The sequence below is a fragment of the Pelobates fuscus genome, chromosome 4 (genome assembly GCF_036172605.1).
Source record: "Pelobates fuscus isolate aPelFus1 chromosome 4, aPelFus1.pri, whole genome shotgun sequence".
In the NCBI taxonomy this organism is placed as follows: domain Eukaryota; kingdom Metazoa; phylum Chordata; class Amphibia; order Anura; family Pelobatidae; genus Pelobates; species Pelobates fuscus.
The window spans coordinates 274,940,262-275,228,619 of NC_086320.1; the positions used below are offsets into that span (position 1 = coordinate 274,940,262).

Sequence of the window (288,358 nt, forward strand, 5' to 3'; positions counted from 1 at the left end):
GCTCTTACAGATCTTAATAATCAATCAATAGATCTAGATTTATATTTCATCAACCTCTACGCTCCGAGATATTCTAGTAGAGAAACTGTCACCTTCATACCTCCTTCATCTATGACTCACTGAACTATTATTTAACAACATGCAGCTTATTCAAGAGAGCCCCATCCAATTTTTTACTTTAATCTATAAAGTCCCTAATGTACTCTGAAATTGATCAATGACAGCTATACTGTTCTATGATAAAATAACAGACTGTTCAATTATTTAATAAAAAAAAACTCTGTTAACTAAATAGTATTATTTAGTATTTAAATTGCAAAATTTAGCCAAAAATCAATTTAAAAAAATAAATTATAATAATTATATATACTGAATTAGAGAATTTTCCAAACATGGCTGTTTTGACCTAAATTTTAGCTAAAGTTGTTTTACAAAAATCCCTTTTCAGTTAAGAGACCATAATATTACACTTCATGTAATCTTTAAATGCCGTGGAACAATGCTTAAAGAAATAAACCATTTGGGTTTCTTAATGGCCCTTTAAGCATCCCATACCGAAACAAATAAAAGTGGGCACACAAGTCACCCAAATTAATGCATTTTCCTTTAAAGAAACTAGCATGTAGACATTAATTATTGGAAATATTTTGTGTCGTTGATAGCAATCCGTTGATTCTATCGGTTGTTATTCAATATATACATCACAATTTCAGCCACCCACATATAGTTAGCATGACTAAACAAGATCAGTACTGAAAACTACTTTATATATTGTTTTGTAATACGGGTTTTGGTCTACTAATATGGTTGTCTTCATTCTACCCTACAGGTTTGTTTTGCTTTTTTTTTGTTTTATTTTTATTTATCAATGTGTCAGGACAGACTTCTAGGGGTTAGGTTTTTTATTTCCCCAGTACCAGATGCTACTCATGTGACTACTTCGAAAAAACAAATCACAGCTGTTTCAATTGAGAAACAACTGCTTACATCAACAAAGGTTGCTAACGTTTCTAATAGGAAAGGATGAGAACAAAATTGCAATTTCTAGCTGACACATTTCGCTCAGAAAAACATAGTTTGAAGTTCACCTTATAGACAGAGATCTTTTCCTATAAATGTAAATTAATGACAAAATAGATGACTTGAGTCTGGTTGGTTCTTTTGCTATTTTTGGTTCTACCCAGAATGCTTTGATTTATTCTGCTGCTTCAATTTAGGATGGGACAAGTAAATCTTCCCACATAACCACGAATAATACCTTTTCCTCTCACAAGTCATATAGAAACCCAAGATTACAGACACATATAATACTGATTATGTGGCTTAAAGGTATTGAATTTATGTTTCTGAAAAGAAATGTTGAGACAAATCCACATTATATTTACACAGATGCAAGAGGACTGGACACAGCCAGCTAGGTATTCTCTGTTATCATTAGAATGACAGCAAACTTAAGATAATAGAGAATACTAGTGTTATAAAAGGGCTTGGTCCATTGTAAGATGTCAAACTTTTTTATAATGTTTTGGCTTCTTATCTCCCGCTACCACCTACACTACTGCCAATGGAGAGCCTTTAGCTCTGCTGGCAAAGCCCTGTAGTGCAGAACTAGCTCATTGGCTGAGAATATCAGCTGATTGCTCTCAACAAATAAGCTAAACTCAGACAAATTGCTTCCTTCTTACTCTGTACTAGTGGAAGAATTGAGCGGAAGCCAAAGGCCACAGGTAAAAAGTCAAACCATTCTCAAATGGTTTAACTGCATACAATATGGAGATGTGCCAGGGCATTCCCGACACCATAATTACTACAACAAGCTGTGGTGCTTTGAATGTTCCTTTAAAACAATGACACAATAATTTTTAGTGTGTTAGACTTAGGTTAGTCGGTTATTTAGCTTAATTGCATTTCCCATAACCTGTAAATTAATTTAATATTCCTAAACTGGTCATAAGATTGATTAATTTGTGAGGCTTTACTATCTAGTAACATTTTGAGTGAGCAAGGTCTTGCACGAACAGTCATAAAAATCCCATCAGCATACCTAAATATGTGCTAGCAACCAACAAGAAGCTGAGACTTACATACCAATATAAAAAATAATACATGCTTTTATTTATATTTATACACGATATGGTGTCTGCTGAACCTAACAATGCTTACTGATCACAATATATAGTTTACTGTGTACCGGATGGGCAGATACTCAGACTTTATAATCCACAAATGGGTTTAGCTTTTATTTCAATGTGATGCAAAATGTGTATTTTTCCATATATTATACTGCCATATCCATTAAAAATACAAACACGACAAATAAAAACCTTTACAAAATAATGCAAATATTTTCCATTTTGTTTCAGCTTATGACTGACATTTCTAGAATATGTTTTCTGACACCCAAAATCCTACCCTTCAAAGAACCAAGGGCACTTTTAATAGGCCTGTGCTTTAAAATAAGCACATAACTGTACCGAGTAACTGAACTGGACTGACAGAGCTGGACTGATTTAGCCCTGCTTAATGTTTAAAAACATTTCATTTTCTGTAGCGTCTGAACATTACTAAGTAGTAGACATAAACCCAATGCAGGGCTCCCAAATGTGTCACTCCTGGGAAGTAGGACCATGCATGGAGCACTTCAGCAGCCCTCTCCTCTTGGTCCTGTAGGTTGGGGGCTGGCTGGAAGTGTGTCTTTCAGCCTGGTGTGTGTAACACCAGTCTGACATGCCCCAATGTTTGGCCTGCTAATTACCTGATGGCCTACCAATTATGTGAAGCCAAGTTGCATCACTGGCTTTGCCACCTTTAAGATTTGCCCATCAGTACCGATTCCTTACCTTCCAGTGTTGGAAGGTATGCAATGCTCAACACTGCAGGATATGGGTAGATAGGGATAGCTAAATATGCATAGTCAGCATACAAAATTACACTATAAGAATATTAATAATTCAAAGTATATTTTTTAACATATTTAATCAATGGCACACAGAAGTCAATCTGAAGATATTTTTGGGAGAACATTATTGAAATGCCAATGGAAAATATACTTCTGCTTTCTGGCTGTTTATGAAGTTACGAAATTAAGACAATAAGTGCATGTTCCCTTACAAGTATAAGGAAAGAGACGAGTTGGACAAAGTTCTTTACAATAATTAATGTAGCTAGCACTGCCACCATGATCCCAAGTTAAGCATTAGGTTATGAAATTGAAAAAAGATCTTGTTCCATGTTCAAAACTAAGCATTTAATAGTCAAGTCTCTTGGGTAAAAAAATCCAACACAAATGCAACAGAAAAGGTGCAATAATTATTATAAACTATAAAAAAAAATCCCTAGAGGAATTGAGGAATTAAAATGGCATTTTTTTTTATTTTTTTTTACAAATCATTATATATACATGTACATATATATACATGTACATATATAGATATTTATATAAAATGCAGAGGGAGAGGAGAAGTAGACATCTAATTGCCATGGCCTTCTTTTTGTGTCGATAGCCAACCAGTGCCACAATAGGATAAATCCAAAATATACTTCAAGGGTCCAGGTTGAAGTGTACAAGTCTTGTATGGCAATGTACTGGTTGCCATTGTTATTCATATCTCCTCACAGGTCTGTAAAAACCTGGCAGAGTCTTAAGAAGACGAGAGTCCAGAATGTTATCTTTTCATTTTAGTCATGCAGAAGCCTCAATATAGTCACTTTTGGGTGCCAATCCCAAATATTCAGGATTTTCAGCTGCAGGAATCTTAAAATGTCCATTGGTCTTTGTTTCTTTGGGAAAGAAGTCCTGTTGGTAATCAGGATTGTCCAAATTTATTTGATGGTTAACTTTTTGGTCCCAGATGGAAGGATAGTCCAACTCTGGTTTAGTGGTAAGAGCATGATCAGAATTCAGGTACTCTGGGTTGTTAATTCCATTGCTGTTGGAATTCTGGTAATGATTTTCGAGAGCAGGCTTTGTATTGTTTGATTGAGCCAAGTTGACATATGCTGGATTTTCTAATGTTGATGCCACTGGTTTTGGAATGATTTGGTTGACATATTCTGTAATATAAAAGATATCAGTTTGTAAATATCTAAAATCAAAACAGTTTTTAAAGAGGATTTAAATTGCCTGTTTAAAAAGGAGCAAACAATATTTTGACATTTTCCTGAAGGATTTAGAAGAATGGCAACTGGCACTAGTTGCCATTCTAGACACCATCCATATATTATCATACCTCTTTCAAGTTGTTTGTGGACCACTGACTACAAATGATCTTGAATGTTGTTATTCCTAATAATGAAGAAAATGACTGTAGCTGCACTTAAGAAACATTTCTTCTATTTCTCATACTACAAAATTTACTTTGTGTTACAGTTACATTTTGGAAAAAATGAGACAACTTTTAATTTAAAGGGACACTATAGTCACCGGAACAACTAAGGCTTGTTGTATTTGCTCTGGTGAGTATAATCATTCCCTTCAGGCGTTTTGCAGTAAACACTGTATTTTCAGAGAAAATGCAGTGTTTACATTACAGCCTAGGGATATCTCCACTGGCCACTCCTCAGATGGCTACTAGAGGTGCTTCCTGGTGCAGTGCTGCCATTCAGTGTCTCCACCCTCTGCATGGAGACATTGAACTTTCCTCAGAGATGCATTGATTTAATGCAGCTCTATGAGGAGAGGCTGATTGGCCAGGGCTGTGTTTGGTTTGTGCTGGCTTTGCCCCTAATCTGCCTCCTTGACTGTCTCAGCCAATCCAGTGTTGTCCTATGTTAAAGCATTGTGATTGGCTTTTGATCAACACTTCTGATGTCAGTCAAGCAGACAGATCAGGGGCATAGCCAGCAGCAGACTGGAATAATAGTAAGATTTTACTATATTTTAGGGGCAGGGTGGGATACATTGTGGTTTTAACACTATAAGGCCATGAATACATGTGTGTTCCTGATCATATAGTGTTCCTTTAAGAATTTCAATATAAATATTAATTTATGAGGTTGGTGAAATGGAACCAATGTACTTGAGATAAACTAACCAACTCTCAGAAAGTGGCACTGTCCTCTCCCTCCCCTTGCAAAATGAATATTTCATAAATATGACATTTTTATGAAATACTTATATTGATTGTGTTGGAATCTCACTGAATTCCAACCCAGTCAAATGATATACTGAGGCACTAAAGTGCCAGGAGCAGAAGAGGACAAGCTCGAAGAGGATGGCAGAGCTCACGAGGGACAGGTTCAGATAAGTTAAACTCGCCTTTGACTGCCCCCTCCACCCGGGCCATTGACCCTGAGCGGTGATGTCACAATCAGTGGCCTTTGCAAATTATGCATAAATCCCCAGATGATGACAGTTCCGCTTTAACCCTCCACTATTCATTTGCCTAGGTAATACCGGAAGATCTGTGTTTGACTAATCATAACATGTAACTAAAAAACAATTAAAAGAATAAATAGATATTTTTTTTTTAAATAAATAGAATCATTTTTAGATTACAGTACATGAATTCATCCTTCAGATTAATAATTTTCCCCAGCTTTGCAATCAGAACCCTAACGATTACCAATAAGTATCTCTATATAGATCTATCTTTATTAAATGAGAGGGAAATTCCACTTTAGAATATGAACCTTAACACCTTAAGGACCAAACTTCTGGAATAAAAGGGAATCATGACATGTCACACATGTCATGTGTCCTTAGGGGTTAAAGAACAGGTATATTTATAGATGTATATATGCAGTGGATGATTAATATTGAAAGTAAATATTACAACAAAATACATCATATGAACACAGAATTTAAATATTTTAATACTATGCATATCCAAAATATAATACAGCTTTAAAAAAATGTATATGATATGTTTTGATTATTCACAATGTTTACTTTACAGCAATTTACCTGGGGCAGGCAAGAACTCCTCATCCATGCTGTCATTCAAAATAACTGTAGGATCTGTGCTGTATCTCTGGATAAAGCTATCTTCTCTACCTGGTGGTCCCTGCTAACATTACAAAGGAAATATTAATTTTATAAATGTAGGCAATGGTTTCCAAAAATAGACCAAATAAATCAAAATAATTTTTCAATATATTTAATAGAGCAATACATACCCCATTTCGATTGTTGCACACAATCGGCGAATTGTTGCTTAGTACACTCTAAAACAATATAGAAAGATAATATTTAGCTTAAATAAAATAATCAATAAATCAAGTTGAATAATCACAGTGACTGTCAGTAAATATTCTACAAATAGCGAAATAATATAAAACTTACCAGCGTACTCAACAGAGGTGTCCGTGAAGTTGAAGGACTGCTGAAGAACCCTTGATGATGTGGTATCAGGTATTCCTCTGCATCGACAAGGTCTCCCATATCCTCCTCTACCAATGCACGATGGAATTTGGGTTCAACAGGGCTAGGTAAATTCATCCTCTCATCACCCTGCCAAAGAGCCGAGAATATTATGGAATTTCAGAAGGCTGGTAAGATTATTTTCTTAATGCAAATTACCACACTAGTGAACTGGGATATAGCTACTTCTCACATCTATTTTTATAAAGCAGAGTTATAGAGTAGGCTATTAAAGTTTTCAGAAAATAAATATTTACTTTTTTTTTTTTTTTTTTTTAAATCTTCATTGACATGAAATATTAGTAGTAGAATCGCATGATGTGAAGTGAATGTTTTATACATATTTTGTTCTTGGCTAAAATTTTATTTTGTTCTAGATTTCTCTAGCTTCTGTTGTACTACAACTTTCATATCGCTAGCCAGTGACAGATGAACAACATTCTAAACTAAGCTAAGGGGCCATTTTGCCCATTGCTGACCCGTTAAGCCTTAAATTCAATATATATAACGTAATTATATCACAGGTACTGTGTAAAAAACTGAGAATATTTTAGATGTCAAAAGGGTGCGCAGCACAATCCAAAATCCTTTGTGGTTTACAATTCAGGCAGTCACATGGATTATGTACAGTTATTTTGCAAATGTACCTGTATGACGAGGTATCGTTTTGGGTCTCGAGCCATTTTGGTAAATTCAGCACTCAGCTCACGGAATTTAGGACGACTCTCCGCATCTATCATCCAGCCTGAAGTGATAAAATGAAACACAAATCTTATTAGCAACATATTCCTTTGATGAAAGGGTAACCCTTGCACCAAACATACTGCATCTGGCTGAAGTGGTTATGATGCAAGAAACCAGTCAATGCAGTCTTCCTTCTCAAAGGTTACTATAGTGGAACACTTGATCTGAGTGTGTGGAAGAACAGTCTCTCTTTGATGATTGATCCATCGGCCTGTAACTGTAGGTAAACTAGCAAAACAGGGGAAGGCTTCACAGTCGAAACGTTGGGGTTTCATTTCTCCTGCTCTTGGTCAGTATACCTTTTTTAATGGGTTTTTGCATTTAGCACTTTGCTTACATTGTGGTTTGGGTACTATATACTGGTTTAGCACTATACTATGCACTATCTCTCTGCTATAATGATATCTTGTTGTATTTTCTATGCATGAATAAATACTCTTTTTATGTGCAAAACCATGGTGTGCCTTGGGATCATTTCTTATTTTTTTTATTACATGTAATGAAACTTTAACAGTGTTCAAAAGTATTCTTTTTTTTTTTTGCATGATTTTATAATGTATTATCTATGTAATGTATTAAATAGGGGTCAGTGTTTCTCTTTAAATATCCTGACATATTCACAGCAGAGTCAAGAAGACAACTACCTAAAGCGATGTTATTTTGTTCTGTGTTTAAGAATGTTTAGACAAGGCATGTCTGAATGCGATCTCTTTTTATATAGCTGTTATATATTTCTGTTGACTAATGGAATGCTTACACTGGTTGCTTACACAGTACAATACATAAGATAGTATAAATAATCTTGCAATCCAGTCTTTTACCTAAGTAACTGGTTTTGTCTGTTTGCGTTAAGACCCTTAAAATAATCTGTAAAACATTTTTTTTTAATCTTTTTTATGTTGTAAATTATGCTCTAACTCTAAATAGCTTAAACAGTGAAAATACCTAAAATGCAAAGCTCATTACAAAATAAGTTTTATAGATACTGTGCTCAGTGAATTTGCTTATATGTTTCATATAAATAGACAGCTAAATAGACAGATATAGATACTTATCGAAAAGTGACTTATTTTTGGAATTTCTATATGAACTAAATTTCAAAACTTCAGTCCATAATATAAATCTATAACTTCTTCCCTACTGCATATTTTACAAGTCAGAGGAGAAAGGTCCATTTCTTAATAACTCTACAACTGAATTCAGATACTACCAGCACCGGTGTGGGACATTTAATTTAGTGTTCAGGACTGAGAAAGTACAGGAACATTAGGGATAGAGTGATTAATATTCAAGGATGACATTTTATCCTCTTTTTAGCAGCCCCATCTCATGCTTATACCAGCTCAAGCTAAGCCTGGCACATGTATTTTATTATTTAAATAATGTAACTTTATATAATATTGAATATCAAATAAAAGAAATTAACATCTTCTAATAGATACTATTTACATGCTACATAAATTCACATAAAATTATTTCACAAAAAGGACTTTCTGATAATGGATAAGGGGAACGAAGGTACTTGGTTGAGAAGAAAAGCAACTTAGAAGGGTCATGATACAATTATAGAGGCGCATACATGGCTTATACAAAAATCCCATTGATGGCATGTTGATTAACAACATTGGTTGATAACTTAATTCTTTGAAACTTGAAGGATAGAAATTGAATGTACAGGAGTAGTAAGGATTCTTTACAGTGAGAATAATAAAGATATTGAATTATTTCTATATAAAGGGTCTGATGTCAAATTCGGTAGATGCTATTAAAATGGACTAGAGACTTTTTATCAGATTTACTGAACACAGTTATAAATAGTATTAATTATAACTTTTGATCCAGGGAGAATTTTGAGATCCAGGGAGAAATATATCCCTTTTGAGATTCAGTAGAAAGAAGAATGTGTGAAAGCATATGTTTTTTCAGCATACATGACGTATTACTAGAATGAATGTGGGTTCTCCAGTCGCTGACTAGTCTGGTCGTGGTCTAGTAGAACTGGATAATTATTTCAAGCAAAAACCACAATGCAATCCGGGTGATTCAGTCTTTGCCACAGCTCTTGTTGTATACTCCTGCTTTTATGATACACAGCCACTTAGCATAAGGAGTGATACAGAGATATAAAGTAGCTGCTGTGGTCTAGTCTAATCTGTTAACATAATATGAAATGATAAGTCTTTAGATTGTATTAAATAACATTTTAAATAAAATAATTTGTACACATGACATTTATATTGACTTACATTTCACCATAATCATATAGACGTCAATGGTGCAGATTGGCGGTTGAGGAAGGCGTTCTCCTTTTTCTAAAATTGTTGAAATTTCGCTTGCAGGGATTCCATCATATGGTTTCAGTCCAAATGTCATTAATTCCCACACAGTGACTCCTGATGATATATATTTTGAATAAATAATGGTAAATAGTACAATCCGTATGTTTAAGCAGAAAACTAAAAACAAATCCATGCAATATGGTCATTGTGTGATAAAAAGAAAGAAGAACTTACCATAACTCCATACGTCACTCTGATGGGTGTAAATTCGATGCAGAATTGACTCTAATGCCATCCATTTAATTGGCACCTACATTGACAATTAATATTTTAATATGTAACATCTTATTAATATGTAAGCAGCTCGCAGGTTATACCTAATTACATAATTACATAACATAACAATGAGTTAATGCTTACTAAGTGATATTGAGATAAATCACAGCTTATCATTTATGGTAAAAAAATAATCCCTTTAACGAGAGGGCACACTGTAGTAGTTTTGTTGGTACTCCCAGTGTAAGTAGTGATGCCATTTGATTTTTTACATGGTAACCACTGGACACTGCCCCCTCCACTACAGCTGCAGGAGAGATGGAAACTTTGTCTGAGTTCTCAGCTCACTGGCTGAGAGTATCCAGGTGACCAATGAGAAGCCCTGCGTTGCGGAGAAGCACCTGGTGGACCACACATAGGAAGACTAAATGTTCTAAAATTATTTGACTACTTAAAATGGGATTGTTGGGAAGTTTTGAGAGTTCCTTTAAATATATTGGTATACAGTGAGTATCCAACTTGTATTCTATAGTCAGTAGAATTAGTTTTCTTGACTGCTTATTGACTTGAGGGGATTCTTCGTAACTTCTTAATATCTTTGTGGAGCTATGGGAGGGGTATATGAAGTTAGATTTGTGCTGGAGAAATGCATTTAATTGTTTTGTACTGCTATAATATAAATCATGCCTAGAAATAGTTGAGTGGGAGAAGAGGAAGAAATGGTGGTAAAATCTTTATTGTCATCCCTGGGAGACTCTAGATTCCACATTTCATTACAAGGGTTCTGGGCCACAGCATGAGTCTCTGGAGAAAGGTGTCATGTATCTCTAATGTTTCCTGCTTAGCTTCATCTGTATATTAGCATTATGTGTTCTATTTTGACAGGCACTTCCCATTTTTAAATTGACAACCATGGTTTTATCCACATCCACCTCCTTAATGGAACATTCTAAGCACCAAAAGAAAGTAGGGTTGTTGAAATAATTGTTGCACACTGCACAAGGAGGCCATCATAGGCCCTGAAACTAAATACCTAGCAACATTACTAAAATGTTGTATAGTTTCTACAGAGGCGTAGCGTGGGGGGTGCAGGGGGGGCCGGCCGCACCGGGCGCAACATCTGGGGGGGCGCCAGGGGCATATTAGCCGCAAGGCAAACAAGGCATTTGCCTTGGGCGGCATTTTCCAGGGGGCGGCAAAAAAAGCCGCCCCCAAATGCCCAAGGCAAATGTCTTGTTAGCCTTGCGGCTAACAGAGATGCCGGCGGGCTGCTAGGCTGGGCGGCCGGCAAAGGAGCACTTCCCCTGAGCTGTCTGCTCAGCTCCCTCGCGCGCGTCAGAGTGAGGCTGGGAGCCGGAATATGACGTCATATTCCTGCTCCCAGCCTCACTCTGCGACACGCGAGGGAGCTGAGCAGACAGCTCAGGGGAAGTGCTCCCTCGCCAGCCTGCTGCCCGCCAATGCCGCCCGCTCAGCAGCCACTGGACCACCAGGGAGGAAGAGAACCCCCTCCCCCCCCAGCATTTCCAAAGGTAAGGATGCTGGGGGGGTTACATTTAAAAAAAAAATGTGTTAAAAATGTGAGTTTGAAAATATGTGTTAAAAATGTGAGTCTGTTAGTGTGTGTGTGTATGTATGTCTGTTAGTGTGTGTGTGTGTGTATGTATGTCTGTTAGTGTGTGTATGTGTGTCTGTTAGTGTGTGTGTGTGTCTGTTAGTGTGTGTGTGTATGTATGTATGTCTGTTAGTGTGTGTATGTATGTCTGTTAGTGTGTGTGTGTCTGTTAGTGTGCGTGTCTGTTAGTGTGTGTATGTATGTCTGTTAGTGTGTGTATGTGTCTGTTAGTGTGTGTGTGTGTGTGTCTGTTAGTGTGTGTGTGTCTAAAAATCCACGGGTTAGGGGGCGCAAATTACTTGCCTTGCCCCGGGTGCTGACAACCCATGCTACGCCACTGAGTTTCTATGTCCTCTAGAAGTATAGGAATCGTATGACCCCTTAGGACTTTTCTCCATTGCAGTAACATTCTTGGGTCAGCTATAGCTCTTAGCTATCAGTGTTAAGTAAAGAACTCACTAGAAGCTGAACGTCATAAGGCTGCCACATTTCTAGATAGTTACACATGCCATCAGGTCAGAAAAGAACACATGATATATTAGGAAATAGGAAAACTGAAGTCCAATTCCTACTGACTTTTTAATGAGTACAAGAACAGATTACCAAATTCAACCCTTTCATATCATGAACATCTTACCTTTCCTCCTTCTGCATGATATTCTTTCTCATCAGCTCCCAAAAGTTTTGCCAATCCAAAATCTGTGATCTTCACATGTTGGGGACCTTTAACAAGAACATTCCGAGCAGCCAAATCTCTATGGACCAGGCGCCGATCTTCAAGGTAACTCATACCCTAAAAATAATACAGTGATAAATTCAATTCCTAAGACATGATATATTCAGGCCTGTAATTACAGAATTTATAGAAGAGGAGCATGAATTAATTGTAAAAAGAGAGAACAAAGAGTAGAGAGAGTATGTCAAGTTGCTTCTGTTATAATTGTGGGGGGTAACCCCTATAAGAAATGAATACAAAAACGAGAAAGAATGAGTATATAGCAAGCCAAGGGGGAGGGGAAGAGGCGTCAAAGTAAGTGCCTCCTTCTCAACTTCCTGCTTGGAGCCAATACAATAGAAGCAACCCATGAACACTGAAGTCTAGTGAATTACTAAATTAAAACGTAACTTTTAATAACAAAAAGCTTAAAACATGTCCAAAACGTAAAAGAAAAAGTATCAATAAATGAAAAAGCCAGATACAGCTGTAATCAACAGCCCATCGAATCCTAACAGGAGTGGCAATATAGCCTAGAATCAAAAGCCACTTGGGGGTAGATTCAACTGAGAGTGGAGTAGTGGTAAAACGTTTAGTTGAATTAAATTAGTGTTGAGAGACAAAAATGTCTTAACCTCCCAAATACTAGCATGAGTATAAAATGTCAAACCGCCCCAGAGTAAAACTTCCCCCAGTGCTGGTACGAAGACTCCCTGTCTCTTGTAAGAAAAAGAACGTCTGCTATTTGTCTCCTGGAGCTGATAATGCGGCTAAAAGCTAGGTAGAGAGATCTGTGCAAAACGATCAATATGCACCGATGTCTAGACCCTAACTGCCCTGTGAATACACATAACTCCTAATAGCTGAACGTTCTGGCGATGTCACGCTAACTAAATAGCAAAACAAGCTAAGTATGTCTGAACTTGAGCTAGTGATAAAGCTGGAGCAATAGATAGAAATTCTGTCTGTCCCTTAGATTTAACTCCATAACTAGCTAGTTATGGAGTTAAATCTAAGGGACAGACAGACACATACACATAACTAGCTAGTTATGGAGTTAAATCTAAGGGACAGACAGAATTTCTATCTATTGCTCCAGCTTTATCACTAGCTCAAGTTCAGACACACTTAGCTTGTTTTGCTATTTAGTTAGCGTGACATCGCCAGAACGTTCAGCTATTAGGAGTTATGTGTATTCACAGGGCAGTTAGGGTCTAGACATCGGTGCATATTGATCGTTTTGCACAGATCTCTCTACCTAGCTTTTAGCCGCATTATCAGCTCCAGGAGACAAATAGCAGACGTTCTTTTTCTTACAAGAGACAGGGAGTCTTCGTACCAGCACTGGGGGAAGTTTTACTCTGGGGTGGTTTGACATTTGATACTCATGCTAGTATTTGGGAGGTTAAGACATTTTTGTCTCTCAACACTAATTTAATTCAACTAAACGTTTTACCACTACTCCACTCCTAGTTGAATCTACCCCCAAGTGGCTTTTGATTCTAGGCTATATTGCCACTCCTGTTAGGATTCGATGGGCTGTTGATTACAGCTGTATCGGGCTTTTTCATTTATTGATACTTTTTCTTTTACGTTTTGGACATGTTTTAAGCTTTTTGTTATTAAAAGTTACGTTTTAATTTAGTAATTCACTAGACTTCAGTGTTCATGGGTTGCTTCTATTGTATTGGCTCCAAGCAGGAAGTTGAGAAGGAGGCACTTACATTGACGCCTCTTCCCCCTCCCCCTTGGCTTGCTAAATACTCATTCTTTCTCGTTTTTGTATTGAATTAATTGTGCATCCTATAATATCAAAACATTTCATAAAACACAGTTTTATTAAAGCAGATATTATAACAATAATGGAAATGTTTAGGTCCTCATCTATTTTTATAATGTGATTTTTTTCAGCATATTATAGTCTTTACAGTATACTAAAATATCCCTGATTGCTTTGATATGATCACACCAGCTTTTCTACGGAGAGCTGAACACAATAAATACAGAATTCTTGAATGTTTTTAATAGATACTATGTTGTGTTGTTATATTGCTTTCTAACCTTTTAAGTTATCTTTGCTTATAGAGAAGAGTCCTTTCATATGTTGTTTTACAATATATTTAAATGTTGTAGACTTATGTTTGAACTTATTATATTCATGTTCATTTATGTATGTAATTATATTTTGTTCCAGACTTTTGTTTGAACTAAATATTGCATTTGGAGCAAAATATCAAACATTTTAAGCAAAATAGACATGATAAAAATATCCAGGTATGTTCAACAAGGTAATTACCAGAAATCATTTGCTGTAATTGTTTTCTCTACAATCACATTATAACAGTAATAATGAAAAAGAGCTTTAAATGGGTTGTAAAGCCATCCCCCCAAAGGAAAGGTACCAGAAAATAAGTATTTTATAAAGATATGCATCATATTTAGTACTGGTAAATAGTTAACCATATTTTGTTTCAATCTCTTAAGAAATTAATTTCAGGGTTTGCCATACTATCAACATTTTGAGATGTTAAGATAAGAGAGAAAATACCATTGTGTTATGCTGGACCATTTATACATCTGTATAGTGCCAGATGTGGACTTTACAAGTGGACTTCACTAAGATATTGAAAATGTATAAAGGACTGAGAAAGTCAATAGCTGAACCAATAGTTTAATGTTACCATTTAAGTTATTTAACACATTTTTCATGGTATATATATATATGTGCCAATGATAAGCTGTATCATGTCACTGTCCTTTATTTAAAATTAAGGTTAAATATGCTTACCTTGGCAATCTGCACACACCAGTTGAGAAGATGGCGTGAGCCAATGTTGTCTTTGTGCTCTCTAACATAGTCCAATAAGCACCCACAAGGCATGAGTTGTGTAATCAACTGGACTGTAGAGGTCAGACATATTCCCAGTAAACGACAAACATGAGGATTTTCTACGCTGGCCATAACATAAGCTTCCTAAAATGCATAATATAACAAGATATAAACATACAACATGTTGAGTTTTATAAATATGTTTCATTTTGCATGTGGAACAACTGCTAAATTACGTTACACAGTTATGTTACTGGCAAATGTGTATCTGTTGTCCAAATAATGCAATGAACTTTAACACAATGGCTCTAGCTATATCAGTCCTACTCATGCAAATTTGCCTAGATAAGTTCCAGCTTTTTAACAATTTGTTAATGGGGGACACGATACATACAATTCCATCATAATCTCATGACTTATAAGTTATTTTCCTTTTGTGGTAGACATGGTGTTTCTATTTCTAAAATAGCTATTTAATTATGCATGATAAAGACTCCGTTGATGTTTTATTAGTTTACACATGTGAATTTCCTTGATGACTAGGAACACTCATTTTGGACACTCTCACACTCCTTAGATAGATTTCTTTTGTCTCCTACTCTGTGTAGCACTCGATTTAGGATCAGGGACCTTGCTAAGTTCCAGAAACACCTGGGAATAAAGCTCATAAGGAAATCTGATAACCCCTACACTAAGAGAGAGGTTGGGATATGTCATGCCTTTTCTATGTTATGTACCCACATATAGCATGCCACCTATGCTCTCTGGGAACTTAATGACAGCATAAACAGAAGATCATGCTGCATAGTCAAGTACCTTATGCAATGCCTCCACAATAACCAAATAAAAAAGTGGTATTGTTCACTAGCCCCTCAAAGCCTACTTCCTCACCCTCAGCACCACCCCCCAGCAGTCACTTTCTTCCCCTAAGAATCCTGATGTAACATTCTAAATTATTGATAAAACCAACTAATATTTCTCATTTCCCCTTCACTAACTGTGGAGATCTGTGGCTAAAAATACCCACATCAGAGACTTCAGCCCCCAAGGCCATCTCCAACAATTCCTTTGCTTAGGATGATATATCTGGGCTGTTGTCTTTATTTCCGTATTTACTTGGAGCTATGAAAGGCTCATGAAACATCAATGGTTGCTCATTTTTATACTGTGTTTTTGATACTTTAGAGAAATAAAGAGGAAAATAGAGACTATAACTAATTGATATATTGATAGTGATATTGATAGTGTTTCAACCCAAGAAAAACATTTTGAAAAACTTGATATAGCTTGACAATTATAAACAGACATATAATTTGTATTTGTACATAATGAATAATGGGGACAGTCAATTGACTGGCTCATATACTCATTCAGTTACCTCCTTAAATGCTTTCCTGATTTAAAAAGTAACCTCCATTAGTGACACTGTCAGTTTTTTGGCTAGCTATGGCTTTGGGATTTTTAGTCTACAAGGTCAGAGGAATAGTAGTTTCATATTGCTAATGAAACCTCAGAGGTTAAATTATTATATTTATAATTAAAATCTGCATAATGTAAGCTATGTTGATATGAACTACCACATTTGTAAACTAAGGGAGACACGTGCTAACATACTAAAATATCAGTACAAAATTGACTTTAACAAACTATTGTTATTTCTTCAATTTGCACTGGGTACTTAGCAAGAACCTTTCTTAAGAAATAACAAAAAGGGCTCAGTGCAAACAATAATTCTAAAATGTATGTTTTAATCAAGCAGAAGCTACTTTATAATATTTGTACACCTCGTTCTTGGGAGTGATATGTTCAATGTGCCTTTTTATTCAACTTTTTTTTCATGGTAAGAGCATATATAGTTACTATTTTTTATTTATTTTTTTGTGGTTAAAGCCCAAATAAAATGATTAGAAAGCGATTGGATTGAGACTTTGTTTAGTTTTCTTTTGGAAAAAATGGTGCAAAAATATGAGAGGGGAGCAGTCACCAATGGAATGTGCAGACTGGTTCTACTGGTTTCCATTGTGATTTCCCCACTTTTAATTCGTTAAACCGCTTTTTTAGTTAATTTTGGTTAATTTTTTGTGATTTTTATTTCAGTTGTGACTCTCTAGTCGTTTTATGCTTACGTTTCTATGCAATAGTGTAGTACAAAATAGGTTAAACAGGAGTGATATGATTAAGGAGTTAAACTGAATATATGGCCAATTTCCCCAATGCAATCTGACTGCTATAATGGTATTGCTAATATTTGGATGTTGTGTCACTGGATTTTTGGCAATTATCCTACCTCTATGAATTATTTGCATAGCACAAAGACATCTGTGCAGCTCTAAGCTGGCCTGGCACCAGGATACATTCCTTAGCAAAACCTTCCAGCACTTTTACAGCTTATTACACAGTGAGGATTAATTTCCAAATAAGTCTTCATGCACCCCAACAGTTATAGAATTAAAGAATCCCCAGTGTGTTCTAATGGAAATTGTGATTAAACCCAGACTGTTTGGGATACTTTCATGCTGGACAGTACAAGTGATTAATGTCAACTTTTTGAAGACTTACAGCATTAACTGCTTCTACATGTTCTATATATATAAGCCAAAGAGAATGACACTCCAAGGTCGTCTTAAAAAAAAACTTGGTGTTTATATATACATCTAGGTGTCATTCTTTTTTTTTTTTTCAACTTACCTCTGCACATGAAAAAATGCTTGCCATTCCTTATGGCAAAACATAATTTTGTTTTGTTCTGTACAGTCATAATAAAATGTTTTGAACCCCCTTCCAAGTAAACTTATCTATTTACCATTGATCTAGCTCGTTGAGTGGAGATCTGTGCTACCAGGGTATAAAATCTGTTCTGTTAATGTTCCCCTGTCCAGCCTACATTGTACTATGGATTGTAACAGAATGCTTGGAAGGGAGAAAGTTCAATTCTATTCTCAGTCACTTGTTGAGGCAAGAAAAAGGGAGCAGAGAACATGAGTGCTGGGGAGAACACTCTACTACATTCTACTACCTTAGAATGTTTACTAACCTGCTCAACTAATAACAATAATTATAAAAACTAAAAAAATTTAAATTTATATTTTTCTCTTACACATCATCAATTATTACATACAATTAACACCTAGTCCCATATAACGATGTGAAAGAGAACAAAAAGATGTTTCTATACTTATCTGGATCAGTGCCATAAGGCTTCCAGCTTAAAACATACCTTACACCTTAATGTCTCTACATAGATTTTCAGGCACGAGAACAAAACTGGGTCTTGTTTAGGGTTGTTTATCTTGGAGATAGTAGCGTTACATTGTGAGCTAACAAAGGTATGCCTGGTATTTTTTAACAATCTACTGAAAATGACCTTCCCTAGAACAACTTATGGGAATTGTGGTTATGCAGAGCTGGGAACAGAAATATATTTTATTTGTCATCGCTCCAAACGATTTTTGAAAGAAGTATTCAAATAAATATATATTGTGAAATGTGTTTTTCCCTAACTCCTTGCCATGCCACAATGTTATTGTTCTCAATAACCAGGTTACCTGGCTTTATTTTGTCTGCTTTGTTCTGTTTTTGCTTTTTTAAAAAAATTTTATTGAAGAGTTTTAACACAGACAAAGACAATATTATTGTCTGCAATATGTATATTTTCTATATATATATATATATATATATATATATTATATATCATTAACTATACATATATAGTTAATGCACCCTTTCTTACTTTGATTTGATAGATCGTATCACTAATGTGGCAGATCAACACTATTACACACAGACACACATACAAATACATGCACACATACCAATATAATACCCTTAAATCTCCGAAAACATGTAACCTTGGTAATAACAGGTATTTGAAAATGCGGTTAGTCTTGTTACAAACTACAGATAGCAAAGAATAGAACCAAATATATCAATGAAATATGAATTATTATAATGTTTTGATAATAGATACTACAATTATAAGCAAACTGTATATACTCACATCAAGAATTTCCTTGTTGGCTTTAGGAGATGTGGCTTCTCTTAATTCTTTAATGGCAACAGGAATCTTTACCCCTTCTCCTTCAGGTATCCATAGTCCCTGAGTACAAAAGAACATCAGTTTAATTAGTCACACAATACAATAAATTTTATAAACTTGCGGTCTCAGCTACAGTATGGTTCTATCCCCGACAATCCCCATAATCTTGTTTTTGCGTTCTAATTAAGGTATTGGTTCTTCTAAATCCACGATGATCTTATTATAGAACTCTTATTCATAACCTATTGGTAACTGACAGCCTACAACAAAGCAAAAGCTTGATGAGCTTGTCAGAAGAACAAAGATCACTTTGTTTGTCTTAATTCTTCTAGGTTATCTGATGCTCTTGCATATACACCACCTTACACGTAATCTCTGAAGAATTATAAAAATTGAATAAGTGTGAACCACTCATAAACATGCTATTTTTAAATTGTGACTAACTACAATGAACTAAATAAATAGCAAGGTCAATATTTTTTTAATTTACTTGAATTGTACAATATATTTTTCTATGTACACTTATGCATTTGTATATAATGTTATGCACAATTAAGTCATAAATTTTTATTTTTAAATGTTTACTCCTCAGTGTCCTTGATTACTGTTTATATGTACCTTGTTCTATAACTGCCAAATTTATCTGGAAACACCTGACATTCTTAATGAAAATGTATTTAAAATGTATACTCCTTTGTTGCATATTCTTTATATATAACAATAAATCATACAGTTAAAGGAACACTATAGTCACCTAAATTACTTTAGCTAAATAAAGCAGTTTTAGTGTAGAGATCATCCCCCTGCAATTTCACTGCTCAATTCACTGTCATTTAGGAGTTAAATCACTTTGTTTCTGTTTATGCAGCCCTAGCCACACCTCCCCTGGCTATGATTGACAGAGCCTGCATGAAAAAAAACTGGTTTCACTTTTAAACAGATGTAATTTACCTTAAATAATTGTATCTCAATCTCTAAATTGAACTTTAATCACATACATGAGGCTCTTGCAGAGTCTAGCAAGCTATTAACATAGCAGGGGATAAGAAAATCTTAATTAAACAGAACTTGCAATAAAGAAAGCCTGAATAGGGCTCTCTTTACAGGAAGTGTTTCTGGAAGGCTGTGCAAGTCACATGCAGGGAGGTGTGACTAGGGTTCATAAACAAAGGGATTTAACTCCTAAATGGCAGAGGATTGAGCAGTGAGGCTACAGGGGCATGTTCTATACACCAAAACTGCTTCATTAAGCTAAAGTTGTTCAGGTGACTATAGTGTCCCTTTAACATAATTTTGAGCAGTCCACTGGAGGTTTTCTGCATAGACGCATTTCCACTCTTTATTATTAGACTATATTTCTCTGTAATTACAATATTTATGTGAACATAAGTACAACAAACATTTTAGTGTATAGTTTATTGTTTCAGTAGATTGTGGTGTTTGTGTGTATAACATGAAGTCTAATAATTTGGTGTTGAAATACCTAAACTACCATATTTAGCACAGGTGACTTTTGAAAACCACTTTTTGAATACATTTAGAATTAATTCAAGAATACACAGTCTTTGATTGTACTAAATGGCAATGCTTTATTTTGACTCTTACCTGATAAACTGTGCCAAATGCTCCAGACCCAAGAACCTTTATCTTCTTAAACTCAGTCTCTTTCAGGATTCTAAGAAGTGCCTGGTTAGGAGCTTCACCACTGGGCGTTACAGGTTCAACAAGCTATGAATAGAAAATAACAAATATGTAATTAAACAGTGAAATATTTTTTTCTTGTCTCTCTTCTAACTCTTCAGAGTCTGTGTGAGATATTTTGTAAGATATCCCTAGATTTAGGTCTATGAACTTCTCATCTGCCTCACCCGAGGTAGAAGGTAAGAGGGAACGACTGCAAAGTTATTGGCCAGGTTTAGAAGGTAATTTGGACTGATCAAATCTCTTGTTATTTAAACTTCATTTCATGTAAATATATGCTGCTTTTCTGCTTCAACTAGTGACCCTTTACCAACATTTGTGTGAGGAAGTAGGGACACACACTTTCAAATAAACTATAGTGTAAACTGTAAAGAATGCAAGCATGAAGTATGCATAAAGTAATAAAACCAGAACTGCGCCGTTGTCCCCTTCCATGACACACGCAGTCACATTTCATGCTTTCCACTGCTGAGAATAGGCTGACGTGGAATTACCTGCTCGCACAACTGGCTTGCCGCATATGGGAGACGAACCTGGCTTACCATCATTAGATGTTGGCTGAAACCGTTTGCTCACACTTTTATGGTCTTTGACTTATTCTTATTATCTCCTTGCTTTCTTTATTCCTTTTACTTTAACTAAGTATAGTGCTATCTCTGGTGCCAGTGCTCTACTTACCTGTACCTTGACCTAGCATGTCCTCAAGCATTACTAAGTACTTAGCACTCACCATGTCTCATGTTTGATGTTCTGACACTGTCATTGTCATATTTTCAGACATGTTGCCTAGCCTGATCTTACTATTTTATCATAAAATGGTGCTGTACCACTGATGTGCCACACAACTTTACACTTCTAAATTTTTATGTGTAGTATCCATGTACGGCATGCTGTTTGTATACTTGTTTTCGATTGCACTTGTACATGCTGTTGTGGAATTGCAAGGATCTCTAAGCATGACAAAAATAAAGAATTTGTAAAAAATAGAAATACAAATATCTAAAAAAAATTACCTCTCTCTCCTGAAGTAACCTGCGTAGGGTGCGTTTTCTATGGATACGATTTCTCCGAATGAAGAAGAAGGCAACTAGTCCAACGACAAGTACTCCAAGGATCCCTCCAACAACACCAGCGGCAATGGATGCAACTCTCGACCTATATAATAATAACAATAATATGATTGCTATAATAAATGTCTTCCACTCACTGCAGGAAAAATATGGTTTAGATGTTTTATTTTGCTTTTTTTTTTTTCAACTTGGTGCTTTAAGAACTAAAATATCCCGAGCCACAGATTTTTGATAAACTGAGTAGGAAACCATAGCATTCATAATAGAAAGCATCTTCATAGTAATAGTGCTAAAGATAACAAAACAAGATGTTTTAAATGTATCTGATATTGATCTATTAGATACATTGTAAGATCTATTCATATATCTATATTAAGGGTTAATTCGATATCTTTAGATGTGGAACTTGAATTTTCAAATTCTAGAAAACATTCAATATTCCAACACCTGTGCATAATATGCTGACAGTGCTATGATCTGTTATATTGTCCTTCTTACATTGTCCCTTGGAGTACTAGATTGAAGTGGTTATTCACTAAAGTGTCAGCTGTAATGAATACAAATATGAATTTAAACATTTAGGCCAATATAGCCAAACTAAAGACATAGTTTACTTGGAGAATTTTTGTTATTCAGGATGTTTTGTCTCTAAATTTTAAATTTACTTCGAATTCAACAATTCCTACTGTAGTAAATAACCTTGAAAAAAGTAACGTGTAACCTGAGAACACATTCAGTTTAAAACTTTAAACACGTCCCTCTTAATATAGCACATATCCACCAATATAATCTAGAAAGAAATGGAAACATTGGAAATATTGAATCTTGAAAAGGATCAAACTTAAATTATAAACCTTTAACAAAGAACAACAAACCAAATGAAGATAGATCCCAATGTTTATGGGTCCAAAACAATTTACAAATCTACATAGTGCTTTTTACTAAGCTTTCGAAACACTACACTTGTGTTTCTCAAGTAATGTACAGCATGGCATTGTTGAGAGAAACGCACAAAATGTATTAACCATACTGGAAATTATTATTTATTAATAACTGTTAAGCCTTTTCATGGCTTAATTTCATGATTGTTATAATAATGGTACATGTTTCGATCTTCCTTTAAATACAAAATAAGCATGCTTAAATGTACTCTGTGAAATGTCCTAAACTATTACGTAATGAATTTATTATGAATTATTTGGGAAATACATCCTGATATTTCTTAACCCAGACACAATAGAACCACTAGTAGTTTTTTAGGCTTTATACATATCATCACTTGAACAGAATTGGCTTATACCTAAAACCAGGTTCGTTATTGTTGCTTGATATGTGTTTTGTGAAGCATTGCAATGATTCATAATTAATGCTGTTCAGCTTATAAAGAACACATTAAAAAGTTCTAGAAAGTTTATTAGCTTGAAGAAACCAATAAAGATCCAACTGTATAACATGCAATAAATAATGTTGAGCTTCCCTCAAAAAGCTTCACAAGGACAATGATCAAGCTTGTAATACAACCTGGTAACTAAAACACATTTTTATTTTTATTTGCTGCATATACCACAAGTCATTAACATATACCACAACTCATTAACATTACTCATTAAGTTACATTTAAGATCACGTAATGTCCTTTTTAGTTTTTCATATACTGAAATTAGTTTGGTATTTAAAGTGGCTCTGTAACCTCAGACTTTCCTTACTTCTATTCTTTCCTCTTTCAGAAAAGTTTCTGATTTCTCTTTCTCTCTTTAAAACATAAGACAAAATAGGGACTACTTTTTCTTGCTTTTTTGTGCTTTTCCTACACATGACGATCTTGACAAGGAGGGAGTTTAAGGCAAGCTTCATTTGCTTTGTTAGCTTGACAAACTTAACAAAAGAATTGGAGCTTGTCAAGATTGTGAAATGGGAAAAAAAGGATAAATGAGTGTTTTAAAGAAAATAGATCAGAAATGAAGAAAAGAAGAACAGCTTCTGAAATTGGAAGAGGAAACAAAAACGTGTTAACAAGGTAATTTTAAGGTGACAGAACCACTTTAAAGTGTTTTATTTATTTTTTTTCTTTACAATGACTAGACCTCAAATGTTAGGATTACTTACCCAGGAGCTGGACAACCTGCAATTCCTGGCCCTTTGCATCTGTTGAAACAAAAGTAAACAGCAATTAGATGTGTTTGCTTTTTTTTAAAAATTAATAAATCAACATCCAGTCATCATATCTAATAATAACCAATAGGAAAAACGTGTTGAATAGCGTCCACAATATCATGGTGAACAAAAGTTGGGCATCTCAATCCAGGCGTTGTCCTGAAACAAGCATTGAGTATACCAGAACACAAATCTTAAGCATACAGAAAAGGTACACGATGGCCCGGAGTGCAGTTGGTTAGTTTAATAAGCTATACTCAGCTATTTAAAATGAGAATGACATACTATGCGATAAGTGATTTGATGACACAGAAAGCATTTACTCTGATAAAGCACTAGTTAGGCAAGTAGCCAGCAGGTGGCAGTGTTGTCCCGCATCAGAAAAGCTAATATCGTACTTCATATTACTTTGTAAATTCCAGTGAAAGGTACAATAATCCTTTTACTAATTTAGGATTTATAGCTGAGATAACACTATAATAATTAAAATGCATACTGATATACCAGTATGTGAAAATATATAAGCTCTATTTATTAAAGTACAAGGTACACTATAGGGACTGAAAATGTATAATATTTATTAAAGTAAGTTAGGTTTCTACTACGACAAACATATTTGTTATGAACACTAACAGAAATATAGTGATCAAATATAATTTTCTTTTTTAAGAAAACATACCACTTAGGACAATGGAACAAATTATAATATGGTCTTCTTTGGTTTATCAGATTTATAGTTATTGCCAAATTCTTGTTCTTATTATTATTATGTTTGTTGAGCCACATGACATAGTTAATGTTCCCAGACTCCACACATTACCAGAAGGAATCATTACTATTCTATATTGCCTCAAAGATGTATCATTGACTGCATTCACCATTACAAAGTGTGGTCATTTTTAATATTAATAAAGACATAAATTAAGAGCAAGTGCCGCATGCCATCCAGAAACATTTTCTCTGAATTTGTTATGACAAATACCGACTTTTATAAATAACTTCATATGTGCTTTTTAACACAATTCTGATATAGTTAAATGCATGATCAAATTTACCCCAAACTTCTGCTTTTTTGTTTTTCAGACACTGCACATGTTTTTGCGCTCTGGGATTTAAATTATAGGATCTATCTTATATTAGATGAGCTTAGTTCAGCATAAATAACGTACTTCCCTATTCTGAACAGAGTTCCTTTCTCATCGCTACCAGAGCTGTCAACTTGCTCAGAAGAGGAGGGATAACTTAAACGAGGAGGTATAATTATGCAAATCCCTAACGACTAGCTAATTTGGTGTATTTCACTGATAAGACAGAGATAAACTGTTGGATTGACTATGTAAACGTAGTAACAAAAGTTAATTAAATATAATGTACAGTAAAATGATACTTTTTATGGGGAACTGACGTGTATGTCAAACACAGAATGCTGCAAGAACAGTTACAATATCTCACAAAAGTGAGTACACCCCTCACATTTTTGTAAATATTTTATCATATCTTTTCATGTGACAACACTGAAGAAATTACACTCTGCTACAATGTAAAGTAGTAAGTGTACAGCCTGTATAACGTGCACGTGCACTCAACTTCTTTGGTCGACCATGGCGAGGCCTGTTCTGAGTGGAACCTGTCCTGTGAAACCGCTGTATGGTCTTGCCCACCATGCTGAACTCAGTTTTAGGGTCTTTGCATTCTTATTATAGCCTACGCCATCTTTATGTGGAGCAACGATTTTTTTTTTCATATCCTCCAGAGAACTCCAGAGAGTTCTTTGCCATAAGGTGCCATGTTAAACTTCCAGTGACCAGTATGAGAGAGTGCGAGAGCGATAACACCAAATTTAACACACCTGCTCCCCATTCACACCTAAGACCTTGTAACACTAACGAGTCACATGACACCGGGGAGGAAAAAATGGCTAATTGGGCCCAATTTGGACATTTCCACTTAGGGGTGTACTCACTTGTTGCCAACGGTTTACACATTAATGGCTGTGTGTTGTTATTTTGAGGGGGCAGCACATTTACACTGTTACACAGGCTGTACACTTACTACTTTACATGGAGTGACATTTCTTCAGTGTTGTCACATGAAAAGATATAATAAAATATTTACAAAAATGTGAGGGGTGTACTCACTTTTGTGAGATACTGTATATAAAGTTCCTGTGTCTCTGACATGGGAAATGGAGCTGACGTAAGCTCCTCCTTTTGTCAAAGAAAGTCAAGTGTAGGAAAAATACATAAGACAAAGTAGTCTCTACTTTTTCTTATGTTTATAGAAAACTAGATCAAGAGTAAAGAAAATAAGAACAGATTCTGACAGAGGAAGAGAGGAGGAAGCAATAGGATAAAGGTAAGTACGGCACGACAGTGCCACTTTAATGGTGTACATGTCGAACCAAAAAGCAAATCAGTTAATGAAGGCTGCCTATTTGTAAAGTGCTGTGGAACAAGTGCAAAAGTACAATTATGCGTTTGAATAATATATTTATGTACTTATCTTCTCAAAAATAGGACACTATAGGGAAAAAAACAACGCAGAAATCTAAAAGGCAATCTGGTTGTCTAAACTGTGGAAACAACAGAACAATAACTACTAGGACAGAGGTTGACTTGTCTGACTTGACACTAGCAATCTCAAATAGCAACCGCCTGATGAGAGATGTGTCCTTAGCTTCCAGGAATTAAACATAGACGTTAATGACCCTTTACATTCCTAGATACTGTGTTTGGTGGATCTAATATCAATTCTTGAAAACATCCTGTGCAAGATAACACATGTTAGACATAATCAACATCTGCTTTCTCATACCATTTTACCACTGAAAATCAGTGTAGGTCATGGTCATGCTATCAACTAATACAGCCGCATCACTTTTCCAGGACTGCAATTCTGAATAAAAATGTCATGACCCAAAAAAATCTATTCCAAGTATTCTTTCACTTCCTGATTAATGAATAGGTAATGCCAAGTACTGATATGACAAACCGCTATCAGTAAATTTGAGGAAGTGCGAATGCCAAATTGCAAATAAAACCAAAGAACGTCAGTTCTGTTTTGAGCTTTTAATCTGTTTTGCTCAGCATGGTAAAGTTACAGATTTATTGTTTCATTGATAATCTTGATTTGTAAGCCTTTGATTGAGAGTATTATTTTTCTCTATAAATGTCATTTCTTGGTAACTGTCATCATATTCGCCCACATCAATACTGCCAAGAGAAAACTAGCAGGGGATGTCCTGGATAGAGGAACACAAGAGAAATATAGCAGTGGCAAGGATATTAAGGCAATCTGCTCACCTTAATCCTGAGTTATTACATGTTACACCGGAGATGATACTTACTCAATATAGTGTGGTTATTGCAGCTATATACTGGGACACATTTACCAGAATGTAGTAGAAAATGTGCTTAGACACACACAGAGGTCATGTGGTCTAGACTCCAGGATAAGAGATGATTGGCCAGTGGTTGTGTCCAATCATTATCCAGAGTAGGTACTGAGACTGGGTCAAATTCCAAGTGTAACACAATTTGACATGCCAATAAATCGTTAACTCAAGTTTACTAATTAACTCTTTATAAAGATCCTGCCCTAACTGAATGACAACTTGAATAAGCCACATTAGGTTTGCTATGGTCATGTCTTCTAGGTAGAGTTTGGCTCCAAAAATCAACCATCATTTTTTCCCATGCTTTGCTATGGTAAAAGTCACCATAAACCAAAATCAGTTGGTTAAGGTACTTTACTGAATTAAACCTACTTTACAATGAATAAATAATACACAAGTGTGATGCTAATAGCACTTACCCCATTTTGCATTCAGAGTGGCACAGCTGGCATACACCTGCTTCATCAGCATATTTCCAGATCAATGTATCATTTTCTCCAGGGATACCAGCTGGACAGGTTCGCACACAGTATGGACCATCATTATAATGGGCACATTTCGTACAGGTATCTGGACCCTGCAAAAAAAAAAAATCAATTTAGGAATGTGTCAGGTGAGGGCACAGTTCTGCCTCTGTTTGTTAAGATGAATGTTGGTTACATTTCTAATAACATTAGGAAGATGGAATTTATTTTTAAAATATAATGTATTTGCACAATGTACCAATGTAGTTTTTGAGACCGGTGGCAGAACTAATGTAGAGGGAGCCCAGGTGCAAGAATTTGTTTGGGACCCCCTATCGCAACACAGTACGTTTCCAAGTTAGTTTTACGAATTGGGAGTCACTAATTGGCTGAGAGCATCAGCTGACCGCTTTCAGCCAATCAGCGGCATCCCTGAAAACTGTCGCCTGGGAGGAGTTGAGATCGGTCCTAGATGTTCACTTTGCGGTTAAACCATTTGAGAACGGTTTAACCACTTGTGGTAAATGTGCGTCTGGGGGCCTCCGGCACCATAATATCTTCATTTAGATGACGTTGTTATGTTGCCTGGAGTGTTCCTTTGAATTTCCAAGCATATTTCCTAATAACACTTGCAGTAGCAAGCATTTAAAGGGTAAACTCATTAGTTTTTTATGACCTTTCCACTGGGGGAAAAAAGAGACACGTTGGCAAGATTAGGACTAGGTAGGGAGAGTGGAAAAAATGGGCCACGACTTTCACTAATAATATTTATACATACTCAGACTATCCCAATATAGTCTAACTAATTCAATAAAGAAAGATATCTAGTACTAATAAAAAGGTGCTTTACATTACACACATAACCGCATTAAACAAATGTAACCAATGAAACAATACCAGTGGCCTTATGTTGTACTGAATGTTAAAGAGTAACTCTCACTTCTCTAGACTTTATAGCCCTGAATAAAACATCAAAAATCACTTACAAATACCTTTTTCATGGGATGTTCCCTTTTTATTTAAATGTATATAAAAAAGTAAACGCATTACTTTCTGCCACCTATTGGCAAAATAAAGAGGTGTGAATAAAAAACGTTTCATTTTTAATTTTCATTCACAATAACCTATCCCTTAAAGGAACACTATAGTCACCTAAATTACTTTAGCTAAATAAAGCAGTTTTAGTGTATAGATCATTCCCCATGCAATTTCACTGCTCAATTCACTGTCATTTAGGAGTTCAATCACTTTGTTTCTGTTTATGCAGCCCTAGCCACACCTCCCCTGGCTATGATTGACAGAGCCTGCATGAAGAAAAAAATGGTTTCACTTTCAAACAGATGTAATTTACCTTAAATAATTGTATCTCAATCTCTAAATTGAACTTTAATCACATACAGGAGGCTCTTGCAGGGTCTAGCAAGCTATTAACATAGCAGGGGATAAGAAAATCTTAATTAAACAGAACTTGCAATAAAGAAAGCCTAAATAGGGCTCTCTTTACAGGAAGTGTTTATGGAAGGCTGTTCAAGTCACATGAAGAGAGGTGTGACTAGGGTTCATAAACAAAGGGATTTAACTCCTAAATGGCAGAGGATTGAGCAGTGAGGCTGCAGGGGCATGTTCTATACACGAAAACTGCTTCATTACGCTAAAGTTGTTCAGGTGACTATAGTGTCCCTTTAACCCCTTAAGGACACAGGACATGTCTGACACGTCATGATTCCCTTTTATTCCAGAAGTTTGGTCCTTAAGGGGTTAAATATTGGGATAAGTAAATCTAATGTGAAAATGTTTGTAAAGCAACAGCTCCCCTTTAAAAAAAAAAAAACAAACAAACAACTGTAACTGCATTTTGTTTAGCAATACACTGTTTCCTGATACAATATTATGGGAGCTGTGTCTATGCAACTTCCAGTTCTCCAGCTGTTGCCGAAATAAATTGTAAGCCCAGACGCTTTGTAAATGACCTTTCTCTTAGTTAAAGTTATGCACGGAGTTTCAGAACAAATTCATGTTTACATATGAAATACTGTTTGAATAATGTGCTGAGAATACTGCACTGCATTTTATTCCTATTTTATCTTTAAATTATATAGATATTATTCTATTGTGTGCACTAGTACTGAGAGTTCCTGGCTGATTATGCAAAGTTTTAAAAGAATACAGTATTGGAATATAATGAATGTTTATATTTAACTAACAGTATATTGGAATGAAAAGCTTTCGGGAGTTTCTTGTTTTATTAATCCTAACAATTTCACAAAGTGAGTTGATCTTGGCAAAGGGAGTAAGTCCTAAAAGCTAGCTGTTTCGAAATATTATTTAGTATAATTTTTATTGTTATTTATTTCTAGGCTGTCAACAAATTCTGCAAAGGTTCATATGTTTAGGGAAGGGTAGTAACAAAACTTTGTTCGTGGTTTGTATGCTATCTGAAACCCTGCTGATAATCCTGCAATCTACTTCTCCTCCATAAAAATATTACTAGATACTATCCATCCATCTCTCTATGCTTGGCTCTACCATAATGCAACATAGCCCGCAGTAGTGGGAGGGTGCAACATCATGAGACTCAAAACACTCATTTGCAATCTTGTCTCTAATTTCTACCAGCAGCTGCTACTCCTTAAAGGACCACTCTAGTGCCAGGAAAGCATACTCGTTTTCCTGACACTAGAGTGCCCTGAGGGTGCCCCCACCCTCAGGGACCCCCTCCCGCCCGGCTCTGGAAAGGGGAAAAGGGGTAAAACTTACCTTTTTCCAGCGCTGGGCGGGGAGCTCTCCTCCTCCTCTCCGCCTCCGTTCCTCCCCGTCGGCTGAATGCGCACGCGCGGCAAGAGCTGCGAGCGCATTCAGCCGGTCACATAGGAAAGCATTCATAATGCTTTCCTATGGACGCTTGCGTGCTCTCACTGTGATTTTCACAGTGAGAATCACGCAAGCGCCTCTAGCGGCTGTCAGTGAGACAGCCACTAGAGGATTAGGGGGAAGGCTTAACGAATTGATAAACATAGCAGTTTCTCTGAAACTGCTATGTTTATAAAACAATTAGTTAACCCTAGCTGGACCTGGCACCCAGACCACTTCATTAAGCTGAAGTGGTCTGGGTGCCTAGAGTGGTCCTTTAAGTATATCTGTCTGTATTTGTACCGAGTACCTGCCAGCTGCCAATTAGCGACAAGGAGTTACGAGACAGATACTAAGTAGTGGCTAATGGCTCCCATTATTCTCTTTGGGAGCTGCTTCCTATACTGAGTGGCCTCCAGTCCTGTCGCTCCTCATTACCAGCTGCCGTTAACCTATGAAACTGAAAAATAGCCTACTGCAAGGGTAGGCAACCTTCGGCACACTAGGTATTGTGGACTACATCTGCCATAATGCTCTTAGAGCCATAATACTGGCAGAACATCATGAGAGATGTAGTCCAAACATTTGTGGGGACGAAGGTTGCCTACCTCTGGCCTATAGTCTAGTGCAAAGAAGTTAACAAAAGCTAATTCCTTATAAATCCCATAGTGGAGAGTGGAGAGGAAGGGGTGAAGAGTGTGAACTTTGAAGAGGGAGTAAATATGCCTCTTCTCCTGTGTAGCTAAAAATCCTTGCATCGGCCCTGCATCCAGTGGTGTATCTTGGTTTTGTGCTGCCCTAGGCAGGACAAAACTCAGACCCCCCCCCGCGCGCGCGCGCCACCCCCACCCAACCCTTCCCCCCTGCCCCACCTTCTAAATACACACACATTCACTGACAGATACGCATACACTAGCTAACAGACACACACAGTCAGACACACACACACTAACAAACACACACAGTCGTACACACACACACTAACAAACACACACAGTCGGACACACACACACTAACAAACACACACAGTCGGACACACACACACTAACAAACACACACAGTCGGACACACACACACACACACACACTAACAGACACACACTGTCGGACACACACTAACAAACACACACAGTCGGACACACACACACTAACAGACACACACAGTGAGACACACACACTAACAAACACACACAGTGAGACACACACACTAACAAACACACACAGTCGGACACACACACACTAAGACACACACACTAACAGACACACACTGTCGGACACACACAGTCGGACACACACAGTCAGACACACACAGTCAGACAGACACACACACACTAACAGACACACACAGTCAGACAGACACACACACACTAAAAGACACACACACACTGACACACACACACACACACTAACACACACTAACAGACACACACACTGACACACACACACACTAACAGACACACACACACACACTAACAGACACACACAGTCAGAGACACACACAGTCAGAGACACACACACACACACACACACACACTAACAGACACACACAGTCAGAGACACACACACACTCACATTAACATTTTTTTTTTAATTTACTCCCCCCCCCTTACCTTTGGGAATGCTGGGGGTGGGGGGGTTCTCCCATTCCCTGGTGGTCCAGTGGCTGCAGGGCGGCACTGGCGGGCAGGCTGGGCGGCCGGCGAGGGAGCTCTTCCCCTGAGCTCTCTGCTCAGCTCCCAGTCTCACTCTGCGGGCGGCGCGCGAGGGAGCTGAGCAGAGAGCTCAGGGGAAGAGCTCCTTCGCCGGCCGCCCAGCAACCAGCAACCAGCCCAGCATGTCTGTTAGCCGCAAGGCTAACAAGACATTTGCCTTGGGCATTTGGGGGCGGCGTTTTTTGCCGCCCCCTGGAAAATGCCGCCCAAGGCAAATGCCTTGTTTGCCTCGCGGCTAATACGCCCCTGCCTGCATCCATCCATATATCCATCCATCCATCATCCATCATAGGCATATGTGTGTGTACATAATTTTAATTAGATGTAAATGACAAAAAAAGTAACATCAGCTGAACTCATTGTGAACTCAGCTGTGCTGCTGGAGCATGCAGACCTATGCTTTAGCAACTGTACCTTTATTAAGATTGACATTGGGGTTGTAGAAGGGACGTATACATGCTAGAGATCTGAGTCCCGTTTGTGTCATTTAACCATATTGTGGTAAACCATGATCATTAAGAAGTCATATTTATGCAATATTACCAGTCATTACATACAACAAATCACATATGCACTGTGTCAACATGAAGACATTACGGTTCATTTTTAAAGTGAGCAGATGTTAAAAGTGGTCAAATCAATATTCTTGTAGACTATACCAGTCTATAAGAATATTTATTGTACCAATATTATCGGTTATGGAGTAACAACATGTACCAATGGATGCTAAAAATCACTTTGTGAATGTAAAATGTAATCATGGTATTAAGATTGTAGCTTCTTCTATTTGTCAGCACAGCACAGGTTAATTTTGTTGACTGTGGTCCAACAGGCTGTGGTGTAGATAATACTTGGGACATCTGGTGTTTAAAATATATCCAGATGTTTGTCTTCAGAATTACGTTCTAGCCCTGTACTTGTGTGTTGTATCTGTTGCAATAAGTAATCCTTTCCAGTCACTGGTCTGATTTAATACTTCCCAGTTAGGGTGTCAGTGCCTTATCAATTTACTGGAAGATATATATATATATATGATAAGCAGTGTGGATCTACACCATAACTTAAATATACTCTTTCGATGTGATATGAAAGGCAAATGGTATGCCATTTTTGTGGATATCTTATGCTAATCATTTTGTTTTGAAACTCATTTGTCACACTTGATGACAGTAGTGCAAGTTTTTGGTCTTGGCAAATAACATGGCAGCCATGGCAACCCACGTAGCTTCCATGGGTTATTCTGTCTCAAGATGGACTCTAATCGTATGATTTCCAATTATAACAGTTTAAATGAACAGCTAAAAAAGGATAAAAAAGAAAAAAACAATCTTACAGATTACTGCATGCCCACCATTGATTCGTTAAATGTTGTGTTCTTTTTTTTTTTTTGCAAAGAGAAGTCAAATATAGAAAGAGTAGAATTTTGTCAAAACTCATATCATGCGGACTAAAATTAAATATATTTGGTACAGTAGGAAAAAAAACATGGTGGGAAAAAGTTGTCACACCAAGACATTTTACATTAATTATAATACATTTATTTTCTAAAAGAAATCCATGTTTTTAATTTTTTTTTTATAAAAGCTGAATTATATGTTTTATCTGGGACGTGACTGAATCAAAGTTGTAGTATTCTCATACATATTGATCAACCTACTTTGCCTGCTTTCCCAGAACTCTCTGGGGAAGCAGATATTTTTCACCCTCGATAAGTGAATCTCTCTCTCTCGCTCTTTGTTTTACATCAAAATAAAACAAATAAAAAACAGATTAAAACGATTTAAGTGAATCTGAACGAAAAAGGCCTCAAGGGCCAGATTTTGTTATGGCTGTTTTTATAATAGCAGTAGTGTCTTTAAAAACAAACAAAGGGCAAAAAGATGGGATCTACCACAGAATATTCCTTGTAGCATGTCTGTGATGCTATTTGGACCAGATGTGCAACAATATTTGAAATTAAAATAAGAGTAACGGAAAACAGCTTTGCAGTGTGTTAATCTTAGTCATCTTCAAATCAATCCCTCAAAGAAAAGATTTTTTTCCTAGAGTCATACTGCTTTTTATATTTCTTCTCTCTTTTCGTTTTTTTTCCCGTTTCAAGTGATTTACTAAATTATTTAAATATGTATTGTGAAGAAAAGTAAAGTTACGACTTAAATTAGGGAGTCAAGGGAACAGCTTGCAAACAATCGAGAATTCATTATGATCTCTCTTAAATCCTGGGGGTGGTAGCACTTAATGGATTTCCATAATATCTGTATGTGGTTTTCCATTGCTCACACATCATGATTATGATTTATAATACTCAAAATCCATTATTCTCTATCCACTGGGTTATTTTTATCATTGCCCTCTAAAGGTGAAGCATCTTTGTAATTTTAGATAAGCAACCTGAATCAATATTTTCCTAGGATTAAATAAGGTTGCTGCTGAGCACAAGAGTTCATATTACATCCGTGTAATATCCACCTGTATGAGTACTGCTCTTTAACTTGCTAACATGTTGCATTCAAAGCCATCAAATTGCACCGAAATTTGTAGTGCACAAGCAAGTGGTGTGGTCGAAGGTGAGTGGCTTAATTCTGAAAACAATTGTGTACACATGATTGGAAAATGCTCGTGGTGCTGATTTTGGCCAATCTTTATTTATTAAGGTTTGTAATCTATTATATAATAAAAATAAAAAAGAGGAAAGGAAGATACAAAATGTGTAATACTCTTCACATGGCCATTTATATATTAATGTGCTTTGTAGCCTTTAATTTAATGTGGCTTATTTAAATGTATCTGATGCTAGAACAAACATGTTGAAATGTGAAAATGTAGTAAATCTCAATGTACAATTCTTTATCCATTGAGATTCCCAGAAAGTGTTTTGTAGAGTTGCCATTCAGGGTGTTTTTTTTTTTTTTGTCTATCAATTCACATATACAACATTCTCTACCAACGGAACAATATCTTAGTAGTTATAAACATACCCACGAGAACTTTTCCACGGAAACTTTAGGTTTGAAAGATGCCTAATATTGACAGATATGTATATGAATCATTCATTTCCGAATCTATAGAATAAGAATGGATTACTTACTGGTCCTGTGCAGGTGACGGTATTGTTCTGTGGCATACACTCAGAGTGACAAGCATAGCAAACACCTTTGCTTTCATATTCTCGTGGTTCCCTACAAACAACATACACAGTTTATTAAATCTCCCCAATGAACAATGTGAAATAATTTCACATTCACATATACAAGTCATTGTTTACAGAGTGATTCGCTAAAGTGAGAATTGTCAGGAATTCAAAGTGAATTCAAACTTAAAGGGACACTATAGCCACCCAGACCACTTCAGCTAATTGAAGTGGTCTGGGTGCAGCGTCCCTATTGCACTTAGTGCAGCAATGTTAAAAATTGAAATTCCAAAGAAACTGCTGTGTTTACATTGCAGCACTAAACATGCCTCCATTGGCTGTCTATCAGACATATTGGTTGGTGGTGTGGGGGAGCGGAGGGAGGGGGAAGGCAGAGGGAGCTATAGTGCCAGGAATACAGCTTTGTATTCCTGGCACTTATAGTATCCCTTTAATTAAAAATTTGATTCCATAATTGCCAAACTTGAGAAGTCCTCCTAGTCAGCAATGCTTCTACTTTATGTTGGTCTAAACTTATTAAAACTAAAATCTACTCTGGCACATCACCTACATATCTCGAGACAATCATTAGAAAAATCCTCAGTTAGCTCTGAAAAATCATGTATTAACAATGTTCCCAGAATGCTGTGCAGAAATTACAATTGTTTCTACAATTTTGATAAATTTACATATTTGAACAATGTTGTCAGGCTCAAAGCAATTAACAAAATGAATTTTATGGGTGTTTTCTATCATGGCTTGATCTTCCTTTTGCAGTGTCCTAATGATTGCTTTTAGAGGCCTTGTGAGCAATCACATAGACATCTCATATCAACGGGCAGAGTAGTAATCCAATGAATATCACAGGGCATTTTCAGGAGCTCAGAAAACGTCACTGGAAATATTGTGGATCATTTGGAGATGTTTGTTTCTTCTCAAGTTACATACGCAGGACGGCAATGCAGCTGTTCAATTTCTCTTAATTAGCAATAGAAACCCAGAAGCTAAAACTAGAAATGTTGTTTTTACATTTCAGGTTTCAGTCACCTGGAAAAAAATAATACAGAACAAAGGAAGCAGCAAATCCATGACTTCATGCCATACATTATGGTGTTTTGTTTTTATCAGAACTAATGCACATTGGCTTATGATATTTATGTATTAATTATGCTCAGGGCCGCTTTCAGGGCATGACAACCGTGACTGCTCTGGGAGTTCCGGGCCCCACATTGCCTAAGTACACATATATATATATATATAGCGGTTTTCTCTCTCTCTCTCTCTCTCTCTCTCTCTCTATATATATATATATATATATATATATATGTACTTGCGGGCCCCCGGCTACCTGTTTGTTGTAGTGGGGGGGCCGCAGCACACTCTCACTAACCTTCCCAGCAACATCTCTGTCTAAATCTTGCGAGTCCCGCGGCCATTAGAGCGTTGCCATGGGTTACCATGACAATGCTGGAGAGTGTGCTGCGGGCCCCCTCTGCAGAGTCCATGCCACGCGATCTCCCCCTTCCCTGGCCAGATAAGAAGCAGGGAGCGGGGAGTACACATTCTACATCCGCTATAAACACACCACAATCAGTACAATCCCTCAGGGGTGGGCAAGTGGGTGGACTCGGGGGCAGGCACCTTGAGCTTTGTCAGGGCTTATCAGACAAATCACCATGATTCTGTACACAATGACTTTGTTTATGGCTTAATAGAGCTCAGCAGATTTTGTTGCGATTTTTTTTAAGGCAGAAAAAAATACCTAAATGATAAAAATTACCTTAAGACTAATATAGAACATCATAATAAAAAATAAAAAAACATATTTACGCATAAATTTGAGACTTCAATTTGCTTAATGGTTTAATAGGCAAAATAGTAATTGGTTTCTTTCCTTAAGATAACAACTAGTGAAGTTGCCTGTTCCTGTTGCTTTTTTGCAATTCACTGCACATATGCTTCCTCCTCTGATTATCCAAGGTATGGCATTAGCTCGCTGGCAAGTACTAAACTTTCTCTCATAAACCACCACATGGTAGGGTCTATGACTGTCTAGTACTTGTATGGCATTAGCTTGCTGGCAAGTACTAAACATTGACTCATAAACCATCACATGGTAGGAGTATATGGGATATGCTCATTTCCCGCTGAAAATTAAGGGAGCAAATAAGAGTCTCTGATATCCTTGCGTATTTTGAAATTGGTGGCATTGCAGCTTGGTGTAGTGGAGGTGAGTTATACTTTTCCGGTGATGTCCCCCACAGACGCTGCCATCTTCAGATCCTTGTGCCAAGAACCCGAGAGAGTACATCCGCCAAGAACCCGAGAGAGTACATCACTGATGTCCCTGGAGGATCCCTCAAGTTCACAAGAGCCTCTATAAATATTATTATGAGATGAGTGAAATAATGCCTTATTCACACATCCATCATTGGCAATGGTTGGGGGAAGTGACAAAACCTGGCGGTGGTAGCTTTTTCTTTTGTCCTGTTTTAACAATTTGAGGATTTACCATAAAACAAAGTAGTCCCTACATTGTTTAATGATATATTTTGACTGCATTGAAATTTTAATGATATTCCAACACAGCCTTTATGAGCATTTCAGAAAGATCAGTTTGCAGCAAACGCAGAAACCTTTAAAGTTGAGTATCTATTTTAGATTTTTTTAATGATTTTTTGTGATCTTGTATTGATGATGGGAGAGTCGGACCACTGTGCAAAGCCTTCTCTAGCACATTCCAGAGATTATCAATGGGGTTAAGGTCTGGACTCTGTGGTGCCCAATCTATGTGTGAAAATTATGTCTCATGCTCCCTGAACCACTCTTTCACAATTTGAGCCCGATGAATCCTGGCATGCTCATCTTAGAATACGCCCATGCCATCAGTGAACAAAAAATCCATTGATGGAATAACCTGGTCATTCCATATATACCCCAAATCATAGCACTGCCCCCCTCAGGCTTGTACAATAGGCACTAGGCATGATGGGTGCATCACTTCATCTGCCTCTCTCACTCTGCAACAGGGTAAATCTGGACTCATCATGCCACATGACCTTCTTCCATTGCTCCAGAGTCCAATCTTTATCCCTAGCAAATTGAAGCCTTTTTTTCCCTTTAGCCTCACTGATTAGTGGTTTTCTTAAGGTTACACAGCTATTCAGTCCCAATCCCTTGAGTTCCCTTCGCATTGTGCGTGTGGAAATGCTTTTGCTTTCACTATAAAACATAGCCCTGAGTTCTACTGTTGTTTTTCTACGATTTGATTTCACCAAACGTTTAAGTGATCGCCAATCACTATCAGTCAGATTTTTCCCGACCACATTTCTTCCTCAAAGACGATGGTTACCCACTATCCTTCCAGTTTTAAATAATGCGTTGGACAGTTCTTAACCCAATTTTAGTAGTTTCTGCAATTTACTTAGATGTTTTCTCTGCCTGATGCATGCCAATGACTTGACCCTTCTCAAACAGGCTAACATCTTTTCCACGACCACGGGATGTGTCTTTCGACATGGTTGTTTAAGAAATGAGAAGCTACTCATTGCATCAGTTGGGGTTAAATAACTTGTTGCCAGCTGAAAGATAACCGCCCATGCAGTAACTATCCAATAGCAAGCTCTTACCTATTTGCTTAGTTTCTCTTACCTATTTGCTTAGAAATCTCAAATTTGCAGTGATGTTACTACTGCAAGGGATTATAGGTGGGCAATTCTGGGTGAATACCACTATAATCAAATTAAAGCAGAGAGACTGCACTTTAAGCCCATATTCATTATTTAACTGTAACTTGTTTTTTATACTGGTACAAGCCGAAATAACAAATATTTGTCATATAGGTGCATAATAGGTCCATAAATATTTATGGACCTATGCTAGTTGAGTGAAGCATCTAGTTTTGCATGTGATGTATTCTTTTCTTTAATGTAATGTATATTTATTACAGTTTATATCCTATGTTACCTAAAGCCATTATAAAAACATTAATGAAACACTCCAAGCAAAATTACTTTGGGAGGATACAAGAGCACCCAAATGAGTAGGCTACAAAGAAAACTAAATGTTTGCAACTACACACTTGCTCAAAACTAGAGAAAGCAGAAACAGTATATATAATTACTTAAATTCTATAGGCATATGTTTTTTTTACTCAATGTGGCCTCAGTTTATTATTCTTGGATAAGCTTTTCAAGTGGTTTAATAATTTTGGATAAACCTTTCAAATGTTATTTTAGAAATGTGAAAAAATTAAAAATATCATATGTAAAAAATGGCAAATAGAAAAACATCAATATATAAAAAATATTTAAATATTAAAATATTTTTCATAATATTAAATAATTTTGAAACGTCTATTCATAAATATTAAAAAATGTAAAACGTTTACCCATGAAATATTACACATTTTAAAAGCTTATACAAAAATATTAAATCGAGGCATATGTTTGAAAAATTACCATGGTTACCTTGTTAAAAGATTACAGAATGGAACACATTCATATTCACGCGTAAAATTGCCACAGGAGAAACACTGAAAAGGCCCTTGTCCCCAGCATCCTTCACCAGAACATAAAGGGTCACAAATATCTCCTGAATTTGCTGGGAAAAAAAAACAAAATGAAAATAAAAACCTTGTAAATACATACTAATATTCCAAAAGGACACTTTTCAATGTGCTCAGTGACTGACATTAATATGTTTTGCAAGTCATTAGACTTGGAGAATTGTTTTAGTCAGAAATACAATAGGCTGAATTTGGGCCAATCTGCAATTCTGACATAAAAAAAAATGAAATCCTACCCACCATAGAGGCTAATCCCAAAGCAACTGAAACAGCCAATGGCCGGTTATGTTCAGGATTACGGGTTAACTATTTGCCCGCGGGTGGCACTAGCAGCAAATTGGAAAATAATTAAAAACTGCCTGTAGGGGTCACTATAACTTTGTGCCACAAGAATAATCCTTGGGTCATGAAGGTGTCTAGTTCAGCAGACTTTTGGTTTCACAACTGAATTTTTGCAAAACCGAGCCAGCACATTGACAAACATCCGAGGTCCTGAACAAAATTTTCAATCGTGAATTTTTTTTTCAGAAGAATGAAAAATCTTTTCCCAGTGATTTACAAGTGATAAGATATCATATCAGTGTTTGCCAACAGAGGATTTCAGTCAAGAGAAGTGAACATTAATATTCTAAAAAATATATATCTAATTCAAAAGTTTGGATCTTTTGATAAAAAAAAAGTGTAAGAAAACGTTTATACCTAATTTTTCGCCATTTTTTTCCATCATGCTACGCACTATCCCTGCCTGCAACTGTTTCATATTGTTTTTTGCTTATTATTCTGCTGTTCTTTATCACCTACTTTAACTTCACTTTGTAATATATTTAACTTTTATCTTTGCATCCTACAAGTCTATATTTATACACTCGGTTGTGGCCTCCCCATGCACTGTATTTTATTCTGCTCTATCCTTGCTTTGATCGCAACATTATTTTCTCCATTCTAACCAAACCTGCACTGTATTTAATATAATCTAATCCCTGTTCTTCTTTCTATACTCTATTATATATATTCCCTGCAAAGCATTTTGTTCTAGCCCTTACCTAAACTCAATTTAATTCTAAACCCAATCGTTCCTTGTTTATTTCAATCTACTTCTTACAAACGTTAGGTTTACCTTATTAGAATATCTAGTCCATTACACTCCACTTGTTCAATTCTCCTCTGCCTACTTTTTACTCCACAAGACCTTTCTATACTTTTCATTTTTACACCATCATACCCTGTGCTCTTCTCTTTTAATCTCATATATCCTTACATTTCTTCCATTTATATAATGACAACAAAAATCAAGTAAAAACACAATACAATTAGAATTGTCTAGCTGACACACAAACCTTATTTTGAGAATTAATATGTAGTTTAAGGACATGCTAAATGCATGCGGTGTGAAGATTTCTCCATACATAGAATGTCTGTTTACAATAGACACAATGCATTTGGAAACATACCACATATCTTTGGATCTTTATTATCTATAATTTTTGTTTGTTGATTTGTTCTGAACAGGTTGTCCCACTTGATGGTGTCAACATGGCAAAGGTTCTTGTTGTTCTTGATTATAACATCTCCATCACTTATTTCTTTTAAAGACCGTAAACCCAATGAGTTTATAGATAGTCCGACCACCGCAAGGGCATATCTACCACTGAAACACAACAAAGTTAGTATACTATTATATTATATGTGTGTGTGTGTGCGTTTGTGCGTGTGCGCATGTGCATGTGTGTGTAAAAAAAACTTACTGTTGCTTAGTTCTGCCTCTAATTATTTCAAGGTTTTCAAAATAATTCAGATCAGTGTAATTAGTTGGCCACCACTGAATGTGTAAAAACCCTAGTAAAAGAATAAATAACATAATACAGATAATTAATATATAGTAGTAGAACACTTTGCAATTAAACCTTAATGCCATTTCATAGAACCTCAAAATTACACAATGAAAAATGCCTATTTATTATTGTACTATTTTTTTTTTTACAGTGCTTCACTTGTTCAATATGTCCTGTAATCGGTGGATTGAAATACATAACAAAAGACTGGGGACACTCAATGACAACCATGAACAAGCAGCAGTGGTGCATCAATTTAAACCAAATAAAATTGGAGATTTCTTAAAAAAACAAATATTACAGGTGCTCCATAGTCAATGTCTAAGGGTTTGCTCTATCGAAGTCTGTATTGGTATTTAATGAGCAAAGTAAACCCTTACATTACTAAGATATATATATATATTTTTTTTTTTTTTAAATTCTTTATTTTTCATGTGCAAAAATTTCACATCAAGCGTGTATAGCTACGACAGCATCTGCAGGCAATTTGCATAGAATTTCAAGTCGTAGTAGTTGTCAAGACAGCACATATTTTTTAAATTAACATGAGGTTAACAGGTCAATAAACATTAGTGATCAATAGTTTAGCATGTTAGGGTAAACGAGTGAATAATAAAGCACTGAAGTTTAGACATGTATTACGTTTAAAGTATTGGTTACATGTTGTTAACTGCAGGGATAGGTTATCAGGTCCACCGCTGATTTTTACATTTACATGTCCCTCTGTCTATGATTGACTAGTTAGAGAATGCATGGGTGGTTACAGAGATTAACAGCGAAGCACTATGACAGGAAACTCCTCGAGAGGGGATGTACCAATGTATTGAGAGCGACTATTGCTGATTAAATAATAATAAAAGATAAAAAAATAAGAAAACATTCAGTAAGCAGTATTAATGGTACTAGGCATGGTGTGAGGTGAAAGTCCGGCAGAAATGAGACATGTCTGCTAGTCCTCCATCTCCAGCCTGTTCATCCGATCCCTCTTGGTTGCGATATGCAGTCTCCGAGAGCCACTGTCTCCTGAGGCGGCAGAGGCATAGTCGTGGTGAGGTACTCGGTGTCTGAGGTGTGATGGTGCAGCTGTAGTTTGACGGTCACTTTGTGCTGACCTGCTGGGTAGGGAGCTTCTGTTCTGCTACAGGGTTGTTGCGGCTTGGCTTTGTTACGGGTGTTTGTCGTGGGACAGGCCCTGCGTCGGTGCTTGCGCTGCCGGTTCCTTTGTTGGTTCCGCTTTGAGGAGCCTCTGGCGGCATTCATTCCGCGTTCGCCCCCGGGGATCGAGGGTGCCAAGAGTGTGAAAGCTGGGATAGTCCGTTTGGCTGTAGATTCGGTCAGTGCTCTTTCCAATATCCTGGCCCAGAAGGCGTTAAAGATCTCGTCCAGCTTAGCCATGGTGTCCCTTATCCACACTCCTCCTGTTCCCATGCTTGCTGGCTGGTTTGAGGAGGCCGCCATTTTAAAATTGGTGACCCCCGATGCATGCGGTCTCTGGGACATGGGTGTCAGTGGTGGCCCTGCTGCTGGTGCCGGGATGACCCCCACCGGCGGGGGGAGGGGGAGGAAGGCTCGTGGGTGGACCTCCGCAGGTTGGAGGTTTGCTTTTGAGGAGCTCCGGGGTGGGTGATCGGCCGCCTCACCCGCGCCCTTTCTCCTGATCAGGCTTGTGGTCGTTGCGGTAGGCCCCATCCGTGCTGCCCAAGTTCCCAGCGGGGTAACGGTGCAAGAGTGGTCTTATCCTGTTCTCCCCTGCATCCCCTGCTTGGGTGTTGCGTTTTCGATCGGTTTTGTAGCCCAGGAGCCAGGGTTTTTCAGGCAAAACTGGATTATATACGGGAGCTCGGGCTGTGCACGTCTGTGCAGCTCCACAGCCAGGCTCCGCCCCCATATATTTTTTTTTTAAACACTTTTTAAGTGAAAAAATGGGTTAATAATGCACTGCTTAAGTAGGATGAGTACAAACAAATCACCTTCAGACAACTTGTTAAAGCATTTTTGTAAAAAAAAGATAACAGGCATGCTGACAGTGCCACGACATCATTGTCAAGCACATACACTCAAACATAGTAACACTGGCATTGCATTCTCATTTTTATGAAAATAAAATAACATAAGTGAGACAATGATGATGAAGAGTGTGTGACAGAAAGCAGAAATAGCATGTTATTAAATATTATCATATAATGATGACCTCTCTGAGATAGCTGTATGATCGGAATGCACACTGCATAAAATATACCGCTGGGGTTTGACATATTAATAATAAAGCATTATAAGCCTCCTGTATGTGAAAATAAAGATAAAAGACAACCGGTCAAAAATTTATATCCAGTTTCGAAAGTAAAACAATGCCTTATGTTGATTGAATCTCATTAGTATGAATAATAGTGTGTGAATCACTACAAACACACACATTTCTAACCCCATGTCATCTTATGGCAGCTTACTGTTGGTGCATCACATAACATACTATGTTCATAGCTGAAGAAACAACATTAAAATAAACCTTTTTAACTAACCTGTTATTTCACGAATGGTTTTAAAGATGCTAAGTTTTTCTGGGTTCAGTCTTGAAGTGTTGGTGAATGGGTCACTGAAATTCAAACGATTAAATAAAGTGTAATATATAAAAAGGTGATATGAAACATTATTAAAAAAAAATTAACATTTAAAAAAAAAGCAGTTTGGAGGAAAAGAATAAAGGCACATTTTTACAAGGCTGTATTTTGTACCTGTCATATAGTTGTCCTAAGAGAAAGAGAATTGAGTCATATCCAATCTAGCTAGTGAAGAACACTCACAAGAAGAATCAGAGCTTTGTTACCTGGAGTTATTTACTAAAATGTGGACATAGAGATTTGAATCGGTCTGAACTATATTGCAAACTGTAATTTTTCCAAATAATAAACTAAATAACGTAATTTTGAGAAATGTTTGTTTGTTTGTTTTTTGTTAAAGGGACACTATATTGTTTTCCTTCATTATAGGGCTTCCTCTGTAATATTTGGTTCCAAACAAGACTTTTTTAAACTAAAATTCTTCAAAATATTTTGGAATTCCGAACCAAGTGAATTAAGAAAAACTGTATATTTCCACTGTGCAAAAGGCTACTACAATGTGAAAAGTAGTGAATCCAAATAAAATTTTACATTTAAAACAAAAATAACCAAATTAACAACACAGCTGACATTTTCAGACATTTTTGAAAGTTACATTTGCCTACGTGAATGTGGGTATATATTAGATATGAGCCCATTTTTTTATTAAATGTTCGCAATACTGTAGGCTGTGTAAAAATTAAATTGGAAATTGTTAACAAACAAACATTATCAGATGCCAGAAGAATGTTGGTTGTTGGCCTGTCTCCAATTTTAAAGTGTAAAACCTTAAAAATAGGTAACTATAATATAGATACAGTTTTCCATTTCCTACAAAATACTGGAAAGGAAATATAAATTTTTAAAACAATGAGGTTTTAACTCACAGTGAGTTATAGTGGACGGAATCAAGACTAATGTATGCATGTTAGACATAGTCTTCAAATAAGTCAAGTTAGAGATGTTTTAATATTTTTGCTTACGTTATGAGTCATATTTAGCAAAATTATTTTAATAAAAATAAACTTTGTTTTTAACTTCAATTAAAGTTATCCAAAATTCAATGTACATTCAAAGTAAATTCAAATTTTAAGACCAAAATAGCCGAACTGGATATATTCTTCAAGTCAGCTATGCTACCAATTTTTCCCTTAAAATTGAAATTCACTTTGAATTCTTAACAATTCTCACTTTAATGAATAACCGTGTATCGCCTCTTTTCTCCCCCCTCCCCGTAAAATTTCTATGGTTTAAATTACACAGCACTATTTTACACAAGTTAATGTAATACATATATGAACATTTGCACTAATTCTAAAGAATTTGAAAGAGAAGATATTAGATGACTATTTCAAACTAAACAGTGAAAACTGTTCCACTTACCCTTTAGCTGCCAATTCCAGAATGGTCAGGTCTCCATAAACCTTGGTACAGTTTTGAAAATAATCGATATTTGAGGCATTGATCGATAAGACATTTTTTAAATTACCAGTACCAGTTCCATTACAAATTTTGTCTGAAAAGGGAAAAAAGATATATATATATATATATATGTTGCATTTATTTTCATGTTCTATTGAAATGGATCTCTCTGAAGATGATATGTTGCCAAAACAACAAAATGAACAATGCCCCTTCCTGATATATACAAGACCACTTTTGGAAATGTTGTCTCATATATATCTAATACATGTCCCACATGTCACTATGGACAATTTAAATCAATGTTTCTTTTTGAACTGAGAGACAATTGTCTCTTTTATTACATAATTACATTATCAAACTATACATCTGATATTCACATGGATATAACCCAAGAGTTTAAGTAGCAAGCACTAAAATGCATGAGATAATGGTGGAGGTGTTCATTCAGACGCATTACTACCAGTCAGGGCCGCCACCAGAAATTTTGGGTCCCCTAACTCAGCTCAGGGCCCCTGGGGCCCGCCTCCAAATATGCTCCCTGGGTCAGTGGCGGATCCAGAGCCTGATCTCGGGAGGGGCTCTTGTAGATTATTTAACTAAATAATCCAGACACAATAACCACTACAGCTCAGTGTAGTGGTTATGGTGCCAACAGTGCCGGGACCCCCTCCCAGAGTAAGTAGTCAAACCGTTTAAGAACAGTTTGACAACTTACCTGAGGTCTCCTGTGAAATGGGGCTGTTATAGGGCATAGGATCAGTGGTGTGTGTGAGTGGTGCAATGTGTGAGGGGTGCAGTGTGTGTGTGTGTGAGGGGGACAGTGTGTGAAGGTTGCAGTGTGTGAGTGAGGGCGGCAGTGTATGTCAGGGGTGCAGTGTGTGTGTTAGGGGGGCAGTGTATGTGTGTGTGACAGTTGCAGTGTATGTGTGTATGGGGGGCAGTGTGTGTGTATGGGGAGCAGTGTGTGTGTATGGGGGCAGTATGTGTATAGGGGCAGTGTGTGTCTATGGGGGGCAGTGTGTGTGTGTATGGGGGGCAGTGTATGTGTAGGGGGGGCAGTATGTGTGTATAGGGGGCAGTGTGTGTATGGGGGGCAGTGTGTGAATAGGGGGGCAGTGTGTGTGAATGGGGGGGCAGTATATGTGTGGGAGGGGCAATGTGTGTGTAGGGTGTGAGAGTGTGTTATAAGGCACGGGGGGCTTTTTTATAATATGCTTTTTTTTACATTTATTTAATTAAAATAAATATTAATTATGTCCCCCCTCCCTTCTTACCTTTACTGGGAGGAGGGGGGACATTTCTTGATCCCTGGTGGTCCCAGTGGGATTCATTGGTGGTTCTAGTGGGGAGAGTGAACTCTAGCCCGTAGCTCCAGGGCTAGAGTTCACTCTCGCGAGATTTGAAGCGTTGCCGTGGTAACCCCGGCAACGCTCCAAGCTCGCAAGAGGAGGACCCGGAGGAGCTGCAGGCTGAGCTCCCGGGTCCTCTCTCCCTCCCCCTGCCGGCTGCCAGCATAGTGCCTGCAGACCGGGGAGAGAGATCTCTGATCTGCCCCGCTTCACCCCCCCTGAATCCGCCACTGCACTGGGTCCGCCTCCAAATACCGCCCACAGGAATACACACACAGACACAAACACACACACTGATACAAAAGGACACAGATACATACTAACAGACACACATACTGAAACAGACATACACAGGGGCGGACTGACCGGTCGGGCACTTCGGACATGGTCCGAGGGCCCGGCCGGGAGGGGGGCCCGCCCTCAGGGGGCCCGGCCACCCCTTTAAATGCTGCAGCCGCCTGAGCGCTCTCTTAAGAGCGCTCAGGCGGCTGCAGCTTCTCACCTCCCCTCCCCGTAGCGTGGCCGAGCTGCTCTGCGTCCGCGGTGCCGGCCGGAGTGATAGGAAGGTGCACACACACTGAGTGTGCACCTTCCTGTCAGTCCGGCCGGGTACAGGAAACAGAAACTCCTGTTCCGCGTGGAACAGGAGTTTCTGTTTCCTGTACCCGGCCGGACTGACAGGAAGGTGCACACTCAGTGTGTGTGCACCTTCCTATCAATCCGGCCGGCACCGCGGACGCAGAGCAGCTCGGCCACGCTACGGGGAGGGGGTAAAAAGAGAGAGGGAGGGAGGGGGGGAGTTAAAAGAGAGGGGGGGGTAAAAGAGAGAGAGGGGGGGTAAAAGAGAGAGGGGGGGGTAAAAGAGAGAGAGGGGGGGGTAAAAAAGAGAGGGGGGGTTAAAAGAGAGAGGGAGGGAGGGGTTAAAAGAGAGAGGGGGGGTTAAAAGAGAGAGGGAGGGGGGTTAAAAGAGAGAGGGGGGGTTGTTAAAAGAGATGGGTTAAAAGAGAGAGGGAGGGGGGTTAAAAGAGAGAGGAGGGGGGTTTAAAAGAGGGAGGGGGGTTAAAAGAGAGAGGGAGGGGGGTTAAAAGAGAGAGGGAGGGGGGGTTAAAAGAGGGAGGGGGGTTGTTAAAAGAGAGAGGGAGGGGAGGTTAAAAGAGAGAGGGGGGTTAAAAGAGAGAGGGAGGGGGGTAAAAAGAGAGAGGGAGGGGGGTAAAAAGAGAGAGGGAGGGGGGGTAAAAAGAGAGAGGGAGGGGGTAAGAAGAGAGGGGGTAAGAAGAGAGAGGGAGGGGGGTAAGAAGGGAGGGGGGTAAGAAGAGGGGGGGTAAGAAGAGGGAGGGGGGTAAGAAGGGAGGGGGGAGTAAGAAGGGGGTAAGAAGAGGGGGAGGGGAGAGTAAGAAGAGGGGGGAGTAAGAAGAGAGGGGGGGAGTAAAGGGGGTAAAAAGAGGGGAGGGGGGAGTAAAAAGAGGAAGGGGGAGTAAGAAGAGGGGGGAGGGGGGGTAAGAAGAGCGGGGAGGGGGTAAGAAGAGGGGGGAGTAAGAAGAGGTGGGAGTAAGAAGAGGGGGAGGGGTAGTAAGAAGAGGGGGAGAGTAAGGAGAGTGGGAGTAAGAAGGGGGTAAGAAGAGAGTGGGAGTAAGAAGGGGGTAAGAAGAGGGGGAGGGGGGTAAGAAGAGGGGGGGGAGTAAGAGGAGGGCAATTGCCCCCTCCCCTGTCCGCAGGCACCGTGCGGGCAGCCGGCAGGGGAGGGAGGAAGAGAGGACCCAGGAGCTCAGCCTGCAGCTCCTCTGGGTCCTTCTTGCGCGAGCACAGATCGTTGCCGCGGTTACCACGGCAACGTTACGGCTCTTGCGAGAGTAAACTCTAGCCCTGGAGCTACGGGCTAGAGTTCACTCTCAACACTGTGACCACCAGGTATTCCTGGTGGTCGCAGTGGTGAGAGTGAACTTTAGCCCCATAAACACACTGCCCCCACACACCATACACATTCACACACTGCCCCCCATACACACACACTGCCCCCACACACACCATACACATTTACTCACATTGCCTCACACACACACACACATACACTGCCCACCCATACACACACAGCCCCCCATACTAACATTGCCACACACATACACAGCCCCCTCGTACACACATTGCCCCACACACCCTACACATTCACACACTACACCCCCTCACACACACTGAACCTTTCACACACACTGCACCCCTTACACATTGCACCACTGCTCCTATACCCTACTACAGCCTCATATCCCAGCAGACCCCAGGTAAGTTGTCAAACTGTTCTTAAACGGTTTGACTACTTACTCTGGGAGGGGGGCCCGGCCCTCCTGGCACCATAACGACTACACAGAGTAGTAGTGGTTATTTTGCATGGATTATTTCTTTAAATAATCTACGAGTGCCCCAGTAGCCAGCAAGCCAGCCAATCCACAGGCCAGCCAGCCCACAGGCTGGCCAGTAGACAGCCAGCCAGCCTACAGGCCACCAGTTAGGCTTAAAGCCAGCAAACCCACAGCCTGCCAACCGCAGCCAGCAAGCCACAGCCTGCCAGCCAGCAAGCCACAGCCAGCAAGCCACAGCCTGCCAGCCGCAGCCAGCAAGCCCACAGCCTGCCAGCCGCAGCCAGCAAGCCCACAGCCTGCCGGCAGTAGCCAGCAAGCCCACAGCCTGCCAGCAAGCCCACAGCCTGCCAGCCGCAGCCAGTAAGCCCACAGCCTTCCAGCAAGCCCACAGACTGCCAGTCAGCAACAGTAATTAAGGTAAGAGGAGCCAACTTGGCCTAGGTATCAGCTATGTTGTGTTGCTATATTGTGAATAGGAACCAGAGTGTTGGAGAGACCCCCCTCCAGGCCCCATTAGACTCCATTGTAGTCTCTAATGGGACCTGGAGGAAATTCTTTCTAACACACTCTCTAAAGGACACTGAGATAGCCTCTGCTAGAATGCTCCCCCTCTCCATGGCCCATTAGCCCTCAATTGTAGTCTCTACTGGGGCCTGGAGGCGACTGTTTCCAGCAGGGACACTGAGATGGCCTCTGTTAGAAAGACCCCCTTCCAAGCCTATTAGACTCCATTGTAGTCTCCAATAGGGCCTGGAGGGGATTCTTTCTAACACACTCTCTAAAGGACACTGAGATAGCCTCTGCTAGAAAGACCCCCCTCCATGGCCCATTGTAGTCCCTACTGGGGCCTTGAAGGGATTATTGCACTTTTGTTCCTTGTGTCTAAAGATTGTGTAGGGTGTGGCTGGAGGCGGTGCATGGAGGCGGGACATGGGTGGCGCTTGCTGTGGAGTATGGGTGGGGCCTGTAAGGGGCCCTTGATTTATTTTGCCCGGGGGCCCTGAGGGTTCTCAGTCCGCCCCTGGACATACACGCATACAGGCATACATACTGACACACACATACTGGGACATACACACAGGCATACATAGTGACAGACAGACACATACTAACATACATACAGACAGACATGCACGAGGACATAAAGACACATACATACAGACACCGACATACATACATACACACACACATCCATTCATACATGCAGACATACTGACAGACATAAAGACACTGACATCCATACACACATACATTCATAATGGCATACAGACATACATATATACATACATTCAGACTGACATACATGCATATATACAGACATACATGCATACAGACATCCATATACATATACACACAGACATACGCTCATAATAATATGCAGACATACATTCATACTGACTTACAGACATACATATATACATATATAATGACATACAGACATACATATATACATGCATAGACATACCTACAGACAGACATACTTGCATACAGACATACATACATACATCCATAGACATACATACAACATACATGCATGCATACAGTCAGACAGACATACCTACATACATACACACAAACATGCACGCATACAGACAGACAGACATACATGCATACAGACAGACATACATGCATACAGACAGACATAGACATACATGCATACAGGCAGACATACAAACATGCATACAGACATACAGACATGCATACACATACATGCATACAGGCAGACAGAGCTCATTTTCCAGCCACCCTCCTGTCTCTTACCTTTTCTTTGCAGGAGGGTGGCTGGGGATGATGGGAGTCGGCGCGGCTGCCTCTTCACTGCCTGGCTCTCCCTCTTCACTGGCGCGCGCGCGCTCCTCCCGTGCGGAGTGTGCTGGCAGGAAGTGACCACTTCCTACCAGCAGCACTTGCGGCTGCTTTTTTTTTTTTAAAGGGGCCCGGTCGCGCTATACAACGGCCACAGCGCTGACTGGGCCCCTGAAGATATAGGGCCCATCGGGTGCCCCTAAGTGTGTGGCTTATGGTTGTCACCCCCTGATGGCGGCCCTGCTACCAGTGGAGACTGGTTCACAGAGGCATTTGTGCTGGAATACCCACGCCCCCGAAAGGACTCCTAATAAGTGTATAGTAGAAAAAAACATCTCTGTCATGATTATATCTGAAGTTTCTCCTCTTTATTGATGACTCGAGGTGCATATAATTTTGAACGGGCATGACAATTCAGAAGAAGGTAGAGGCCAACAACTCAAGAGGGGGCACCGCTAGCACCATCTATAAATCATTAAACTGCTACTAATTGATAGGTTACAAAAAAATGCATGCAACTTGAGGCTAAAGCATCCTAGATCCCTCCCCAACTCCTCCTCTAAACATATATATTAACCATATATATTCCCAGATTCCCAGATTCTTGATCTGTTCTGAAATTATGTGCAAAATACATCCCGTGACATAATGAGTTTTATCAAAGTATGGAATTTAAAGGAAACTTTTTACAAATAATTCAAGTATTCAAGATGGCAGATCTGTGTCTTTGTACTAGCTTTATTTACAAAGTACAAAGCCATACAGATTGTGTAGTATTGATACATGTTATGTATGAACAAAACACATTTTAAATCACTTTCAGATGCTGTAAATTGCTTACCTATAGTACAAGGTCCATCACACTTTTTACATATACGCACGCCATTTTCCTCTACTTCATGAGAATCTGGATTACATGTTCGAACACATGAGCCATGATCAGTCACTACAAAATTGTCTGTAATATAAAACGATATGAAGTGTTTGAGTGCAATAATATCCCACAAATGTTCCTGATCAGTTTCCGTAAAACAGGGTTATTTTGCCACATAAAATGTAAAAAGATCATAAGTTTACTACTGCTTTCTTCAAGAAACGTGTATATATTTAATTTGTTTACAGTCTTACCCAGAATCTTCATCTGAAGAGTGTCAAATAGTTAAGTGATTAGAAGAGTCATGAGTTAGCACAAAAGGATCTCAGTTTCATATTTTTGGAGTAAGCTTTTCAAATGAATTATTATTATTTTTGGCTAAACTTTTAAAATAATAAAAAAAATGCCCCCCTACTGCTGCAAGGTCTTTGTGCGCTCTCACACAGATATTACGTGCGCGCTGCCACACAGTCATGACTCCCACACCAGCACGGCGTCTAAACAGGGCCAGATTTTCATTTAAAGGGATCCTATGGTGCCAGGAAAACAGACCCAGAGCATTGCCATGGCAACGCTCTGAATATCACGAGAGGAACCCAGCGGAGCTGCAAGATAGAGCTCCTCCAGGTTCCTCTCCTGTCTCCATCCCTCTATCCCCCACCGGCGGCCGCAATAAACTACTTGTGGGCCAGTGAGGGAGATCTTTGATTCCCCCACCGGACCGTCATGGAACACAGCTGGGCCGGCGCTCGGATAGCGCAGGCCCTGCATAGACCGGGGTAGACCACACCCACTAATCCCAATTCCACAATTACAATACTGCGACATTTAAACCCAAATGAGTCCCCTTTTATTTAAATGGCCGGCTGGGGGCAGTAAAAGTAATTCTGTGGCTGAGCATATTTAAATACTTATGAGCAGCACTCACTTTGAGCTCTTCTCATAACTTATCTGAGTTATCTGACAGAGGGGATCACAAGGTATAAAAATATACCTGGAGTCCTTGGTACCAGCAGGGATTGAACTCCTCCTGGTACCTTTACTGCCCTTTACTGTACCGTTAAAGCCCTGCACTGCATTGACCGTCACAAGGCCCTTAAGTGGTTAACCTAAAAATAAATTCTAGCTGGTTTTCTATAAGTAAATATTATAGCTCTCACTTATAAATATAAATTGTTAATATGAAAAAATTCATAAAACTTTATTGGAACTATGAATTCATATAAGGAACAGTGTATTCTATCACCCCTTGTAGTCATCAGGGTAATAGGTGTTCCCTTGCATTATGTATACACTTCTACTGTGAAATCGAATGCATAATGTTTGCTTTTGGAAAATCATCATCGAAACACTGATAGCATTGCAGCTTGTGCGTCCTTTGTATGAAGGCTTGGTTGTTTTGCTTTATGAGTCAAATTGAACCAGCCATCTGACAAATGGATAAAGGTGTAAATTTAAGCATGTGGTAACGGGTGTTTACGAGATAGGTGCCTTGCAATACAAAGGACCAGATAGTTAGAAGGCTCAAACTTGGTTTGGGGTTCAGAATGTGTGTGTGTGTATATATATATACACACACACAGTATCTCACAAAAGTGAGTGCACCCGTCACATTTTTGTAAATATTTTATTATATCTTTTTATGTGACAACACTGAGGAAATGACACTCTGCTATAATGAAAAGTAGTAAGTGTACAGCCTGTATAACAGTGTAAATTTGCTGTCCCCTCACAATAACTCAACATACAGCCATTAATGTCTAAACCGCTTGCAACAAAAGTGAATACAGTGGAGTAGTCCTGCTGATTCCGCTAGTACTAGTATAAAACATTTATAAACTCTGAAAGTGGAAAGAGCAAAACATTCCGAAAATGCTAATAAATCAGTATGAGATTTTTTTTTTTAGGATAAAGAAAAATAATCCCTTCAACAATTGAGTTAAATATAGGAAGCATGTACAATACTCATATTCGTCCCTTCTTTTCAAATTAGTCAATGTCTTTCTTATTACTGGATTTGAGTGTACTAATCAGAAAGCTCTCCAAGCAATATTTACATCATTACAACGTTATCAAAATCTCAAAATTTAAGGTTGACTTAAATGCAACAGTAAACTTATGCCTTGATTTAATTTTTTTTTTACAAGCTTTGCAAAAGATTTCATATATTTTTTCAAATTTTTAAAATATTTTCTTTTCAAAATATTGAAATATTTTTTTTAAAATATACGTAAAAATATATAAATATATGAAAAAAGTTTTTAAAAATTACAAAAAGGTTTCCTAATATTAAATCATTTTAAAAGTTTATCCAGAAATATTAAATCAAGGTCTTAGCTGGGTATTTTCAACAACTTACGTGGGCATTTTTTCACACAGGTGGCTCCAAAGCTATATTTTCCATCTGGGTTTATTTCCATTTGGTAGGATAATGGATTATATAACAGCAACTGAGGGCAGTTTTCCTTGCATGTTTCGCCATCACGAAATTTACGGCAAGCCTGTTCAGGAGCAATAGAATTATTTGGATTAATACCATCGGTTACCAGTACCTTTTGGGTCTTGAAAGGATTTTTATTAGAAGGGAATGAGCTGTGATTGTAATTTTAATTATATTATCTTTAATCTAGAACACAAGTGAGAATTTGCAATTCACATAGTAATGCTTAAAGGTGATTATGCAAAATGTACATTACATTACCATGCAATCTTTCTCCTTGGGTCCTGTACAGCCAGATGCACACTGGCTATGACAGCAGTCACTGGGCACAGGCCCCCTGCACCGACCTGAACACTGCTGGGCACAGATGGTTTTTGTAACTGAAATAAAGAAGGTATTTGTCAGAAACGTAAAATTAAATTATTAAATCACACAAAACTGGGTATGCATAACACCTTAAATGGAAAAAAACATCTAATATTGGTTGAGTTAGATAGAAAACAATTAAATAAAAAAATATTAAAGGAAAACCAGCATAGAATAAACTGGAATTATTTATATATATATATATATACACACACACACAAAGCAAACAAATAAAAAAAAAAGAAAAGACAAAAAAGATACCCATTTCACAGTTATAGTTCCTAAATTTACAAACCAGAAAATGCCTCAACCAGTCATGAACCTATCCATCATGTATCTATTATCTTACACAATATTTTTAGGCTAGGGTTTGTTTGTTAGGTTTATACTTATGGTTAAGGTTTAAGTTTAAGTTATTATTAGTGTCAGGGTAGTGTAGGGGTTAAGGGTTGGGGATTGTGAAAGTGATAGGGACATATAGGGGCTAAAAAGGGTTGTTGTAAGGTTTAGGGTCACTTTTTTATAAGGAAATATAGTGAACCAGGACTCAGTGGCAAGGGAAAATTCAGCCTTGGTGAGTAGAAATTCACCCCTGGAGGGTAAACTATGGCTTGCAGTGGCTACAATTGTTAAGTACTGTAATTAACCATAATCGGTCCAGTTAAGGCTATCAATGTTGATTCCAATTTATATTCATGGACAACAAACTTACGCTTCTGACAGTCTCCGGGTTCAGGCCCCCAGCACGATCCTTTACATTCTGGGTTACATTTCCAACCTAAAGATGAAATATAAAATAGTTTGTGTTGGTTTTTATATTCTTACCAATAAACTGGTTAGAATATCAAAAAGTATTTTGTAAAATCGGTCAAAATAGCTGGAGTTTGAGTAAGAGTGATCAGCTTTGACCATACAGCTTTTTGTGGATAAATAAATCCTATTGGCTTGCTGAGAATTCTATAAATTTTAATCCAACAACAGCTGCATGAAAAAAGGTGGAAATCCCCAAGTTTGAATTATTACAACAAAAAAAAAGGCACTTTTACAACATGACTCACTTCTCAACTAACAAATGTAATCATAGAACATGTCACACATTGCTGCTTTTTTGCATTTTACTTTACTACATCCATTAGGTTATCAGACGTTATTGCAGAGTCGAAGGAAGGGTATCTGTAGAGATTTAAGATTTCCACAAATACACCAATCTCTAGCCAATTAGTATATTTTTCTATATACAGGAATGACTTCCTCTGAATACTTACAATTGGGAGGGTTGTTATCTTCAAGTGCAATTACATTATTTGCGACTTCTGTATTCACAATGTCTTCCCATTTGATTGAATTTAGGTTGCAGAGACCTGGATTTTTTGATACTTTAACACCACCGTTAAGTATTTCTGTATGAATAAATAACAGAGATGTAAAAAGACACGTTGGATGCATTGTAGTCAAATATTCATGCAGCATTAATATTTATATTTAATAGGGCTGGATGATAACATAACACTGTTAAAATTTGAACAGATACACAGCAATGTAAATTCTCTAGAATCCAGGATGTATATCATAGATTTTCTATCAGGATTCATGAAGATAAATAGTGAGAATCAAGATGAAACATAGTGAGACCCAATCAAGATATCACAAAACTGTAATAATAAAAGAAATCTCATGGCAGCACTCAAAATTTTCACTTGTCAACTAGCCATCTGCTGGTAAAAATGCAGCCCTGGCAAGTAGATTTTAACCTTAGACCGTCTAGGCATGCAGTGGTGAATAACTTTCAATAGGAAAGGACCAGCCAGAGAGAAGTGCTGTAAGTGTGAGTTAGCAGTACGGGGACGATCAGAAGACAAGAGAACATCACTGGCAGATCGGAGCGGCTGAGAAGGGATATATCTATAAATTAGTAAAGAAATTTAATGTTGCTGAACTACATATAATGCAAACAATTATACCTCAGGAATAATCCATTTTCGGACTCGGTACATAGATTTTATTTTTCGTTTGAGATAGTACTTTGGCCATAAACACTAATATTTTACATTTACTTATGTCCAGCTTTTTTAAAGTTATTAGAATTCAAGGACTGCGTATATGTTTGTGCTTTGTTTAATTACATCCCATACTAGTTACACTAATAAGAGTGTTCTATATGTCTGCAGACAGCTTGGGAAATGTTGGTGAAGCCATTCTGCCAGGCTGTTTGGAAACATTGCCACTGAAACTGGTTATTGCAGAGTTTTTTTCACTTACCCATGATGCATTATGGCTGTTGGATTCAGGTAATTTTTAGATAGCAAAGATAAATTATGGACAACCATAATATATTGAAAAAAATTTACCAAATGTAATTTTTTTTTCTCTTCACTCTCTGTGCTCAACATCTTGCTGAACTAGAACCAGGTATGACAAGATTCTCTCTTGCTTTTTTCCCATGTGATATCTCAGAGTCTGAGTGTAAAAATGTATCTTAACCCCTTAAGGACACATGACTTAAGGGGTTAAAATGGCAGTACAGACACAGGCCATTTTGTTTGTAGACTTACCTGTTAAGTTTTTCAGTGGTAGGTGCTGCAAGCTGGAATTTCCTGCACTATTAGACACGATGGTCAAAGCAAACTTATTTTTATAGAGAGAGTTCCCTCTGATGATCTGGAGATTTTCTAGAGGAATGCTTTTTACACCGTTGACAGAGATGATCACATAACCCCCCACTTCTCTTATGCTCTGAAATTATAAATAAAGACAAGTCAGAATATACATTTTGATTGGGTAACTAAAATTATAGATCAGGGTGGTGCAGTAGACATTGCTTACCTAGATTTCAGTAAGGCTTTTGACACTGTTGCACATAGAAGACTTATCAATAAACTGCAATAATTAAGTTTGGATTCCAATATTGTTGAATGGGTAAGGCAGTGGCTGAGTGACAGTGACAGATGGTTGTAGTCAATGGAGTATATTCGAAGCTTGGGCTTGTCACCAGTGGGGTACCTCAGGGATCTGTACTTGGATCCATTCTCTTTAATATTTTTATTAGTGATATTGCAGAAGGTCTTGATGGTAAGGTATGTCTTTTTGCTGATGATACTAAGATATGTAACAGGGTTGATGTTCCAGGAGGGATAAGCCAAATGGCTAATGATTTAGGTAAACTAGAAAAATGGTCAGAGTTGTGGCAACTGACATTTAATGTGGATAAGTGCAAGATAATGCATCTTGGACGTAAAGACCCAAGGGCAGAGTACAGAATATTTGATAGAGTCCTAACCCCAACATCTGAGGAAAGGGATTTAGGGGTGATATGAGACAGGGGGGATATGATAGAAACATTTAAATGCATAAAGGGAATCAACACAGTAAAGGAGGAGACTATATTTAAAAGAAGAAAAACTACCACAACAAGAGGACATAGTCTTAAATTAGAGGGGCAAAGGTTTAAAAATAATATCCGGAAGTATTACTTTACTGAGAGGGTAGTGCATGGAATAGCCTTCCAGCTGAAGTGGTAGAGGTTAACACAGTAAAGGAGTTTAAGCATGCGTGGGATAGGCATAAGGCTATCCTAACTATAAGATAAGGCCAGGGACTAATGAAAGTATTTAGAAAATTGGGCAGACTAGATGGGCCGAATGGTTCTTATCTGCCGTCACATTCTATGTTTCAATGGTACTATACATAACATACATACATTTTTCCAGTATTAAGTAACACATTTTTGGCCAGAGCGTATTATTATCAATATCTATACTATTATTATTTTATTAGGAGTAGGTGAATAGAAATGTAACACTACAATTGCTACTTATGGACATATAATCTGATAATATCAGGCCACTACATTATTTATCTAAAGGACAATTATAAGTACCATAACTGCTACAGTAGTTTGATTACTTACAGGTGGGCGCACCAGGTACTCCTGGCACTACGGTTCTTGGAGTGATCCTCAGTTTAAATTCTTAAAACGTGACAAAGGATACTCATTGATTGTATAATATGATATTACCTTAGTAATCTTTCATCCCTTTGGTCACCTATGAAACTATAAACCTTAAGTTTACAAACAAACTTTCGAATGCTAAAAAGGAATAATTAAATAAATGGTAACTTGAAATGTCAATGTGACCGGAAATTCCCAGCTTAAATACTGAAATGTCGATATCATGAGTTGTTTAGGCAGTCCCATGAAGTTAAAATATGCAAGGGTGGTCCTACAAGGATAAACATTTTGATTGGTTCCCTAGATGCCAATGCACAGTACTAATTAATGTTACATACCTTAAAAGGGTCTCAAAAAAACTGACAGATATGTGCCAACAAAATAAAAAGTAATTTCACCCTAGCTAGAAGAGTGAACAATACACAATACCTGGTTGATAAGATATATGAATCAGTATCACATACCCAAGTTTCCAAAATTAAAAAGTAGCTAATTATATTTTTTGTGACTTCCGGACAACACTAGTCTATATTTTTGCTTATGTTAGATATTGTGTTTTCTTGCTCTTCATAAGGATTTTGGAAGGAGGCATGTTTCAACTAAGACACACAGTTAAATTATACACAACTAACTAAATCACTGTACCTTTAGGAAGGAGGCATCATGGTGGCTTTCTAAGTAGGTAATTTCCAAATTGTCATGCACAATCTCACAGCCACTGTATGTCCGTTTAAGGCTGATGTAGTGTTCTTCCTCTGTTCCAAGAAGTGTGAATTTGTTTTTTGTTCCTAGACAGACTGTAAGAGAAAAGGGCCATGTTAAAAAATCATTAATATGCAATGTAAATATATTTATATATACATACCCTTGCCAAACAGCAAAAAATATCAAAACATTACAAAATGAAATATTTTTTTATTTGAAAAATGACATATGTAACAATATTAAATTAAGGCCTTATTAAACTAGTTCTGAATAGAAAACTGCTACATGGATAATTATAATATATATATATATATATATATATATATATATACTGTATATATATATATATAGTTTTTTTTTTTTTATAATAATCCATGTAGCAGTTTTCTATTCAGGACTAGTTTACATATTTATTTTTCAGATTAAATTTTTTTAATTTTGTAATGTTTTGATAATTTTTACGATATTGATCTTTTGTATATGATATATTTATACATATTTTAATATTTAGAAAAATCATTTTAAAATTGTATTAAAAATATGAAATCATTTCAAAAGCTTATCCAATAATATTAAATCAAGGCCAACTTTAAAAAAAAAACCCTGTCTTAGATAAAATAACATCTTACCACAACTGTTCTGTTTAATATATCTTTTTAAATATATCACAAAAAGTAAAAGATTGTCTTGCGTGCTTAAAACATGATTTCACATTGTCTAAACACAGCATGCTTTCTGTGGAACTCTTCTTTCAGTACTGGGATGGTAACAAATGTCTTTTTGTATCAACGTAATGACATCAGATTCTGGGTTCTCAATTACAATTTGAGATTGTAATCTAAACAAATCATCTTGGATAAAGAATATGATTTGACCACAGCACACAATTACATTAGCCCCAGCAAGCAATTCAGAGAAGGTTTATTTGGCCATTGAAAAATACATGAAATGGATTATTTTCATTATCTCAGGAATGGCAAAAACATGGTTTCCAGCATTTTTCTTGACGACAAGCCAACCATTAATTTTGACTGTGCTGGAATGTGTTGAAGTAATAAGCAGTCCGACTGGAATTCTAACAGAACAAATATTGACTTTTTATTAACAAAGCCAAAACAGAACAAAACTAACAAATATAGAATGTAAAACAAAATTCCAGCGATTTCATTTCTCATTCATAAATACATAATTAGGGTTACTTTATTAAGAGTATTTTCTGTCAAATATATTTCTAACACATCATCTCTTATTGCAATCTCAATTCTCATCCTCATTCCTGCTCAGAGATGATCACAATTTCTCACCCTTGGTCATTCATATTGCAGGTACAAAGGAAACTGACCATTCTTGCAACTTACATTTTTTTTATGTTTCTCTATAGAATAGGTAGATCCCCAGATATAGTACAATTACAACGTCCATGATGCTTTCTCATTCTAAAGGCATGCAAAGCATCATGGGAGTTGTATTTTTACAACATCTGGGGATCTACCTATTGGGCTGCTAGAGTAGGACCTGCCAAGAATGGGGTACATTGACATTGTGGCAAGCTTATGCAATATATGATCATATAATGCAACTAAACCCTCCATTTTTTTTGCCTAGGTGAGGTGTTTTTAAGTAAAACTATTACAATCTCTAAGATTTGAAATCATTGTTTAGTGAATAAGCAAGTGCGCTGGATTGTGTAATATATATATATATATATATATATATATATATATATATATATATATATATATATATATATATTCCATGAAAAGTATGTATAACCATAGTCAGTGAATTGAAAACTGAATTCTGAAATTTAATCAGCAACAAATGATTTGGAAAAAAATTCCAACCCAGTTATAGTCACAGCTTAGGTATTCTACTCTAGATTTGTTTCTATTTTTAGTGACTAAGCCCATAAGGAAATGTATTGTATGTGTACATTTGTTAGCACAATGTATAGACATGAATCACAGCAACACAATAAAACTGTTTTTGTTCACAACAAAGTGCACTGAAGAAAAAAATAATTTGAAGTGGCAAGTCAGAGGTGATCTACTGATCACAGTAAACAAATATGTACTCTTTCTCATACTGGCTAAACCAGTAACCACATTTATTATGTTCTCCATGTAAAATACCAGGTCAGTGTGTACAAAGACCTTTTCAAGCTTAGTGCCCTTAAAGATTATTTTCCTGAAATAATTCATACATTAACAAGCTTATTAAAGGGACACTATAGTCACTAAAACAACTTAATGAAACAGTTTTGGTGTATAGATCAAGCCCCTGTAGTCTCAATGCTCAATTATCTGCCATTTATGAGTTAAATCACATAGTTTACTAACCACAGTCACACCTCCCTGCATGTGACTTGTACAGCCTTCCTAAACACTTCCTGTAAAGAGTCATCTAATGTTTATCCTTCCTTTATTGCAAGCTCTATTTAATTTAGATTTTCTTATCCCCTGCCATATTTATAGCTTGCTTGACCTTGCAAGAGTCTCCTGTATGTGATTAAAGTTCTTTACAGAGCAAGAGATAAATAAGGTAAATTACATCTGATTGAAAGTGAAACCCATTTTTTTCATGCAGGCTGTGTCAGTCATATCCAGGGGATATGTGGCAAGGGCTTCATAAACATAAATAAAGTGATTTAACAAAAACTGGTTCATTAAGCTAAAGTTGTTTAGGTGACTATAGTGTTCATTTAACTAACATGAAAATTGCAGAGAAATCAAAGTGAATTAAATTTCTTTTTAAAATGTAGGCTAAAAAAGCAAAATTAAAAAAAGGCTGTGTTCAGTTTGACTATTAGAGCCGTAAATCTTTGGAATTCCCTGCTATTCTCATTTTAGTGACTAACCTTATACGTGTTGTTTTCAATATAAAATGTTCTGCTAACAAGTGTAGCAGTGTTGACATACAAACACAAACTCCTACAACGAACGTGAGTGGGTTGCAAGCATATGCGACAGTGGTGCTCTACCCATGAGCTCAAAATCCATTGAAGGATAGCAGGTAGCACACTGAGTGTGCATGGACTACAGATCAAAATATTCCACAAAATAAACCATTTTAAGCCATTTGAAATCTTGCTACTGTAGTGATGTAAAAATAATAATATAGTGACGTTAAAGAATAATAAAGCTAAATAAAAGCTGAATAAAGCTAAATAAAACCAAAGTGTAGTATCAATGCTACGTATGATTTCTTATCACACATTTTCCATAGAAACATTAGTTAGTAGAAACACAATCTATTGTGGTTGGAGATTTTTATTTCAGTATACATGGGCCTTGATTTAATATTTTTGGTAAGCCTTTCAAATTATTTAATATTTTTGGTTAAAATATATTAATATTTCTATTTTTAAAAATATACATATATTCATATATTAAATATTGTAATATTTTTTATATTTTATTTAAAAAATATTACATTATTTGAAAAGCTCATCCAAATATATTAAATAGATATGTAAATCTGAGAATTTATTAAGCATTTAACCAGCATACAGAAAGCATACCATGCCCCCATACCTGTCAGCCCCACCTCTTTAAAAGGGAACTAGATTTGAAACAGGAATTAAATATAACACAAAAGTATATAAAGTTTTACTATTAAATTATACTTCTAGAAATAGTCGCATAGTTGTTAGACCCATATGAGTATATTAACTTTTACTGCTCTTTTATATAGTTGTGGCACGAAAGTAAATTATTGAAGTGCTAGGTTATGTTTCTAATAATATATATATTTTTGGAGTTCAATACATTTGTAAAATTTAGGTTAAAATACCGGATTTAGAAAAAATTATTTCAGTGATGGATATTTCAGCTTAAATTTAGCAGTGTCGTTTTCAGCTCACTATAATCCCGTGTTTAGTGAGTTAACTCCACTGTATTCTAGTGCATAATGTAAAGCAGAAGACTGATTCACTTTGCGTGACAAAGCAAAAAGGAAATAAGATTCTTTCTAAGCAAATTATATAATTTCAACAAAAACATGATGGAATACAGAATTCATGACTATTTTAAAGTCTCATATGTTTTCAACTAATTTATTTAAATTAATAGTTAAGGAAAAAGTCATTGGCCATAAAAAAATTAAATAAAAATAACTTGTAGGTACAATTGCATACTTCCAAATCATCCCAAATTGGTCAGGATAGTTGAAAATTAGGGCCCTTGCTCTTCCATTGTATGTCGCTACTCTGGTGTCCTATTTCTGTGAATCAATCCAACAAACATGGCTCCAGATTAACAACTTTCCTATTGGTATGACTACGTCATGGATGACGAAGTTTGCTTCACCAACATGCCTGTTCCTTAAGTTCCTTTTACATATCTACCAACATTGGGAGTTATGCAACTGTGAAACAAGGAAAATACAGGTCTACTAACAGATAAAACATTTTTTAACTGCAACTGTAAATAACAACTTAACCTAACCTTAATCCATTGGCGAAAAATATTTTTTGAGGCCCCAGGTTTACGGGTTACTGACCTTCAATGCAATTTTTTAAATAAAGTCAAGAAAGGTTGATGTTTAAGGTTTAAGGTTTATCCCCACAGACTTCAAATCCAATCCTATCCCTCAGCATACAGAAAGCGGTTATAAGCTATTCCAGTCTACCCTAATTATACATGTGACCCAATCACCCGTGACTCCATCCCATTATTGTAGCCATGTTTGTCCGCATAGCATGCATCCTCTTCTGGGAGATGGACCAGGAGGTCTGCAGGAGAAGACTCAATTATTGTTTGTTTTATACTGAAGAGGGACTCATCAGGCATCCATGTTTGGAATAAAAAAAAAGTAAGAAAAAAATTAAAGAAAAAATAGAAAAGTCAAATTAAATAACAATCACTCTAGAATGAGTTTTGTTCCATGTGACATATCAACTACCTGACATTTACAAAGCAAAACCTGCAACAGGTCCAGTTGACTAAAGGAAAGAGGGTTGTGGATCTTAAATTATTTAAGCAGTCAGTTTTTCTTTCAACTAATCATTATTCAGAGCTGTCAGGGAGAGGGCGAACTTTGATCCCATGATTGTTCAACAGAATGAAATCGTAACTAGATGATAGGTGTGACAAAAGTCAATACATTATTAATCTGTGCAGCCTCTGTTGATATTGTTTACCTGCACACTGAGCTGTAACATGCTTTTCAGAACATTCAAGAGAAAAACTATTATGAAAGTTCTCCCTACATTAAAAAACATGTTGCAGCATTCTTTAAAGGTCCCATACTGTGGATGCCTGAACCTACCTATAAGTATCAATAGGGGTACAACCAGTGTAAGGTACACAGACCAATACAAAAGGTACAATTGGCTCTGTCTGTGATCTGAGATCTTGCCATTGAAGTTGTTTTATGCAAAGTACATATGCAGATAGTCCATGAGCTTACAATCTAATTGTTCTAAACACTTGATTTGAACACAGGGAGTCTTGTGTTTATTTCATAGGTGTCTTTTGGAAGCAATTCTACCTCTCAAATAATGAACTATTTCTGTTTTCTGAGCATTTTAGATGTAAGTTGCTGTGAGAAAGGATCCTCTTATTCTGCCTGTCTAAGTAATTTAAGAGTCTGCCAATAGGTTGTTCAAACACAATCTATACAGCTATTGTTTAAAATATAAATGGGGCTCCAACTTGCTGGATAGTTCTGTAATTCTTATATGGCCAGTAGCTGCAGTTTAGAGCATATTTAAAAGAAAGGCACCATTAAAGATATCTGTTTATATTCACCTTTAGCCACATTCTTAGTGTTAGTAATCCAATATTCACTTTCTTTTTTTATGTATGCATAGCATTATTATTTTTATTCCACTTGTATTCTAGGAAACTACATGCTGAGCTTGCATTTTTTTCTCTACCTAGTCTGTTTCTTTAAGGGCTGGGTTAACAAAAATAACTGTATCTATATAACTGTAGTAATATTACCTAAACTATCTACCTGCCTGTTGGTAAGTTGGTTGTTCCATCTGTCTGTTCATCTATATATTTATATGTCTCTCTGTTTATCCATCCATCACCGTTGGAAGTTCTATGTCGTTTAGTGTGTTGCTTGCAAGTTCCAACACACACTGTGTTTAAAAGGAGGCTGCATGTTACAATCAGTATATTTAAGCTGTAGTAAAAACAGTGGGTATTTAGGTTAGCCCTCAGCCATGTTTCCCACATCTTTCTAGAAGACATGCATTCCCAGAAATGTCTATCTATTTGGCAGGATTTTTAGTGAATCCTTTCCATGAACTTGCCATGAGATTTTGTAATTGACCATTATTAATGTGGATTAAAGATAACTGGTCTCTGTGCAATTAGCTGTTTATGTGTTTTAGCATTTATTAGACATGTGCACCAGTGAAATTTTCGTTTCGTACGAATGATTTAGGTCTAAATAAAAATTTAATTTGTCAATCCCGAAATTCGGTAAAAAGTAATGTATTCTACTCTGACCTCCATATTAATAAAAGGGAGGTCAAATCCTCCCGCATGCTGCGAGTAGGGGCATGTCGCCTAAACAGCGAGCAAACAGTGGTTGCTCGCTGTCATTTAAAACTACTAGTGACTAAGCAGCTATTGCTACCCAGTCGCTAGTGCAACAAGGGGGAACACAACTAAAATGGGGGGACATTGTGCGCCCCCTCAACCGTGACAGGCTCCATCCTTGTTTGTTTGTTTGTTTTTTTCGCGCATGTGCAGTGTTATTTTCTCCGTACTGTGGGGGCTAATTCCCCTGCAGCACGGAGTCTATTAAACAAATGAAATGAAAAGTTAATGCATTCGGCATTTGCCCTTTCGTTTCATTTATATTGCCTATGTAGGGCTTTTGTTTACATTTTAGTAAATGAATACGAAAAAAAAGGACGAAATCGTATTCGTACGATAACGAATGCACATATCTAGCACTTCTAATGCAGCTATTTTTCTAGCCGTACCCCTGAAGAAGGTAGGGTTGCCAGATCCCCTTACTACTAAAGAAATCCTTATATGAAATACGGATTCTGTAATGCCGTAACAGATCCTGATGGGTGGTACTTTCAAGACCTACCCCACAGAATGCAAAAATCAAGTGTCCAAAAAAAATGTCAATCTGTCAATGCTACCTGTCTGAAAGTTGACTCTTATATATTGACTAATTTCTTTTTAAAGACTTGTTTTCATCTTACTGATTCTGTGGAATATGGTGTAATACTTTGCAGTTAAAAAGAATCCCAAAATTCTATGAACTTAGCTTCAATGCGTGTGTTGCACAGCTGCTTGGACTTCACAGGAAGTTTACAAACAAATGCGTGTATATAGAGGCTTGATTTTAAATCTGGCATCACTAACGTAGTAAATTTGCAGCTGCAAATAACCTGTTCTTTGCTGTCCTCCCATTTACTGCCAGATATTCAATTTTCAACCATTCCATGTGTTTGGAATACAACTTTTTTGAAAATCAAGGATATTATCTGCTACTGGTAATACATTTCATCATGCTAAAAATGAATACTTGTATTAAACATACTGGAAATAAAAAAAACGGAATTAAATCCAGCACATTAAAATTGATGTGTGAGCATGTATGCGTGCACCTCTGTGTATTGACCACATGTATCCCTCAATCATCCTAAATATTCTCAGACCAGAATTCTATTATCAGTTAAATTCATTTTAATTTAAAAAAAAAATTATGTTTGCAAGTTTGCCATAATTGTTAAATTCAGGAAAAATTTCCAGGAACATGGTGCCATAGGGTTTGTTGTACATTATCAGATCAATATGAACCAGGCACTGGTCAACTCAAGAAAGCATTGTAATGATCAACTATATGGTCTATTCACTAAGCAGTGAAATATGGTGAGTTGAAGACCAAAACTAAAAAAATCATGGTAAAATAAAAAAAAGTTGTATTATAGAGTTGAAAAATATTCCCAATTATGAAATTTGTTTCCCTTAAAATTCAATGTTCAAAGGGGAACAGACACTTTGTTATACTATATTTAAGTTATATTTAATAAATATGTATTTATGAGGTCTGAATTTTTTTTATGAATAAATCAACCCATTTCAGCCATTTTCCTTAATGCTTAAATCAAGAGAAATTATAGTTCCCCTTTAATGAACAGCCCCCACTGAATATCTATTAGACTTCTGCTGCCATTTGTAGAAGCTTTTCGATATTACATTTGAAACTGCAGATGAGAGTGGTTTATGTATGTGCAGAAGACCTCCAAGGGCAGTCACTTGCATCAGTTTTTGGAAGCCATCTTGGAAATGGAATATGATTTGCTTTCTAAGTGCAAAGAACCATTGAAAGAAACTGTCATATTCTTTTTGCATTTAATTTATTTTTAGGAGCACTTTCCCTGTAATCCAAATTCAGCATATATATTAACATTGGCAATGATTACAATATTTCCATGCTATTTTACCTACCCTGTAGTTTATTTAGCCACATCAATTCAGACACTATAATAGTTTTCCAGTACGCTGTACACAAACTGTCTTGAGCGTTTATTTCAGATTTACTGTGCAGTTTCTTGTTATCAAATTGCTTGTTCTTTCGTCTGGTCTGTGTATACGTATTGCTCATGGTAAAATTATGAGACTGACCCGTGACAAAAACAGACTGAGAAACTCAACAAAGAGAAAAGACCTTGAATAATGGAAACCTCCAACTGATATACACTCTACAGATATCAGCTCTTATCACCTCACTTGCTATGTAATCTCTTCTCCGCCCAACAATGTGCCAACAATGGTAACAGAAAATATATTGGAAAAACATTGTTATTTATTTATGTGTTGCTCTCATATGGATAAAAACATATAACAGCATATCACTAAATAATCAGTGTAGACCATATTATCATCCTCTCTAGAGCTGGTAAACAACAAATACTATTGTCCCCCAAAACATTTTTTCCCCTAAAACGTTAGAGGTGTCTTTTAGATTCCGAGGCCTTTTGTGTTACAAAAAAATCAGACTCAACTGTATTCCAGTGTAGATAAAGCCTCTTTTCTGCACGATTATCCACCTCCGCTTATGTCATCAGGCTTGATGACCATTTTGTCCAATTACAAGGCAAGCTTTGTAATGTGCCAAGCAGTGAATGCTCTGAGTCCTCATGCACTATGTATAAAAGCCCCAGGAAAAAATCATTGAGATGCAGTGGTCTGGGTGCCTATAGTGCACTCTTGTCTTGTCATCCTATTGTCCGTGTGGTATTGTAAATTACATCTCGATCTTCCAATCGCAGAGGTTTAATAATGGTTTCCATTATCTCACATAGTATTGACATTACTTACATAGCTTCCTTAGGAACCTGCAGTCATTCTTACGTCACAGTTGTTTGGAGGGAAAAACATATCCCTGCAAATTATTTTTAAACTCTGCATATAACTATATCAGGCAATATTGACACAGTGATCTCATTTATATTCAGAGACATAGAAATCTGGACTGTTTTATAAAAACAAAACATTCTATTAAGTGCACTCCAGTTTTCTGTGTCCTCTGGGCTCTGGAGATGTTGTTTTCACTATGATACCCAAGAACTCCCTGTACAAGGAGTATGTGCTGGTTTTCTGTTTGTAGGCCAAAGTTCATAAATTAATTGTAAGACATATTAACAAAATAGAGTGACTTTAAATTATCACCAGATTTACAACATTGTTAATAACTTTTTGTAGCCTATCACTAATTACGGCTGCTGCCACAGATACCAGCCACTCAAAAACTGGCTGTAATTAACCGCAATTTCTATGCTCTATAATTGGATGATTGAGATGCCCATAACAATACTTCTAGCATTATATTCTCTTTTTCTATTTCCAGTTTTTTGTTGATTGGAGAAGAAACTATGTTTGAGGAAGAAGAGGATGAGACCACGGAGAGATACTATTATGATTTGGGCATATGCTGTTATATATGTTTAAATTCCCGTGAGTGCAACATTCATAAACAACTTGATGTTTTTGCAATATATTATCTGTTTCTATTACTTGTACATTGTTGAGTGGAGAAGAGATTTGAAGGGGAACCATTTATATACCCAGCGAGATGATAAATGCAGAAAAATGCATGTCCTGCAACTGTATATCAAGTAGGAGTTGCCATCATATCTTAAAGACTTTGATTTATAGACTAGTAGACTTTGTTTATGTAACTCAAGCTACACTTCCCCAGTCTCTGCTAATTGAACTTTAATCACACACATGGGGCTTGTGCAGGGTCTAACAAGCAATTAACAGAGCAGGAGATACAGAATTCTAAATTAAACACACTGTGAAATAAGGAAAGCTAATTAACGGAGCCTTCCTTCTCAGGATGTGTGTAGGAGGGATTTGTCTGTAAAGAAAGTGATTTGACTCTTAAATGGCAGAGAAATTAACAATGAGACTGCAGGGGTAAGAGTTATATACCAACACTGCTTCTTTAAGCTGAAGTTGTTTTAGTGCTGAGAGTATTCCCTTAAATACACATTTCCCTAAAATATGTTCTCTAGGTTTGTTTAGTTTTTCAGAGAAACAGAGAAGCTATATTTATTTTTATATTCTTACGACTGCTGCTCTCACAAATTGGAGAACGTATAAGCGTTTTTTAAAGTGATAAAATTGTTTTCTATTTGTTATTTTATGTTAATCTCAAAGTTTTTCTTGCATCAACCACAATTGAATGAACACGTTTGAACACCCTATTAACATTTTGGGTTCCATAGAAGTGTGCAACTTGCTCCGCAATATGTAGCTCATATTTCTCTGGGACATAAAGGGTTTTAAATGCTATCATGCAAAGTCTGTTTGCAAGGTACGTTTATTTTGCTAAAACCTGACTTGAAATTTAAAAAAAGTACAAGGCTGTATTTAGTTATGCGTTGTTGTTTTTTTTCCTTTTGCACGAAGTCTAAGTAAATATTCTTTTTTCAAATTTGCAAAAAAGTCATGATACAGAGTATCACAAGATCACTTAACACCCTGGCAATATCACTCAGCACATAGAAAGAGGTCATATTATGGTAATGCCTCAGTAAAATGTGACTTTCAAAAGATATGTATCATTGCATTACTTATTCCAATATATAATTGCATAAGTATTAAAAATCAATGGGTATGTAGATATAAAAATATAAAGCATCACGTTTTATTAGCCACATTTAACCTGCTCATTTACAATGAAAAATCTTAAAGCATTGAGGAGATTTTCAAAGCCACGACAGTGATTCAGTTTTATTTCCTAAATGATGGTTGACTATGTGCATCTGTGCTGGAGTACAGGAATAAAAACTGTGATTATGACCCAATGATCCAGTGAATAAGGCAGTCCAGTAATACAACACCCCCATATTTGCAATACCCCTATACTCCCTCAACTAAAACCTATTAATTCTAAGGTACCCTTGCCACTAAACAAAACCTATCCATACTCTATATTACCCCTAAAGGAACTGTCCCCAAGATTCATGTGCTATGATTAGGGCTCTAGGACCATGCAGGGATTACTGAAACAGTGCCCCTGCATTCCCTGCCATCAGTGGGCCAGCCTACATAATGGACAGGCAGATTGACGTGCAATCACACCAGGCTGACCTGCCATTCAATTGGGCAAACCTGGTCCCTTGACAGATGGGTCTGCCTTTGGAGGTTGAGGCTAGTGACGCGATAGCGATAGCATAACTGGCCTGCCCACTTTACCTCCCTGCCACCACTGTCACAATTCGCAGGACGCCAAGTTAGTAGGTATGCATACAGGTAAAAGATGGGAATGTAGCCACTAAATTTGGCACCGACTCAAAGTGGGGAGAACAAGCTAGCTGGATTTCCCCATGACCAGCCGGGATTTACCCCTGCTTGTGACTAAAGACAGGTTGTAAAATTATGTGATAAGGATCTTTAAGGACCAATTTTTTTCATCACTTCACAACAATATATTCAAACAGTTTAATGGGTTACCATTGAAAATTAGTAAACAGAACATAAGTTGTCATGATAGGCCCATGACTTGTGTTGGTGATTCATTTCCTTCAAACCAGAGCAACAAGACACCTTGTTACACTTCCTGCTACCTCACTACCTATTCACCTAGCTGGCTTAACCCATGCAGTGTTATCAGTCCTGCAATGCATTACACAATCATGACCAGAGAAAGAAACTGAATTCATTATCAAAAAGCAAATATTATAAAGCTATTGTGAATCATCACATATGTGTCCCCAAAGAATATGCGTGTGCTACAGCATCATTCACTGTTGCGAAATATCTAGAATGTGATGAAAGAATTGCAATCAAGAGTTTTGTTTTCCATTTGGATAACAAGTCTGGTACCTGTAATTTCCTTATCAGTTGATAACCTTGCTTTAACCGTCATGATATCCTTAATGAGCAAATATTTACTTAAAAAAAAAAAAGACAAGCCTGCTGAGACCTCCAACAGTAAATATTAGCACAGGTTAGAGAACAAACACCTAATGAATTGTACACAAACAAAATGTTTAACATTTACTATCAGGATTGCACTTGTTGCTGTTTAGGATACTGAGCAGGGTGTCATATCACACTTTCCTTTGTCATGCACATACAAATTGTAGGCAGAGTCACAAAAGTAAGAAGGTCCTGTCATGTACAACAGGGCTCGAATAATTTGCTTTGCTTTTCTTGACCGTAATTGAAGTCCAAAAATTATCCAGGCAGATTAGCTTAACCAAATGCAGACTCAATAAAACAGTCAGGGTTTTTTTTTACTAACAGGGTGATTCAGTAAAGTGAAAACTCAAGGTGAATTCAAAGTAAATTTCAAATTTAAGGTGAAAATAGCTGAACTGAGCTTTCAGTTCAGTACTCTGGCCTTGAATGTGAAGTTCAACCTGAATTCGGTTTGAGTTGTCACTTTACTTAATAACCCTTACAGTGAGAATTATTGGAAATACAAAGTGAATTCAAAGTAAATTTCACATTTATATGTTTATGTAACAAATCTTTGAACTTAACTACGGAAACGTGATAATTGTGATAACAATAAAAAAATGTTTTTACTAAAATTCCAAAAAGTGCTTAAAAAATTAAAAATTAAATATGTAATGTAATTATCTTGTGAATTCCCTACCGACCTGGGGGAGGGGGGAACACAGGACAAACATATGCCTACATAGCTGAACGTGTTTTATGGCTAAACGACCCTTTCTCACCATCTTTTAATGTAGCCAAACTGGAAACATTCTTCAAGTCAATAATGCTTTCATTTATATTGCTTTGGTCTTAAATTTCAAATTCACTTAGAATTTCTGACAATTTTCATTGTGATAAATAACTCTGACTGTATCTACTAAATAATACAATAAAACATACGTTATTGAACTATCTACCATTATTTTGTACAAAAAAAAAAAGACTATGGGTCCACTTTAAAAATGAAAAAAATGGCCTTCTATCAGTATTATGATTTCAAAAAGTTTTAACAAAACAAAGTTAAAAACTCTTTTCTTTACACACATTTCTTTAAACACATTTCTTTAACGCTTTGACACAAGCGTTCAAAACATTAAAAAGGAGAACAAAGCTTAGGGTAGACTGTAAAACATCTCTTGATGTCGTTCCTTAATTGCGTTTTATTGGTTACCATTGAAAAGTGAAATGTCTATTGTGTTGAAGGTTTTATCTCACAGACTGGAACCATTAAATGTAGCACAGATGAAGATTAATCAGAAACTCTAGACATATTTCTTTCATTTATGTGCAATAAACTATCATAAAAATATATAAAAGTATCAATAAATGATTGTGGTTTTTCTTGTAATTATGGTACACTTCTCTTTTTTTTTTATAGTTGCTGATCAAAAACAATATTAGTCATTTTCCATTTCTAGTAATTATAGTAAAATGATTTTTCTAACATTTTTCAGAAATTATTCCTATTATGTCTATACATTCGGAAAATTATCCTTAAAGTTTAATTGAGGTCAGAAAAAGCAACAACAAAAATACTAAATAAAAAACTGTTTCAGTCCACTGAGCAGATGGCTCCTTGCACCTCTTGCTAAGCTGTCCTTAATCAGCACAATTTAGAAGGCGTAACAGGACAAAAACATCAATAATTTGTTGTCTTATATTGTGATGCCGATCTTGTTTCCAAAGGTTTTATTCTTGTATTCCTCACCCTATAGTGTTGAAAACATTATTTAGGTTGTCAACCCCAGCTTACTTCCCTTAAATAGGTAATAAACTGCCCTTTATTCACATTGGTTCTGCTTAGAACCGCCTTCTTGGCTGAGATCATCAGAACTGATCATCTCAGCCAAGGGGTGGGAGTAGAGCCAAATGCAGTGCTGGCCAATCAGCATCTCCTCTTAGAGATGCATTGAAAATCCTGCAGGAATATGCTATAGTTTCCAAAACCAATCAATTGGGCTGTAGTGGTGACTATAGTTTATAGTTTCCTTTATACTTTGAAAATGATGACCATTTTTTTTAAGAGTTACCAAATTCCTGGTTGCTGCAAGTAAATGATCAAAATTTTTGAAATGATAAAGCTTTCATATTTTTCAGCTAGCTGGGAAAGCATTTTACACAGGAAATCTTCAATTAAGAAGCATAACTAAAAGTTGTCTTAAAAAAATCTATTGGCGACTATTAGATATGATATTAAATATTTTGAGAATGTAATTGTTGTGAAAGCTTTTGATATACATAGTCGTAACAGCTGCAAAATGAACATTTTTTCATTTTTTAAAATTTTACTTCATACGTAGTTTCCATTAAAAAGAATCCAGAAATCTGTCTGTTTTGAAGTTCCAGCTATCATGGTACATTTTCATGAGCCGGGAATATGGGCCAAGATTTGCTGACTAAGATGCGGTCTACACTGAATATAAAATGTTGACTGCTGTGAAACACAGCCAATGGCATCCTGTAGACTAAAAGCCAAAACCACAGGATTTCTGGAGGAAGACGTTTAAAACTAAACGGTTCTAGAAATGTCTGCTAAAAACGACAGGAGTGGGAAGCAATAAGGAGAAATAGGTCCATTCGTTTAGATAAAATGAAGCAAACCCTGTGGGAGATAGGAAAGTAAGAAGGCATTTGAAAGATGGAAATGTATGTGATTTTGGTAATGTCATCAATAAAGACTTAAAATAAGTACTCTTCTTTGTAAGAAGTGATATAAAAAAAAAATGTTGTGAGGAATGTTGATATGAATGGGTGGACATAAAACTCCATAAAGATCACACAATCAAGATGTTTTTGAAGATAGTACCAGTGCTTGCCAGGGACATAGCAATTCAAACCATGTTGACACTATAAAAATATTCCAATAGGAAAGATTATTTTATTTTTATCTTACTTTCCAAGTATATCCTGAAATGTTATTAGGTTGCGACACAAAGGTTCTCATTTCATCATCCTCATAAGGATGTTTTTGACTATTCTGGGAATCAAACAAGTGACTCTAAGACACTGCAGATGAAGACCAGATGGCTAATACAATTTGATGATGGGGTTTGTTAATTTTATTTCATGTCACGATCGGCATAACGATATGAATGAGAGGTGAGGATCAATTTATCCGATATATGAACTTTTATTCTACAATAATAACTTCAATAACAATTTAGTATTGGGTGATAGCACACATATCACATCTTCCTGTTTTGTTAATAAAATTAACTGGGATTATCCCAAATGATATAATAATGAGATACTTGAAAATATTACCAATGCTTACCATGAATATAGCCTGGTCACTCTCATTTACCAAACAATTACTAAAGACATGCCTTGTGGGACACCTACTTGTTCATACTTAAATGTATTCTCTATAGACACCTGTGGAAACGCAGGGAATTCAATTGTAAAATACCAATAAGAAAACAACACATTGTTTAGAATGTTAAAACATTCAAAAGTAAAGAGAATGCTGCTCTAAACATTTGGTCAGAAACACACATAAAAATAGTCAAAACACCAAGTTCCTGGGAGTTCCTATATTAAACTATATTCATGTAATTTCTTAACTTGTCTATTCAACAGACCAGACCTCATAAATGTCAGAATGAGTTTTTCCTCATTGATGGTAGACCCACTCCTGCCTACGGAAAAAACAATTGTCTTCTTATATATTCTTTCTTATTCAAATGATGCTGTCAATCATCATTTTTATGCTATGCCCTCTATTCATGCAAGTCATCATTGTGATAATGTCAATTTTATGAAACATGCTAGAACATGGGTAGGGAGTGGGTGATTCATAAAGCTCTCTAGGAAACAAAAATGGAAATGGAAAAGTGTAAACAAAATTAAACAAATAAACAAAGCATAGTCAGTCACTTCATTTTACCAAAAAAATAAAGACACCCGATAAAAAGATCTGATGCCCCAATAATACCAATAATACATGAAAAGTCAAAATATTTGGTAAAACTGACATATGTCACATTATGGAATCAAAGGTGACACAAAGAGCAACAATGTTAAGTATTGGTTTTTGTTTTGCTATTTTCCATCTTTAATGATGTATAGGCAAAGCAGAGAAAGACAATAAAAAAAAATAAACAAGAGCAACCGCATTGCAGCATAAAATCAAATATTTAAAGGATCTTGTATTTGCATTCCTTTCCTAATGAAAAAGGTACAATGTTCGTAAACCAACAGCACTAAACAACATCATTTTGGCCTGGTAGCACAGCAGATTCTGTTATAGAATAAGAAAAATAGCAAATTACAGAAATATTATCACATTCTAGCTTTTAGAAACACCTAAGCAGGATACATTGTTCTAAACAAGTGACAACGTTCTAAAGGTACTAAACAAGTGGCAACAACCGTTCCCTCCCAGCCATGCTTATAGTTGTGTTTTATATAGCAAGCAAGAAAAAAACAACAATTAGCTGATAATGCCCCACCCAACTGTTCCTTTTCTATAGTAATATTTCCCAATCTGCAGATAAACTATGTTAGGGCCCTGTTCTGCCCCTCTACATATCTGCAGAGGGACTAAAAATGGCAGCCCCTCTTCCTTTTTCCATATTTAAAAAAGAAAAAATACTTTTGTGTGTCATGGCAGCCAGGAAGGGTGAAAAATATAAAATCATGCAATGTCCTGTATACATATGTTATGCCCATATACAATCCTTGCCTTTGTATTATAATGGCATTTTAAGGAATCAAAACACTACTATGTTCCTTATAAACACCAATGAACAATGTTGTTTTAGTTATTTTGTGACAAAAATGGAATTGCTGCTTCCATCAAAATGTTTCAGACCTTGAATGAAATATTGCAAAAAAGCACAGGGTACAACATTTCCATTCACCCACTAGTTTAGTGAATGAAAATTATTATTTTTTCCTTCTGCTTACAATGTACAATTAATACGGATATGAGGAAATAGGGAGGCTCTTCCTTACGCTATATCTAGTTTAAAGAGTTTCTTATTCAATAATATTACAAAGAACATCTTTACAAGGAAGGTCAGATATGTAACGCATAAAAAGTGAACTACAGAAGATACTGTAAGTTATTTGACAAAACTTCCTGGTATCCTGGTTCTCATCCCACTCATTCTTTAAATAAATATACAAAGAAAGCAATAGAACATTTAGAATCTACTAGAAACACTGCACTAAACTACAACTTCAAATAAGCTATGTGAGGTCACGAAAGGTAAAATCGGTACCCACAACTCACATCATGACTTACAAGCTCACACTAGTCATTTTTGGTCTTTCTAATAATGTCTTGGATTTTAATTCCAACTATTTATCTCTGATAATAAGATGAGTGCAAGCAATGAGGCTAGAAAATCCAGTGTCAGAAAATCCATTATATGAGATTATGCATTGCTGCCGTAATATACAAGTATGATACTATACTTCTTTCTATTGATTTGTTTTTGCTGTTTCTACAGCTGAAGCCTTAGATGAAAATCTACTCAAACACCGCTTAACGCCCATCCACTTGGTTTCCATGGTAACACAATACTGTTTAGATACTTTTTAACATTTGCAAGATAAATTAGGTTGACCTGCTTTTTATCAGGTCAGACCACTTTTTACTTTGAATAATAATAATATTCAACTATTTGTGCAATTTATAAAAAACTATTATTGGAAGCTCCATAATGTTCTAACCACCGGGGCTGCATGGAAACAGTTCAGGTGCCCATTTGGCCGTCCTACTAAGCAGAGGGAAGTGAGTTAAGTTCCTACTGTCCCTACTGCGTTTAGGAACCACGGGCCAGATATCTGTGTCTTGAAGGAGGTATATGCTCTATCTATACTGTTATTACAATAATGATCTATACTGTTATTACAATCTATCCTGTTATTACAATAATGATCCAATTTAAAGGGACACTATAGTCACCTGAACAACTTTAGCTTAATGAAGCAGTTTTGGTGTATAGAACATGCCCCTGCAGCCTCACTGCTCAATCCTCTGCCATTTAGGAGTTAAATCCCTTTGTTTATGAACCCTAGTCACACCCCCCTGCATGTGACTTTCACAGCCTTCCATAAACATTACCTGTAAAGAGAGCCCTATTTAGGCTTTCTTTATTGCAAGTTCTGTTTAATTAAGATTTTCTTATCCCCTGCTATGTTAATAGCTTGCTAGACCCTGCAAGAGCCTCCTGTATGTGATTAAAGTTCAATTTAGAGATTGAGATACAATTATTTAAGGTAAATTACATCTGTTTGAAAGTGAAACCAGTTTTTTTTCCATGCAGGCTCTGTCAATCATAGCCAGGGGAGGTGTGGCTAGGGCTGCATAAACAGAAACAAAGTGATTTAACTCCTAAATGACAGCGAATTGAGCTGTGAAATTGCAGGGGAATGATCTATACACGAAAACTGCTTTATTTAGCTAAAGTAATTTAGGTGACTATAGTGTTCCTTTAACATAAGCAGCTCTATACTACCTTGTTAACACATATGTGGTAGACGTTCCATGTCTGGAGCATGGCTCTTGAAAACCAGATTAAATAATATATAGTGGCTTAAATCATCTACACCTATAAAAACAGATGGACATAAATTACCAAATGCAGTAATGACTTCCAATCAAACAGACCACGTCAATAGAAAGTCTAATTATTACAAATTGTGGTTGACGGGCTTGCAGACTCGTTTTTTTTGCTTGGTACAATTTGGTTTTACTGGAACTAGGTTCCAACCGCCCACCTTTTTTGGATTGACATTAAAATTACTATGGGGCCAAGGCTTTAATCAAACTCTAACTATATTTTTCTACCTACACATTTTTCGAGTCACTGTCCAGGATGAGCTGCACAAAGATTTCTGTATTCCACACTTTTATAGCTAACAGAACAATGAATACATCAGATTTGCGGACTGTGTAGGTGTCTTATTGTATACACAGTTTGCTCAGTTAAATGTTGTCTGTTTTGAATGTAAGGTTTTGAAACCCAGACACATTTGTAACATTAAAACGGCAGCATTTAAGAAATACTATAATTGGTAAGCAAGTGGAAGACACGGTATTTAAGATGTCAGCAAGAAACGTAAAATGAAGAGTTAACCATATCAGTGCATGTGAACCAAGCAAATATGATGTACTCAAAAGGCCACCTAGAAGGGTTATTGCCTAAGCAGTTCAGTACTGGGAAGCTGTGCAATACAATGCTCCAACTGCACAATTAGAATGTTTAGTGTTTACCATGTGAGTGATAGCAAACAGAGCACTCTAATCTAGTAACGGATTACATTTTAGATATAAAACACAGACTCCCATAAGTGTTTTGTAATGGGCAAAACACACACAAGACACTGCAAACAAACAAACAAACAAACAAACATTTGAAGTAAAGATCTATAGAAGTTTGAGGCAGGGGTATTGATAGTCCATTGATATTTTGGAATATTATTAAACATCGCAAATACATGACATACGTTTTCTTTTTATAAATCAGGTATACACAAAATTGGTGTTAGACGTCAACCACCTATATGCACAAGGGGCTCATTTTCATGGGTTTTGGCAAAATGTAGTTGTTAAGCACACAAATTACCAACATCTAGTAGGTGATGGCGGCTCAAAAATACTGACAGGTTGCCCTTTAACATCTTTAGCATGCTACTTGTGTTTGCTCCCACTGGTATAGACCATCACTAAGTGGTTACTTATCTACTAGCCAACTAATTTATGCCTGGAAAATCGCCCCCCCTCATCTAAACAATCAAAAATAGAATGTATGGTACCATTGTGAAAGGAAAAATACAGCCCTTGAGTTAGTTCCTGTTCAAGCATTAGACAAGTTTTATCTTATTTGTGTCATTACAGAGGGAACCTACATTGTTTATTTGTCAGACTAATTCCACTGATAAAGGCAGTAGAATATGGCCTCTACACAGAAAAGATAGAAGCTAGACAAAGATGTTCACGTCAGCCTTATTTGGGTCAAATCAGTGAGTTTTAGTAGAATTTTCTATCAGGACTGTGAGCGAGGGGTTACTTAGTAAAAACCCTACAAATATATAAACAAGCCCTTTCTCTAAACCAATAATTTACAAAGTTAAATATGAGCAGTCATTCAGGAAGAGGTGGAATGTTAAGGGATGGGCACAACTGACAGGAAATATAAATGTATGTATGTTATTAATTAAAGAAAAACGTTTAAACCATGTAAAACCTGCTAACACAAGTGCATTTTATATTTTCAAATGACACACAAAATTTAAGCAAAGCTTGTGTTTTAGCGTTATACAAAATATATGTGTGTAGATATTTTACACGATGCTCTAATAGCTGATACCTTTCAAAGTATTTTTGGGTTTAAAATTGAACAATCTTCTCTAAAAATCTGAAAATGGATTCCTTGCATTTGGCTAAAACCAATACTTTAACAAATTCCTCACATAAGATTTATTCAACTGGTGCAGAAAACAACAGTTCTCGGAACAATATTTGCCTAATTCCAAATTATGAGCAGTGTGAGAGGTGTACAAGAATTTTGTATGCCTCCAAAATGTCGTTTAGGCGTACTTAAATGTTTTCACTTTTTAATAGCATCTTTAAACTAAGCAATTGCTTTTATTTTCTTAATCCCACATACTTTGCTTTCTTGCTTGTCTTGTGTGATCATGAACAAGGACTCATCTTTGTACCCACACCCATGGTGATATCATGCGTCTTGAGGATAGATGCAGTAAATGTCTTCAATAAACAGGTCACTGGCACTACCTCACGCAGTTTTCCCTTATGTCTTCTAAGAGTTCAGGACAACTTAGGATCAAACCTTTGTAATGCTAAATCAGCAGGAAGCTCAAAAAACGTAAGATGAGCAGCAGGTTGTCAAAATGAAACATTCCCCCCAAATATCTCCAAGTCTCAATCCACGGTGGTTTCAAAACAGAACCGTAAATTAGTCCCGAAAAATTACTAAAGCACCGGACACGCTCCTTCAGTTGCAATATCCAGAAAATACCCACAGTGAGAATTGGCAGGAACAAAAGTGGAGATGAGAAAAATGGAAATCTCATTATAACATGATTGTCCTGATAAGCAATGTGTTATGAAGGGGTTGAACACACACATACACCACTGACACACTCACCAGTGGAATGTTAAATAACTCTAGATTAACATACGATATGTATGTAACTGTAAACTTCTTCTTTTACTGTTTTACTTCATTTAAAACAATATATAACCTGAGGTATATATTATGCCAAAACAATAAGGAATTGATTATTTTTTTGTAGTATCATTTGCCAGAGCAGTATTTCCTCCCACTCCATGAAATCTATCCTCCTTGATTGAAAAGCCACATTCTAGCTACCTGATGAGATAGCCACGTACAGTTAATTGCATCCAAAATCTTTAAATCAGACCAATTTACCATACACTAGAGAAGAAATAATACTCATTAACAGTTGGGTGCCTGGGAAACAGCTAAAAGGAGATTATTTTCAACATGATATATGTACATAGTGAGTTTACAAGTCACTGTTATATACAAATAGATTATATATTTTTACTACCTTATTCCCAACAACTGTTGCATTTACAACTGCATTCCTCGAGATATATCTCATTCTATTACATTTTACACGCAGTGCCAGGTCACAAGTAATCCATTTTGTGCTTGTAAAATCACAGAGCTTGGCATCCATATGGGTGGATCACCTGGCATGTCTAGCTCTACCATGACAGACCATTATTTTCTATGGTCAGCAGAGTTAGAAAGTGTTTACAATGGTGTTTAACCCCTTAAGGACCAAACTTCTGGAATAAAAGGGAATCATGACATGTCACACATGTCATGTGTCCTTAACCCCTTAAGGACACATGACGTGTGTGACACATCATGATTCCATTTTATTCCAGAAGTTTGGTCCTTAAGGGGTTAAGGGGTTAAGGGGTTATTTCAAGCACAATGGCCACATTAGTGTTTTAAAGTGGTCATGATACTTGTAGAATGTGTGTGCACCATTTTAGTATGAAACGGTGCACATACAGAGATATTTGGGCTACTTGCAAGAGGATGTACCTCCACCATAGTTCTGAGCAGGATAATGTCAATTCTATGCATATTTCTGTGCACAGAAGCTCATTCACTTGTTGCGAGCACTGAGTTTACACTCTCAGCCAGTGAATGTGTGGCAGGGTCCGTGCCAATACTTTTCAGCTCTGCAGAAGCTAGATGCCACTCAGCTGCCTTCCTAAGCAGGTAAGAGGCAAACCATTGCTAAATGGTTTTCCCTATTACCAGAGAACAGCTTCAGGGTACAGTGAACTGCAGTGGTCATGATGCTTGGAGTAATGCTTTAAGAGTAGTGCTGGCAGTCTTTGGCTTTGTCTACAGCACTGCACCGTGGATCCCTCTCAAGTCAGTCTTTTTTTTGTGTCCCATCAATATTTTACCAAACAGCATATTAATATTTGTCATTAAAGCACTTTAACTAGGTCATGAAATGTTGCAAAACTTCCTCTTACTGACATCCATACAATGCCCATGAACAAATCTTCCCTATGTACTGAAAATTACAGTCTTGCTTATAAAATCCTATAAAATCCTTATACATTGCTTCTCACATTTCCCACCTGGAATACGTTCATTGGAAAAACATGGAGACACAGCTTGTTGGTGATACATATTTTGTGTGGGTATGTACATTATTAGAAAAGACTTCATGCTGTAATATAACTAATATTATTTTAACTCTGCTAGTACAAAAATATTTAAAAATTGCACCAGTTCGTTCACATGCTTGGATCTCTCCATTAAAGTGTCTGCCTTTTATTTCTCTTAATAGTAGACTGCATGCTGTGCTGTGGAATTAAAAAAAAGCAACAGAATATTGTTTCTAAGAGTTTGGTTCTCGCTCTCTCTTTTTATTAGTTATGGCATCTCTAAATGAATGCATAGGCCTTAAACCACCTGAAATAACAAAAATTCACTCCCCCGGCCCTATAGGAGAAATGTGACTCATGGGGCCCAGACTCAAAGATAATAAGCCATAATCATTCAAAGAGCACTGTTTGAAATAGAAAAGTGGCCTGATCTGTTGCTGCAGTGAACCTAGCTCAGATGGGATTCTACAGAAAGAATTATATTACAAATTGATCCTTATGTATGCCTGTGTTAAACTTCACCATCTATTTTTACTACACAAACTTCTTCATAAAGGCCTCACAGAAAAACAAAAATATATAATGGGTTTATAGAATGTTCAGACATAATTTCATAAAATGAATTAAATTGTTAGATTTATTTTTGAAATACTATATAACGGCAGTGAAAAAACAGGAGACAAGGATGATTCTGAGTCTAAATTAGTTCTTTGAGCAAAGTCCAATACAATACAGATGCCTGATTTTAGCAATGCTATTTTCTGTGTTTGCGCCACATAGTTACATAGTTACATAGTTACATAGTTACATCGTTACATAGTTACATAGCTGAAAAGAGACTTGCGTCCATCAAGTTCAGCCTTCATCACATTTGTTTTTTGCTGTTGATCCAAACATATAATCAATATGGTTATATCAAGCTATCTGGGCTTGCTAATGTTAATTCTGTGCATATTCAATGCATATTTATTGGCTGACAGATGAATAAATGGCAAATCTGCAAAAGGATGTCATCCACCCACCATCATTTGCAGCTCAACAACCGTCAGGTCCAAGGCTAGTGACAAACTATTACAAAAGTGTTTGCCCCTTTATTGAGGAATGGCGCCTTTATTACTAACAACCTGAACGCCTTCCTGAAGTTATTAAGCGATGACAGAAAAAGTTTATATTTGTTTAATACATGTATATAGTATTCAAAATTGATCAAACTAAGAATATTTAGTCTAAAGGTGCACTATTCACAACTAATGTTCAGTTTTGATTACTGCTTATATTGTTTTTAGATATAAAGACTAGATGCACTTAAAGAATGTCTGTCAGCAAACACAAACAGCACATCTAGAAATCACACCAGAATGCTATAAAAACACCAGCAAGCAAATCACAGCTACATATGACTTTGATTCTTCTCCTTTGAAGCTTGTTGGAACTCTGTTCCTTGATCTTTTTCTGTTTTTGTACTGTTAATGGGAGTTATGCACTTGATGCAACAGAAAAGAAGAAAACAGTAGATAGATAGATAGAGAGAGAGAGAGAGAGACAGACAGACAGACAGACAGACAGGATAACACCAGGCAATTAGTTTTCCACGGTGTTTTCTGTTTCGTTCAACTTTTGTGTTATACTAATAAAATTTTATATTTTTAACTATTGGACCTGTTCCACTCACTACAGAAAATATCTTCTAGTTAGCAAGTCAGTTCATGTCTCCAACAGTCCCAGGTTAGATAGTATAGATGGGTTGGAGCTCCTCTGCTTCCATAGAAGTTTTGATCATTGGTGTCCAGCATCTGGGCACCAGGAAGTTGCCTCCAGCAGGATTAGACCAGCTCACGCTGCACAAATTACGCTTGAGGCATTCATGCTATTAGAGTGCTTCAGAAGCACGGACAGCACTTAATAAGGTTGGTCATTGCATCTCCGTGTCCACTTGGCTAAATGTGGGCATTTCAAGACCAGGCACTCTCTCATTGTAGGGTTTTAACTTATAAAGCATATAAATCAGGGTGTGAATAACATGGGCCTCCAACCATATAGTGTCTCTAGAAGACCAAATAAGATGAGTTTCCATGGATTGTGAGACTCAATGTCCTCTTGGAACTAGGCAGCCAGGCTGCAAGTTCTTCCATGTAACATCTATTGTTAAATCATTATTCGAACATTGGTCAAATACAGACTGAGCCCAGCATGAGCATGGCACACTGCATCAAATTTATTTATTATTGGTGACCAATACTTTAGTCGGTATCATCATTTGTCAACTTCGTCCTTCAACCTCTTAAACAGTAGCAGCTGTAAAAGAGGCCTTTCCTTTAAAAAAATACAGATTGGCAAAGAAAATTGTTGAATTACACCACTGTCATTCCCTTTCACAATAGCCAATTGCTAGTCTAAACTCACTCCTGCTTCACTTCTCCTGGGACGTGGGAGCACACACTCCTTGTTACGGAAGACGATAAGAGAGGAACACAGAATAAGAGCCAAGATCGAGACGACCTTGTAATGCTTTCTTTTTTTTATCAAAACCTTGGTATTTATGAGAGTTTGAGGTTTGGCAAATGTTAATGTTAATATACCATACAGAAAGGTTATTTAGAATCTACTCTGCAAACTGCAATGCCTGAATTTTCCTTTTCTTAGGAATCTAATTCTAATCTAATTTAAAAGGTGAATTGTATTGAATGGATAACTAGTTTAGAAAACTACAGCAAGAACAGCACAATTGAAAATAATCCTACTATGTTATTTCTTCCAATGTGGCACTTCAGATGTTGTAGACTACATTCCTCCTGATGCTTTGCCAGTATTATGATTGTAAGAGCATTATGGGAGATGTAGTCCACAAGATCTGGAGTGACTACAATTGCCTCCCCCTGATCTACATGGCCCACAACTTACTGTTTACTCAATAGACCCCTTACAATTTTAAAAAGTGTATTTTTGTTTTTCTTTGCAGTGTCTTGTAACAGCAAGAAAATTGCTATATATGTTAATCAATCTCCCTAATTCATTGGGTTTATTCTACAGTAACTGGATTCTCTGGCAGTAAAAACACAGGAACTGTAACACACAAAGATCATAAAGGGACAAAAAAAAAAAATAAGCAGATAAGTGAATATTTTATGGTGTTTTACAATTCTGGCATCATATTGGGAAGCTACCCATGGGCTTTCTGTGTTCTCCAACAGAGCTGGAATATTTCCTGCATATTTCCTCTCAGTGGTATCTGCAGTTCCGGACAGAGGATGAAGCATTTACCTTCTCCCACCTCTGAATAATAAACCCATATGGTTTCTGTGTGCAGTCCAGATGCAGGACTACTTATTGCTGCAGTTCCTATATATCTAATATCACTCACTATACAACTGCAAGTTCCCATTTATGTGCTTTTATATTATTATTATTCCCCAAATACCATATGTTGGTGTGTTTTTTTCTGAATCTGTAAACACCTAAAATTTCCAATAAGAGTTCTGTTACATAGGAATGCAAACAACTTGGGGCATTAATAACAGAATAATTATAGTGATATTGCTTTAAAAAACAGTCATAAGACACTTTTTAAAATTAGCCATTTTTTCACTAAATAGTGAGTTTTGAGTTCAAAACTGCATACTACCTACCAAGATCCAGTGGGACAGAATCATTCTATTTTTTTTTTTGGACATATGCGATTCGTTTTGTTCCGAATGTATATTCATATGAATTTCATGCCATTCGGACATTCGGATGCTTATGAATGTCCGAAGCGCTGAAGTGCCGAAGTTCGGAAGTATCGAAGCGCAAAAGTGATTTGGATTTCTGAAAAGTGGCAAAACAAGAGAGAGGGAGGGAAAATTACGTGAATGATGACAGGAATCTGGACCAATAAGCTAATTCCTTTTGTGCAATGACGTCATATCCTGTACGTGTCACATCGCGGCTGCCAGCGGACCCTGAAAGACATGCGAGGGAGCTGCGCTGCAAGAGCACAGTAAGTACTTTGCTTGCTCACCGCCTGGCATGGGATGTTTGTCCCATGAAGTCTCGCACTGTCTCTACTTTGCACGACTGCATCGGACAAACATCCTTAGACAATTATTATATAGCATATATAAAGTAGACATGTGCAATTCGTTTAGTTCCAAATGTACATTCATATGAATTTCATGCCATTCGGACATTCGGATTCTTACGAATGTCTGTTCCGAAGTGACGACGTTCGGCAGTTCCGAAGTGCCAAACCAAACCGAATGCCATTGGTCCGAATTGCCGAAGCAGACAATTTTTTTTACTTACCTGGATTTCCGAACCGAACCAAATTTTTTTGCCCATGCACATTTTTTTTTTTTTTTTGAGCATCTCACATCATGGAACTTCAGAATAAAGTCCCCAGTCAGAGCAGTGCAAGTGTCTTATTAAATAAACTTGCTATCATGTAAACCCGTAGTAGCTGACCAAATGGTGAGGGGGATGATTCAGCCTTGGTAGGACGGTATGACTCTATGTCCTGCCACAAACCTGCCTTCACAGTTTCTTCCCTCCCAATGATGTGACTTATGCACAAGCTAATGTAGATGAAATGTAAAAATATCTTCAAATTAGCTAGATTTAAAGGGTTATTTTAGGCAAAATGTTCTATTTTTTTGTGAGTAAATTCCTCAATGTCCTTGTTACTGAATACTGGATTTTATTGAAAACTCTGCACACTAGTACACTGAATGCTATGTGAATATTGTAGACTTGTACATTAATGCTTTTCAGCTGGTATGAACAAATCAAATTCCTTTTAATTTACGCCTAAACTTATTCAATTAAATTGCACCTAAATGTATTCAATGAATAAGACTTCACAGGTAAATCCCGGATGGATCAATTAGGTTGAGCGTAAAGTAAAAGGAATAGTATTCGTTTGTGCCATTTAAAAATAATTTGTGCACAAGTCTAGTAAATAGTATGCCTGCTTATTGAAGTGGTTATAGTGCCTGGTCTCTGTCTTCCAGCCTTATGTTTGACAAATTACACTTCCTGGCTTGTGTAAAAAAATCATACCAATGAGTTGGTATGTGACTGCTGATGTGCAGGGAGTTGCACATGCTGTTTTATGGTTGTGAGTGTTTACACGTCTAAAAACTGGCTCTGCTTCTCTTATTATTGGTGCTGATGTTTGATGCAGCGTACGGCTGTGTGACCCAGCAACAATCATCAAAGAGACAGGTAAAGTGTTTGGACTTCCAAAGGCCCACTCCAAAGCCAGAATGTATAATGCTCAGCTCTTTGATACACAAAGTTTTTAAAATGGATCTGTTGCCCAACATGTTATGCCTTCCTCTAGCCCCGAACAACATGTATGCATTGCAGAGATTGTTTTCATTAACATGTAATAAATGTATTGCCTAATACTAAAGTCAATAGTGAAAAAACACAAAAACACCATTATGGCCAGGAGCTCAAGTTGGTCAAAGACCGAGGTGTGTGAAAATGTCTTTGTATGTAGAAAATACTGTAAATATGTTTGCTTTAGAAAAGAACGACATAGATTATGCAACATAAACTGGCTGTTTTTGTTAGTATTGGCCCGATATACCAAAAATGACAGTGGCTGGCCACTTGCGTAATCCGGCCATTTCATCTGTAAGATAGGTGTCAGCACACAAGTTTATTACATATTTTACATATGATCCAAACCAAAATGTTGATGCTGGCAGAACTAACAACTCATTTTAGAAGTTTTTTTTTTACATTGTTTCAAAAAAGAACCATGACTCCTTATGGTTTTTTAAATACATATAAACTGCAAAACTGCCAAATTGTTGACCACATAATGACCAATCGATTAGACAGAGTATCTGGGAAAGCATTATAGCCAGTTTAAAAATATATATATATATTTCTGTAAAATGAACCAGTCATTTGGAAGTTTAAGAAATATAAAAAAAATTCTCTGTTGAAAATTGCTTACTGTTAAAAGTTCCATTACTTTTTCTCGCTTTCTTTGCCTTGGTCATTAACCACATTCTACTTCTTCCTTTCCCAAATATTCTTTTGTTTACACAGTAGTGTTCTATACAGCTCAATTCGTCTCTACCAAATTATTCAGTTTACATGGTGCATAGCTGGTTACTTTTACTTCTAGAAAATGATACACCAAGCAAAAACCCAACTTTCCCATTTCATAAACACTTCTCTCATTTCTACACTTTTGCTCTTCTTCGGCTCGGGACCTGGAATTAAGATCGTCAAGCCATACCTGAGATTAGCTGGGTTTTAGTTTTTGCAGACTCCAATATTAGCTGGGTCTATCATTTTGAGCTATGTTCAATATGTACTTGTGACATTCTATGTGGATTGTTTTCAATATGTTATATGTTTTGTTAAACTGCATAACATTGATGCCATATCGTGCCTTGTATCTTATTTGCTTAGTTGTAAATTGTTATAAATAACAAATAATAATAAAACAAAAAGAAATAAAGTAACAACATTTATAAAACTGAACCTAAATAAGGTGAATGCAAGATAAGATCCTATATGTAAAACACACATAGTTACAAAGTTACGCAGGCTGAAAATAGACGTGTGTCCACCAAGTTCAACATTTCTAACACTGATAATATATCTAAAAAATTTTTTTGAAAAACCTGCATAAAACAATGTTATCAATGTTGTGTTATGTTAATGTAAATGCCATCAGAAAAAGATATATATCGATCTAGCATTTTATCAAGTCCAAAGTTCATAGAGTATAAAAGTTTCCCAATGATTTGTCATATTGCGTAATTGTGTTGTGATTTACGAAACACTAGAGTCAAAAAATAGTTTTCTGAAATATTACAGTTTATTCAACACACCTTTACAAAAACCTTACACTCTTCCAATGGACTTGGGTATATAAGGAGTAGATATTACAATGTACAGTCCACCATGGCACCACTTCTGACATCTTATGGTCCCCTTCAAGGGACCATCTCTTCACCTCAGGGATTCAACCACCAGAAATGTGAATGGCATACATTCCAGCATCTAAATGTACATTTGAAAAAACAAAGTTGGCACTGAATTGCCTTATGCTTAACTTAATCTTGAAACTGGAACTGGAAATTCAAACACATTTTAGATGGTAATTTAATTGTTAATTTAATTGGTTAAGCTGCCGTATTTAAGTCATCTCTCAATGAGGACCATTCTATATTCTAAGGCATGCACCACAATAATTTGGTGCCATTAGTGGTAACACAAGTCTTAACAATATGAAGAAACAAATTATACTACTTTCTATTAGTTTAACAGTAAACTGATAATCCAGATTTTTATAAAAAATAATGTAATTTGCTTCCAATGTCTTTATGGAGGTTGGATGCAAGAGATGACACATTAAAGCTACTTTCTAAGCACCAAACCCAGCGCAGCTTATAATAGCTGGTATGGCGCAAGGAGTCTCTGGGATTTGACAAAAAATAGCGTTCTCTTGGAACCCAAAGACTTGCAATTTGTTGCCACCATGATAATGTGTTTATTTCACGTCCATAATATTATCCATACAAATAAATTCATACTAGGACTGCATGCATGAGGTTTCAGAAGAGCCATGCTTTTCCCCCCCTCCAAACGGTTTGACACCCAGCTTCACCAAATATTCCTTGCACCATATTCACTACAAACTGCATTGGTTATGGTGCTTGGAGTGTCCCTTTAAACTTTTATGTGGATAGATAATAAATAACATATCTTCAGTTTCCGGCTGTGGTATAACCTCCTGGGTGCAATAGCTGATGAGCAAATTCATTTATTTTGTTTAGCAGGGGGAGAGATTTAGATATTGACACAAAAGATCTTAGGTCGCCCACACAGAATTGTTGTTATTCTTCTTTCAAAAATAATATCCCCAACAGGAAACTAGCCATACACTTAAATACACAGCAGAGTCCCTCAACACTGTGCCCTGATGAGGATTCCAGTTCAGAGAAAAAATATTCTCTTACTATTACTATACAAGTACCTGCTAGGAGCCTCAGCAAGAGGAAATGAAGCTAACAGATTGCCTTGAAATTTGCTTTGTCTGCATTCTATTTTATGGGTTTTTTTTTTGTTTTTTTTAAACGTGAACATTTATATGGCGCTTCCAGTTTCCGACTAACAGTGGGAGTGTTGCTGTAATATATATTGAGTATCTTTTTAAACAGGGATGACATAAAACAAAATCTAACATAGAAGCCATTTAAAACGCATAGGAAAAGCCTTTTTTTAAAATTTATTTTGAGTAGTCAGAATGCTTTAAGGAAAGAGAGCTAATCTTTTCTGTGTAAAATAGCATTGATTAAGTATTAGAACCTCTGGGAAGCTTTTAAGAGGGCAGAAAATAACCCTTTTGCACAAAACAATGATTAAAAGAAAACAAACAAGTAGATTAATTTGTGTTCTAAATGCCCATGACTCTTTCATTGCAGGATTGTACGTCAAAGGGACACTTTAGTCACCAGAACAACTATAGCTTATTGAATTTGTTCTGGTGAGTAGAATCATTACCTGCAGGCTTTTTGCTGTAAACACTTTCTTTTCAGAGAAAATGCAGTGTTTACATTACAGCCTAGTGATAACTTCACTGGCCACTCCTCAGATGGTTGTTAGAGATCCTTTCTGGGTCATGGCTGCCTAAAATGCATCCAAACATTCAGTATCTCCTCCCTCTGCATGCAGACAATGAACTTTCCTCATTCATTGATTCAATTCATCTCTATGAGGAGATGCTGATTGTCCAGGCCTGTGTTTGGATCATGCTGGCTCTGCCCCTGATCTGCCTCCTTGGCAGTCTCAGCCAACCCTATGGGGAAGCATTGTGAACATGTGTGTGTTCCTGACCTATAGTGCTTGTTTACGGAACATTTTTAGGATTAGCCAAATGCATGTTTTCTTTAAAAGTGGCTCTGTCAGCTGGAATTCAGTATCTATATTACTCAAGATATAACAACATCATCACCAAATTACTAGTGCTCAATTCTAACCATATATAGTGCAACATAGATGGGATTTTAGCCATTTTTTCAGATAGGACGTGGTCTGCTTCGCATTGCATTTGTAAACCCTTGGAGACATTTCCTCAAAAAAAAAGGCTTCTGAGAGCATGTCATGTCAGCAGCCATTCAAAATCTGAGAAATTAAAGGACAACTGTCACGTAATTTTTTTTAATATAATAATCCTTTCATCAAGTAAAAAGGAAAGGATTAAAATATATATATATATATATATATATATAAATAACAAACCTCATGCTTACCTTTAGTATATAACATGGTCCTTCAACAATATGCAGTGTTTGAAAACCAACAATTAGTTTCTATGGTTTTCCCTGCTTCATTCCCAGAACAGAACCAGGGGAGACTTTATAGACTAACTGTCAGTTCTCAAACAATTTCTGACCTAAGGTGCATGCATATATATGGCTGAATGATCTTATCATACACTAATTCTAGTGATAAGTTTTTCTCATTATTTTTACATATACTTAATTTAAAAAAAATATATATATATTTCCTGTCAATACTTGATGAAACGATTATTCTATTAAAAATATATAAGAACAGCTGTCCATTAAGAGTTGAGCTAAATGTCTCTCAATAGTCCACTGTACAGGTTAAAAGAAACACATTAGTTAAACTACACAATAATACAGTAATGATGATTACCCAAGGAGCCTACATGTTATGAATTTGTAAAAAAAAAAAAACTTTACTCAACAGATGTACAATTAAAGGATCACTATAGTGTCAGGAAAACAAACTTGTTTTGCTGACACTATATCATCCTTGGGACCCCCCCCCCACCCTCAGGGCCCCCCTCCCGCGCTGAAGGGGCCACTTACCTTTATCCAGCGCCGGGCTCTCTCTCTCTGGAGCGGAATGCGCACGCGCGGCAAGAGCCGCGCACGCATTCAAACAGTCAATAGGAAAGCATTTCTCAATGCGCTCCTATGGACGTTCTGCACGCTGGATGCGAATTTCGCACCCAGCGTCGCAAAAGCGCCTCTAGCAGCTGTCAGGAAGACAGCCACTAAAGGTTGGATTAACCCTGCAATCTGAAGGGTTAAAATCTGGGGGATCTGGCACCCAGACCACTTCATTGAGCTGAAGTGGTCTGGGTGACTATAGTGTCCCTTTAACATAAAACAGTTCTTATTGCTATATTGTGTGAAACTTTTTTGACACTAGATTTTAAGAAACAGAGTTTGTTATACAGTATGGTATGAATTAGTACTCATTGATTAGTTACCTATTAAAGTAAAAAAAAAATAATCTATAAAGCTAGAATGTTAAACACTACAACCAGGTTGGCACACTTACTGAAAACAATTAAAATTAAGAGACATATACCTTTAATTTCCAATAAACAAATAGCCCATTGTTTCATAGGGCTTAAAAAAATCTTAATTAAGCAAATCAGCAAGATGTTCAAAAAAGTTAAATGGAAAAAACAGATGTCACACATTTGCAGTGGTCTCCCTAGCACATATATGTTTTTACAATGCTTCCTGTTTCCAGTGCAGTATATTATTTAAATAATTACTGCCAAGATTCAAGAGCAGGCCCAAGGGAAGATGTGTGTTCTAAATGTAATTTAAAATTTCATGTTGGTATTATTATGGCTGGTTTTTTTTCTGTTTGTTAATTTATTTTTTTCTTGTAAAAGTATAAAGATGTTAAAAAAAACAAAACTGTTTTGCAAAGATAAGATTAAATAGTGTGTTATATTACGTATATTATACATTATCATTTCATGGCAGATCATGTTTTTAAATCTCATCCTACATGCTGGGTGACATCACCCTGTTTATTAACGAACATGGTGTGATATATACATCCTACCCTGCCTGAGATTTCTGGGTGTAATAGTCCTGGACCATGAGCTGGTATTTATAGCTGTCCTCATTAATTTGTTTGTTATTTTGAAACTGACGTTCCAGGTGAGGAACGGGGATAGAAAAAGTCTGAGTTATTCACTAAAGAGAATTCAAAGTGGATTTCAAATTTAAGGCCAGGGGAGACAAACTGAAAGGAATACAGAATTCTACAGTTTGGCTATTCTGGCCTTAAATTTGAAATTCACTTAGAATGCACCTTAAATTCTGAATTCAGTGAATAACCCTGAATGTTTCCTTCCCCATCCTCTCCTGGCATATCAATAAAGTAAAAAGGACTAAATTAAGAACGTGCTTGTTGCTGCTCGTCCATTAAAATTACCTTGCCTTAACTCTAATTTTAAAATACCATATGATAAAATATATATCATTAATGTTTGCTCTGTTAAAGAAGTGTTCTGAAAGTTAAAAAAAAAGATGCTTACATTCAACGCATGTAGTGTTAAAAAGTACATGTTATGAATTATTGTACCAATTAGAAAAAAAAAAGTGATCTCAATAGTTTCATATAATGATTGTGATGGTGGTTTATGGGGATTTTGCCAAGACAAAGCTTTTTCTTTAATTGTTCTGCAGCTGTTTCACATTGTTGCTGTTGTTTATATTGTTGTTTTCTTTCTCTTTTTCTTTCCAAAGACAATCCTCCTTGTTCCATCCCTCTGGGCTGTGTACTGAATTCCTTTACTATCTCAAAGGATTGGAATTACACATCTGTGTATAAATCAGAACTATAACTGCTGAGCAATCCTAAATGGAAAGTAATTACATTATTTTTTTTTATGTCATCCTATCATAGTAAACTATTGCCTACTTATTCTTTGTAGATAGCAATGAGAGTGCCCATGCCTTAAAAAGCATTATTTATAGTTTATAATTTATAGTTAGTAGTTTGCTGCAAGAACCCTCATTGTTTGTTAAAGAGAAAGTCTACATTTTGCCACCTTTATACAGAAGGCTATATTGCATGCTAAGTTTAGAAATCATTCTACTTAAAATAGAGAGCAGCATAATTGCATATTCATGTTGTCTTATGCCTCGTTTCCACTGAGCGGATCGGTTCGGGTTGGTACAGTTTGGAAGGTTTAGAATGGACCAGCCCATTCTGGTGAGCGTTTCCACTGCAAGTCAGACCTTCAGGGCCATGCAGGGTTTAGAAAAAATGCTCTTCCTGTCCACCAATCAATGGATTGTATAGTAGTTCCGCCCTAACCGAACCGTTCCATTTTCTATGGCCCTACATCTGAAGTAGGACCCTGAATGGATTGGTACGGTTCGCTTGTATGGACCACTTTCATAATGGAAACACCCAAAATAGCGAACCGTACCAAACTGAACCGAACCGATCCGCTCAGTGGAAATGAGGCAATATTTTAAATTTTTCTCTTGTGTTTCTAAAATCTTACTAAAATATATATTTTTGCTTACATAGTGGTCAAGGGACAAATGACTAGACAACTAGAGTGATGGCTATAACAGCACGTCTTCTAGGGTATTCCCGATATGCAGTTGCTAGGACCTACCAAAAGTGGTGGAAGGAAGGACAACTGGTGTCATGGGCACCCAAGTCTCATTGATGCATGTGAGAAGTGAAGGCTAGCTTATCTGGTCCAATAACAGAAGAGCTACTTTAGCTCAAATAGCTGAAAAATGTAAAGCTGGCCATGGCAGTAAGTTGTCAGAAAACACAGTGCATCACATGTTGCTGTGTAAGGTGCTGCATAGTTAGACTGGTCAGAGTGCCCATGATCATCAGAACTGGAATGGAGTATCGGAACTGAGTAACGTGATGTCATATTGTTCAGACGCTGGCAACAAGGCCAGTATGTTGGCATCATAGAGGAGGTTTAACCTTCTTGGGGAAGGGTAACACCGACCTCTTTAAATAGATTGTGGTGGTGGAGCAGAGGGCTAGGTAAGCACTACATATTCCCTTTAATGGAAGTGATTCACAGCAGTTCCTTCCAGTGCACAGATAGCCATGCAGATAGTGGGGTTCTTCTTCTTCTACAGACCTAACAGAAACTGCTGAGTGTACCTGCCTCCCTCATTTTTCAATAAGCTCATTGATAAGCCTCAGAAGACCATGGCTTTGGGTGCTTTTGCCTCCTGGCTCTCGCATAGTGACTTCTCAATAAGATCCTGATTGGTATATTTCCTCGGCACAGACTAAAAGTCTGTGTCAAGGTTGCGAAAGGCCGCAGACAGCAGATCTGCAGCTTTTTGCATGCTGTTTTTTTTCATAAAACATACATTAAAAAATACATGCATGTTTTCTTTGGGGATACAACTACTGAATAGTTTAAATAAACAAAAAACAAATTACCGTATAGGGGGCGGGGCCTGACCGGGGAGCAGAGCAGACACGCTTTCAGAGAGCTCCCGAGCCCAGGCCCGATTTTCGAGGACAAACGGAGGATACCCTACCCGAATCGGTCCTCCCAACCCGGCAACCGACACTAGACAAGCTGGGGTACAGAATGATACCTTTCATGCCGGTGAACAAGCGGAGATCTCGGGCCAGGGTCTTGGGGCCTGCAACGCATGGCAGTTGGGGGAGACGGCCGCTCTCCCGACACGCCAAACCAGCGGCACCCGCAGCATCGGGCCTTCCGACCCCCCCCCCCCAGGACCAGAGGGGGTTATCCTGGTCCACACAAGCGTGTACCCAAAGCCTGACTTAAATAAAAGGAAGGAGACCAGCAGAGAAAGCGGAACGAGTAACTGGATGACCGCACCTAAAATGGCGGCATCAGGCCCAACTACGAAACAAGCCTCCACTCAGCCCCTACATGAACGGCTAGACACGCTGCTCCGTGGGTTCTGGCAGATGTTAGAGGAGCGGAAAGCACACCAAGCCTCTAAACACATGGAAGAGGTGAGGCAGCCCCAAACTAAGCGGCAGAGAGGGCAGACCCCAGGAACAACCGCCACGCACCGACGGGCGGTTCACCCGACCGGGCAGGGGAACGTCGAGAGACTCCCTCCCACACACCGACCACATCGCCGGAGAGCCACCCACCGCAGGCGGCGGATGACCACCAGGACCCTCCAGAGCGCCCACCATGGGAAAGACCCGGCCCGAGAGGCAACCGTGTCTGTGGTTACAGGGTGACAACCCCACAATATGCCCGGATGAAGGGAGAAGCCTCCTGCAACTACCATCCCCACACCCCGCTGACCATCCTGCAGCCGCTGCCAGCGATCCTACCCAGAGGGAACCGGTGCGACCCACGCTTACACAATCCTGCACGCAGAGCCGCCAGAATGGGCATCAGGTGAGGTGACCCAGTATCCAGCAGACTGCGGCCCACAGCCATCACTCCAATCCGCAGCACAGCAGACACAGTTTGACCAACAGAACTTTGGACTTTAAAACGGGACACTCACCTTGGTACACTGATCCAGCCGTAAGCGGCACATATCATATCCCCTCCAAGGGGGCACACTCAAAGGCTGATCAGTAATGTCCCATTAGCTTCCCCTCACACAGCTTTATTAATTACTTTAACCTACTAATGCTCCTGATGTGTGTCTGTAACGACGTAACAGATTAACCAGACCAAACGCACAACAGTAAGACTACGCTACTGCTATTGTACACACATATGCATGTCTATAAATCGAAGGTAGCCTTACCGTCTTGATTTTACCCTGTCTCCCGTTACTTAGCAGACCACTACATAATAAGCGCTTGCTGTACTACCATTATCGTTACCATAATGCAAACCACTCTGCTGTCCCTTGTTCCTACAATGTCCCTTATTTTGTAACGCTCTTGGGCTCAGACAACTACCCTCATGATGCCCCGTAAGTTACTCATGCTATTAAGCCTGACACAGATCCCTAACGTATATTTACTTATGCTCTACTCTAATAATTACTCGCCTGTTACAGCTAACACGCAAAAACGAAAAAAAAAAAAAAATTATTATAATAATAAAATTAAAAAATAATTAAATTAAATAAATAAGAAGAAGAAGAAATAATAATAAAAAAATATGAAAATAATTAAAAAAATAATAACATTGCCCACCCCCCACCAAAGCTCTGCAACACTCACACACACACACACTGCACACATACACATACACACACACACTGCATTCATACACACACTGCATTCATACACACACACACTGCACTCATACACACACGCTGCACTCATACACACACACACTGCACTCATACACACACACACTGCACTCATACACACACACTGCATTCATACACACACACACTGCATTCATACACACACTGCACTCATACACACACTGCATTCATACACACACTGCATTCATACACACACACTGCATTCATACACACACACTGCATTCATACACACACACTGCATTCATACACACACACACACAGCACTCATACGCACACACTGCACTCATACGCACACACTGCACTCATTATACACACACTGTAAATAAATATTCAATTAGTATATTTTTTTTAGGATCTAATTTTATTTAGAAATTTACCAGTAGCTGCTGCATTTCCCACCCTAGTCTTATACTCGAGTCAATACGTTTTCCCAGTTTTTTGGGGTAAAATTAGGGGCCTCGGCTTATATTCGGGTCGGCTTATACTCGAGTATATACGGTAGTGGATTGTTCCTTTATTACAAGATTCACAAAACTCAGAATTTTCACAAATTAAATCTAAATGGTAACACAAAGACATTCAAATTTGCCATTCAATTTTAATTCACAATAACCCTGTAAATGTGAAAACATACAAAGGAATGGATTGAACAAAGGTATATTTTGATATTCCACATGGTTATCAATAAAATGTTTGCATTGCATTAAGATTTTTAAACGGCCCTTAAAAGAAAAAAAAAATGTTATGTGCTTTTTGTTTCTATGTAATATACAAAACATTACAAGAATAACATTTATTGGTCCTCTTCTTTGCATTGTCTTGATGTGTATAAGTGGGATAGTCAGTGACTCAGAAAAGAGAACTGTGTGTTTCTGTTACCATAGGACTATTCTACAGCACACATAAATCTTGGTTACACTAATACTTTGCAAACTCACTGAACTATATCAAAGTTTACCATTGGCAGAGAGAATTTCAAATTCAAAGCTAGAGTAGCCGAACTGAAAACATAGCTAATTAGATAATTATTCCAGTTCAACTATTTTCACCTTAAATTTGAAATTCACTTTAGTGAATAACCCTATAGTTCTCCCCATGATGTACTCTTCAGACATGTTATCTTAAGGCATTCTACCCAAGGGTTACTCCAAGCACCATAACCACTTCAGTGTTTTTCGATTTGAAAAGCTGCACATACGGAGTTCTAGATATCAATATCCAGCACGGAACTAGTGTTCCCGATATGAATTCTGGGTAAAATTGCGTTTGTTGGTTGAGAGCCTAGCAATTGTTTCAGAAGAGCCAGTGTAGTTAAATATGCAAAAGTGAAATAACCCCTGCACCTACCTATGTATACTACTTTGCAAAGACATGGAATTCTGATGAAATTTGCCTCCATCTCTATATTGATCAGTGGGCTCTGTAGCTGTACAGTCGTAAACCAGATTATGAAAGCCATTGTTTGAGAGCTTTAATCCTTTAACTGATGTATTCATAAGATCTAAATTCTGTCATTAATGCATGAAGTATTTGAGTGGCTAATTTATTGCCTTTTTTAAAGAAAAGTCTCAAATTCAACACCAAGCTAAAAAGATCACATCAAACAAGCTTAGCATCGGTAAACAAAAGCCTTAATTTTACACTTGAATCGAAAGTTACAATAAGGAAATTCTTTGAAGTGATGAAAGGTCTAGGTTTTATGAGCTTCAGCAAACTTAGAATATTCAGCTAGTAAATGCTCACTAAAACTGCAACAAGCCAGTTCATTCAAAGCTAGGCTACACAGTGAGTGAAACTGTGACCATTATTTGAAAAAAATGTGAATATTCTCATACACAGGATGCTTTTATCTCATGATCGTGAAATGTGAGCAGCTTGACAAAACTGTGTGTCCTGATAGTACATCTCATGCATGATTCACAAATACTATAACATTTAATTGCTCAGAGTAATCCCTGTATTCTAGATATTTTAGTTATAAAGGTTCTATTCCATTGTTAAAGAATACATTACTAAGTACTTTTATAGAGAAATCCGATACCATGCTAATTAAGCTCATTTGTGATCTATTTGCGCAATTGTACTATAAGTTCATAGTTTGATTTGTATCCAAGTATAACAACTAAGTGCAAAAAAAATGCAAATGTCTGTTATTTCCCCTTTGTTTTGTGTTTTTGCCCTTCGTATTGAGCATTCTAATTTTTAATGTCCCTATAACTTAATATTCAAACCAAGATTACGGAATAGTACATTTGGTTCTGTGATATTTTCAATGTTTAACAAACAATATGTTTTGTATTCTGCTATCATTACTGATTCTCAAACAAGGACAAAATAAGTGAAGTATACCAAAACAAAGTAATCATCCCATTTCTAAGAAGCATTCAAACAGTTTCTCTCACACCTCACCCCTCTGCCAGTCCTCACATTGGCTTCCTGTATGCTATAGGAGTCAATTCAAGGTACTAACTCACACCTATAAAGCACTGAACAACTCTAGCCCCTCGTATATCTCCTCAAAGATCCATAGGTATGTCCCTTCTCGGTCTCTCCGCTCTGCCCGTGACCACTTCCTGTCCGTTGTCCGCACCCGTACGGCCAACTCGCGCTAACAGGACTTCTCGCGGGCGGCTCCCTTCCTATGGAATAGCCTGCCTACCGCCATCAGACTCTCCCCTAGTCTTGCATCTTTTAAGAAGTGCCTTAAAACCTATCTCTTTAGGAAAGCTTATGGCCTCCAAGACTAACCCTTGCCTCACATACCTGTCTCTTGCCCTCTCCTAAAGGGCAGCCCACCTTATTTGATTGCAAATTCCTGTCCTAATGTGTTTTACACCCCACCTCCTATAGAATGTAAGCTCGATTGAGCAGGGTCCTCTTCAACCTATTGTTCCTGTAAGTTTATTTGTAAGTGTCCTATTTATAGTTAAATCCCCTCTCATAATATTGTAAAGCGCTACGGAATCTGTTGGCGCTATATAAATGGCAATAATAACAATAATAATAATAATACAGCACATTGTCCTGTTAAATTGTTTATTGCAACAATAACCAACTGTGAGAAGCTAAACCATACACATATGTTCTTACATAAATTGGAATAAAGAGGAGTTGTTTGATATATCAAAATCCAAATGTCTTTTAATTGATATAAAATATATAAATCAAGGATGCCAATTTGTTATCCTGATTAGTAAATGAGTTTTAGCAGAGAAAATCATCAAGTATATAGACAGACAGATAAATAGATACATGTATAGATATAGAGGGTGGGTTGGTTGGTTGGTTGATTGATTGATGGGAAAATGGGTGGAAGAACAGATAGACGGACAGACACATAATAGATTTTATAAAATTATTTTTCTAAAGACTCAGTACTTTTACAGTTAAACCTGAAGGACAGGTGATACAAGGAAACTACTATGATACAATTTATTGGATCCAAAAATCCTGTTATCGGTTGTTTGTTCTATGAGTTGGTAGACAGAGTGACAGGGAGTACATCTCTCAATGCATGGACAAAATAAATAAATTGATTATACAACAAAAGAAAGAGATATGTGGAAGAAGCCTACTCTCTACTCGCAAATCCGGCTCCCGAAGAGACCGTTGTTGCAAGAAAAAAAACATCTTTTGCCATTCCAGGAATTAACTCTGTTAAATTAAGCTAGCTTACCCGTACTGATGCAAAGGGAATTTACGCAAAATAACAATTAGAAAAGATAACATTGATAGCAAATTGATCGTTTTACACCACAATATGTAAATTGCACACATTCAAAAGTCAGTCATGTTTTTCGTTTTGCTACTTTTGCATTAAATTTGAAATTCATGAAGATTTTATCCAGTTTGGCTATTTTGACCTAAATCTTTGCATGCTAGTTGCCAAGTAACTTTAATTTTCTGAGATAATTGTTTAAAAGAGAAAATGGCTGCTTAGCTGAATATATAAGTGCACTGATTCATGCAGTTAATTAAATGAGTAAGGTAACAAAATGTCATCCTTTGGCTCTCACTTTCTATTTTATTTTAATGTAGAGTTAGAAAGGACACGCCTATAAGTAACTCAAGCGATGCTCATCATTGTGAATCATAATTTACTCTGCACTTCTATCAGTCCATGCAGGTCCAACCTGCGTCACTGACATTAATTTATTAGTCAATGTTTTACGTGTCCTTACACAGGAAGCCAGCTTGTGAGGCAACATGCTGAAGGTGCTCAGTGGTTTATTTGTATTGCCTGATACAATGGGAATTGGTGAACAACAAATTAAATTATTTAAGAGATGTATGATTAAGGTTAGAAGAACAAGGTTGATGAATAAGGTTTTTATAAGATACTCTTATTTTTGCTTTGTCATGGATTTTACACATTAAAAAAATATTCTTTTTTTTACTTAAACATAATTTACTACAGATTAATTGCATAGATTGTGTGATTTATTATTAATTGCACAGGATTGTTTGCGCTATTTGTGTTTCTCTTCAGGATATTGAGTGCATTTTGTTAGTACATATATTGCATTGACCCTTCAATGAGTTGTGTTCACTAGACTGCAAGTGGTTGAGTATTGAGTGTGTGTGTGTGTGTGTGTGTGTGAGTTCAGAAGTGGAGCAATCATAAGGCGACTTTAGGTCATTAGAATTCTGGGGGGCCCTGGCTTGACCCTACTACACACACACAGGTTTCTAGACTGAGACACACTCTAAGAGAGGGATCCACAGTCAAAAGCACAAACACACATGCACAGACACACACAGATACACACTTCCACACACGGGACACACTCAATACTAAACACACAGCCCACTAAACATGCACACACAATAACAGTGCACACACATTTCTAAACACAAATCCAGCTCCACACACATACAGTGCGCTAAACATACACACACAGTTACACTGCTAAACACAGAGTTCTAAACACAAACCCAGTTTCATACACTCACATTCCTGCACAAACACTATAAAGACAATATTGCAGCACACACAGAGACTACTACACATACTGCTAAATACATACAATACACACATATAAACCCTGCTATATACAATGCCAAATATACATTACTAATACATTCATTATATTATATTAAGCAACTCTCCTTTCGAGTTACCCTTTTACTGCTAGAAGTTGGTTTCACCGGGGTCTAGTGAAGATTGGGAAGGTGTATGAATGTGGGTACTGGTTCATTTTACTGGGTACTGGTTCTCCAGCATGGCTTCCATGAGCACTGAGTGGAAGTGATCTCACATCACTTCCTACCAGCATTTGCACTCAGGAGAGAAGAGGGTTCAGTCAGTGTGATCAGTTAAGGAGTACTGGAGTACTGGCTGTCTCCCTCTGATAGCAGCCCTGGGAACACAGAACCATGAATTTGCTTTGCCCCATTCATCATTTCTATGAGACAACTGAAATCAGTGACCTGCCTTGGACTTGTGAAATATTAATCATTTTTTCGGTGGGGGGTGTTTTCATAAAACTGCACACTGCAGAGAATGTACATAAAAAATGCATATTTTTAGGTCAGGATATATTTCAAAACTCAAGCACTGAATATTATTTGTTTATTTATTTTGCAGTCAAAACTGTATTTCTGTATTGAATCCAACTACTTATTTTCTCTTTTTTTTATGAAGTATCTCCGTTTTTTTTTGTTGTTGTTTTTTTACACATCTTAATGGTTATTTAACCCTTATTTTTTTTTTTTTCTTTCTGGTTTTACACTATTCAATGTCTCTGAGGTTGCATGGTATTTATTGTAGACGTTGCTACCATTTATTAATTTGTATTTATCATGTGTGCTGTTAATTTGTTGTTTTGTTTTTTTTAACATAATTTGAAGTCCAAATAATGTGCAAAAGTACACATTGACATGTCACTTGTGAAACATGACCCCAAGTACACTCTGCTCATTACATCAGACATAATTACTTTATGATGCAAGTGGTGGCCATGACAGGATGTCCAAGTATCTCCTAGTAATCTTCTTATCAGTTGAAGAAGAACAAATATTAGCTGTTCTCTGCAAAGTCCTATTTGTATGTAATTTAAATCAAAGGGAGAATAAGTTGCACGTTTCACAAATATTGTAATTTTAGATGGAAGTTTTACAACTCTACTCAAAGGGAAAATTGAGTATTCATAGGTTACAGATGGTTTTCACAACTTTTTGTAATCTCATATTGTCGTTAGCATGTTCTACAAGTTTACCAAAGGGCCACATGGTGATCTGGATATACTATTGCATGTTCTGCTCTATAGTGCTTATTCCTGATGGCACCAATGCCAGACTTCAGATAATGACAACAGCATACTTGTGTCCTACTTTTTATTTTAGAAGGGTAGTCCCTATGTGGGCTCAACTTTAGTTACCTCTTTTTCTCATAATGCCCTAGTACTTTTGAGCAAGGTCCTTGTCATCTTTTGTTCCTTGTCATCTTATGCTTGTTCATACATATGTCAAGAATGTTTTATTTTAATACAGTACTGGAGCATATCTTAGCGATCGATAAATAAATATGCTGTATACAATTGTAGTCCCTAAAGGGAGACACTAAAGTCACCAAAACTACTTTAGCTTAATGAAACAGCCTTGGTGTATAAGAGCATGCCCCTGTAGCCTCACAAGGGCAATTCTCTAACATTTAGGAGTTAAATTACATTGTTTATGCAGACCTAGCCAAACCTCCCTGCATGTGACTTATGCAGTGTTCTTAAACACTTCATGTAAAGAGTCATCTAATGCTTATACTTCCTTTTTTACAAATTATGTTTGATTTAGAATTTTTTTATCTCCTACTCCAGGCATAGGCAACCTTCGGTACTCCAGATGTTTTGGACTACACCTCCCATGATGCTTTGTCAGCATTATGAGTGTAAGAGCATTATGGGGAATGTAGTCCACAACATCTGGAGTGCTGATGGTTGCCTACCCCTGTCCTACTCTGTTAATAGCTTGGTAGACACTGCAGGAGTCTCCTGTGTATATTTAAAGTTCAGATTACAGTGCATGAGAAAAAAACCTTTACAGTAAGTTAAAATGTGCTTGAAAATGCAACCATTTTGTTTCATGCAGGCTGTGTCAGTCACAGACAGGGGAGGTGTGACTAGAGCAGCATAAACAGAAACAAAAGTGATTTAATTCCTAAATGGCATATAATTGAGCAGTGATATTTCAGAGGCATGATCTATACTCAAAAACTGCTTTATTAAGCTAACATTTTTTGGTGTCTAGTGTGTCCCTTTAAAGGGACACTATAGTCATCATAACAACTTTTGCTTAGTGAAGCAGTTTTGGTGTATAGATCATGCCCTCGCAGTCTCACTTGTCAATTCTCTGCCATTTAGGAGTTAAATCACTTTGTCTATACAGTCCTAGTCACACCTCCCTGCACATGACTTACACAGCCTTCCTAAACACTTCTGGTAAAGAGTCATCTAATATTTTCACTTTCTTTATTGCAAATTCTGTTTAATTTAGACTTTCTTGTCTCCTTCTCTGTTACTAGCTTACTAGACCCTATAGGAGTGCCCTGTGTGTAATTAAAGTTAAATTTACAGAGCATGAGATAAAAGGTAAGTAAGGAAAGTTACCATTTAATTGAAAATGAAACCATTTTGTTTTCATGCAGGCTGTTTTAGTCACAGCCAGGGGAGGTGTGACTAGGGCGTCTGCATTAACAGAAAAAAATAAATTATTTAACTTGTAAATGGCAGTGAATTGAGCAGTGAAACCTCGGAGGCATGATCTGTCCACAAAAACTGCTTAATTAAGCTAAAGTTGTTTTGGTGACTTTAGTGTGTATTTAAAACAGCAAGATTAAAAGAAGAAAATACAACTCATTGAAGTTGGTCCGTATTCAAGTTGATCACTCTCCCAATGGCTGCTCTATAAGTAAACTTTTTTAATTAAATGATTACATTCTGATCTGAAACCTGTTCAGTAGTTTAATGCAGGTTCTTGGTGAGGCGAGGTCAGGTTTTGATATACGAAATGCAATTAGACTACAATTTGGCTAATTTGGCCTAGAACTTACAATGATCTGGTCAGTTCCTGGAAATTCTAGTTTAGTAAATAGCCATGAAAGAGTTAATATATAAGAGTAAAAGGCTAACAGGTTCATGTAAAATAATGTGCATGTAAATTCTGTCTAGTTTCGATATATGCATTATCCTACAAGAGTTCTTGCCAAGAAATGTACAATAAAACAAGCCAGCAAATGCCTTACACACATAAAACACATGCTCTACAACGGCAATTTTTATTGGACCAGAAGCAGGACTCAAGCTGTGCAATAATCATTCTGATGTGTTTATTTTTCTAGACACAATACCGAAACAAGGGTTCTTACTGTGACCTACAAATGCAATTTTGAAAGTCTAGAAAAACACATTTAAAAGCGCATAAATACAAATCCCATCTGTCTCTTTCGAATTATACACAAAATCATTTATTAATGTCTTCAGTTTTGTCACCACTCTGCTGAGGCTAGTTTCTCCATAGCAGAAATTCACCTTCAATCTTTTTAAAAATATAAAAACAATTTAAACATGCAGTCTCTTACACACCTTTCAGTCAGTGCTGTCATTCAGCCAAGTGAGGGATGAGAAGAGTTGGAGACTCTTGTACAAGATGTTCTTGTGCTCCTCATAACAGCAACTACAGCACACGTTCTGTAGTTGCTGCAGAATCATCATGTCACAATATTTTATCTTGTGACACAAAAGTCTTCTGGTCACGTGACTTTGTGGCTCTCTGACCATGGCAAAGTGCAGTGCATTTTAACACCACAGAAGCGGCATAACCTTGTTGCTCAAGAGAGGGTAAGTACTGGATTAAAAGGTAAATAAATATACAGGGAGTGCAGAATTATTAGGCAAATTAGTATTTTGACCACATCATCCTCTTTATGCATGTTGTCTTACTCCAAGCTGTATAGGCTCGAAAGCCTACTACCAATTAAGCATATTAGGTGATGTGCATCTCTGTAATGAGAAGGGGTGTGGTCTAATGACATCAACACCCTATATCAGGTGTGCATAATTATTAGGCAACTTCCTTTCCTTTGGCAAAATGGGTCAAAAGAAGGACTTGACAGGCTCAGAAAAGTCAAAAATAGTGAGATATCTTGCAGAGGGATGCAGCACTCTTAAAATTGCAAAGCTTCTGAAGCGTGATCATCGAACAATCAAGCGTTTCATTCAAAATAGTCAACAGGGTCGCAAGAAGCGTGTGGAGAAACCAAGGCGCAAAATAACTGCCCATGAACTGAGAAAAGTCAAGCGTGCAGCTGCCAAGATGCCACTTGCCACCAGTTTGGCCATATTTCAGAGCTGCAACATCACTGGAGTGCCCAAAAGCACAAGGTGTGCAATACTCAGAGACATGGTCAAGGTAAGAAAGGCTGAAAAACGACCACCACTGAACAAGACACACAAGCTGAAACGTCAAGACTGGGCCAAGAAATATCTCAAGACTGATTTTTCTAAGGTTTTATGGACTGATGAAATGAGAGTGAGTCTTGATGGGCCAGATGGATGGATTGGTAAAGGGCAGAGAGCTCCAGTCCGACTCAGACGCCAGCAAGGTGGAGGTGGAGTACTGGTTTGGGCTGGTATCATCAAAGATGAGCTTGTGGGGCCTTTTCGGGTTGAGGATGGAGTCAAGCTCAACTCCCAGTCCTACTGCCAGTTTCTGGAAGACACCTTCTTCAAGCAGTGGTACAGGAAGAAGTCTGCATCCTTCAAGAAAAACATGATTTTCATGCAGGACAATGCTCCATCACACGCGTCCAAGTACTCCACAGCGTGGCTGGCAAGAAAGGGTATAAAAGAAGAAAATCTAATGACATGGCCTCCTTGTTCACCTGATCTGAACCCCATTGAGAACCTGTGGTCCATCATCAAATGTGAGATTTACAAGGAGGGAAAACAGTACACCTCTCTGAACAGTGTCTGGGAGGCTGTGGTTGCTGCTGCACGCAATGTTGATGGTGAACAGATCAAAACACTGACAGAATCCATGGATGGCAGGCTTTTGAGTGTCCTTGCAAAGAAAGGTGGCTATATTGGTCACTGATTTGTTTTTGTTATGTTTTTGAATGTCAGAAATGTATATTTGTGAATGTTGAGATGTTATATTGGTTTCACTGGTAAAAATAAATAATTGAAATGGGTATATATTTGTTTTTTGTTAAGTTGCCTAATAATTATGCACAGTAATAGTCACCTGCACACACAGATATCCCCCTAAAATAGCTAAAACTAAAAACAAACTAAAAACTACTTCCAAAAATATTCAGCTTTGATATAAATGAGTTTTTTGGGTTCATTGAGAACATGGTTGTTGTTCAATAATAAAATTAATCCTCAAAAACACAACTTGCCTAATAATTCTGCACTCCCTGTATATATATATATATATATATATATATATATATAAATTATATACAAATATATTCAAGTTGCTGGGAAGACATTTATATTGGGAAGAGAGCAAGGCTCAAACCAGCTATAAATATATCTCTATCTATCTATCTATCTATATATATATACATTACAGAATCATGACAAAACTGAAACTCCATTTTCAAGCTTTTGTTTTTTTTTTAGTTTCCAGTAATTTAGTTAAGTTACGAAGGTCATTCTCCACTAAGATAACATTTTTCATATTATAGCCGCTTATTAATCTATGCTTACAGTATGTTTGTAGATACTGTTGTTCACAAAGATCACAAGAGAAACCTTGCTATTGCCAAATGCATCTTAAGATTTGTATTATCTCACTTTTGTCAGTCACGCACCTTTTGTATAATTCCAAACATCAGCTATCAAAATTGGAGACATAGTTATGAAGACATGCCTCGGGTTAATTTCAATCTATCCCTCAAGAGCAAAGCAAATACCTTAAACCTGTGAAACTCACAAAAAAGAAAATCAACTTGACAAGTCTATCATTATGTGCTTCGAGCCACTTTCAACTGCTGTTTCTTCTTGGTATCACTGCCTCACCCTTCCTATGTTCATTTAATGAAAAAAAAAATAAACAGAGTCCATACAGAGAAATTATAAGCCATCGAGCTTGCATAAAGCAGTATGCACCATACCACACAACAGAATGATTGGCCAACCCAGTCACATTGGTTAATGAGCTACAAAGTGAAACAGCTAATGTTTAGCTAAGGAGGTGTGCAGACCTATGTACATATCTCAAGATGAGTATTTTACACTGTTTGTGGCTTAGCACACCCTGATAAATCTAAGTGTATCATTTGTCAGATTGACAAATGCAAAACATTGAAAGAAAATAAGATTTACTTATCTGTTGACCAATTGCAAATTGACTTATACCCTCACTTACAATTTGAGATTGATGGGGGGTAAGCATAACCCAAAAATATGGGTATGAGGGAAGTTACAGAATTATTCCTCTCTGAAAAAAATACAGAATTTTACACAAATAAAAAAATATTTATAAGTAACATTTTACTAACAAAAAATAATGTAGATGCATGCATAATATCTAAATGTATCACAATAAATGTATATTTTGTAAATGCTGGAACAATAAAGGTGGTTGTACATGTTGTGTGCACAGGGAATTCTCCCATCACACCTGGTACATAAAAACACCCCCTAGTGTCAACATCCTATTCATTAAGGGGTGCAAAGAAATCACAACAAAGTGAACAAAAAATAAGAATGGTCCAGTGTGACAAGACTAAGGTAACAATATGGCTTTTGAGGAACACTCAGCAAAGACAGCTCTCCCCAATATACTCAGTATGTATGGTATAATCAGTTTGAAATAATCAGAGACATAAAAACAAGCGTTGGAATAAACACAGATGATGTACACGACTCGACAAGGTTTACCTAACAGAACTCCCCAGGTGTTCCTATATCATTTGTTCTTCATTACTGAGCAGAATAACCTAATTTGATATTATGTACCAGCTGCAACCTTTTACCCCACATTACCTTATATTGTATTTTCATACTACTCAATTAAATTGTAAAACAAAGAATATAGTTTGGATGCAAATATCTGCATTTATTCTAGTTCTATTACATTTTTTTGAACAATTATCTTGAATCGAAGGTTTTTTATTTAAGTCAGTGCATGCTCAGGAGATCGGGGCATCGATGGGGCCCCTACACTGCTTCAGTGTTAATTTTGTCAATTTACAATTTTAGTCAGATTTTACTCCACAAACATTTTTGAGATTTAGTCTACTAAAACTATACTAAACCTAAACCAATTCAGAATGAATAAAATACAATTAAAACTAAAATGCCTTTTTAGTCAACATACTGTGACTAAAGCTATATTGAAATTTGCCGCCAAAATAAACACTGGCAGACACATGGGGCAGAAAAATAAGAAATTACACATGTGGGGCTGAGGGAATGAGACACAGGGGGGCTGGGGGACCACAAAGAGTCACAAAGGGGCTGAGGAAGGGGCAAAAGAGACAGATAGAGGTTTCAATTAAACCCATTAGATTTTAGTTGTGTCGACTAAAATCTAATGGAGATTTAGTTGACTAAAACAATTCAGATGGCTAGAATACAACTAAAAGTAATATGGCTTTTTAGTCAAAATACTATGACTAAAACGAAATTGAAATTTGGCACCAAAATTAACACTGCACTGCTGCAATATGATGGGTCGATGGATACTCTTTTTCCCATCCCATGAGAGGGTAATTGTTCTAGGTTATGTTATCTTCTGCAAACAGTGAGGTATATAATGGAGCTCTGACAAAGAACTTGGCCAATGCAATAGGTCTACTTCTTGATTCCTAGATCATTGGTGGTGGTGGGGTTTCTCTATTATATGTATGTGAAAGTACTTAAATGGGGTTTTACAGGTTGATATTTGTAATGCATAACTAGAAGAGTACCGCATTTACACTTTCAAAAGGTGTCAAATTTATGAGGCCTAATACAAAAAAATCCATAGGGATATACATAATGAAATACCATTATGGTGAGAGCACTGTAGATTAATCAGACATTTGTAATACATACAGATGATGTAAAAATTAAACCTGCAAAAAAGAAAATCACAAAAAAGTCAGAAAAACAATAAAAGAGAAAGCTCAGACAAGCAACATATTAATTTGTTCTAATACATTCACTCTTTTCTTCTGTGTTGAGGATTTCTCATGAATCTTATTTTCCCCCCAGCAATCTATTGGGTATAATTACAAAATAATGAGTCCAAACGAGTGCCCTCAGCAAAGTGTGTCAGCTGCAGCAATTGTCTTGCCTGTCAGAAGAAGGAAAATATTCTTCAGTGCTTTCTTTTAATATGCAGAGGACAATGCAGCCATTTTCTATTTCCAATTGTTACTAGATTGTGTGTACGATCTATGGAAACTGTATCTTTCTAAAGTATTTATTCAGTCTATTCGAAATAACTGACAAAAGAGAGACATGAAAGTGATTGATAACAGAGCAGTAGCTAAGTAATGCTCATAATGAAAGACGTGTGTGTTTACAATTATATGGTGAATTATTTTAAATAATGTTAATTGAGTACTTCAATAGATACATCATGAAGCTCAGCACGCATATGTGCTACAGAAATATGATACTTCAGATATACAATACAATGGGCTGATGTTTACCCTTCCAACTAGGCTAAGTGGACAGTTATAAACGGATCAATAACTGATAGGACCAATTCATCCACAGGAGCAAATATATAGCAATTCCACTTGCTTGAAAATCCATCCCCTCCCATCATGGGACAGGATTGGGGTAATTAAAAACATTTTTGAATTTTAATTAGACTTTTCATAAAATGCAAGTTAATGCTGGGACAAACCTAGTTCTCCAGCTATTGTTGAACTGTAATTCCCAGTATGCTTTGGTAGCACTAGCTCTACCTGTGAGCATTCCAGTGCTAGAATGTATAGGCTCCAGGGTGTTCATTTAACCTATTTGCACGTACTTCAAAGTTTTTGTCTTCCTGTTGAGTCACGTGCATTGTTGTTACACAATGGAAACCAATTTAATGTAGGGATTTTATAATCATGTTTAGCAGTTTAACAATATTTTGGACAACTGTTTATTTATTTATTACTGCCGTTTATAAAGCACCAACATATTCCGCAGCGCTGTACAATTGGGGAAAAAACAATACAATATGAACAGACAAATACAAAAGGTAGAAGGCCCTGCCCGTGAGCTTACAATCTAAAGGTAAAATAGGGACATGAGACAAGAGGTAGCAGAGGAATTTGTAGGTGATGACAGAGAGAATTTATAGTGTAACTGCAGTGATTGATAACATGTGAAGGGAATGAAGAGGTGATTGACTGTGGTTCCAAACAGCTGGAGGAGAATGCTATATAGATTAATGTACAATGTACAATTCTGATCTCACCTGCCTTTGGGAAAGGCAGTCTCCAAAGAGACTGCACAAGTCCAGTTTTACAAAGCAGACACAGCTACTATAATTGCCAATTTACTAAATACGGGAATTATTCTTCACTAAGTATTATGTGCTTGTTCCAATTAGATAAGACTGCTACAAACACACACAAAAATAAAAACACACACAAAAAAAACCAACTCAAATAAATAAAATATTTTGTGAGAAAATAATATTGACACTACATGGAACAGATGAAAAGAACTGACTTGAGATTGGCATTAGCAGACATTTTTTAGAAACATTTGTTTAAAATGGTAGCAATCAGATAGGGACCAACATGGAATGTTTAGACAAACATATAGAGGCAGCTGGCCTGTTGAAAGGCATATACGTTAATCTGACTGGTAAAAGTAGAAAGGAGTGATAGAATGTCAAGCTTTAAATAGCTCTCTTATAACCTAATTAAGTATGCCTATCATACCACAGACCACATATGATATGGAGTTCCATTAATGAACATATGAATCAATAATCAAACTTCAGAATAAAAAAAATACAAAACTGTAAAGCGTTAATGAATAGGATATTATTTTTCTAATAGGCTATTTTTTAAAACTGTTTTCAAAATAATTATCTTTTAAGCAAATAAACGAGTATGGTTTTCTGTTTCTACTCATATTTGTTTTTGTTTTTTTTATCTTTTTACATTTTTGTAACTGGTCTGTTGTGCTTATGGTGTCAGGGGTAATTTGTCAAACCATTTTAGTGTTTCCAGAATCTCTTTGAGGAGTCTGGTTAGCTGTACTCACCTAAGCCGAGCTGTGCAGAGCCATGCTAACGAGCTAAGAGCATCATCTCAGTACTCAATGAGCACAGTTCAGGATCGGCCGGCTGCCTGGTGACCTAAGTAAGTTGTCAGAGCATTCTAAAATAGTTTGACAGATTACTCTGAGCAGAGATTACTCCTTGCACCATAACCACTGAAGCAGGTATCAGTTTGAACTTGATCTGAATTAGAGGTCTTCGTAGGTACAACTATAACTGCTGAAACTTCAATAGCTCTCTAAATATTAGTAATTGAATCACTATTACCTGTTAAAATAAATTGTAATTTAAATTCTATGCTCTGTTTGTATACAGCATGCTTAAAACGTCTAGAATTGGTTGTTTTTTCAATCCCAAGAACTTCTACGTGAAGTGATATCAGTCAGCATTGGTTTCCTAAATTGTATGTAGTGGTTGATAATATATTCTGTTAGTGGGAATGGCATTTAATGTAGTTGATAATTCTTGCGTGCTATAGGTAAGGCAATTGAAGAGGCACCGTCATATAGTTTACTGTATGTAGAAATTTTGTTTATATCTATACTTGAATGAAATTGCTGTTTTGTGAAACTCTAAATTCCCCTGCCAGGGAATAAAGGATAAAATAAAATGATATGTTTTCTTTTATGAATAAAGCTCACTGCCAAACATGCAGGATTTGGGAAATACAGGAAATTCTGTAGTGAATATTATTTAACTAATTTCATATTTTTAAAGCTTGTGGAGGTAAAGGAGCACTGGGATGTGGTCATTGCCTTCAACTTTCCAAACACATGAACAAGGTGCAGAAACAAAATTGAGAATTTTAGAGTGCCCAGGGCCAGGGCTCCCTATAGGCAAACTAGGCGGCTGCATAGGGCGCTGCTTAAGGGGGAGCGCCAGTCCTAGCTTTATGTTTGTGCCACGGCTGCCCCTCCATCAAATTAGATTATTTTGAGTATGCCGACGGCCATATTACCGGGCGCTCGGAAGCACTTACATTGTTGCTCACTAGCGCCCGGTAGAACACAGGTCCGGCGGCATACAGATCAGCCCGCTCAGCCAGGCTTTCCGTCCCAGGCATTGCGGCAGTGGCAGCACGCAGGCGCTTCAGTTCCTCGCTCCCGCCCCTTCCCCTGTACTTGGGAGAAGTGGGCGGGAGCATAACTGGAAATGTGCACAGAATGGACGTGATGGGCAGCCAGGCGCAGGCAATGAACAGCAATGAAGGTAAGGTATGTCATAGAATGTGTGTTAGTCTGCTTCAGTCAGTATGTTTATGTATGTAAGTCTGCATGGGTCATTGTGTCTGTCTATGTGGGTCAGTGTGTGTCTGTATGGGTCAGTGTCTGTGTCTGCATGGGCAACTGTGTGTCTGCATGGGTCATGGTGTGTGCCTGCATGGGTCAGTGTGTCTATGTGTTGTCTGCATGGGTCAGTGTCTGTATGGGTCAGTGTCTGTGTCTGCATGGGCCACTGTGTGTCTGCAAGGGTGAATGTGTATGCCTGCATGGGTCAGTGTGTCTGTATGTGTGTGTCTGCATGGATCAGTGTGTGTATATGTATCTGTGTGCGTCAGTCTACATGGGTTAGTGTGTGTCAGTTTGCATGGTCAGTGTGTGTCTACTTGAGTCAGCGTGTGTGTTGAGTCTGCATGATTGGGTGCAAATGGGGCGGCAAATGTTTTTTTCGCCTAGGGCGCCAAAAATGTTTGCACCGGCCCTGAGAGTGCCTGTTAGATGCAAAACATTTGGGCATTAACCCATTAAGGGCACATGACATGTGTGACATGTCATGATTCCCTTTTATTCCAGACGTTTGGTCCTTAAGGGGTTAAAGTCGACTTGTGCTTGGTGTGCATTGCGCAAGAAATATCTATAGCAAAAGTGTGGGTTAAAATATATATAGCTGGGGGTTTGCTGTTTCTTTTTTCCACAATGTCTGCTTACACCCTCCTAACCACAAAGTCTAGTAGTGTACAGAGAAGCACACTAATTTAGCTAAGACAGTATACTTGTGATGTTATATTAAAGGGACACTATAGTCACCATGCCCCTGCAGTCTGCTCAATTCACTGGCATTTGGCAGTTAAATAACTTTTGTTTCTCTTTATGCATCCCTAGACACAACTACCCTGGCTGTGACTGATACAGCCTGCATGAAAACAAAAAGGTTTAATTTATAATCAGATGTAACTTACTTTAAAATATTTTATTTAGCAAGCAATTAACAGTGCAGAAGATAAATGAAACAGATTAACAGATTAAAGGCACACTATAGTCACCAGAACAACTACAGCTTATTGCATTTGTTCTGGTAAGTAGAATCATTACCTTCAGGCTTTTTGCTGTAAACACTGTCTTTTCAGAGAAAATGCAGTGTTTACATTACAGCCTAGTGATAACTTAACTGACCACTCCTTAGATGGCTGTTAGATGTCCTTCCTGGGTCATGGCTGCCTAAAATGCATCCAAACATTCAGTATATCCTCCCTCTGCATGCAGACAATGAACTTTCCTCATAGAGATTCATTGATTCAATTCATCTCTATGAGGATATGCTGATTGGCCAGGGCTGTGTTTGAATCATGCTGGCTCTGCCCCTGATCTGCCTCCTTGTCAGTCTCAGCCAATCCTATGGGGAATTGTGATTGGATCAGGCTACCATTTCTGATGATGTCAGCAGACTGCTTGTTTTTCTGAGGCAGACAGGGCAGAGCCGAAAGGAAGCCAATTGGCGAAACGCGTTGACGTCAGAAAAGGGGGAGGAGCTTGCAGCTTGCAGACCACGGAGTCCTGATAGCATTTTTCCGGTACACGGCAACACACGTGGAGAAACTCCTGCAGCCGAATTAGGAGAACGCCGGACACAGCAGCCTGCTACCCCATTATATTGAGCTCTTATAGTGAGTTGCCACATATGTGCCATACTCACCAACAAATCTAGTAAGGGGCTTGTCACCCTATATTTTATTCCTTTTTACTATATTTTATGTTTATATGTATTGTTTATCTGCATGTGGCAGACAATACATTTATGTCATTTTTTGAACATATTGGAATTCCATCTTGGTATTCCTTAAAAGGATACTTTCCAACATGTATATGTTTATATTTTTTATGTAGACAATCTGCACTATTATTGTCTTCTTTCTTCCCTCTTATATACCAATACTACTGGAAGATATATTACACACCAACAACAGTTTGTATATATATATATCTTTATTTTTGTCTCTTATATGGTGAAATTGCTCCACTCACTATCACACATAATTTTCTCTTTTTGGTGGAGTTTTGGGGTTACACCAGAGTGTGAAGCAATTTTTGGAAAATAAATTTTAGCACCCAGATTACGTTGATTTAACACTTAAGTGGCAGAGAACTGAGACTGCGGAGGCATGATCTATACACCAAAACTGCTTCATTGCGCTAAAGTTGTTTTGGTGACTATAGTGTCCCTTTAACCCCTTACGGACACATGACATGTGTGACATGTCATGATTCCCTTTTATTCCAGAAGTTTGGTCCTTAAGGGGTTAAAGTGACACCATGTAATACAGACATATACCAAACAAATTGTGAATTTACTCAATCAAGCTAATGGAAGCTACCAAGCGCATTGTTTTATATTCATGGGTACTGCCATTTGTGGTTTTATAGTTCTCTCACAGAAAATCTGCACAAGTAACAGACAAAAGATATGTTCACAATTTCACAAAGTACGTCTATATGGAAATGCAAATATTTGTGAAATATTCACAAACTTTCTCTCACCAGTACATTCCTGTGTTTTTAGTCGCACTTTTAATGTGTTTTTTTTTATTTTTTTAAATACATTAAATCCCTGAGCAGTTCCTACAGTTTAATTGTTGCTACATATATAAACTGACTAAGCACCGTCTATCTGTGTCATGTTACATGGAATTTTTAGTCTCGGCCCTCAGCAGGGACCGGAAGCTGAGAAAGTCTAAATAAACTTTGGACAGAAGATAGCAGAGACTTTATTACACACTATGACTTCCTGAACAGTCGAGACACAAACATAAAATAGCCTTGTTGCTGCCTTCCCGGAAATAAAGCAGAGCTAGCAATGATTTCGGTGGGCAGCTATTTCTCTTGTGAAGCATGAGACGAACGAGCAGCTCAGCCAGGAAAATAAAAGTGTGCTTTCCACTGTGTGGGCACGAAAACCCACACATTTCACACATCATTCCTGCATGGAACACCAGCTGCTTCTGCATTCCCCAGCTGCAGTTAGATGCATTCCTTCATTCATCCTGCCAGCACTACTAAAAGGAAAGAGAGGCAGCCAAAGGCAAAGCCCAGACGGTCATACAGCCAATTGCTACACACGGAACATATTCTTTACTGCAACCCTAAAATGTGTTTTATAGCATTGAGGAGGTTAAAGGATCACTATAGTGTCAGGAAAACAAACCCATTTTCCTGACACTATAGCATCCTTAGGACCCCCCCACCCTCAGGGTCCCCCTCCCTTGGTGCTGAAGGGGTTAAAACCCTTTAGCAACTTACCTTAATCCAGCGCCGGGCTCCCTCGGCGCTGGGGACCTCTCCTCCCCTGCCGACGTCAGCTCCCGAGTGGAGCGGAATGGCATGCGCAGCAAGAGCCGCGCGCGCATTCAAACAGTCCTTAGGAAAGCATTTCTTAATGCTTTCCGATGGACGTTCTGCACGCTGGATGTGAAATTTGCATCCAGCGTCGCAGAAGCACCTCTAGCGGCTGTCAGGAAGACAGCCACTAGAGGCTGGATTAACCTTGCAATGTAAACATAGCAGTTTCTCTGAAACTGCTATGTTTACATCTGAAGGGTTAAAACCTGGGGGACCTGGCACCCAGCCCACTTCATTGAGCTGAAGTGGTCTGGGTGACTATAGTGTCCCTTTAATGTTGCTATTTAAATGAAATTTACATTGTATTTCAACATTTTTCTTGTGGACTAGTGTATAAAACAGAAAACAAATTAGTTAAAAGATAAGCATTGATGAATAGTGGAAACAACAAATAATTGCTTTGGATGCTTGGCCACAGGGAATACTTTTGGAGGCATCACATGGTGGTGTAAATTCTGATATTGAGTAGACCAGTTCCACTTAATAAAATGTATATGAATAAAGTAGAATTTGCATGGTGGTTTCAGAAGCTTTTTTCTCAAGTCAACTTTTTGATGCTCCACTTTGACCTTTCTCAAGATCTTGAGGTTTGAGGTCTTGAGAAAGTTAATGTGAGAACCTTGCACTGTGATAACACATACCATAACATAAAAGAGGTATACATACAAAATGCATCACATTTTAAGAGGGTTATAAGGCATGTAAATAATGTTAAAGCTATACACGTTCTGAATTCTACATGCTACAGGGCAACCCTTTTCATGTGCTGCCCATTAATATGCATACGTAATATGTGTCCATGAAAACATGGTGGATCTTGTAACCCTATGTATACATAGACTATGAGAAAAAAATACATCTACTATGTAATTGTACTAATAATAATAGCTTAACAGATAACTGGTCAACGACCTCCAGAAGTAACTATTAAGATGCTACGAGAGTGCATGGAACATTGCAGAAGACTAGGCGCATCTTAAATCCTTTCCGGGTGTTGAATTCAAATCAGGATTATGAGGTAATTGTAGTGAAAATCTAAATAATGAAAACCTGCAATTTCATTTGAAGCCAAAGGCCTCCAAGAAAATAATCAGATCACTTCTTAGTGTGCTTGTGGGCACATAAAACATACATACTTATTCCAAATTCTTTTTCAAGTGACTCATCAGTTTGTGGTTAGCACATTGACTAGTTGGTGAGTCTTCACAACTTTTACATAAACTTTTGACCTTTCTCGAAGATCATAAGCAATTTTTCTTTCAGCTTTGGGATCTCAAACATTTCAATAAGGTGATCTCATATAGGACTGTAAGCCCAGCAGAGGTTTGTATTCATTTCAGTTCACTGAGAATGTGGGTAGTAAGAATGAGGCCAGATTGGAAAAATATGCATTCCGAAAATGTACAGATCACACAAGATTGTTACAGTGAGATAATAGGTAAACCACAGCGCAACATGTTAGTTATAACATTACACACCATTGCTGGTACTTCAAACATCCTCTTCCAATCACAGGATTTGAGGACAGGCATTGCATAATCACAGCTGGAACTTGATAAAACAATACAATGTAATAGATGCAAATAAAAATGGAGAATACAACTGCAGATCTACAAAAGAAAAAACACATGTATAGTGTAGCACTGTAAAAAATGTGTAAATGTGCTGAAACAGGCAACACTCACAGGATAGAAGAAAGTATATCAACCGAGGGTGCCTCCCCTGATGAATATGGGGGGGCTAAATCTGCTCCTCTTTCTTCTAAGATGGATGGATGTAACAATTCTGCTTTATTGTAAAAATAATAAAAGCACAGTAAAACATGGAGCTGTACCAGGTCCTACGCATTTTGTCCAACAAGGAGTTCCTCAGGGACCTCCTGGTAGTCTCAGCCACCAAATAAAATATCAAAAAAATCATCAAACAAGCAGTATAATCCTTCACAGTTCTCAGTTCACAAATGTATTTTGTAGGACAATGATGCTCACCTAAACTTTGTCTGCACTGTGTTAGAGATTGCATTACATGTGATCTAGTGATCAATATGTCTTTATTCAAACAAACCTTGAGCTCCAGATTAGTATACCTTAAGGAAATGTTGACTGTCATTGAGGTTTTTTACATGATTAGTTTTGTTTAAATATGTTTCTCTTTTCATACACACACTTATTACTCCTTACTTCACCAATAGATTGTCTTTTATTTAGCACAAACTAGGGTGGGTGGTTGTGCTGCCCCACCTCCCGCTCTGGACCAGCCTCCACTGTTGAATTTACCGTTGTTGGAGCATATCAAATGGGTGTCACAGCTACTAGGTGAACAGAGTGTATTTATAAGGAATGCAGAAGGCAAGCACTTAAAAATGTTAGTTCTGACAAGTCTTGATAAACATTTTTCATAAAAACTGAAAAGTTGACAAGTAAATTTAAATTTACTTCCTCTTCCTCTTAGAAGAAAGCAAAACGGACTGCTTTTCACAAGTATTTTGTCTAGTTTATTGTTTGGACATTGTTAGTTATTTAATAACTGTGTCCATCTTTATCTCTCTGTAGCAGTACATGTTGTTGGCTAGGTTTTTCAGTATTTTAAGTGATACGTTGCTCATTTTACTTTTGCAACTTGTTTAATAATGGATGCAGAAAATATATAAGGGTTTGATGTTTGTCACTGTCATCTAATGTACTACTAAATACTAATATGTTCAGAATCCCCTGGACCATTTTAAAACCTGTTACTCTAACATAGAGACATGTCCTTACGCTTTGTTAACTGATGTAATGGTTTTTATTGTGACAAGTCCATATAAAACATTAACTCCACATTCAGTTACATTAAGGATTGGTAAGTCCTTTTATATTTCTGCAGGGACTTCAAAAGTTTTTAAATAACTCTGTTTATTCATTCAATGGTCATTTCAAGGTTTTTTCATATATGAACATTTAGGGCATCGCTCTTGCACTGCATAAACTCAGATAACAATCTATCTAATATTCTACTTGAATTGGACTTGTTTTTAGAAAAGCAGGAATTAATAGACTGTAATGATTTATACGTGCTAAAACAAACAAATAAGTCATCCACTTTAATAAATAATAAAAATTCAACTTTATTATGGGTGAATGAATATCTTTATTTCAAAATGGTGGAGTTAATGTATTAAATGGGGAGATGTGGAGAACTGCTGAGGAAATAGCACATTTTAATTTAAAATAGCCTTTTTTCAATTGATCTAATTTTACACAATCCCCAGTTTAGCGAATACACCAGGCTTCCCCAAACTCCAGCCCTCCAGATGTTGCTGAACTACAACTCCCATGATTCTATGAATGAAATAGATAGGCTGAGAATCATGGGAGTTGTAGTTCAGCAACATCTGGAGGGCCGGAGTTTGGGGAAGCCTTGAATACACCTTGTATCTGATTTATTACTACTGCAGTCTTGTGCAAAGTAATTGTATATGAAAACTTAAATGGACTAGGTCATACTGCACGCATTTATTGGAGAAACAAATATCAATGTCTAAGTATCAACTCATAAAAGAAAGAAATTCAAAGAACGATATATGTAAGGATCAGAATCAACAAGGCAAATAAGGCAAACCACTGGGGAGGGATCTTTTGTCTTTTGTCCACAGACTGAGAAAAGAAGCTAAAAGTAAATACAATTAAGACATTATACTATCATACCCTACCCCTCACTCCAAACACTTGCAACATTTTAACTCAGGGAGATTTCTTTTGGACAGTTACCCACTCGATCATTTTCCTTCTTTGACCAAAAACACTCACAGGATAGACAACTGTATGAACTGACAAATTACGTCTTCTATTATTAACTTAATCTGGTTTATACAATATTAGACTGATATTTGTACATATTTCAGGTTTAATGTCCTTTTCGGAAAATCCTACAATGAAGATTTGTCATATTACACAAATTTGTATTGCTATATAGAAATCCAATTCTAAGCCTTTGTCACTTTGTGATTGTATCATTAGTCAAATGGAGGAAAGGTACTCAGATGAAGCTGTGGATGCACAGAATGAGCACTTTAAATTAAAATTGATTTATAGCATTAAAGGGACACTCCACTGCCCCCCCCCCCAAAAAAACAGAGAGAGAAATCACGGTTTAGTAGATATACCCTAAATGAAAGCATAAGTAAGTCTTTTTTCCAATAGGATGTATCTAAAAACAGTTTTCAGAATCCGCAGTTCTCTTCACTCTTCTCTGCTGCCAAGCCCTCCCCTTTTTCCCCATCCCAGACTTTCTGTGGCTGTCCAATCACAGACTTCCCAATGCAGCTCAATGAGAAGTCTTTGCAAGGCAAATGCTCTAGGTAATTGCCTGCCTATTTAATTCCACTGAATTAAGCAAAACAGGAAGTAAAAGGACCAGTTGTCTAATTAAAAGCCAGGGAGTGGGGGCAAGTGAACAAGATTAATTTATAACAGTGCTAATTTCAAAAGAGGTGACGCTCTTCAAACATAAAGTACTTCAGCGAGCAAGCTACAGTGCTATAGGGGTCCAGGGTGTCCTTTTAAAAGTGTACAGTGCTTAATTTAGATAGCCAGGGATGCATAGAGTACAGCTCATATTGTCTGAGCAAACATCTCATGCCCTTGTAGCATCTACAAAAGATGGACTAATTCTGGGTTTTCCAAAAGTGAATCAGAAAAAGAACTTACAGGCAAGCCATGAATTTACAGACGTGAACACTGAATTTCCAATTTCACTCTTCACAAGCTTTCTTCACTTATGTTCATCCTTTTAAATCACAAGAAAACAGAATGTTCCCATAACAAATACTGATGAATTCACCAACTTTGCTGTAGATCTGTCCATACTCATTTGCATTATTCTTTGGCCACATGTGGTTTTTAACTATACCAAACATTTCAATCTCCAAAGCTATAAAATTTTTAGATGCAGTGAATAAAAAAAAAAAAAAAAAGACAAAAATATCAGTTTAAAAAATAATGCTGTGGGGCGTGGCCAGCCAAGCAGCAGAGAAGACGTGTTTTCACAGAGCTCTGTCCACATAGAAGAAAAAGTCGCTCTAAACTCCGAAATTAAAAACCTAAATAAGCAGAAAGCCACCTACCCCCGCACGGAAGGTACTATGGGGCGAAAAAACAAAAAACCTCGCCATCCAGAGGCTCCAAAATCGCAAGATATACGATTATCCTTTGAGAGGCCTACACCGCGGGCCCCAGCCAAAATGGCACCCGACCCACCTAGTGAAGAGGAGGCCTCGGATAACTTCCAAGAGGAGGAAGACGTCCAGACCACACAATCGGAGGAGACCCCCTATAACGAGTCGGAATCAGAGGAGGACTCCTCACCGGCTACAAAGAGGGATATTAAAAATCTCCTGCTGGATATGCGGCGGGTGTGGAAGGCTGACCTCCTAGACACCCGTACGGAAATAGGGGCCCTCAAACAGCGGGTCGCAGCACTCGAAACTAAGGAATCAAATACAACCCAGAGTGTGCAAGAGTCCCACAACAATCTGCAAGCACTAACAGACCAAGTACAGAAACTTACCAGGTCGATGGTAGCGATGGAGTCTAGACACAGAAGGAGGAACATCCGCCTCCGCGGCATTCCGGAGAGTATTGAGGGAGAGGCGATAATGCTTTTCCTCCGACGCTTCATGGCCTCGCTAGGCATAGGAAGCAATACGACCACAGAAACATTGACATCAGCGTTCCGGGTCCGTAAAGCGGCAGCAGCCCCTGCGGACGCCCCACGAGACGTAATTGCCGCGACTAGAGACATCATTACCCATTCCACAATCATGGCTAAATCGAGGGAGCTGGGCTCCTTTCAATTTGAAGGATGTGAGATAGCCATATACAGAGACCTCCCTTTTGCCGTCCTCGCAGTCAAGAGACAGCTGTTGCCGGTGGCAAGACAACTGAGAGACGAGCAGATTAGATACCGATGGGGAGCGGACGGCTCTCTGCTAGTAACACAAGGGACCGACATACTTACCCTCTCATCACCCGAGGGAAAAGAAACCTTCCTCCAACGGCTGAAAGCTACCTCGAAACTGCCTGCGAAGACCCAGAAGCCGAAGATAGGTACACAAGGACTTACCAGACTCCAACCGTTAAACCCGAGAGCTCGACCCCTGGCTGTACCACGTCTATTGTAGATACACACTGCCCACAGCGACCCTCTAGAACTGCCAACTACTTGACGTCGGGACATAATACCTGCCCAGCACTACACAGTCCATAACTGTGAACTCATAATAAGTATACGGCAAATACAGCCAAAAAGCATATGGACCAAATATTAGCTCCCAACCAGTGAATATCCACTTGGCTCCGCGCTACTGAATATCCCTCAGTTAAATGTTTTGTATTCTGTGCTAGCTGTAACTCAGAGACGAATTGGTGTAGAACGCACTACATACAAATATGTCGATGCCTACCCATGTGATAATATACAAGTTAGCTATACTATATGTTGTGTATGGCACATACCTAATATTATTGCCTTATAATCAACTGTACTGCCGTACACATTAACATGTATCTTACCATACTCCACCGTATGCCACACCTAGAAAGACTTCGCAGTGACCACTTATAAAACTCCTGGTCTCCCCCCTTAGACCCTCTGTAACGGGCCCACACACGCCCGATTGGTATGCCTAAATGCGTCTAAGATACTGTTAATTGACAGTCTCCACTCGTACATATCGACCACTGAATAGGGTTTAAGAGTCAATCACCCATAGCCCACAACATACACCAAAAGCCATGGCCTATGTGTACTTTAAATATGCTCTAAATTTGTTTTATATCTAAGTTGAATTTTATGTTAATTACGCTCTGTTATATATGCTCTAAGCAAATGTGTCATTCTTACCTTCTGTAACCTCATACTTTGATGCAGATTATTTCTTTGGAATTGGAAACTCCAATAAAATACAAATTTAAAAAAAAAAAAATAATGCTGTCATAGTGGAAAAGCTTAAAAAATACATTTCAAATAAATGGCGGTTTTTGGAATTAAATTTATCAGGAAGTTGAAACCTTTACAAAGCACGGCAAATATTGCCTTATTGCCAAACATAGCAGGAAGAGAAAATAAAATTCTATGAATCATGAAATGCTTGCTCTGGCACATGTTATCCCTTGAACCCAATAAATGCTCCCCTCCCCTGTCCCATAGTGAGTTCTAACCCCCTCTCCCCTGTCCCATAGTGATTTTTAACCCCTCCTCCCCTGTCCCATAGTGTTCTTTGACCCCCCCTCCCCTTGTCCAAGTGTTCCTTAACCCCCCTCCCCTTGTCCAATAGTGTTCCCCCCTCTCCTTATTCAATAGTGTTCCCCCTTCCCATAGTATTCTCCCCCCTCCCCTTGTCCAATAGTGTTCCCCCTCTCCTCATCCAATAGTGTTCTCCCCCCTTCCCATAGTATTCTCCCCCTGTCCCCTTGTCCAACAGTGTTCCCCCCTCCTCATCCAATAGTGTTCCCCCCTTCCCATAGTATTCTCCCCCCTCCCCTTGTCCAATAGTGTTCCCCTCTCTCCTCATCCAATAGTGTTCTCCCCCCTTCCCATAGTATTCTCCCCCTGTCACCTTGTCCAATAGTGTCCCCCCCCCCCTCCTCATCCAATAGTGTTCCCCCCTTCCCATAGTATTCTCCCCCCTGTAGCTTTGGTATGTAGCTTTGTCCAATCCTGTTTTGACTCTGACCGATATTAGAAAACCCTACGTATTGTATATGGATAACTTCTTTTCTGCACCTGCTTAGGGATAGGGCTTCTTGTTCTTGGTTAAATAACGTCCGTAGTGCTGTGAATAACTACAGATTTTTGAATGTCCCAGTTGATTATAATATATGTATATGAACATATCAGAAAATAGAGTCTCCAGTTTAATCCCTTGCACACTTTTATAAATCATACTTTAAGTGACATTTTCTACCTGTGCCATATTTTGAGCCATGTCAGTGTTTTGTGTTCAAATTTCTGTTTCAGAGGTTTACAGTCTTGGCAAACATTCTGTATAGTGTGGGCTGAAAACTGGCACTTAAAATCCAAATCTTGGAATGTATTTATTTTCAGTTTGAACTCAGTCCATTGGGTTTAATTTCAGCACAAATATAAACAAAGAGTCGAGTGCTGATCCAAAAAACTGAATTCAAGAATTTCATTATTTTGTTATATACAATGTTTAGTGTGATGGTAAATATATTAAAACACAATTTTTAATCCTGTGAGATATAAACAATTCCGATATAATTATACTAATATTGATCTTACAACTTTTACTCAATTAATCTTTAACTACTGTGATCATTCAGCTGGAGCAAAGGAGCAGGTTATATTGGCCAACCGATGAATCAAGAGTACCTCCTAGTAGAATTTGGTCCTACAACTGTAAAACTGTAATCACTAAAATAGAACTATCTGAACATATCAATATATAATATATGTAAAATAAATAACTAAATAAACATATACAGTCTATGTTATGGAAAGGGCAAATTAAGCTTACATTCAGTCTTCATTCCTCACCTTTATGCATTCTGACCGAAGAAGGATATAAGGGTTGTTGAACTGTCTTTGAGAAGATTGTGTATTTACATTATGATAGATTTGAACATGAACTTTTTTTTATTAGTATTGATTTTGCTATTTTAATTTTCCCTTCTCCAACAGTAGTTTACCCTGGCACATTAACTATCATTCTTCATTCCTGCCAACTATTGTTCTAATTCTCACCTTGTAAAGTTTTCTACTGCAAAATTGCCATATTGTGTGAATGCATACCCTTTAGAAGTAGATTCTGGACAACACAGACTAATGTCATTAAAGGGACACTCCAGACCCCTACAGCTCTTTAGCCTGCTGAAGGGCATTATGTGTGAAGAAAGTATCCTCTATTTTTCATTTTACGAATAGTGATTAAATTAGAAATTGTCACTTTTATAAATTAATCTGGTTACATCTACCTGGCTGTCAATCAGAAAACCGGTCCTGTTACTTCCTGTTGTTTAGCTCAGTGGAGCTAAACTCAAGAGGCAGCACTTGCTTAGAGAACCTACCTTGCAAAGACTTCTCATTGAGCTGCATAGGGAAGTCTTTGATTGGACAGTCATAGAGAGTCTGGGTGGGGTTAGAAGAGGAGGGCTTGCAAAGGCTTCAAACAAGAGATCTGCAATTTTTGCAAGCTGTTTTTCAGATGTAGTCCACAACACGTGGAGAATTGAAGGTTGCAAACCACTCTATAACTAGTTTTATCTAATGGCGTATAAGATGTTACAACTTAGTATCAGTATGAGTTGGTATGTTTAATATATAATATTCATATATTTATCCTATTATATTCTAGGCATTGGTATGCTTACCTTGGCCAGTGATTCATAAAATGTCAATGTTGTATATAAAGTGAATAAAGGGATGCACTTAGCTCTGTGTGAAGTTGAAGAGCAGGCACAACGCCAACACTTAACACTGAGAAGCCAGAGTATTGTGGGATCTAAAATGTATCCCTTCAACTTGTTCCAAGTGAAACAAATGTCCTAAGCCAAACGGTGGAATTTGTACCGATGTTCACAAACAAAAGGATGATTAGAATTTCAAATTGTGCAGCTTCTTCCATCCTCTACTTTCTTGCGCAGAGTGTGAAATTCACTACAAGCTGTTTACACTGACAACTGCATTATGTAAGTGCAATATTTGCTTTGTGTAAGACAAATGAGTTTGCTGAAAATTAAGCTGCACAAAGCAATTAATGTTATGCTGGAGATTGCACATTTTGTTTAGTATGTTGGAAATTAAAAGAGTCAACAGCCTTAAAAATAAAAGGGAATTAGACAGATTACCTCCGGCATGTGTCCTAAAGGGATCAATATGATTGGTATGGAAAATAAGGTGTAGTAAATTATAAGTACTAAAGCAATAGGCATGTAGTAAAATTACATTTTTGTTATTTTCTAGACTTGGAGATTTGTTTTCGTACGAACTGCAATTTTTCTGAATTTGGGCCAATCGGGTGATAGTCTGAATTCGCAAACTCTGAGCACAAATGGTATCAAAAAAATAGATGATTAATGGGCAAAAAGATAATTGGTGGCAAAGAGACAGTCACTGAATATTTATTTTGTTACAAATCAGTGACTAGAGGGAAAAAATAAGGAGCAGTAAAAAAAACCCCACAAATATAACATATAAATAAGGATCTGTTTATTGCTCCTCATTTTTCCCTTTATTGGTTACTTCTCACTAGAATATAACATATTTACATTATGTATCTGTTTTTCTGTACACTGATAGGCCACTTTAGTGTCCTTTCAATGTGCCTGTTTTTTTTTATTTATTTTTTACAACTTTCTTCATTTATAAAATTCTGGCAAGCTGAAATGCTGTATGGCTGAAACTCAACCATTACAATTTTATTTTAAATATTTGGGTTGAAGTGGTTCAGATGAAATAAATTTTTTTACCATTCACAAGTCTATTATTTTCTTGCATTGGTGGATAGGTGTATAGAGACAGAAGGTGGGTGGATAGATAGACAGACAGACAGACAGACATAGATAGATAGATAGATAGATAGATAGATAGATAGATAGACAGATAGATAGATAGAAAACCAAATTGTATGTTACCCCCTGCTCAAGGACCAACCTTAAAGGACCACTATAGGCACCCAGACCACTTCAGCTCAATGAAGTGGTCTGGGTGCCAGGTCCATCTAGGGTTAACCCTGCAGCTGTAAACATAGCAGCTATGTTTACATTAGGGTTAATCCAGCCTCTAGTGGCTGTCTCATTGACAGCCGCTAGAGGCGCTTCCGCACTTCTCACTGTGAAAGTCACAGTGAGAAGACACTGACGTCGGAAGAGGGAGGTGATTTCCCCAGCGCCGAGGGAGCCCGGCGCTGGAGAAAGGTAAGTGATTAACCCCTTCCTCTCCCTTCAGCCCGGCAGGAGTGGGACCGTGAGGGTGGGGGAAACCTAAAGACCCTATAGTGCCAGGAAAACAAGTTTGTGACTTTATTCTCTTATATAACGTAATACGGAAATATGAAGCATGCAGTTGAAAAGCCATGTTTCATATACTGAACATTTTCAAAATAATAATGAAGAGTTTAAAAAAGGCTCCTCAGCTGTCAACAAATTAAGTTTAGTACCATGAACACATACAAAGGATATGACTGTTTCAAAAATAGGTGTAAACAAGTGGGCTATGTGTATAGAAGGGTTTTTACATGCAGCATTATCCAGCCCTACACATACAGCAGTAATAGACAATAATGCTTATGCACAATTTGCATGTTAACCCGTGGCAACAACACAAAGCATTCAGGAAATAGAAATGTATATTACAGAAAAATTAAATATTTTAAGAAAATCCCGGAGGAAAAATGCTTGGATAAAACGAATGTAAACACAAAGACGTCAGGTTAGTTAATCACACAGATATTTCATGTCACAATAGTAAGGGACAATCTGACAATCTAAGATGCTAAATTAATCTGACTGAGTATCGTGCAAGAAATATCAATACCAAATGCAATTTTTTATGTAAAATTGTTTACACCTTGGCTCAACGCTGTTGCCTCCTACTATAGTGTTAATGAGACAACTAAAGCAAAAGTAATGTTGTCCATGTGCCGCAACCCCCTGGTGTGTGGACTGTACTACAATGAGTGTTTGTAGAATATACACACCACTCCAGGATTGAATCAAGAGACCAAGGTCACTTCTTGGTCTATGCAGATATCAATGTGAACAGAGCAGATCCAAAGCATTTTAAAGGACCACTAAATTCACTCAGCGGTGCAGTGGTGCTGTAGTTTAAAAAAAATATGTTGTGTATGCACTGAGCTTACGACTAAGGATCTGGGGCCTAGAACGCTTTGAAAAACAATAAAGCATTAAGCTACCATTTTTTTTTTTATCTCAATTGTGTATTGTGTTTAAGAAAATTATCAAAACCGATTTCAAACATATTTATATATATAATATTGTAATTACTTTTACTTTATTATTTTGCTTTTGCTTCTCTTATAATTATATATTTTCATACTTATTTTTCCAAAAAGGAATAAGCATTTCTGATTTAAAATGTAATAGCCCCTCCCTCAAGGCATTCAAGGTCAATTCCCAATGCTCTACTTGCCTATATTTCACAACCCCCAAATCTCTCATTTCCATACTCTCCATACATCTCCATATTATCCTTTTCGTCTCTATTTCTCCTCACCTCCTGTAAAACCCTTTGCATCACTCTCCCCATGTCCCTAAATACTCTTTTATCTCTTTCAATATCTCTCCGAGCCCTACTCTGCATTACTCTAATAGTGTGGCTAGTAGGAATGTGTGAAAGGTGTGCTGTGTTGCTTTAATTACTTACTGCCTAGTTTAATATTATAAAGGTACTAGTATCATGCCACTAGAACAGATCTAGGACTGAATCACACATTTGGGACTTTAAAGCCACCCCTAACAATGAATGTAGTCAGTTACCAACTTTCCCGATTTTGGTGCGACAGACCCAATTTTAGAACCCTGACTTTCCTGATGTTCCAATTTTTGGGACACCTGGGACCGGTCCCCCAAAAATGTAGTGCAAACATATCATATAATGCACTTGCACTAATCTGAAGGCAATAGGACGCTTAACTAGGACCACGGCACTAGGACCCCAGCTTATGTGGATCCACACTGCTGTCTGTCCATGGGAATATGAATGGTATGAATTACAGGAGATGTACTAATAAATGGTGCGTATTATCATTGTTTGCATTGTATGTCTATGGTAAGCTTCTATCATTCAAATTCAGTGTGTTTAGAATTGAAATTCTGCTATGTCTGTTGTTCTTGTCCTTGTGTTTTATGTGAGTCCCTGCATCTATTTGTCAGCGCCATGCTCTAAGAAGCATAGTCTCAGTGTCTACCTTAATTATTTTATGACATTAACATGATGTAGTCTGTTGATGGACTGCTTTAATCTAATTTATTTCACAGTGAGTCGAAGAACATGCTGAGCTTGGTTTAAAAGCCTGCTTGCCTGTACATGTGAACAAAAAAAGTGCCTAATGTATGCTTTGTATTTAAAAGGGTTATAGCTTATGATAATATTCTGTGACATTCCAATGAAACATGTCACATAACTGAGACAGAGAGAACTCGTCAAGAGAAGTTCTTTCACTGGGTAACAGTTTATTATGATTACAAGCTATTGGGTTTTTTTTTTCTTACAGCCTATGGCTATGAGACACTTAGAATGTTCTAGAATGTTGCTCCAACACCTCAGTCAAGAAATACAGAACTATCATAATATTGTTTTTTGTTAATAAACTCAGGTTTTATACTTAGTAAATGATTTAAGTAAATTATGTTTTTAATTTTTACAATGACTAGGGTTAAAAGAAAGGGGTTGGATAGATTCTATTCCTTTCCAAAGATGAATATGTAATAAACACCATATTATGTGATAGCATCTGAAGATTATTAGATGCTTTCTCCAGATACTTATATGTGGTAAAAATCTATATTTTTAAAGTGGTACTGCCACTGCCCTGGAATTTAAATTAATGAATAAAACATTGAAAACTGCCAATAATTTGTGGTAACTTTTTTTCATTAGATTCTCTATTTTCTTTTAAATTTGTATTAAATGTTGAGCAAATTACATCACTGTCTATTTCAGACAACGCAAAGCCAGGATAAACATTGTAAAAAAAAAAAAGGGGGGGAGGGATGGACACGTTGTTTAATTTCTCCACTTCTCTGAATGCTGAATCTATGATGACTGCCAGGAGTATAGGACAGAGCATATAACAATGATTGTCAGGGAACTAAAATGGAGGAACCCATTTGCAGAATAGTGAAGTGTGTATTTCTCCATTTTATTGTGTTTTTCACATCTCACAAATACATATTTGTTAACTATATGGATAAGTAAACATAATATGAAATATCCTGAGAATAAAAATGGTACAATATAATTTTTTTTATATCACTAATATTTCTAGATCTTCAACCATAGGGTGCTTGACCTCAATATTTGACTTTGCACTTGCTTTGTAAAATGTTTATTAAAGGACCACTATAGGCACCCAGACCACTTCAGCTCAATGAAGTAGTGAAGTGGTCTGGGTGCCAGGTCCATCTAGGTTTAACCCTGCCTTCTGTAAACATAGCAGTTTCAGAGAAACTGCTATGTTTACATATGGGTTAATCCAGCCTCTAGTGGCTGTCTCATTGACAGCCGCTGGAGGGGCTTCTCACTGTGATTTTCACAGTGAGAAGACGCCAGCGTCCATAGGAGAGCATTGAGAATTGAGAATGCTTTCCAATGGACTGACTGAATGCGCACGCGGCTCTTGCCGCACATGCACATTCAGCCGATGACGTCAGAAGGAGGAGGAGAGTCCCCAGCGCCGAGGAAGCCCGGCGCTGGAGAAAGGTAAGGGATTAATCCCTTCCTCCCCCTTCAGCCCGGCAGGAGGGGGGCCATGAGAGTGGACCTATAAATACTTTAGTGCCATGAAAACTAGTTTGTTTTCCTGGCACTATAGTGGGCCTTTAATAGTAAGAGGTATAAAGAAACCATCTACAGAAGGCACAATATATAATTTGCTAAACATTACAGAATAAATTGTACATGTCAAGCAAGATCTCTTAAAGCATCGACCTAAATGGATCAACATTCTGATTTTTAAGAATAAAAATCATACAATTATGGTATAACTCTGTCATTGCAAAAATAGCATGGAGTCACATTGAATTGCATTTGTAGAAAATTTAGATGGAAAGTCAAACAACAGAGGATGTTAAATAAATGTCTATAAAATGTTTACAAGAACGTTATACTATTAGCACTTTGTTAAAGTATGAGGTGTTGAGTAAACCTCCCTGCTGGGAGTTATATGAATGTCACTAATTATACACTCAACAGATTCTGATTGATCTAAATCAAGGCAACCAACCAAAAAATATGTCACCGCAGTCTAGTCATTGAATCAATCATTAGACATTGATCAAAGAGGAAATGGTGGCCAGGGTCATAACACTTGATAATGGAATTTTAGTGGACATGTAGTTACTAAGTATAGTGAAGTATTGGTTATTTGTTAAATTACCGTACGTGAAATGCATATGCTTTTAAGATGGTATTCCGTTTTGCACATGTCAATAATGGTCAACTAAAGAAAAACTTACATGACAAAAATGTAACTTCATTATTTTTATTGACAGAACACTTGTTCTTTATATGTTCACATTTTTTTTCTTTTTACATTTTTATTTTTCTAACCAATGAGAATTGTTAGACACTTTGATTATTTACACATTTTCAAGCAAGCTAACTATGTTATTTAAAAAGCCATAATATCTAAATGCTTTCATATTATTTTAGAATCATATGTATGGATTAGACACTGTAAAAGCACATGTAGTCTGTTTTCAAACTAATAATATCTAACTGCTACCAGGGGCTGCACGGGGAAAAATAGGCAATTGCTCACTTTGCACGTAAGTTATTTGTGTGGATTTTTATATTTAGCCAAATAATGCTTTTCGATAAGATGCAGCCAGGTCCGTAGGCAACAGTTGATTTCACTAGAGCATTTCCGTGCTGGCCTATTGAGTTCCCACGCAATTCTTTTCGGCAAGCACTAGTATTTATTGGATACAACTGGCCAGTGTGTATTGAGCATGTAAGGGTATGTTGTGTGCCAAATATGTGATTTGGCCGCCCATTTTGTTTTTGGACATTTAAAAGTGGCTGCACCTGAATATTACCAGCCTGCAGATGACTATTTCTTACTTCTTTCATCGGAGGACTGAACTTGATTTATTTACATAAAATAAGCGGACCATTTAACTACTTTCTATAATTCTGAGTGGTTTAAATGACAGTGAAAAATGTATATATCATACTTTCATTGTAATGTATATATTTATGATAGAAATGTTGTTCAATCAACTGTAAGAAATGGTACGTTCTATGCACAAGGGTTTAAAGTGTTGCTCAATTTAATACAATTACATTAAAAGGTTAATTTGATTGAAAAGGTATTTAAAAAAATAAATAAAACTAAGTGGAAAGTGCCCATGATTCTTGCCAAATTCAAGTCTACTCACGCTCCTATTTAGTTTGCAAAGTCACACAAATCTGCCAGGTTCTCAGTGGCTCTCCCCTTTCTGTGTCCCATTCACCATGATTTTCTGGCACGGAAAAACACCTGCACTCAGTTATTTCAACAGATCGAGGCCTGTGTTACCCAAGTTACCATGGAATATAGAAACACTGGCATTCTATGCAAACACACTTTTCTCCCTGGAGATGCCAGTTCTCAACATTTCTTGTAAACACTATGGGGTCATATCCCCTTTATTTCCTTTCTGCCCTATTGGACATAAACAGAATGACAAAGAATAGAAGTATCTAAATAAAATATCCAAGGACTGGCTACGATTCTCGCCAATTTAAACAATATGCAAAAATAAATCTGAAATGCGCTGATTGTATTACATTGTGATGAAATGCTGGCATATCCCTCATATTGAATGGGGAGCACAGCTTCATGAAAACCATCCTTTAAAAAAAAATTGCTAAATTTTAGGATGTTAAATTGTTAAAGAGCCACTACAAAGAAAATCACATTAACTAATAGTGGACACAACTAAATGCTGTGTGAATAGTATATATACATGTTCAGCTGTTTTTTAGAGTAAGATATGCACTTACATTGCTTCTCAAAATGTGTAAAATGACAAAGTTTCTCTGATGCTGTATATGTTATATTTTTGTAACATACGTGTCAGACTTACGACAAAAAAAGGAAACGTTGTGAAGAGGTACATGTGAGCTTAGTATGTGTTTGTATAGTGAATTTCAGGTCAAGCAGGTTAATGAGTTTTTTTTTATTATAAAAACAACATATTGAGGGTTAGTTGTACTACCATCACCCACAAATTAGTTTTATCTAGTATGTGCACACTTCTGTCCACTACCCAAGTGGGAACAGGATGATTTTCTCTCCAGGATAACTGCACACACATTAGTACCTCTTAAGCATTTTAGCTTGCCGGGGGTGTTTTATTTGTGAAGAATGTGTCCTCTTTCAATAGAAAATGGCAATTTGAAATATTGACCTTGTTACACCCCCTGGCTTTCAAGTACACAATGGGTCCTGTTACCTCCTGGTCTGTTAAGTTCAGTGGAGCTAAACTCAAGAGGCAGGAAATTGCTCAGTGCACCTCCTTTGCGAAGACTTGTCATTGGGCTGCTGTGGGAAGTCTGTGATTGGACAGTCACAGAAAGTCTGGGCGGAGTTAGAAAGGTAGAGCTTGCAATGGCAAGAGACAGGAGATTCTCAGATTGTGAAAGTTGTTTTTAGATATACCACAATAGTCAAATACATCATTAAATGCAAACATATTTTCTTTGAGATAAATCTACTAAAGAGTGAATTTTTTTATTATAAATTGTAATTGCAGTTGGTGGGAGTATTTACAAAATTGGGCCCTTCCAAATATATAAAACATCTAATAAGGAGAATTTTTTTCATCAATGAAAAATAATTCTTGTTTTAATTAATCGAGTTCTCCCTTGTAGATGAATGTTACGTACTGTAGAGCATGCACTTTTCAAGGGTTGTTCATCAGCATTCAGTGTGAAGAAGTAATATATACTCAAGAAAACATAGTGGATGCTAGCTATAATAACCCAACTCTCAAACAGATCCCCTTGCACATTTTTCGCTAAAGATGTATTACTGTTATATTTGACTGCCTTGCATTTGACTCTATTGAATGTTGAACTCTAATAAAACTGTAAAGTGTGAGGCTGGTGCCAACCATAGGTACATGCCATGTGTTATACAATCACACTTCTGCCAAACTCAAGGTAAAATATATAGAGTGAGTAATATGTTTGTGGCATTGATGACAAACTACTTATTTTTCCACTAAAGGTTTCCGGTTTAGAATCCTGAGTCAATAAGACCTGCGGTGGAGTTCAACTTCGTGTTAAGCAGGTAGGATACAGCGGATGCATGATGAAAATGGCATGTCATAGCTTAGAAAACCTGTAGAGAAAAGGATATTGCAAAATACCGTTTATGTTCTGTTCCACCTGGTTGTGAAATGGAAAACAGGTCATAACGTATTTGAGTTTAATGCTTAAAGAGACAGTAATTCTTCTTATGCGAGAGCTTCACTGCTATGGAACATTACAATTTGTATGTTTATAGCTTCAAGTAGTCTGCGTTGTATATCTGACAGGGATAATCTCTGAAGATAATCTCATCTGTGCAAGATGTATTCTGACTGAGCACATAAACAGAACACATTGATTTTTGTATAAGCATGAGGCAATTTGGGCCTAAATATTCACTTCAAATTCACTTTAAGTTCCCAACAATTCACACTTTATTGAATAACCCTGTTAGTATCAATACTCATGCTAGGTCACCATCAAGAGAATTCAGGTAGTCCTCCGAAAAGAGCCTGGTGTTGTGGACTACATCTCCCATGATGCATTGTTGATAGGGGGGGGAATATAGAGAGGATGATTCAAAGTCAATCTCTTCCTCCTAGCACACAGGAAGCTGGACAGGATGCAAGAGGAGACAACTTGCAAATTTAGCGGCTTGTTCCCCCTGAATCCCAGGTAAACTACCCCCGTCAGCAAGTAGGTAGGACAACAGAAGGGAGGCAAAGACATTTGTTATTGTGTTTCTGGCAGTAAATGTGGGTGTTTGTACAGTTGTGTGTGTCACTGGCAGTAAATTTATTTGTGCGTGCCTGTGTCTCTGTGTGTGTGTGTGTGTCTGGGAATGCACATTTGTTTGCTTTTGTGCCTTGGTATGTATAACCAAGAAAAGGGCAGCTAGTGTATTTTAAGGAAAATGTTGAATGGCAGCCTGTTATATTCCTATCAGTTTTTTTTAAAACCCTAATGTCTTTATCATGAGGCTGCGATATAATAGAACTGTTGACAACTAATAGCTCAGTAAGACAAACAAAACAATATCTAAAACATAACCTTGGGGGCTGTTGTTATTATTGTAAGTTATTTACATAGTGTCAACAGATCGTGCAGTGACACATGCAATATTGAAAGAGACTGAAGCAGATGTGTGGAGAGCCCTGCTAGCTAAAGCTTCCCATCTAAATTCTATTCATCAGTGATATTACAGGGAATACCAAAAAACAAGTCCTGCGCTCTAACTCCCACTACTCTTGGGCAGCAGCAATGACCATAGTACACATCAGCCCCAATACATACAGTAAAAACTAAAGAAAAACATTTACCTGCGCTCCCAACTCCCTATGCATATTTGAACAATGACGTTGGCAGCTGGGCATTCCCTCTCATGGCCATTGGAGTAACTAAATAACCTCGATTTGTTTAAATATGCGTAGGGATTTGAGAAGAGCGCAGGTAACTTTTATTCTTTGGTTTTTACTGTATGTATTGGGCTAATGTGTACTATGGTCATTGCTGCTGTGCAAGAGTAGTGGGAGTTTGAGCGCAGGACTTGTTTTTTTCTATTTGTGTTCACTTTTGCATCACAAAGCTATATTACAATGCTGCCACCCATCCCATGTGTTCCCTATTAAGGGTTAATAAGTATGTAGGGGTGTATATAAAAATACCCCTCTCTGTCTCATTAGAGATATCTTTGCCAAAAGCTCAAGGAAGCAAGGTGAAGAGTCAGTGTAGGACCCATATAACAGGGAATGTCCAATGAAAAAGCAAGTAATAAAATGTGACTTTCGCAAAGACAAAACATCAACAACAATAAAAACCTGTATTTTGACTCATTAAAGAGCAAGTGCTATTATAAAAGTACATGTAGTCTTTGAGAACAAGTTTCACGGTGATACATGGTGGTTATCCAGCTGACAGTCCCACCCATGCATATTATTATTTTATTATTTATATTGCGCCAGCAAATTCCGTAGCGCTGTACAATGGGGTATGGATTCAAAGGGGTCAATAACTAGATGCCATGTGCTAATTTCAGAATAAAATAATTTACAGAAAAAGTCAGAACCTGCCCTGCAGACACACACAATAAATGTCTAGGTGACGAAGGTTATCACAGCTGTTGCCTGTAGCATACTTCAATGGATGATGGGCTTATAGCATATCTCTCAGCTTTTGGTGTTATGCATGTAGGGGCAGTGTAGGGCACTTCAGTAACATGATGGGAGAGATTTATGAAAGTGTTAAATTTTTCAGTTTAATTTTCTGTGAATTATTGTCATGATTTATTAAATGTGTAATTTTTGAAAATGCACTATTTTTTGCAGATGCCCAGATTTATGAATATTTCCACCACTTTTTCCAGTTGAAAATTTTTCTGCAACAATAAATTTGGCAGTCTTCTGAAATGAAACATCTGCCAGAATGAAGAAAACCATCGCTTTTTAGATCATCTTAATAAATCCAAATCAAAGTAATGACGGAATTCAGCCACCACTTTTCAGAACACTTTGATGAATATCCCCCAAAGTGCATTACTGAGGGCACTGTGGGTGTCCAATCGGATGTTTCAGCTGGGGATGCATGGGTGCCAAGACGACTGTCAATTTTCTTGTACCCCTTTAGGGCTGCCCATGTGCAGAGCAGGACACTAGGGAACAAACCAAGGATCACTTGACAGGGGTCCCATTCCAGACTATGCATGGTATATCTACAAGGATTTCAAGTAATTACTGCAGCAAAAAATAAGTGGGTATGACAAGGGATCCACCAAAACCTATTTAAGAAACAATGGTTGTTATGGTGCTTGCAGTGTTCCTAAATACATTTTCACTATATTTGTAATTTACGTAGTAATAACGGCATGGTTACATTCGTACAGTATTGTAACCTCCATGAGGCAGTTGCTGTATCTAAAGTAAGTATGTAAGTACACAATTACATTTCCTTTTATTCCTATCAAAAACAAAACCGCACATGGAATGTATTGTACACAGAAAGCACAAGCGAAACCAAGACACACATACTGTGATATCATCAGCAATAAAACTGTGCAAATCGTTGGCAAGGAGTTGATGCACACTCCACATTAAATAAGGAAATGTTATGAAAATATTTATTGGTAAACTCCCTTTCTTATAAGTTAGGAGTGTATAAGTGACAACTGTTTGTCTGATAAGAGCGGATTAATTGGTGTTCAGCGGAATACTGTATATGTCTTGCAGCAAACACATTAACAAGGCAATCTGAACAACTAACCGTGCACACACTGAAATCAGCCTGCGGGCACAGAGCGTTAGACAGACTTCTGAACCACCTTCGGATCTATCACACATACATACAAATCCCCACAAACAGAACACAGCAGTTTTCTGGAACAAAGCAATAATTTAGTACTCGACCTAGCAGAGACATGAGAACCAGATAGACAGACAAAGCTATTTACAATCTTGGTACACTCTAGAACACAGTAACTTTAAAAAAAAAAAAAAGAATTTAGAGAGCTACCTATCTGAGGTAAATATAAAATATCTGAGACTTCCTAATCTGCCTGATCTACGCAAGTGCTATCTATGAAAGTCTGATCCAGAGATAGTTTGTGTGCAAAACTTAAAAGAAATGTCTGGGGAAATTGCAGTTTTTCGTAAATTTCTTTTCAAATATTTTTTATTAAAGTTTTACATATTTGTATAACAACAAGAATATAAACATTGTATTGGGGGTAGGAAGGGAAGGGAAACTTGGAAATGGAAAAGAGTAACCATCCAGTATTACAATAGGCATGACAGTGTATATGGCAAAAAATAAAAAAAACATGTTTTTACATCAATGCACTTTAATAATAAATATGTCAAAGACCATATGCAGTTTTGATTTTTTCTTCCCACTTATCCCAATTGTATTTTAATATTGGGAAACCACGCATATTAGCTCTATGTGATAATTCGTGTGCCTTGTTTTCTAGAATCAAATTAAAAACTTCCCTGAGAGATGGCACATCTTGGGACTTCCAATGTCTAGGTAAACAGGATGTAGCAGCGATCAAAATGTGACCTATGATTATTTTGTCTGTTCTAGTAATGGACTCCGGGAGTTTTTTAAATAAGGCTAGTTCCGAGGTTAAAATGCTAATGGTTCTGTCCACTTTAATAATTAGGTCGTGAATCAATTTCCAATATTTAGTTAATTTAGGACAGAACCACCAAATATGGGCCATATTGCCCACACCCCCACAATCCCTCCAACACCGGTCAGAATACATATTGTTCATGTTGTGCAATCTAGACGGGGCCAGGTACCAACGATATAAAATTTTATAATGATTTTCAAAGTGGTCGGTGCAATACGAAATGCCTTTTAAAGCTTTAAAAAAACCGAACCATTCTTCTAGATCGTACTGGGCACCCAACTCCGTCTCCCATGACAACATGTGTTTTAATTTAACTAGGGGCTTGGCGTTATAAAACGAGTAGCATAAGGATATCATGCCTTTACTAGTGGGGCTGCATAAAAAAGCTTTCTCTAATGGAGACATCTCAAGCGTTTTATAGTTTTTATCAAATTCAGGTACCTTATATAGGTACCTTACAATCCAACTCACATACATTCGTTAATCCATACTTAAGTTTCAATTTTTCCAAAGAAAGAATAGCATTGCCGTGAAAAAAATTGTCAAGATTAGTTATAGAGCATTCCTTCAACAGTTCTATTTTTAAGGATGGAATATAATCTTTCAATAACTCAATAGGCATTGCTCTATATAGGCTGGGAGAGTGATCATTTTTAAAAACAATATCCCAGGCCTTAAGTGTAGTCTTGGTAGATAAAAATAACTTAGTAATTCCAGGTCTTTTCTTAGAATTTAACCAGGGTAATTCCGACAGTCTAACCGGTAAAATTTTTGATTCTTCTATTTCCATCCATCTGGGTTTATCAACCTGATTGCCAAAGCTCACAGCCACTGCAGCGTTAGTGGCGAAATAATATTTGCGGAAATCGGGAACACCGATACCGCCATTCGATTTGTGGTGCTGCAAGGAAGTGAGCTTCACTCGAGCAGGCCCATTCCCCCAGATGAACTTCATAATTGTCGAATGAACTTTATTAAAAAATGATAGTGGGATGGACAAAGGGATGGTCCTAAAAAAATATAGAATTTTTGGAAGTATCGTCATCTTAACAGATGCGACCCTCCCCAGCCATGAAAGTTCCATTCCGCCCCATCTCTCCATCTCCTTTTGTAGGTCCGACCATGCTTTCCTCAAGTTGTGGTTATGCATATTTACCAAATTTTTGCATAAATTAATGCCAAGATATTCCATGTAGTCAGCTCTCCAATCAAATAAATATAATTTCTTAAGGGCAATAGTTTCCGAATTTTTTAAATGAAATGGAAGGGCCTGAGACTTAGACTCATTTAATTTGTAATACGATATCTCGCCAAATTGAGTTAAAATGTCTTTGAGGTGGCTCAAAGATTCTTTTGGATTTTTGACAGCTAGAATTATATCGTCTGCAAACAGGCCAATTTTGTGAGCGGATTCTTTAACAGCAATTCCTGCAATTTGTGGGGTTATTCTAATTAGTTCAGCCAGGGGTTCTATTGCTAAAACAAATAGAATTGGGGATAAAGGGCACCCCTGTCTCGTCCCATTGGTTAGAGAAAACGTTTTAGACGAGAAACCGGAAGCCGAGACATGGGCGGAAGGTGCACAATATAGCGCCTTGACTGCTGTGATAAAGGATAGTGGTATGTTGAATCTTTCCAACGTTCTCCATAAATATCCCCAATGTATCCTGTCAAACGCCTTCTCTGCATCTAGAGATAGAAGCAATGAAGGCGTTTTGGTCATATTGATGTGCTGAATCAAGTTTATGAATCTTCTAGTCCCATCGGGCGCCTGTCTATCCTTTACAAAACCCACTTGATCCTTATTTATTAGCAATGGGATTAATTTGGTTAATCTATTTGCAAGAACTTTAGAATAAATCTTTGAGTCATTATTGATTAGAGAAATGGGTCTAAAATTGTGGCATCTATCAGGAGTTTTTCCTGGTTTTGGCAAGGTGACTATTCGTGCGCACAAGGACTCCTCTGGCATCGTTCCCCCGGACTTATAGGAATTGAATATTTTGGTCATGTGGGGAATCAAAATTTCTTGAAAAGTTTTATAATATAAAATAGTGAATCCATCGGGACCAGGGGCTTTTCCGGATGGCATAAGTTTAATCGCCTCAGCTATCTCTTTTGCTGATATTTCACATTCTAAACTCTCCAAGTGTTCTGGAGACAACCGAGGCAATGTCACTCTGTCTAAGAATTTATCAATGGTTGTTGCAGAAGGCTGGGTAAGATTCGAATCGCGTTCTAAATTATAAAGTTTACTATAATACTCTGCAAACATGTCACTTATTTTAGTAGGATGAAACACTTTTCGCCCCTGATCATCAAGTAAATACGCTATTTTTGATTGTGCATTCACATGCCGGAGTTTGGATGCCAAAAGAGTAGAGGCCCTGTTGCCTTTTAAGTAAAACGTTTTCCTGAGACGTCTCACCATAAGAGATGTACGATCTAAATTAATTTTGTTAATTTTAGCCTTAATTTCTCCTATCATTGCTGATATGGAAGACGAGGGACCACATTTATTGGCCTGGTTCAAATTGTACAGTTCTTTTTCCAATGTTCTTAAATTATTGCTATTAAGTTTCTTCAGGTGAGACGCTCTAGAAATAAAATGACCTCTTAACACAGCCTTATGCGCATTCCAAGACACCTCGCCAGGAACCTCGGGTGAGGCATTTTCCAAAAAATAATCGCTCAAAGCTTTCTCCGTCAATGATCTGTTCACAACATCGTTTAATAAATAATCGCCTAATTTCCAGGATCTATTCGGGGCTGAAGAAACAATTTCGTCAATATGCATTATGATTGGAGCATGGTCAGACCAGTTAATGTCTAAGATATCAGATTTCAAGATGTGCGGAATTAAAGCGTTCTGGACCATAAACCTGTCCAGCCTGGAATACATATTTTTAGAAACAGAATAATACGTAAAATCTCTTTCATTCTCATGCATCAGTCTCCAGGAATCATATAAACCACATTCAATCATGTATTTGGAACATTTGTTTGCCAATCTGTCGCTGTCCCCTCTATGTTGTTGATCATTGTCTTCTCTAGCGTTATCCAATTCACCGTCCATAACAAAATTCGTATCGCCACACATTACCAAGCTGCCTCTCACATTCTCATTCACTAAGTCCATCAATTTCCTGAAGAACTGCAACTGACCGGTGTTGGGAAAATACACGTTCACTATGGTATATTCAATAGTGTTAAGTGAACCTATCCATATTAAATACCTCCCTTCATCATCCGTCATGACTTTGTTCGTCAAACATGCTACATTCCTGTGGAAGAAAATCGATGTACCTCTAGACTTGGATTTATAAGTGCTATGATATTGGACTGGGAAAAGCTTTGACATAATCTTATGTGTTCTATCATTTTTAAAATGCGTTTCCTGTACACAGATGACATCTGATTTGTTGGATTTTGCTTCTTTGAATAGTAAGCGTCTTTTGTGGGCGGTGTTCAGGCCTCTCACATTAAATGACATATATTTTAAAACCATAATTTATGGAACAGCAATGCTTGATAAAGAGTAAAAGGAGATTCAACTTTGTGAGAGTCCGAACAACCGCCTTCCAATAAAGAAACATCCAACAATACCGTCACACCAAACTCAAGATGTGTACATGTGTGTACGGGAATAAATGAACGAATTTGTGCAAGTCGCTGATGCCACATAATATGCATTTTTGTATGAGGTATTTCTGTGATTCGTGGTCTGTAAACATTTCTACCAAATTTTAAAGGATGGATGGTCAAAGAAAATATAAAAATAAAAATATCAACGGGGTACAAAAAACTTGGGTATATACCCCTATCAGGGGAAATAAACAAACAGTGAAAAAGGGCCATGAGGGAGAGCAAAAAAAAAGTCTCTCCATCTCAGGGTATTAGGCCCAGGTTGGGGGGAGAGAAGGCTGCTGGATACAAGGGGAGCAATATTAATAAACAAAAAAAATAAATAAATAAAAAAAAAATAAAACAAAGAGGCAGCTGTAAAATATGATGTTTTGAAATGACAAAAATCACAGAACAATAAAAAAAAAAATTAATAAAATGAAATATGTAATGATATACAAAAAAAAACAAGGGACCATAAAATAATATTGATTGTAAAAGTTTGGAAAGTGGTCAAATCGGTTCCTGAAATAAACCGTTAAGTCTTATGTCAAATAGTCATTGGTGTGCAAACTCTAAGGACAGTCATAACCAGGAGTAACAAGATAAAATCAAAAGTAATCCCGCTAAAACTCCAGACTGGAGCAGGACTCGAAAGCCTGTTGCAGAGATAAAATTTTCTCAGAACCAGGCCATAAAAATCAATAGAGAATAGAGAAAAATCATGAAGATAAACGTGTATATATAAAAATAAAAAAAAATAAAAAATCCTTAGTGAAAATAGGAAGAACATCTGAACTTGAAGTGTCGAACGATTTACAACCGTGGAAAATGGAGACTGTAGCCCTATGAACTGGAAACTCAGGAAGTGTCCGATTTGCTTCTCTTGCTGGCCTGCAGAGGAGTAGATGGCGACAGTCTATGAGGCGATACATGACTCCTATTCATGGATTGGATGAGTTCCATTCCTTCCTCAGGCGACGTGATTATGAAATTCCTGCCATCCATGCGGAAAAGGACTTTAACCGGGAATCCCCATCTATATCTTATCCCTCTTCGTCTTAGTTCCGCGGTAAAAAGTTGAAATTCTCTGCGTCGCCTCATTGTTTGGGCAGAGAAGTCTTGGAAGACCTTCATGCCACTATAGTCCCCCGTGAGACCTGACGTGCGTACTGCACCCAGAAATTCCTCTTTAATGTGGTAATAGTGAAATCTCACTATCACATCTTTGGGTGCAGCTGCAGGTGCATTACCGGGTTTAGGCAATCTATGGATGCGGTCCAGTAGTAGATCCGTATTTTTAGCAGTTGGTAGAGCTGACTTCACCATTGCCTGGAAATAACTTTGTAATTCCAGAGAGTCTATATTTTCAGGGATCCCCCTGATCCTTAGGTTATTACGCCTACTTCTATCCTCGGCGTCCGCTAATTTTTCCGCCTGTTGGTATACTTGTTTCTGAAGCTCTTTTACAGTTTCAACCAGATCCAGGTGAGATTGCTCTTGAGAGTGCAATCTATTCTCTATTATCTCCGTCCGCTGATTAATGCCCTCCATGGCTCCATACAAAGTGTCAAAGTCTTTCTTAAAGTCGTTTTTCAGATCGACTCTCAAATCTTTAATGAGTTGTATTATCATGCCAGCTGATGGTGGCAGATCATCTGCCAGTTCAGGTGGCATATTAGGATTGTAAGTCGCTGCTATAAACGTAGTGGTAGCCATATTGGAGGTGGCAGTGGCCATCTTGGGAGTGGAATACACACTGTCTGGTCTGGCAGCCATCTTTGTTGTGGCATCATGACCTTTTCTCTGTGGTAGTGCAGAGAAAGTACTTGTTTGGAGCATTTCAGCTCCTATTTCCATATTTTGGTCCTCTGGGCTTTCCATAGCCCTTACTGTGCCTTTAAGAGTTTGGGGTCGGATAGCAGAGCCCCCCCCCACCGGGACCGACAACCTGGAGGCCGAGGATCCCGATGGGGAGCGAGACCTCACACTACCCTCCCCTTTACTTGCAGCCCGGTCACTTTTGTAAGTGAGTGACCGGGCTGCTCTATGCTGAGACCGCGAGCGGCTTGCTGGGTGGTCCTTGCCGCTCGCGGGAGACACAGCTCTGTGCTCCGAGCATGCAGAGTGCTCGGAGCACTCTGAGCCGCACACAGAGGTGTCGGCTAGTGCGGCCGCGGTCCCGCCGCTCTCTGGATGCCGCGAGCGGGTCGCGACCGCACAGGCATACGATTTGGCATGGGAGACCGGGAGGGAGGTGGGGAGGGATTTCCCCGGCGCCACCAACGAGATTTTAAGCGGCGAAACAAGCCGCGAGCCGGATTTTGAAGCAGGGGAGTGAGCCTGGGCACCCTTACTCACCACAGCAGCTCCTGCTCCCGTTTTCTTCGTGACAGGTGCGGATTTTTCAACCTTCTTAAGCTTCTCCATGTTAGGAATTGTATTAGTTATTAGTATTTATATGTAGAATTTCTTCATTGAAATTAAATTGGTGCTTTATGGACGAAATTGCCCCCCTTGTCCAGGAGCCTCTCTAAAACGTGGCCATCTAAGATGGTGGCCAAGACACGCCCCAGTTTTTCGTAAATTTCTGTGAGACAGATTGTTCACTTCAAAATATTCACCTGCAGCTGACATCTTTATTCAATTTCAGGAGAAAATAAGGCAGGATTGGCCAGCTTGTTACTACTATATACAGTGCTTTACAATACTTTTCCTCATGATTTTGGGACATGGGAAACTGTCTGAGGCACACGGCGTATGATTACCACTGACACGCATGGAGTACGCCAAACAGAGAAGGCGTTAGAGACGTGTGCGTGTGCTCCGAGCTGACAATCAGAAAAACAAATGAAATGAACATTCTGTACAGTACAAAAGATAATCTGTAAGACTAAACATTTTTTGGTTAGTGGTGAGTTTGATTAAAGACGACATGAAAGAATAACAAAATGGAAATAACCTTGTACCTATACATTTGCAAGATATTTTGTAGGCACAGATGATAGATACCGCTGAATTTCCAGACTCCAAATTTCTACTTGCAAATGGCTAATGGGAGAGTGGACATTTTGAGCTCTAGGTTAGATTTCCATTTTTTATTATTACTATTAAAACTAAAAGTACAGATTTATACCAATACTTGCAGCCATAAAGTTACAGTGTGCAGGTATTTTGAAAATCTGCAATCCAAAAACGCCAGCAGCATTCTTTACAAATACCAGATACTATTCATAATTCTGTCATAACTACCATAAGTTACACAAACTGGAATTTGCACTTCTATGTGAATTATTTGTAATATGAAATATATCATGCACAGGGTTGTTCACTAAAGAGAGAACTACCCAGAATTCAAAGTAAATTTCAAATTTATAGCCAGAATATTTTCAATGAAAACAAAACTGATTTGGGGAATTTTTAGAATTTTGCCCTACATTTTTAAATTCTCTTTGAATTCCCAACAGTTCTCACTTTCATGAATAACACTGACATTCTCCGATGCATTTTTAACTAAACCAATATCTTTGCAAAATAAACAAATACGTGACATATTAAATTTCTGTAAATTCACTTAATTTACATTTTATAGGTATATTGATCAGAATGCAACCGCTACTTTGGCCTAATACATGGTAGCTTTAAATTCCATGAACTACTGCAAATCATTGTTTTTTTAAGAATGGGTAATGGTTTTAATTACATAAATGACACTATCATAGGGATAGGCACTCCAGATTTTGTGAACTACATCTCCCATAATGCTCTCACAGTCATGATGATGGCAAAGCATTAGGGGAGATGTCCACAACATCTGGAGTGCTGTGGGTTAGCTACCCTTGTTATATAGGTAAGTAAATTACCTAAAAATCCCTAAGATTCCTAAATCCCCTCGTTACATCAATTAAAAAGTGTTTTCCCTCATTAGCAGTATGCTGAAATAGGATATGTATGCTGGCTTAGTCATGGGACACAATAAATAATGCATAACATGGCATGCACACACCAGCTCTCTAGTACACTTATTGAGTGTACAAACAATAGAAGTACTCATTTGACAGCTGCATAGTCCCTTGCATTCTTAAAGGGGAACTGTCATTTCTTTGGAAATTAAATAATTGAACAGAACATCAAAAAAACAATCCATCTATAACTTGTGATTTAATTTGATGCTGTATTTAATTTTAATTATATATTTTAACAATTAGGGAATTACATCACAATCCAGTTTATTCTGAGTACAGCCAGGACAATCAATGCAAATGAGGAGGAGGAATAGAAACATTGTTTCATTTCCCTTCCTCTATGTCTATTGTATTTTCTCCACGCTGACTGTCAGGTGCAAAGGACAGAACTTACAACAATGTTTGAGAGTTAAGATGGAGGCGCCCAGGGATAAATAAACATAATATCAAAAATCCTGAGAAGTGACAGTTCCCCTTTAATCTGGCTCAGCAAGCTAAGCAAAAACATACCATGCTCCATTAAATCCCAGCTGGGATTGCATCACTAAATACCATTTTCTTAAAAAATTGACTGCTACTTTACAACCCTTTGACAAATTCAAATAAAAATAAAATAGTTTAGTCTGATCATGTGTTTTTTTTTATTTTTATTTTTTTATACTTTTTGTTTAGATTGCACAGTTAAAGAATACCCATTGCAGGAACCTAAGATTCTCTTAACTCCAATTTATAACATATTAAGCTGGCCAGCATTGTATGGGGTTTGCCAATCAATGTTTGCCTCCCTTTGACTCACATATGGCAGCTAAGTAAGTAGAAAGACGACAAATGGATTTTATCAGCACTGAGGACAAATACAGCAACATATAGTAATAAAAGAGAAACGCAAACATATTCAGTTATTTCCATTTTCACTGTACAAGGTCAATGAGATGGACAGCTGTGAACTCAACATTGGAGGTCATATTCCACTCAAGTTCTGCTAAATATTAATGTAAAACATTCTTTCACTTAACATACCTATACCTTTTAGCAGTTAGACTGGTTCTAGAGGAATGTTTTTTTTTCCTCGATGCAAGTTCATTGCCCACATATCACATTCCGTTTTACAAAAAAAATAAATCTATGCAAATTTAATGGGTTACTGTAAAAATATTTGGGGTTTTTTTTTGTTCTTTTTTTTTCAATTATCTAGCGATTTAGTAAAAAAAAAAATAAACATATATGCTAGATATTGATTTTTTTTCAAAAGCATCAGAGTTCAGTTGTGAGTTTGCAATAAATGAAAGTCAACATTTCAAACATTTCAAAATGAAATTGTGTGTGAAAATAGTGCTGAATGTTGAGAAAGGTGGCTTAAGAGGGGTTTGTCACAATGGGAAATATGTTTTGAATTAACTGAAGTGAATATTGTTTCACATAAGCAACAGGCTATAGAGTAAAAAAAAATTATAAATGAATATGTGTATAGAAAAAAGGGGCTTCTGCTTCTTATATGCCTCTTGTTCTTGATGTTCTACAAACAAAGATCATTTTTGCCAGCCTTGGAATGCCACCAACCAGGATTTTGCCTCACCTACACTCTATAGAATATTTACCAATAAGTTCTCCAATAGTCCCCATAGCTATCCAGTACAAACTAAAATCTTTATTGGCATATCACAAAAGAGAATAATGCTAAAACAGTGATTCCCAAACAAATCCTTGTCACCCACCAACTGTCCAGGATTTATGTATTCCCCTGTTTTATTCCAATGGAGATTCTGACAAAACCTATTCTGTTGGTTGGCTCGTCTTGGGGGTTTGGGAAACACTCTACTAAAGTAATTATGGTAAATATGGCACCACATTACTCATATTCACAGAGCAGGATTAATCTTAGGTGACCTTAGGTGGCAGTCTAAGGGCCTCATAATTGTGAATTTGTAAAGAATGAAAGGGGATCCAGTAACCTGCCATAGGCTGTGCATTTAGTTAAATAGGGCTGTTTAGGTACATATTTTACTAGAGGCAAATTTCAACATTAGAAATATATACCATTTAAGGTGCTGCTTGATTGACCTAATTAAAAGTATACTATAGTTACATTTATTTTTTCCCCTCAAGGCAGTGCATCATGGGAATTTCAAAATGCCTCCTTGTGATCTAAAACATACCTTCTCTTGCTCCCTTGCTGATATGTACTATAAATGAGAGAAGGCAGCAATACATTACATTACAGCCTGACGCTATTACTAAGCAATTACCATAAGCACTGCAAACAAAGCTGGTCAGGACTTGAGTGTGAATACCTCAATCCTGAAGAGAAGCAAATGAAATATACTTAATTCAGGCATCATGCATTTGCTATTCACTAGGCTACTATGTGGAGGTGAAAAATAAAATTTTAAAATTGAATGGGAAGTTGTCATCCCTATATGATACATTGACTAACTTTTCAGAATATAAGTAATGTTGTATCCAGATGGTGAATTTGAATTAGAACAAAAAAGTATATTTTCTGCTGGTTTCTGAGACATGACAATAATAAATAAATATGTTCTTCTATGCAATACTTGGATGGTGATCAACATTTATAAAAGGCATCCCTGGCTAAACCAGCAAGTCTTGTCAAATATGTCTTATTATAAAGTTAATGTTTATAAAAATGAAAAACCCTTGGCAGACGGAGACAACTTTGCTTTTTGAGTTTCATATCAATAATATAAATTGTCTTGCATGTATCTACTGTAAGCATTTTGTACCGATATATTATGATATTTAATCTGGGAACATCTAACACCCAGTATTCCGATGTCATGTCTATGTCTCCCTGCCAAGATGAAAAAATAAAGAATTATAAAAAAAAAAAAAAAGGCATCCCTGTTCTTGATAGCAATAATTTCTCATGCGTTCTGGTAACCCACAAGTTAAACATGCTTGTCTTCTCTCTAAATTGATCTCACAAACAAGAAGACAAACTAGATAGCTGTTGTTGAAATATGAGGAACGAAAACTCAGGTTTCATTAAGATAATCTAAGGTGATATTCCCAGAGAAGGATATTGGCTGCCTCGATAATCCGTTCTGCTGGTTAGGATGGAACAGACTGTATTGCCAATGCTTTTCTGCACGTTGGGCATTTAACAATTTTTTTTTTTTTTTTTATAAATTATAAATTGGCACACACTTGCAAACACCTGGATCATGAAATGACAGATCTTTGAACTTTCCGTATTTATTTTAAATTGCATTATATTTAATAAGATTTTAATTAGTTTGGAGCAATTTTGCTTCCAGATTTCTCTATTAAATGTTAATTCTTACACAATAACCACACGATGATTCATCATAGAACCCAATTTTAATCACATGTATTCCCGCTTATCTCTTGATCTTTTCTTGGCTACTGATAACTTATTGAATTTCTTAAATCTTACTGGGCAAAGGGTGGGATCTGTAAAATTTAACCTTTTAAGTGAATGATATACATATGCAATTTGACACAGCTCCATCAATCTCTTTGATCCTAGTGGTGTCAGAATATTTATGTTATAATCCAACAAATATAATCTTATTGGTATAGCTTATTCTGCAGCACCTTAAAATGATAATAAGGAGATATTTAGAGGTGAAGAAGGCCCTGTTCAAACAACCTTCTGAGCATTGAATTAATATTTTGAGTTGACTAGACTTGACTAGGTTGACTAGGTACCAACAGAGCAGAGTTAACAGAAACCCATCTAGACATTTGTTTCACTGGATCTTGCAATACCGAGATCACAGATATTGGTGAGACACCGTTGGCTACTGAGTCACTAAAGCCAAAGGTTGAGCTTGCATTACCAAGATCACAGATATTGGTGGCGGTGAGACACCATTGGCTGCTGAGTTACCAACGCCAAAGGTTGATCTTGCATTACCAAGATCACTGATATTGGTGACAGTAAGACACCATTGGCTGCTGAGTTACCAACGCCAAAGGTTGATCTTGCATTACCAAGATCACAGATATTGGTGAGACACCACTGGCTACTGAGTCACTAAAGCCAAAGGTGGCTATGGAATTGTATAAATGCAAAAACTAGGATGCACACCACAGCTACAAAACTTATAATCAATGCTTTATTCACATAAATGGAAAATAAAAAACATACAATAGGTACAAAACAAAAGACACAGTGAGCAAAGCAATAACGCAATACCATTACAAATAATAGCCTACCAGGGCTGGACACAAGTCACTAAGCCCCCAATGTTTTGGCACACTGCTATATTCCTTTCTCAAGGTAACAAATCTGCCATGTAAGTTATTCTTTTTTAGATTGTAAGCTCATTTGGGCTGGGCCCTGTTCACCTACTCCTATGTCAAATGCGTTTTTGTACAAGTCATTGTTTGGCTCGGTTTACCTATTGTACAGCGCTGTGGAAGATGTTGGCGCTATATTAATAATTGGGCACTGACACTGTGCTGACACTAAATGCAAGACTTGGCTTGGAAGGGTCTCTTTGACCTACAGAAGACAAAAATTGCCCAGTCCACTTGAAACTACTGATTACTACTAACGGAACACAACAGGCACCATAACTACAGCAGCTTGCTCTGTGTGTGCACGTGAGCTATAGTGCTTATATTGCTTGGAGTATTCCTTTGTGATCTAGATAAAAACTAAATGTCATCATACAAAGCGTGTCTTTAACTATAACTCTCAACAACTTTCAACTATTAACAACACAGATCAAATTAACAAAATGCTATTGAAATGTTATATTTGTTTACAAGCAGTGACAATAAAGCACCCCTCCCAAACTGTTAACCCCATCATTTTAATATTTTGTGTGGCAGAATTACTTGATGTGTTGTAATCAAGTAGATTATAGTATTAGTTTAATTCACAAGTGACAAAAATGAGCATTTACGATTTACAGAGTCACTGCTAACTTTTCTACATATATGCTTGAGGCAAAAAAGTAAAGAACCAATCTAACTCCATGATCTCAACTCTTTGTTTCCCACTTGCTAAAGCAAGGCTATGCAACCTTTTGCACCCCAGAGGCTATGCAACCTTTTGCACCCCAGATGTTGTGGACTACATCTCCCATAATGCTCTACAGCCATAATGCTGGCAAAGCATCGGGGTGATGTAGTCCACATTGTCTGGAGCGCCAAAAATTGCCTAGCCTTTCTCAGGAGTAAGACAAAAATCTAGAGGGACAGTTATTGAACGGTGCCCTTACATAACTAAATAGCAACACGTGCTGCATTTGATAAAAATAATGAATGGAAGTGGCAATATATTTTACCCAGGAAAGATGTCAAGGACAGAAAAGTTAGGCAAGTGCACAATATTCTGTTTTCATAGCAGAGAAATGAAAGATAATCCTTTGGAATCCGTTGATGATTGGCAGGGATTAAGCCAAATATTTCCAGCACAGTTAAACACAAGAAAGATCATTCTAGCCAGATTTTCAAGCCCTTTTCGACTCATTCACTATGCCACAACATGACACTTGAAATCAATTCTACACAATTTTGTGGAAGGTGCATGCAATAACATTTACTTTTTCAGAGGGTAATTATTTCGTACTTTTATAGTGTAATTCTACAGTTATTGTATTTACTTATATGCAATATTCTGAAGCACATTTTACAAGGAGCAGTTCAATTTGACTCTCTCTAAAAAACAACTTTGTATCAAAATGTTTGAAACAGGACGTACAAACATGTCTTAACAAATGTATTGGTCTTTAGGTTTCTGGGAGCTTGCTCCATTTTTATATATTTCCCAGAGTTATCTGTATCTATATATAACAGTGTAAGTGCTATTTTGTAGAGGGATACCCCTTCCACCTGCAATCATGGGTACCTGTCATGTATAGGAAGAGTGTGACTGATGACACTCTGTTTAGACACCAGCATGTTGACAACAAAGCTTCAGCATGACACAAAAGGCTTGCCCTGCTTGTGGAAGCATCCCCAAATGAAAAAAAAGACTGAAGGGGGAGCATGGGCAGACCCAGGGTGGGTGTTGCACTAAGAGGTAGAATGGAGATGAGGTGAATATATTTAAAAAATTTAGGTTAAATACAGTTGGTATCTCTGTGATTTATGATGTATTTGATGTATTATTTTAAACTGTACATTTCATTGTTGGCATGGAAATGTGCAAATTCCCCAATACCTGCCTGTATACCTTTTTTCCCTTTAAAACTGTCTCCATTGAGGACTAAAATTGGTAATGGTATATCATGTTTACTTAAAGGGTTTAAGGTGGTGTGGGTATAGTGTCCCTATTGCCCTTAGTTCTTAGTTTTAGAGAAACTGCAATGATTACATTGCAGCTATAAGACAGCCTCTAGTTTCTATCTACCAACATCTACCAACTTACCGGACTTTAGGTCGCCTGACGCAGGATGTCCTCATGCTCTGCACATGCGCATTAGCCCCCACACATCGGATGACGTTGTAGGAGGCAGAGTGCTGACCACCTTGGAGGGCCGAGGGACAGCAGGAATTGAGTAAGTTACTAAATGGTTTTTAACCCTTTATTGTTGGGGCAGGGGGCACACGAGAGGGAGAGGAAGAGGGAACAATAGTGTTAGGAATACAGATTTGTATTCCTACCACTATAGTATACCTTTAAAAATCATGTTTGCGTAACATTAAACATGCTCCTTTCACAGGACTTGTGATAGTGCTGATCAACACATGATGTTTAGAACAGGCATATAATAACGAACAAATATTGAGATCTTTAATAAAACTTTTTCATGTTTACCATTAGACTTTGGTAAGTATACAATGTCTTTTTTTTTTTTATATATATATGGGCAATTTCTTTTTCTTGTTTTGGCAAAATCTGGCATTAATGCGTTGCCAGTTTTTGACTTGCATACCATCTTCTTTAAAAATATGAAGGTCAGCAGATAGGATATGGGTCAGACACTGAAATGAAGAAGACCATTAAAACATCAGTCAATTCAACCTTTCTGCTTTCCCAAGGATATAGGACACAAACCACGCTTGGCAAGTGTGGCATGGAGGGATTAAAAGAGTAAGGTCAAACATGCTATTAAAAGCATATAAAACAATATTGATTGCCATTTAAGTATTTTGCCTTTTAGCACTATTGTTTGCTCAATATGATTTAAAAACCAACGTTACCAGTGTTTATCTTGTCATGAGGTTAAACCTATCAGTGCATGAGGAAATACTAAGTGTATCTAGTGCTCTGCCCTCATGTTTCCATTAATAATCCATTGGGGAGAAGAGATACAGCTCATGACAGCTCACTCAAGCAAATGTAAGTTTCAGCGTTGTTTGCATAGTATTGTGCTAGCTGTCATGTCCATGGCCGACTTCCCTCCAGACAATGAGTGATATACCCACAAATCTAATAGACTCTTTCTGTATATATATATATATTCAGAAAGAGAGAAAGACAATTCTATTTGAATTATATTCTAATATATGGTGCTGATAGCCAGGCCTTAAAAGTTACTTTGTTTCTAAGTTATATAAAGTTGTGCTCAAAAGTTTGCCTACCCTGGCAGAAATTGTGAAATTTTGGCATTGATTTTGAAAATATGACTGATCATGCAAAAAAAAATATTTTATTGAAGAATAGTGATCATATCAAGCCATTTATGATAATGATAAGATAAATCACCCAAATGGCCTTGTCACAGACACACAAGGTGACACATACAGGTTACAATGTCAATTGAAGGTTAATTTCCCACACCTGTGGGTTTCTTTTTTTTTTTATTCTTTACTTTTGTTGACAGGAAACAATGCGCATACATCGAGAACATCACATAATGCACATCTATTGACATATATACAGCATACAGTGTGCAGTAGTTCGACCTATGTGTAGTGATTGCCTAAGAGTCACCACTTTCGTCCTTTAACAATATTGTATGCCTGTCAGTATTCCTCGGTATGTCCAGCTACTGGCTGTCAACTTTAGTTTTAAAGGGTTACGAACGAGAAACTCAAAGAAAAGTAGTAACACCTGTACCATTGTCAATGGACAGTGACATGTATGACGCAGGAGTGCACCTGCCCATAGGGGGACTGCTTCTATTTCAGTAAGGTGGTGTGTATATGCTAAGGTGATAGGCCTGCGGCAGAATGCTATCGTGGGTTTATCACTCTCCATCTGCCGGAGGGGCCATGGGGTCCCCCGCCGCAGACAGCAGTGTGCGCTCCCACCTAATGCTGGTATCCGGCGAGGACCCCCAAGGGCTGTGGTGTAAGTCCCACTAGGCACCCCTATATCAGGAGTTCCGTCCTGTTTGTATCTCTCCTTACTCCCATTGGGAGAGTAGTGGTGTTACACAGGGAGAAAAAGATAGAGAAGAGAGAGAGAGAGAGGGAGGAGTAGGGGGGGGGGGCAGGGGGGTGGGGGGGAGGCAATGAGCAATGTCCCTCTGCTTACCCATCATACAGTCCCTATGTCCGTTAGGCAAGTCAGCGCAGAGGGCTATCTTCCCAAGGGGCCCATATTTTCTGGAAGCATTTTTGCGTTCCTCTAACTCTTGCTGTCAGATCGTCCATCAAGTGTACTTCCCTGATTCTATTAATGACTCCATTAATCGGTGGTGTGGACTGTTTAAGCCAATCCGCCGCTACTGCTCTCCTGGCTGCCAAAGTTATCTTATGAATAAGTGCTTGTTCGTGTCTAGTCCACCCGTCTATTGTTCTGCTAAGTAGGTATACCCATGGGTCTAGGGGGGGAGCTCTGTTCAGTACCTGGGCTAGTAGATCTCTAATTTGTTGCCAGAATCTTGCGATCAGGGGGCATTCCCACCACATGTGGATATATGTCCCTTTTACCCCGCACCCTCTCCAACATACATCGGTAGGGATCTTGTTCATACGATATAGTTGGACAGGTGTTGTGTACCAGCGGAGCATCGTCTTAATTGCTTGCTCCTGTAGCGTTACACATACAGAGGATTTATGGTTGGCCTCCCATATTTCCTGCCACTCTATCCCTTCCAGCTGCTCCCCCAGGTCCCTCTCCCATTGTTCCGTGTATGCTAACTCCCCCCCTTCCCTAGTTGCTGAGCAGAGGTGGGCGTACAGCCGGGTAATCAGACCCGTAGGCATTTGGTCCTGGATGCATATTTGTTCGTAGAATGTCATGGGTTTTCGAGCCGCCTCCCTGACCCAGGGCCTTTTTACAAAATCTTTTATTTGGAGGTATCTAAAAAAATCGGCGGGAGTGAGATGGCCTCTTTGTTGCAAAGCGTCAAATGTTACTATCTCTGAATCCTGCACCAGCTGGTGTATGCGTTGCAAGCCTATTCTTTCTAGATTCCTGAAATTACGTGCTGCCATGCCCGGTGGGAATGCTCTATTTCGTAGGTACGGCATCAGAGGGGATGGGGTGGATGCCAACCCGTATCTCTGTTGAGCTCTATCCCAGAGATGCATAGAGTTCAAGATAGCCGGGCATGTTGATCTAATGATGGGTCTATGTGCTCTGGAAACCCATATGAGCAGCTGAGGGATGTCCGCCCCCACCATCAAGGATTCCAACTCCACCCACTTCCTCTCTCCGGGTGGCGAGTGCCATAAAGCTATTTGCGACAATTGTGTCGCCATGTAGTACCCGTATAGGTTAGGTAAACCTAGTCCCCCCCCTGTTTTTTGGCCTATGTAATGTTTGTCTCGATATCCTATGGCGTTTGTGTTGCCAAACGAAATTCCCTATCGCCTGCTGCAGCGGCGCAAGTTGCGTCTTAGAGATATGAATGGGCAGTGACTGAAAATAAAATAGTATCCTGGGTAGGATATTCATTTTGACCGCGTGGATCCTTCCCACCCAGGATATGCGTCTATCGTGCTAAGTTTCTAGTTCCCTAATGAGTTGTTTCACGAGGGGGGTCACCTGTGGGTTTCTAAATTGCAATTAGTGTCTGTGTATAAATAGTCAATGAGTTTGTTAGCTCTCAGATGGATGCATGGAGCATGCTAGATATTGAGCCATGGGGAGCAGAATACAATGTCAAAAAGACCTGCCTAACAAGGTAATGAAACTTTATAAAGATATTCAAAGCCTTGAAAATGCCACTCAGTATTGTTCAATCACTTACTAAAGGGACACTATAGTCACCAGAACAACTACAGCTTATTGGATTTGTTCTGGTGAGTAGAATCATTACCTTCATTCAGTGTTTACATTACAGCCTAGTGATAACTTCACTGGCCACTCCTTAGATAGCTGTTAGAGATCCTTCCTGTGTCATGGCTGCCTAAAATGCATCCAAACATTCAGTGTCTCCTAGCTCTGCATGCAGACACTGAACATTTTCCTCATAGAGATGCATTGATTCAATTCACCTTTATGAGGAGATGCTGCTTGGCCAGGGCTTTGTTTGAATCATGCTGGCTCTGCCCCTGATCTGCCTCCTTGTCAGTCTAAGCCAATCCTATGGGGAAGCATTGTGATGTCAGCAGACAGCTAAGATTTTGCTATATTTATGGAGGCATGAGGGGCCCGGGGGGCTAGATGGTGGTTTTAACACTATAGGGTCAGGAATACATGTTTGTGTTCCTAACCCTATAGTGATCCTTTAAGAAGTGGAAAATCCGGGGATCTCTTGATACCAAGCCAAGATCAGGTAGACTAAGAAAGATTTTAGCCACAACTGCCAGAAATATTGTTTGGGATACAAAGAAAAACCCACAGGTAAACTCAGGAGAAATACAGGCTGCTCTGGAAAAAGACGGTGTGGTTGTTACAAGGAGCACAATACGATGATACTTGCACAAAAACGAGCTGCGTGGTCGAGATGCCAAAAAGAAGCCTTTACTGTACCAATGCCACAAAAAGGCAAGGTTACAATATGCCCGACAAAACCTTGACACACCTCATAGCTTCTGGCACCCTGTAATTTGGAGTGACGAGACCAAAATAGAGCTTTATGGTCACAACCATAAGCGCTACGTTTGGAGAGGGCTCAAGGCCTATAGTGAAAAGAATACCATCTCCACTGTTAGGCATGGTGGTGGCTCACCGATGTTTTGGGGTTTGTGAGCTCTAAAGGCACAGAGAATCTTGTGAAATTTGATGACAAGATGAATGCAGCATGTTATCAGATAATATTGGCAGACAATTCGCGTTCTTCTGCACGAAGGCTGCGCATGGGGCTCTCTTGGACTTTCCAGCATGACAATGACCCTAAACACAAGTTTGAGACGACAGTGGTTACAGCAGAAAAAAGGTGAAGGTTCTGAAGTGGCCATCACAGTCTTCTGACCTTAATATCATCGAGCCACTCTGAGGAGATCTCAAACCACACTCATGCAAGGTGACCAAAGACTTTGCATGACCTGGAGACATTTTGCCAAGACGAATGGGCAGCTATACCACCTGCAACAATTAGGGGCCTCATAGACAACTATTACAAAAGACTGCAGGCTGCCATTGATGCTAAAGGGGGCAATACATAGTATTAAGAACTAGGGATATACAGACTTTTGAACAGGGGGGTCATTTAATTTTCTTTTCTTTGTTGCCATGTTTTGTTTTATGATTGTGCCATTCTGTTGTAACCTACAGTTGTATGTGAATCCCATAAGAAATAAAAGAAATGTGTTTTGCCTGCTCACTCATGTTTTCTTTAAAAATGGTACATATATTACCAATTCTTCAAGGGTATGCAAACTTTTGAGCACAACTGTATATATTTATATATATGTAGCGCTGTACACATAAACATGCATACATTATAAGGGTGCTACTTGGGGCCAGTTATTACAATGTACAAGATCCAGCACACTCACTTACCACTAGGAATAGGACCTGCCAAGTTTGGGGTACATTGGGGTTGTGGCAGGCGTATACAATGCATGATCATATACTGTAACTAAATCCTCATTACATCTGAGTAAATTAGGTGTTTAAAAAAAACCCAAAAAACTTTGAAGCTGGTGTTTAGTGAGTGCGTAATCTTGTATGTCCTATATCATTATTATTATTATTATTGCTATTTATATAGCGCCAACAGATTCCGTAGCGCTTTATAATGTATGCACAAATATATGAGCTACAGCTTTTTACAATGAACAGTTGGTCTGATAACCAAATGACAATATTAAATATCCCAGCATGCTCTTTCTCTGTGATGTCGTTTGTATTTTGTTCTTTAGCAAATGTTTACAATAATATTGTGCAAGTGTTCTTGTTTTCGTAGTAGGCATGTTTGATATCTACATCAGGAAAACCTGCAAATTAAATCTGGCCTTATCTAAAGACAGAGTTATTGAGGTCAGGTGAATCTCCGCCTTTTCTCCAAGTCTGTGCTTGTCCAGACTGGCAGGGCATCGCTGGCAGGTAAAGAAATCCAAAGGACTGTGCTTAGAAAACTATAAAATGCCAATTGCACTAAAACAAACAAGTCGATAGCAAGGTGCTTAGTTCCAGAATCTTGAGAAAACAATACTCTATGAGGTCTGTTTCACTGCCAGAGCCTACATGAAGTCAGACTTGTTTGACTACTAGAACAACAACGGGTCATTTTGGGATAACAGCTTTTTTTCTATTGCATATACTATACCAGTCTGAGAAACAGACTCGATTTTGTTAAAATGATTAACAGAGTTCAGCTAGTAAAAACAGTGCCCACTCCTTTTGTAAATTACGCAGCTTTATTTGTTAAAATGCATTACTATTCTGGAATTAGTGTTATGCACGTATTTAGGAGACTAGAGGACTTCTGTGAGGTTTTTTAAGATAAAGAAAGCTGGTGTGTGGTCTAACACACATGTCACTTCTGCTCTTTCTCGGTACATTCTGTTTTAATTTAGACCAGTATCACGAAGATCTGTTTGCAAACCCCTTGGGTTTCATTAGGTTAAGTGGACAAATACTCGGATCCTGCATATTATATGACCCTTGACATATTTTGGAAACTGCTGAAAAGACACCTCCATGATTCTTATTGGAGAGTTTGGATCATGACTATAGTCCAGGGATTGGGGACATCTCCCATAATGCTGGCAAAGCATCAGGGGAGATGTAGCTCACAACATCTGGAGTGCGGATATCGTCTCTCAGGATTAGCAATTTGTGTATTCTAAATAATGCTACAGTGTGGCTGGATCTTTTAGAACAAACCCCTGAATACACAATTGATTTTTATGCCAATTTAAATAACAAAACAGTTTACAGAATGTTGTTCTCTCCTGATTCTGTATCACATTGTGTTTTTTTATTTTTGCATGTGCCAAGAAAACTCTCTCAAAGGAAAACACATAATAAATAAACAATGATTACCATTATTATTTATAAAGAACCAACATATTCTGCTGCATAATGAAACCCATTTAAGTAATTGATGACAAGAATATTTAGAAATAAAGAGAAACAGGTGATGAGGTCTCTGCATGAACAAGTTTATGACTTGTATTTAATTGATTCATCTGCGCGGTGAAGCAGTGGTTGCTTACAAGTTCTGTAGTGAAAAGAAATAGGATATAGTTTTGGAAAGTCATCACATTATTAAAGGCACACTATAGTCACCTAAACAACTACAGCTTATTGAATTTGTTCTGGTGTGTAGAATCATTACCTTCAGGCTTTTTGCTGTAAACACTGTCTTTTCAGAGAAAATGCAGTGTTTACATTACAGCCTAGTGATAATTCACTGGCCACTCCTCAGATGGCTGTTAGAGATCCTTCCTTGGTCATGGCTGCCTAAAATGCATCCAAACATTCATTGTCTCCACCCTCTGCATGCAGACACTGAACTTTCATCATAGAGATTAATTGATTTAATTCATCTCTATGAGGAGATGCTGATTGGCCAGGCCTGTGTTTGGATCATGCTGGCTCTGCCCCTGATCTGCCTCTGTCAGTCTCAGCCAATCCTATAGGGAAGCATTGTGATTGGATCAGGCCACCACTTCTGATGATGTCAGCAGGCAGTGGGCAGGTCTAAAGGAAACAGTGACAAAGCCAGCATCTTCAGGCTTGAATACAAATAAGATTTTACTATTTTAGGGAGGCATTAGGGGCTCATGGTGGCTAGATGTTGGTTTTCACCCTATAGGATCAGTTATTCACTAAAATGAGATCTGTTAAACCTATTTTGTATTAAAATTTGAAATTCCCTATGTTTCCCAGTGTAGTGATAACCACAAAAGGTTTATTCAGTAAACACCAAAGTGCAGTGAACTAGAAACTGAATTGCAACATCTTGGCAAAAAACAATGCTAATTTGGAAATGTTTACAGCGCAGCTAAAGTCTCAATTAGGTAATTTTAAATAAAAATGTTCAATTTTGTTCTTGATTTAATAAACTTTCCAAATGATGTGACTACAGAATTCCCCATAGGCTCAAATGGTGACTCCTGCAGATAAATCATTTGGAAAATGTTTCTAAAAATATTGAATAATTTAAAGGCTTATTAAATCAAAGCCTTTGTTTCTAATTGGCAAAAACCTACATGTTTCTACAGGAAACAAGTAAAGATACCTTTATTCGCAAGGTAAGCAGATTTTCTTCTCTAACCCCTTTAAAAGAGATGAACCAACGCATTTCACCTGCAATGTCCACTATTTTACAAAGGGCTTTTAAAATGTGTTATGTGAGCAAATATGTTATTTTCTACACATTAAACAACACCCTTGTTCATCATTTCTGTATATTTCGGCGTAATTCACTAAATTGAGAATTGCAGGGAATATAGAAGAACTTGAAGCATATTTGACATGGAGAATTTTTTTTCAGTTAATTTATTTTCGCCTCAAATTCACTTTGAATCCCGGATAATTCTCGCTTTAGTTAATGCCATTGTGTTTACTCAGCGTTCATCTTTTCTACATATAATGCATGTGTGTAATTACAGTGAGCTGTCAGATATTTTAGACACTAAACAATAGTTTGCATTCCAATTTTACTTCACATCAATGTACATGAATAAATTCTCTCAACTTAAACAGGAACTGTCACTTCTCTGGAGATTACACAACATTGAAAATCCCCAATAAATTATACTAAACTTTTCTTCATGCGATGTTCAGTTTTCTTGTCAATTATTTTTATTATATAGCATATGACATCATAGTCTCTCACATCATGATAATGTTTTATAAATCAAAGTCACTCTAATAATTATCATTTTTCTGAAGAAGGACTCAATAGGAAATCGGGCCTGTGTAGAATATGCAGGATAGCTCACATTCCTTGCAAACTTTTTTTGCAGTGTTAATTTTGTCGACCAACAATTTTAGTCAAATTGTTGACTAAAGGAGACAAAGAGACTCAGGGGGGCTAGGGAAGGGGCAAAATAGACAGATACAGAGAGGCTTTAACTAAACCCATTAGATTTTAGTCGTGTCAACTAAAATCTACTGGAGATTATGTCGACTAAAACGAGACGAAAACTAAAACAGGTAACTAAAATACAACTACAATAGCTTTTTGGTCAACAGACGATGACTAAAACTAAATTGAAATTTACAGCTAAAATTAAGACTGTTTTTTTTTTTGGAGCAATCAAAGTTGAAGAAGCAGAGTGTCTTCCTCTTTTCGTCACTTCAATGTTCACTAATGCATGAATGAAAGAACAGAAATGACATCACTTATTATTCCACAGAGCACATAGAAGGTGTAAAGAGAGTGCTCCCTCACACTACTGTATGTATGGGATTACTGCTGGATGCACAGATTGTTACAAACTTAGTTAACAGGTACCAGCAACCCTCACTCACAGATATGAATGCATGAAGAAACACATTGTTAATTTCAGAGGAAGCTTTGCCAGCGCTTTATGCACACAGATACTTATATATAAAGCAATTAAAACAGCACGTGGCCAATGCTTTTTCTTGCTCGTGTTGCGTGCAAACATTATTATAAAGCATATAGCAAAAGTAACATAATTATAAATGATGTTACATCCATAGAAATAACTTGTATAAATAAAAGAGTGGCACACACTGCACACCCTGACTATAAAAACAGCGGCTGGGCAGGGCCGCATTGTCTTCTTTTGAAGAAGAACTTTTTTTAATCACTATATTCTCCACTTGATTGGTGTGATTTAGCCTGGATATTATGACTGTTAAGAGTCACAATCACAAGCTTGTATTCCATTAGTACTGAGTACAAAATCTCTTTTTAACCCTTGAGTAAATGAGGTGTTGCAGAGATTCCATGCGTTTGTGGCGGAGAACTTGTTGCCTCTTTTGTTATGTGCTTTTCAATCATGATTTTACACTTTCTACCATCATTTCACATAGCTCCAATAATAAAAGCATTCTATGCAATATAGAGTGGACTGGGGCGGACTGTTCCTTATAGAAATTCATTACTAGTTTCTCCTGAATAAAGCAATAGTATTTATTCATATTTTAATATGAATATTATCATATTAATTTTTGCATTTTTGTTGTGAATTTCACAAGCCTAATTTGTCATTCAACTGTAAAGATCCTGGCTCTTTTTAATAACACCTGGCAAGTTCTCCTAAATAACATCACAAACTAACAAAATAAATACAAATCTAATTAGAACCCTATATGTCATTCTGACACTATTCCTAACCTAACTTTAACTCTACACCTGATTATAGACATAACCCTAAATCTATTCCTCAACCCTTACTGTAATCCTAGTGCCAACCATAATTACACAACTCTAACTTTACTTCTGGTCGCTAAGGCACGCAACAGTACACTCCACTACCCAAATAATAAAAACAAATCACTATTTAATAAACATACCCCCAATGAAAACATGCATGCATTTCAATTATTTAATTTAATTAAGTATTATTTATGTTTGGGATGAATCTAAAAACAGCTTGCAAAAGCTGCAAATCTCTTGTCTGAATTTTGCAAGCCCTCCCTTTCTAACCCAGCCCACACTTTCTGTGGCTGTCCAATCACATACTTCCCAATGCAACTCAATTAGAAGTATTTGCAAGGCAGGTACTCTGTGCTTCATGAGTCTTCTTGAGTGTAGCTCCAATGGGCTAAGAAACCAGCAAGTAACAGGACTGGTTGTCTGATTGACAGCTAAGGGGTTTAACAAGGTTAATTTATAAAAGTACCAATTTATATTTAATGCTGCACTTTTTGTATGAAAAATGAAAAAAAGAGAACACACTCTTCACACATAAATGAATTCAGCAAGCAGAAAGGGTCAGGAGTGTCCATTTAATAGATATAGAGTACAAAGTGCTTCTGCATTTGTTTGTGCTATATAAATATAATAATAATAATAATAATACATTGTATAACTACATTTTAGTGAAATGTCAGCAAAGTACTAGTCATGTTTTAGTGATTTTTTTAGAAAAACATTGTTAAATTGCAGATGAAAAAAACAGGTAACAAAATATCTTAATGTACCTATCAGGAATTAGTAGAAATATGCATGTGCTGACTGTTAACATTCTCAGTTAAACAAATTAAATGAATAGATTGTCTAAATATCTAATCAATCTATTAAATTTCACCTTGCGTAATTTAAAGATATTAATTTTTCATGTCAAGTTAGATTAGTTTCAAACAGAATGGATGTGATTTTAGACTTTTAAGTAATCAATATCGCTTGCATGAATTGTTTCTGAAACTGGGGAATTGTGCAGTTATGATATTTCGAAATTGCATGCATAACATGAAGCCAAAACACTTATATATATCTTCAAATTAGTATTGCCTAAACAGGGCAACTAATGAATAGCCTTGTTTTGTAAGTTTGCGTGCGCCATATGGGTGTGCTTTGCAATATAATTATAATGTTGTAGTGCCATAGGGCTCCAATGAGTCTATGTATTATTCATACTTATCATTTATTAAAAATTTTGCAACACTTGACCGGCACTTGACACTTGCATTACAGACAAAAACAATATTTCTATAAGTGCTTGGTTATTCCCTTTAAAAAGGTCAAGTAAAAAGTGACCAATAAGTACAACTAATTAAAGACAAAGACGATTTACAATCAAAAACATGAAAAACATGAAAATTTTGAATTTTGTTAAATTCAGTTCTTCCATATTAAAAATATTACTTATCATTTTATAAAGACAGATAGAGCTTTATATATATATATATATATATATATATATATATACACATACGCCATCAAAAAAAAGGTCACACACTTATATTTCGTTGTACATATTTCGTTGTACCGCCTTTAGCTTTACAGCACGCATTCGCTGTGGCATTGTTTCGATAAGCTTCTGCAATGTTACAAGATTTATTTCCATGTATTGATGATGGGAGAGTCGGACCACTGAGCAAAGCCTTCTCCAGCACATCCCAAAGATTCTCAATAGGGTTAAGGGCTGGACTCTATGGTGGCCAATACATGTGTGAAAATGATGTCTCATACTCCCTGAACCACTCTTTCACAATTTGAACCCGATGAATCCTGGCATTGTCATCTTGGAATATGCCCGTGCCATCAGGGAAGGAAAAATCCATTGATGGAATAACCTGGTCATTCAGTATATTCAGGTAGCCACCTGACCTCATTCTTTGGGTACATAATGTTGCTAAACCTAGACCTGACCAACTGCAGCAACCCCAGATCATAGCACTGCCTCCACAGGCTTGTACAGTAGGCACTAGACATAATGGGTGCATCACTTCATCTTGCTCCTTTCTCACCCTGATGCCCCCATCACTCTTTAACAGGGTAAATCACCACGATCCCTCCAGTTTTTAATAATGCACTGGACAGTTCTTAACCCAATTTTAGTAGTTTCTGCAATTTACTTAGATGTTTTCTCTGCTTGATGCATGCCAACGATTTGACCCTTCTCAAACAGACAAACTTCTTTACCACGACCACGGGATGTGTCTTTCGACGTGGTTGTTTAAGAACTGAGAAGCTACTCATTGCATCAGTTGGGGTTAAATAGCTTGTTCTAGCTGAAAGATAACCGCCCATGCAGTAACTATCCAATAGAAGGCTCTCACCTATTTGCTTAGTTAAATCCAAGTGGCAACTTTTTTTTTTTGGCCAGGCAGTGTATACATTTTATTTTTTAAACTAGTTCAGCTAAAGAAAATGTATATAATAAAATCATTTATCTGTCTATCTAATAGGCCTAGTTTTCTCATTTATCTCTTGTGAGAGGCCCTACATGACAATGTAAATCAAGGAACGCTATAGTGTTACTAAACTATATTCTAAAGTGTCCCTCTGCCTCTGTGCCCCATTCCCCAGTCATGAAAGGATTCAATAACCATTTAAACATGTACCTGGGTCAGCTCCTCCTGCTCCGACTTCAGACGACACAGTGTCCTAAAGCACATGCGTGGCGAGCACCACACGTGCCTTAGGCTTTCCATATATGAGGATTTAGAAGACGCTGGGCATTTTCTTGCAAAGTGTGAGGACACCCAGTATAGTTTCACAGAGTTTAGCTCTGTAAAACATCAGGAAGCGCCCCTAGTGGCTGTCTAGTAGACAGCCAATAGAGGTAGTCTTAACCTTGCCATATTACATTGCATTGCTAAGGGGACAGGAACAATACACCCAAACTAATTTAATGAGATGAAGTAGTCAGGATGCCTATAGCGTCCTTTTAGTGTTTAATTTTTTACTTTTTTTATGTAATAGATATCTAATTTGAAACTTGATACAAAATATATAACCTATTTTTAACTGCTAATGTGTTTTTCTTCTAGGTTAAATAGTTTAAGACTTTAACATATGAGGGTGCTTAGGAACTCCAGGCACCATAACAACTTAAATGAGATGAAGTTGATATTGTGACTGTAGTGATCCTTTAATGCTATATTATATATTAATGCTATATATATATATATATATATATATATATATATATATATATATACACACATACATATTTTAAACTGATTATAAGAAATTCCAAATTTAAAGTCCAGGTAAATATTCTAAGCAAAAGTGGTTAGGAAAAACAAACAGAATATTGGCGCCTAACCATTATTTTCTCTCACTTCAAATGGCAACACAGTTTTCATATTGGAACAACTCGACGGAAAACTAATTTTTCTAAATGTGGCTACTTAATCCTTTCAAAATATGTAAGAGCTATTACTCAATGTGTAGTTGCTATTGACTATTCCAGCACTATTCATTGAATCATATCACTTTGTTTAGAGAATGTTGATTTGCTGTCACAAGAGTAAGCCAGTGTAACAGGGTGATAGCAGGAGAAATGGTGCAGATGGCACATTTCAGATCACCGGATCGCCGGCATTGCAGAGATATTTACTGTTGAGCAGCAATAATAAACTTGCTTATAGTTTCATAAAATAAACTTGCTTATGGTTTCAACAATAAAACTGCTTATGGAATAGCATTTAAGATGTTTGAGTTTAACTGTATTAAACTCCTTGCACTGTAAATAATTCTCATACCCAAAAATACCGTTTGGATTGGGTGGACTGGGCACCTGCTTTGAAGGGTCCCAAAGTTATGACTGCTTTTCAAATTTAATGTGTAATTATAATATCCATGTTACTTCTAGTATACGGACTTGCAGAGGGCTGGCAATGTTTGGCCTTTAGTGGGGGCAAATACAAAGGAATAGGCCTTTTTGCACACAAAACTCACAGATCCCATATTCCATAAAATTCCACTGGGTCACTCTGTCTGGAGAGCATTATGATCAAACACAATGCTGGGCTAGCAAACAACTCATTTGTGCTGCCTTACTCTTGTAGTATTGTGCTAGCATCACCATATTGCCATTTTTTTTTTAAATGATCAGAATGGGGCTTTAAGATGCAGCCCACAAACACTGTATGATAGTGTCCTGGTCTTTCTGTCTTTCCAATTCACAGTCAGCAGGTGGCTTTCTAAATATCGTCTCCAGCCTCCTGTGAAAGACATCCATATACCTCTTGGTCATGCTCCAAGGCCAGCCTGTGCAGTAGTGGAAAAGACTGTGACACTAACAGTCACCGTCACTCTCTGGGTAAGCAGAGTGGCACACATTTGACAGCTATCCAGGACTCAATCCGGAAAGATAATTTTCTTCACCCAAGTAAACAAAGGAATGTTTCAGATCAGAAGCTGTAGCAATAAGGGTCTGCCTCTTATACATCATTCCCTACCGTTTAATGAGGTTTATTTTTGTGATAGTTGGAGCACAAGCTTTGCTTTGGACCCAGAATGTTCACTCTGAATGAGTGTGTCCACAGCAATAATACTCACACTAATGGCTATTTAAATTAGAATAAATGTGTTTAGAAACTAGTGTTTCTAGATAAGATAATTTTTTCTGGTTTAAACTAAAATGTTAGGTGCAAAAGTTATTATCACGTCATCTAAAATTTATCAGAACAGCCAGCGCCTGCCCACACTCCCAGTTACACTCCTAAAATTAAAGTTTCCATCTTTACCCATTTGAAATGTTGGAAGGTATGCATTAGGATTGAATGTCGTCGCAGATGACATCAACTCATGACTTCATTAATGTCATAAGTGTACTTTTTCTTTTCAAGTAAAACCCCTTAAAAAAACGATGTTTTTTTTTTATTTTTTTATTATTCAAATCTGTTTCTTATGGTCTCATGCCAGCGTGAACACTATGAAGCACTGAGGGCACTAAATGACTCTGGCCAGTGGCGTACGTACCGCGGTCGCAGGGGTCGCAGCTGCGACCGGGCCCAGCACTCCAGGGGGCCCGGCCGCCCTGCGGCCCCCCCGCGACCGGGTAGCAGCTGCCACGCTTTGCGGCCCCGGCCCGTGCGGCAAACCGCCGGGGCCGCATGTCAAGGGGTCCATCGGGTGGCCCATGCTGTCAGGGCCACCCGATGGACATGGATTGTAAGGGGGCCCGGTCTGCGCTGGGCGCTTTAAGAGCGCGACCGGGCCCCCTGTGATGACATCACACGCTGGGAGGAAGTGACCGCACGTCACTCCTCCCAGCATACTGACAGCCCGCGCGGGAGGAAACTGAAAGGAGGAGGGAGTCAGAGTGGGAACTCTGACTCCCATCAGGCTGAGCCATCACTGGACCCACACATGGTAGGAAACATTTTGTGTATATGTGTCTGTGTGTATTTATGTCTGTGTCTCTGTGTGTGTATCCATATGTGTGTCTGTGTCTCTGTGTGTATGTCTGTCTGAGTGTGTGTGTTTGTGTATCTGTATGCATGTCTGTGTATGTATGATTGTGTGTGTGTGTTTCTGTATGTCTGTGTATGTGTGTGTGTCTATGTATGTGTCTGCGTGTGTGTCTCTGTATGTATGTGTCTGCATGTGTGTATGTATGTATGTGTCTCTGAGTGTGTGTATCCATATGTGTGTCTGTGTCTCTGTGTGTATGTCTGTCTGTCTCTGTGTGTGTGTGTGTGTATCTGTATGTATGTCTGTGTATGTATGATTGTGTGTCTGTCTCTGTGTGTGTGTGTCTGTTTCTGTATGTCTGTGTATGTCTGTGTGTCTATGTATGTGTCTGCGTGTGTGTCTCTGTATGTATGTGTCTGCATGTGTGTATGTATGTATGTGTCTGTCGGGGGTATGTGTTTGTGTCTGTATGTATGTTTCGGGGGGGAGGGGCCCACAGTCAGGGGGGAGAGGTTCACGGTAGGGGGGGCCCCACGGATCAGTTTCGCACCGGGGCCCCATAGAGTGTGTGTACGCCACTGACTCTGGCCATGGATTTTGGAATGGGAACGTTAAAGATCCAAAGATTACCATGGAATGCTCCTTCACTGGTATTTAAGGGGTTTATTAAATAGCCTTAAACTTAAATTAGCAAATTCCTTGAATCCTCTCTAAAGAAAAAGGTGGCTGGACCTAAGTAACATAGATCTGTATCAGAATGAATTTTGTTTTAAAATATGTGTCCAGTTCATGCATGTCTTCGTCTGGAATCTCAGCTGCAGGATATCACAGTGTCTACGACCTTTAACAGCTGGCCCAAGAAGGAATGCATCATTATTGCTAAGCAACAACTAGGACTCAATGTATTCTTAATGTTTACGCACCCTTCCATGTGATGGGTGTTTGTACTAAGCAAGTAATCATCAGGACGGCTTTCTACCATTACATTGAATCAGAAAATGTTTAATAACTACTAGTAAATATTTGAATATTTTGAGGCACTATTTTGGATTAATAAATGAAAATGAATTCATTAAGTTTTCACACTTACAGCTGGTTATACAAGAGTCGGCATATAATAGCACATCATAAAAAAGATGCTGTAAATGCAATGTTGCATGCAAGATATCACAAAATCACCCTTAGAAACTATATGCACAACATAATTAATATAATAAACTAAAACGAATACAGTGATATGAATCTGATGGCGCTATATAAATAATAAAATAATAATAATAATGAAATTACTGATTTAATGGACACTCTAAGCAACTTGACCATTAAAAGGGACTGTGGATACTGTCTTTCGATTTAATGTTTAGAAGTGGTTTGACAAAAACTTAGGCTCTCCACTGCACCAGAAGACCACCCACTCTTCAGCAATATTGATATGCAGAATTTATTCTTCTGCATTATCAATGTCTGTTTTGTCCAACCTGAATGACACTGATTGGCTGAGAGTGCCTGGAGGCAGGGTTAGTCCAAAACATCTGATGTTCAAGCAACATTATTCTTCTACAACCCTTGTATAGATGCTGCAATCCTATGCTACTTCTGCACAGCCATTTTCACCGGAAAGTCGGCATATGTTAAGTCATTTAGCTTTTTAACACAAGTGCAAGAGTGTGATTTTAGATCCATAGAAAAGGAAACAATATATCCAACAGAACTGCAAATCACAAAATAATGCATACAATTCAGTTGCAGTTCTGTTTTTATTATCAATGCAGTGTATCACGACAGCAAATTTAGTTTGGTTTTATTGACAAGTGGAAGTGCAAAGTGTTTTTTTTTTTTTTACATTAAAAATAAAATGAATTCTAAAATACAATCAAACAACATTAAGTGTGATGTTTAAGCAGTTTGCAACAACAACTGAGAAGAAAACAAACTGAAAATTTGAGGCCAGTAAAATTAGTCAGGTGATATGCGAACAACAACAAATATTAAAAACAAGGTCTCGTAGCTTTTCTCTTATATAACTAGCCTGCTATGCAAGACTTTCAAGGAAACGCCCAGGGAACATGTGAGACCTGTCTTTCAATTCTCTTGTGCCCCAGATATGTGTGGCTGGCTCCTCATTAAGCCAGTTATCACCTTCATTCTTTATATCATTATAATTACAGCTTTAGCAATAATTGGACAACAACACGTATTTCACTAAGATTTATTATGATTTTTTTTTTATTTTCAAGGACATAATTATACTTGCAGTAGAAGCTAAAATGTCTTCCCTAGGACCCTTGAGTAAAAATAATGGGCATTTAGATATTTAATTTTTTTATTTTATGAAAAAGTTGAAATAGATAACTAATGTATATTTGCAGTTTATTTGGAAATCTGTTGCTCTATGAGATGTAAAGTGAAAAAATAGCCCTTTCAGATGGTAATTTGATTACTCCATCAATTATTGCTTACAGATAGTTGATGTGGGCTACCAGTAGCCGTGATGCCTCTAGTAGTCCAAGAATGTCACACTTTGTTTAAACTGTTGCACGAGACTGTGTCCTGCTACGATGTGTGTGTACCTATCTGGAGTTCTTGTGAAAATTGCTGTGACACATATAATGGTACTTACATTTCACTTGTAAAAAACAAAAAACAAGAAAATCATGTCACTTCCTGCAGGCCTGTGACACTGATAAACACGTAACTTACAGCTGTGACTGCAGCAAGATGGCTGAAGATGATTACATTTGCTGCAATACCAAAACAAACAGATGTGTGTAATGAAATATACCGCACCAATGCGAATATACCTTTAATAAGAACAAACGTGTTCCTGAAAACCTCCAAAACAAGTTTCATATAATAAAAAACAAACAAAAAAAAATGTGCTGACTATTGTAACATCCCAGTTTCTATCTTTACGAGGAAGACTGTCAGCAACTGCCTCTAGACACACCAAGAAACTGAGACGATGGTTCTTTCACGTGTGAGTGCTCTACTGCTAGATAGTTTTTTTTCGCACTTGTGCAAAAATTAGTTTGAACCAGTTTATCTGAAGCAAATTCATTTCAATCTGTACTGCATAGGAGTCCTGCATAAGAATCTATTTGTTCTGGTTTGGATTAAAAAGAATTTGGCCAGCCGTTTTTCCATTCATGCACTATAAGGTAAAGAAGACATATAGTGTTATTCACTAAGGTGAGGATTTTCAGAGGTTCAAAGTGAATTCCGTGGAGACACTGAACATTATTGCTACACTGACCAGGAAGCACCTCGAGTGGCCGTCTGAGTGACTACCACTAGAGGTATTCCTAGGCAGTAATGTAAACACTGTGTATATTTAGACAAATGGAGGTCACTTAGTTGCTCCAATGGCCATTGGAGGGAATGCCCGCCTGCCAACGTCAAGGCAGACCCCCCTAAGCGGGTCCTAACACTGACCCTTCAGCCTGCTTCCTTGAGCTTCTGGCAAAGATATCTCTAATGAGACCGTCTAAATATACATAGGGATTAAGGAGAAAGCGCAGGTAACGTTTTTATTTTCTTTGGTTTTTGCTATGTATTGGGGCTGATGTGTGTTGTGGTCCTTGCTGCTTAGGCACAGGACTTCTCTTTTTGTATTTGTATTTACTTTGTATCACACAGCCTGGTTACAATGCTGCTACCCATCCCATGTGTTCCCTATTAAGGGTTAATAAGTATAGGGGTGTATATAAAAAATACCCCTTTCTGTCTCATTAGAGATATCTTTGCCAGAAGCTCAAGGAAGCAGGCTGAAGGGTCAGTGTTAGGACCCGCTTAGGGGGGGGTCTGCCTTGACGTTGGCAGGCGGCATTCCCTCCAATGGCCATTGGAGCAACTAAGTGACCTCCATTTGTCTAAATATACATAGGGATTAAGGAGAAAGCGCAGGTAACGTTTTTCTTTTCTTTGGTTTTTGCTATGTATTGGGGCTGATGTGTGTTGTGGTCCTTGCTGCTTAGGCGCAGGACTTCTCTTTTTGTATTAGTAATGTAAACACTGCCTTTTCTTTTTCTCTCCCTATAACACTCATTTTTGAGGATATCAAAAAGAAAAGTATTGTGTAATTGTTTTCACAACACACTCTGCCTTTTTTTTTTCTTTTTGGTGTTTTTAAAATGTGTAATAATTTAGCGAATTGTCACATGAGGTGTTGATAGCATTTTATGAATTTATCACTGAATCGTTAGAGTTATTGTTTAAGTGTTCCATTTTCACACATTTATGTCTATATATTTGATGTAATGCTCTACAGGACAAAAATCATTTACCTCCTCCGATTGCATTAATAAATCAGTTTAACTGATTTTTTTTTTTTTTTTAAATCTATATTTTCTTATTTTTTATTTTTTTTTTAAATTAATTTGTTCAGAGAGCATTCAACAACATCAGTGTAAATATACCCGACTTGTATTTATACTGGCAAACAGCCGCACGACTAGATACCTGAGGCAATGTGGTTGATTTATAAAGGGATTATATTTCATGTGAAGAAAGAGAAAGACTAGATGGCGTGAATAGGCAAGACGTAGCACGCACAGCTCTAAAGAGGGAGTGCCTATGAGCCTACATATTAATCAATGTGTAATTGTATCTTTAATAACAATGTGTACAGAGCATTCTAGCTGCTTGTCACAGTAATACAAGGATAATACAAACATAATAAATGTCAAAAGGGAATTTAATCACATAACAATAAATTCTGGTGAACTAATAAAGGAATTGCAAATTAGGTCAAAATAGTAAATAGCAATATTTATCCTTTCTGACTATTTTTCCAAATTATTTATTTTGGCCAATTGTCTGCAATTCACTTCTAAAATGTCTCCATATCTGATAAGTGAATAAACTTCCTTTTACAGTGGCTATCTCTGAACTTGAGCAAATTGGTTATTTTGCTAAACCAGGACACTGGAAATTGAGAAAGGAATTTCAAATAGGCCAAAATCGTAAACAAACAACTGAATTGGACATTTCCCCATTTACTTATTTAAGTATACCATTTGCAATTCCCATGCCAATTCTACACAATCTCCGAATTAATGAATAAACCACAGAGTGCTTGTTAGGAAGCCATGCCTTTGTTAAAGGAAATAGAAACGTTAATATAGTGCAATAAAAAATAATATCCCATGATCTGCATTGTTAAGACCTAAAAGAATAAGATAACCAGTCAAAGTGTGTCTGCCCACAGCTGGATATATAATTCGAACAGCTATAAAATGTTCTATTCAATTTGTACATATGGAATTTTACCCCTACCACCCCTTTTTCCGGTTCTCAGTATTAGCCTGGGTTATGACAGCATATATACATGTGTACATGTTTGTAACTTGGAAAAATGCTGTGTACATCACCTTTCACAAAACTGACCGTTGGCAGGGTTGTTTTTTTAATGTAATAATATCAGGCTCTCTCGATTACAATAAAAAAAGGTTCCTGTTTGATGGAGCCTCTTCTTGATTTGGGGAGGAGGTTGTCTTCTTCAGCAAAATTATGCAAATTTTGTGATTTCATATTTGAATGCATTACGCATATAGAAAAACATTTACTACCAGCCTGGGGGCAACCTTTAAAAAGCAACTAAGTGCAAGCCAGGGAACCTATGTATTTATTGTTAAAGCTATCCAGAAATGGCACTTTAAATAGCACGTGTGCATACTCAATGTCTAAAGTAAAATAAATAAACAAATAATCAATTCAGCCATTATTGCACAGTAAGTGTAAAGTGCTGTAAGCCTTCTTTGGTACACAAAGAGTTAATAATGTGTCCTCTTGAACAAGTGGACGTTCACCCTGCTTATGTTTTTCTACTGATATAATCCGATTTCCTGTCAGTCTGATTCACTCTGATGTTTCACGGCTCTAGAACCATTTATTAAATCAGTTTCAACTTCAATGGAAAAAAATGGGGTTCTGTTTTCCACATTAAGCTTTGAAATATAACTTCCTGTAATATAGCCTTTCTTTGGGGTCCTATAAATGTGAAATGAAGCATGCTCGGAATCACTGACACATTATATCCCTCTTTTCAATGTTTGTGCCAGATCCTGTACACAGATCTTTAGCATCTGATACTGAAATCAGTCTTCCAAGAACTGCTTTAATCCTTCCATTTATAACAAAACCAGGTTAACTCTGTGCTTTTTGTGAATTGCTTTGTATGCCAAACTGCTTGGTTCCAGCTGGGTTATGGTAAAGAAGTTTTCATTTTTCTGCAGACTGGATTGTATATAAATTGGGCAATATAAAATAAATCTTTAATTAAAATGTATCTGCCAGCAGACAGACAGATGGAATGACAGAAAGACAGACAGACAAACAGGCACTGAGACATATAAACATACTTTGACATCTATGTCTATGCCCGTACAGATATTATAATGAAAGTAAGAGCTGAAATCAAAATTAGAATCTAAGTTTCATAGAAAAAACAGGCATCTTTTATAACTATCACTTATTTCCTACTTCCCCGAAACTATTGAATAAAAATACTCGCCAAACATGTTTTTCCAGTGTTTATTGCTCGACTGACCTTTGTAAACAGAAACAAAAAAGTTAGTTGCTATAATTGCTCAATTAGGATTACATAGGGAAATAGCATAAATTCGAGCTAAGTAGCATTTTAATGCAGCTGCTGGAGACTGCAACCCCCATAATCCTCAATCTAAGTAATGCAGGCTGTGCATCACAAGAGTTGAAGTCCAGAACAGCTCGAATGACTAAAGTTGCCTTTGCGAGGGGAAAAAAAACATGTTTGTCTGAATAAACTAAATATAGGTTTGAAATAAAAAGAGATGATGGAGACTGACGTTCTAGAAACAGGGCAAAAATCATTTTTAAAAAAGCACATTGCCAGCTCATCTGAACTCTTTAGAGAACAGAAGCCCTTAATTAACATACAACTTGTTCTGAATTAGGATTTAGTGTGATATTGAATATTATCTTAATAATAATAAATTATCTAACAGGCTGCTAATCAGGGCCAGCCTTATCATATAGGTAAACTAGACATCCCTGTAGGATAACAAGGCTTACAGTGTTGCTTATCTCTTTCTTTATAAGAAGAAGGGTGGCACTACTCTCCATTCCACTAACTCTCTACAGGGGGGCTTGGCACCCTCTTGATCCCACATATAAAGAGTGAGAAAGCTTATAGTTTGGGGGTTGAAAAAAGTGGACACACAAGACCATCTGTTTAGTAGGAGTATTGGAGACCACAAGAGATTAGGGTAGTAGAGGGTAAGTCATATATGTGCCCATGAAGTGTTGAACGAGCTGGCTGGCGGGGTCTAGAAGATCTCCCTTTGGAATGGTCTTTATCTCAAAGTGATTCTGCTTCCAACACTGTCCCTTTTACCTAGGAGATGTTTAGGTTTTCCATCTGACATATTGATAAATTCCATTAACTTTGAAAGAATGAATGTCTTAAAATAATAAAAGCAACATGGATTTGCTTTCTTAGATGAATACATGCATATAAAGACTTTCATTGCCTAAATGCTATTGTTTGACTTTTTTGGTTAAACAATCTGTGATCATTTCAAGACCTGTTACAATATGGGCTTAAACATTGACCCAACATCAAACCTATAGGGGTCAATTGACTCTACATACTCTGAATTCTCTAAGGAAGATCTCACTCCTCTGCTCCCCCGGTAATGAATAAAGTAAACAGATATGAAGTCATGTAATGCACCCTCATTTATTCTTCTGAGGAACAATCAGAGGGAGACGTTTGGGAGAAGTCACCTGATTTTTCATCAGATTGCCAGGTATTGATAGCACAGGATTACAGTTACAACATAGTATAGATTGGTCAGACATAAATAGACTAGTAAATTAACTAGACATAACATTTTGTATATATATATATATTGTTTCAGTTTCCTCAAACCTTCACTGAGAACTGTATACAGAGTGTTCTCTAGGCAAGCTGTCTGCATTTGATGTTTTAATCAGGGTTTAATTGTAGTGGCAGCTCCTAGTATTGTTCCTGGAATCTGATATCACAAGAACATGCCAGTTCTTGGTTTTTAATAAATCATAAAAAACAAACGTATGCCCACTAGTAGTGTGCCTATGGTACCTATCGTCAAACCCTGTAAGTGAAAGCGCTGCGTATTTCACTACAGTGTTAACATGGAGAGAAAAGAATGAAGTGCCAAAAGCAGCTTTTACACTAATTTAATCCATCAACAGGTTTATAATTGTAGCAATAATTTCTAACTATGCAAATTACACAAAGATGGCAATTCTGATTTAAGCAGATGCTATCCTGAAACAGAGCCCTGGGTCTTCAAATGAGCTTTCATGACTCCACGCTGTCTTGGCTTAGCTAAAACTAGGATTGGCGGGCTTGCAGAGGCATGCTACATGTACAATACTCATCAATTAGATAGCCAGATAAAGGTGGAATTTCTCAACTACATTGTATAGGGACTACCTTGGACTTAGAATACATTTTTTAAGTTACCCGTCCGTGTGCACCTTATGTCCTCATACCATGGGTGCTTGTATATATATTTCCTTTAATGACCAGTCAGACGTTGGATGCTAAGTCCCTAATTCTGTGCTCATATGCCATCCCTTTGAATATAATGTTACAGGGCAATAAACATTTTTGCTTGCTTCGGACATGTAAATACAAAGGTCCAAATGTGACATTTCAAATTTGACTCGCACCATGCTAGCAATCTGCTACAAACGGTTATCTCATTCCAAGACATATGTTTTTCTTTCCTTAAAGTAGTAAACAAAAGCCTCTAATGTTTAATTTAATGAAATATAAATGATAAGTATCATTTTAATATAATGTAATTTATTGCTTAGTCCAAGAGACTTGAAAGGACTCAAATTAATATGTTCCAGGGACTTGTCACAGTGTGTTAAATAATATATAGTGTTCATGTATAATGAACTGTGTTACATTACCTAGTAATTCATTTGGTAAACAAACCTTACACAGGTAAATATGGATTGCAAACTTCATGTTTAATTATATGGGTGTGTTCTTAATACTGAAGGGTGCATTGAATTGGAAGCATTAGCCAAAAGCCGCAGCGTACAACCGAAAAGAATTAAGATCTCACCCAGTGCCCTAGGCAGATTACCAGTTTGGGCCCCGCTTTACCCTTATTATAGGATTGGAGAATGGGACCAGACTTGGCCAAGTATCTTCATGTTCTGTTTTCAAACTAGCGATTTGCTAGTACTGTGTAGTATTATTTTTTCAATAGCTCTTGCACAGATCAACTATAATTCCACTCAAACTTTCACTGACACTGCAAAGATAGCATACTACTGTATGAAAACATATCGGTCAGGGGTGAAGGTGTATGAATGCTAAAGAATAAATGCTCAGGTTACAGTTTTTTTTTAGATGCAACTTGTATATGTCAACATTACATGAAAGGAAACTGCATGTGAGATAACACATTTTGCTTTTGTTGCAACTATACATTGAGACTTTTCCATCGGCTAAGTTTGTACTATGAAACAGGTGCAACAACTATAATTCCAGCTCACTTCTCCTCGCTTTGTACAGATAGGATAATTGTTAAAATATGGCTTTTAAAATGATTTGTTGTTGTTGTTGCAACAGTCTTCAATATCCAAAAAAACTGTAAAAAAAACAACGAGTTCTTGATAAATAATTGGACACAGTGACACTGAACTTCTGGAATCTGAAAGGGTCAAACTTTGTTTTTAGTAATGGTTCTGGAACCAAATGTTTCCACGAAGAATTCACAGAACCAGCCCCACATCTAATGTGAGTTCATTCTGCTGTATTTTAAAACGTTTCACTGGTAGTATGAATGTTTGTATATTCTGATAAAAAAGCAACGTGTTGTCCTCCGGGGACCTTTATCAAGCATAAAAAACAAACAAACAGACATTTAGCTAGGAATGCTAAACTTACGCCGCCCATCTTCAATTGCCAAGCAGTAAGTATTAAGCTAATCAGATACTCCTGGTATAAACCGGTGTGATACCTGAAAGGAACTCAATTTCATGCATTTTTTTTTAAGTGACATTGCGAGCTCTTTTCTTGGACGATGTTAAAAGTAATTTATTGGCACGTGAAGGGTTACAACAACCTTTGAGTCTATGGTTAGATAGCCATCTACAATCTAAAGTTCAATAATTGCCTATCTATTTAATGGATTCATGAAAAATAATAAAGGGAATTGTTAATATTGGAACTATTAGTGAATCTGATGAACAGTTCTTTTAATTACATCAGATGTCACCCCAGTTTATATCAGGGGTATCTGATTATTGCACTGCTTGGAACTCACACTTAGGTGGGGTAAGTTTAATGTTCTTATTTATGTGTCTATAGTTAAGTTTGGTTTTTTTATGCTTGGTGAAGGTCCTAAGAGGATGACCAAAACACAGCTTTTATTTTATAAAGGAATACATTGGGTTTATTTTGCAATAAAGTCTTGTGGGTCCTAGCTTTTATGTGTGAATTTTAAGCATAAGTTACGTGAAAGAAGAGAAGAAATTGCACTATTTTCATTTGCAACACTGAAAGTTCAGCACCAATGGCCCAAAAATCACTTGATTTTGTTTCGTTGACTTTCCCTTAAATAAAATGATATCTAAACTCGTATTACTATTGGCTAGAGTCTTATTTTTACAAGCTATTATTTAATGTTCTTGGGAGCTATATTCTTTACATATGAACAGATCATTCATCCTGATTTGTAAGAAAAGTAAACCACGTGCTTAGAATCAGCACGACAACTTTAAAATAAAATTCTTCTGGCTTGCCAACTTAAACGTCTCAGCAGTATTTGGCATTATCGCTAAATATTTATTAAAATGGATAGACATAGTTGGGAAGATTTCCCAAATATTATACCAGCCTTATCTCTGTTAATAAATTACAGCTTTACATATATCAAATAATTCACATCTATATCATACATTTTATTATGCGCGTTATTTTTGTTATTTAACATTTCAAATCCAGTGAAGAATAAAAGTGTAAATTACAGTTAAAAGATATGTTTTGTTAGTGCTGGGTTACCAGAAATCTGTAGAAGCATAAACGTTCCATATGTCTGGCACAATTTCAAATAGAACACCAAATATGTGTTTTATTCATTTGCCTACGGTTCTTCCACAGTTCTCCCTCCTCTGTGAGGCCACCTATAATAATGTGGGCACCCGGCAAATCCTATTTACTATTTTTAAGATTAAAAGGACGGATGGAAGGAAACACAGAGAGGTGATGGACAGGCTGATGAATGAACATATACAGACAGAAAGAGACAAATAGATATGGAACACATGAACATAAAAATATTTTGCATCCTATCGGATAGCAAGACATTGCCATCTACTATTTTCTAATCAAGTCTCCAAATCGCAGCATGATTTTCCCCACATATTTCAGAAACATTTGAAAATAAGCAATCATCAAATGCAATCATACTGGAGAGCACAACAAGTGACTTAGAGGTTTAATTATTCAAACAAAATCCATGACTGCAAAATTCTGAATTGTAGAATAGAAAAATCGGGTAAACGTCTTTAGGATCCTTTTATTTTAATAAGAGTTTTTGTGTTGGGATACACAAAAAACAAAATGTAAAAGTAATATGGACTGACAGTGAGAAATAAATATACCCAATGGGATGAAATCAGGGCTGCCATCAGAAATTTTGGGGCCCCTGACAAAGCACAAGGTCTGGGCCCCCCCCCCCCGACCCCTCCCTCCCGGGCCCGCCCACGCCCTACCTAGTCCGCTGACAATGATGCGGGACTGAATGTGGTGTGTATAGTGTAAGTGAATTAGAATGTGTGTAATGGATGTAGTGTTTGTGTGTATTAGATACTGTTTGTGCAGTGAATGCAGAGTGTGTTAGTGTAGCAGATGCAGTGTGTATAGTGAACGCAGAGTGTGTTTGAGTAGTGGATGTAGTGTGTGTACAGTGATGTAGTGTGTGTTTGTGTAGTGGATGTAGTGTTTGTATGTACTAGATGAAATGTGTTTAGTGGATGCAGTGTCTGTAGTTGATGTAGTGTGTGTATTAGACGCAGTGTCTGTGTATAGTGAATGCAGAGTGTTTCAATTTGTGGTGGATGTAGTGTGTGTACTGTGAATACAGGATGTTTGTGTAGTGGATGCTGTGTGAACAGTTAATGCAGAGTGTGTGTCGTATAGTGAATCCAGAGTGTGTGCATAGTTTAGTGAATGCAGAGTGTGTGCATAGTTTAGTGAATGCAGAGTGTGTGTTAGTGTGTAATGAATGCAGAGTGTGTGTTAGTGTGTAGTGAATGCAGAGTGTGTCAGTGTAATGAATGTAGTGTGTGTGTTAGTGCAGCGAATGCAGAGTGTTTGTAAATGTGTAGTGAATGCAGAGTGTTTGTAAATGTGTAGTGAATGCAGAGTGTTTGTAAATGTGTAGTGAATGCAGAGTGTGTGTTAATGTGTAGTGAATGCAGAGGGTGTGTTAGTGTGTAGCGGATGCAGAGTGTGTGTTAGTGTAGTGAATGCAGAGTGTTAATGTGTAGTGAATGCAGAGAGTGTTTGAGTAGTGGATGTAGTGTGTGTACAGTGATGTAGTGTGTGTTTGTGTAGTGGATGTAGTGTTTGTATGTACTAGATGAAATGTGTTTAGTGGATGCAGTGTCTGTAGTGGATGTAGTGTGTGTATTAGACACAGTGTCTGTGTATAGTGAATGCAGAATGTTTCAATTTGTGGTGGATGTAGTGTGTGTACTGTGAATACAGGATGTTTGTGTAGTGGATGCTGTGTGTACAGGTGATGCAGAGTGTATGTTAGTGTAGTGAATGCAGAGTGTGTGTCAGTATAGTGAATCCAGAGTGTGTGCATAGTTTAGTGAATGCAGAGTGTGTGTTAGTGTGTAATAAATGCAGAGTGTGTGTTAGGGTGTAGTGAATGCAGAGTGTGTCAGTGTAATGAATGTAGTGTGTGTGTAAATTTGTAGTGAATGCAGAGTGTGTGTTAATGTGTAGTGAATGCAGAGAGTGTGTTAGTGTAGTGAATGCAGAGAGTGTGTTAGTGTAGTGAATGCAGAGAGTGTGTTAATGTGTAGTGAATGCAGAGTGTGTGTTAATGTGTAGTGAATGCAGAGGGTGTGTTAGTGTGTAGCGGATGCAGAGTGTGTGTTAGTGTAGTGAATGCAGAGAGTGTGTTAGTGTGTAGCGGATGCACAGTGTGTGTTAGTGTAGTGAATGCAGAGTGTGTTAGTGTGTAGCGGATGCAGAGTGTGTGTTAGTGTAGTGAATGCAGAGTGTGGTAATGTGTAGCGAATGCAGAGTGTGTGTCAGTATAGTGGATGCAGTGAGTGTGTTAGTGTGTAGTGTATGCAGAGTGCATGTTGTATTAGTGAATGCAGTGTGTGTATTGTATTAGTGTATGCACTGTGTGTGTAAGTGTATGCAGTGTGTGTTGTATTAGTGTATGCAGTGTGTGTGTTTGTGTATGCAGTGTGTGTTGTGTCAGTGTATGCAGAGTGTGTTGTGTTAGTGTATGCAGTGTGTGTTGTGTTAGTGTATGCAGTGTGTTGTGTCAGTGTATGCAGAGTGTGTGTTGTGTCAGTGTATGCAGTGTGTGTGTTGTGTCAGTGTATGCAGTGTGTGTGTGTTGTGTTAGTGTATGTGGTGTGTGTGTTGTGTTAGTGTATGCGGTGTGTGTGTTGTGTCAGTGTATGCGGTGTGTGTTGTGTTAGTGTATGCGGTGTGTGTGTTGTGTCAGTGTATGCAGAGTGTGTGTTGTGTTAGTGTATGCGGTGAGTGTGTTGTGTCAATGTATGCAAAGTGTGGGTTGTGTAAGTGTATGCGGTGTGTGTTGTGTCAGTGCATGCAGAGTGTGTTGTGTCAGTGTATGCAGAGTGTGTGTTGTGTTAGTGTATGCAGTGTGTGTTGTGTTGGTATATGCAGTGTGTGTGTTGTGTCAGTGTATGTAGTGTGTGTTGTGTTAGTGTATGTAGTGTGTGTGTGTGTGTTGTGTCAGTGTATGTAGTGTGTGTGTTGTGTCAGTGTATGCAGTGTGTGTGTTTTGTCAGTGTATGTAGTGTGTGTGTGTGTGTGTGTTGTGTCAGTGTATGCAGTGTGTGTGTTTTGTCAGTGTATGTAGTGTGTGTGTGTGTGTGTTATGTCAGTGTATGTAGTGTGTGTGTGTGTGTGTTATGTCAGTGTATGTAGTGTGTGTGTGTAAATTTGTAATGAGGAGGGGGAGGGGAGGTCATTTTAACATTATTAAAAAAAAAAAAAAAAAATGATTAATTAAATTGTTTCTCCCCCTCCCTGCTTACCTGTGTCTAGGGAGGGGGGAGATTCCATCCCCGGTGGTCCGGTGGCATGGTGGGGCCCCCCGGCTCCCTGTTGCCGCAGAGGGGGCCCAGGCCTCCAGCTTCTCCTCTTCTCTCCTCCAATAACTCTCGCGAGACCCGCGGAGCGTTGCCATGGCAACCGGGTCTCGCGAGAGTTATTAGCAGGGAGGAGAAGAGAAGAGGCAGTGTGCTGGGCCCCCTCTGCGGCAACAGGGAGCCGGGGGCCCGCGGCTGCACACATAGATCGCGATATTCGCGATCTATGTATGCAGAGAGGGAAAGTGGGGCCCAGGACTGCCAGAGCAGTCCGGGCCCCCCAGGGCCGCCGGGCCCGTGACAACTGTCACGGTTGTCACCCCCTGATGGCGGCCCTGGATGAAATAACAGTAGGGCTGCGTCACATACAAGGGAGCGACTTATTAAATGAAACCGAAAAGATATAACTGGTATGTGAGCGCTCCAATTAATTATGCAGATCTACATAAAAATCAAGATGAAAATATCAATAAACTTAAAAATGACCAATCTCGCCGAGATCACCACAATGACCACCATAAACCACAATTGAATGTACTGGGTGAGTCTTATCTGAATCAGAATACTCTACACATATATATAAGAGTATAACAAAATATCATTTATTGTATAATAAACCAATCATAAAAAATGAAACAACATCTCAAAACGTCCAGTATCAGATGTAATCGTGATGAATAGTAAGGGGCCCCTTATTCATATTCTTGTCGACAAAGGACTGATGTAAAAAATCCGAGATGTGCACATTAGCATAAAAACTATATGTGAACTCAAAAAAGTTCAAGCAGTAGGCTCCAGTCCAGTCCGTGAAAAAATATATAAGTGGATAAACGGATAGTGCCCAGACGACCAAGCCGTCTTACGGAGAGGGAGCTCAAACACCAGCCAAACACCCTGGTCAAGACTAAGAGGGAAGCGATAGGGATGGCCCCAAAGGTGAAAAATCACATCCAGATATGGAAAACTATGGGGATATCACTTCGGTCTTGAAAAAGTCCTCCAGCTAGGACGAAACGCGTAGACGTGCTGTCTGCTACCTCACCACACCGCCGACGGATTTGAACTTCCCAGCCGATTCGTCCTCTACGACCCGCCATTGATTTTCGGCAAGCGACCTGGCGAGAACGGCCTTTTTCCTGCAGCCCTCACGGTTTGGAGTTTATGTGCTCCCAGTTCCTCACCCGATGGTCGGACGGATAGGGTAAGTTGCTGAAGTGATATCCCCATAGTTTTCCATATCTGGATGTGATTTTTCACCTTTGGGGCCATCCCTATCGCTTCCCTCTTAGTCTTGACCAGGGTGTTTGGCTGGTGTTTGAGCTCCCTCTCCGTAAGACGGCTTGGTCGTCTGGGCACTATCCGTTTATCCACTTATATATTTTTTCACGGACTGGACTGGAGCCTACTGCTTGAACTTTTTTGAGTTCACATATAGTTTTTATGCTAATGTGCACATCTCGGATTTTTTACATCAGTCCTTTGTCGACAAGAATATGAATAAGGGGCCCCTTACTATTCATCACGATTACATCTGATACTGGACGTTTTGAGATGTTGTTTCATTTTTTATGATTGGTTTATTATACAATAAATGATATTTTGTTATACTCTTATATATATGTGTAGAGTATTCTGATTCAGATAATACTCACCCAGTACATTCAATTGTGGTTTATGGTGGTCATTGTGGTGATCTCGGCGAGATTGGTCATTTTTAAGTTTATTGATATTTTCATCTTGATTTTTATGTAGATCTGCATAATTAATTGGAGCGCTCACATACCAGTTATATCTTTTGGGATACACAATGCTCCTTTAAGAGTTATTATTGCTGTTTGAAAATCACTAGGCATAGGCAGTACAAAGAATGAGCCAGTTTACCGGCAACGGGTCACTAAGTACTGTATATTTTCATCAATAGAAAACGGGGACCAGATGAATAGAGGTTATTAAAAAGTGCTGAGTTGCCTTTGAATAGAAAGAAAAGATGTCACCTGGATTTCACTCAGTATCGCCATTGATAGCGGACGTGCTGCATTTTCAAGTAGGAAAGCTACAACGACTTTTCCACTTCAGAAATAAAAACGGATCAATTTAACTATCTTTTTAAATTGTAATATTTAACCGGAAAGCAGCATATTCTGAAAATGCTTTAATAAGCGTATAAATGATCTGAATGTTAGCCTTCTGTTTCTGTGTCCACAGTAGAATTAAGGTACTATAGAGCTGTGTTGTTTTTTTGTGTTTAAGGTACTATAGAGCTGTGTTGTTTTTTTGTGTTTAAGGTACTATAGAGCTGTGTTGTTTTTTTGTGTTTAAGGTACTATAGAGCTGTGTTTTTTGAACAAGTTCACCAACGCTTGTGAGTAGCCTTCCATTGCTTTCCTATGGCATAGCCTTAGATTGACTGAGATCATTGCGGAGTTGCATGCCAAAGATCAGCACTGCAAGGGATAAAAGGTACCGTATGTAAAATCATCTTTTTTAACCCTGGCAGTGGAGGCTCAGTCACCTAAACAGTGACTAGGGCAATGTAGCATTAGGAAAACAAATTTATGTTGCTAATGCTATCGTGTTTAATAAACCGTTTGTTATGATTGCTACAGTTAATAATAATGTTCATTTTTAAGACACAAATACATTAGTAGCACTCATCTACCTGGGTACCCCATTGTAAGGAAAGCCCCATTCAGTATTCACCGAGGAAATGGCGTCCACTTACAATGTGCTTACTGTAGACTTTATTCTAGGGTGGTATGCTGAACATGTGTCTCTGCTGCTATCTCACCTGTAAAGCTGTCAGAGTGAAATAACACAAAGATACCCTCTGGCAGCCAGCTGTCTACAGTGTGCAACTCCCTTTCTCCTATTTTCAACCACCAGGGTACAAAAAAGTAAGCTGGGGTAATTTTTCACTAGCCCAGCCTCTCCCCACCCCAATTCTACCAATTTTATTCCTATGATGATCAGGTAGTGTATATATCAGGATATATACTTGCCAGCCACAGCAGTTTTGTTTGCAGTTAGAGCAGTGGTAATGTCACCACCTTACAACTAGGAAACCTAGGTTCAAATCTCAGTCAGACCAACTTATCAGTATCTGTCCTTGGGCAAAACACATCCATGAGATAAGTGGGTTGTAAGCTTGATTGAGTTTTCTTTAACGCTAATATTCCCTTTCAATAACTGGTAAGAGAGAAAAATGTGGAATATGGTCACAGCCATCTAGTGACTGATCATAGATCTTTAAAGGGACACTATAGTCACCTGAACAACTTTAGCTTAATGAAGCAGTTTTGGTGTATAGAACATGCCCCTGCAGCCTCACTGCTCAATCCTCTGCCATTTAGGAGATAAATCCCTTTGTTTATGAACCCTAGTCACACCTCCCTGCATGTGACTTGCACAGCCTTCCATAAACACTTCCTGTAAAGAGAGCCCTATTTAGGCTTTATTTATTGCAAGTTCTGTTTAATTAAGATTTTCTTATCCCCTGCTATGTTAATAGCTTGCTAGACCCTGCAAGAGCCTCCTGTATGTGATTAAAGTTCAATTTAGAGATTGAGATATAATTATTTAAGGTAAATTACATCTGTTTGAAAGTGAAACCAGTTTTTTTTTTCATGCAGGCTCTGTCAATCATAGCCAGGGGAGGTGTGGCTAGGGCTGCATAAACAGAAACAAAGTGATTTAACTCCTAAATGACAGTGAATTGAGCAGTGAAATTGCAGGGGAATGATCTATACACTAAAACTGCTTTATTTAGCTAAAGTAATTTAGGTGACAATAGTGTTCCTTTAACTGGTATGTGTCTAATTAGTTAAATATCTATTTCAGCTGCTTAAAATTTGAACCTTTGTCTATTAACACCAAACTCAGATGAGCATTTTTAGGGTGCTCCTAACTTCCTCATATACTCCTGTCGGAGTTGATTTACTGTTTTACTACTAGCACACAATACAACCTTCCAGGAAAATGGCCTGTCTACTCTCTCATAAGCATACTAGCTATAATCAGGCAATAGCAACCACACCACATGTTATCCTCAGTTAAGTATAATAGATGCGTTCGGTGTCATAGACTACAAGGTAAGTATTTATTCCACTTAAAAATTGAATTTTTTCTTTGAACATCATGTTTTGTGTTAGGTAAAGAGTATTGCTGATGTGAAGGAAATATATACATTTTTTGCTATATTTACTGATGGAGATCCCCATTTCAGATTATGATATTTGGTGTTATGGGATGCTTGCAACTTCAGCGTAAAATTCCAATGCTGTAAAATATGATGCTAAGTTTATCTAAACACTTAGATAACAATAAAACTACACAAATTTAAACGAGAGAGAGATAGCAGCAAAACATTTATTTTTTTCCAATAGAAAAATATGCAAAACAAATTAATTACTTTTTACTATGTTGTTCAGGTCTTCATAGAAATAAATATTCAATAAACTAAGTAATTTCTTACTTCCTCTTAACAAATTTGCATTGTCACGTGTTCTATAACACTATTTTCTTTTTTAACTTGCTATGTCAGTTGAAGTGTTTAGATTTATTGGCATCTTGACTTTAAAAAATTGTTTAAGAGGGGCGGGGCCTGACCGCAGAGCCGAGCAGACGATAATCTCCACGGCTCCCAAGACAAGCGCCAGAAAAAACACCACAAAGCCACTCAAACTGCTTTTAAAAGCCAAAGAGAAGCCACCAAGAGATGGGGGATACCGGGGCGGACTCACCGATACCCAACAAACGACTATCTACCCGGTACGCACCCGACACTCTGGCGAGGCCTACCAGAATGGCAGGCGCAGGAGAGACGGCCGCTCTCCCGCCGCCAAGAATGCCTGGAAACAGGACCCAGAGCCCACGTTCCCCCCCCTTTGGACCGGCGGGGGTTATCCCGGTCCTCCCCCACACGAGCAACCGTACAATCGTACAAGAAACACGACCGCGAAACACAGAGGCCACATGTGGAGAATACAGGATGGCGGCCAGCCCACACACCTCAGCTCTGCGCATAGCCGAAAGGGAAACTAAGCGCCTATACGACTGCATCTTCGGTGTCCTCTGGGAGAGGCTGGAGGCTTTGATGCGAACTCCCCAAAAGGAATCCCCACCCGGAGATACGCTGCAGGGCCCAACGCATAGAAGCACAGAGAGGGACAGGGCAAACCCCCCACACTCCACTCGCATGATGGGTAAACGCTTGCACAGGTTGGCCCCACTAACATCAATATGGAGCAATGCGGTGCCCACACACGGCCTGCACCTAGCTACTAAAATCCAAGCGACACTTAAGGTACAGCTCCAAACGCGTCCTCAACGATACACAGCGACCCGGCTCAAACTCATGAGGGGTACAGCCCACCCAGACATACCGAGAGGACAGCGGAAAGGAAAGCTTACAAAGGTGGATGCCAGCAAACAACCGCACCGGACAGGCAGAGACCGGCGACCACACCAACAATCCCGCATCACAACCAGGACTCTACGCCACTTACCAGGTGCACCGGCCCGCTACACGAGCGCCCTCCTTCCCTGCACACCCGGAATACAGAGCACGAGGCACAACTCACCACACCAAGAGGCATCAGCGATTCCACAAGGCATCGGCTGAAGACCCCGACACTGGGTCAGCTGTGTGGACATTGGGACTGTAACCCCTTCGCACGGCAAAGCACAACACAGAGCTTAGCAGTCCCACCACACACACCTCCGTGAATCCCCGGTTGTAACGAGACTCACCCCACACACCTACACCCACTAGACCTCAACATCCAGACAAACTATCCAGGGACCTAGTGGGGGACACAAACTTGAACACAACACACACTCATGCACGAATACACATACTCACATACTCAATTGCAGCGCCAGCGGGGCCGAAACGACTACCACTCCTACCACTGTTTTAGCGCAGATGTCCCATAGACTAACACCACTGTCACTTTGCCTCCCTTAGCAAAATGCACGATTACTACTAAATCAGTGGTTAGCTAGTATAGCATGTTTAATCTTACACTCACTGCTGAAGAACCACAAGCGTAGTGGATTACAATTGTCTCTACTAACTATATCTCAAAAGGTGCCAGTACCTCAATGCCATATCTGTGACTTAACGTGTTGTCAATGTACTTACATATGCTTTTGTGGCATCGTAAGATGTTTTTGTTACCTCATGCACAATAAAAAAAAAGAATAAAAAAAAAAAAAAAAATTGTTTAAAATTTTACTTTCACTTTATTCCTGCGCCAAGGCAGCCTATTCAGAGCAGCCAGATCCATCTAGTCTGAAATTAACTTAGCTTTCGTCCAATCAAGTGCTTTTCATAAAGCATTCAGTGTGCACATTCACAACTGTGCTGTGTGAGTAATGACTCAGCAAATAGCCTACCTCTTGAGCTAAACTACTAGGAAGTAACATGGCCAGTTGTCCGATTGACAGCCTGGAGGGTGTAACACGGTTAATTTATAAAAGTGCCAATTTCTGTGGAAATCTGCACTTTTTGCAAAATGAAAAAAAAAGAGGACAAAATGAATAAGCTAAAGTGATTTAGGTGTATGTAGTGAACCTGTGCAGTGGACCTCCAATCATGTAATGCCCATTATCCAGTGCATACCTCCCAAGTGTACCCATTTAGAAGGGACAGTCCCTGTTTTGGACCAAACCTCTTTGTCCCTCTTTTCTAGGAGCTTCATATGGTTGGTGTGTCTGCGTTTATAACAGAGTTACACAGCACTAATACTTACTGTACTGTGTCTTTAAACTACAATAAAGATCTTTAAAAATCAGTCTGCGTAAATGAGATACATTGTTATTGTTCTATATTACATTTTCGTTGCATAAATTGTTATTAGTAAGTCACCAAACATTTCTCAGAGCAGCCCTGCCCTTAGCCACACCCCCTCGCACCACTAAAATTAAAAGTTCTTTCTTTGTCTATTTGAAATTTTGATACGCCAGTGTGAGTTTTAAAGTGTTTTGAAAGATTAGTTTTCAGTGTGATTTTGACCCTAAACTTATAAAATAGTTTATTTACAAAGGTATACACTAATACCAGGTTTACTCCACTGTGTAATTGTGACCTCGTGTCTATTAGTAGATTTAGCACTTCAACCCACTAACAGAGGACCTACTGAGTTCTGGAAAAATGTAGGAGTTTTACCTTAGTCCTATTGCTGCGGTAAACCTGAGAGGCAATATTTTTTATAAATACAATTTTAAATTGCAATCACATACTGAATATGTAGTCAGTATGTGTTTTATTAGAAACTTATATTCTACTTAGTACCCATTACATTCAAGTGTATTTCATGATGGTTAAAAGGACTCTACTTGAAGTGTTTGTTATGATATGCCTTTGGAAGAACCATTTTAGGCCTCTCTTCACCCTCACTAAAATAATGAAGTAGACAAGCTGACGCTTTCAATATGACATTTTTCTATTTCCCAGAAGTGGCAGAAGTAGTGTTTTATTAAAAAAAAAACAATCACTTTAAAATAAACATTTTCATTTTTTCCACACTTAACTATCTCCTTTCTTCTTTGTCTCTGGTTGTACAAAAATGTACAAGGTTATCTTTTTGTCTCGATTTTAGATGTGTTAGTTTCATTGCAGTGCTTATGCTGTCTGCACCTTGTTTATAACGGCGCAATAATATTACGGAACAGCTGATTCAAGAACACACGTCAGCGCCGTGCTTCAACCTGTTTGTAAACAAAATACCAAATAAATCCCTTCTGTGTCTAAACCATCCGTGCTGTTTCTAGCTTCCTCATGATAAATGATAATCACTGGTCTCCAAGTTTTTTCCATTTTTGGTTTGGAAAGGAGAAAACTTCTTATTTTTTTTTTTTTTTTCGAAGCTTTAAAGAACCAACCAGACAAGAAAGAAGATTGCTGTGATCTCCGATGAATCACCTCTTTAATCCATGTGTATTGTGAAATCAGAACAAAACTTTCGGCGAACACTTAAAAACTAACATAAGAGTATACACATTTCACACCACCTCCAGGGAACAGAACACACTTAAATTAGTAGTTTTGTGTATAGATTGCTTTGCAGACAAACCTAAAAATTAAGAATATGTAAGTGTACATAGTTTTTATTTTTCACTTATCCTTTATTCAAAATATTTGGGAAATAAAAATCTCTAGACAGTATGCAGTGCCCTTTATCTTACAATATATCACACAGGATCTAAATGCATTTTATCTCACATGCAGTAATTATGACCAGTGGCGTACTAATGGTGGAATGGGTGGGTGGAGCGGTCCGCCCCGGGTGCCACTCTCTGGGAAGGTGCCATGACTGCCAGTGTCTTCTCACCCTCATCCATTTTTATAGTGCGGTCCGCAGCCGGCCAGCACTATACTAATGCAGTGATATGTAGGAGCGGTGGGGTTGAGGAGTGTTAAAGCGCGCCAGATCACACCGATGGGCACCGCCTATCCGTCTTCATGGAACTCCAGTAGCGGAAGGATCCGCTCTGACGTGAGGGCGGCAATGAAGGCAATTGTAAGGCCGGAGCAGAGAGCAGCATTCTCCACCAAGTCAACCTATAATTGTGAGTACACAATGTATGGGGTGCATAGATTTTATGTAAAGGGGGGGTGTATTAATTTTATGTGAAGGGGGGTGTATTTATCTATGGAAGGCGGTTGCAGGGTTTTATTTGTGAAGGGGGTGTATTTATTTAAGGAAGGGGGTGCAGAGTTTTATTTGTGAAGGCGAAGTGCATTCATTTTATGAAAGGGGTTGCAGGGATTTTGTGAAGGGGTGGTGTATGAATTTTATAGAAGGGGAGTCCAGGGTACTTGTGAAGGGGGGGTGCATGAATTTTATTGAAGGAGGGTGCAGGGTTTTTGCGAAGGGTGAATGCAGAAGTTTAGATATTCTTGAAAACATTTTAAAAAAATACGTGTTTTTTACATTTTAAAGACAGGGGGTCATACACATGATACACCCTGGGTGCCAAATGCTCTAGGTACGCCACTGATTATGAAAAAAAAATATACATAATAATGGTTAAATACCTTGCTTATAGGTATTTGTAAGGATCCTTACTAAAATTGGCTGCAGAATGTAAAATAGCATTTTAGTATAATGTCCACATTCACTAAATACAGCTAGTTAAATCATTTAATTCTAAAATAAAGTTGTTTAAAACTGCTTTAGCAATCTTTATCAATATCTGGACTGCTTTGGACCTTCTCCACCACCATCCCGTTGACTTTTGCTAATGACGAGATGACTCACATTCACAATCTCCTTTAAGAGAACGTATGGATAGCACAGAACACAAATTAAGTGGACCCTGTCATACACCCGAGTAGAAAAGAAAGGTTTATTTTAAAGGTAAAAATAAATATGGTCAAAAGTAAAAATGTATTTATTTGCAAATTATTAAAAATTTGTTATCATTTCTAAAGTGCAGTATTGATGCCAAGTGCATCGTACAATCCGATCACCCATGGCAAAGGCCCAAACTTTCTCACTGTGGATGACGGCATTAGAAAGTGCAGCAGAAGTGGGCAGAATTCTATCTTCATTTAGGTCATATATATTGATATATATGTTGATATATTCATATATATTGATATATTAACACGTGTCAAAGTTTATCCACTTAAAAAAGCTACATAATGATACACATAATGATGATTAAATTCATAATTTGCCCCAATTGAAAATGATTACAAGTACATAGTCAGCACCTCAATAGTGTCCTTGACAGTGTTTATAGTGTTTAAAAAAATGTTTATTTCACAAGACAGCATGCATAGAAAAAGAAAGTAACATCACAAGTGTAAATAACTGCACTCCTTATGCCTGAGATTGCATTGGCAAGTGCACGTCATTATGTTATCCATGTTTGCTTACACTGTAAATCCTCTAGTTCCCTAAGGCAGTGCTATCAAACTTCAGTATAGTTTATTGTCTGACACATACAGTGATACATGTCACATGACCCAAATAGCCATTAACCACTTCACAGCCATATACACAAACGGGATTGACTACAATTCAAGTTATATTTCCTATAAAGCACCTGTTAAAGTTTGAAACAAGGAAATTACAGCAAATGGAAATACAGTGCTACCCATCCATATCATTATATTGCTTATAATACATTATATAAAGGTGCTTGGCTAAATATAATTATTCCCCTAGAAATCTAGCTAAGAAGTTACTCCACTAACATTTTGCATTGGCATTTCCATTCTATACATGACATCAATTTGGAGAGATGATATTCTGTTTTACAAGCTCTGCAAACATTACTCCCAGATACTGAGCAAACATACATGTAGTCTTCTGTTTACTAAGTCAACAGTACAGGGCAATGTGTATGTTACTTTGTAATTAGAGTAATTAGGCTAAGTTACAATGGCAAATTAAAGGTGTAATAAAGGTTCAACTGTTCATACTGAATGCATAAAATGTTTTTGTTTTTTTAATGAAACTTGAAACAAAGTTTAATGTTCTATGAAAATATATATATATATATATATATATATATGTATATATATATATATATATATATATATTTATATATATATTTAATACATTAAAAATAATTCAATAAAAAAAAATACATGTAAAAGATAGGAATTGGCCTGGGGTTCTGTTTTAACCGTCTTTACAATTATATCATCCTGACATTTCAAGTGAGACAAAGGTTAATATCGAAAATGTAGAGATTTAACCTTGCTACAAGCCTTGCTCATAGTCATGATGCGTAATTTGTTTACACACCTATATAATGAAACAATTATTGTTTTGTGTAGCATCTGAAGAATGCCTGTGTGTATAGCATGTGTCTTGTTCTGCTCAGCGATCAAAAGGTGTATCTTATATGCAAATGTTTTCTGCTTTTATTAATACTGGCAAACATTCAATGAATAAAATTCACATGATTGAGGTACAAAATAAAAGATGGATTAAAGCTTTATTTGGCCTGGCACAGTTCGAATTCCATAATCATCCATACCTCTCTATATAATTCACATTACACTTTGGCTTCCCACAAAGACCGCCACTCAATATATTAAAACATTATGTAATCTGTAATGTGACATAAAAAGAAGCTGGCCCAGATCCGGATAAGCCGGTGCGTACTCTGCCTTACTGAATAAGCGCTTTGGGGGTTGCCTGGGCCCACTGTGGCAAGGCTGGTCTCGGCGACTCCCACCCAGTACACCCACCCAGGATCGGCTCTGGTTACATACTTAAGAAGTGTCGACTCTTAAGTGATCCTTTTAAAGGAACACTGCACGCACCATAACCTTTACAGCTCTTCACCACACCTCCATCACTGCAAGTATCCAAACTGTTTTTGAGGGGAGCAGCACCCACCACGTAACAAGTCAAGCAGTCAACAATGGGGTGCCAGGACAACTAGAGCGAACTGTAGTTTTTATGATGCTTGGTGTGTTCCATTAAGTATACTGCTGGAATAGTAAGTAGATATTGTGTGATATCTATTTTTTTAAAGAGACACTGAAGGCACCCAGACTACGTCAGCTCATTGAAGTGGTCTGGGTGCAATGTTCCATGTCCCTTAACCCTACAGTGGTAATTATTGCAGTTTCTGAGAAACTGCATTAATTACCTTGCAGGGTAAACTCCTCCTCTACTGGTTGTCCACCAGACAGCCACTAGAGGGACTTCTGGGTGCTTAGACTACTATTAGTCGTCTAAATGACGCTGAAGTCCTCACACTATGCATGAGGACATCCAGCATCACCTGGAATCCCCATAGGAAAGCATTGATTAATGCTTTCCTATGTGGAAATCGTAATGCGAGTGCATGCGCATTAAGTCTCCCCTGCCGGCTGACATAGGCGAGGGAAGAGTGTGGGTGGAGCCTGATCCAACGCCGAGAGACATCAGCACTGGATTCAGGTATGTGACTAAAGGGGTTTTAACCCCTTCAGCGCTGGGGGGGAGGGGCAGGGGAGGGGGGGGTGGGCACTGTAGGATTCTATAGTGCCAGGAAAACGGCTTTGTTTTCCTGGCACTATAGAAACCCTTTAACTTTGAAACAAACATTGCACTGCAAATTGTCTGAAGCTCCCTGAGTTTAAAAAAAAAAAAAAAAAGGCAACTACATTCTGTGATATCATCAAACTAGCGCTATGCATTGTCTTTTGTTGAATATTTGAGTCCCGTAAAGTGTTTTACAAGATACTGCCACTGCTGGGCAGACAAGTTAGATCTTGACAGAGAAATGGGGAATGTTGGCTAACATCACACAACACAATCATTGTTAAAGGATAGCTTGTAAATGCACCTGGAATTGTAGAAACCCACTTACATCAGGTTTATATTAAACAGACAGGCAGCTAAATAGTAACATGGAAAATATGCTGTACTTGCATAAAATAATTGCTCTGGTTTAGAAAAAAAAATACATTCTCAAATTATTAGTATTTTCTACCATTGTGAAATGTGTTGTGTGGGATTCTGACAACTTGGTGCAAAAAGGCTACTTGGATTGGAAACTAACAAACATCAATTGTGCGTTCAACCCGTCTTGTTACATATACCATATACTTGTCTGTTAGTCTACCTATTGTACAGCCTTGTGGAATATGTTTGGACTTTATAGATAATAATAATAATATTTTGGAACTAGGTGTGTGATTAACCAATCCTCGAGGAAGATCTGCTTCTCACGGCTAATTAGATTCACAAGAAAAATGTATTATTTTTGGCAGACATTTTGCCTAATACTTAAAAAACATAGAACCTTCTTAATTAATATTAAAAGCTTTTATATAGTTGAATCAAAATGAACACTGGCAAATATTAAATAGTCTACCTCATGAATATTTACTTGTTAAATTTCATTTGAAATCTGACAGAATATCCTTCAAGTGGGCCTGCAAAGTTCTCTCAGAGCTTCAGCTTGCTGAACTGCTTTATGCGTGAAGAGAATGTCCTATTTTTTTTCATTTAGCAAAAAGTTTATAATTTAATAGAAATTAGCACTTTTTTTTAAATTAACCCCCCAACCCCCCTCCAGCTACCAATCAGACAACCAGTCCTTTTACTTCCTGGTAGTTTGGCTCACTGGAGCTAAACTCAAGAGGCAGACAATTGCTCACAACACCTGCCTAGAAAATACTTCCCATTGAGAAGTCTGTGAATAGACAGCCACAGAAAGTCTGGAATGAGAAAGAAGGGGAGGGCTCACAATTGCTGCAGACAAGAAATGTGCACTTTTTGCAAGCATTGTTTTGTGATATACCCCTAATGAAAAAATGTATGTAAGTTATCACTGAGGTATATCTGCTAAACAGGGATTTCTTTGTGGACAGTGGAATGTCCCTTTAAATAAGCTATTTCATTTTGTACTTACATCACTTGAATGTGCTACAAATATTCACTTGTTTTTCATGTTATAGCAATTTATTAAAAATGCTATCTTAAAACAAGTGTTCACGTTAAAGAGTCAGACTTTAGAAATCATTTCATTATGTGTGCACCAGAGACATGAAACTATTACATATTTTGATTATAAGTAGCTAAGCCCCATTACAGAGTGCTTTTTAAAGAGATGGAAGCTAAGAAAAAAACAAAACAAAACAAAAAACAATGAAGAAATCTTTGGATGTTAAGTATTATACTTAATTAAGTACATTAAGGCATTTTTGTTCTTCATCTGAAGTCCAAACCTGCAGCTTATCCTGTAAAATGGCATATCCATGGTAACATGCTTTTGTTCTTCAAACACAATAGCAGCGTAATGATGTCTGGCATAATGAAAATTATTAACTGTGATCTTTAAATACAGGGGCTGCCGCAACTTGTATTTTTAAAAAAAGTTATTTTCTCTTCTTGCTTCAAGCGCTCCTCTTGCAATGAAAATAACTGTGTTGCTTCCATTTTGTGAGAAAAAGGGAAGCCATTTAAAGATGCTTCTTAAAAAGTTCAATTGTTTAACTAACCAATAAATATGACGTAATTAATAAGCATGTTATTCAGTTCATCACTCACAGGGTATGGTACTGCCAATTTTTTAATATTTAGCTAGACGAAACATAATGCAAGACTCATGCAATTCAGTTTAAGACGCTCAGAGATGATGTCACTGGTATAAATGCTTATTTTAATGTTATATTTAACCCTTTGCGCAAATTAATTATAGCTGTTTCTGTTTGTATGACATTATTTAGCTTTATGTGCATAATAAAGTATACTTAGCCATAACCACTGCTATATTTGATATCTGTAATTAACATTTAGCCATATTTTATATTTAGCCATAATTATTATAACCTTAACAGTGAATCTCTTTTGTAATACAAAAATCTTTTATTGTTGATTATGAAATGTTATATGAAATATGATGCGGAACGTATTAAGGAGACATTGTAGGTGAAGTTCGACCCATTCTTGTTTTAATGCATTATACAGATAAGGTATGGAAAAATAATATATTAAAATATTTAAAAGCATTTAAAAAAAAAAAACTAAACTGTGCAGCGTCTCAGAATGAGCTCTCACGCAACGAGGAAGAGAATAATCCTCGCTTCCTATAGCATTGCTCAGCTTATCCAATAAGGAGTGCTTTATGGGCACAGGGGAGCTTTCTAAGAATTGCAGTTCACTTCTCAGCTTTCTGTTTAACAACGAGCTACTGCTCCAAGAGACTGCAAGTTATGGGGAGGCAGAAAGAGAGGCATATGAATACCCTACAACATGTCATATGGACTAAGATGGCCGACGTTAAGTCTGTTCTGAGTAATGTTAAAAAAAACAATTTGTAGAACTAAAATGTAATTTAGAAAAAAGGTTATGATTGTAGCTGAGTTGTAGATATTTTTTTCCTTTTTGCCTCAATTTTGCAATTTGGTTTTCACTTCAGTACTATCTAGTGAATAAGCAAAATCTAGAATTGTTTCTTTATTTTACCAGCTTGAATATTTCGTTTTAAATGTCATATTCTCAGTCAATCCTGAACAAACCCTGGTTTAATGGATAACCCTATATATGTCACTGTTACCCATCTTACAGATTTATTGAACAATTCTACCTCTGTCTCAAGTTCAAACTCACTATATGGCACCTTTTAACTAAACCTATATTTATTAACATACACAGTTAGCATGTGTTTGCCTTTAACACCACATCATTAAGCATATACAATTTCAAAGATTTACACCTATACTGTTTATCTTATCTATAGATAAAGAGCCCATCTGTTTGTAACTCAGGTAAGATTGCTACAGGTTTAAAAACACCGTCAACACATCAGTGTTGGATTTACAGTACCTATTGCTGGAAACAGTGGTCATTAACATAAGTCACCCAATAAAGTGGTATGGGTGCAGTAGCGGTCTTGTAGTTTTAACTCTTTAACAGAAAATAAGACTGGTTTGTAAAATTGGTAATGTCTTAAGCACACCTCTAGTGGCTGTCTTCCTGACATTCACTAGAGGCACTTCTGCCGACACAACCGAGTACAACTCGGTGATTCAATCAAATGATAGCAGTATTGGATTGAAAGAGCGTGGCATTTTGCTGTGCATGCGTAGTCCAAAACAATGCTTCTCTACAAGAATGTTGCTATCCTGGCGAGTAGGAGCTGGGCCACAGTGTGCAGCACAATGGCACCATAACCACTACACTGAGATGTACTTCATATGGTACATAAACTGTTCCTTTAAAGGGATCCTATAGTGCCAGGAAAATAAGCCAGTTTTCCTGGCACTATATGCTCCTGGAGTGCCCCCCTCCCTCGGGGCCCCCCTCTCCAGCGCTGATGTCCCTCTGCACTGGGTCAGGATCCGCCCACGGCTGCTGTCGGCAATGGCCGCGTATGCATTAGACCTCTCTATAGGAAGAATTCATCAATGCTTTCCTATGGGGAAAATCTGACGCTGGAGGTCCGTGAGGATGCCCAGCGTCAGATAACGGACCAAAAGTCTGTTTGGATTCCAGAAGCCCTCTAGTGGCTGTCTGTTAGATAGTCACAGAGGGCAGACTTAGAGCTGCAATGTAAACATGTTTTACATTGCAGCACTAAGTACAAAAAGGGTCACAGCACCCAGACTACTTCGAAAAGCTGAAGTGGTCTAGTTGCCTACAGTGTCCCTTTAAGGTTTTAGTTATCAGAGCAGAGACGGTGTAATGAGGTAACTTACATAGGAGTTTATTCACATAGGAATTCATTGTGGTAATTAGGCTTACCAAATAGGAAATTGCAGCATTAAATGTAGTAAAAATAGACATATTGTAGAAAATAAGTGTTTTTATTTTTGCCTAAATAACGCACTCAGTTCACATCATTTCACTCTTCAGCAAATGAGCTCCATCCACAATATTTTAGCTGTGGTGGATAAGTCTTCTTGTTTTAAGAGTTTGCAAATATATTTGGGCACAGATAGGCACGATCAGAATTCTCTAAAGTGCAGACTAGATGTGGCTGTTTAATGTTGAGATAAATAAAGTCTTCCTGCCAGATTTATAGTGCGATCAAGAGAACTGTAATAAGTTAGAAAGCTTTGGCAGCACAGTTAATGAGATACTCTTTATACACGCAGTAAAAAAAACACAACCTTCGCAATTTAGCTCCCTGGGTGGCAGTCCAATAGTTACAATTCGGTCCCATAGTTAGTTCCATTGATTATATTCTTTGACAGAACAAATCATTCTGTAATTCTAAGCTGTCTGTTAATTTGTTCATGTTGCAGCTAACAGTTATCACATAACAGCCAATGTTTTTTGTTTTTTTTAAGCACAGTCCCTCGTTAACTATACAAATAACTCCCTGCCACAATATTTGTTTATAATTTTAACCCCTTAAGACCGGAGGGCGTACAATTACGTCCTTTTTTTAAGCGGCTCTAAACGCCGCCGGGCGTAATTGTACGCCCTCCCTTTTTTTTTACTTACCCGGTCGCCGGCGATCCCACGCTGGCGATCACGGTTGGGGGGACTCCCAGGGAGCCCCCCGCGGCACGTCCGCCCTCTTCAGCCCCCCCGGGCCATGTGAGAGTGAGGTCCTTGCGAGGACCTCACAATCACATGGCCGGTATAGCTGGCTGCAGCATTGCCAGCAGGGGAACTAACTGTAATGACAGTTAGTCCCCCTGCTGGCTGAAATCAAATAAAATAAGTGTAAAAATAAATAAATATATACTTAGATGATATATATATATATATTATATATATATGATCTAAGTATATATATACACACATATACATACACATACATACACTGTCTAGGTGTATTTTACAATTAATATATATATAATTATATATATATTGATATCAAATTACACGTAGACTGATACTGATTAAATATCTATATAATTATTGCTATATATATATATTTATATATAATATAAAAAAATATGTAAATACGTAAAAAAAAAAAAAAAAAAAATTACAAATAAATAATTAAAAAATATATAGATGTGTGTTATTTCGTTCTAACTGTATTGTGATATTAATATATATATATTTATATCAAAATAAACGTAGAACGAAATAATATATATATATATATATACATAAATATATACGTGTATATATCACTATATATATATACCTATATATAAATAAAAATATTTTAAAAAATGATATATATATACGTATATATACACATATGTATATATATACATTTATTCATTGTACAAATATATTTATGTAATATGTTTACATAATTAGGTATCCTAATTAATTACAATTAGCGGGACCTGCCTGACAACCCATGCCGAAAGTATAGGGAATTTAATTTGCTAGCACTATATTTAACCCTATACCTTTCCAAGACACCATAAAACCTGTACATGGGGGGTACTGTTTTACTCGGGAGACTTCGCTGAACACAAATATTAGTGTTTCAAAACAGTAAAATGTATTACAACGTGTGTTCACTTTGTGTTCAGCGAAGTCTCCCAAGTACAACAGTACCCCTCATGTACAAGTTTTATGGTGTTTTCAAAAGTTACAGCGTCAAATATAAGGCTTGTGTTTCATTTTTTTCACATTAAAATTCGCCAGATTGCTTACGTTGCCTTTGTGACCCTATGGTAGCCCAAGAATGAAAATTACCCCTATGATGGCATACCATTTGCAATAGTAGACAACCCAAGGTATTTCAAATGGGGTATGTCCAGTCTTTTTTAGTAGCCACTTAGTCACAAACACTGGCCAAAATTGGCGGTTTTTGCATTTTTCACACACAAACAAATACTAACGCTAACTTTGGCCAGTGTTTGTGACCAAATGGCTACTAAAAAAGACTGGACATACCCAATTTGCAATACCTTGGGTTGTCTACTATTGCAAATGGTATGCCATTATGGGTGTAAATTTAATTCTTGGGCTACTATACAGTCTCAAAGGCAACGTAACCTATCTGGCGAATTTCAATTTCAAATGTAACGTGCTATATTTGACCCTGTAACTTCCCAAAACACCATATAATCTGTACATAGGGGGTACTGTTTTACACGTGAGACTTTGCTGAATACAAATATGTGTATTTTATTGCAGTAAAAGCAAACAGTATTATGACATTGACAGTTAAAATGTCATGTAGAACTAAAAAAAATCAACATTTCTTATTTTCTCCCATTTTTCATATTAAATTATGTTTCATAGCTAAATATTTGATATTAAATGAAAGCCCTGTTTCCCCTAAATAAAATTATATATAATAAGGGGGGGTGCATTTAATATGAAAGAGGTGAATTACGGTTGGACAGACATATAGCACAAATGCCAGGTTTTGTTTACGTTTTGTTTTGTTCACAGGAGCAGGATCAGTGGATAGCATTTGTCTTGATAACCTACAACAGTACAAAAACTTGTATTTCAAATCTAAAACTTATAATGATGCAAAAGTTCTAGTAATTCCCTGCCCACAGAAATTTAAAAACACAGGAAGATGATGATATGAATTTTAAGCAAGAGGTAAGTTTTCCCATAATTCCCCCATTTCCTGAAACTCAAGTCAATCTGGCGAGTTGATTCAATGTCATAACGTTAGCTCTTGCAGGGAGTGTGCCTGAACTCTGGAATCATGGAAAATGTACCATGTGATTTCTGACTTGATCGCACCCTCATTATTTTTAAATGCTCCCTCCCATAATCATATATGTAAAGACTTCTACTAATCATTCTTTGAAACCTACCAGCCGTATTCCAATTATACACCATTTAGCCAAACTGTGCTAATTGCGGGTATTATGGGAATATGGGTCAGTCAGTCCTAGAACCATATTTTTATGATGGGTCTGTGACTTCAGACACACTCAGGTATCTGCTTACAAAGGGGTATCTGGGATCATGTGCACTGACACTCAAATGCATATAAGTATAAATTATAGTTATATAGGAACACTTTAACGTTAGGATACAAATCTAAAAGAGGAGCTTTGGAAACCTAATGTGCATGTCCAGCAAACTCCTTACGCACAGTCAGAATTCCCCATATGAAAGCAATGAGTCAATGCGTTTCTTTGGGGCTTCTATCAGACAGCCACTAGAAGGACTGCCGGGCCACTAGGCTGCTTTTGGTCGCCTAACTGACGCTGGACTTCCTCACGTAATGCATGAGGACATCCAGCGTCACCAGAATCCTCATCGGAAAGCATTGTATAATGCTTTCCTATGGGGGAAATCATAATACGAATGCGGCCATTGGTTGCGGATGTGCATTAGGTCTCCCCCGCCAACGTTAGAGTAGCAGAGGCAGACCCGAGTCTGTGCCTAGGGACATTGGCACGGGACCCAGGTAAGTGGCAAACCCCTTCTGCACCGCGGGAGAGGAAGTGGGCACTATAGGGAGCTATAGTGCCAGAGAAACAACTTTATTTTCCTGGCACAATAGTCTCTCTTTAAGAGGACAGGGACACTGGAGCATTGAGATGAAGAGGTCTAGGTGACTACAGTGTTCCTTTAAACCTTCAGAATATCTAATACTGTTGTGTAAACTGATGCTCCCTGCTCTATAGATTATAAAAGCACTATACATAGAAACAGATGAGAGTTCAATTGTTAAAACAGCAATTTTATTAAAGGTACATGCCATGTGTGCTGTCAATAAAGAATCTCTATGGCCATTTCATTAATAATGCATTGACTTCATAATTAGAGCAGCTTGAATGCAAAAGAAACAGAGGCCAAGTTAATTAATAGTTTATTTACCTTTCTTTCAAAATTCTTGGTGGCCAACAATTGCACAAGAAATTAGAAATTCTTTAAAAAAAAAAAAAGTTGAAACCTATCGTAAAACAGGTAACATCAGTTGGTTTGCACAGATAATCTACTGCCTGATTTATGGTGACATATGTTCATGAGAAACAAAGTGATAGAATTTTAACTCTTCATTGGCTTGCGGTGTCTGGACAATATAAGTATGTTTCCATAGTTACATAACAATGCAATAATGCTGCCAAATTCTTAAAGTATGTGCGCTGTGTAATGCAATGTGCTTCAGAACTACGCGTGGACTGCTACATTTTTATGGCTGAAAAAAAGGGGATGCATGAGACAGAAACAGATCAGGAAAGAGTAGGTCTGCTAGGAAGAATACCAAATTAGGCAACCAAATAATGTATATTACACTTGAACGTATTATTATGAACTTATGACTCCAATACATACAAAAGAAGATTTGCATCCATTTGCACACTATATTAGAGGAGATCAGAGCAGAGCTATATTACGGGCTGGATGGTCCTTTGGTACTTTATAATGGAGTGAATTACTTGGCCAAGATTGAGAAAATCATTGGCGCACTGAATAATAGCCCTTAGCTTCTGCCAGATCTGTATATACAAATCTTCACTCCCTATACCTGGCATTATGGATGAGAAAGGAGTTTACAGATACCACCTAGTTACTAAGTGGCTCTGGGTACATACTCATCATACTCTCCTAGGGATAGAGGAAAAAGCAATGTGAAACTGCATGTCCCCCATTCAGTTATCCTATAACTCTCACCTCTTTCCACATAGGAAGGTGAAGTGTGGGAGCCATTCATTAAAAGCTAAAAGTTGGTCTAAGGCAGTACTTCTCTGCCCCAGTACTCAGGACACACCAAAGATCCAGCCACATCTTGGGAGGGACACTGGAACATAATTTAATTGCAACAGAGCAACACATGGTTTTCTGCCAAACACCTAATTGCAATGAATGTATAGCCATATTACAGGAACAGTCCACTACCCAAACACTAACAAAATCATAAAATCACTGTGAAAGATTGTGGATAGTCCCTTTTTCAGCAGGAGGCCTGCATGCACTGATTTGTTTTGGGACTTTTTTAAGCACCTTATCTGCCGTGTGTACTTCAGGCCTCTCAGTTCTCACCAACTTGTCAAAACCTGCAGGGCTTTTCTATGTATTTACTGCAGAAATGTGACACTATTTGACAGGCAAACAGGACCAGTATTTATACATATAAACAGCTAGTACCGAGAAACCATTTAATGTTCAGGTTATACAAACTTGTTGTTTTTGCTTTTATTTAAAATCATTTGTGAACAGTTTGTCAATTGGCTGATTAAGCATAGCTAACATGAACATATATTTGGCAAATGTATTTTCTTCAAAAGGAGCTCCTTCGACTTCCAGGTATCCAAAATGCACAGCACAGCACAAAAAACTGGACAACCTTCAGTAAAGGAGGAGACTATATTTAAAAGAAGAAAAACTACCACAACAAGAGGACATAGTCTTAAATTAGAGGGACAAAGGTTCAAAAATAATATCAGGAAGTATTACTTTACTGAGAGGGTAGTGGATGCATGGAATAGCCTTCCAGCTGAAGTGGTAGAGGTTAACACAGTAAAAGAGTTTAAACATGCGTGGGATAGGCATAAGGCTATCCTAACTATAAGATAAGGCCAGGGACTAATGAAAGTATTTAGAAAATTGGGCATACTAGATGGGCCGCATGGTTCTTATCTGCCGTCACATTCTATGTTTCTGTGTTTCTATCACAGTTAAATTGACAAATTTGCCAAGCTGCTTTGCAATACTGTCCTTATAGGTTGTGATAAATATATGTACAAAAAAGACATAAAGGGGCAAAGATCAATGCAGATGGGCCACAAGTCACTTGGCAGGGTATGTTACAGTAGGAATGCTCTGTAGGGCATATAAAGTGAAATTGAATAAGAGCTGTATACATCAGAACTGCTCAGCTGTGATACCACAACAGTTTGACAACTGCTAACAATTTTATCTGGCATTCTAGTGGCCTGGCAACCAAAATCAGACAATGTCTTCTAACAATAGTTGGGAAGCCACAGCTGCATAATCCACCTATATATCTACATTTTATTTATTCATTTAATAAGCATCTGTCCCTCTGGCGTAGGTGAAAACTTCTAATTTAATAAGATGAAGTGAAGCCAATCTCAGTTTACAGATGTGCGGCAAAGTAGGTCACCATAAATGGTCAAAACAATTAAAAAAATACGTTCCTGGAACATTGCTACAAAATAACCTGGAATACAGCTGGATATGCATTCTCAAGAAGAGAAGGTTTACAGAGGAATCCTACGGCCCCTGCAGGAAAGAATGATTTTGTTTTAGGAACGTTTGTTGGGATAGCCAAATATTTGAATTCACATGACTTGCAGAGTTTCATAACAATATAAAGCTGTTAAATTCGCATATGCATGTGTATTACAAATTTCCAACAGCCACTACCAGAATATTTTACCAGCTACCTGATATGCATTATCAACTATATTAATAAGAGATCCCTGTTTTTTTGTTTGGTTTTTGTAATGCCGTTTTATCTGCCATAAAAAGCTAGGCCAAAACCAGTCCCACCTCCAAAAGCATCGAAACATATATGTAAAACACTATCTGGCATTAGCTGCAAAGGAAGTATTACGATTAATTTTGGAGAGCAATTCTATAAATTACCCAGGCCCCTGTGTTCCTCACTCCCTGCTACAAGCATGTTTTAAAACAGATTTATCACAGTAAAAGACAAAAGCAGCTTTGGTCAACTCCTAAAAATATTGTACTGGGTAAACAGGTAGGAACTTGTAAGCCTGGAACGCATGTTGTGCAATTACACAGAAGGTGTGTTTCCCCAAGTGGCTTATTTCATCCTGCAAAGTCACTGAAGGTGTACTGCTCGTAGTGAAGCTGTGGTCCTTACCTTATAGTGTGCGTACGTGTGTGAATGCGTGCGTGCGTGCGTGCGTGCGCAATGCTCCTATTGGCAGGTTCAAAATATAAAGACAATATAAATAAAAGAAAGCAAAACATAAATAAAAAGTATTTTTTTTGTTAAAACTCATAACACATGAGTGTTTCTATACCATAAACAAAAAAATATTTAACTGTTTAATTGTATTAAATACATAAGCCATATGAATGATCAGGACTATGAATTCATATTGTTTTTCATTCCAAAAACATATTAGTGACTCGATAAGAATAGACCACACCAAGTTCTGTTTGTAGTGGAGTCCCACTACTATATAAAATGAAAGTTTCACTCCAGTTCAGTTTCATAACAACGTGCTTATCTGTATGCAATTTACAAATATTAACCCTTTAGAAACATACACTAAGTACTACTACCCTTAGGATTAACTCATATTTTTGCATTTTTTTAAAAAATGTTTTCATTACCAACATATATTATGTAATTTGTATAATCGTGACTTTCTAATATCTTTTCTTAATAAACACAAACATTTCAACGTTTTTTCTTTTTCTTTTTTTATTAATAAACTGGAATGAATGTAGATGAAGTCTATGCAAGGCATGTGGTACCTGGCAATGTCATTTAGCCTACATAATAAAGGCGATGGTTGTAACTTTTTAATGTCTAAAATATATTGGTTAATGAAAGCATTTGAATTATTTTATCCAACTTAATTGAAAGGCTGTCTGAACCCTGGTGAAATATGGAAATTGCAATCCACCCTCTTCTTCTGGACTCTTTGGGTTTGGTAACAAAGCAATGTACAAAGCATACACAACTATAAGAATGAATGCAAAGATATTGCTGCTTTGATGGAATAACTTGGGATGTGACAAGTGCCACGCTGCGTCATTAAACAGATAAAAGTGATGCACAGGCGTATGCACTTGGAGTAAAAAACACAGTCCAGGTAGTTTTATTATACTGAAATACACTGGGAGCTGCAGATGTTTGAAAACACGTGTCTGGTCAATTCAGATTCACTGGACTAGAACATAACTTTTGCTCTCAGAAACCGTAAACCATGTGCACATGCACATATATCTGTCTGTCATTCTCTCCATCAATCTACAAATTTCATCCAGCCACCCAACCATCCAAGGATTGGGTGAAAAATATTTGCAGGAACCTTTTTTGTCAGTCTGGAAAGCCCCTATAGCTCATCTAATTGTAGTAACATTTACCCTTGTTTTCCTCCACTGGGTGACATCTGCCAATATGTATAAGCACTGGTAGATTTGACCAATGGACAGATTTATAAAAAAAAAAAAAAAAAAAAAGATTTTGCCACTGGGCAGTTTGGTTTTCACCATTAGGTCAAAAATCCCCATGTGTAAAAGATGGTTAATATTTTTAATTTACATGAATAACAAATTTACATTTTATTAAAAAAATGTACATTCTATCTAACTATCTATCTATCTATCTATCTATCTATCTATCTATCTATCTATCTGTCTGTCTGTCTGTCTGTCTATCTATCTATCTATCTATCTGTCTGTCTATCTATCTATCTGTCTATCTATCTATCTATCTATCTAATATTCATTGTATTTATTCATGGGAACCACATACAAAGGGGTAAATACAAATTGGGGGGTTTGCTTAAGAAACCATTTATTAATGATATATTTAGGCAACAAAGTATGTGCATTATAATAGCTGTACATATAAAATTAAGAAAAAAAGTATATAACACAAGTAACAATGTTTTGTGAGCACACACACACTACACACTTGCTGTGGTAGATTACAATTTAGCATTTTAGAAGGAAGTGAAGCTCTGAATTTTAGCCACGATTTCAGACTATAAAACCAAACAATGATTCCTGCTAAGAGGACTGCAATTCAAACAGTGTTTGAAACACAAAGCTGGGACCTTTAATCCTGCCTTCTATTTAAACACAGTAAAGGAAGATTGTTATCTGCACTTTCCTCCACCTATACTTACCTTCTGAGAACTGATAAGTCAGAGTTTACTTTCTTAAGAATAGGAGGTCAACTCTTGCCCCTAGTCAGATTTTACAAGTCACAGCAAGTTACATGAAACTAGCCTTAAATGCAGGTAATTAAAGGGACACGCACATCTTACTGGCAAAACTATCTTTCTCATTACACTAATGAACACCGTACCTTTTTCAGGAAAGGTTTCTTTAACACATAGCTGAATTATTTCAATGGGTGAAGACACGAGCAAGTCAGATCACATTTCTTAAAATTCTTACCTTTCCTGTCTTCCTGGGCAGAGCTGGAATGACTGGTGATGATAAAGCACAGGAGAAGATGAGCCACTTTAATTAGTATGTCCAGTCCAGCTCTCCTCATTCTGCTGTCACCCATGGTACACAAGTCCAAGTTTTCCTTATCTTGTCTCCTTTAGCCTTCCTTGTCCCCTTCTCGTTAATATCAAATAACTTTAACCACAAGAATCTCCCTACAATAGCTGCACATTTAAATCCATGATCTGAGCTTCAGCAATCGGACAGGAGACGCAGTTCAGCTCTCAGCACCAAAACTAAGCACCGAGTCAGTGAACCTGTATTGGAACTTGGTGATAAACCCCCCTCTCAGCCTCCTTTCTTATCTCTCATAGAACGTCCAAAGAGTGTACAGAATGTAACAAAAAATGAAATCTTCGATCTCTCCCCTCTAGCTTCCAGGAGTTGTAAAGTTTTTTTTTGACAGCTTTAGCTGAGCTCTCTGTCTCCCTCTGTGATCACAATACGAGGAGATCCAGGCATGCAGTGCCTGTGACATCACGGAGAGGTGTGCCTCATTCCACTGCCCCTTTCCCTTCCCAAGCCTGGAGTTCACGAAAACCCATATGTAATATGACAGATACAATGAGATATACAGAGCACTGCCACCTCATGGACATTTAAAGCGGCAATTCCTTTAAAAAGCTTACCTTTCATGAGAGCTCTGTGGAAATCAATGGTTATTTTTTTTTTTTTGTCGTTTGCCCTCCACGTGCTCTGTTAACCTGTACGCCTTTTTCTAGGAGCTATTCTGTTGGTCGAAACGTCAATTTGTCTGTTCTACTGCCCATGCCAATATTCATTCACCTTGTTCCTGAGAATCTTGGCAGGTGCTGTGCACTCTCTAAATAAGTTAAAAACAGACAACAAACCAGCAGGGAAGTCCAGCAAGTCACAAGTTGCCTGGAGATAATATGCCCTTAATAAACTAGAATCATACTATCGCAGGACAAATAATTATGGGGATGCAGACAATGTTTTTTATTCTTCTCTAAAAGGCGAACGTGAAAGTTATTGAATACCCATTCATTAAGAACATTTTCATTTTTTTCTATTCTATAAACTATAATTTTTTCAAAGCAGTACTTTTTTTGTAGTAAAATGACTGAAAAGTATAAACTTTATGATGTAAGAAATATCATATTTTTGTAGAAATAAAATAAATATGTAAATAATCACATAGATACCAAATAATCAATTTTTATTCATTTGATTTTCAACCACACGATGAGTAAACCCATTTTGATGAACATGTGCAGATAAGGGGACCTAAGTGATTAGTGTCTATGATTTTCCAGGGAAATATGAGATTTCTGAGAAGAATGATATATGGACCCAACTCCACCCATTTATATGACATATATTTATATGACAGTCTAGGCTGTGTGAGCTGTCAGAATGAGTTAAAAGGAACACTATGCACTGTAATCTTTACTTATCTTTGAAATGATCAAGTCAATGTTAAAGCAGTATATAAACAGAAAAAAGTATAATCACTAAAGAAATAGAGAATGTACAACTGGAAGTGATCCCAGGTGTACTTCACAACCACCTAAAGAAATATACAGCTAAACAAAAAAAGTAAAATAGTATAAAGAAAATTGTCATCCTCTCAGGGGTAATATGATGAATATGAGCTTGTATGTAAGGTCTTTATCAATAAACTCCTTGGTTCAAGACAGGCACTTTATTAGAACCACAGCAACGTTTTGACCATAAGGTAATTTTCAATAATGCCTGTCTTGAACCAAGGAGTACCTGGACCTCTTACTTTATTCTACTATTTTGGGAATCTGGTGTTTGGTTCCGGTACAGTAAGCACCCTGCCTCTGACTGATGGGAGTGAGTGCAGTTTCCTACATACTTCAAAAGACATACAAGCTCATATTCATCATATTACCCCTGAGAGGGTGACAAGCCTGATTTCACGTTCGTTTGTGAGTGTACCTATATTCACATTTATTTATTTAATTTTCTTTATACTATTTTACGCTATGTTAGCTGTCTGATTTTTCTATACAGACCATATCCACGGATATTTCACCTGAATTCAGGTTGTTCTATTTTATACTTATTTTACGTATTCTGGGTGTTTTCCACTTTTTTGTTTAGCAATGTTAAAGTAGGTCTGTCACCCCCACCAAAAGGAATATTTCAAGATAAAACCGAAAAAAATTGAATTTCAGTGAAATTAGTCAAAAGAGATACTACTACAAAGATGGATCTACTTTGTCTCAGTATTTTTTCTCTCCTTGACATGCTTGATATAAATTAGGACTCAAGCCTTGTCAAAGCTTGTCAAGCCTGTAGCTGTCACTAGTGAAGGCTGAAGGGAAATAGATTTCTTCTTCTATGGAGGCTCTAGCAATCTTGCCGGATCTTCCATAGACCTCATTGTTGTACTGTGAGTACCGCGCTGATATTGGCTCCATGCAGCTGAAGCACCAGAAGTTGAAGAGGTCCAGATGGAAAATCATGGCAGCGATTAGGTCTGGGCCATTCGACCACCAGCGACTATGTCACTGTCGGAGGTGTTTGCAAATTATGAGAAGACCCAGACAGCGAAAGAGCTGCTCTAAAACATAGTCAAGCAGTTTAGCACTGAATCAGGGTCCATGTTCAGCCTCAGCACAGCCCCAATTGGAGGTATGTATGTACACACTTCTTTGGTAACATTAATACATATCCAGCAATGGGCGGCTGTGATAGGTTAAAAGATGTCAGCTGACATTCCCCCATTGCTCCTTCCTCGGCACCACAGATGGAACAAGTTGCTGGGGACTCTCATTAAAAATGAACCAATTTGGTTTAACACCGAATGAAATGTCAGCACCTAAGGCTCCATACATTATAAACCCTCCAATGATGTGAGGCAGTTAGCGTGCCTAAAGTGTTTATTTCAATTCTCAAACCCAGTTATCATAGGGATACAATTGAGTATGCCATGTTTCTTCAGCAGGGCCGGACTGGGACAAATATTCGGCCCGGGTACTTAAAGACAGAGCAGCCCACTAGGAGCGGCTGGGCCAGGAAGGGGGCGTGTTTGTCTCTGGTGTCCTCAATAGTGGGATACCAGAGAAAAAAAGTGGAAAAGGGCTGTTAAATTGTGTTATGCATGTGTAGAGGTGCTCCCTGTGGTGTTGTATGCATTTGAAGGTTGCTTGTGAAATTGCATGTGTATAGAGCAGACTTTTTGTGCTGTTTTATCCGTGTAAAGGAGTCTGTTTGTGGCATACTATGTGTGGCTAGTGTTTAGTGTGTGTGTGTATATGTGAGTGTCGGGGGTGTAGTGTGCATATAGGGATATAGAGTGTGTGTAGTGTGTTAGTGCAGGGGCTGTAGTGTGTATATAAGGGTATAGCGTGTAAGTAGTGTGTTTGTGCGTTAGTGTAGGGGCTGTAGTGTTCATATATTTGCATAGAAAGTGTGTTTGTGTGTAGTGTGTAAGTGCAGAGGATGCGGTGTGTATATAGGGGTATATGTGTAGGGTGTTTTGTGTTAGTGCAGGGGTTGTAGTGTGTATATATGCGTTTAGAGTGTGTATAGTGTGTTTGTGTGTTAGTGCAAGGACTGTGTGTTTGTACATGGGTTTAGAGTGTGTATAGTGTATTGGTGTGTGTGTATATAGTGGGTAGGATAGAGGCTTAAACAATTAATGTAATAATTAAAAATAAAAATAAAAAACACATTTAATCCCCCTTCCCCTTATTACCTTGTAGGGGGAAAGGGAGCACACAGATCCCTGGTGGTCCAGTGAGAGGGGGTACACCGCAAGCTAATCACTGGTGGTCCAGCCGGCAGGTTATTTGGTCTGTACCTCTGCAGGGTACAGACCTCGTCTCTGTCTCTCACGAGTGCCGATTTTTTTAGAATGTTGCTGCGGGTTACCATGGCAATGTTCTGAAATCTTGGAGCTCATGAGAAGACAGGCTACTTTCCCTGCAAGCACGGAGCATTTTGCTCACTGTCCAGTCTCCCTTCCACCAGCCCGTAAGGGGGCAGAACTCCCTCTAAGGGCCAGTGCTGTCCTGCATTGGCCAGCAAGGGGAGACTGCCCGAAGGCCAGTCGGACCTGTCCTTTAATATTAAGAGGTTAAAACACATTATGCAGGTGGTCATTCCCCGAGATAGTGCCTTTTTCGAAGATGATCCACACCAACATCCAACACATCACAGACACCACAAAACCATTTCAACATCACACCACACTACCACTTCAAACATACAAAAAGTCACTAACACTCCATTTGCTAATTGCAGCCATGTCCCTGATGCTGACTCTCTGGAAATTATTGTCAGCCAGTTGTCTGGCTAAGAGTGATAAATGCCCCGTTTTTGGTGACTCCAATCAGGACAGCAAACATAAATATTACAGCCTGCAGAGGCATAGGCCGTGAGATTCCCAGGGGCAAGTCCCCACCAAATGAGTTCCAAGCCCCTGACAATTTGCAGGTCCCTGGATGAGATTTTTTAAATAATAATAATAATATGATTAATAAATGTGTCTAGGTCCCCATTCATTTTTCTACCATAGTATTCATTGTATGGGAGTATGCTAGTGTACTAAATTGTCTTTTTACTATCTAGGATAGGTCAAGGTAGTTGACTTGAAAAAATAGTTGAATTGGAGAATTGTTCCAGTTTTGCTATTTTGGCCTTGATTTTTCAATTACCTTGCAAATTCAATACAATTCACTTTTTACTGGGGTATTCCCTCAAATATCAGGAATTCAAACTGCCAACATAGCCAAACTAAATTTTCTCCAAGTTGGCTATGCTGCCAGTTTTGCTACTTTGGCCTTAAATTTGAAATTCACTTGACAATGCATCAACAATGACATGCATGCCTCTTTCAAAGAGGACATCTCAATTCAGTCCCTTCACACTCACAGATTCACATACACTCACAGACATAGATTAACACACACTCACAGGTTCACACTCAAAGATACACCCACTCATAGATTCATAGACACAGATTAACAAACACAGATTCACAGACAAACACATACAGATTCAAACTAACAGATTCACACACACAGATTCAGACAGACAGATTAACATGCACTCACAAATTCAGAATCACAGATTCACACACACACACACACTCACTCACTAACATGTACTCACAGATTCACACACATTCAGACTTGCAGATTCACACACACACAGAGACTAACACACATTCAAATATGCATACACACACATTAACATGTACTCACAGATTCACACACATTGACACACAGATTAACACATACTCACAGATTCAGATACACATATTCACACAAACTGACAGATTTACACACAACACAGATTCATGCACACTCACAGATTTACAGATCCACAAATTCAAACAAACTCACAGATTCACACAGACACACTTACAGATTCATACAGACACCTACACTCTTAGAAAATAAATACATATTGAAGAGTGTGCTATTTTCAACCACCCTCCTTTTGGCTTACTATTTCACTGCAGAGATTGAGCTGTGTGTGCAGTTAATGCTAGATCTCCCTCCCACACAGTTTCATAGAGCACTGAGAGGAAGTGATATGATATCACTTTGTTCCAGTGCTGACTAGGACTAGTGCAGAAGGGAAAGCCAGAACAGTGGACCTGACACTCTAAGCCAATCAGTAGCTCTCCATTCACTTTTTTTTTTTAATGAATGGAGAACTACTGATTGGCTTGCAGCGTCAGCTGACCACTCTAGCCAATTAGTGGAACCTCTGCCTGGGCAATTTCAGAAGCCGCTGGAGGCAACCTTTGGGGTTAAACCATTTGAGAGGGCACCCTAACGGCTACATTTCAGTGAAGTTAATATGGTGCCTGAAGTGTTTAATGCATTTGATAGATTCTTGCCTCATTAATATGGCATACATTTTTTTTTTTACAAGTGCTAATCTTTATAGTTTTTGCAAATAAAAAAACAACCACAAATGTTTTGCAGAATACTGCACCAAAAGCCTGCCTTCTTAGACACACGGCCTCGTGCCAGAAATACTTCCTTATCAAAAGTAGGCACACATTCTCAGCCTCAACAGCACTGAGTGAGCTGCTTTTAATTTTACCACATGACAGGAGGCTTCATATTTGCATATCTTTCTTTACTGAAAACTCCAGCAGCATAGAAACAGTAACAACCAATCAGAGAAAAGATATGGTGACCATAAAAGGCCCTGTCTATGACATCACTTCCTCTTTCTTTGCTGCTCCAGCCATCAACAGGTCAGAGTATTCATTACCTCTCTATTTATTTACATCTTTTATCATTTTATTACTTATCTATTTCTTTATTCTCACCCTGCTACCTATAACCTGTCCCTTTCCTTTTCCCTTATTCAGTTCCCCTGCTTCACCGGTCTTGTTATGTTTTTGTGATTATTTGTGCTTGTATAGTTTATTGTGCTTGTATAGTTTATTGTGCTTGTATATTTTATTGTGCTTGTATATTTTCGCGGCGGTCCGCGGGCGTCACGGCTGTCTGTGTCGCGCTCGCCGCGTGGACCGGCACTCTGTACATACAGGGGGCTGGGTGGGGACGGGTGGGGGGTAGCCGGGGTTAAATTCTCTTTTTCCCACATTTTTTCCGGCCCGCTCGCGGCTGCGAGCGGGTAGTTCTTGCACACGCGGCTGGCGGCCATCTTGGATCTCGGGGCTCGCGAGACCCGCGACGGCCGCCCTACCTTCACGGCGGTCTGGAAATCACCCGACCGCCGCAACGAGCTTGGGGATTGCCCTCAGGGCATTTTTTTCCTTCCCTAACTCATCTTTCACTGGCATTAGGATTACACCAAATAAAATAACCCTTGCAAAGGGAAAAACGGCATGCAAACTTCTGACTTATGAAGGCTATATAGCACTATTGTTTCTCTATCTGCCCTTATACTGAGCATATTTCTTAAAGGGTCCCTGCAGGGACATATGAAATATTACATCACCCCTCGGGGGATTTGGCAATACTGTACCCTTCTAAGGGGAATTCATATTAATTACCCTACACAGGGTCATATTATAATCTGTTGTGTAATTACACACTGGCTAGAGGATCATGTGTGCTGATATTCTTAACGTTTCCCTGTTGCGATTTTTTGCCGCAGTGCCTGCCAACAGTGTCTGACAAACAAATATTTACATGCAGGCATTAAAGGAGACACAATATTTTTCCTATACCCCACACAGGATCTTTATGTCTTTGTACCTTACCCAGGGTCATTCTATATTACTACACCCTATCCAGGGTTATGCTATATTACTATACCCTACAGGAATCACCCGATCACCGCGCCCTGCAGCTGGATTAACCCCTTCAGGGGTTCCCCTCTCTGGGCACATTCATTTATTGATACAATTATAATTTTTTATTCTCATGGATATATCTCTCATGGTGCCTTACACTGGATGATTATATGTGAGCACACAGTCTATGTATTATTGTGAAGCCATACAATATCACAGTTGTTATACAAAACATATACTGTACCTATAACAAGATCAACTATATCACTATACCCCACAAAGGGCATTTTGTATTACTGTACCCTGCAAAGGGCATATTATATTATATTATCGTACCCTACAGAGGGTCATATTATATTACTGTACCTGACGGTGCAAATTTATGTGGGTGTCCTCTGGGTATTTTTTCATGGCACACCACCTGGGGTGACCCCCCAGATATGCATGCAAGGTCATTCATAGACCATTACATTGATGTGGGTGTCCTCTGGGTATTTTTCATGGCACACCACCTCGGGTGACCCCCCAGATATGCATGCAAGGTCATTCATAGACTATTACGTTGATGTGGGTGCCCTCTGGGTATTTTTCATGGCACACCACCTGGGGTGACCCCCCAGATATGCATGCAAGGTCATTCATAGACCATTACGTTGATGTGGGTGTCCTCTGGATTACCACGGCACGCCACCCGGGGTGAACCCCGATGGAATACACGAAGTCCTACGCCTCAACTTTATCACTCAGAACTGCATACATATATGGATGTTTTAACACTGCCTGGCAGTTTTACATTAAAGCAACAGTACCACCTTGCTGGATACGATTTGCAGGCAGGATCATGAGTGAACTGAGTGTATTACGGAGTACCCTTCACAGGGATACATATCTGTACAGTTACTGTACCTGGCGTACATATTGAACGTGGGTGTCCTCTGAGTAAATTTTCATGGCACACCACCTGGGGTGACCCCCAGACATGCATGCAATACTTGTAAGGTGCCAACAATTATAATGTGGGTGTCCTCTGGGTTACCATGGCACACCACCTGGGATGACCCCAGTCGAACACACGTGGGCCCTGCGGCTGCAGACCTTATGGAGACAGGTCCCACGCGCTTCTATAATAAGCCTGTATAGTTACATCCGTGCATACAGCTCTGGCGTGCCTTTATGGTGAACCCGGCTAACCGGACCAACACTACCGGTCAATCGCGCCTACGCCACAGCTCCCAATAGCCGGATTAAACTAATGGAGGTGACCCCTCTACTCTTGACACTAGTATTTCATACACTCAGACAATCTGATGCAGGTAATTCAAGCCGCTTTACCTGGGTGACCCCCAGTGCTACCAGGAGTCTAGCACCCCTACCCTCAAACACTACTCCCACTGACTACCACTATCTCCCAACAGGATGAGAACGGGTCATGGAGAACACTCTCAACCCCCTAGGACTTCTAGGCATTGATAAACGACGCAGTAGCGGCCTCAGTGGAGAAGGTTTCTTGTTATGAACTCTGCCCCAAACTGCTTGCTGGAGACCTCAGCAGCAAGGTGGCGTGGCCGAGCGGTCTAAGGCGCTGGATTTAGGCTCCAGTTTCTCTGGAGGCGTGGGTTCGAATCCCAGCCCCACGAGCCTTCATGTCAAAACGGCAAGGGAAGGGCTCCACCCCCCCTACCACTATGGTCTAAGGCAAGTTGCCCATCGAACAGACCAAGTAGACGGAACGCTGGGAATCCGCGACCCTGTCCACCACAATCTTCCGACAAAGAAGACTACTATCCACCACGCACGTTGGACATCGCCATCTGAGGAAGGGGAACGTGAGAACGACTAGTATTCGGCCCAGAAGCACAAATCCTACTATTTGACGGCGGGAACTTACCCACCACACTAACTTTAGCCCAAACCTCGCTGAAGCATACCCTCCCCTTCGGGGAAAGGTGTTTTCGGGAGGACTGGTCGGTAGCGGAACCGAACCACCAACCGCTTCATCTACTAGTGAGTCAACCTATCACCAAGGGAACTCCTACGTGGTATACAAACGCTTCAGGATAGAAAAAATCAACCTTCTACTAGACCTCCTGAACGATAACGACTGGTTTACACATCTGGACCCCGAGGACACATACTTGTCAATATCCACTACCCTAAACTACCTAGTTTTCCTCCGATCCCAGTGATAAGGACTAACACAGCCGTTTACGACTCCGTGGTACCCACAAAGCTACTGAAGCCGGTGAGGGCTCACATCCGCGAATTTGGACGTGCGATGTCTCGTGTACCTGGAAGACTGGCTGACCCTTTGCGAATCCAGGCTACGTTTGCGGTCAAATTTGACGTTCACGTTCTGGACTCCACGGGTTTTTTGGTAGTACGCAGACAAATCGCTCCCCCATCTGTGTCAGGTCAGTTCCTCTGTTTCGACATCGACTTGGAGAACTACGTTCCGCGTCGGTCCCCGACAAGATCACCCCTATACGGATGGATATCGGACACGCTCTAAGGTTGGATACGATTCCTCTCAGAATACTCACCGGATTGTGGGATTCCTCTCCTCCTCCGTACAATCGATATTCCCTGGCCCACTACACTACAGGGCCATGCAACGACTGCTGGCTAGATACGTACACGCCGGTCACTCATGCGACCACTGGATCCCACTGTCGGCAGAAGTGAGGACGGAATTCCGAGGGTGATTACTTCACTTGCAAACTTGGATCGGCAAATCGATCTTTGACGCTTCCTCCAGATGCGTAGTGGTGGATGAACCCATACAAATGGACCCAACCGCTCTCCACAATGGCAAGGGTGCTTCGATACACACGCACACACAGGATATCGCTCCTGCTCATGACACCCCTCGGAAAATGCCAACCGTGGTTCCCGGATCGCCTGGGGGCGTCTCGCGGAGACCCTCTACCACTCCCTACCTTCCCTCTACTTTTGACGGGAACTCAAGGGGAAGCCCACTCCTTTGTCATGGAAGGACGACTGGCACTAGTGGACTGAACGATTTCAGGGCCTCCTGAAATGTCCACGACCTATTGCACCAACTAAGACCTCTGATGGGACTCAGGCTCCCGGGACCAGAAAATGCTATATTTCTGCCTGATCGGCCTGGAGTGTTTGGTGGGTGGAAAGGGATTCCGATCCCTTTACCGCACCTGCCCCACCGATCCTTAACTATCTGTCACACCTGGTCTCGTTGGGGCAGTCATATCGATCTCTCAACGTGATCGGATCCGCCATATCGGTGGCGCACGTACCGGTACAGGGCGGACCAGTAGGTCAAGATCCACTGGTTTGTCGACTACTGCGGGGTGCCGAATTATCGAGACCAGGCACCCAAGTATTCACACCTCTGGCAGGTGGATGTGGTGCTGTGATTCCTTGGGGGAATAGCAGGACAATCCTTGTTTGTCACTGAAACAACTTTCAGCCAAACTCGCCCTCTTGTTATGACTCGTCTTATTTAGACGGGTGACGGACGTTAGGGCTTTCGATATGGATGTTTTTTCTCTCACACCAGACGGGATTACCTTTACCATATCGAGACGAACTAAGTCCAGTTCATCTTCGGTGTCATACCCATACTTTGTGTCAGACACCAAACTAGGTGTGGTCGGAACGCTAATGGGGTATACCGAAATCATTCCCCCTTCGTATTCATGCGACGGGTCTACTCCTGACTTCTTACGTGGAACCTCATGGAGAGGTGTCTACCGCTACACTGGCCAGATGGATCCGCTGGCTATTGCAGCTAGCGGGCGTCGAACCTTGTTTCGGAGCCTACTCGGTCAAGGGAGCGGTGGCCCCACAAGTCCTTTTCGGCCGACGCTTCCCTAACCGACATTATACGATGCGCGGTTTGAGCGCGAGAGGGTACGTTTGGAACGCTCTATTTCGGCAAACATCTCATACTTCCTTCACACTGGTCAATTCTAAGCTTTAAAAATGCAAATATGAAGCCTCCTGTCATGTGGTAAAATTGAAGATTATACTAGCTTTAGTGTACTAATAATCTTAATTTTAGTAATGACAGGAGGCGAATATTTCCCACCCTATAGGATCCCTCCCATGTTTTTCTCGTGTTGAACAGATTATGCCCTTTATGTTCAGGAAGGTAAGTACGTTATGGTTGTATGTTTGCTACTTAGATATGTGGCTTGAGAGACTTGTATAGGCTGAATAATTAGACATGTACCTTGAATTATGTTGTGTTTACAGATTCTTAAATATCATTGCTTTAGAATGAATATATATTGATATGTTACTCATTCTAGTATCCATTGGTATATCAGATTCTTAATGTTTATTGTATGCGGACAAGCTACCACGCCAGAGTCCTTTCATCTTTTTCTTTTTCTTACAGCGTGAACGTCTTCTCATCAAGGCAAAGACTCACCTTCCATAACTCTACATCACGGAACTACTGGAGTTGATTATTCTAATATGTTGTGGAACTGTTGACGTAATATGATTATGTTTATTGTTGCTATTTATTGTTTCGCTTCAAAGAAAGAGGAAGTGATGTCATAGACAGGGCCTTTTATGGGCACCATATCTTTTCTCTGATTGGTTGTTACTGTTTCTATGCTGCTGGAGTTTTCAGTAAAGAAAGATATGCAAATATTCGCCTCCTGTCATTACTAAAATTAAGATTATTAGTACACTAAAGCTAGTATAATCTTCAATTCACAACCTGGCTGCAGACCGTCAGAGAAACTACGAACAGTTAGTGACATCCTTACTATATGCCTCCCCGTGGGTCCTCTGCTTCTAATGCAAATTGCTTTGTAGTTCACATCATTCAGTGCTGTCAGTGACTGAGCTTTGATGAGGAAGTCCTTCTGGCATGAGGGGCATCACTAAAAAGGCAGGGTTATGGTGCAGCATTTTGCAAAACATAAAAAAAAAACTATTAAGATTTCAACATTGAACTAAATACAGCATATTACAGAGGACAACATTTACCAAATGCATTAAAGATGTGTTGGTGGTTTGAGTGTCCCTTTAGGGCAAAAATAGTCAAACTGGAAAAATTGTCTAACTCGGCTATTCTTCCAGTTCAGCCTTTTGAAATTCATTTTGGATTATTTTTGAATTATCACTTTAGTAAATAACCCTGTATGTGAGTTTCATTGCGATTCCTTGGAAGTTACAAGTTCTTTGGGTTCCCAATTTAAATGTGGGATTTATATGAACTTGGATTTTTGAGAAGCAGCTCATGATGTTCAATGAAGGGAATTTGTATACAAGCAAAGTGCAGAAATTACATTTTTAAACAATCCCAAGAATGCTAAACACTTGCATTAATTTTAGAACATTCAATCTGATAAACAAATTCCTGACTTGAGTTTGAGTTAAGAAAATGCACATAGCATGTATAGAAACTGTGGAGAAAATGGCGTTACTTTTTTAGTATATGCCACAAGAAAACAAGTTTATATAGTGAATATTTGAGAGAGTGCGCAAGTAACTCTTTTCTTTGTTTTTTATTGTATGTATGGTGGCTGATATGTACTATAGTAATTGCTGCCACCCAGGAGTAGTGGTAGTTTGAGCACAGGCCTTAGTTATGTTTATTTCTATTTGCTTTTGTATTACACAGCCATGTTATATTGCTGCCACCTATCCCATGTGTTCCCTATTAAGGGTTAATAAGTATCTAGGGGTTTAGATAAATACCTATTTCTGTCTCATTAGAGATTTTTTACTTGAAGCTGAAAGAAGCAAGGTGAACTGCTAGTGTAGGAGCCACCTAAGAGCTTTGCCTTGAAGTAGCAGGTGAGCTTACACTCAAGTGGCCACTGGAGTGATGCTACAAACCTCCAGTTCTATAAATATGCATAGGGATTTGGGATAGTGTGCAAGCAACGTTTTATCTTTGTTTTTTATTGTATGTGTTGGAGCTGTACCATAGTTATTGCTGTCGTTCAGTGGTAATGGGAGTTTGTAGAATTTTTGTATACTTATATAGTTATGTGACAGAACGTTCAAAATAATTAATAAACACATAATTATCAAACCACAACATGTTGGTCTGGTCTGTGCTGTACTGCATCAATATGGTGTTTAATTTTAACCTTTCTACATGATTTCTAAATGTATTTATGTGGATTGTATTTATTTTAATGAATACTCTAGACTCCTTAAGTACTTTGGCTTGCTGAAAAGCTTAGTGTGAAGAATGTGTCTCTTTTATCATTTAGCAAAAAGTGCAGATTTCAGTAGAAATTGACACTCTTTTTTATATATTAAATTGGTTACACCCTCTTGTCTTTCAAACAGACAACCGGTCCTGTTATTTCCTGGTTTAGTTGGTTCAGTGGAGCTAAACTCAAGAGGCAGCAATTGCTCAGAGCACCTGCTTTGCAAAGACTTCTTATTGAACTGCATTGGGGAGTCTGATTGGACAGCCACAGAAAGGCTGTAGTTCTCTTGTCTGTAGCCTTTGCAACCCACCTGTGTGGCGATGGTTTTCAAAGGCTGCAGACAAAAGAACTACAGGTTTTGTAAGCTGTTCTTAGATTTACCCCAATGCAAACATGCATAATTAATGGCATATAAGTTGTCAGTTGGGGTATAACTACTAAACAGTGTCTTTTTTTGTATTTAGGCAATGGGTGTCCCTTTAAATTACAATGGACAGATTAAGATTTAACTAGGCTCAATCACCTTACTCTGTTACTTCCATTTACCCCCCCCCCCTTTTTTTTAACTTCCTAATTTAGTTACACACCCAGCACACCTTACATTGGCAGTCCAATACTTCCAGGATCCCAATGTCAATTCTGTGCATAAAACTATGTGCTTTATTTTGTAATATTCATCACAGGGTCTGAAATGTTAGTATAAAAGTATATATTCAAATATGCACACTGTAGCGGAGCTGCAATCCTGAGACCGAATATCTCCGCAGGGATCCTCTGGAGCTGGAAGAAAGAGCTGTTCAGTGATTATAGCCCATTCCCCCAGTAACTGGATGACACGCAGTTCTGGGAGTCAACTGAAGTTTATTGTGCCACACTTGGCTTTTTATGTACACACCCCCAGCCTGGGGTCTCCATAGGAAACAATACAAACCCCTCCCAGGCATCTCTGTGTCTTGGCGATAATTGAGTCCATGGAAGGCTAACTCAATTGTCTCCCAGTTACAGAAAGCAATACAAAATGTCACAAAACACCCCCCAAAAATATGAAAATTATACAGGAACCCCACAAGTCTTATGTCTCCTAATAGCCAGTGTTTGAACGCCCAACATATCCAAATAGCACCTTAGATCCGGTCGATAAAATGGAATCACCATTCAGGTAAAGTTCTGACCCGAATAAGTATGAACACAGACGAATGCTCCCCTGGCTCTTAGGGAGCAAATTCTCCCCCCAGTCGATAGTTCCTATCTCCCGAACGTCGTTCGTGTAGCTGGTCGGGAAGTTGTAACTGCCATCTTGATGTGTGAAGCTGGGATACAAATTCAGCAGGTGTTGTCTCAGATCTTTGCTGTGTCTACTGGAGGGCTCGGAATAACCCCTCCAATCCACAGGGAGGGAACGGGGCTGTTTGAGAAGTTTAAGAAGCGCCATGGTCCGCGAGAAGGGAGATTGGTCGCTTCTCCCGCCAAGCAGTGCCACCAGGCCTCGCCGAGATTTCGGTATTTTGAAGCACTGTGGTCTGCTCATTAGACTTATAGTACCTCTATCGGCTACCAGGTCAGGTGAGTCACGAGAAAAATTTCCAATATAGGCAGATAGTCGGGAGATCGAAGATTAAAGGAACCGTGCTCTGAGCTCACAGAAAGTGTGTGCAGCAACCATGAGGCTCAGGCCCCGCCCCCAACATGAGTTTTGTTATTTCGACTGTTTATCAAAATTAATTCAAACTACAGTTAAATAGTAAATATGGGCTTAAAGTGCATCTCTCGGCTTTAAATTGAGGGTGCTCACATCCAAATCTGAGGAAGGGTTTAGGAATTACAGCTCTTCAAAATATAGCTTCCTCTTTTTCAAGGGACCAAAAGTAGTTAAACAATTAATTCAAAAGCTGTTTCAAGGTTTGGGCTATTCCTTTATTTCTTTTGGAGTTGATTCCAGATGATGCATTTGCATTTGGAAGCAGTTGCTGTAAACCGACAAAAACCCACACAGCTGGTTGTTTAACCCCTTAACACCGCAGCCAAATGTACAAGTTGTGAACGAAACAAAACGTAAACAAAACCTGGCATTTGCGCTATATGTCTGTCCAACCGTAATTCACCTCTTTCATATTAAATGCACCCCCCCTTATTATATATCATTTTATTCAGGGGAAACAGGGCTTTCATTTAATATCAAATATTTAGCTATGAAACATAATTTAATATGAAAAAAATGGGAGAAAATAAGATTTTTTTTGATTTTTTTCGTTCTTCATGACATTTTAACTGTCAATGTCATAATACTGTTTGCTTTTACTGCAATGCAATACACATATTTGTATTCAGCAAAGTCTCACGTGTAAAACAGTACCCCCTATGTACAGGTTTTATGGTGTTTTGGGAAGTTACAGGGTCAAATATAGCGTGTTACATTTGAAATTGAAATTCGCCAGATTGGTTACGTTGCCTTTGAGACTGTATAGTAGCCCAGGAAATAAATTTACACCCATAATGGCATACCATTTGCAATAGTAGACGACCCAAGGTATTGCAAATAAGCGATGTCCAGTCTTTTTTAGTAGCCATTTGGTCACAAACACTGGCCAAAGTTAGCGTTTCTATTTGTTTGTGTGTGAAAAATGCAAAAAACGCCAAATTTGGCCAGTGTTTGTGACTAAGTGGCTACTAAAAAAGACTGGACATACCCCATTTGCAATACCTTTGGTTGTCTACTATTGCAAATGGTATGCCATCATAGGGGTAATTTTCATTCTTGGGCTACCATAGGGTCATAAAGGCAACGTAAGCAATCTGGCGAATTTTAATGTGAAAAAAATGAAACACAAGCCTTGTATTTGACGCTGTAATTTTTGAAAACACCATAAAACCTGTACATGAGGGGTACTGTTGTACTCAGGAGACTTCGCTGAACACAAATATTTGTGTTTCAAAACAGTAAAAAGTATTGCAGCAATAATATCGTCCCTGTAAGTGCTGTTTGTGCGTGAAAAATGCAAAAAACGTCACTTTTACTGGCGATATCATGGTTGTAATACATTTTACTGTTTTGAAACACTAATATTTGTGTTCAGCGAAGTCTCCCGAGTAAAACAGTACCCCCCATGTACAGGTTTTATGGTGTCTTGGAAAGTTATAGGGTTAAATATAGTGCTAGCAAATTAAATTCCCTATACTTTCGGCATGGGTGGTCAGGCAGGTCCCGCTAATTGTAATTAATTAGGATACCTAATTATGTAAAATTATTACATAAATATATGTGTAGAATTAATATATGTATATATATACATATGTGTATATATACGTATATATATATATATTTTTTTTTATATTTTTATTTATATATAGGTATATAGTGATATATACGTATATATTTATGTATATAGATATATATATTATTTCGTTATAAGTGTATTTTGATATAAATATATATATATTAATATCAGAATACAGTTAGAACGAAATAAAACACATCTATATATTTTTTAATATTTTATTTTTAATTATTTTTTTTATTTAATTTTTTTACGTATTTACATATTAATTTTTTTTATATTATTTATAAATATATATATAACAATAATTATATATATATTTAATCAGTATCAGTCTACGTGTAATTTGATATTAATATATATATATAATTATATATATATTAATATTAAAATACACCTAGACGGTGTATGTGTATGTGTGTATATGTGTATATATATACTTAGATCATATATATATAATATATATATATGATCTAAGTATATAATTTATTTATTTTTACACTGTTTTAAAACATTTTTATTTGATTTTCAGCCAGCAGGGGGACCAACTGTCATTACAGTTGGTCCCCCTGCTGGCAATGCAGCAGGCAGCTATACCGGCCATGTGATTGTGAGGTCCTCGCAAGGACCTCACTCTCACATGGCCGGGAGGGCTCCTGGAGGGCGGACGTGCCGCGGGGGGCTCCCTGGGAGTCCCCCGAACCGCGATCGCCGGCGTGGGACCGCCAGCGACCGGGTAAGTTACTAAAAACCGGAGGGCGTACTATTACGTCCGGCGGCGTTTAGAGCCGCTTTTAAAAGGACGTAATAGTACGCCCTCCGGTCTTAAGGGGTTAATTTCAAATTTATTGTGGTAGCATACAGAGCCAAAATTATTTCTGGACCTAACTGCATGGTTAAGACTGCCCCCACTGATTGTCTACCAGATGGCCACTAGAGGCACTTCCTGCTTTTTCATTGAGTTATACAGTGTGAAATGACGCATGAAGATACACACACCTTGACACACAGTGTGTATCTGTGTGTCAAGGTGTGTGTATCTAAGTTTCAAAGTGTGTGTGTGTGTGTATCTGTGTTTGTATGTGCCAGTGTGTATATGTGTGTTTGTATGCACCAGTGTGTGCATCTCTGTGTCAGTGTGCATCTGTGTGTGTGTGTGTGTATGTATCTGACACACAGATACACACACACACACACACACACAGATACACACTGACACACACCTTGACACATAGATACACACACTCAGATGCACACTGACACACACATCTTGATTTACAAATACACACTAACTCAGACACAGTGACATATACACACACACTTGCACCCACAGATACACACACTGACCAAATAAGGTACACCCACAAGAGGTTTACAAAATGTCCAACATCAGGTTTCATGGTTCACCCCTTTTAGGATGACCATTCTGTTTTTTGTATGTAGCTTAATGTGAAAGGGAATCATGACATGTCACACATGTCATGTGTCCTTAAGGGGTTAAAGGAACACTATAGGGTCAGGAACACAAACATCTATTCCTGACCCTATAGTGTTAAAACCACCATCTATCCCCCCTGAACTCATCATGCCTCCATAAATATAGCCAAATATTACTTGTATTCAAGCCTGCAGTTGTAACTCTGCATGCTGTTTGCCTCAGAAAAACAAGCTGTCTGCTGACATAATCAGAAGTGGTGGCCTGATCCAATCACAATGCTTCTCCATAGGATTATAACAACAAAAAATAAAGTATATACACTAAAGATGAACACGTATACTATGGGTAGCCCCAGGTGAACTTCACAATCACCTATGGAAATATATAGTGTGTACAAACAAAAGTGGAAACCACCCAGAATACGTATAGATATGTAAAGACAAAATATAAAAATGGGACAACCTGATATGGGTCAGCTGTCCTTAGGATCAAAATCTATGAAAGAATTTAAATAGTCTCCATAGCGTAAAAAAGTACATATAAATGTGGAATATAAGTGAGATAAGAAATGCACTCACAAACAAACGATAATTCAGGCCTTTTTACCCTCTCAGGGGTTATGTGATGAGTGTAGATATCAAGATGGTAGTTTTAAAAAGGCATCTCTCCATATACATATGGAACTTCCAGTGGAGGTAGTGTAGTGTCCACAGTGGAGGTCCAAAATTGATAGAAGAGTTACAGGATTCAAAATAAATAAATAAATAAAAACAATTGAAAGTTCAAATAATGTCCGGTTAGTATCCAACGCGTTTCGTCCTTTCATAAGTTGGACTTCTTCAGGGATAACCTTGGGTCCATCTCGGATGGTTTTTATATCGTCGTGGGCAATTTTCGGAATCCTATACACATGTAGAAAGCTTGCGTTCCACTAATGGAACGCACTGATCGGGCGCGAAATCCATAAAGTTTTATCAAAACAGTTCCGGGTTGTGGTGCGCATGCGCGTGAGAACGCGCATGCGTCAGCTAGAAAACACCGCTGCCTAGAGGGGACAAAAAGACAGAGAACCGCAAAAACGCCTAAGCAAAAAAATCACATCTGTTTTTTACCTTAAAGTACACAAATTGGTATAATGGTATAGCTATGGTTCCATATTATTTGTATCTTATTTCCAATGTCACCAGTATGTATATATATATGGATATTTTTAGAGGTTGGTATATATAGCTATTTAAGGAATTTAAGAGAATTGTTTAGGCGAATTTTACTTGATTGGAAATTTAGCTTAATATATGTAGTGCTGTTAAAGGCGCACTCACCCTCATCTAAATGTCATTAAAGGCATATTCACCTTTATATAAATAAATTTCATATGTTTCTTGAAAGGTACAGAGTAAATGAAATTGAATCTTGGGATAATAAATGTAGATCATAGATTGGAAACACAAAAACCATAAAAATTATAAATATAAATATGGTGATATTGGAGTGATGTTACATTTGACTCCTATTATAAGGAGATACTTAGAAATTATAAAATTACATAAAAATATTTACATAAACAATATATAATCAATATATACATTATCGTGGACATCCCCCAAAGAGATCACATGCAGAAAACTTGATTAGATAAGGCCTTGTAAATCAATTTCTTGATTGAGTCCAAGGTTTAAAGTTTTTAAATTAAAAATCCACAGAGCTTCTTTTCTAACTAGCTCCTGTAGCCTGTCTCCACCTCTCCACTCTAATTGGACTGAATCTATTCCAAAAACTTGTAGGGTGTTCCAGGAAAATAAAGGGCATGAATTGCAGTGTTTTGGTACACTGTGGTCAATTTTATTTTTACGTATATTGTTGTAATGTTCTAATATTCGGATATGTAATTTTCTAGATGTGCGGCCCACATATTGGGCCCCACAGCCACATTGTAGTAAATAAATTACAAAAGAAGAAGAACATTGAATATGATTTTTTATTTTGTATGTTTTTTTCGTATATGTACCTGTGAAATCATGAATTTTTCTTTTTAAATAAGTACATGTAGAACAATGACCACAGCTATAAAACCCTTGTATTTGGACCTTTAGAAAGTTGTTACCGGTGGGGGTAATTGGTAGTAGGCTAGGTGCCAGTTTATTCTTTAGATTATTTGATTTTTTATAAATTACCGTGGGGCGGTCTGGTAATATATCTTTTAAGATCTCGTCTCTTTTTAGAATGTACCAATGTTTTTTGAGGATTTTTTCCACCTGTCTTGCTTGAGAATTATATTGTGTGACAAACGCAAATTCAAATTTGTTGTTTTTGTTAGTATTCTTACATTTATCTCCATTTTTGTCTTTTTTTATATTATTCCATTTAAATCTGTTTTTTAATTTTTGTTTAACAGTTAGAGGTTCTAGACCTTCCTTATCTTTGTTAATCAAAAATAGTGATCTGTCGGAATTAAGTATTTCAGTTTTAGAGATTTCCATTTTCTGAATATTATACCCTTTCTCTGCATATCTCTGTTGAATAATGTTGGACTGTTCCAGAAACACATCATCCTCTGTGCAATTCCTTAAAAACCAAGACATACTTTAAGCCAAAAACCAAGACATACTTTAAGCCAAAAACCAAGACATACTTTAAGCCCACTGATTGCAATACAGCAATAGAATGTTCCAGTACTCATTATCCTTCCTGGCTCTCCAATATTCCTAAAAGCCAATTCACCCGGCTTAGAAGGAATTGCACAGAGGATGATGTGTTTCTGGAACAGTCCAACATTATTCAACAGAGATATGCAGAGAAAGGGTATAATATTCAGAAAATGGAAATCTCTAAAACTGAAATACTTAATTCCGACAGATCACTATTTTTGATTAACAAAGATAAGGAAGGTCTAGAACCTCTAACTGTTAAACAAAAATTAAAAAACAGATTTAAATGGAATAATATAAAAAAAGACAAAAATGGAGATAAATGTAAGAATACTAACAAAAACAACAAATTTGAATTTGCGTTTGTCACACAATATAATTCTCAAGCAAGACAGGTGGAAAAAATCCTCAAAAAACATTGGTACATTCTAAAAAGAGACGAGATCTTAAAAGATATATTACCAGACCGCCCCACGGTAATTTATAAAAAATCAAATAATCTAAAGAATAAACTGGCACCTAGCCTACTACCAATTACCCCCACCGGTAACAACTTTCTAAAGGTCCAAATACAAGGGTTTTATAGCTGTGGTCATTGTTCTACATGTACTTATTTAAAAAGAAAAATTCATGATTTCACAGGTACATATACGAAAAAAACATACAAAATAAAAAATCATATTCAATGTTCTTCTTCTTTTGTAATTTATTTACTACAATGTGGCTGTGGGGCCCAATATGTGGGCCGCACATCTAGAAAATTACATATCCGAATATTAGAACATTACAACAATATACGTAAAAATAAAATTGACCACAGTGTACCAAAACACTGCAATTCATGCCCTTTATTTTCCTGGAACACCCTACAAGTTTTTGGAATAGATTCAGTCCAATTAGGGTGGAGAGGTGGAGACAGGCTACAGGAGCTAGTTAGAAAAGAAGCTCTGTGGATTTTTAATTTAAAAACTTTAAACCTTGGACTCAATCAAGAAATTGATTTACAAGGCCTTATCTAATCAAGTTTTCTGCATGTGATCTCTTTGGGGGATGTCCACGATAATGTATATATTGATTATATATTGTTTATGTAAATATTTTTATGTAATTTTATAATTTCTAAGTATCTCCTTATAATAGGAGTCAAATGTAACATCACTCCAATATCACCATATTTATATTTATAATTTTTATGGTTTTTGTGTTTCCAATCTATGATCTACATTTATTATCCCAAGATTCAATTTCATTTACTCTGTACCTTTCAAGAAACATATGAAATTTATTTATATAAAGGTGAATATGCCTTTAATGACATTTAGATGAGGGTGAGTGCGCCTTTAACAGCACTACATATATTAAGCTAAATTTCCAATCAAGTAAAATTCGCCTAAACAATTCTCTTAAATTCCTTAAATAGCTATATATACCAACCTCTAAAAATATCCATATATATATACATACTGGTGACATTGGAAATAAGATACAAATAATATGGAACCATAGCTATACCATTATACCAATTTGTGTACTTTAAGGTAAAAAACAGATGTGATTTTTTTGCTTAGGCGTTTTTGCCGTTCTCTGTCTTTTTGTCCCCTCTAGGCAGCGGTGTTTTCTAGCTGACGCATGCGCGTTCTCACGCGCATGCGCACCACAACCCGGAACTGTTTTGATAAAACTTTATGGATTTCGCGCCCGATCAGTGCGTTCCATTAGTGGAACGCAAGCTTTCTACATGTGTATAGGATTCCGAAAATTGCCCACGACGATATAAAAACCATCCGAGATGGACCCAAGGTTATCCCTGAAGAAGTCCAACTTATGAAAGGACGAAACGCGTTGGATACTAACCGGACATTATTTGAACTTTCAATTGTTTTTATTTATTTATTTATTTTGAATCCTGTAACTCTTCTATCAATTTTGGACCTCCACTGTGGACACTACACTACCTCCACTGGAAGTTCCATATGTATATGGAGAGATGCCTTTTTAAAACTACCATCTTGATATCTACACTCATCACATAACCCCTGAGAGGGTAAAAAGGCCTGAATTATCGTTTGTTTGTGAGTGCATTTCTTATCTCACTTATATTCCACATTTATATGTACTTTTTTACGCTATGGAGACTATTTAAATTCTTTCATAGATTTTGATCCTAAGGACAGCTGACCCATATCAGGTTGTCCCATTTTTATATTTTGTCTTTACATATCTATACGTATTCTGGGTGGTTTCCACTTTTGTTTGTACACACTTCTCCATAGGATTGGCTGAGGCAGATCAGGGGCAGAGCCAGCACAATTCAAACACAACCCTGGCCAATCAGCATCTCCTCATGGAGATGAATTGAATCAATGAATCTCTATGAGGAAAGTTCAGTGTCTGCATGCAGAGGGAGGAGACACTGAATGTTTGGATGCATTTTAGGCAGCCATGACCCAGAAAGGATCTCTAACAGCCATCTGATGAGTGGCCAATGAAGTTATCACTAGGCTGTAATGTAAACACTGTATTTTCTCTGAAAAGACAGGGTTTACAGCAAAAAGCCTGAAGGTTATGATTCTACTCACCAGAACAAATTCAATATTCTGTAGTTGTTCTGGTGACTATAGTGTCCCTTTTAAGTATTTATGTATTTTCCTATGTGTGAAATCTTAGCAAATTTAGGAACTGTGTAGAAGTTTCACAAAAGGAAGGAAAAAGAAAAAGGAAAATGAAAGAAAAGAAAATGCAACAAGAAAATGACAATTAAGAATAAATGTTTCATGTTCTGTAAAATTTAGTCTTGACTGATCCATTGGGTAGGAATAAAAAAAAAAAACTGGGACTGTTTCCAGCAAAATAATGCTCTTATAAATATTATAAGGGTTATAGTTGCAATTCTATCAATGACAGACACTGTTTATTTAATTATTTTTTTGGAAAGAGATATTTCATTAATGAGCATTCTGAATGTTGCTATTGAAATACTCTTTCCAAAGTGTTGGTATGTTGGCATAAGATGTGGTCCTTTTGAAAATGTTTGCAAAAACAAACAGTAAATGTGATATTAATTAATTGTGCTTTTGATAGAAAGGTCAAAAACCCATTAAAAGAGGATAAGAGTCTATTACCATGCACTTTCTTGTATAGGTTTGTTAGTTTCATGGCATGGTGAATTACAGATTTTACTTTTGAGTTAGAAACAGCAAAAGTAGCAAAGCCTAAAATCAGCACACTTATGAAATGGTTTAGGATACTAAGCTGAAATTTCCTTAAACATCGAAGCCAGAGAAGAACTTCTTTGGTGGCTCTAACATGTTCAAGCCTGGAAAAGAAAATCATATTCAGATCCCTTCCATACTTGGTCATCTAGTCTGATTGGTATCTGTTGGGGAGCTTGGTGTGGTTCATTCTCCACAGGATGAAAGTGGTCCTCAGATGAGATTGTTTTATACATAAATCATCTAGAATTTTTAGCGGGGTCGTTTGCGAAATATCAGGTGAATTGTTTGGACAACATTGCAGCTGTATAATATATAAATCATCTAGGAGGAACGAGATTCAAACCACTTGCACATCTTGCCAAGCATTTTGGGGAAAACCCTTAAAGCGGAATACCTACCGGGTCTGTGGAACGTGATTGTGTTCTGGAACTCCAGGTTCCTGACGAATTATGGAGATGGAAGCTGGATTACCAGATTTTTGTTCATGTCAATCGTCTTTGGGGTTCCCCTCAAATGGATTTATTTGCGTTGTGTCTCAATTGATTTCAGCATTAGTTTTTTAGTTGGCGTCCAGATCCAGATGCTTCTGGCTTAGACACTTTTCTACAGGATTAGCCACTAGGGACAAATTCTGCTGTTCATTTTGATTCCTCTTTTTATTTATTATTTATTTGATTTATCCCAAACACTCAGACAAAGAACTACACATCTTTTAATAAGTCTATGGTTGATGATTCAACCATGGTTCCTACAGTTGTTGGGAATATTGATAGATATTCCTAGAATTCTTCCTCTACTCAGCAAAGTTTTGATGAATCCCTATGAGTATCTGATTCTCTAATTCTGTCCCAACTGCTTCAATTGGTGGCCTGTTTAATTTCAAGCTGTCCGAAATTGATTTAAAATGTTCAAACGTCACTAAAGACATTTTGTCAGACGCCTGGACACCCTGAATCAAATCTGATTACAGATCAGCCTGGCAACTTTTGGTTCTTTGGTGCTTGGAACGGGATTTTGATCCCGTATCTGCTGCTATTCCCCCAGTATCTTATATTTTCTTTCCAAATCTTTTGAATTGGAAAGGATATTGAACTATACATTTATAATGTTTGGGGGAGGGCAGGGATCATAATTCAATTTATAATCTAAGAATAGGCAAACATCCATTCATTTGTAAATTGACAAGAGGTATCTGTCTTCGGAGACCTCCCCATCTCTGATTTAAGGAAAATGGCATGTTAGTTTGATCTTCCAATTACTTGAGACTTGGGGTAACAATGAGTTGTTATCTCCTAAACTCCTTTCTTTTAAATGGTCAATTCTGCTTTGTTTAATATCTTCTAAAAGAGACTTAGACATTTCTCACTGATAATATACAACTTCCGTTTCAAATTTTCAGATGCACAAAAAAACAATATTAAATCAGTTTTCGTCCCTGTTTTATGGAACACCCTAACCTATGTGTGGTCAAATCTCTCAAATGCTACCAATCCTAAGCAACCGTGGTCAAGCATTTAGATATATCACAATTGCTCATTTCTAATGTCTCATTTCTTACTGGAAACCCCTCCTATTTCCTTAGTTACTCTATCTAGATCTGTTTGCAACACAATGTCTTTAGCAGAGATTAATGTTAGTAAATTTGGCCCTCACTTTAGTATAGGCTCTATGTCCACTAAAGCTTTTCAAGCTGGAGGTTCACTTTTTGATATTCTAAAGGCTTCAATTGGTCTTCTGATTCTAATTTTAAAACTTTCTATTTCCATCCTGTTTCTCATGTGTCTATGGTAACTTTGTTATAATTTGTTCCTCTTTTTTTCTAATAGTTTTTAACTAGCATAATTGGAGCCTCCTGTCTGCAATACAATTTTAAGATTTTCCCTATCATTTTGTGTAAGAAAATATGGGCAGGAGGTAAGTATTATCCCTCCCAACATTAAGCCATCCTTTGTCTTATTTTCTTGTTTTTTTTTACAGTTTAACCTGGGTGGTGTTCAGGGGATTTTCCTTCTGTTCCTGAGATCTATTCTTCATATCACGTTTCTACGGTTATGAATTCACTTCTGGTATCGCACTTTGAAAAACGTCTTGGATTACATGCTTGGGACTTATATTACCAATGCTGCATGGTGATTGGTTACCTGTATGCCATGTTTGGTTGTAACTGTTCAATTTTTCTAGTGCATTTAAACTAGTTATTTAACTCTTGCATTGCTGCTGTTTGGAGTAGTAGAGAGTAAGTACAATAGGAGGCTCCTGTCTGCAATAAAATATTTTTTTTCCTGCGTAACTCAATTCTCAAATATACAGGTTAGGGAAGCAATGACTAACCTTAACATGCAGATGTATATGAACTACATTTTCCATGAGAGTCTGTCAGCCTAGCTTGCTAAGCATTATGGGAAAGAGCTCACAGGCATTGGGGGGAAAGTTACAGATTGATTTGAGATTAGTAGTGATAGCTAAACTTGCTTCTGTAAATGTTAGTGCATTACATTACTCATGCTCTGGTCATTGTGGGAAATAGAGTCCAAAAATCATTTACCCTGCTATGTTTAAAGGACCACTATAGTGCTTGGAAAACAAACTCGTTTTTCTGGCACTATAGGGTCTTTAGGTCCCCCCCCACCCTCAGGGTCCCACGCCCGCAGGGCTGAAGGGGTTAATCACTTACCTTTCTCCAGCACCGGGCTATCTCAGCGCTGGGGAACTCTCCTCCCTCTGCCGACATCAGTGCCGAATGCGCATGCGTGGCAAGAGCCGTGCACCCATTCAAACAGTCCATTGGAAGCATTTTTCAATGCTTTCCTATGAACGTCCAGCGTCTTCTCAATAGTAGTTTCTCTGAAACTGCTATGTTTACAGCTGCAGCCTGCAGGGTTAACACTAGGTGGACCTGGCACCCAGACCCCTTTATTGAGCTGAAGTGGTCAGGGTGCCTATAGTGATCCTTTAGGCATCACTCTCCTCAAACCTAATATTTCCAGGATTTAGCAAAGTTACATAATTATATTGGAAATATAACATTTTATTGATTGGCACCTATAATATGTAAATATCTGTGTAGGAATGTTCTGGCAGTTACCTCAATAACTGCAATTTACAGGTTAAGAATTTTGTTAATCTCTTAAGGACCAATAATGGAATAATTATGTCATAGCAATTTAGCCTGTGAAGATCATATATCAAAATGGAATGTCCCACTCATTTAAAGCTGGTAGATCTATAAATTATGGAGACAAAATTACAAGAGAGCACATAAAAAATAATAAACATAAAATCTAAAACAATTCTCTGTCAATCACAAACAATAAGCATGTGTAAGCAGCTATACACATAAAAATGTCCCCAAATTTCAATGACATAAAATACAAAAAAAAACCAAGTTTCTGCACTTAGTGGATATAACCGCAAATATCAAATTAACCAGGGGCACCACAATGACAAATATTATCACTTACAATGTAAATAGAGTCATTCAGGTATTAATCAATACTAGTAAAACAGTATAAAAAAAACCTAAATATAAATGAAAGGACTTGTATTATCCAGTACCCGATGTAGAAGAGAATCTACTGTATTCAGTGTATGTATACACTTTAGAAACCTTGAAGGATACAAAACAGATACATAGCGTGATCCTGTATTTTTCTTTTAAATGTTGGTGATCATAATTCTTCTCAACAAATTGAACTACTATAGTATCACACTATGCATCTTTTTGTATCCTGTAAATGGAAACTACAATTACCAAAACAACCTTAGCTTAATGAAGGATTTTTTTGTGTATAGATCATACTGCTGAAGTTTCACTGCTCAATTCACTGCCATTTAGGAGTTAAATCAATTTTGTTTTTCCTTTTTTTTGTTTTCCTAGCCACACCTCCCCTGGCTGTGACTGACACAGCCTGCATGAAAACAAAATGCTTTCATTTTTAATCAGATGTAAATGACTTTAAAGGTTTTTATCTCCTGTTCTGTAAATTGAACTTACATTACATACAGGAGGTCCTGTATGGTCTAGCAAGCTGTTAACAGAGCTGGAGATACGAAATTCTAAATTAAACAAAATTTGCAATAAAGGAAGTGTAAACATTAGATGACTCTTTACAGGAAGTGTTTAGGAAGGCAGCGTAAGTCACATGCATGGAGGTGTGACTAGGGCTGCATAGACAAAGTGATTTAACTCCTAAATGGCTAGTAATTCAGCAGTGAGACAGTAGAGGCATGACCTATACCCCAAGCTACTTCATTAAAGGAGCACTATAGTCACCCAGACCACTTCAGCTCAATGAAGTGGTCTGGGTGCCAGGTCCCCCAGGTTTTAACCCGGCAGCTGTAAACATAGCAGTTTCAGAGAAACTGATACGTTTACATTGCAGGGTTAATCCAGCCTCTAGTGGCTGTCTTTGTGACAGCCGCTAGAGGCGCTTCCGTGACACTCAATGCGAAAATCGCATTGAGCATGCAGAACGTCCATAGGAAAGCATGTGCAATCGGCTTCACTCGGGAGCTGACGTCGGATGGGGAGGAGAGGTGAGATTAAGGTGAGTGGCTGAAGGGGGCCCTGGGGGCGAGGGGACCTAAGGACTAAATAGTGCCAGGAAGACGAGTGGCACTATAGTGGTCCTTTAAGCTAAAGTTGCTTTGGTGAGTATAGGTGTCCCTTTAAGGCTTAAAGTGTAATGTAGATGGAATGTTTCAGAGTAGCAGAAGAATTTACTAGAAAGTTAAAGTTGTCAGACTTAGAATACTCATTGCACTAGCACTTCTAAAAATGAGATCAGAAAAGGAAGGGCTAGAGACTTAGTAAGGACTAGAATGCTAGAGTTAGATAGATAACTGCATCGTTATACAGAGACTGTGTGAACTGTGTGGGTATCTCTGCATTACAGCTCGGTGTACCCATGCTAGTAACCTTGGATGTGTAGGATAGTTATAGGTATTTTCTTATTGTGCCTTGCTCTGTGTATTGCATATCTGTGTTATACTCAACTCTGTCTGTTGTATGGGTACTATTATTATTATTGACATTTATATAGTGCCAACATATTCTGCAGCATTTTACAATATTATAAAGGGGGATATTTAACAATAAATTAAAAAATTTTAAGATGTTACAGGAACAATAGTTTGATGAGGACCCTGCTCAAACAAGCTCACACTCTAGTGGCATCTCTGTATTAGGCTCAACTCTAAGTACTGAGTGAGCATTCATTTATGGTACTTGGTTCTTTTACATCCTATGGTGAGGTTCCTAGCGCATATTATATTCGGGTATGGCATCTGGTACTTCCCAAACCAGAGTTTCTCCTGTCTGGTCGTAAATAGGTATAGGTCAGGAAAGGGTACAGGGAAGCAGCACCTTCTGGGTGTCCTCAAATTCATATGGTGGTGAGTCAGTATGGAAAATATGAGGACAGAAAACAGAATATAGTTTAGTATATTCTAGAGGTGGTGAGGTAAAATAAGAGAGATGCCACTTACAATTTTCTGGATCCTCTGATCCAGATATATGCGCCTGGGTGGTATTATCCCCCCCTGTGGATATGTTGCTCAGCTTGGTTCCTTGTAGATGGTAGGTCAGGGTCAAGGGCCAGTTAAAGTGTAGTTTATGGGTATTTCCCTCCAAATTACAGTGTTACAGATATTCACCACTTACATAAAATGAGACTAAAAACAGAAAATAGTTTCTCTCTGCTTTGTTATAAAAGCAAAATAAAAGGAGGCATACTCACATAAGGAAAGCAAACAATTAGGTTTTCGCTCAATCCTGTGTAGCGTAGGTGGTTTCCTCCCTACCAAGGAGGTAAAAAGTGTGGCTCCTCCGGATAAAATCTTCAGGGTTAAAATAAGGAAGGTACAGATAAGGTAAAAAACGAGTTTTATTTAAAACAAAGATAATAAAACCAATGACATAAAAACACCAATGCGTTTCACCAAAAGGCCTTTTTCAAAGTGTTACCCAAGTGGTAACACCATACAAGTTTGAGGACACCCAGAAGGCGCTGCTTCCCTGTACCCTTTCCTGACTTGGTTCTTTGTTCTATGGGTATCTACGTATTGTACCTGGCTCTGTCTATTGTATGGGTATCTCTGCATTGTACTTATATCTGTGTAAATGGTGGCTGAGTCTATCTCACCACTCTCTTAAAACTGCTGCTTGCACTGTTTAAGTAAGACACATCCCCTGACAAGATTGAGACCAGCTTCTTGCATTTCAAAGATGCCCTAATCTGAAGGGTAGCCATATTTGCTAATTGGTTTTCTATTAGGTCATATATTATTTGTATCAATATATTGAGTTCAGACACTAGTGTATTAAGGTTTAGCGTATATGATAGATTGTATCTTATAAATTAAATGTTATTCTAGTCAGTTTCTTTACAAATTAGCCTGCCATCACATGTATGGTGAAGTCAAATACATAGACACTTACTTGTAAAAAAAAATGTCTCTCAGACTTATTAGCTTTCTATTATCTATTTTTTTTTCCAACACTTTGTTGCAAGATTGAAAGTGAACTGAATCAGGTGCCCTGCTAATCTTAGATTTCAAAATGAATTCTGAGCCGGGCAGTAAGTGTGGTTACAAATGATACAATTGTATTGTGAAGCATTGTGGGTAATGGCAACTATCCAACTGGCAAAGATGTTTCTGCTTGCAAAAGAAACAGCTAAACTACATCAAGACTAAAACATATATGTGATTCCCAGCGACAATATTTATAGGAACAATATATATACTTTAATTTCGAACTGGTTCTTAATGCAATATATTTCACCAAGTGTCTCTAGTGTGGGTTGCAAATGTACGTAAAATCTGCTATCTGCGTGGAAGCAGTTAATTATCTGGCTTGTCTCTACCAGATTATACACAGACTTGATTTTGTTTTGTATTACAATGACATCTGAAATTCAAATCAAGCTCCACATTCCCTCTTACCCTGTGATGCTCCTCATACTAAGGAGAAACTAATTTCTCCAAGAAATGTCAGTTTCCTTTACGGACTGTAAAATATATAATCCCATTGCATTTTCACAAGGTATAGGAACCTTTATCCATCAGGATTTAGCCTTCACTGTGCAGCTAAATAACAACCAGCAGAAAAGGGATTTAGGAGGGATTATACTTCAACAAAATTATTTGACAATTTGTATTTTAGTTTTATATCTACTGTTTCTTATAAAATTGATTTATTATCTTGTACATTAACTTTTTAGAATATGTATTTGTTTATTTATTTATAAAATATTTTCCAGGATACTTATAAATTTCTCTCATTTTCAAGTATGTCCTGATAGTATGTAAGAAGTATAGAAATATAAGTATACATTCTTTGTAACCTTATAATGTTTTGCCTGATGCATAGATAAGCTAAACAAATACGTCTGGGCATTTACAAAATTAAACATTAAGGTATCACTGAATAGGAATCTGTATATAATATTGCTGTACTGGGGGCAAGGCTAAGCGGCCATGCTGAGCAGACACAGCTACAGTGAACGCCACAACCACTAGCATTATTATAATTGTATTTTCAGCTTTACCTGTGGATTTTGCCGTGTTCTGGTATGGGTTTTGGAGTCCATCTGGGATTGGGTGGTTGTCAGACACTTGTCTGTTTTGGGCCAGCAATGTACTTCAGCCAAAGAGTGTTAAGGCCTGGGAGGCCTGTCTGGTGGGGGAATCGGCTGATCTCCCATCTGAGGTGTGAACTACATTGGCACAAAGTGGAGACTGTTCTTGTTTCCCCGTTCTCCCCCTTTGTATCGGTGGAGGTTATTCCGGTCCCCTCTGCCGTGGATGTCCAACTAGTCCTGGTAAAACAGCAGCCTGTGAAACTTGTACAACAAGCCAGCACAGGTCACATAAGATGGCTGACACATGACAATTATCAGAGAGGAGTGTCAGAAGACTCTTGCATAGGGTCTTGAACTCTTGAAGACCCCCCCATACTCCTGTCTGGATTCTTACCTGCCACTGCATGCTGAGTACTTACCTAGACAGAGGGCCAGTTCGGTGGATGCGTACACAGCGACTCGTGTACTCCTCACCTGGGATGACCCTGCTAGTAAGATGGTCATCGTGATGTATTACTGGGGATTTACCTGAGTCTGATGAAGTTCTAGACCGATCACGGGTCTACATGGCAGTCATGTTCCCCATGTTGGCGTTTTAAGGGCTAGTGTGGTTCGAGGTGGCCTGCAGTCTCAGCTCAGGTGTTTCATTGTGTCTTTAATCTCAATAAGTAACTTGGTGGAGGTTTTTCATGCGTTTTCATTCTGTCTGCTGTTATTATTTTTAATTTGCAGTTTATTTTATATGGCTAGTATGATGGATAATTTTTATTACTTTTGTTTGATGCCATGTTTTATATCTGTGATTATCACAATGCACAACAAAAATTAAAGATTTAAAAATAATATTGCTGTACCTAATTTCATACGCACTAGTTACGCAAACCAATAACTGTTGCACTAATATAGAAAAGGACAAACTTCAGTTGTAACGGGGTTACTTAATAACCAGAAAGCTTTGAAACATAAATAATCAATTTCTAAAAATAAATGGTGTATTGTGCAATTGCAAATAAACATGTTGATAATCTCTGTAATTAAATGTCCACAAGCCACGAGGGATAAGTAGCTAAATATATACAAAGATTTTTGTCTGTGAATTTGTCCTAATCCTCAATATAATCTAAAGCCTGTATTCCAAACACTATAGTGCCCTTGACGCTAGTTATATACAGGTCCCTGCCATGTGTGCAATAAAAATGAATATAATAGAAGTTTTGCTTGCCTTTTTCCAGCACCTAGTCTGTCTCTGTGGTGCTCTCTTCCTCCTGTGAATTCAGTTTGGAAGCATGGCCTCCTCAAGCGATGGTCCAATGCAATGCTCCCCATAGAGGAACATTGGGAATCTGATCCACATGCATGGAGAGCACTGTAGACACATCCAAGTTTTATTCAGACAGTGCAGAGGAAGCATCTGTAGTGGCTGTCAGGAAGACAGTCAATAGAAGTGGCTTTAACGCTGTAATGTAAACATTGTAGTTTATAAAATGCTGCATTACATTACAGGGTTAAAATTATATGACTTTAGTGGTCAGTTAAAACATTTAGTTTTATATTTTAGATGTGACTAATGTCATTTATGACTAAGATATTTAAATATATACACATTTTTTCCACCTCTTTAAGTAGAATGTGTGCAATAGTGAATAATAACCAATAATTTATTCCACGGAGAATACAAAGACTTACCGTTTTTTACTTGTGTGGTATGTGTATCCGGAATCATTGAGTTCAGACTGATTAACCTCTTCCCTAAACTTCTCTATATACGTGGTTTCAATCTCATTTTTGACATGCCACATCACTCTTTTCATTTTAGCAGCCAAAGATAGTGAATAACAGAGAGACCTGGGCACACTGCAGGGCTTCTCTGGAGGCTGAAACAACAGCCTGCCATACAAGTCTAGTTGAACGGTATTTATGTGTATGGCCAAATATGACACTATTTTTATTTTCTAATTGCATTTCTAGCTGACCGTGTTCGCTAGTATAACAGAAGGTTCTTTACAAATGCCTGTAACCAGGTTATGTGAAAATCGATGTATTCAAATAACTGTTAACTGTTTTATTATTAACTTGGTATTAATTATTTATTATTAACTTGGTAGTAAAAGTAATAATATACTTTCGGAAATTCTGCTGCATTTTATCACCATCTCAAAAGGAACTCATGTTTAGAACCCCCAAGGTTAAACCTTAAAGAACCCCAAGATCAAACCTCCAAGTATCATAACACCACTGTAATGGTTATGATTACAAGAGTGCCCCAGCTCCATTTGCCAGTAAAGCAGCAAACCATTTTACAATGGTTTGTCTTCTAGTCTGCTTTAAGTGTGACTGTGAGGTGCATCCATTCATTGGTTGTGACCATTATATGATCTTTCTCAGCCAACAATTGTAGTTCTGTACATACAAATATGCACATAATTTACTTTAGCCAGCTCAGAACTTTAGTTCCACGCTGGTTGATGACACCCCAGTGACGCTGCCAGAAGTGGAGTTACACCTCATGCAGCAAAAGGTTCATTTCCATATATAGAGTGCTTAACTTTACAGACTCCAGGCACCATGACCACTTCAGATAACTTTAAGGGTAAAATATAATGATGTGGGAGTGGCCATGGGATGTACTATGAAAATGATTCTAATCATACTTAATAGCTGAGCCGGGACTCTGCCCTTTAATGATTCGAGAAGGTTCCATACTTTTACTGATATTTCAATGTATATGTTAAAACTCTGATATCATATGGGGGTTGTTGACAGTAGTGTGTCAGTATGCTGATAATACTCAAGTCCATGTCTCCCTCTTAGTGCACTATTCTCTGCGGCAAACTTACCACCTTTCATACATCACCTTTCAATTGATATCAGTGGTGCAATACCTCAGGATCCTCTGTGGTTACTACAGTTTAAGAACACTCAGAAGCCCATGTCTACTACTAACTGCATCAGACATCAGATCGCTGAGTCCATGCATTCTTCTCTAGACTCATACACTGTGCAAATGCCTTAGACATAGGTCATCCATAAGTTCTTTATAGTATACTCATTTTGGTACAGAACAAGAGGGAAAATGTGCAAGTAGGAAAACTTGTTTTAGAGACATCTGCTCTGGTATATTGTGTCTCAAGTGAGCCTCATAATTTAGGTCACCGTTATTATAATGACCTACAAGGTTCTCCAAAGTTTCGCTCAATACCTATATATGATGAGGGTGCTGAAGGGCACCTAAGCGTGTGTTAATTTCGATGCTTTTGGGAAATATCCTCTGAAGCACACATAAAGGGAATAACCTGGGATGGTAAGAGACATTGTTCCAAAGAGACACTATCCCACCAGATTCAGGTTGGCTAAGAGATATTATTAATGAGACAACTTTTGTTGCTCTTTTTATTTTATACTCACCAGTCTCATGTGTTGCATAAGTATTATCATGCTAACATAGGCTATTGAAATATGTAGAGTTCATGAGTTTATTGGGCCCCAAATGATGTTTAGAAAAAAAAAACTAAAAAAAAAATATAAATGCAAAATGTGACACTAAAACATTACTAATCATTGCATTACAAAGGCTGCTGGCAATGGCATGTTTAAGATGTTTACTGGTGGCTGATTAATGCCTTCCTTCACTAAATCGAGTTTAGATAAATATTTAGAAGCACATGTAAAGTACACAGTCTAGTAAGAGAATCGTCCTTTAAACTCAGACTGTTTTAGGATTTCCGCAAGAGTGAGTTGCATATTTTTATGGGTAAATGTGGATCAACTCTGGAGATACATTAGTATCAACATGCTGATATTTGACTCCAGTATTGAAAATGAAAAAGAATGCATGTCAAACACCTGAATGACTTTTAAAGGGAGGAACTGTCACTTGTAGGGCTTTGGTGCAACTGAATTGTTCTATTTAAAAAAAAAAAAGTTTGTAAGTTACATCAAATGTCCAGATGTTATAGAACAACCAGACAAGCAATACAATTTACCTCAAACATAATGCCATGTGCAGATGCAGTTGCACATATTCGGGCAATGATTAAAAAGTATTATAGAAATTCTCATTTTGTGTAAACAAAGCATGTGTTTTGCCTGGTTCTGCTTGGGACAATCATCAGAACACCTCTAAACCTATATGTTACAAACAGGGCACTTGAGACTTACTGGTCTTGTTATTAATGGTTGGCGTGCCCCCGTCCTTGTTACTATATTACTCTCTATTCTACTGGAAGGAGGATGAAGTAACGACCATCAGGGGGGAACCAAGGGCGAGTGATCCCAGAACCTGCTTGCAGGTTATTTTTTAGCACCATCTGTCTGTGTGGTAAAATGATCCCCCTCCCATCTACACACTGCACAGTAGTCATATGTTTAAGGTGCATGCCTGAATATGTAATTAGTGCATGTGACAATGGTCCAAGGGGTAAGTTAATTGATATGTGCCCATAATACTTACCCTAACCTTAACCCTTACACTACCTCAGAACACTAACCCTTGAACAAACCGTAATACAAGACAGAGCTTCATGAGACATTTAGAAATAGCTATTAGTCTCATATTTATTATTAGGGCTCCAGAACCCCTGAAACATTTTGGTAAGAGCAATTGTGATAAAATACCCTACTGATTGAGCCAAATTTTACAATTAGCTATTGTGTATTATCTACATACCAAACGTTCGAACTTGTTAAAAGTGCAACATGGATACCTAATTTTTAATTACCACAATTCTGTCAGAACGCCCTACTGGAATGCCGACTCATTCTGGGACAATTGTGGAAACAGGATTTCACAGAAATTCTATTCCCAAGGCACACAAGGTCTGGTTCTCGCACAGCAGAACATTGAAAGAAATGTATTTATTGTTATTTTAAACATATATTTTACACGCACATTCTCTGGAAAAATAACTCCAAGGTTACCTTGATCATGTTTTGATAATTCATAATGATAAAATAGTTTCACTTGATGAATTAGAAATGCCGAGATATCTCTAGCATGAGATCACTAAGTTAAAAAATAGATTACCTTTTTTTTTTTCTGAAAAGCCAAGGTAAACACACGACAGATATACAAAGTGTAAAGGACTGTTTTTGTTCCACACTCCCTAATAATAAGTTCAGTGATTGCATAAGAGGTTTCTGCCCTACAAAGGGCAGCGGCAAGCATGTGACATAGAGCAATGTGTTCAGTTGTAGCCTCAGGATCCGTCCATTTTCATACACAACATTTCTTGTACAAGAGATTGTTGTGAACCTTGTAAAATGACTGCAATTTCCTTCTGAAAATATTCACTGTTCAAAGTCCATCTGACAATAATCAGTAATTTTATATCCCATTTCCTCAGCTAAGTAGTATAAACTCTTTCACTGCAGTCAGCATGTAGCACAATGCTTTCTGTCTCAGAAATTACAGTAACAGAATAATTGCTTTGCATTCAATAGACCTTACTAGGAGAGAATCAGGTGCCGTGTAAATCGAAGGTAAAAATAAACAGGGGACAACTCCTGCTCGCATGAATACCAACATGATCATGACATCATAAAGCATTTTTTTCTACTACTATTATTCTTATTAGCCATAAATATTTTTTACAAAATAATAGTAACAAAAGTTATAATAGTCAAATTAAAATATGATTAATTTAAAACAGTTGTGTTTAACCATGTGTTCTGTATATGAAAAAAAAGTGTGTGTGTGTGTATATATACACCTCGGTTAACATAATTTTCGGTTTACAAAAGAAAATCCATTGAAAATAATGCCTCGGTTTACAATTTCTTTTCGCAATATAAACAAGTTTCCCCAGGATGCATTGCACCTGGGTGGTTTATAGCACCTTCACCTGCATGCTGGAGCCTGTGGGTAGCACGTGGCATAGAGTGTGGAGGTGTTGGAGCAGCTTTTGCATCGATATTTGGAGCCTTTCTGGAAATTGTTTGCAGTTGTTTTGGGACTTTTTGGTGCATTTCTCAAGCTGTGGAAAGGTAGGGAGCTGAGCTTTCTTCGTTTGCATGCCTTTTATTGTGTGTTCTGCATTGTGGGTTGGTTTCCATGCCAGCTCATTTTGACTTTGATTTTCTGACCTCCAGAACAAATTAATTGGTTTCCATGCATCCCTATGGGACACCGCGTTTCGGTTTACAAATTTTTCTCAATAAGAAATGTCCCGGAGAACGCATTAAATTCGTAAACCGAGGCCCCTCTGTATATAAATATATATATATATATATATATATATATATATATATATATATATATATATATATGTATATTTCTCATCTGTATAGCATATTTTTACTTTTTTCAAAAAAATCAATTAGCATTTTTCTCTTGACTGTTACGGATATGGTTACTCATTCTCTTCCTTATGAGACATTACTTTTTGTTTGCTGGAAAACTCATTATTTGAAATTTCAAACCCTAGTAATGGTACTAACTCATATATGGTACATAAACACATAAAAACATGTGCAAAAAGAGAAACTAGTATCCTATCCTGCCTAAACATGGACCCGGGGACGATTGAAATTTATTACATCCTTCTTTAAATCTCTGTTTCATCTCTCATACTCTCCTTTCCTCTGCCTTTTTTCCTGTCTCTTCTCTTGTTCTCTCTTGCACTCTCACTCTTTCTTTCTCCAACTCTATCTCTTGCTCTATGTGTATATGCATGCATTCGCTGCAAGGAAAATAAGAATATTGTATAGCAATACATTACGGTGTTTGGAAACAGTACTGGAGAAAAAAAACCCTGTTGCCAGCAATAATTAGGTTAATCTCTTTAACTCAAAGTCCACAGAACAAAGTTCAGTGTGTATATTGAGAAGCACTGTTTCATAATTAGTGAGATCTGTTTTAACGAAAGGCATTTTTACAGCTTAATTTTGTGTAAGGGCTAAGGGGCCTTCCTGGGAAAGGAGGAATTTAATATCACACATGTGTCACTTGTTCTGTTTATTTTATTTTATCAGTTCCTGAGCAGCTCGCTTTGTGTACCTGGGGAAATGTGGAACACATTTATATTTACCTATGCATTATCTTTATCAGCTAACTCATCAATTTCTCTGCAAAACTCACTATTCTTTCTCTTTGTCAGTACGAGGCGTGACTGCTGTAGTTCCTACCACCTATTGGCCTTTCTCATAATTTTACCACCTCTCGTTAACAAATTCAAAATGTCCATAATCTTTTCAACATGCTTCTTTCTGCTCATGTCTAGCCTTTCTTATCAACCAGTGCTTTATTTAGTAGCTCTTTTCAATTATTTGCCACTCTTAGAACTGATGCTTTGTGACTCTTCCGAATTATATTTTTTTGCAGGATAGGATGCGGATGAAAAAGTACTGATTTGAATCCAGACACACAATGCAACCAGACGACTGGTGCAGACTCGCTTGGGCCGATCGAATTCCAACTATATTTGGCTTCAGTAAATAAGAGAATTGCGGTAAAAATAAGCTCATTCCAGTGTTTACTGAATAACCCCAACAGTGCACTTTCCCTGCACTGGACAGTGAAACACCAGGGAATCAGAGATCGATGATAACCCAATTCTGTCAGGGTACGGAAAGAGTGGGAGCAAAAATTAGAGTTTGACAGTGTGTAGATTAGAAGATTTAGGATATAGATTAAAGGCTGGAGTTATTTGGTGTTTAGGGATACGGGAGTTTTAGGGTTAAGATTAGGGTTAAAGTTTGTGGGTGCTTAGAAGGTTAGTATTAGAGATTGAGGGTGTTTGAAAATTAGGGAAATTTCAGTTTAAGAACAAGGTATTAGCATTAATTGGTAGCATTGATAGCATGATTGGCTGGCAGATTTTGTAGATGTTTAGGGATATGGGAATTTAGGTTTAGCATTAATATTATTCACCAAACTGGGAAGTGTAGAGAAAGGAAAAATAAATAAAAAATGTAAGTATACAAACTGGCTAAATCTCCAGGCGCCAAGAATCTTTTCTAGCTGGACTATTCTATCTTAAAATCAGGTCCATTTTTTGCAATTCCCAGTTTAGTGAATTAACTCTTAAAGAGTTAGAATTATGAGGAGGCACCTGGGGCGACAATAATCCTAGCGCTGGAAGGGATTATAGGGCTGTGTACTAAAAGCCTATAAAAGCTGACTCTGATTCTAAGCCAATCTCAGAAATGATAGTGCATGGTTCTCTCTGCATGATCAACATTGCAATAATGCAAAGTTGCGATGCTGGTTAGAGTGACCCTTTAAGGAGAGGAAGTGCAGCAATCAAGTATAAGGGATGTAAAAAGAGTCAGAGTAAGATTACACAACTGCACATAACTATCACACAAATTGTAATCTCTGTTCACCCTGGCACATATGAGTCCGGCAGATCTAATATTTAATTCCATACACTGATCTTCTGGAAAGCTGACAGCAGAAAAGCAAGAACAGGCAGGAAGGAAACATTCTCCAACACATATACAGAACATTTGGCAATTCCACCATGCGTCATTAAACGTTGGTGTCAAATTACTGTTTGTTGAATAAAATGTAAATTCCATACACTGACCTATGCCATTATAAACCTTTCCTTGGTAAAAACAATGAAAGTAAAACCCATCAAGTGGTTACTTCAAGCACCATGACCACTTAATTAGTGATCATGGTGCCTGGAATCTGTTTGTGCAGCGTATTGCTATGAAACGATGCACACACTGAGTATTACCCCTTTGTTTTTGGAGGTGTAACAAGAATACCAGGCTAGCCAATATCAATTCTGTACATATTGGACATCACATTATGTAGGCGACAGGTGTACATTGCCAGCACCACCCCCCCCCTCCATGATGCCCATGGTGTCTCCTCAGTTCGGGCAGCTAGGAAGAATGACATCAGCATCAGAGAATTGGTCTTAAGGAAGGGAGAACTTGGCATTGGAATTGAGATATGTTTTTTCCATGTTTTATTTTTTGGAGGGGCAGGAGTTACTTTAATCAACACCAATGTCTTCTTCAAACACAACTTTTTGGTTGGAGTAGCCATTTAGAACAGTAAACTGCCAAACATGTCACTGTATATAAATATGTTTTCTGTCAGTTCACAAAAATTCTCGCCGTTGGTATGTAGATGTCATTCACTCAAAATGTTACAGTTTATCTATGCACACTCCAGACTTGCATGTATAGTTTTTCCTACTCTAAGTTTTGATATTTTCTCAGTGGTTATTGTGCCAGGAGTCCAAGAGATGCTGTCAGCCAATTAATAAAATGTCAACTTGGAATGTAATGGTACGCTAATTTGGAAGTATGAACTACCCCTTTAGTACAGCTCAAAGACCATGAGGATCACAGTGCCCATCAAAGTCAGGTACGTGTCAAAACATTTGTAAACAATTGCTCTGGGATTATGATATCACGGTGGAGAGAGGACCTTCCTTTTCATATCTCACACTTATAAATCTGGCTGCTGATCTGAGAGATCAGCAGACTGTTTTAAGTTGTGGTGTCTGTGTTAGGTGAGGGCTGACTGGCAGATTTCTATAATTGTCTACTCTTTTGTTTTAACCCAGCTCTGTTGCATATTTATAGTTCTGAAACAAAACATATCCCACCAGGCACTGTCAAAGTAGTGCTTGGTAGGCAGTTTAAATAGAAGCAGAAGGGGCAAGGCTGCCAATGTTATGCAGTTTCACAGAGCTGGCCTTGGTGATTTGCAAATACACAGGGCGTAAGAAGGTATGGACACTAATGCATCACCTTGATGCCAGGCCAAGAATGGTCAGAGCAGTGTGAGTATGGTAGAATGCTATTTGTGGATAAGGATGTCATACTATGTTCTGAAACTGTAGAGCATGGAGGAAAAAAAAGGATAGATGGTAAAAAGAGATCAGCCACTTTCAGATAGAGAGAGTATGGAGCCGGTAGATGCATAGACAATAGGGAGTGCAGAGGTAGTGGGAATAAGGCACACACACTAACAATAGATATACCTCACTCTACACAAAATACTCCTCCACACAACTACTCTTACACATTCACATACACTGCACAAATGCAGTGCCTTGTAGAATTCAGGCACAATAAAATGAGCCAATGAAGCCTGAGGATTATTATGTGTGGCGGAACCAACCTCACCACCGGGCACTGGAGAAGCCTGGTTGCTCGCCTGCTCCCTTTGGACTATGGCCCTGCAGGTTAAACCTGCTATTTTCCCTGCAGAAAGGCTTATTTGTGCCTTTCTGCCGGGGTGTTCGGTAGATCTACCGAATGCACGACCACCTAGGAGCTGGAGTGTGCCGCCAATTGACCTCCCTGAAGCTGCGGTTAACCGCAGCTTAATTAACGAACACTGCGTGGCCTTTGTTCATCAAACGAACACGTGGCGGCGGCCATCTTAACTCCCGAACAGCAGTGTTTTGCCGTCGAGTGTCTGGAACTAAAATCGGACACTCGACTAAGCAAACACCGCTGAAACCTCCAGACTTCCATGGATTCGTGCTGGAACTACCGAACAGGCCGCCGTTCAGTAGAACTACTCATACGAACAAGGGGATTACAATAAAGGCAAGCAAGAGCTATTTCATTCGGTACTTTCAGCCGCTTATACCCAGGAACAAAGACCGACCGCAGGGCCAAACCTTATGGAACTATTTTCGGCTACTGTTGCCTGTGCGGTCGGTCATAACTTTCAACCTCTATAACTCCCGAACCCCTGGTCCGATCTGGGTGATCTTTGAGTATGTTACTCACCCAGATCAGGGCTATCAGGGGATCCCCTATTTAGGAGTGTACTTGAAGTATTTGGGGTACATCCAGAAAGTAGGGAAATTATGTATATGATTAAGGGGATTATGTGTCATGCTGAGGGGAGGAGATGTGTGGGAGGTAACTCAGGTGTGATTGGTGCATCGGGTAATTATTGTAAATCCCTCCCTTGCATGGGAGAATCCTTTATAAGCAAAGTGTGTTAATAAATGGAGAATTCCTGTTTTAACCCTCAAAACGAAGTGTCGTCTCGTATTTGGGGGAACTGGATTGTATGCTGATTGTGTGTACCCCAGGGAGCTGAAGGTTCCGTCCTTCCTACCCAGTGGCAGTGTGTACCCCAGGGAGCTGAAGGTGTCATCCTTCCTCCCCAGCGGCAGTGTGTATCCCAGGGAGCTGAAGGTGCCGTCCTTCCTCCCCAGCGGCAGTGTGTATCCCAGGGAGCTGAAGGTACCGTCCTTCCTCCCCAGCGGCAGAGTAAGTCCCAGGGAGCTGAAGGTGCCGTCCTTCCTCCCTAGCGGCAGATTGTATCCCAGGGAGCTGAAGGTGCTGTCCTTCCTCCCCAGCGGCAGTGTGTATCCCAAGGAGCTAAAGGTGCCGTCCTTCCTCCCTGGCGGCAGTGTGTAACTCAGGGAGCTGAAGGTGCCGTCCTTCCTCCCCAGTGACAGTGTGTACCCCAGGGAGCTGAAGGTGTTGTCCTTCTTCCCCAGTGGCAGTGTGTACCCCAGGGAGCTGAAGGTGCCGTCCTTCCTCCCCAGCGGCAGCGCGTACCCCAGGCAGCTGAAGGTGCCGTCCTTCCTCCCCAGCGGCAGAGTGTCCTGCAGGGAGCAGAGACCCTCGGTCTTGCACCCCAGCCGCAGGAAAAAATATTAAAAGGGGAGACAGTCGGCCTCCCCATTCTCCAGCAGAGAGAGGGTCAGGGAGAGGAGTCTGCTAACCCCTCTCTCCAGCGGCAGGCTACGGTTCAGGGACAGGAGCTTGTTTCCCCCTCTCCCCAGCAGCAGCCTAACCCACCAAGGGGAGATGTTAAGCCCCACAACTGTGCAGATGGGACCGTAGTCTCTGCACTTACAGCACAAGGGGTAGGGATGGTCGGTCCTGTCCCCCAGCCACAGAGCGGTGTATCCAGAGGGGAGACAATCGGTCTCCCCCTTCCACAACCAGGCTACTTCCGTGGTAGCGCTGGCACCAGGGCAGAGTACTGCTGGTCTCTGCCCACTCAGCAACCCACCAAGGCAGCCTACCAGTTTCCTGCACAGCCGTGGTGAGGCATCTGGACCGGGACAAGTTTATCTCTTACTCAGGTGTAGTAACCATTTATTGCGGGTGGGCTGTACTGCTGTTTGTGCTTCGTGGGTGGGTTGCTGGACTAACCAGGGCACTGACCAACAGGAGGTCCGATACCCTGTTAGTCTGATTGGTAAAGGGGAGACATGTGGCGGAACCAACCTCGCCACTGGGCACTGTAGAAGCCTGGTTGCTCACCTGCTCCCTTTGGACTATGGCCCTGCAGGTTAAACCTGCTATTTTCCATGCAGAAAGGCTTATTCGTGCCTTTCTGCCGGGGTGTTCGGTAGATTGGATCTACCGAACAAACTACCGAATGCACGACCACATAGGAGCTGGCGTGTGCCGCCAATTGACCTCCCTGAAGCTGCGGTTAACCGCAGCTTAATTAACAAACACTGGGTGGCCTTTGTTCGTCAATCGAACACGTGGCGGCGGCCATCTTAACTCCCGAACAGCGGTGTTTTGCCGTCGAGTGTCTGGAACTAAAATCGGACACTCGACTAAGCAAACACCGCTGAGACCTCCAGACTTCCATGGATTTGTGCTGGAACTACCGAACAGGCCGCCGTTCAGTAGAACTACTCATACGAACAAGGGGATTACAATAAAGGCAAGCAAGAGGTATTTCATTCGGTACTTTCAGACGGTTATACCCAGGAACAGAGACCGACCACAGGGCCAAACCTTATGGAACTATTTTCGGCTACTGTTGCCTGTGCGGTCGGTCATGACTTTCAACCTCTATAACTCCCGAACCTCTGGTCCGATCTGGGTGATCTTTGAGTATGTACTCACCCAGATCAGTGCTATCAGGGGGTCCCCTATTTAGGAGTGTACTCGAAGTATTTGGGGTACATCCAGAAAGAAGGGAAATGATGTATATGATTAAGGGGATTATGTGTCATGCTGAGGGGAGGAGATGTGTGGGAGGTAACTCAGGTGTGATTGGTGCATTGAGTAATTATTGTAAATCTCTCCCTTGCATTTTAGAATCCTTTATAAGCAAAGTGTGTTAATAAACGGAGAGTTCCTGTTTTAACCCTCAAACCGAAGTGTCGTCTCGTATTTGGGGGAACTAGATTGTATGCTGATTGCAAGGAGTGTAAGCGGATTGTATGCTTTTCCTGTTCAGCTATTCCAGTGTTCGTGTGTTTCCAGTTCGGGAGATTGGAGAATTCAAGTGTGTGCAGTTCGGGAGTTGGAAGATTTGTGTAGTTTGCAGGAGATTGGTGATTGCATTAGCTGCTGGTCTATCTGGAAGGGGATTATCACCTAAACGGTTTTTAACCTCTGGTGAGCAAAACGGTCCGTTACATTATGCATCTCCCGGGGTGGTGGTAAAGAGCATGGTCTGTAAATGGAAGGGAGGGGGAGGTAATTTGAGGGCATAGTTTGCAAGGATATTGTTATAGAGAGAGTAGTAGGTGGTTTAAATGACAGGGATTGTGAAGGCATTTAAAAGAGGGCATATTTGGTATGGGATTGCAGGATAAGGGGAAGTGGGGAGGGAGTAATTTGGCCAAGCTATTTACATAAACTCATACAACCAAGAGAAAGAAACTGCTTTGAGGACACAGACTGTCAGTCAGCATGGCCACCCTCTTTAGGGACACACACACACCTCTTTCTCAAGTGGACTCATCCTTCTTATAAGTCGACCAGCCCCCAGCACTGTGCCTTGTGCAGCATGTTCTCTTGTCTGACCACATCTATTATGGAAGGTGGACAGGAGAAATTGCCTTGTTTGATAGAATTTTCTGCAGTTTCTAATGGTTTCCATGGTGATTTACCCAATTTGAGAAATTTACATTACTTTTCTGTTATAAAGAGTCGCTTTAGAGAGTCGCTTTAAGCATAAATTTGAATGCTGTACACACTCTGTAACCAAGCCAAAGGAGCAGCAACAATGAATAGTATTATGCCAGAGGACTCCTTCAATAAGAAGAAATGGTTACAGTGCCTAGAGTGTCCCTTTAATACCATCACTAACCATGGAGTGATATAAGCAAAGGATACTATTCAACTATGTGTTGTCCTAAAGCTATATGTTACTGAATTTGTGGCATTTACGTAGCAATGCAAATAAAACAAAAATATGTATATATACATGGAACAACAAAATTACATACTCTTCTGTTTCAGTACTGGGCATCATCCAGTGGACAAAGAACATTCTCTCCTGGAGATCATTCAGAACCTCTGCCTTATACTTCATACATTGCATGAAATATCCTGCGGCATCAGAGAATCCCACTACAGTGCTAATGTCTATGATTATGATTTTTAGCATTTTGTGAATCCAAATATTCACTACTGGTTTTACAGTGAACTAAACCAGTTAACACTACTTGAAAAGATAGAAGTGCAAAAAAAACACAGGGTCCTCACATTCAATACAATCCACAACTAAGATACCAAATCCTAGTACAATGATGGGTGGTTGTGCAAACAAAATACAGTTAAAGGGACGCTATAGTCACCCAGACAACTTCAGCTCATTGAAGTGGTCTGGGTGTCAGGTCCCTCTAGGGTTAACCCTGCCTGATGTAAACATAGCAGTTTCTGAGAATGCTGACAAGGATGCTGATGTCGGCGGAGGAGGAGAGGTAAGGGAGCCCGGCGGGGGAAAAGGGTGAGTAGCTGAAGGGGTTTTAACCCCTTCAGTGCCGCGGGAGGGGGACCCTGAGGGTGGGGGCACACTCAGGGTACTATAGTGTCCGGAAAACCAAGCGGTTTTCCTGACACTATAGTGTTCCTTTAACAAATTATGCTTAAATTGTACTGTCTACAGCAAGCTCTCCAAAATATATACTTCCAATACATAAAAAAAAAAACCATAAGCACATTGTGCAATCTAATTTGGTCAACTTACTGAATGGTTACTGTTCATTGAAATCACATTACTGTTAGATTTTACATTAGCTTTCAGCTAGTTCATGTATATACCATTAAAAGTGGAATTTGATACGTTATAAACAGTTTTTTTCTTTTTATTATCTGGCATTAAGATGTAATTTAAGAAACATTATTCCATAGTATGTTATAGTATTGCAATATGAACATTTATGCAATAGTAAAATTCTTAATATATGATCCACTTTGTATTCCTTGAATCCTTCTAATAAAAATATATATCATTTTAAAATGTGTTCAACCTTATGTTTTGCTTGCTTATGTTGCAAAATAAAAAATAACAAAGGGCAGCATGATGCTAAGCAGCCAGTTTGTTTAGTATAAACAGAAATAAGCCCACGTTTAATAGATATTGCCCTGCACACTTAAAACATATGGAGCGGATCAGGCATCTGCTTTTTGCATTCGTTCTGACAATTGCAATCCACTGGTTGTTTCAAATGTCTGCTTGCCGACATAGTAACAGCAGACGTTGCATGGAAGAGTTCATTCAGGAGTGTTGTGCAGCAGTTGAAGTCAATGATCTTGGAACTATACTTTTGAGAGGATTTCACTAAGGGCTATAAAAACCCTAATTGGTGCAGAATAGACTCTGAGAGTAAGCATGGTGATATTAAAAGTAGCAAATTTGTCTCGGGCTAGCAGATTAGAACAGTTAAGCCTTCTGAACTGAAACAAAATAAAGGAATTACTTCTCCGGAGACGTGCAAGCTGGTTAAGTGGCACCAGTAGGGTACTGTAACTATGGAAATCAGAGGTAAAAAGATATGATCCAAACTGGACTAACCTAAAATAAACATAAAAATAAAAGATACAAAAAAGCCTGGTGATTGTACATGATCAGCGGAGGAATTGAACAGTGGAAGTTGCAGACACAATGGTAAGAGACCTGGTAAGACACCTTAGAACTTAAAAAATAATTTGCATTAGGATATAGCCTATTCTATATTATCTTCTGTAACAAAAAGTCACTGAACACAGATTTCTCGTCCTTTGAATTGGATTAAACCTGTAAATTTGCTCCAAACTTTGTCATACTTAAGGAACCTACAAAGATAACTGCACCAAAATGTTCCCTTTCCTTTGAACAGAATCTACTTACACTTCTTCCAACCCAATTATTGTATAGCTGTCTCTGTGACGTTTGCGTCGAAGGACTCATGATCCTTTTGAAGTCATTTTTGTGCTCATCTTTTTCTTCCTGATGAGCACCACATAATGTCAAATTCCTTAATATGCAATTTACTGAAAATAACCCTTAAAATGGACTAAGAGTTCGGTCATGGGATGTGATAGACATTCTATTGTGATCTGTGCAAAGCCTAAAATGAGATCCACACTATAGCTTTAGGAATGTAAACACTGTATGCCTATTACTATAATGTTACCCTAGTTTATGTGTCTGGCCCTCCCTGTGAGGGTTTAAAAAGTCATTTTTACTTGCCTTAACTCAATGCGGCTGCCCCGCCTCCCTGGCTGAGATCAAGATTCATGATCTCAGTCAATCCAATGCTTTCCCATTGGAAGACTAGTTTGCATGTGCATGTCATTGAGATTAAGTGGTCTGGATACCAACATAAATAAAGTGCATTTGATTGGAAGGCACACAGTGTAGTTCAGCCAATGAGAGATCAGTGTTAGCTAAGCTACTGACTTGATTCCGCCCCCACAGCCATTCACTGTCTTCTAAAGAAGCACTAGTGAAATGGTGCTAATAGATAAACACACAATAGTGCAGCTAAACAACACCAGTGGGGTGTTTTCTCACAACAGAGGTGTAAGTGCACAATGGGAAACACCAAAATACATATCAATATACATACAGTATCTCATAAAAGTGAGTACACATTTTTGTAAATATTTTATTATATCTTTTCATGTGACAACACTGAAGAAATGACACTCTGCTACAATGTAAAGTAGTAAGTGTACAGCCTGTGTAACAGTGTAAATTTGCTGTCCCCTCAAAAGAACTCAACACACAGCCATTAATGTCTAAACCGTTGGCAACAAAGTGAGTACACCCCTACGTGGAAATGTCCAAATTGTAGCATTGTAGGGTAAAATGAAGATGCAGATCCATTGGCAATAATAGCAATAAAAACTTGAATTTATTGGTAACTATAAACATATAGTTAAAATAAAATAAAAAAGGTCAATCAAAGCAGGGAAAAGTAACCAGATCTCAAAGAGTCCTTTCATCGTTGGCCCAGATCCTTCACACAATGCTTTTCGACAATGTCATCTTGCTTCATGTACTGCATCTCCATTATATATGGGTCCTGATTTTCCAATTTCCGTGTCACGGGTACTTCCATGTGTCTCTCCAGTCAAGTCACTTCTAGTGCACTAGTCTAGATTTCATATCTATATGTATAGACATCTTACATCTAAATGCTACCAGCGTACTCGAGAACGGATATGGATGTACCGCCATGTTGGTCCACCTGTAAGTCTCTACATATTGGGAGTAAGGGAACCCAGAATATAAAACAAGCCATCATAGAATGTCCTTATGGATGTTGGGCAAATGTAACATCCCAAGGATATACTTGGAAGTTAAATACTTTGTTATTATTCAAAGTTCGCAGTATGATTAACCGCATTTTGTCTTTGGCGTTTCTGGCTTTCAGCATTTTTATTGTTATCCCTTTCTTCAGATTTTATTACTGCTTTTTAATTTGGTTACTTTACACACATGAGAATAATTTTTTATTTTAACTACAAAGCATTGCAGCTTTTCATAAAATAATTAAAATGCAATAGAAGATTAGCAGACGTGAATAGGCATGTTAAATACTTGCATGTTTTGCATCCAGAAACTATATTATAGGTATATATTCACATTGCTACTTAATAAAGGAACACACATGTTTTACAAGCTGTACATGAAAGAACACTCTAAGCTCCATAACCTCTAGTGCCCACTGTAGAGGTTGTGGTGCCATGAGCAGCGTTGCAACCACTCAGAGTAAGTAGCCAAACTGTTTAAGAATCATTTAACTATGCACGGCTGACTAATTGGTTGAGAGCATCAGCTGACTGCCTTCAGCCAATGAGCGTGACTCTGTACCAGAGCGGGTGCAAGGATTTTTGGCTACACAGGCGAATATGCATTTTGCCCACCCCCCAAAAAAAATGTATCTTAACCTGTGTGCCTTGTAACCCCTCTATTGAATTTCTTAACCCCTTTAGTGTTACATATTCCCTCTTGGGGTTATGGTTGGAGGGGGGATAGAACAGTATTGTGGGGGACTTGGGCTATGTTGGGCTCACGGTGCCTAGAGAGATATCAGCTTTGCCTCACTGATGATGCCTAAGAAGCCTGAAATGATCGTCTCGGGTTGCTGTGTCTCTTGTGTAGAGGGAACTTGCTGGCATTTCGGATCTGGACTGCCTGTATGGGTAGGACCAGTCTGATATGTTTCAGAGATGTTCTCTCTGTAATGGCACAAGATGAGCTAAAACCAGCTTGAGAACTGAGTGGTGACCCACCGAAGGGCAGGCTATTTCAGCTGCTGCCTGTTCTCAGTATTCTCTTGCGCCCCGTTTTTTGCTCTCCATGTTGGGGGATATGTACAGTATTGGGGGTAGGGGTGGTATTGCGGAGGGTAGGGAAGCATTATATTGAACTGGGGCAATTGTGGGGGTAGGGAACAGGGGAAGTATTGTGGAGGTAAGGGAATGGGGCTATGATGGGAGGGAGGGACAGTGTTGTGGAGGTCAGTCTCCCTACCCTCTGGAGAACTGGAGTGGATCCATAGCCTGGGGTCCAGTGGGCTGCCGCAGGGCCCCGCTGAGGGAGCTCCGATCCAGATCCGTATTTCCTGTATAGCTCCCTCAAGCGCACTGTAGAGGTCCTGCGAGCTGGAATATGATGTCACATTCCAGCTCCCATGACCTCTACAGGGCATGTGAGGGAGCTAAATGTGGAAATGACCGTCAGGAGAGGAGTGCTGTGCACTTCTCTCATGCCGGTCAACTGGATATTCCTCCCCACTGAGCTGGAGCGGCCTAATTTGGCTGCCTGTGCCACCTTAGTTCAGTGGCAGAGTTTCTGGCAATGTTGGAGACGACAGGCTCCCAGCGGACTCTACTGGGTGCCCAAAAGTTGTCATGCCAACTACACTCAGCATTTTCTCTAGCAGTCTAGTATGCACAAATGTGACGTGCATAAAATAAAAAATAGATCTATGATCTTTTCTAAAGAGCACAACCAAAAGCTTACTTTCAATCTAGGAAGTGACAGTACCTCTTTAACTCCTTCAATACCAGAATCGAGTATAAACGTTTTTATATTCATTTATTTTGCAGTATACAATCTTATCCATAAAGCCTCACTCACCTTTATTTATACTATTACCATATGAACCTTTAATATTATTTGATAACCTGCAGGAATTAATGTCTGAGTTAGAGTTCTCATTAACCAAAGAAATGAAACTGAAATGGGAAGTGGCTACACTTTTTAGAGATTCCCTCAAACAAAGAGAGACATACGAATCATCTAACACTTACCCCAATAACAAGTTGAAGGTCAGGCAGAAGACACAACAAAAAAAGGGAGGTTGGACAAATTTTAAATGAAAAAAAGAAAATTACCATGATGTTATTTTTAATACACAGATAAATGTCCTAAAAAGGTCTTAAATTTACACCTACAAGGACATTTAATCGATTTCATGAGTTCATAGATATTAATAAATTTGTTAGAAATGCTACACTGAAACAATACTTTTTAGGTAAAAAAAACGGAAGGTAACCATGGTCCAATGGAAGAAAAAGAGACAGATAATAATTGCAAAAATAGTTAAAAAAAAAATAAAAATCCACTTTTTATTCCTCTTATTATAAATCCGGAGCACTAGAAGTATTTGAAAAGAAGGTTAGCAAAGAGTTAAATATGCTTGGTAAAGAGACGAGAAATATCTAGTTAGAAATCTAAATAAAAAAGAAAGAGGGGCACTTAGAGAATTACAAACTTGAGGATTGAAATACATATATCATATCTTACTAAACTTTTAGAGGAAAGTTGAACAGCATTTTAAATACACAAGAGTTTAATTATTTAAATGTACAGCACCCAAGAACCCCTGTTATTTATTTCCTCCCAAATACATAAAGATCTAAATAATCCTCCAGGAAGACCCATTGTCTCAGGCATTGGGTCCTGTCAAATCTATCTGAATATATAGTGTGGCTATATTAGCCCCAGAATGGCACTTTCAGTGTTCCCTGGCTAGAGGGGGTTAAAAATCAGGTTGCTCTGATACATCAATTAGGGAGAAACGTAAACTCTATGCAGAGGGAAATCAGTCTCTCCTGTGAAGAGCTGGGGCTGAGACAGAGAGACTGTGAGTCAAAGAAACTGCTGAAACTGTGTGGAAAGTAAAGGTATTTTGCAAGCCCTTATTTTTATTTGTTAAACTGCTGGAGTCAGTTTAGCTGCCCAGTAGCATAGAAAGGGTAATCTATGTTAGTCTCCAGTGTGGAGTAGAAATTTATTTTGGTTTAATGTTTTGCTGTGGCTAAATTGGGGCCAGCTTGCTAAATAAAGCTTTCCTTATATTGGAAGAAAGAACTGTCTCTGTTGTTTATGACCCAAGAGCCGGCCAGCCTGCTACAATGGGTATTATGTTGTAACCCTACATCAAACTCAGTAAATCCTATCTTAAAGATACAATAGACCTCCTTAACAAATTGAAGAATTTAGTTTGGAATGATAATTATGTTTTAATCACAAGCGATGTTAAATCACTATATACCATAATTCCACATAACAAAGGAATCTCAGCTGTAAGAAGTATATTAGAAAAACACAATGATATGAACCAAACCCAAACTGATTTTATAGTTAAAGGCATAAGATGAAGTTTAAATAACAACTATTTTTGGTTCGCTGATTCTTTTTATCTCCAGAAGAATGGAACAACTATGGGTACCTGGTTTGCACCCAGCTATGCCAACCTCTTCATGTCTCAATGGGAGGTTAGAACTGTATGGAGGGGGCATGGCTGAGCTGGGAACCTGGTCTCTTATTTTAGTTATATAGATGACCTTCTTTTTATATGGCATGGAACTATTTTAAATACCAATCATGAAGGTATTGTTTTAACAGCTAATTTCACTAAAAAGGAGTTAGATGCCACAATCCACTTTCTCTACATGGAGTACCCAAAAGCCAGATTTTAGGACTCAGAAGGTACTGTTCAGATATAGTCACCTTTGTCAAACAAGCAAATGATATGAAAGAAAAATTCATACATAAATGATATTATAGCTCTAGTATAGAAGCCATAATTGGAGAAGTAAGCAAAAAAGATAGGTCAGAATTACTAATAGCAAAAATCTCAGATAAACAAAATAATACATTCACAGAGAGATCAAACAAATAATGAATGAATATTGGCACATATCAAACAAGGATGATTAAACAGTATTATTCCAGAAAAAAAAAACAGTTTTTTTTATTCAGAGGTGCAACTTATCTCAAACTAAATCCTACAAAGTGTTTTACTAAAACAAACAATACCCAAATGAAAACAGAAACTTTTTTAAATGAAAAGAGAGTTTTTTTCTTAAATGTAATAGATGTATAGTCTGCAAAAAAACTTGTAAAACGAATAAATATACCCATGATTTTACTTCCAAAAACAATAAAAAATGTTTAACATAAAAAAATGTTATAATGTGCAATAGCAATAATGTAGTCTACCTACTGAAGTGCCCTTGTGGACTCCAGTATGTACGAAGAACTACTAGGCCCTTAAAAGTCAGACTAGCCGAGCATTGCTGAAATATGGAAAAAGGTTTTAAAATCACTCTGTGTCCGCACATTTTAGCCTACATAACAACAATCCCAACCTACTAAAATGTATCGGCATAGATAAAATCACAAAGCACTGGAGAGGTGGTGATATGCTGAATAAACTAGGAAAATTAGAAATGGAATGGGTATACAAGCTAGACACATTGCACCCAAAGGGATTAAATGCTGGGTTTGATTTCTTCAATTTTACTTAATTATAGATTGTAAGTGTTACTACTATATCCTTGTATGTGTCCTTATATGGCATATTTTGCGTTCCATTTTTTAATGATTGATACTCCCAATAGTACATTTTTTATAAATATATTTAATTTTATAACTATATTTAATTTTTATCATTTATAATCTTCTAAATTACCTACTGAAAAACACAAGCTATTCTCCTCTGAAATGTGCAACCATATGGGAAATGTGTACTGATCCGAATGATACATATAACTGCTTAATTTCTCCCTTTTTCCCATACCATATGCATAGTTATTATGGCTGGCCACCCTTAGTCAACATGACGGCTTACGAACATCCTGCCAACATCACTTCCTGGTGACGGACGGCATTCATCTATCATCAAACGGAGCAAATGTATACAATCATTGTGCCACTTCCAGTGGGACGCTGGACTCGACGATCCGGACTTGACTTAAACCGAACACCTGAATTCACTGATTGAAGATCACATCCCATATAAGCCGATATTAAGACTTATGAGTAAATCACTTTTGAGAGAGTCACAGTGAAACGCATAAAGTGATGACCTGAAACCAGAGACTACTCAATTCCATTGTGGATTGCTACTTTTTATCAAATTTTCTCACTTTTTTTTTATATGTATTGTTAAATAAAGTCCATTTTTAATTTTAAATATCCAGTCCTTAGTATTTTCTTTTCTTTTTATATTTTTAGATCATTCCACCCAAGACTGATTATACCAGAGCAGGTCCATGCTCTGGGTATTGTAAGTAGGATATTTTCCTTAATATTTCCAATTTAACCTACTGTATTGATGTAGAATTATCAAAAACCTTTATTAAACCTTTATTACATTTTTGCACTAACTCCATTTAACTTCATTATATGACAGATTTCCCTAACAGCATTTAGAATATTAGAAAGAGAATGTATTGTATGTATTTTCTAGAAGGATATGACTAACACCGGAATTATCAAGTTCCTGTAACATGAAACAAAGTATACCATAGCTAGCCCATGAGAAACTGCTCTAATGAAATGTTCTTTCATAAAAAAGGCCCTGAACCTGACCCTGAGTCTGATATCACTAACTACCCAAAATGACGCCCCAAGCCCCCCTCCCATCGAGTAAAGCCTCGTGCTGAGTAAGATGGCGCCTGAGCCAACTGTCCACACCCGTGTCCAAGATGACGCCACCTCTCGGTGGGAGGACACTTAGCCAGCCACTTAGTACTTGAGCCAATTAATAATATTGATGGGTGGACATTGACATAGCCACTTAACACCTAATCCAATTAATGATGTTTATTTGTTGTTATCTTGATATTCAATGATGATGTAATATTGCTCTTATAAGGGTCTGCGAGCCCGCTTTTAACCAGATGCCATTACATTTTCTCGAAGTGCTTTTAACCTGAACTCCGTGTGTCAGTGTGAATTTACTTCTGCGTATACGCAATTTAATCATCTCAGATTTGGACAGGAACAGATAGACATTTAAACATATTTGTTTATTTAAAAAATAATCTATATCAGTATTATACCATTGGAGTTCTCTCTGTTTATATCTCTCTATATATACCCCTACCTGGACCAAAACTCCTCCCCCCTCTTGCGAACTTCCCTCCTTTCATCCATATATCCCCTCCTTGCCAACCTCTCCCCTTTCATCTATATATCTCCTCACATACCGACTGATGCCCCCCTCCCTGCCGTTTTACCTGTCATGGTACCTGACACGATGTGTCTCATTAATGCTGAGCGCAGGGTAGTCATGTGACGGTGAGCGGGATGCAAAAATCGCTGCTCACCCTGACAATTGATTTTTTCTGCCCCCTCCTCGACCTGCGCTCCCGGTAGGTGCCGTTCTTGTAAACCCCTCGGTACACCCCTGATTAACAGTCCAGATATTGATAAAAAATGCTATAACAGATTTTAATATTTTTATTTTAGAATGATGCGATTTAATTTACTGTCTGTACTGCTCAATGCAGACATTTGTTTTACATTCTGTTTACATTTTTAGTAAACTACGCTTCTAGTAATGCCTCCAGGATCCTTACAAATACCTTTTAGGCATGTTTTGACCACTTTTACTCATCTATTTTGTTACACCCACTGTATGTGAGAAAAATAGATTTTATACTAACATTTCAGACCCTGTGTGAAATATTGCGAGATAAAGGACACTGTAGATTTTCGTTTCCCAAATATTTTTTTTTTAAAGGATGAACGTCTAAGTAAAAAATAAAAATTGTGTTAATTAACGTATTTTTAAAACTGTCCACAAAGCATTCTATTCACCACATTGCTGTGTTATGATATGTTTATACAGTAGAAAAATATTAAAAAGAAAAAGCAAAAAAGGCGCTAAGAATGTAAAATAAGTGATAATAAATATAAACCAATATAAAAGGTAAATCAGCACCTAAGCTCTAAAAAAACACCCTAAGAATACGAATAAAAAAAAAAAGGTGCGCTATACCTTTAAATTTCAAAGTGCAGGCAAGTGCATCAAAAGTGCAAAAAGTGCATACAATATATAAACAAATTTAGTACAATGTACCATATGTGCACATTTATACGTGAATATGTTTATACAGTAGCTATGCATCCTTTGCTTCGAATACATGGTCTATTCCCAGGGAAAATTATCACATTTTGTGGAAATGTTCACATACACTGGGAGGCTAGAGAATTGCTTGAACCTGTCTCTTCTTCCTGCCAACTGCAGCAACAAGTATCCTAAGCAAGCACCCGTCAGGCCCGTCAGACAGGCCTTACATGGCATGACGCCTGCATCTTCAGGGGATGGAATCATCATTATTCTTACTGAAAGTAATTATCCAGAACATCTTCATTTATAAGCTTATATGTGTTACTATCTATTTAGTGGCTAATCTAATAATAATAATGATACAAAATATATCAATAAAAATAAATAAATAATAAAAAAGGCACGTTAATTTTCAGTTTTACATTTGTCTAAAAACTTGCATGACTTTTAGCAAATATATATATTTGTGATATATCCTCCAGTTGATGTGAGAGATACAAATAGGAAGCTACGCTAGTAACTGAAGAAGTTGGACATGGTCATTCTGGGTGGGAAGAAGACTGGTATTCAAGGCTGACGCTTCAATTAGGACACCTAGGCGGTGGCCTAGGGCACCAGCTCACTGGAAAACTGCAGAGGAACACCGGCTGCTGAACGAGCCGGCAGAGAGGTCAAGAGGTCCCCATGACTGGCGCTTTGCCGTCCACTTCCCACCAAGCATACTATACTTCCACACCAAGTTCACCACTCCTTCCTTTGTATTAGAGTGTTGCCGTAGCTTACCGTGGCAGCATTATAATACATATTTTATAATGCCGGCCAGAAGGTGCTGTCTTTCCACCAGACCTAACCCTAACTACAGCCCCTAATACCTTACAACAGGTTCTAAGCCCCCCCACTATTGCCTCTAACCACCCACTACAGATAATAACCCCCCACTATTGCCCCTAACCACTCACTACAGGTCCAAGGCCCCCTGACTACTGCTCATGATCCCCCACTCCAGGTCCTGATGACCTCCACTACTGCCCCTGTCTCCCCACCACTGCCCCTGACTCCCCACCACTGCCCCTTCCCCCCTCCCACTGCAGGTCCTTACTTTCCAGGTGCACACTCTAATGCAATGGTATGTGCATGTCTATTCGCAGAACGCGGCGGCTTTACTGGAATACTGGAATCCCCAGGCAGACCCAGCAAAGAGTGTTGATCTGGCCAGTCAACCAGACTACTATAGAGGGAAGCACTCAGGATATCTGGATGATGGCACCTATGCCAGGCACCCACCACCACAGAGCAGTCATCTCTGACAGACTCCATCTGCTGGCTGCCAATGCCCAATGCACACTGAACGTTGCTACATCCATCCCATCAGGTCAGGTAGTGCACCCTAAGGGTGCATTGTACGTGTGCTCCCTGCCTCTGTGTAACAGCACAGAGCTGCAGGGAACTGTACAAAATGTGGTCTCAGCAGCAAACTGCGGGACCCCAGTAATGATGATTTCAATACAAATCAAATAAGTGAGTGTATGAACATGGCTATATGTGTGCATGAATGTGTATATGCATGTGAAGTATCTTTGGATTAATGAAAATATCCTACAAAGGGATGGGGCATATGTGATATCATGACATGGGTAGATTATAAGGGTAGGACATTATTATGTCACAGCACGGGGTGTAGCAAACCTACTTGCACCGGCCCTACTGGTATTACGAATTGTATCTATTTGGTATCTTGGTACTTATGAAACAGGCCTCCCGCTGAACACTTAAGAAGGGAGGAACGTGACACTATAGGTTGTCATGGTAACCAAATGGAATCTTTATTGTTAACCTTACCTGGGATGTTAGGAACTGGTCAGATGACGCATGGACACTGCTTACAGGAGCCTTGTAGTTCCCTTTCCACACCCATCCATGTTGTTATGTTTTATATTCCATCATATTTGCTGGTGTTGTCTGTTCATTCCCTTTGTTTTGTCACAGTTTTTTATTCGGTTTAGCCCCACCAACTTGATAAGTAAAGTGCTATCCTTAATGGGCTTGGGGAGTTGCAGCCTGCTATTGGTCGATGACAGGACTTTTGGAAATTTGCGAGGGTGAACTGTATACTGGGTTTCAATTCTGACAGTAGCTGACAGTTCTTATATATGTTTTTATGCTAGGATTAAATTTGCAATAAAGTTGTGACAGTTGTCCTACCTGACTAAGAATGAAATGGCTTATTATTAAGGAAAGAGACAAGGGTATGGGAAGAGGTTGAATAGTGGTCTGCGGTCATGTGATTTTGGCGAGTTTGGAAGAATCAGCTTCTATGAAGAAAAGCAAACATTCTCGAATAAGCCTTTTCATTGATAAAACTAATTCCCAATAAATAATACTTCTGTTGTGTGTGATGAACATTATTTTTACATTGGAAAAAATTAAAAATATAGCTTCAAAAAGTTTTGTTTACAAATGTAACGTCTTAAAAGCAATCATATTTTTGTTGCTTATTGGACCTATCTGCAACCACTGAACAAACCACACAGTAATATAATTAGTGAACCATCTTAACGATGGATCGTGTTACAGAGGATTGTCTCTTACACTGTAGGTTTTCATTGTAATTTATGGTAATATTTAAGGGCATTGCAGACATGCATGGTCTCATTGGGAGCTATTAGCTTTTAGCTACAAATAACATGTTCTGTATTCAATATGAAAATATTTCTGATGCACGTATCCTTTATATCCTTTTATATTTACTCTTGATTATGCCAACAAAACAACTTCAGGCAGCTATATTTTTCAACAATTTTCTTTCTAAAACGTGATGAATTATTTTAATAACCACTGATCATGCACTCTTATACTGTTTTTGTAGTTATATCAAATAAGCACTTTTCCGTGTGCAATTTCCTGTTAAGATTAATGGCTTTACGGACATTGCATGCTGCAAACTATAGAACTTCTACATCTGTGTGTAATACTGTAGCTGGTATTTCGTTTATGAAAATAAATGTTCCAGGGGCTATCAATGTTCAATCCCATGGGTATATTCATGTTGGACATCCTGCATCATTGGAGCCAAAAAAATGTATTAATCTAACAATAAAGTTCTTTACATGCTGGCTACATTGATACAAATAACTAAATCACTCTCCATGGTATATGAAAATACAGGGAGGATCGGGAATGTTTCAGTCAGAATGATGCTTCAAGGGACATGCATCACTTTGAGACAACTGACTTATCCAAAAGAATTAGCTTTGAATAAGAAAGTTGCCCGATTCTGCAGACTGGCAAAAAAAAGTAGGTAATTATAATTTATTTTTTTGTTCATTTTTACCTGCTTCTACTTTCTTATGCTTTCCTTACCCCCTCCTGGGAGGACACTGATCTAATCAACCAATGTCGTATCCCTAGGAATGCTGGAAAAATGTATTGGGCATGTCTGACAATCACACATGCATCTGGAAGATCTATTTCCCCTTGCAACATCCTGACATGGTGGAAATAGAGGGAGTCTGATCGGTGTAATCATGTAGGGCAGTCTACAATTTCTATATCCTGCTGCTACACAAATATGCCCCATTTCTGTTAGTAGTAGACAGGTTTGAAACGGAGTAAGGGTGGGTAAAAAGAAAGGGTGAGTGGCTGAAGAAATTCCCCTAGGTGAAAGGCGTGCCCATTAGTGCAATCTGACAAAGTTTATAATATGTTTATAAATGTTTATTACATACTTTTCAAAGCTGTTCTTGTTTTATTTTAATTTGTATATTTGTTTAAAAGTATTTGGTTGCTGGCTTAAAACAATTATTGTCAAGTGATGCATGCCCCTTTCAATGACTATGTTTAAATTATCACTGATACATTACATTAGACATGTGCAATTCGGTTCAGTCCGAATGTCCAAATGTCCAAAGTGTCAAATTTTGGAAGTGCCGAACCATATTGCCAAAGTGTCAAATTTCGGAAGTGGCGATGTGCTTCGGACTTCTGAAAAGTGGCAAAACGGGTTAGTTAGGATTAGGGATAGGGGTTGGGGTTGGGGTAGGGTTAGGGGTAAGGTCAGGAGTAGTGTTAGGGGTAGGGTTAGAGTAGGAGTAGGGTTAGGGTTGGGTTAGGAGTAGGGTTAGGGTTAGGTTAGGAGTAGGGCTAGGGTTAGGTTGAGGTTAGGAGTAGGGTTAGGGTAGGGTTAGGGTAGGGTTAGGAGCAGGGTTAGGCTAAAGGTTTGGTTAGGATTAGGGTTAGGAGTAGGGTTAGGAGTAGGGTTAGGGTTGGGTTAGGGTTGGGTTAGGAGTAGGGTTAGGGGTAGTAACCCTCCTAACCCTAACCCAACCCTAACCCTACTCCTAACCCTATCCCTACTCCTAACCCTATCCCTACCCTAACCCTACTCCTAACCCTTACCTTACCCTACTCCTAACCCAACCCTAACCCTAACCCTACTCCTAACCCAACCCTAACCCTACTCTTAACTCTAACCCTAACCCTACTCCTAACCATAACCCTACTCCTAACCTTACTCCTAACCCTACCCCTAACCCTAACGCTACACTTACCCTAAGTGCCGAAGTCCCAAAGTGGCAAAGTGATGAATTCCCGAGTCCCGGAAGTGCCGAACCGAATTGCCAAAGTACCGAATTTCAGAAGTGCCGAACCGAACTGAATTGCCGAAGTGCCAAATTTCGGAATGCCGAACCGAACCAAATTTTTTGCCCATGCACATCCCTACATTACATGATCTTTTTCTCTGATCATGTCACAGATTTTTTAAATTGTGTTTATTATGAATTATTTATTATTATTACATTAGAAATGTATATACACTTTTTGTTTGTTGGGGAAAAACTAACCCAAGCTGATTACAAAATACTTATATCACTTGGGCCTCGATCACAGTCTATCATTTCATAATTAGCTAGATATCAACAGCTGTCAATTAGCTGCTAGAATTTTTTCAACAACAGTTTAGTAATTTTCGATTTAGAACATGAGGGCCTTATACGTATCCCCCCTAAAACAGTAAGCAATGTAAAAAGAGCATAGTACGTCTAAGTTCCCTGTTCTCTCCTGATGCGGGTGAACGGGGAGCAAAGTCAGGACATTTGGAAAAGACATAAAAATAGGGATTGTCACGCTGAAATCGAGACTGTTGGGAAGCCTTTTAATATCTTACATTAAGCAGTCAAACTTAGGTAAAAGCAATCACTCCTTATTATAGAGTATATCGACACATTAACGGATTCATTTTCTCTTATCAAACTCAAAAGACAAATGTACTTGATAAACCAAAAATTAACAAACAGTGTAGTTGGGGGGTGGGGCATTAAACTGCCAGACACAACTCAAAAAAGCCATTTATTTGTCATAAACAAGGCAATTTCAGGATATCATCTTGAGATTGTCTGATTAATCACAATGACAAAAATGGAGTCTCTTTTTCCATGTGTTAAATTGATTAAAAATATTAGTTGAAAGAAATAATCATAAATTATGAACATAATTAACAGAATAATTTTAAACAATGTCATAGTACCTAAGAACCAACATGCATTTGTTCAGTTAAACATTAGAGAACAGTACAGTTTTGATAAATTATAGAGATTCACCTTTTAAGATCATGAACCTACAATTATATGCACACCATATATTAGTTACCATTATTTGTCATACCGTACATTATTGGAATGTTTAATGTGTTATTGCATCCACTACAATAATGACATCCCCTATAGCCATTTTACAGCTGATATCATCCTGTATGCTTGAGTTCTATACAATATGACAGTTAATGATTATTGTGCATACTGTATACAAATTGCTATAATTGCTCATTTCCTTGCTTGAAATCCAGATATTGTGTAGTATAATGTTAGTTTAATTTAGTTTCTACTAATGATTTCCCTTGCCAGGCTAACAATAATAATGAACAACTGATGCGAATATTGCTGGTTGACAATGCTTGAAGGAGTCTGACTGCTACACAACCAGCCAATATTTCCAGGGCAATCCAGTTATCTAATTAATCTCATTAACGTAAATCTATTTGTTTCAATACTTCCTTTGAATTCATTATTTCGTTCATTTCATCTTCGATAACTTGCTTGGATTCTGGATATTTGCTCTGCATACAAAGTTGTTGAAAAATATTTGTCCACAAATAATTGTCAAACTGATTAAAACAGGGGATTGACAGCTCTAGCCAGTAGAGGGAGGACCATATGAAAATAAATGCACAGTTATAATTATGATTGAGTATCTTATCAGACTTAGAAATTTGCCTTGGTAAATTAAATTTTTTTTTTTTTTTATGCTGTTGATACTTTGTGAAATTAAAATAAAATATAATGATCGAACTGTTCGACAGATGAATAAAAAAATAATCTCACCAGCTCAATTAAAGGAACACTATAGTCACCTAAATTACTTTAGCTAAATAAAGCAGTTTTAGTGTATAGATCATTCCCCTGCAATTTCACTGCTCAATTCACTGTTATTTAGGAGTTAAATCCCTTTGTTTCTGTTTATGCAGCCCTAGCCACACCTCCCCTGGCTATGATTGACAGAGCCTGCTTTAAAAAAATTTGGTTTCACTTTCAAACAGATGTAATTTACCTTAAATAATTGTATCTCAATCTCTAAATTGAACTTTAATCACATACAGGAGGCTCTTGCAGGGTCTAGGAAGCTATTAACATAGCAGGGGATAAGAAACTCTTAATTAAACAGAACTTGCATTAAAGAAAGCCTAAATAGGGCTCTCTTTACAGGAAGTGTTTATGGAACGCTGTGCAAGTCACATGCAGGGAGGTGTGACTAGGATTCATAAACAAAGTGATTTAACTCCTAAATGGCAGAGGATTGAGCAGTGAGGCTGCAGGGGCATGTTCTATACACCAAAATTGCTTCATTAAGCTAAAGTTGTTCAGGTGACTATAGTGTCCCTTTAATCATTCTTCATGATGTTCAAACAGCTTTTGGACTTATATCTAAACCATTACTCAGTCTGCGTAGACTATTCTATCAAGATTCAGAATTATTTGTATTTCACTGTCCATTTTTTTTTAGTTTTTTTTTCATGTATTATTTATTTTAAGAGTTACATATTTGCAGCCAAAATACATAAAATAAATGTAAACAGCTCTAGTGAGAAAAGGCATTGCTATAAAAATCACAATTCCCATACTGTGTTTGTCAACATTTGTGAGCTATTTGGTAATTACTTGAAGGTGCATAAACATTCATTTTTAATATACACAAAATATAGGGGATACAGTTGTAGAATAATAAATCATAACATAGTGTGATACAGCATAATACAATAAAACACTGGCCAAATTGAAATACACTCACAAGATGGTTATTTATTTTAAATGCTTATCCATTTGATATAAGCATCAATGTAACATTTTTGGATAAGCTTTTCAATTGATTTAATAGTTTCAGATACATTTTTAAAATAATAAGGTTTTTATATGTTGATACATTTTTAAAAAAAAAAATAATTGTAAAAAGTTTATTCAAAATCTTAAATAATTTGAAAAAGTTTATCTAAAAACATTAGTGCAAGGTCATAATGAGTTGAGGGAGACCCCATCTATAGATCTCTGAAAGAGTGATATCATATGAGGCCCCAAGGGTGACATAAGCACAGGGATGGATGAGCAATCTAAATCACGGGCATGAGACATCAGAGTAAGAACCAGTAAGTAAGTACAGAATCTCAGTATAAATGATTTCTAAATTTGAGGCCAATCTGTAATCTTCTATTTCAAAAACAGATATTGGCAGTTTTTCCCCACCCATAAAAAAAAGAGCAGAATAATGGTATTTTGTTGTTGTTCTTCTTTGACTGTCCACTGGAGACACATCATACTTTATTTGGGTTTATTAGGATTTGGATGCATGATTTCAGCCAATCACACAGAATTTATTTTTTTATATATACAAACAGCTTAAAGGTATAAATTAATCTCTAAAACATCTTTAGCGTAATGAAGCAGTATTGCTTTATACAACATGCCCCTGCAATCTCACTGCTGAGTTCTCCATCATTTAGGAGTTAAATCTCTTTGTTTATGCTGCTTTAGTCACACCTCCCCTGGATGAGACCTGCAGCCTTGCAGCCTCTCTACGCACTGCCTTAAAAAGAGTTAACATTTTTATCTTTCGTTTATTGCACTGTGTGTTTAATTTAGAATATCTTACCCTTCTGCTTTGTTAATAGCTTGCTAGAACCTGCAAAATTGTGTATGATAAATGTTTAATCACAACAGGATATACAAAATGTCTAAAATAAACACACTGTACTGTAAGATCTGATTGAAAGGGAAACCATTTTTTCTATGGAGGGTGTGTGAGTCAGAGCCAGGAGAGGCATGGCAAGGGCTACATAAACAGAAACAACATTGATTTAACTCTTACATTGAAGCGAATCGAGCATTACTTTATCTTCTGCTTTTTTTAATTAAACTTTAATCATACATTGGGCTGTTGAAGGTTTTAGCAGGTTATTAACAGAGCAGAAGGTTAAGAAATTCTAAACTAAATACAAAGCACAGTAGGGGTCAGATAAAACATAACACACAGGAGGCTGTTGTAGCCTCAAGCAGACAATTCACATATGCAAAGATAAGAAGTGCTATAAGTGAAGCTAAAATATTTAGATTTTTTTTTTTCTCCAGAAAGTGTGTAGGGAGGCTGTGTGAGTCAAATAGCCTGATCAGTGAGACTTCAGGAACTGAAACAGATTGAGCAGTAAACAGGAATCATCGAGCAATAAGCTAAATATATGGTCTAGGGTATTTAATCTGAAGAGTCAACTAAGTTGCCAACAGCTTTTAGGGAACTAATTTTAGGTAGAGCAACATGGAAATGAGCATTATCTATGTAAAACTGTGTGTACCCATGCCACTCTAGTTATATTTATGTGCATAATATGGCATATCTTATATTACTAGTGAGCTATCTCATTGGTCTCTTCTCTAACCGCTTAAATTTAATTGTCACTGGTTTAATTCCCATCAAGGTAAACTCAGCAGTTCAACTTTTTGCAGTCAATAAAATTAAGTGTAATGAGTTGGGCAAAAAAAATAATATAAAATACTAGCATATGTATCATCCCTTATGAAATAATCTAAAATATTTTTTGAACCACACACTCTGATTCTAGGTATCTGGGGGAACCATTCTATGGGTGCAAGAACTGAGAACATACAACTATGTGGGGGCAGCAGTAATGTAGAATGTCCATCTAGGTGAATATTTAAAATGTTTAATATTTTTATGAGATAAATTAAGCCACAGTTATGTAATCCAAGCACACAGATTATGCATCTTTCTCTCTTTAAGCATTTTGTGGTCGTTAAATGCTTTCTTTATGGCTCAATAGCTATATTACAAAAGGGAAAAAGTGAAAATTATGTCATGCTAATGTACTTGATTTGGTTCATTTACCTTGCACTTTTAACCACTTAATTCTATAGTGGTTTAGCTTGTCTTACAAGTTGTGCGTAGAATGCGTTCTGTCATAGTCTGTCATTCAGTGTTTTGACGAAAAAAAGACTCAAGTAGAATATTAATTCCCCTAAGGATACTTCTTGAGCTCTTAAGACAAAGAGTAGCAGTGCACACTTTGTCCCTATTCTGTACTAATTACATTGGTGCTGGCATACATATTTTAGATTTTTTTTCCTGAAACAACTGTTAGTCTCCACTAACTAGAACAGTTATTTAGGGCTTCATGATTTTTTCTCATTAGTTATTAACATAAAATTTAAATCAACTTGTTTTGTCAAATGCTGAATCTAGAATAACGATTCTAAATATAAAAGATATAAGAAATAATACGATATTTGTAAGTGCATGCACAACATTTTAAGACTATTTGAACGAGAAAGCAGTTTGCAGTGTTTCGTTGCATTGTGTCGGTGTGCAATGGACACTTTTTTATTATTAAGCAAGTGATAACATAAAAGCTGTCCATTTTTTTAGTGGCATTATCTCAGACACAGATAGTGGGAAGCGGGCACTGTGGCAAGTGCTCCCACACACCAAGCAAGTACCAAATCTTTAGCTTTACCTCGCACTATAAGGAAAGCACTATTGCTTTCTTGCTTTGTCCTTATCATTTATAGGAGACTGGGTGGAGATATATCACAACTCCACGGGAACCTTCTCTAATTCCCACTGCCAGAAATTAGGCTTGGCTTCACATCTACACACAGCAATAGAGACGAGGAAAAGAGGAAGCATGATTGAGTTTAAAGGAACACTATAGTCACCTAACTTACTTTAGCTAAATAAAGCAGTTTTAGTATATAGACCATTCCCCTGCAATTTCACTGCTCAATTCACTGTCATTTAGGAGTTAAATCACTTTGTTTCTGTTTATGCAGCCCTAGCCACACCTCCCCTGGCTATGATTGACAGAGCCTGCATGAAAAAAAAAACTGGTTTTACTTTCAAACAGATGTGATTTACCTTAAATAATTGTATCTCAATCTCTAAATTGAACTTGAATCGCTCTTGCAGGGTCTAGCAAGCTATTAACATAGCAGGGGATAAGAAAATCTTAATTTAATAGAACTTGCAATAAAGAAAGCCTAAGTAGGGCTCTCTTTACAGGAAGTGTTTATGGAAGGCTGTGCAAGTCACATGCAGGAAGGTGTGACTAGGGTTCATAAACAAAAGGATTTAACTCATAAATGGCAGAGGATTGAGCAGTGAGGCTGCAGGGGCATGTTCTATACACCAAAACTGCTTCATTAATCTAAAGTTGTTCAGGTGACTATAGTGTCCCTTTAAAGTGGATCTACAATAGTTTTTTTAATAATACTGCCATGCTCTATTTACTTTTTTGATGTAATGTATGGGGACAGTAATATGTAGGTAGAGGGAAAGGGCATAGAGGGGATAGTGGCATGGTTACAATGATGTTCTGAAGTGAGTTACAGGGAGCAGTGCACGGGGAACAGAGTTAAATGAAATGTAATATAAACGTTAATGGGATAGTCTAAGCACCAAAACAACTTTATCTTAATTAAGCAATTATGGTGTATTGATCATGCCCCTGCAGTCACACTGTTCAACTCTCTGAAACTTAGAAGTTAAATCACTTTTGTTTTTTGTTTATGCAGCCCTAGCCACACCTCCCCGGCTGTGACTGTTACAGCCTCCATGAAAAAAAAAACGGTTTATTTTTAATCAGATTTGATAGCACAATGTACTTACTTTTTATCTCCTGCTCTGTTAATATAACTTTAATCACACAGCAGGCTCCTGTAGTCCATGATATATGAAATTCAAAATTAAACAGACTATGCAGTAAAGAAAGTTTAAGCATTAAATCTCTCTTTACAGAAAACAATTGATTTAACGACTAAATGGCAGTGAGACTGCAGGGGCGTAATTTATACATCAAACTGTGTCACTAAGCTAAAGTTGTTTTAATGTCTATAGTGTCCCTTTAATGGGGGATAGTGTGATATTAGCAGGGGTGCATTGGTTTAGCCAAGTGGGAATGGGCACCAAGGAAGTGACATGGCAAAGTAAGTGCTGTTTGTAATTTGGGTTTTAGTTCACCACAAATCACTGCTTAGTGAATAACCCTCTTACGTCTGTGCTTGCTCTGTTAATCATTTTCCAGCTATAACAGTCAGTACACCAACATTTTAAATTTCAGTAGAAAACAGAGAATATTTAAGAGCATTAAAATATTTCCTTCTATATACTACAAGGGTCTTTCTTTCTTTCTACCTTGCCACAACAAAGCAATTTGGTTTAATGCCACACCTGAAACTTGGTTCTTGTTGCATTTTCAGTTCTCTTTACTAACTCTTTAGTACATGCTGTAACATATTTTACAGAGACATTCTCTCTAATTTCTAGTGCATGAATCAATAATTGTAGGTTTTCAAAAACTAGGTTATTTGTAGATGTGAGGACAGACTCAGCAACTCCTATAGCGTTCACATCCCCAGCGTATATATGGCCATCCTTGTAGCTTATAGTCTGTGCCCATAACCAAAATGTTAAAATTTAGGAGCATATAAAAATTAGGGCCCAAATGTGTAATTATCTCAAAGGCAGAATGACTGCATAGCAAGAAAGGCAAGACAATAAATCAACACACTTCCTCTCCTGCACCAGGCCACACACATCCTGATTTCAGCAGGACAATCCCGATTGTTGGGTCCTGTCTTGCCATCCCAACTTTGCTCCTTGGTGTCCAAGGACAGACAGTCAAATGTCACCAGCAACAGTAAGTGCTTCAACACATCCAGACCAGGTACCATGAACCATTACCAACACAGCCTCCATCATGTCTTTCTTTCCTCACATCAGCTATTAGAAGGTGTGCAAGTGTTTAATATTTTTTTATTATGTTATCAACAGTAGCAACTCTAGGAACAATAGATGGAGGGGTGGGAAGGAGGGGAGGGTTTCACAAAGATACCAAGGTCAAAACTGCAGGGGCACTATTCATTTACACTACTAAATCATACTATTAGTGGTCGCAGGGGGATAGAGGCTGTAGTGTGTACATATATATATATATATATTTAAAAAATAAATAAAAAATGCTAAAGTCCATGAGTGTAGATGCTGCTACGGAATCTGTTGGCACTAAATAAATGGCAATAATAATAATAATAATAATAATAATAATAATAATAATAATATATACAAAAACAAACATATAAAGCACTCAAGGACTTCCAAAAATTCTAATTTTTATTTCACATGTAGAATGGAAACTTCCTGCTTGGGACTTTCATCAGGATCAACATTAATGTTAAACTTGAATTTTTGGAAGTCTGTGACTGCAGACACTGGTTTTTATTTTTGTTATTTATGTGCTCTGGTCTAGCACCCAGCAATACACAGAATTAGGATTATATATATAACCATTTACAAGCAGTATAATACTGAATGAGAATCCCTGGCCACCCAATGTCCGCCCCCACTCAAGTTATGGCTAAGGCAGAGATTACACACTTACATAGAAACATAGAATGTGACGGCAGATAAGAATAATTTGGCCCATCTAGTCTGCCCAATTTTTGTTAAATACTTTCATTAGTCCCTGGCCTTATCTTACAGTTAGGATAGCCTTACCCCACGCATGCTTAAACTCCTTTACTGTGTTAACCTCTACCACTTCAGCTGGAAGCCTCTTCCATGCATCCACTACCCTTTGGCCCTCTAATTTAAGACTATGTCCTCTTGTTGTGGTAGTTTTTCTTCTTTTAAATATAGTCTCCTCCTTTACTGTGTTGATTCACTTTATGTATTTAAATGTTTCTATCATATCCCCCCTGTCTCGTCTTTCCTCCAAGCTATACATGTTAAGATCCTTTAACCTTTCCTTGTAAGTTTTATCCTGCAATCCATGAACCAGTTTAGTAGCCCTTCTCTGAACTCTCTCTAAAGTATCAATATCCTTCTGGAGATACAGTCTCCAGTACTGCGTAAAATACTCCAAGTGAGGTCTCACCAGTGTTCTGTACAATGGCATGTGCACTTCCCTCATTCTACTGTTAATACCTCTCCCTATACAACCAAGCATTCTGCTAGCATTACCTGCTGCTCTATTACATTGTCTGCCTACCTTTAAGTCATCAGAAATAATCACCCCTAATCCCTTTCCTCAGATGTTGAGGTTAGAACTCTATCAAATATTCTGTACTCTGTCCTTGGGTTTTTACATCCAAGATGCATTATCTTGCACTTATCCACATTAAATGTTAGTTGCCACAACTCTGACCATTTTACTGGTTTACTTAAATAATTTGCCATTTTGTTTATCCCTCCTGGAACATCAACCCTGTTACATATCTCATACAGTATCATCAGCAAAAAGACATACCTTACCATCAAGACCTTCTGCAATATCACTAATAAAAACATTAAAGAGAATGGGTCCAAGTACAGATCCCTGAGGTACCCCACTGGTGACAAGCCCATGCTTCGAATATATCCCGTTGACTACAACCCTCTGTGAGCAATAGCTCCGGGAAGACATCTCTTCCTTCTAGCCCTACCAATTCATACCAACAACTGTGACTTTGATAGGCTAAAAGCAGTCAGCTGAAACTCTTAGACAATCACAGCCACACACTGCTGCTCAGGTTAATGCTTCCTTATTAGTACAAGCAGAACAGAGGGGATGGGTTGCTGTGGACTATAAATATACAAATATGTATAAAAAAATATGTACATAGAATTACATAAATAATTTGATAAATATACATGTAGAATTTAAATAGATATATGTATATTTATGTAATCTTTTTTACATAATTATGTGATTTTACTGATTATAATTTGAGAGACCTGTCTGACAACCCAGGCAGAAAATCCAGAACATTTAATTTGCAAGCAGTATATTTAACCATGTAACTTTACAATACACCATAAAACCTGTACATGGGGGGCACTGTTTTACTTGGGAGACAACACTAAACACAAATATGAGTGTTTTAAAAACAGTAAAATGTATCACGGCGATGATATCATCAGTGAAAGTGCAGTTTGTGTGTGAAAAACGCAAAAAACAAACATGAACACTAAATTTGGCCAGGGTTTGTGACTAAAAGGCTACCAAAAAAACTGGATATACCCCATTTTGAATACCTTGGGTTGTCTACTTTTGCAAATGCTATGCCATCATCGGGGTAATTCTCATTCCTGGACTACCACATGGTCTCAAAGGCAACATAATCAATCTGGCAAATTTCAATTTGTAAAAACTAAAAACTAAAAACTAAAAACAGTCCTATATTTGACCCTGCAGCTTTCCAAAACCCCATAAAACTTGTGTATAGGGGGTACTATTGTACTTGTGAGCCATCACTGAACACAAATATGTGTGTTTTATTGCAGTTAAAGTTAACAGTATTATGACATTTACAATTAAAATGCCATACAGAACTAAAAAAAAATAATTAATTAATTTCACAAGCTTTTTTTTTTTAGATTTTATTCATATTATATTTAGTATATAAATATGTAATGTGACAGGAAATCCCTGTTTCTCCTGAACAAAATGATATATAATAAGTGTGGGTGCATTAAATATGAAAGAGGTGTATTCTGGTTGAACACACATATAGTCAAATTCCAGGTTTTGTTTACGTTTTGTTTTGATCAGAATGTGTACAATTCCCTCCATCCTTAAGCGGTCATCTGCCTGCATGTTATGTTTGGGTGGTATTTTTCCTCATATCCCTGATAAATTAAATGAGCAAGCAGCACTTTTATCACCTTGCTGTGTCTGATTTTTGCCTTTGAACAGCTGTATTTAATGCCAGAAACCTTAATGCGAGGCTGCAGTTGCATGTAAGTGCAAGAAAACAGCCCAGCTGGTGGTAGACTAAACTGAATAAGGGGATTTGGAATGACCTTTGTGTTTTTTTTTTAATATCTTTGAACATATTCATTTGTACCTGTGGAAGTACATGTGGTTTTGTGTAATATCTTAATCACTATTTGGTAGCAGTTCAGTCTTATCTACATTCCATATTATACATTATGATTCATTACCACTCTCATACCAAACGTGTGTACATTTGAGTATTACAGGGCTGGTACTGGCTTCCACTGGAACATGTTGACAGACAGAGCAAGTATTGCACACACACATTACTGTTTTCTACTTCATTGCAATAATACAAACTATATGTACCCAACATAAGTCAGAGCTAGGACACTGTAAAATTACTACAATTTTTGATATTTGTTTAAACATTTTAGGGAAAACTTCACATTTTTGCATTTAAATAAAACAGTATGTCTAGTCCTGTCTGGCTTTTAAAGATATTATATTTAAACAGGGTCCTTTAAATGAGTAATTCTATTAAATAAATGAATAAAAAAATAAAAAAAATTGGGTAACATTTTAAAATGATCAAAAACTGGCAAAGTGTATATTGGCTTGAACTGATAGGGAATTGCAATAGTTAGTCTGTAATCAGAGCAGGATTAACAAAAGGAAAACCGTAGACAGCTGGCTAGGGCCCAGGGGTTAGACGGGTGCCCCAGAACCATGTATTTGCTTGGCCTGATTATCCCTCATTTCATAAAGCATGGAGGGAAGGGGGCAAACTGCCACATGGGATCTTAATTCTTCACTGCCTGTAACATCCAAAAAGGTAAATATCAAAGTTATACACTCTTCTTTACAACTTTTCTATTTAGATCTATATTTAGCAATTTTATTACATGGCAGGAGGCTTCATATTTTTACTACTCCTTAGCAGCAAAGACATGTAGAAAAAAAAGGAACCAAACAGAGACAGGCAGAGAGTATAATATACGCCTTACTGAGGCACTTCCTCTTTCTTTGCTGCTCCATCACAAGTCAGGTCAGAATATTGGGTGTCTACACTTTGTTGGCTTGTCTTGTTATATTTACTTATATTGATGTATTTTAACTGATTTCTTTCAATTTCATAATGAAAATTTCATAATGTATATGTATTTATGTTTAAACTTTTTATTGGCAGTAGCGCAGCTGATTATATTATTTGGGGTGGCCTAGGGCTTTGGGGGATTGCCTGTGCAACAACCTTCTTTTCCCTGCTCCCTCTCCCTCTCCTTCCTGAATCCTGCCAGTTCTCCTTTCTGGCATCCCACTACCCTGTTTTCACCATGTGGCTATGCCACTTCACAGGCACTCTCGCGCCGCTGCACGCTCTCCTTAAAAGATGGAACATGAGGCGCCGTTGAGATTTTCCCGCCTGTCAGGCTTCTGCAGTTCGCATGCGTTCGTGCGTTCATGCGTTCGTGTTCGCCTTCTCTTTGTCTTCAATCTACTGAACACGTACATCTATATTTGTTTTGTACTTTTTCTCTCATGCATTCACAGTTGGTAGGTGTTCTTGCATTTGCGTATGTCTGTTTTCGTCCTTCAGTCTACCGAACGCGTACTTCAATATGCTTTCGGTGGTTTGTATTCCTCCTGGTTATGCCATTTGGCCATTTTACTCTTTTTATTTATTCTTTATTTGTAGTAGTGCATTGCCAGTTTCACAAATAGACAAGACATGTTCGAGGATAACATTTCAGATTGTAATAAGAGAGTATACTGTACAGAGTCAAGAGTACTGCACATTTTTTTTAAGTAAAAGAAACTAGGAAAGAAACACATAACACAGTGCCTAGAGAATTAACTTAAGAAATTATCTGACTGATAGGGCATGACCTACTCACTGGTAGAGATTATAACTAGGAGAAAATATGAAAAAATAAAGAAAACAAGATGCTAAGCATTGTGATCTGGTTAGCAAGGCAGGTGAGCCAGCATTAACTGTTTGTGAGAAGCCATATAATTGGGAAAACAGCTGCAGTGAAACAGGCTAATCTTTCGTTGGATTCAAGGTAGCTTTTGTTTTAAATATTACAAGTTTAAGATTACATGGTAAGTATTAAGTCCTCATCTAGCTATAGGGGTTGTCAAATCCACCTGGTGTAGCTAGCTATTACATCATGCGTAACTATGCAAAAATTAACTGTTTTAGCTGATCACATTGGCAGTACATTCCCTGACACTATCAAAAGAGGGGAGTGAGACTTCATTGCAATGCTTGGTAGATAACCTAGTGAGGTAATAAAAAGAATGAAGAGTACATAAGAGCATTTTACAGCAGCAGACACCCACCCGGTGATCAACTTAAAGGACCTCAACGCACACATCTCTTACCATAATTTCAAGTTGGAAGGTATCCATCTACTGCGGGAACTCCTTTAAGGGGGAGACTGGTTTACCCGCTTGGACGTAAAAGACGCCTATCTGTCTGTACCGGTACACAACGACAGTCATCCCATCTTACGGTTCCTCTAGAACAGGACACCATGGCAATTCACTTTCTTTCCCTTAGGCTCAGTTTGGCACCATGGTGCTTTACGAAGGTTCTGAAACCCGTTATGGCTCACTTACTGTAACAACTCTCACCGTGACATCCAGACGGCCAAACGTGGTCGTTCCAGAAGTGCCCAACAGGGGATTTGAACCTAAGGCCTTATGCATCCCAAGCCTGCATTCCTGCCTCTAGACACTATTCAGCTCATGTTTCTGTCTATGTCCTATACTGCCTTGTCTGCAGCACCAGGGGGCTGGAGTTTACCAGTGGCTCTCACCTATCAATCTCAGCCCACCTGACACTGATGGCCCAATTAGCCAGGTATAAGACACTGCTTTTGAGTATCCAGATAGTTTGCTCCTATTCTTGGCTTTTTCGCATCGTGTATGCTGACTTCTGGCATCCTCTGACTATGGCTTTCTTTTAGTTTATCCTGACTTCTGGCACCCTCTGACTTTTGGCTTTCCCTCGACGATTCTTCTGCTTGTGTCCTTGCCTGTACTGCGACTTGGAGCAATATCCTGCACAGCCCCCATGCACAGACTCACAGACCAGGTGAATTCTTACCTGACCACCTTGGTCTGTGTCTATTTGCAAGGGTGAGCACACATCTTTGCACTTCGGACACCAAAGGTAAGACCGTTACACTTACGGGGACAAGGCATACGATGCCTGGTTTACCTGGACGACATCCTACTCTTCGATCAGAAGCACAACCAATTCGTTTCAACTACGAACTACACTGTGACCTTGTTGAAATCCCTTCCTGGTCAATCAAGAAAAGTTAGCACTGACTCCACCTCAATGTGGGCAATTCCTGGATTTTAACATCGACTCTCATGCACACTCCGACTTCTAATTACCAAAGTCGCGACAATACGCAGGTTACTGCGTTAGGATTTAATCCCACTCCGACTGCTGGCACAGGTCGTAGTTCTATTGTCCTCCTCCATCCAGGCGATCTTCCTGGGACCGCTGTATTATCGAGCCATGCAACGCCTAAAAGCTTGTTTTCTCAGGAAAAACCCCACTTACAACCAACCGGTTCCCATGACAGAGGAAGTCCAACAAGAACTTCGAAGGTGGCTTGAATGTATGCAGGCATGGAATGGCAGAGCCACCTTCGGCAAATGACTGGATTTCATTCTGGAATCAGATGCAATTGAATGGGTTTGTGGTGCCACTGACGGACAGATGGCCACAGAGGAACTCACCCCACACCTGGAATTTTGTGGCAGGCGCCTTTGCTATCCAAAGTCTAGCAAAAGGGGGATCCAGATCTCCTCGCACTGTCATACCAGGATCCTCTGCTATTACCAGATGATCAGATGATGCTCACGGATCCCATGGGGAATTCGTGCCACATGCCACAAGAAGGACATCTTGAGGAGCCTGGAGTCTTTCAGAATGCTTAGTGTACCGATGACCTATCGTCCACAGCTAGATATATACTCTGGGACTCATGGGCCCCTGGAACTGTAGCAGATGCTCTTGGTCATAGGAAAAACAAACAAACAATTTATTCTGCAGGGTCTCAGTCAGACTAATGTCTTCAAAGAACTGAGCCACGAGTCACAAGCCAACAAAGCTTCTATATTACAGATGATGCAGTTCATACGTAAAGAGGAAATACAAGGATTATACTCATACTGCAGCAATTAATAACCTATTAGCAAGCCTACACTTGTCTCAAAATGTATTAACTACGTATAAAGGATTCCTAGCATTCCTTCACATGCGCCCTGGTCCTGGTCACATGCCCCCCTTTGATGCTTCAACACCTGGGTATAGGTGACTGATATGCATCATTACAGTAGAGGCCTTGCATACCTCATGCTGGATTCTTGGCAAATGGAGTTACAAGGCATCCTCTTGATTCAGGGGTTTATATTTCCACAGAGCAAGTACATGGGCTGCTGTTTTTCTTTCTACTGTAGCATCAATTTTACTGTTGAGGGAACAGAGCAGCAACTGAATCAGGCATGGGAGTAACATACAGAGTGCTAACAAAAGTAGAACCCCTCCCACTAACGTTCTCAGGCCCAAAGGAATCAAAGCATCCTGTGAACCAACCACTAGGGTTGAGTCCATTCCATGTCTCTACTGGAACATGGGCCAGTGTTCTTATTTTATCAGCAATTTCGCCTCATCATCGATCTGGAGGCAACAAATGGACAAGTTAAATTTACTGCACACACAACCTTCAGTAGCTCGCAGATGTCAGGAATTATTATGGCCATCAAAACACCTACTTGTTGATCTTAGCTCCCGTTGGTGTCTGTGCTCGGATCAACAGGGGTTACGTCCCATTGAGCAGAGGCAGGCTTGATTCCGGAGTGGTGGACACACAGGGTGATCTCAGCAACTTTCACAGCTGTGGGAGTGGATAAAAGAACAGTGCAAAGCCCTCTCCACTTAGGTCCTAGTGTGGTAAAATACACCCTGGTCCTGAGTGTTTGTACAGCAATTTAACCACACACAAGTTCCAGATATTTCTGGGGCATCCTTCAGCCTCTATCACAGAACGTGGAAATGTTACCTCTCAGCTTGGAATTCATGGTTCAGTTGATGTATGGGATGAAACCTTGATCCGTTTACGCCCTCTGTATCCTCCATGTTGAACTTTCTGGTGTCACTTTTCTTGGAAGATAAGTCCTATTGGTCCATCAATGTTGTGCGTTCCGCGATTTCGGCAGGTCAAATCCCAATGCAAGGGAAACCAATAGGTCAAAATCCCTTAGTTTGTAGACTACTTTGGGGAATTTGGTAGACCCCCTGCACCGAAATATCCCTCCCTTTGGGATGTGGCCCAGGTTCTTTGTTTCATAAAGGAGTGGCCTACTAACGACATTTTGTCTTTATGACAATTGGCAGTGAAGTTTACCCTCCTTTTGTGTCTGGTATCTTTGTTTTCATATGTTTATGTAGTTTGATGATATTCATTCTAGATGGAATTTTGGGGTTGTTTTTTTTAATATATTTTATATATGTATAATATAATTGTGTCTGAGGTTAATAGTATTTAATTGTACGCATATTAATTTATGTAGATCACGATTGATTGTGATAGTATTGAATTATTGCATGCCTTTCATGCTATGGTTGCTCATATTGTTCATGTTTACATTTCATATCACTAAAACGTTCTCGGTCTCTTTCATCTTAAAACGACACAACGAGATCCTCTACATCAAGCGTACAAGGCTGCTCATTGTTCGCAGTTTCGAATGGATTTCACATCCGTTCTTCCCCATTCTTGGACTTTGAACTGTTTTGTTTATTTCTTGTTCCTTAATATGATCAAGTGACTTGTGATTTCCCTGTTATCAAGAGAAAGTGGCTCAGTGGCAGGTGTATGTTATACTCTCTGCCTGTCTCTGATTGGTTCCTTTTTTTTTCTATATTTCTTTGCTGCTATGGAGTAGTAAAGAACGTGTATGCTAAATACTCGCATCCTGTCATTATTAAAAACTAAGATTATTAGTACACTAAAGCTAGCATAATCTTCAATTATTGATGAGTCATCTCAAATCACTATTTAGTAAATGAACTCCAAATTTTACAGAGATTTAAATAGTGTTTTGGAAAAAGAAATTTCCAAGGCAAATGCTTTATTCTAAATATAAAAAAATGTTGATGAAAAATGCAGTTTTTTATGAATAATACAATAAAAAAGCAGTTTAGGCAGTATAGACCTTATAAATATGCCCAGCAGTAAATAATGCATAGAGGTGAAAGTAAAGTTGTAAAAAGTGTGAAAGGTAAACCGTAGGATAAAAAACAATATTTGGGGGGCGTGGCCGGCTGCCGAGCGATCAAGACGCAAGAGTGTGGAGCTCCGTATCAGCAGACAAAAAAAGTAAGCACTCACCCGACATCCAGCTCCCAAAATCGGCCACACACACGCCCCTCGACTAGAGACACTAATGGGGCGCAAAAACAAGAAAAACCGCCAGCCAGAAACACCCAAATTAGCCGATATCCGGCTATCATTTACAAGGCCTAATCCACAGGCAGCTGCCAAGATGGCGGCCGCAGTTAGTAGTGCAGAGGAAGACTCCCAGGACGACAGGGAAAGTCTTACCTCACATACAGCAGAGTCTGAACTCCCATGTCCTGACACAGAATCAGAGGCAGAATCATCCCCTGTCACGAAAAGAGACATCAGGGATCTCCTACAAGAAATGAGAGAAGTGTGGAGGGCAGATATTTTAAACACACAGAAAGAGGTGGGGGACATCCAACAAAGGCTAACAGCAATGGAAACTAGAGAAAAGGCAAGAGACCATCAGATGCAGAACTCCCAAGACACAATGCAGACTCTCTCCTCACAAGTCCAGAAACTAACCCGGACTGTCACCACTATGGAAGCTCGACACAGAAGGCGGAACATACGCCTCAGAGGGATTCCAGAAAATGTGGAAGGAGAGGCGTTAATACCCTATATACATCGCCTATTATCTTCAATTGGCCTTAAAGGAGGCGCTGACCCCGCCGCAATACTTTCAGCGTTTCGAATCCGGAAAGCGGCAACGGCGCCGGAAAACGCGACCAGAGACACTATAGTGGTCACAAAGGACATGGCAACCCGCACCGCTATCATGTCCCGCTCAAGAGACCTGGGCACTGTGCAAATGGAAGGCAACACGGTGGCCCTATATGGGGATCTACCATTCGCAGCACTTGCGGAACGGAGGCATCTTGCACCAGTTGACTGCGAGGTGCAGGAGTCAGATACCGATGGGGAGCAGACGGGTCCCTGGAGGTACCACGGGGAAACCAGACGCTCATCCTGACTTCTATGGACGACCAAAAGGAGTTTCTCAATCAGCTGCACCTTCCGGAGCCCGGGGGGCCAGACTCCACAGAAGAGGACACCGCAGCGCAAAGTACGCCCAAAAGCAATCTGGGTCCGAAGACAAACATGTATATAGCGAAATTGCCCAAGAGACACACACAAGCCTCACCACTAAGTGGCGGCACACATACCCTCAGATCCCGGCTAGCTGACCAGCTGTGGCGCAAGTAGCGCGAGATCAGTCACCACCTGAAACCTCACCTGAGCGTCACCTACTCTTCAATATACCTCTTACAGCCCCAACAGACGACTTGTTATTGTAACCGGACATTAAATGTAGTTATAGTCAGGTTGATATATGTTACACTACAGCATAGCGAACTCTGAGACATCATTATAATACTGTGCTACCTATTTCTTATTATTGTTACCATCTTATGTTACCTAATTCTTGATACTACTCTCATATTATGATAAAGTTATATTATGAATATCCAATTCTAATAAAAACATAAATTGAAAAAAGAAAAAAAAAAAAAAAAAACAATATTTGGGTAAAGAAGCATTTATCGTACCGCTGCCCGATTTCAAAGTTCTGCAA

The 288,358-nt window shown here is 38.1% G+C and overlaps 1 protein-coding gene across 1 annotated transcript; it reads right to left on the minus strand.

Moving 5' to 3' along the window:
- Window positions 1-2,093: 2,093 nt before the first annotated feature.
- Window positions 2,094-209,511, minus strand: EGFR (epidermal growth factor receptor). Its single transcript, XM_063452118.1, has 28 exons — window positions 209,015-209,511; window positions 59,535-59,686; window positions 57,493-57,673; window positions 56,206-56,340; window positions 55,653-55,718; window positions 54,836-54,954; window positions 54,494-54,635; window positions 52,102-52,218; window positions 45,710-45,842; window positions 44,249-44,322; window positions 41,643-41,733; window positions 41,349-41,545; window positions 39,800-39,932; window positions 35,289-35,379; window positions 27,595-27,752; window positions 23,734-23,772; window positions 21,571-21,712; window positions 20,462-20,584; window positions 18,818-18,916; window positions 14,779-14,964; window positions 11,913-12,068; window positions 9,619-9,694; window positions 9,352-9,498; window positions 7,009-7,106; window positions 6,284-6,451; window positions 6,118-6,165; window positions 5,906-6,005; window positions 2,094-4,053 (listed from the first exon to the last, which is right to left on the minus strand). The coding sequence occupies exons 1-28, from the start codon at window positions 209,127-209,129 to the stop codon at window positions 3,683-3,685; spliced, it is 3,657 nt and encodes a 1,218-aa protein (XP_063308188.1). The 5' UTR covers window positions 209,130-209,511; the 3' UTR covers window positions 2,094-3,682.
- Window positions 209,512-288,358: the final 78,847 nt, after the last annotated feature.

What these genes read in the sequence shown, in the direction of transcription:
- EGFR (XM_063452118.1), bottom strand. Translation starts at nt 209,129, where the DNA reads ATGGGTGACAGCAGAATGAGGAGAGCTGGACTGGACATACTAATTAAA. An exon ending in AGATAACAACCCTCCCAATT is followed by an intron (nt 55,719 to 56,205) that starts GTAAGTATTCAG and finishes TTTCATCTTTAG; the next exon opens with GTTGGAAATGTAACCCAGAA. An exon ending in CACCTCTGTTGAGTACGCTG is followed by an intron (nt 6,166 to 6,283) that starts GTAAGTTTTATA and finishes ATATTGTTTTAG; the next exon opens with AGTGTACTAAGCAACAATTC.